Here is a 253489-nt window from a genome sequence, read left to right on the forward strand (position 1 = left end):
CCGTGAAAATAGCCTTGTGCAACGTGTGGTAATGTCCACGTTCCTTTTGCCGGGCAGAGTGGGTTGGTACCTATACTTCTTTTCCTCACTTCAAGCACATGAAGGTCCAGAGGCATGTGTCCGTATTTAATGCATCTGTATTTGTCACCCCTCTTTCCCATGCACACGGCTTAGTGGCCTTGGAGGACTATCTAAACTTGGGCCTGAATTAAGGGCTGGTTGGGCTCCAGCAAATATGTTGACATTTATATTGGCAGAAGCAAGACTCACCGGCCTCTGAAGGCAACTGTATGATCTTCTCTCTGATGGAGTCTGTTTTTCTTTTCGCTTAGATGCTCCAGCCACCTTCTTGGCTAACACAACTCTAGTTACTGAGGCCATTTACTGGCTCTTTGACCGTGCCAACAGGAAGGGAAATTTTTAAATAAGAATTCCTCTCCCTGAAAAAAAGATATATTAAATTACTAAAAAAAACCTGAAATAAGCAATCAGGGCAACAAGAATGCAAAAAAGAACAAGGTTACAAAGTACGCGCTTGTGTCATAACCCTGATGCTAACCTGACGGTCCGTGCTAAGCTCAATTTCTAATCATTGCCATGTACAGAAAACCAGTGTTGGCAAGTAGAATGCTCTTTCTTGGTAAAGTGAACCCTGGAACCAGACAGGCTTCCTTGAGAACCCTGCTCAAGGATGGCATTAGTTTGAGGACATTTCTATTCTAGCTACATGTGATTCTCTCCATGATATTGCTTGCAGGAGTCAGCAAACATTTCCTGTAAAGAGCCCAATAGTAAATGTTTTAGGCTTTGCAGCCAATACAGTCTCTGTCACAACTACTCTTCATTGCAGCGTGAAGGCAGCCGTATACAGTACATGTGTGGTTGAGTGCAGCTACGTTCCAGTAAACCTTCTTCATTTCCTGAAACAGGCTGCAGGTCAGACTTGAACCTGGGCCATAGTCTGTTGACCCTCTCCAGAAGAGAAGGCAGAAATGAATTAAATGCCCCACATCCAGACTTAAAATTGAATGGTGATTGTTTCAATGATCAGGTGTGGCTTGAAAGAAAACTAGTGATCTTAAGAGAATTAGCTCACTGTTGACCTTCAAGTAATGCTTTCGGGAGAAAGTAAGAAGTAGGGAATTGGGGGGTTAGGGGTAGGATATCGGAATGACAGAGAACAGGGAAAAACAAAGAAGAGAATGATAGAGACAGAAACTTGTACCAAAGGATGAGAAACAGTAAAATTCTGGGAGAGAACATTTCAATCTGGCAACAGAGTTCTGGTCTTCATTCTGCCGCTAGCTTCCATTTTGGGGGGTCTTTGCACATTAACAGCCTCATGTATAAAATGAACACCCACAGAAAATCAGGGGGAAATAGAAGTTAACACAATCTTTGATCCACATACAAGAGTCTTGTTAAAGTGTTAACACAACTAAATTATGTCTCTGTCAGCATTCGCTTCCCACTGCTCTGTCCTAAAGATCCTTGACTTATCTTTGAAGATCCTTGACTTGCCTTTCAAACAAACCACCTGTGCCTTCATTCAGGACCACGGTCTGCTAAAATAAATAGCACTACAAGTATTTTCTTGTTTCTGGATTTACTGTCCTTCAACCTACCTCCATACTGTTTTACCAGAGTGGTCTTTCTAAAATTCAAATGGATCATGTCATTTTCCTGCTTAAATCTCTTCGATAGCTCCATATTGATGTTGGGATGCATTTAAGTTCTTGGGCATGGCATTGAAGCCTATGAACCTGGACACTCTTCACTATTTCACACCTCTGTGCCTTTCCCACTTGCCTCACCAGTTTAACACCCACTCATTCTCTAGGTCTCTAATCAGAGAGAATCCTGATGAACCTCACCTGCACTCTCTAGCTCAAATCAGGCCTTGTTGAGTTTTCTAGTCAGCTTCTACTTTTATAACATTTAGTTCCAATTACATATAAATTGTGTGAGTATCTATCTGTGTAGTGTTGGTCGTTTAAAATTCCTGAGGGCACAACTGATGTCTGATTTGCTTACCATTCTGCCTCAAAGCCAACATGTATCTGACACATAGTAATTGTTCATCAAATACTGCTGAATGGGGTTACCTCCCTCACTTCTTCGCTCGCAAACTCCAATTCATCCATTAAAATTTACCTTGACATCATCTCTCCTTAGAGTTAACCTCTGACATTTATCTATGCCCACCCCTAACTCCACCCCACGCTGCCTCTGACTTGACAGATAAGTCTGTTACCTTTCTGCGCTCTTTTAAAGCCTTGTGTGTATTGCTATTATAACTTCTGAATTTTCTTGTAAACGTTTATTTTTTGTCTATTTCCTCAACTAGATTATGATCTCCTGAAACAAATATTTTGTATTTAAGTTCTCAGTCTGTAGCTCTGTCTCTGGCACAGAGTAGATGCTTCAGTTTCTCTTTGCCACATCAGATGCTTGGGCCCCGTCTATAACATCCCACCAAAGGTCTTCCAGCCTCTATTGCAGAAAGGAGGTCCCAGTACCTTCTCAACCATCCAGTTGGAAAGTTTTTCCTTGTGTTGAGCCAGAAGATTGTTTAGAGCTTTTAACCATTTTTTCTTAATTTTGTCCCTAGGTAATGGAAGATCAGGAGACTCATAATAAACGGTAAGTGATCAGGGGTCACGGCCAGCAGAAGATTATGGGTTTTAGAATAGTAAACAGGAGAACCAAGATAAGGCAAGGTTCGAACCCAACAGAGTTTCCCTGTCCCTATTTGTAGCAGGAGCAAATCTCAGAAGGCAACCTCAAAAGTTGCCTCATATTACTAGAAAAATAGCATGCCAGAACTAAAAGTTGAAACTATGTGCTAGCCTCTTTATACACAATGAACCAGAACTGGTTCTTAGAAAAAAAATAAACTAGTACAGGACTAGATTGCTTACAGATTTGGCTTACACTCATCTCCTTCAAAAAGCCTTCTCCAACTTGGGCAATCCCCGAACAACTGTTTTTCTGCATGTCCTTCAAATGCTGCTGAACACGGATTATACCCTACCATTTTACGATTAGTGAAACGTCATACAGGAGTATTTTAGCTGCTTCATCTCACTATTGGCTCTGTCTCACCACCTAGAATATTCACACACACAAAACCAAAGATGTATACCCCATAGGTTTTGTTATTTATCATTTTATTTCCCCTTCCACACGGAACCCATTGTAATCAGGACTCTTCGGTAGAGTCACAATCAATGGCTGTTTGGTGACCAGAACATAGAGGGGGCCAGTCCCCCTTCAGGCAGACTCTTGAATGCTGAGGGAGAGCATCAGGTTGTAGTTCTGAAGACCGGGGTCCTGGGGAGATGAGAGGGTGGTGATGAGAACATGTGCGCACCTGGGGATGATTGAAGGGGCCCCCTCCCTCCTCCTTCAAGAGAGGAAATATCGAGAAGCATGTGGTGGGCCATCAGGAATCACTGCTGCTTCAGGCCAGAGGAGCTCACCTTTAAGGTTCTTTGCAAAGACTGGCAGGTGAGAAAGGGTTTTGCGGGGAAGGAAGAGAAAGAAACGGATTAACATACGTGTATTATCTAGACATGGTGGTATTAAATATGTGCGGGTCTTTGTATATCAATTATACCTCAATGAAGCTGTTAAAAAATAAATAACGTCCTAGAGAACAATATGCAGAAATTTTTTTAAAGACATTTTTTAAAAAGATACAGCCTGTGACCTTAAAAAGCTCGAACTCAGCAGGAAGACAGGTACACGCATGCCAATAATGTGTTAGTATAGGAGGGAAGAAAGGAAAAATCTCAGACTTTTAGAACAAGGAAATTGGCATTGCTTCTTGGAGAACAGGGTGGGGGGAAAAAAAGAGAAATACAAATGGCTCAGAAAAGTCCAAGCAAGTCAAGTACATGTTCACTAGCTGCAGCCATCACTCTGCATTGATCCTGACCTGTGTCTAGAGCATAAGGGGAGAGACAAGGCCCCGAGGCCTCCCCACACCCACCGCCAACCTGAAATGCATCGAATTATTCCCCAAGCAATCTGTGAAGTGAAATATCTTTGCTGTCAGAGGACTAGTGCTTTGCATTGTATCTGTGCAGGAAGGAGGCCTGGTACAGGTGACAGAGATTCTGCCAAGTGAAGAGGGTGTTCCCAAGAAAGGGGGTGTTGGCACCCAAGTGGGGTGAGGAGAGCAGCCTGGTACAGGCCGTTGAAGCCCCAGCAGGTTGAGAAGGGTGTCCATACTGGGCAGGACATGCGCCATGTCGGGTATCAGACGCTGGACTGAGGTGAGGAGGATTCCAACGTGGAGAGGACTCCTTGGCACAGGCTGTTGGTTCCCAAGCAGGGTGAGGGGGGCGCGTGCCAGGGAGAGACGGTTGGGGTTGCAGTGGACAATTGGGTCCATACAAGGAGACTGATCAAATATGTAAATCTGTTGAGAACAGGAGCCAGTTTTCTCAGTACTGGATAAAGGAATTGCGAATACAGAAAGAACACTAGAGTGAACCTTAGAGTACTGAAATTGGAACTGGAATTACTGGTGTAAAACTTGTGGCTTTTCAATACATGTACATGGATAGAGAGTTAAAGATACATGTTAATGCGGGTGCATTCGTGTGTGTTCCCTAGGCTCTGTCCACTGATGATGTAGAAGTACTGTCACCTCAAAAGCCCAGATCTCATGCCCATCTCTTGTTTTCTGAACACCGTTATCCACTTAAAGGAACCAGGGCTTTTTGGAGAAATAGCTGATTCCAAGATGGGAGCAGGGAAAGCACAGGATGAGCCTAGAATATATTCTTGTGCTATACTATAAGGAAATCCTCAAATACCCATCGTCCTGGGGGCCCTGACAACAAGGCTAGTTTAAAAAGGGAAACAATACTTTCACTTCCAAATCTTTGGACAATGCTCGACAAACATTGGAAAATTATCATAACTATCCTTTAAAATAAAAATTAGTACTAATACATAAATAAACTTTAAAAGGGGGGGCATGCTCGAGTGGCTCAGTTGATTAAGCATCCGACTCTTGGTTTCGGCTCAGGTCGTGATCTCACGGTACATGGCTTCGAGCCCCACATGGGGCTCTGTGCTGACAGTACAGAGCCCACTTGGGACTTTCTCTCACTCTCTCTCTCCCCCTCTCTCTGCCTCTCCCTGGCTCGCATGCTCTTTCTCTCTCTCAAAAGAAATAAACTTAAAAAAATTAGTACTGAAGCTCACCTCATGCCAGCCAAATTCATTTTTTTTATCATTCCCATTTCAGCCTTGTATTGTATCCTGATGCCCTGCCCCCAATTGCTGTAAGCCGCAAGTACAAATATACCAGTGCCAACCATACCACACTGGGAAGCAATTTTTTAATGGTTAGACTCACATGTGGTCTCTTACCGTTTTTCCATTGCATCCATGTATTCATTCATTCATTCAAGTACGTGTTAATTACCTGCCAAATGTTCAGTATTGTGATAAGGGGGCGGCGGGGGTGGGGGTGGGGGTGGGGGGAGGCTCTGGAAGGTCCTAGCAGGGCAAACATCTGGGTGGAAGCTTATCCTGAACGGCTCATACTGTTTTAGAGTTAAACAGAGGGTAGGAGATCAGTATTTGAGACTCTCCCTTTATCCAGGTTTCGGAGATGAGGAAATGAGAAGGTGAGTAGATGAAATGATTTAGCCATATAAAAACCAGTTATATTTTAACCTTCCGAAAAACATACACTAAACCTCTCCAAACTCAATGTTGTCTAAAAGCATATTCTGGGCCACCTGGGTAGCTCTGTCAGTTAAGTGGCCGACTTCAGCTCAGGTCATGATCTCGCAATTCAGGAGTTCAAGCCCCGCGTGGGGCTCTGTGTGGACCACTCAGAGCCTGGAGCCTGCTTTGGATTCTGTGTCTCCCTCTCTCTGCTCATCCCCTGCTTACTCTCTCTCTCTCTCTCTCTCAAAAATAAATAAACATTAATAAATAAATTTAAAAAAATAATAAAAAAGCATGTCATATTGCTCCTATGAGTCTAGAAACATTTTGAGGATGAGAATATTGCCTTTCTCGCCAATGCTTGTTGGACAAACTGAAATTCTGTGTGCTCTGTGCTCCCCTGGGCCCAGGAGTAAGGACTGGAGGCAGCAGGTGGAGAGGAGGTTAATGTGCCCCTGTGACCTCTAGGAGGAGCTGTGACTTCACCAAAATTCCCGAGGCCGGTCTGGAAGAAGGAAGGGGAATGGGAAGGAGGCTTAAGAAGGAAGCAAATGCTCTGGCAGCAGGGTTTGCTCCTGGTTCTGCTTGGGACATGGTACCTGAACAGCCTAGATGCGAAAATCTAGTCCAGGTTGCACTTCTCCAACCTCAATAGCATCGTGTCTGCGGTCCCCGTGGCCCCTGTCTCTCAGGACCTTTTGTTACTCTCCAGTGCTTCCCCTGTATGTGTGGGTGCCCTGTTCAGGCTCAGCACCCCAAGTAGGCGAGATGCTTTCCGGGGGCACGGCTTGCAGCATAATTCTCTCATAACCTCGTCAGCACCCACTGACGGTGCTTCCTACCCAGTTAGCATTAAATTCCTGTGTCTTAAAATGAGTGCAGCTGGCTCCAGGGAAAGGTTCTGGAAGCCAAGCAAGGTGGCCTCTGAGTTAAGCCAGGATGGGGCTTGCGTGGGTTTCTCCTGGCTCCCTGAGAGGTGGTGGGGGCGGCGGGGGGAGGGGGACACCTGCCCAAGGGGAAGGGATGTGTGCTTGAGTGAGGAGGTGCTGTTAAGCAGAAAGAGGAAGGAAAGACTCAGTTATTCATTGGGGAGGGGAGGAAGCTACTGACAATGAAAAAAAAAAAAAGCAACTGCCAGAAACCTCCTCGAGGCAGAGGGGGGATGGGCCTTTCCTCTGCCTAGGGACCTGCATCCAAACCCACGGGTGGGGGGGGGGCAAAGGGGGGGAGAGGAAACGTGAGCTGTAGAACCAACAGGGGCAGTGAACTCCCGAGCAAACCCTCTGTCGGGGCCACGGACACACATGCAGAAGACAGGAACCTGAGCAGAGAGTCCCTGGGTCCCTTCCGTCAGACACTGCGATGAGCTACCAGCCCCTCTGCTGTGTGGTCCTTTGTGTCCTCGGGGCAAGTGAGTCTGGGAACAGGTGGGACATCTCTGTCCTCGGGTTTCTAGCTTCTCTCATGGAGCTGCTTCCCAAGACGCTCTAAATTTGTTTTCTTGCTCCCACAGTCCCCGTGGACACTGCAGTTACCCAGACACCAAAACACCTGGTCGCAGCGACAGGGAGTAAGAGGACCCTGAAGTGCGAACAACGTCTGGGACATAACGCTATGTACTGGTACAAACAGAGTGCTCAGAGGCCACCGAAGCTCATGTTTGCCTACAGCTATAAGGAACTCGCCGAAAATGACAGTGTCCCCAGTCGCTTCACACCCGAGTGCTCAGACAGCTCCCACCTGCACCTTCACGTGGCCGCCCTACAGCCAGAGGACTCCGCCGTGTATCTCTGTGCGAGCAGCGAGGACACAGCCCCGCACAGCCAACGGCTCCCCGTGCACAAACCTCCTGGGTGCAGCCGGGGAGCCGTGGGGGCGACCACGGCTCAGCTCCACATCTCCGGTGGGACCCCAGACAGACAGAAACCCCAGGCCACGACGTGCCGGTCGGTTCGCTGGATGCAGCAAGGCCCAGTTCCCTGCACAGACGCCCACAGCCTGTGGCCTGGCTCTGCCCGGGGCCAGACTGTGCCCGCGGCTGAGTGCGGGACGGAAAGGGTCCACCTCGAGTTCCTCCGGTAGCTTCCGATCGGCACGTGGCCCCGGGGACTCTTTCAGGAGGCACGCTGCCCTCTGGCCGCGGCGGCCCTGCCAAGCCTCCTGCCGACGCGTACCTTTCTCTGCCTGTTCCTTCCACCCAGGTGAGACCCTGGATCTCAGCCCTGGTCCCAGCTCCAGACGCGCTCCGAGCCCCTTTGCAGGACACCTGCTTGCCTCACCACGGGGCCCCGTCAGTCCCTACCACTGAGGATAGTGGCTCTCTCGTGAGGTTCGGATCGCTGTCCTCGAGGCCACTCTCTGCTGCACACCCGGGGACTCAGCTCTGCGCAGGCTCCTCTTCCTCTCGGGCTTTGACACTTGGAGGCTGGATTCTTTTTCCTTCTGTCCCTTTAATCCTAATTCTTCAGGTCTCCACATCCTGCGTTATCAGCCAGAGAGCCTGATGGCCCTGGATCGTTGCCTGCAACAGGCAGGAAGGGGAGAAGGCCCCCAGCGTTTCAGAGCAGGACCGTATACTCGGGGTTGTCTGTGCTGAACCCCATATTTTCTGGCATCGCCCCTTGCAATGGCCCCAGTGCTGCACACACCTTGGGACCCCGAGGGCTGAGCAGAGCCCTGTGTCCTGGGGAGTCCGATGCCACACTGACACAAAGGCTCCCTCCTCTCTCCTGTAGGGGGCGCTCCAGGGGGAAGTGGGCGTTGCAGGAAATGTAATGCCTCAGTCAGACTGACTAGGAACCATGGGAGCTCAGAATTCTCCTCCTGTTTCTGATGCCCAGAAGCCTGTTCTAGGAGAGAACTCATTCCTTCCCAATCCCGTCATGGATTCCTGGCTCTTATGTTGGGTGAGTTTTAGTCTCTTGGAAGCAGGTGAATCTTTGGGAATTTCTCATCTTGGATTTACCTGAGGCTCTTTCAAACCATTTCCTTATTCAATCTCTGGCTTCTTTCTCCTCCCTCAGGACACACAGAACCTGAAGTCAGGCAGACCCCCAGCCACCAGGTCACAGAGATGCGGACGAGAGTAATCCTGAGATGTGACCCAATTTATGGGTTCTGTACATTGGTACAGACAGATCCTGGGACAGAAAGTGGAGTTTCTAGTTTTATTCTACAAGGATGATCTCTTGGAGAAGTCTGAAACAATCAAGGTTCGATTCTCGGGTCAAAGGCCTGATGGATCATTCTCCACTCTGCGGATCCAGCCCACAGAGCTGGGAGATTCAGCCACGTACTTCTGTGCCAGCAGCTCAGCCGCAGCCTTGCACAGACACCTCCAGCCTGCACACAAACCCTCTTTGTATGTATCTGCCTCTTTTCCAGCTACCAGAATGCTTTTGCTGCCCAAGAAAGTCTGATTTGACTTGTTTTTTCAGCTGTTTCCAAATAGATATCTGAAATTTAATCACCAAAGTAGTTTATCTTTGGCAGGAATGGCCAGGGAGCATTTTTTGCCAAATTTTTATAGACACTACAGGGCTTGACTGTGGCCTCCAAAGATGGGAGCGTTGTTGCCCAGGAAAAGACCATCACATGGCCTATGTCTTCTCTTTACTTCCTTTTGCATCTTGGATTTTGTTGTGTTTTAGTAGCTTAGAAAAAACCATTTTAACTCATAGAATCAGAAATGGTTATCAAGGAAGGGCTTTAGTATTTCCATAAGAGTATTTCCATAAGGATTTCCAACAGTAAATCTTCAGAAGGACGTGCAGTTCAGCATAAGGGCCTGGACTGTCGATGAGTCTTTCCCAGTAAGTACTTGATGCGTTTGGGGAAATGATGTTAACTCACATGAGAATGAGTTAAGAGAACAGTAACAATGGAGTCCGCTATTGGGACAAGGCCAACAGAGGTCTAAACCAGTGAGAGGACCACCGAATATAGCAGGACAGGGCAGGATCGAATTCAGCAGCAAAAATCCAGTAGCACCTAGAAGCAGAGCATGAATGAACTTGTCACCCTGAACTTGACATGGGGCATCCAGATTAACTTCCTGGGTTTTGAGTAAGATCTCAGTGTTCTTGAAGGCCTGGAGCAGGAAAGGCAGAGTGAAGACTTCAATAGAAAAGAATGAATTTCCTCATAATAAGTCAGGATGAGCTCAAGCAATGAATAGAGGCGAAAAAAGTGTGAGCAGATCATATCAGTTATAAACACATGAAATATTCATTTACTCAAGTTATATCCATGCCAGCACCACCATCTACAGGGTCTTCGACAGGGTCATCTACAGCACCACCATCTACAGAATGACTTTCCTCCTGACATGAATCCCACCAACTTTGCAGACCAAAGGATCCCATTTTACAGCTAAGGAAATGAAACCATGGACGTGTAGTGGTGGGATCCATTCTTGTTTTCATGTACTACGTCCTTCAGAAGCATCTTACCTTGTAGAAATGAAGAAAGGACCTAGTAAAGGTTTGGCTAAGGGGCTAGCTCAGATATAATACCCTCAAGCTCGGGAGATACTTTCTAGGATGTGGTATGACTTGTACAGAGGGCTGAGATATGGAACTATGTACTCAATCCATGAATCCAGAAGCCAAAGGGTGGGGGGAGGATGGGTATCCCTCTCATTACCACCCCCAGTGACCCAGCTGCAAATCCAGGCTTCTTTTCCCTGTATTTTTAGGGTCTTCTGGATAAAAAGTTCTGATTCTTTAAGACAGGGGTGCTTCCACCACAGGACATATGAACATGAACTATGACTGTACCTGGTCATTTTGGGCTCCTTTTGATGGGAGCCCAATAGGTAAGGATGGAGGTATTGATCTTGACTATCATGAGGTGATAGAGTTGCTCCTACATAATGGAAACAGGGAAAGGTTTACCTGGAATTCAGAGAACTAGTTCAAACATCTCTTGGTGCCTAAATTCCTGGTGATAATGACAGTTCTGCAATTGCAACCATTTTGGCCTGACAAAGTAAATGTACCTAAGGGACTCAAAACCCTCAGAGACGAATGTCTGGGTCACCCCACAAAACAAACATCTTAGACCACAGAAGTGCTAAGCAAAGTTGGAGAAAATCTAGAATTGGTGATAAGGGAGATAATAAATCTCAGTAATGGCTTTGTGTACAGTAAGAGCAGCAGTCCTATAGCCCTAACCCTGTATTTGTACAGATTGCAGCTGAACCCCACCTTGAAGACCTTATTATTTGGACTTGAAACAATGCAGGGGGTAGACTATTTGAAATGCCTCGATTGTATCACCACCTATCTTCCTGGCTCCCGCCCTGATTCCAGCCACAACTATTTCATGCAGCTATTCCAAGCAGACATTGACCCCTTCATATGGATTGAACCTCCTCTTAAATATGGGCAGTGTATCTAGCTTTCTTCCTGAAGTGCTCTGTGGCTGTGGTTGAGACACATGAATGGCCTACTAGAAGCTTATACATGCACGACCCAGAAGTGTCAGGGTGTTAATGCTCTGTGGGACAATCCTCAACCAATGGGGGGATGAGAATGAATCAATAAAGCTTTGTGTCTGTCTCAGACTCCCTAGAAAGTTCTAGATTGATGAGCAGCCATTTATCTATAATGATGGCCCAATTAATATACATATTTTTCATATTGTCCATCCTTTTTGTTTCTGTGCATGATTTGGCCTCGATATCTCCATCTGACTTATCTTCCACTTTTCCTATTCTTTCCAGCTGTATCTGTTCTGCTTTTAACCCCATATATTGAATTGTTAATCATAGGTATTTTGTATATTTTGTTTCTACAGTCTCCATTTAAATGTTTACTATAGATTCCAGTTGTCCACTAAAATTCTCCATTTTGTCATTCACTTTGTTGAATATATTATCGACAGTTATTTTAATATCAGTGTCTGACAACTCCATCTGAATCATTTTGGCTCTGTTTCTTTTTTTTTTTTTTTTGTAATTTTTTTTAATGTTTATGTAGTTTTGAGAGACAGAGAGAAACAGAGCACGAGTGGGGAAGGAGGAGAGAGAGAGGGAGACACAGGATCCGAAGCAGGCTCCAGGCTCTGAGCTGTCAGCACAGAGCCCGATGTGGGGCTCCAACCCACGAACCATGAGATCATGACCTGAGCCGACAGCGGCGCTTAACCGACTGAGCCACCCAGCCGCCCCTGTTTCTTTTTTTTTTAAGTTCGTTTTATTTATTTTGAGAGAGAGAGATAGAGAGCAAGTGGGGGAGGGGCAGAGAGAGAGGGAGACAGAATCCTAAGCAGGCTCCATTCTATCATCACAAAACCCAATGGGGGCTCAAAATCACAAACCATGAGATCGTGACCTGAGCTGAAGCCAAGAGTCAGATGCTTAACCAACTTAGCCACCCAGGCACCCCTTGGGTCTTTTTCTTTGTTTGTTTTCTCTTCTTGCTTTTGGCCATGTGATGTTGTTTCCTCACGCAATTGATAATATGTGTTTGAAAGCTAGATATTGTATATGAAAAACTATAGATATAATCTCAAGTACTGAATGGTATATTTTCCTGTAGAGAGGATTCCTTTTTGTTTATGCTAGGACATATTGGAAGAGGCAAATCTTTTTTTTTTTTTAATTTTTAATGTTTATTTATTTTTGAGAGAGAGGGAGACAAAGTGTGAACAAGGGAGGAGCAGAGAGAGGGAGACACAGAATCCGAAACAGGCTCTGTGCTGTCAGCACAGAGCCCGACGCCGGGCCCGAACTCACAAACGGTGAGATCATGACCTGAGCCAAAGTCAGACGCTTAACCGACTGAGCCACCCAGACGTCCCCAGATCTTCTTAATCTGGTTGATAATTGAGCTGGATTGAAGCTAAGCTTTAGTTTTTTTGATGGCTGTTCACTTTTGCTCCTAGTATGGGATCATTTAGGTTCCAAACTAAACGTCTGGAGTATTTCTACTTTATTAAAGTTTAATTTGCATAACATAATATTTACCTATTTCAAGTGTACAACTCAGTGACTTTAAATAAATTTATGCACTGGGCAACTATCACCATGAATCAGTTCTGAAGCGCTTCCATTGCCCCCAAATTTCCTTTGTCCTCATTTGCAGTCAATCCCCACTCCTACTTGAGGCCCCAAGGCCTCAGTCTTCACCAAGACCTTCTCTTAGGCAGTCCCTGAACACAGACATTGCTCCCCAGACCAGTAAGGTCATGTGATTCCTCCAAGCTTCTCCCTTCTCAGACTTCTCTTTCTTCTTAGCTTCTTAGCTGCTGATATTAAATTGGCAGTAACAGTCAGGGAAAAGTGATTTTTCAGATTATCCTTTCTCTCTGGGATGTTGATCTCTTATCCTTCTCCCTTCTTTCCTTTCTTTGCAAAGCTTCACTTGTAAGCTACAAGGTGCGATGAGGTAGGTGCTTGGGAACTGGGTGCATAAGCCTCACTAGCTCAGCAAGCATCTAGGGGTGCTCCTGGTTAGTGTCATACAATCTTATTTTATGTTTTAATTAAAGTTTATTTATTTATTTATTTTGAGAGAGACAGAGACAGCACAAGTGGGGAAAGGGGCAGAGAGGCAGAGGGAGAATCCCAAGCAGGCTTCGCCCTGCCGGCACAGAGCCCGATGTGGGGCTCAGACCCATGAAGCCGCGAGATCATGACCTGAGCCCGAAACCAAGAGTCAGACGCTTGACCAGCTGAGCCACCCAGGTGCCTCAGCATCATACAATTTTAAAACTGGGAAAAGACCTGGAAATTATTTATTTCCGCTCATTGTTTTATAGATGAGGAAATGGGAAGTCATATGAAGGATAGTTTTTAACTGTGTTACTGCTGAATAGATTCCTAACTTCCATATGATATAGATTTTTCTATCTCTAGTCTAGAGTAGTCTGTGAATTTCTTTTTGCTGCTATCAGAGTATAAGCATCATGAGAGGGAGCATATTGCCTTACTCGTGCTTTGCACTAAGTAGCCATTCAATGACTGCAAACAAACAAAACATGCTAAAAGTTCCAGGAAGGATGGTAGTTGTTTCTGTTTTGTTCGCTACTGTTTCCCTGGTGCTTGTTCTGTGTTCAATGAAAAACGACAACAACAGAGGAACCACTTGTCTTGGAAGAAGTTTCACCACTAGTTGACAGTGCCGCCGGTTTGTGTGTGCGTGCGTGCGTGCGCGTGCTGCCTCTGTGGCAGTCGTAGCTCCCTGCTCCAGTGCCTGGCCCTTGCTGATTTCAGTTTCTTAAGGGCTGGCTGGAGCCTGGCCCGGGAGGGCCCTGAGGTCTGAGAAGTGTGCTTTGCTGACCACTAGGAGGCGCTGTGGCTTTTCCAGAACCCTGAGGCGGGGGTGGGGCGGAAGGAGGGAAAGAATCAAGGGGGCAGTGGTTCTCACCAGGGCAATTTGGTGACTTAGGAGACATTTTGTTGTCCCAGCTGGGGCTGGGGAGTGCTACTGGCGTGCAGTGGGTAGAGGCCAGTGCACAGGACAGCTCCCACAGCACAGAATTATACGGGGGCTGCTGAGCAAAAATCAGACATTCAAGGGAGCCAAGATTTGAGTGGGATCACCCTGAATTATTGTGAAGAAGGAGATCCAGAGAAGAGAAAATAGCCAGACTCTGAGACCAGATCTGGAGGAGGGAAAGGCAGGGAGGCAGAGAAACATCCTTTTTAAAAAATTATTTTTATTGTTTTAGAAAGAGAGAGCATAAGCAGAGGGACAGAGACAGAGATAGAGAGACAGAGACAGAGAATCTCAAACAGGCTCCATGTTCAGTGTGGAGCCTGACTCAGGGCTCGATCCCACAACCCAGTTGGTTGAGTCTGGTGGTCTGATCCCAGACTCTGTTGCTTGAGTCTGATGCTCAACCAGCTGAGCCACCCAGGTGCCCCGGCAGAGAAAGATCCTTAGGGCAACATGCCTGCCCCATTCAGACGACCCCCAGAAATTCCAGACTCCTTCGAAAGGAGTAGGAATGAAAATGTCTTTGAAAGGAGTAGTGCAAGAAATGAAAAACGAAGAGAGCCCAAGAATGGGGAAGTCATTCTAGGCTGTGACATCACAGGCAGGGCACCAGGAAGGGTGTGGACAACTGCAGCCTGGCTCTTACCTCTGAGGACTGGAACCCCTGCTGGGTCTCCGCCTGTCTCCACCATGGGCTCCGGCCTCCTGTGCTGCGTGGTCCTCTGCCTCCTGGGAGCAGGTGAGTCCTCGGTCCAGGTGCTGTGATGCAGCTTTGAGTCTCTAAGCCTGTGTTCACCAGGTGTCCAGCAACAGGCTACCTCCTGGGACTTGTCTGAATTCTGCTTCTTTCCTTCTCAGCCCCCCTGGACACAGCAGTTTCCCAGACTCCCAAATACCTCATCGCACAGATGGGAACTGAGAAGTTCCTACAATGTGAACAAAAGCTGAGCCATGATGCTATGTACTGGTATAAGCAGGATTCCAAGAAATTGCTGAAGATCATGTTTGCCTACAATAATAAGGAACTCATTCACAATGAAACAGTTCCAAGTCGTTTCTCACCTAAATCTCCTGACAAAGCTCGTTTAAACCTTCGTGTCAGCGCCCTGGAGACAGGTGACTCTGCCGTGTATCTCTGTGCCAGCAGCCAACACAGCGTTGCAGAGTCACTGCCTCCCTGTGCACAAACCCCCTGGCCCAGCCAGGAAGCTGCGGAAGGGGCTATGTCTTGACCCTGAGGCTCCATTCACCCCCGTGAGACCCCTAGACGGGAGTTTCCAGTCTGTAGTACAGGCTGCCCATACACCCGGTGAGGTTCTTCTTTATTTATGCCCACAGAAGTCTCCCAGAATTCTACTTATCAGCTAGGGCAGGGGTTTCCAGTAAATTCACGGATTCACTCGGATTTTCACAAACAAGAAGATCTTAACTGGTGGAAGAAGCCCTTCCTTGAATTTCTTTGCTGGTACTTACTGTACAAACCTTGTGACTGAAAACACGCTATTCACTAAAAATGTTCCCTGAGCAAAAGCCTAGAGGAAAGTGGGGCGAAGACAAAAGTTTCTAAGACCACAGGGAACTTCAGATTATTAATGAGTGCACTGGTGAATAGAAAAATATTTGGAGAAGCATGAAAGTTCATGGCAATAGGTAAACTAGAGAGAAAGAAAGACAATATAGAATAGAAGCTCCGGATTGCTTGTGTTCTCCTAAACACCCACAGGGGTAGGTTTGTGCACTATAGACTCCTCCTCCAGGAGGGCTGACCGGGGCGATTCTTCCCAAATCTGATCGAGTAGCATCTTGAAGTATTCCTCCAGAGCAGGCAGTACCCAGGTGGCAGAGGACATTGAACACTGAAAAGACTTTCTACACAAATCTCTATGCGGTAGCTAGTTGTTGGCCCTACCTTAAGCGAGATAACATGAGCAAATTTGTATTTGGTACAGCACTGGTACCAGTATGGATCAGAAGAGAGATGTTTCGGGGAGGAAATAAACAACTCGGAGACTTTGAAAATATTCTACATGATGCGGCACCTGTGTGGCTCAGTCGGTTAAGTGTCCCACTTTGGCTCAGGTCATGATCTCATGGCTGGTGAGTTCGAGCCCCACGTCGGGCTCTGTGCTGACAGCTCAGAGCCTGGAGCCTGCTTCACATTCTGTGTCTCCCTCTCTCTCTGCCCCTCCTCCACTCACACTCTGTGTCTCTCTCTTTCTCTTAAAAATAAATAAACATTTAAAAAATAAAATATTCTACCTGAAAGATTATAGACAATATAGAAGAGAAGCTCTGGCTTATTTATGTTATGATCTCCCGAAGAACGTTAGGTTTCAATCTTGCAGTTTCTAATGTAGGATTTGCTAGGATCTATTTCAGTTTTGCCCTCCCCGGTAGGGAGCCCTAGCATGCGGTCATTATTACTAGCGCCTGGCCTTTCAGCGGACTCCGTGGGCATCACAGAACATCCACCAGTGTCTCTTATCCTACCTGGGTCTGAATGCCAATGTCATCCAGCTGAGTGCCTTCTGAAATCTCTGCTCAGCTCTCCAGCCTACTACGTGCCCTCTGCTCAGCCTTCTGGAGTCCCACCCTGAGCATACACATAAGGAAGTAGACAAGAAAAAAAAAGATTTCCTTACACTCAGCCTTGGGGTTCCTTTTCAGTACTCTGTGCCCCGATCCAAGCTGTCTTGGGATCAGTTATGTCTTTTCTCTAGATCTTCAAGCAACATACACTATTCTACGTTATACAGATAACGTTTATTTGAATTTCCTTGCATGTTTTTTTTTTAAACTTTTTTTTTTCAACATTTATTTATTTTTGGGACAGAGAGAGACAGAGCATGAACGGGCGAGGGGCAGAGAGAGAGGGAGACACAGAATCGGAAACAGGCTCCAGGCTCCGAGCCATCAGCCCAGAGCCTGACGCGGGGCTCGAACTCATGGACCGCGAGATCGTGACCTGGCTGAAGTCGGACGCTTAACCGACTGCGCCACCCAGGCGCCCCTCCTTGCATGTTTACCATTCTACTTCTTCACTGCAACTCAGATTTTCTTTACATCATTTTCCTCCTTCAGGCACATCCCCAATTCAGGTACCCGAAACTCCCCTTTCACCCACCCCTTGCTTTGGGAAATGCTTATGTTCGCTTTTGTTCTCAGGGCAACCCCGCCTTTCTCTTCCACTTATTGCTCCAGGTTTCAGTTTAAATTCTACTGTCTTTTGTAATCCTTGGGAGTTTACTTATTGGGAGCCAAACAATCCCAAGTTTTTGCGGTTTCATTGTAGAGGAGTGTCGTCTTGCTACAGTGGATGTCCAGCGTAAGAAATACAACAGTAGCAATGCCAGCCTTTGAACTAAGTTTAATTTTAGGTTCTTGCCTAAGAATGGAATATCTCCACCTGTATGAATTAGAGGCCCCTCATATACGTAACCTGTTCAGGAGGAGAATATCCAACGCCTTTGCTTAAACTCTCACCCATACTACCCTTACATTTTTTGTTTTATGGGCCACCCGGAAACTCTGATAGACTTTATTCTGTTAGAAAAATGAGTAGGAATTGAATGTCCTAGGTATGCGGATGAACGGCAACGTTGCCAACCCTTTTTGTTGTTTCAGAGGCTTCTTTCGTCTTCCCACTTCCGTAGATCTGGTGTCATCACAGCCCCAACCCCTCCAGCTCCCCATCTGTGGAATGAGGGATAGGGCGCCCTCTGCAGCGCCGCCACTGGGCTGGTTCGAAGCCCGCAATCTGGGAAATGTGCTGCCTTGGCCACAAGGAGGCGCTGTGGCGCCATTGAAAACTCTGAGGCTGGGGTGAAGGGAAAGGATGGGATTGAAGGGAGGGAAGGGGTCAGGAGGGAAAGAGTGCATTGGGGCCCCATCCTTGGGTCATTTGGGAGCATCAGTTGAAGGTCCCTCAAAGATACTAAACTAAAATCATTTTCAAATTGATTTCCCTTCGTCCTGCACAGGATGCCTTCTGTTGTTCTCGTTGAGCATCCTGTTTGCTCTCAGCCCAGCCAAGCTTTGTACCCTCAGTGCTGGGACAGAGGATGGCTGCTCCCTCGTCCTCCCCCCACCCTCCCCCCCCCCAGCCAGTGTCTGGCTCCTGGCTGGCATCCAGTCCTGCCTTTTTAGTGGTGGGCACTGGGCCCAAACGGAACCACAGCCCTCCTATTTCCCTCCTCCATGAGGTGGGCAAAAGGGCTCCATGGGGCTTAGACACTGAGGGAAGCATCTGCATGACTGAGCAGAGAAGGAAGGAGATCTCTTGAAGCGGAAACGGTCTGTTGCCGAGTGGGGTCTTGGAAGGAAGCTGGATAGAGAGAGAGCCTAAAAACGAGGATGGAAGCTAATAGCAGGGGAGCATCTGTCAGAGGAATAGCTCATCCCAGTCCATTCAAATCCACCTTCTGCCAGAATCTGTACAAGGACAAGGTGTGAAGCTGGAGGAAGAAACACCCCCCTGGGTCTGGGACAGTGACATCACAGGCCAACCACCAACCAAGGCCAAGGAGACCAGAGCCTGGCTCCCTGCCCAGGACACCTAGTTACATGGTGCTCACCTTGGCCCTGACTCCACCATGGGCTTCAGGCTGCTCTGCTGTGTGGCTCTCTGTCTCCTGGAAGCAGGTGAGTCTTGGGTCCCGATGGGCAGCCCCTGTACCCCATGCTAAGTCCCAAGGGCTGCAGCAATACTCTCCGTGTGAATTCTGCTCCTTTCTTCCAACAGTCCCCGGGGACACTGCAGTTACCCAGACACCAAAACACCTGGTCGCAGCGACAGGGAGTAAGGGGACCCTGAAGTGCGAACAACGTCTGGGACATAACGCTATGTACTGGTACAAACAGAGTGCTCAGAGGCCACCGAAGCTCATGTTTGCCTACAGCTATAAGGAACTCACCGAAAATGACAGTGTCCCCAGTCGCTTCACACCCGAGTGCTCAGACAGCTCCCACCTGCACCTTCACGTGGCCGCCCTACAGCCAGAGGACTCCGCCGTGTATCTCTGTGCGAGCAGTGAGGACACAGCCCCGCACAGCCAACGGCTCCCCGTGCACAAACCTCCTGGGTGCAGCCGGGGAGCCGTGGGGGCGACCACGGCTCAGCTCCACATCTCCGGTGGGACCCCAGACAGACAGAAACCCCAGGCCACGACGTGCCGGTCGGTTCGCTGGATGCAGCAAGGCCCAGTTCCCTGCACAGACGCCCACAGCCTGTGGCCTGGCTCTGCCCGGGGCCAGACTGTGCCCGCGGCTGAGTGCGGGACGGAAAGGGTCCACTTCAAGTTCCTCCAGTAGCTTCCGATCGGCACATGGCCCCGGGGACTCTTTCAGGAGGCACGCTGCCCTCTGGCCGCGGCGGCCCTGCCAAGCCTCCTGCCGACGCGTACCTTTCTCTGCCTGTTCCTTCCACCCAGGTGAGACCCTGGATCTCAGCCCTGGTCCCAGCTCCAGACGCGCTCCGAGCCCCTTTGCAGGACACCTGCTTGCCTCACCACAGGGCCCCGTCAGTCCCTACCACTGAGGATAGTGGCTCCCTCGTGAGGTTCGGATCGCTGTCCTCGAGGCCACTCTCTGCTGCACACCCGGGGACTCAGCTCTGCGCAGGCTCCTCTTCTTCTCGGGCTTTGACACTTGGAGGCTGGATTCTTTTTCCTTCTGTCCCTTTAATCCTAATTCTTCAGGTCTCCACATCCTGCGTTATCAGCCAGAGAGCCTGATGGCCCTGGATCGTTGCCTGCAACAGGCAGGAAGGGGAGAAGGCCCCCAGCGTTTCAGAGCAGGACCGTATACTCGGGGTTGTCTGTGCTGAACCCCATATTTTCTGGCATCGCCCCTTGCAATGGCCCCAGTGCTGCACACACCTTGGGACCCCGAGGGCTGAGCAGAGCCCTGTGTCCTGGGGAGTCCGATGCCACACTGACACAAAGGCTCCCTCCTCTCTCCTGTAGGGGGCAGTGAGGACCCCTGAGCAAAGTTTCAGACCAAAAAAACCAGGTGCCGGTTGAACTAATGTGGCAACTCTCCTATCAAGGCACATCCTTAGACTGTGGGGTTTCTTTTACCTGAATACGACTCTTCCCTGTCAACTGGTTGAAAGAGATAAACACCTCTGGATTCGGTATTTTTTAAGGACTGTTTTATCATGAAATAAAACTAGCCTGCTGTAAAGTGCATTGTTTGGTTTAAGGTTGACAGGGATCCTCTAAACAAACACTGTGTCCCCACAAATCATGCCCTACAGAGGACCAGAGGAGAAGAACGGGGTCCTCACGGGTGGTGTCTTGCTCCGGACCCGGCAGGCCCATGGTTTCTGAGCTGTGGTCCTCAGGAACCAAGGGGTCCCTGAGTCATGGCTGTCGACACTCAGGGTCAGCACTGAGCTTTGGGGAATCAGAGAAGGGGCTTCCAGGTGAGGTCCCGGTGCCCAAGCCAGCTGCAAAGGGAAGGAGGAGACCAGCCTTATGGGAAATGGGTTCGAGACATAAGTGTGTGTGTGTCTTCGCCCGTTCTTTTATTCTGTAACCCAGCTGTCCTTCTCCGATTTCTCTTTTCTTCTCACTCAAGGCTCGACCTGGAGCTTCAGATCTGCAGAGACACCTGCCCTAAACCACACAGGCAGCAAACGGGCCTCCGCCGCCACCAGCTCAGAGCCAGTGGACAATGAATGGGTTGGGCACTTAGTGTCCTCGTCCATCCTCCTTCCCTTGCGCTGAAATGTCCTGTCAGGCTTCAGGTCTCTCCTCCTCACGTGCGCTCCTCTCCACACTGACGCTCCCAGGTTGTTTCTTTTTTTGGTCCCTTTATTCCCAGCGTTAAGTCGTCAGGCTCCGAAGTGCGAGTCACAGAGTCGACGCACCACCGGACTGTGGCTGCGATGTGGCCGCGGGGAGGAGAGCGGGTCCTGCCGGACCCTTGGCCTGGTGCCCTGAGGCCCTTACTCTCGGAGGGTCCCTCTGCAACTGCCATATTCCAGTAGAGCGTGAAGGCCAGGGGCTGAGCCCCGGGGCATCGCGTATGGGCGGCGGGGGGCACTAGGGCTTCCCACTCCCTCCTGCAGGTGTGCTCCTGAACCTGCGGGTGCCGCCCAACACTGTGACATCACAGGGTCTCCTTCCTGGGCTACTAACGTCCAGATGCCCAACGGGGAGAGGCCCCCCCCCCTCACCCTGCCACGGGCAGCAGGATCTTCTGCTGGGTGACTTTGGATCACCTACTCCTGGGAGCAGGTGCGTCCTGGGAGTGTGGGGGACATTCCTTTCCCACCCCCTTTATCTAAGACCGGTTCCAAACTTCTGCCTCATTCTCTTTCTGGCCTCTGTCTCCACCCACAGGGCACAGAGAACCCAGAAGTCACCCAAAACCCTAGCTGCTACATCCCAGAGATGAGACAGAGCATGGCTCTGCAGTGTGAGCCCGTCTCTGGTCACTTGTACTGCCTGTCGTACCGACAGAGCCTGGAAAGCGGAGCGGAGTTACTGATTTCCATCTGTAACAAGCTTCCTTCAGAGAAGACAGGCTTTGTGAAGAACTGATTCTCAGCTGAGACTCCTGACAGATCGTACTTGCTCCAAAGACCCTGGCCCCGCAGCTGAGAGACCCAGCCATGCACCCCTGCCCCAGCAGCTCAGCCCCGGCTTTGCAGGTGCTTCCTGCCCTTGCCCCGAACTCGAGGCTGCTCTGCCCCCAGGCTTTCCCGCAGCCCTTCCTGCCCACAGGGGCAGGGGGCCGGGCTGCAGCGTCTTCCCAGGAGCAGAGGTCAGAAGCTAACTTTAATTTGCAGAATAGGAAATCCGCACAGGGATATCCGGGGCTGTGGTATTAAGGAAATATTGTCAGGTGCCACGGAATGTGGCTGTGGACCCCACGGTGGGACAAGTATGGCCAAGTGAGCGACCAGATGAGGCTACAGAGGAACCTGTAAAGGACTGACTTTTCAGAAGCTAAGACCCGAGGGTTCTTGAACAAGCAGCAGGAGGGATGATGTAGGGGACACTTTATGAGGGAGATACTATGTTTCTTAGGAATAAGGCAGGTAGACTTAAGTTTTCAATTAGATAAATCAACATTAGTGTTCAAGACTAGTTGCATTTATCATATTGGTTATACACCTATTTATTCATTTACTAATTCATTCATTTATTCTTTTTTAAAGTTTTTTATTTATTTGGAGAGAGAGAGTGTGTGAGATCAGGGAGGGGCAGAGAGAGAGAGAGAGAGAGAGAGAATCCCAAGCAGGTCCCGCACTGTCAGTGCTGAGCTGGATGCAGGGCTCGAACCCACGAATTGTGAGATCATGACCTGAGCAGAAATCAAGAGCCAGACATTTAACTGAGCCACCCAGGTGCCCCCATTCAATTATTCTTTAAACAGACAATATCCTACCCCAAGATACGGAAAGTATAGTTAGTGCGCTGCAGGGACCCCATGGGCATTAGAGGAAGAGTGAGTCACAGGGCCGTGTGTGAATCAGGGCTCAGCCTTCCCTAGGCAGCGAACTCTCCTTCACGCCATGAAGCAGCCAAGTCCTCTAGAAAGGGTGCTGGGGCTGCGAAGACAGAAACGCCATGGAGAGAACATGCAAAATGAAGAGGAGAACTGTAGGAGGGGGAGCCAGAGAAATGGTCCTGGGAACAGTGGCCATGGTCCCCCAGGGAATTTTGCTGGGGGATTTCCCTGGCAGGATGGCCCTGAGGACGCTGTCCCTTATTCCCTGAGGAACCACTAAGGGCTGAGCCCAAGGGCACCAGGGAGGACACCCTGCACCAGTGGTTACAAAAGCAGAGCACAGGGCAGCGGATGGTATCTTGTGGCAAACACCCCATCTCCCCCAGTCCTGACCCCCGGAAGCAGCAGACAAGGCCAGTTTTCCTGGTATCTGGGAAGAAATGTAAGTCCCTGATGCAACTCAGCAGATGGAAATCTTCAGGAGTCAACCCTGGTTGGGTTCAGCCTCAGATGGAAGGTGATTCAGGAACAATAAACAGTAAATCTTGGGGCTCCCTAGGGACTTGTAGGCAATCGAGCCAGGCACACACCTGCACTTCAACATTGGTAGGTTAATGCCCAGAAGTGGTGCCTTTTGGATATGCACGAATATGTGTTCTTCCTTTGTAAGGACAGTTTAGGGAGTTCTGTGAACATCTGATAACATGTAGATTTCACAAGTAATTTTAGAAAGAATTCTGTTTGGAAGAATGATTCAAAAATATATTAACGGTTGTTGACACTGGATCGCGGGATACCTCTTTTATTACGTGAAGTGAAATGCATAATATAAATGTTAGTTATATACATTTTGTCAAATGGAAAAACTAGCAACACCACCCAAGATACAGACTCGTCATCACCTCTTGGTCTCAGTCCTCTTGCCGTCGATACCCATCCGACAGGTAATCAATCACTGCTCCATGCCTATGATCATAGATCAGATGTGCTTGTTCTTGAACTCATAAAAATGGAATCATATGCTCTTTTGTGACCAGCATCTTTCACCTAACGTGCTTTTGTTATTCATCCTTATCGTTTCGTGTATTAGTAATTCATTCTTTTTTTTATTCTGTGTATTTTTTTATTGTGTGACCCTGCCACAATCTGTATATCTACTTACATGTTAATGGACCCATGGGTTTTTTCTAGATTTGGGTTATTGCATTCTGGTACGAGACTTTGGTGTGGACATATACTTTTATTTTCTGTTGGCTAAATACCCAGGAGTGAGATTGCTGGATTATATGGTAAGTACTCATTTCACTTTATAAAAAGGGGCCACACTGTTTTCCCACATGGCGATACCATTTAGCCTTCTCGTCGGAAATGGGAGTTCCATTTGCTTCCCTTGTTCACACTGGGGAAAAAAGTAGAATGTGGGGAAGAAGCCAATACAGTCGTTCAAAGGAGTTGGAGTCAGTACTACATTCTGCTGGGAAATACCACACAGGAAACAGGGAGGGCTCCGGGGACAATGAGGATATGGGATCCAGGGAATTTACTGGAAACCTTCCTGGCACAGCTGACAGTATAAACACTTTCAGTTCATTGAAAGAAGGCACTGTGGTTCCAATGGGACACAGAAGATGCAGGAAGGGGCAGAAAGAGCGGGGGATGACTGGGAAAGGGGGTTACAAGGGCTTTGTAATTTGTCAGGCGGATTAATTAAGCCACTACAAGAATACGAGTGCTAAAAAATAAAATTCAACCCAAGTGAATTTGAAGGTCTAACTGGCTTTATTAAGCAGTTAATGCATGGGGTAGCATCCCATTGAGCAAGTAGAGCGATGCTCTGAGGAGTTGTACAAAATCTAAGGTTGTTCTAGAAGGAAGGGTGGGGAAAGGAAGTTATTAGCAAAAGAAAGGAGAGTGGTGTGAGTTGAGGGTACTTTCTTTTTTCTTTCTTCTTTTTTTTTAATTTTAATTCCAGTGTAGTGAACATACAGTGTTATATTTCTTTCAGGTGTAGAGTATAGCAATTCAACAGTTCTATCCACTTCTCAGTGCTCATCAAAATAAGTGGACTCTTCCTCCGAGATTCACCTGTTTCACCCGTCCCCCCACCCACCTCCCCTCCGGCAACCATCAGTTTGTTCTCTATAGTTAACAGTCTGTTTCTTGCTTTGTCTTTCTCTCTCTTTTTTTTTTCCCTATACTCATTTGTTTTGTTTCTTAAATTCCACGTATGAGTGAGATCATATGGTATTTGTCTTTCTCTGACTGGCTTATCTTGCTTAGCATTATACTCTCTAGATTCATCCATGTTGTTGCAAATGGCAAGATTTCATTCTGTTTTATGGCTCATATTCCAGTGTGTGTGTGTGTGTGTGTGTGTGTGTGTGTGTGCGCGCGCGCACACACACACACGCACACACACACCATTTCTTCTTTATCCATTCATCTATCAATGGACACTCGGGCTGCTTCCATAATTTTGCTATCATAAATAATGCTGCGATAAACATAGAGATACATGTATTCCTTCGAGTTAGTGTTCTGCAAAGTGAAGGAAACAACCAACAAAACTAAAAGACAAACTTCTAAAGGCAAGAAGATATTTGCAAATGACCTCCCCGGTAAAGGGTCGGCACCACAAATAAATAAAGACCTTCTACAACTCAACACCAAAAAATCAAATAATCCAGGGGCGCCTGGGTGGCGCAGTCGGTTAAGCGTCCGACTTCAGCCAGGTCACGATCTCGCGGTCCGTGAGTTCGAGCCCCGCGTCGGGCTCTGGGCTGATGGCTCAGAGCCTGGAGCCTGTTTCCGATTCTGTGTCTCCCTCTCTCTCTGCCCCTCCCCCGTTCATGCTCTGTCTCTCTCTGTCCCAAAAATAAATAAACGTTGAAAAAAAAAAATTAAAATAAAAAAAAAATCAAATAATCCAATTAAAAATGGGCAAAAGAGGGGCGCCTGGGTGGCTCAGTTGGTTGAGCGGCCGACTTCGGCTCAGGTCATGATCTCGCGGCCCGTGAGGGCTGTGAGTTCTAGCCCTGCGTCAGGCTCTGTGCTGACAGCTCAGAGCCTGGAGCCTGTTTCGGATTCTGTGTCTCCCTCTCTCTGACCCTCCCCTGTTCATGCTCTGTCTCTCTCTGCCTCAAAAGTAAATAAATGTTAAAAAAAAAAATTAAAAAAAAATGGGCAAAAGACAGGACACCTTTGGGCAGCAAGGGAAGACAGAGTTTTTATCATGCAGATGACCTCCTTCTCAGGGATCAGGACGTTTCAGAGACTGTTAAAGATCACATTCCTGGGACAGGTTCAAACTGTAGTTAAGTCTTCGTTTGCTGTCCAGGGACAAATGGCTCCATTTGGGGCTTGTTTCCCTTTTTAACACGAATATAGCTTTCTGTAGGAGGTGGGGAGTCTCTCAAAACTGGAGGACAGTGAGGGAGTTCGAAGGAGCCTACTGGATCCCCAGGGGACGTGTACACAGAGGAGTAATACCCTCAAAGAAAAATCAGAGAAACTAGGGTGTGAACCTGTCCCCTGAACCCAGTTCCACTGGGCAATGCCCTATTGTAGAAATAAGAAAGAAATGAAGAATGAGCCAAATAAGGAGATTCTGGACCTAAAAAGCCTGTAGGAAGATTGGCATCCCAGGAAGACCTGGCGAACGGCTGGTGAAGAGGCTCAGAGTGCTAGCTTTTCCCTGAGAACGCCAGAGCATTGAGCTGGAGAATAGTCCCTCACTCCCTGACCTGCCATGGCTACCAGGTTTCTCAGTTTTGTGGACTTTTATCTCTTGGGAGCGGATGAGTCCAGGAAATAGAAGCACACTCCTGATGTGGGCTTTTCAATTCCAGATCCTGGGCATTTCCTTCATTTGGACAACTGTCGCTTCCCTGTCTCTATCTTAGTTTATTTATCCTTCTCTGATGGAACCCGCGGATGCTCAGATACCAAGATCCTTATCATAGAGATGGAAGAGAAGCTGACCTTTGAATGTTCTTAACAAATGAAACAGTTTTCAAAGTACTGATATCAACAAGACTGTGGACTGAACTCCAAGTCTGATTCATTAGTCAGATAGTGCTGAGCTTATGGTCAAAACAGATGTGCGGGAAGGGGTACATGTCTCAAAAAGATACGGAGAATTTCCCCTTGACTCTCGAGTCGACCAGCACCCACCAGACCTCTCTGTACTTCCGTGCTCGTCTGTGATTCCACAAGACTGCGCTGTCACAGCCACTCAGCTCAGAAAGAGCAGGTGGCCTCTTGCTCGTGAGGCCCCTGCCCTACACAGAAGGAAGCCCAGAAGCCCTTTCCGGCCCCCTCTCACCCACCAGCTGCAAATTTTAAACAAGCCCCTGTTGAATTTCAGTTGGTGCTCTTTACTTCTTGTAGAATCACGCTCCAGGTGAGCTGTGGGGTGACCAGGGGCTAGCATGTGCCCTGCGCTCCCTTCATGAAGACTTGTCCCCAAGGCATAATCTGATTCACCGGATCCTTACTTACAGACTGTAGCGAGACCCAAGCTAGAATCGTGTTTTTTAATGTCCAGTTCATGTAAGGAAAGACTGTCTAGTTTTCAAAAAGGTACAGAGTGGATTTTATAGATGAAGTCTACCTGCCAAAATTTTGGAGACCAATGTTGACTTGACTTGAGGTTTGAAAAATAGTATGTTTAAAATAACAGCAACAGTAAAAATAAAAGAGAACCTCACTATGCATTCCCATTAATTTCAAAAATCCAAGAACATCATACCTATTCGTGTGGATAATGTTAAAGGATAATATTGAAGGATAATATTAGTGTGGATAATAGTAAGTAAACAAGACAGAAAATAACAAGTGTTGATGAGGTGGTAAAGATACGGGAACCCTTTCGCATTGCTGACGGAAGATAAAAGAGCGTGTTATTTTGGAATAGCTGTGGAAAATAGTATGACAGTTCCTCAAAAATTTAAACATGAAATTACCACATGATGCAGCAATTCTATTTCTGGATATATTCCCCAAAGAAGCGAAAGCAGGGATTTGAACAGATCTTAACACACCAATGTTCATGGCAACGTTATTTCCAATTGCCAAAAGGTGGAAACAACCCATCCAATCAACAGATAAATTGATAACATACTGTGATATACACATGAAATGGAATATTCTTCAGACTTAAAGTGGAATGAAATTCTGACCCATGCCACAACATGGGTGAACATTGAGCACATTATGGTCAGTGACATAAGCCAGTCACAAAAGGACACATAGTGTATGATTCCACTTATGAGGTATCTGGCGGGGGGCGGGGTCAGATTCATAGAGACAGAAGGTACAATGGTGGGTCCTGACCCAGAGTGGGGGAGGGGTGGGAGTGAGTGTTTAATGGATACAAAGTTTCAATTGGGGGAGATGAAAAATTTCTAGGGAGGGATGGTGGGGACAGCTGTGCAACAATGTCAACATAGTTAATGCCACTGAGCTGTAGACTTGAAAATGGTAAGTTTTACGGTATATATATTTTATCACCACAATAAAAGTAAAAAACACGGTGAATTAAAAGTTAGAAAACATGTATCATGCACGTAGAAGAACTGGAAACCCTGGAAAGTCTTGGAAGGGGCCATCGCGATTAAGGATGGGATGGAAGTGGTGAAAATCAGTGTTCTGCCTCACGTGATTCCTTTGCAGCCCTCCCCAAATCTTCATCAGCTTCTACTAAACTCTCCAATGTTTGATGTGCATGATTTTGTTGAAGGAGTAAAAAAGACCTCTGCTTTATAGTCAAGGTTAGAGAAGACCAGAAGAAAACAGTCGTCCATGGGAATGGTCAGAAATCTCAGGAAGGGTTTTGGATTTCTATAGCTTTTAGAAGCCCTAGGCAACTTATAAGCTCTAGGAAATTCCTCCTAGTTTTTCCAGAAGAGAGAATTTCCCAGGTCTTATCTGGATTATAAATGTATTAGCCAAAATCTTATTTTTATAAAAACAGAAAAAAAAAAAAAAAACAACCCTGATGATGAGTCATTACTTTAGGAAAATAATATTAGTTCCTATTGGACAAAAACTCTCAGTGTTTATATGAGGCATTGGTTTCTCTTAGAACATCAGGTAACATGAACATTCTTCCCCATAATAAAACACTTGGACATGCTGATGTAAAATACGCGAGGTATGCTGCTGTTAAGACCTCCAATAAGTTGGCCCTATGTGTTCTTATGTGCTAACATCTTTTACATTCCTGTTTATTTTGCACATCTTCATATTTGTCATGCTTGCTTTAAATTCTTGGTTCATATGGTTTAATAATTCACTTTCTGGGGCTATATATTGTCCAGTTGGTTATCTTTCTTTTGGGGTCCAGCCCAAAATGGCTTCAGTCCTTCCAGAATATTCGCTTGGTTTTTGGATAGTCTCTAGTATTTCTATTTGCTTTGTGCCCCACAAGGTTCCTCTGCGGGGGGGGGGGGGGGGTAGGCAGGAGATGATGCCAGTTTGCAATACCAGAAGGATCCAGAAGCCAATGCTTCATATTTCATATATCTTTAGAATATCAGCTGGGCTTCTCTTGTCTGAAATATAATGGCTATGTATCATGGGGTCTCAGGCATCTCTGAAGCAATCTTCTATATTCTGTTTGGTTTTTATTTATAATTAAGAATTGATTGGCGGGGCGCCTGGGTGGCTCAGTTGGTTAAGCGTCCAACTTCAGCTCAGGTCATGATCTCACAGTTTGTGAGTTCGGGCCCCGCATCAGGCTCTGTGCTGACAGCTCAGAGCCTGGAGCCTGCTTAGGATTTTGTGTCTCCCTCTCTCTCTGCTCCTCTCCCGTTCTTTCTCTCTCTCCTCTCTCTTGCAAAAATAAACATTAGAATAAAAAAAAAAGAATTGATTGACAATCTAGGAATTTTATCTAATTGAATAAAAACATGCCAGGTATTCCTTAAAGCAGAAAATATATTTTCTTAGTGTGGTTTATACCAATAGTTTATATTTCTATGTATTGGTGTGGAGATTTCTCCCTTTCTACCGTCAGAAATTCCATAAGACGCATCAGCTGCTCTGATAAAAGGTTTTAATGAATTTCATATGCACAAAATTCATAAAAAGCGTTCAGTTAAACAACATTGCCATCTGGGCTTGAGATAATTTTATCTGGTTTATATCCATGGAGATTCACTCTGGCTGGGATTTTCTGCCTCTGGGTGGCATCTGAGAAGGGGTCCCTGGTCATAGCTCATTGGCACTGGAGCTGGTGACCGTCAGTGCCACATGCAGCTGCACCAAGGATCTCGTCTCAGTGGCACCTGACATGGTGCTTTGCCATGGATTTAGAAAGTCAAGAAATAGATTAGAATAGTCCATAGACTATTGGACTATTGGACTAGTCCAATAGATTAGTCCATATTCACTTTATACATTGCACTATTCTTTTAAGAATGTGTTCTTATTTATTTATTTATTTTGAGAGAGATATCACAAGTGAGCAGTGGAGGGGCAGAGAGAGGGAGAGAGAATCCCAAGCAGGCTCCGTGCTGCCAGCACAGAGCCCAGTGTGGGGCTCAAACTCACGAACCGTGAGATCGTGACTCGAGCGGAAATCGAGAGTCAGCCACTTAACCGACTGAGCCACCCAGGCGCCTCTACAAATTGCACTATTTAAAATTTAGCAACACTTGGGGCGCCTGAGTGGCTCAGTCGGTGAAGCGTCTGACTTCAGCTCAGGTCATGACCTCACGGTTTGTAAGTGCCAGCCCCAAATCTGGCTCTGTGCTGACAGCTCAAAGCCTGAAATCTTCACATTCTGTGTCTCCCTCTCTCTCTGCCTCTCCCCCACTCCTGCTCTGTCTCTCTCTCTCTCAAAAATAAACATTTAAAAATAAATAAATAAACAAACAAATACATAAATACATAAAATGTAGCAACACTCAGGTCAAATGTAAATGTTTAAAGAAATTTATGCTGGCAGTGAACTAAGAAAGTAGCAAGTGGATGGATGTTAACTGGTTTAGGAATTAAACTTCCTCAGATTCTGTTTTCCCAAATTCCTATTTATTTATTTATATTTTACTGTACATTAATCCAGACTGGCTTGCTTCTCCTTCCTAGCATTCTGTACAGAGGGTTAGAATATTTATTTCCTACTTGGGCATTGAAGAAAGTTTAGAGAAATTTAATCACGTGCACATATGCAATCATATATGGAGAAATGGGCATTCTGGTAACAATGAACAGAGGAAAAATAGCATTTCTACAGGAGTGAGGTTAGAAGAGGAAGAAATAAATTCTCCAGGAGCTCCTGGCTGGTTCAGCAGGTAGAGCAAGAGACCCTTGACCTCGGGGTTGTGGGTTCGATTCCCACATTGGGTGTAGAGATTACTTAAAAATAAAATCTTAAAAAGAAAGAAAGAAATTCTCTAGCAGTAGGGTAACAGTGAGTATTGTTTCCTTTATTTTGGGGAAAGCTGATCGGCAGACACCTTGCAAAGAGACCTGTGTGAATGGTCTGCCTCGAGCGACTGTCTGGGGTCAGCAGAGCAAAAACAACGTCAGTTAATTATTCGTCATCCCAAACTCCTTGGCATTCCATCCGCAATCAGACACAGGCTGTCTCTGGGTGATCTCGGCCACGCTTCCTCCTTAAGCAGCGCCATCTAACTCAGGCTAGGTTTACCGGGAATTTTCTCAAAACCAAAACATTTCCTCCTGCCACCTTTATTTTTATTACAATGTAGTTAGGGCTGTCTTTTTTCCTTTTTTTTTTTTTTTTTTTTTTTGGTCTGCTGGGGGTGGGGGCAGAAAACAAAAATAGTGCAATAGACAAAGGATGGAATAGCTTCTAATTTATTAACCTTTATCTCTTGTTAAGAGGCAGAGACAGAGCATGAGCAGGGGAGGGGCAGAGAGAGAAAGACCCAGAAACCGAAGCAGCCTCCAGGCTCTGAGCTGTCAGCCCAGCACCCAACGCGGGGCTTGAACTCACAAACCGTGAGATCATGACCTGAGCCCAGGTCGGCTGCTTAACCAACTGAGCCACCCAAGTGCCCCAGAATAGCTTCTAATTTAAACATACCCCAGGACTCACATCACGGTAGAGGCAATCTCTTGATTACTGCCCAGTAGGCCACATGGGGGCACTGTGGAACCGCTGAATGCCAAAAGTCGCCTGGGCAGAGCAGGGGCATAGAGCCAGCTATCTGGGACCAGGAGGGTTAAGGAAAGCCTTGCTTGGAGCTCTTTTCCACTACAAGGCTTAATGCTATCAACACTAATTTGAGGTTGTGCAGTCCCATCAGGGGGCCAAACCTTCAGCTCGGCAGTCATTAGGGTGTCTCTCTGAGCTTGCAAGGGGAAAAAAAGTGCAGTGTGGTGCTGGGAGGGGGCAGACTCCTTGCCCTAGCAGGAACAGGTAGAGGAACACCCGCCTGAAAGGAAAAGCTGAGGAGCTGTGGACACGCCTGTGGCTTAACCCCCGCTAGCCTAGACCGTCCCAGCCCTGCCCTTCATGTGAGGGGCTTTGCGGAACAAAGCAGAGTTCCTGGACCGGCGTAGCCAGGGACCTGGCAAGGGAGGCTCATGGGAACCAGGAGGGATAATGACATCAGAGCAGTGACATTACTGCCTAACCTCCAGTCAGAGAAGGGATGCCCAGATCTTCAGCTCTCGGAGACCCAGAACTCTGAGCAGGGAGAAACCTGTCAGGTTCTGCCCTCCCCGCTGCATGCTGTGGGCTGCAGCCTCCTCTACCACGTGGACCTTTGTCTCCTGGGAGCAAGTGTGTCCTTGTCCAGGTAGGACATCTCTCCTCTAAGCGTGACAGCACCTAAGTGCGTGGCACCATCGGGCTCCCTCTCGTGTTTGTTCCCCAGCCCCTGTGTCCTTCCCTCACAGGCCCAGTGGAGGCTGGAGTCACCCAAACTTCAAGACATCTGATCAAAGCAAGCGGACAGCAAGTGACACTGAGATGTTCCCCTCTCTCTGGGCGCCCCAGTGGATCTTGTTACCCACCGGCCCTGGGTCAGGTCCCAGCTCTCCTTTGCATATTAGGATGAGTTACAGTGAGCAAAACGACCCTTGCCAGATTAGCTCTCAGTGCGACATTTGGGTGACCGTCTCTCTGATCTGCACATGAACTTCTCGGAGCCACAGGGCTCGGCACAGCCCTGCAGAGTCACCAGAGTGGCGATGTGGGAGTGGTGACGTCATAGGCAAATACTCCTTTCAGGGAAATGGGAGGTTCAAAGCTTTAGGCTGCTCACCCCCGGGGCCCCCACCCCTGAGCTGGATGATATCTTGGCTTCTCAGTGTTGCCATGGGCTCCAGGCTTCTCTGCTGCGTGGCCCTTTGTCTCCTGGGAGCAGGTGAGTCCTGGGCACCGCGTGGAAGCCTCCGATATGCGTTTGCCACCTGAGTAATACAGGCTTGCTGATGATGGCCGCAGCAGGAGGCGTCCCCCCAGCTCTGCCCTCGGCTGCTTTCTCCCTCCTCCCCCGCAGGCCCAGTGGATTCCGGACTCACCCAAACTCCAAGACACCTGGTCAAGGCAAGAGGACAGCAAGTGACGCTGAGTTGTTTCCCTATCTCTGGACACCTGTCTTTGTACTGGTACCAACAGGCCGTGGGCCAGGGCCCCCAGTTACTCATTCAGTATTACAACAGGGAAGAGAGAGGCAAAGGAAACTTACCGGAACGATTCTCGGCTCAACAGTTCCCTGACTCTCACTCTGAGCTAAACATGAGCTCCTTGGAGCTCACGGATTCGGCCCTCTATCTCTGTGCCAGCAGCCCTAACACAGCCCTGCACGATCCACAGCCTACTGTACAAAAATATCCGCCCCCTCCCAGCTCAGGAAGTGGGCTCTTGTCCTGGTAAAGAGACAGACCTCTCCCAGACGCTCGTTCTGCTGTTTATGTGTGTGACACGTCTTAATGCTCACAGAAATCATGCAAGGTTAAGCATTATTTTATCCGTTTACCTGAGGAGAAGTGGCTTTCCCGGGTCTCAGAGCAAGAAATCAAACTCAGTTCTGTTCCTCAACACCTGTGGTTCTCCCCTGCCCAGAAATGTCCCCTGATCTGGCTTCCGTTCCCAGGTCCAGATTAGCAGGACGGGAAAGATCATGCATCCATATGTGATCATCACAACCTCCTCCTGGGAAGAGGAACAGACCCAAACAGTTGTGGGTCCCTTGCTTTGTACAAGATACCGTATCACATAAAATGCAAAATGAAAGTCAGTATGTTTCTTGTCTTTGACAGTTTTAGCATCTGCAGTATTCAATGCATAATATTCGTCTTAAATATTTGACTATTTCTATTGGATTCACCTGTCACCCGAGTGTAGGAGAATCACAACACTGCAAGTGTTGGGTACGTGAATGCACGACCACGGTTCAATTCTGCAGCAGGAGAGATTCACAGAGGAAAATAACACTATTACTTACTGACAACCTACTACATGCCAAATCAAAGTCCTTTATTTGCAAAATTTCAATTAACGATGAGAAAAAAAAAGCCTAAGAGGCAAATGCAATGACTGCTCTCATTTTAGAGATGAAGGGATTTGCCCTTAAGTTAAAGAACTTGACCATATTGAATATCAGCTGGTGAGGGGCAGATGTGGGACTCAACCCCCCCCCTCCCGTCTGACTGCCTCCTGAGCGCTGTTTACAACTCTCTGCTATCACGCATATTCGTGGGGACATCTGCCCTCAAAGCCAGAATGCTGCTGCCTGTTCTTCTCAGCCTGGGTAGCTCTAATGACATCGTTGACAGAGATCAGTTTACCCGGGAGAAAGGGGCGTGGGAAAGAGTTCCGGCTGGCCGCCGTGTGTGCTTGGCTCTAATTCCAACTCCAATACAAGCCGCTCGTCAAGACCTGAAGCCAGCTTCTTGACATGGTGGGCTGAGAATTTTCACGTAGGAAATGAGACTAATAATATCTATCAGCATCACTCAGAGTACTCCAAAGAAACAAAACAGACTATATGTGTGTGTGTGTGTGTGTGTGTGTGTGTGTGTGTGTAACTTATTTATTACAGAGAATCAGCTCACACAACTGGGGAGGCCAGTAAGTTCAACATCTGCGAGCTGAGCTGGTTGTGCTGGAGACCCAGGAGGAGCTGATGTCCAAGTTCAAAGGCTGTTGAGCATGAAGAGTTGATGTTCCGATTCGCAGGCCAGCAGCTGGACAATTCTCTCTTACCTGGGGTAGAATCAGTCTTTCTGTTCTATTCAGTTCATCAGCTGATTGGATGAGGCCCACCTACGTTATGGAAGGCAATCTGCTTTACTCTACTGTCTAAAATGTTACTCTCACCTAATGTTAAAATCTACCTATGTAAATGTTAACCACATCCCAAAACACCCTCTCAGGAACCCCCAGAATGATATTCCACCAAGTGTCTGTGTACCCTGTGGCCCAGCCAAGTTGACACACAAAATTAGCCATCATACTAACTTCTAGGTTTGTATAAAAGATTTAGGGGTGCCTGGGTGGCTCAGGCATTTAAGCATCCAACTTTGGCTCAGGTCACCATCTGACGGTTTGTGAGTTCGAGCCCTGCATCGAGCTCTGTGCTGACAGCTCAGAGCCTGGAGCCTGCTTCAGATTCTGTGTCTCCCTCTCTTTCTGCCCTTCCTCCAGTCTCTCTCTCTCTCTCTCTCAAAAATAAGCATTTAAAAATATTTTTTAACCACTAATAAAATTTAATAAGCCAAAGTACCTAGCACATAATAAGAATCTGGATATATTGACTCCTTGTGCTAATCCCTGACAGCTTTTTCCACCATTTCCTATGTGCAAAGGTAGATATGGACACATTTTACCTAAAACTCCTATAGCTGTCACAGAAATGGTAATATTTATGCCTGATGATTCATTTTGAAATTATCTAGAGCATGTAACATACATCCCTTCTCAGCCATTTTAAAATAAACTTTATTGACATAAGAATTATATACAATAAGCATTCCACACTTTAAATGAACAGAGCAATGATTTTCTTTTGCAATTTATATGTATGTACCCATGTAATACACACCCTACTAAGATACAGAACATTTCTACTGCCCAGAAAGTCCCCTCATGCTCCTTTCAAACACCTCTCTCCATCTCTGACAAGTTAGTGATATGATTTCTATTGCTATAGATTAATTTTGCTTAGGCATCTTTTTAATGGACATTTCAAGTCTCTACCCATTACAATAATCCACAGATAAATATTCAAGAGAGTGAGGTGCTTCGAGAAAGTTCTGTGGATAAGGAGTGCTTGAAATCATGTGAGATACCTGATCCATGTCAGGGACAATTCTATCTGGAGACAGATGGTTTGAAAAAAGGATCACCGAAAGCTCTTTCTAGCAGTTTGCAGCTGTTTCTATAAAATGTACTTACTCATTTGAATTCATTTCTTTTTTTCATGTGTCCCTTCATTCAAATTATTTTATAATAGAGTGTTGACACAAATTCATCATCTCCAAGGACATTATTTTGAGTTCCTATCAGATGCATACATAGCTGGGTTTCATGTTCACACACTGTGTGCTGGGGCTGAGCAGACCACGGGCAACTGTGGCTTTGTTGAGAGGTCATTCCATGTTGGAAGAAGGGTCCCCTTTGTCTGGACCCAGTGCCGAACCCTCAAAACACAAGCGTTGAACTGGAAGATCCCCCTTTCCATTCTGGCCTGCCACCATTCTGCACTGTGTGTTCTTCTGTCTCCTGGACCAGCGACGTCCCAGGCACAGACGCGAAACCCACTCACGGGTTTGCATGGCCCCAATTCAAGGCTTGACATTGTGGTTATAACATCAGGCTCCCCTTGGGTTCCAGCTTTAGTGCCTGTGTCCTTCTCAAGGCCCCAGAGATGCTGATTCACTGAGCCTCCAGACATGTGGTCATGCTAAAGGGAAACCAGCAGACAGGAAGGTGACCACAGACAGGAAACACAAAATTATATACCCAGGACCAGCTACATAATTTGCAGAGCTCATGGTTCAGATATTATTAAGAATTTGAAGATCACAACAGCAGAGCACCGAAGCCGGGGTGTGGGGTCTTTCTAAGTGGGGGACTGTGGGCAACACGATCATTTCTGAGCTCCGCTGTCCTTATTAATTAATTCCAGCCGTTCTCCACAAGAAGTTATTCCCCGTGGAATGCATGTCTCAGATGAAAATAACAGAGCATTTTTCACTTACCCTGGAGGCGGCCACTTCCCCACAGTCCCTCACACACGTGAATACCTCTGTGCTAACACATCATCGGCACCACTGAGTAGCCATCGTCCTGCCACGAGGAAAGGTCACTCACAGGTGCGACGTGTTTCTGCTTGCCGCTGTCTCAGCCCAAACGAGGGAGGCGGGTGCTCTGCTACCTTTGGTAGGTGTCCTGACTCGGTAAGAAACAGAGCAAAACGGTTCCCCAAGAGTTGATGAGCCGGCCCTTGAGGTTTGGAAACCCAGTATCAGGAGAACCGTCGCTGGAAGGATGTTAACAGGACGCTGGTCAATTAAGCAAAGCGGAAACGGATACTTGGAGGAGGAGTTGGGACGCACAAGTCATAAAAGGCATCGGGAAGCCCTTAATGATTTTTCCCCAATTCAGCACTATAGAAACACGCAGACACACAGAACCAGTGCATCGATGAAGAATTCTATCACGGGAGGAAAACATTACATAAGGTTACAAACTGTTTCGCAAAAAAGTGAAGGCTTGTGTCAGTTCAGACAAGTCCTTTCTTCCCATCCTAAGCTGTTCACGTGTACGTGGAGCTTTTTATCTGACCCTCTGGGGAAGGGCTGCGGCCCCCTGCGAGGGTTGGCTCGGCCCAGGCAGGAAGAGTGACGTCTCAGAATGACTCCCCCGAGAGCCTCCTTCCCCGTCCCTCAGCACACATTCCCAGAAGAGCCCTCCGTCCGCCCTGCCCCTGCCATGAGCCTCAGCCTCCTGTGCTGTGTGGCCCTGGGTCTCCTGCAGGCAGGCGAGTCCTGAGCAGCGTCCCTTTCCTGAGAGCAAATCTCAAGGTCCCAGCTCTAGGCCTCTCTGTGGTGTCTGTGGCATCAGCTTTGTCTCCTTCTCCACAGGGCCCGTGAATGCTGGCATCACTCAGACCCCCAGATTCCAGATCCTGGGGACAGGACAGAGCATGACGCTGAGATGTGAACAGGACAAGGACCACGACTACATGTCCTGGTATCGACAAGACCCTGGACATGGGCTGCGGCTGATCCATTACTCCGTCGGTGCTGGTACCACCGAGAGAGGAGAAATCTCCAACGGATACAACGTCTCTAGGTCAAATACAAAGAACTTCCCTCTCACGCTGGCGTCCGCAACTCCCTCCCAGACATCTGTGTACTTCTGTGCCAGCAGTGACTGCACAGCGCTGCACAGCTGTCTCCTCTCTGCACAAAAAAAAGCAGGGGGAGGGCCTGCGCCCCGGGACTCAGCAGAGCCCTCGGCACACTCCCAGCCCCCCGCCCCGACCCGAGCCCCAGAGCCCCGAGGGGCCCAAGCGCCCAGAGTGAACCTCGGTGTGGGCTGAGGTCCGTCTGCAAGGCACTGACAGCCTGGCCTGGACCCGACCAGACCTCAGGCGGCCGTGTCTCCACCTCTGGTCTGTGCTCTGAGCCGCCTGGCTGGCTGCGAAGGTGCTTCCCCAGCTCTGACTGTTCTACCCCCTGCCTGAGTCTGATGCTTCCGGGATGGAAATCGTTTGCACTGGGTAAACAACACAATGTGTTATTAACAATGTGTTATGAAATCAGATCTATCTAGACGCCCCCCTCCTTGTCTCCCCCTGGCACCTCAGTGCATTGCTCTCCGATGCCCGGGTAGGGACCGTGCTCCCCCCAGCCTTTCCATAGGGGCAGCCCCAACAAGGCCCTGCTGGGTCTGTCCTCTAGCTGCCTCCGGGCCCAGCTCGCACAGCTCGCTGGCCCTCGGCTCTGGCCACACTGCTAGGCCCTCAATTCTGCCATGTCCCTTCCCATCTCAGGGACACCCAGGGCTATTTCCTCTGCACTGGGCATGAGTCCTTCCTTCTTGCAATGGCTGACGCCCACTCATGCTCCTGTTCAAGGTCACCCTGGGTGGCCTGCCCTTTCCGGGCACACCTGTTTCCAGGGGAATGGCGGACACAGCTGGTGTATCTCTGCTCTAGATTTTCCAGACTTTTCTCTCAATCGGTTTTAAAGTACTGGTATCATGAAAGACAAACTTCTCTGACAACCGTACATCGAAGGCTGAGCTGCTTCAGACTCTGTGTCTCCCTCTCTCTCTGCCCCTCCCCTGCCCACACTCTGTCTCTCTCTCTCTCAAAAATAAATATTAAAAAAAAAATTAAAAATAAATATATAAATTTCAAAAACAGAAAGGAGGTTACAAATACTTATTTAGTCATCCAAGTATGTTACAACATAAATCCTGCTCCCTGAGGTTGAGGGGATGGACTGAGAGGGTGATGTCACTAAGTGAACTCCCTTGCGTGGATGAGGGGCCTCCCTCCTCCTCCGCTCGTGCTCAGGAGAACCTGATGTGACGAACATCCTAGCCCTGTCCTGACCCTGCCATGGGCACCAGACTCCTTTGCTGCGTGGCCCTCTGTCTCCTGGGGGCAGGTGAGTCCTCAGAAAACCGAGTGAGCGCATGTGTGTGAGCGTGAGGGATAAATACATGCAATGATTGCAGTCGATTTCCTCCTCGCTGTTCCCAACTTTGTCTCCACAGGTCACACAGGAGCTGGTGTCCTCCAGTCCCCCCGGCACAAGGTCACAAAGAGGGACTGGGACGTGGACCTCAGGTGTGACCCAATTTCTGGTCATGCTGGCCTCTACTGGTACCGACAGGCCGTGGGGCAAGGCCCGGAGTTTCTCGTTTCCTTCCTAAACAAGGACAAAGTAGACTCCTCAGGGATGCCCAGCAACGATCGGTTCCAGGTGAACAGGTCCGAGGGGTCCTACTCCATTCTGCGGATCCAGCGTGCGGAGCCGGGGGACTCAGCTGTGTACCTCTGTGCCAGCAGCCCTACCACAGTGGGACACAGCCACCTCCTTCCTCTTCACCAACCTCAGACTTCTCTCTCCCTGCACCTGAAGACCATAAACAGGCTGTCCCTACTCATCGTTCCCCAATCACAAGAAGTAGATTTGGATATCAGCTCTCAGCTGTCCTTGGGTAGAAAAAGACACTAAACTCCTGAAGGGAATGTAAATGAGGGTGGATCAAATAATTATGGCCCATAGGGTTGGAAGACTCCCAGGGCTGGCTCCGGGCTCCAAGACCAGGACTGAACAACAGGGACACAGTGGTCCTTCTGCAAGACCCGAGGCTTTCCGTGTAGTGGGCGGTGCCTCCTTCTCTGCATTTGTGGTCCCATCTGGGAAGTTTGTGTCATTCTTGACATATTCTTACTTCTTTTTTTTTTTAATAATTATTTATTTTGAGAGAAAGAGAGAGAGAGACCATGGAGGGGCAGAGAACGAGGGAGAGACAGAATGCAAAGCAAGCCCCAGGCTGCCAGCACAGGGTCCAATGTGGGGCTCGAACCCACAAGCTGTGAGATCACGATCCGAGCCGAAATCAACAGTCAGACACCCAACTGACTGAGCCACCCAGGCACCCCCATATTCTTACTTCTAAAGCCTCTCTGTCCCTGAAACTTTGGAAGCTTGAGCAACACAGGAGCAAGTCTGTCTTCCTGTATGAAGCCAGGTCTTTACTGCTTTCGTGGTGGTGACGGGACAAGAAGGATCATAACGACAAGATGTCCCATCCTCTGCCCAGTTTGGACACGCCATTTTCTCTCTCTGTCGTCATTTTCCCACGTGTGCGGTCCTAGTAGTGAGAGTGCAGCACATTTGAACAGCTTCCCCAGGCGCGCCTCGACGCCCTGAGTGAATCCAATTTTTAGAGATGCAGTGTTTTCTTTGATGCACTGGCCTTTTCATTTGAAAAAATTCCCTTGAATTCTTTGATTCAAGAAGACAGGATATTTTCTTGATAATAATGCCCCTATTTCCTTTTTACTTATTTTATTTGCTGCATTATATATCATGATATGTTACTTGTTATAAATATAAATAATTATGCAGTTATAACATCTTCCACTCACCCGCCGGTGAAGCTGTAGTTTGTATCTATGAAGTCAAAAGCTATGGTCAGAGCTCATAGACTCATGGATCGTGAGTTTCTGGGTGTCCTAAGAGATAGTCCAGGACCCTGAGTCTGGGATAGACTGTCACAGACTCAGCAATGATGGAGGTGCCCTGAGCCTTTCACAGCTGGTAAGGGGGTTACAATCATCCCAAATCCACTTATCAGAAACTGTGGTGTCTCAGGACACCAGATTTGTTTCCCCAGAGAATGGGTGTTCTTGGAAGAGAGTTTTCCTGGTCTTATTTTTTTTTTTTCATTTTTATTTATTTTGAAAGAGGGAGAAAGAGAGAGAGAGGAAGAGAGGGCATACAAATGGGGAGGGGCAGAGAGAGAGGGAGAGAGAATCCCAAGCAGGCTCCACACCGTCAAAGCAGATCCCGACGCGGGGCTCGATCTCACAAAAACGTGAGATCATGACCTGAGCTGAAATGAAGAGTCCAATGCTCAACCATCTGAGCCACCCGGGCACCTCAATCCTGGTCTTATTTTAATGTGGCATCAGCAAAGCACTGCTCAGTCTGCTTCCCTGTGTCTCTGGAAGTGAGCCAGGCTAGGGCCCAGTTGGGAATCCCTTATCCTTGGAAGGCCATGCCAGAGACTTCCTTCCCAGGCCCTGTTTCCAACTGTGCCACCATTCTCCACATGACCCCGGCAGTCCCATCTTCCCTCCTTGCTGCCTAAACCAGGACACGCACATTGTACAAGCTCTCCATTGGCTCACCTTGATTCCGTCCATCCTTATTTTCCCACTAGACGCTGTATCCTCCATGACTGCCTATTGTCTTGTAAGATGTTCCATATTTTTCTTATATTTCAATTTTACTTTTTATTTGCACACACGGGACCCCATTGTGAAGGTAGTCTTGTTATATTCCTAGTCCTCAGCTGATCTGTATTTTGGAGGTACGGTTGGTTGATTGCCCCCTTGGTGGTGGAAGAGGGGCATTTTTGTTTACTTTTAGTAACAGAGATAAATGAGCCTTCTTATATTTCATCTCCCATACTTTTCTTCCTATTTTAGACTAAATACTATTTTCTTCCATTCCTCCCATTTTGTCCCTCTCCGTCTCAGGAGATAGTTTTAAGGGAGAAGATTTTGGTTGGACTCTCACTGCCAGATGTGTGACAGCAATTAAGTAGAAAGAGGGTGGGAGATTAAGCATGGCATCTCAAAGGAGTAGAGTCAAGGTTCGGATTGGTGTTGGGGTTAGGGTTTAAAGAAGTTGAGCATAAAATTTGCAGGATGCTGGGGTTCCTGCCTGGCTCAGTCAGTTGAGGGTCCAACTTCAGCTCAGGTCATGATCTCACAGTTCATGGGTTCAAGCCCCATGTTGGGCTCTGCGCTGACAGCTTGGAGCCTGGAGCCTGCTTCACATTCGTGTCTCCCTCTCTCCGCCCCTCCCTCGCTCGTGCTCTGTCTCTCCCTCTCTCTCTCTCTCAGGAATAAATAAACATTAAAAAAATGTTTTTATTAAAAAAGTTTGCAAGACGCTACCTCTGGAATATTCTCCCTGCTGACTATGCAGACACTTCCCAGCATCCCTTGGGCCATTGCAGAAGAAACAATGATGCAACTTCAGTTACCGGCCACAAGATGGCACTGTGATGCCACTGAGATCTGAGGGGCTCGGAAAAGTCTGGGAGAGCAGCCTGGGGAGGGAGAGGGTTAAGAAAAACAGGCGTGGATCCAACACCAGGCAGATGTTGAAGTTTTCCGTTATTGCTAGGCTACCTACAGCTATGGAAGAGGTGGGAGGTCCCTCTAAACTTTAATGAGCTCCACAGTTGAAGGATTTGGATGAGGCAGGCTTGATGTCAGGGGCAGGTGCAGACAGAGGAGCAACTGTCTCAGAGGAGTATGGGAAACCAAGGGGGTGGGTGCACCCTAAACTCAGTGCACCGCGGCCACACCCCGTTGCCCCTGCAGGCCTTGCTAAGCAACGTCTACGTGAGGAGTAGCTGACCCCTCCTGAGCCAAGTCAGAAGGGACCCTGGGCCAGGCAGAGTTGGAGAGGTGGGAGGCGATGACATCCCAGGCAGACCCGTTTGTCCACCGAAGAGCTTCCAAGCTCGCTCTCCCAGTCCTGGGATGACAGCATTTAGTTGGGACAGCACCCTTCTCACCCTGCCCCTGCCATGAGCCTCAACCTCTTTTGTGTGACTCTTGGTCTCCTGGGAGCAGGTGGGTTCTGGACTCAGCTGGAACCCCGAGCCATGATTTTGCCAAGTCCCAGCTCCAAGCCTTTCCCTTTGCTTTGCAGATTCAGGTCACGCCTTCAGCCTTGCCTCGACCCTCTGTCTCCCTCTCCCGCAGGCCCCGTGGATGCTGCAATCACCCAGACGCCAAGATACCATATTATACAAACAGGAACCAGGATGATCCTGGAATGTACTCAGGATAAGAACCATTTTGCAATGCACTGGTATCGACAAGACCCAGGACGGGCTGAAGCTGATCCATTATTCAAGTGGTACGGGCAGCTCTGTCAAAGGGAGTGTCCCAGAAGGGGTACAGGGTCTCCCGAGGGAAGAAGGAGCATTCCTCTCTGACCCTGGAGGCTGCCGGCACCAACCAGACCTCTCTGTACCTCTGTGCCAGCAGTGAGACCACAGCACTGCATGGCCAGCTGCTCTCTGCACAAAAAGCTCAGCTGCAGGCATGAAGGACACTCCCGCCTGAGGCCTTGCCTCAAGAGGGGAAATAACAGCCCTTGCCGAGGCTTTCGAGGCTTTCGCCTGACTTCCCAGTGATGGGATCTCAGGCCGAGGGGCCTTCTTCCAGGGACCCTTGGTGTGAACTGAGGTCCATCACTACAGGAGGGGGGTGTGTAAGTAGAAGCAAATAGCACCTAATGTTATTCCACTCGATCTGGAATATTCTGGTAATTGAGTCAAGCACAGAAACAGTAGCATCTAACATGAAATCCTTTCTTTTCAATGGAGAGGAACAAAGCAGAAAGCAGCTAAGCAGGTTGAAACTCCCTGGATGGTCTGGGATTCTCCAGATCTAAAACTACTACATAAAATCTCGGGCTTCAAAAACACTGCACACCCTGCAAAAATTCTCTGGAGGAAAAAAAAATTGTTAATAACAATTTATAAAACACATAAGGGGAAATTTCCCGCTCAGGGGAAATGTTAAAGGCTGTAAACAGCAGCGTTACAGCCAAAGAGACTACAAACTAAGTTTCTGTCTGTGGTTGTCGCCTAGTGTTCTGAACCTTCTGGGGCTCGGGAGGGTTCGAATTCTTAAGGAAGGAACCGAGTTCTTACCATCTCTTTGGTTTACACTGAAATCCACAAGCTCCTCAGGGTTTTTCTTGTAAAATATTACAAAATGATATTGGGCAATCATTTTATTCTCCCCACAGTCCATTTCCCTCCTTGGGTCCCTGTAGGTAAAAGTCCGAACCCAGGAACGATGTGGCCTGGCTTGGCATCCATTAACTCCCAACAGTGGGCAGTCCATGGTTGGGCTTTACAGGAAGTGCAGACCCCAGGAGGGTGTGGTCCTGCACTGCCCTTGTCCACTCTGAACAAGGTGACTGTACCTGTGATTTGCTGCAGGCTCACCCACGACGTGCTCACAGAGAGGGGAGAAGGCTGCTTGCCTGGCAAAAAAGTCAATTCACTGATGGGACAATCTGCTGAAAGCTGAAATGAAATGCTGGGTGGCAAAACTAACAAATGACCAATTCCCCAAACTATGGGGTTTACAGCACGTTAGGGTTCGTGGAATTTCTAAAGCGTTGGAGGATGTTTTTTTAAGTTTTTGACCCTCGAAATCTCAGCCATTGATCCTCAGCTGTTTCTTAACAAACTTGTTAGTCAAGCTTATTTTGATGCCAAATTTGGAGGCTTATATATTTCATTCTTGGAGAACTTCTAACATTTTCAGTATTTCATGTATGTGAGTGCTCTTGTCTTCTCTTATTTGCGTGTGATTTATTTCCAAATCGGACTATGTGGAATGCAAGCATAAAATTGTGTAGGTCTCCCACCTTTTATGAAACTTACTTATGCTTTAGTAACACTTTATTAAAGTATAATTAAGAGAGAGTAAAATACTGAAATTAACACATGATACAGGTACAGCTTGGTAAATTTGGACGAATGTATACACCAGTGCGACCTTGACCAAAATCAAGATAAAGAACATTTCCATCACCCAAGAAAAGTTTCCTCATGCTCATTCCCAATCAATTTCTCTTCCAGAGCTAACCACTTTTCTGATGTTTATCACCATATTTTGCCTATACTTGAACTTCATGTGAAGTAATTTCAATCTAAAATGGGACCAGAGGATATAAATTGAAAAAATCTCATGCATGTGAACCCTCAGAAAAACAAAACGTAAGGACTGAGAGACTGATTTCCCACAAATGCCTCATTTATAGAAAACTGTTAATGTTGGAATTTTCTTAATAATAGGGAGTTGGTCGGGACTTGCCTCATATCGCCCTCGGGAGATTTTTGCTTATGGTTTCCAGAGGCATAAACGAGAAATGACCCAGGTCATGTTGGTCTTGCAAAAGAAGCTGAATTGAGCTTTGTTTGCCTGACTGGACTGGTTTTTGTCTGTATTTTCAAAGCTGGTCTCCCTTTGTTTTCAATACTAACAGACCTAACTGAGCTCTCTCCTCTCCCCATCCCCTGCCCATGGGAACAGCCCATCCCCAACCCTCGGCGGACTCCCCTGGAGCTTGCTTCAGTCTTCCTGTCCTGAACCGTACTTCCTCTGCTGTTTCCCCAAGCTCATCTTTTTGACAATTTTGATCTGGCCTCAGTTTTCCTTTTTATTTAGGTTGACAGCTACATAAATAGAACCATATAATGAATGCTCTTTTTTAATTGGCTTTAATCTTTCTCAAAAATTAATATTTTTGACATGTACTCACGTTGTTGTGTTTATCAGCAGTTTATTCTTTCTTATTACTGTGTGGTATTCCATTGTATAAATGTAGTGAGATTTGTTTTTCCATTCTATTCTGCTTGGATACCAGGCTTGTACCGGTCTTCAGCTGTTATGGATAAAGTTGTTCTGAACATTCTTGGGCAAATAGTTGTGGATAAACGCGTTTATTTCCCTCAGGTATAGACAAAAGAGTGAATTACTGATTCGCAGGGTGGATACACATTTGACTTCATTAGAAAGAGTTGAACGGTTTTCCAAAGTGGCCAATTTACACTACCGAGGGATGGGGGTCCCCTGGCTCCACATTCTCACCAACATTTGGTGACCTCCATCTTTTTGTTATTATCCATTCCGTGGGGAATGTAGTGGTATCTCGTTTACATTTCACCACTGAGTAATGATGTTTGCTTTTGGGCCATTTCTATGTTCCTATTTTCTTTTGTAAGTGCCTGCTTTTATATATGTTAATTTAAAAAAAATTGGGTGGTTTTTATACTATGGATTTGTGGGAGATATTTTATGTTCTAGATAGGAGTCTTTTGACCATTGAATATGCCGAGTCTGTCTTCCTGGAGTGGCTTTGCCTTGTGCTTGCCTGATGTTGCCTCTCAGTGAGCTCAAGTTTTACATGTTTGTAAAGTCTCATTTACAATTTTTTACTTTTGGGACACCTGGGTGGCTTAGTTAGTTAAGCGTCTGACTTCAGCTCAGGTCATGATCTCAAGGTTTGTGAGTTCAAGCCCCGCATCGGGCTTTCTGCTGTCAGCACGGAGCTTGCTTTGGGTCATCTGTCTCCCTCTCTCTCTCTCTCTCTTTCTCAAAAATAAAATAAAACATTAAAAAAATTAAAAATAAAACATATTAAAAAAAGAAATTTATGTAATGTTTTTACGTTTCCATCTCGTGCCCTTTGCATCCTGTCTAAAACATGTTTGCCTACCCCAAAGTTGAGTCTTTTCCTCCTTCTTTTTTTTTTTTTTGAGGTTTATTTATTTATTTTGAGAGAGAGAGAACATGAGCATGGGAGGGGCAGGGAGGGAGGGAGAGAGAATCCAAGCAGGCACCACATCATCAGTGCAAAGCCTGATGTGGGGCTTGATCCCATGAACCGTGAGATCAAGAGTTGGGCCCTTAACCAACTGAACCACCCAGGTGGCCCGAGTCTCTCCTTTCTATTTCCTGCTCTGCTCTTCTGTGGCTGCCCCATTCCTTGTTCTTTGTCATCAACTGAAAATGCTCCACCTCCAAAATCACAAGGTAATGACCCCACTCTCTGCCCACAGCTTCTTATCCCTCTTGTTCCTTGACGTTATTGGGATCTCCCATCCATTGGTATCCATGCTTCCTTCCTGTTCCCTGGGGTCCTTCCAAAGTCTCATTACCTCACACTAGGGTAAATTCAATGATGTTACATTCTTTTGATACAACCTTACAAACCATCTTCACTCTCCCACCAGGAACTTCTTAGATTGCCCTTACATCGCAGAAACCAAGCCAGAGTTGCATGCACTGATCTCTCTTTTTCACAGCGACAGCCGAGTGCCATTCTAATGAGCCAAACACCTGCACGAACCAATATCGCGATAAATCACTGGTTAATAACCTTACCTGCCTTTGCATCCCTGCTTTGAGATTCCAGTGTTCTTGTGGGTGGCGCAGTCGGTTAAGCGTCTGACTTCAGCCAGGTCACGATCTCGCGGTCCGGGAGTTCGAGCCCCGAGTCGGGCTCTGGGCTGATGGCTCAGAGCCTGGAGCCTGTTTCCGATTCTGTGTCTCCCTCTCTCTCTGCCCCTCCCCCGTTCATGCTCTGTCTCTCTCTGTCCCAAAAATAAATAAACGTTGAAAAAAAATTTTTTTTTAAATATCTAACATGTGTCTAATATTTCAAACCTTTCTCACTCACCTTAAAATTTGCGTTTCTTTCCTTCTTGCTGTTTAAATCAAAAGCCAAGGGCACTGTCCCGTGAAGGACAACAACCGTGGGGGGGGGTCAGAGTGAGGGTCCTGAAGAGGGATCTCCCCAGAGCACCATGCTGTCTACCACTTACGTGAAGAAACTGGCCTGCCTTGAACTTGCCTAGGTGAGAGTAGATGAGGAATATAGTCATTCTTCCCTGAAGCCTCTGGATTCTTTGTCCCCGACTCACACTGTTCATTTTCATGTTCACGTTTCTCTACGCTTCTGCTGAGTATCTCAGCAGAACTAATTGCAGAATGTTTGGGCTTTTGTTGCTTTATTTTTTTAAGCCAAAATACCGTCTCCAGACCTCCTTCTCCCTTGTTATGTCTATTAGTGCACAGGTGTGGCGGGGCTAAGGGAAACTAGTAAGGGAAGAAGCATCATCCTAGGCCTGGGGTAAGTGGGTGGCTCTTAATCCCTGAGCCAACTGGGCCCAAGGAAGTGACACGTGTGGGTCCCTGGACACTCAGGCGCCGTGGCTAAGCCTGTCGGTGCTGTGGCCTCTGGACGGAAAAGAACTGACTGTGAGACGTGGCCCCGAGAAGGGAGCTGAGGGAACAGATCTCGCAAAGAGTCGGTGACCCCGTCCCCTTTTCTCCCCTGCCGTTATGTCCCACACGCACAACCCAACTGCAAGGTCGAAAAGAAAGGACCCCAGTATCATCCATAGAGGTCAGCCTCTTAGGACCGGGTGGATCTGAAGGGATAAACATAAACGATCCAGAACATTACACCTGGGATTGCCTCGAGGGTGAGAAACCCCAGGGTGGCTAAGCCTGTGCTACAAGCCGATAAAGTCACGGAATGGTTTCTGGGGAATCTTCACTCCTAGTAATTTACAGGCAACCCAGGCCCCTCTGGATCCAATCAGACGGACTGAATCGTGGTGACTCTGCAGCACCAGCTACTCAGGACGAGGGGCTGGGAATGCTGTCGGGGAAAGGCGCACGCAAAGACAAAGCTTGGTTCGAACCTAACATCTGACAGGGGATTTGAGGACACACAGGGAGGGTGGGGACAGAGTTTACTCACAGCCCGTCACCCCAGCGGTGCGATGGTGGGCGAGCTCCAGCCGGAGAAGAGGTGGGGTCGGGAGGGCGGGTCGATGGGGGGGAGGGGTGGTCAGCAGGTGCATCAGAGGAGGCCAGCCTCGGAGAAACATCAGCGCAGCCCCGTGGGCTCGCCTTCCTGCCCGTAGGCTGAGAGGGGAGTCTGGTGTGCCGGGCCCCGCTGTCCGTGGGGTGATGCCAACAGGGCAGTGCCATCACAGAATCATCTTCCAGCCAGGAAAAGGGAACCCGAGAGCTCAGCTCTTACCCATAAGGACCAGAACCCTGAGCACAAGAGCCACGGCACTGCCATGGGCTCCAGGCTCCTCTGCTGGGTGATGCTTTGTGTGCTGGGAGCAGGTGAGTCCCGTGAACAAGGACAAGCATCGGTCTTCCGAGCTGGCTGACTCCTGAATCCTCCACTTTACCTTCTGGGTAAGCCATCAGGCTCTCTCCCGTGCTCATTTTATGTCTGCATTTCCCACAGGGCCAGTAGAGGCTGGAGTCACCCAAACTCCAAGATACCTGATCAAAGCAAGAGGACAGCAAGGGTCGCTGAGATGTTCCCCTATCTCTGGGCACTCCAGCGTATCTTGGTATCAACAGGCCCTGAATCAGGGTCCCCAGATCATCTTTGAGTTTTTTGAGTATACACAAAGAACAAAAGGAAACTTCCCGGATCGATTCTCAGGGCAACAGTTCCACGACTACACCTCTGAGCTGCACGTGAGCTCCTTGGAGCCGACGGACTCGGCCGTGTATCTCTGTGCCAGCAGCTTGGCACAGCCCTGCAGAGTCACCAGCCTTCTGTGCACAAACCTCCCTGCTTGCTCCAACAGCGACAGAGCACACAGGCTTCCACCCAGGGTTCACTCCTTCCAGGGAGCTTTTCAGTCGTTTCGAAGACCTTTCCCGCATCCCCCTGAGCTCAGAGCACGACCCACACAGAACCCAGGCTCACGGGCATGCACGCGCACTGAGCATTTCCACATCTGTCCCCACAGTACCAGGCGCTTGTCAAGTCCTGGGTGACTCCAGCATAGGAGGGGCAACCGAGCCCTCAGCGTGGGCTAGATCCTTTGTATATATTCTACGTTTTAACACTTTGTGACGATCATCCAAATCAAATACTCCTCTACCTTTTTTGTAGATGAAAAGAGGTGAGGAGGCTAAGTGGTTTCCCACGTGTCTCCTGGTCTAGAAGAGGCAGAACTGGGAAGTCAGCTTGTCTGTGTTTCTCAAGCCCCAGCTTCCCCCACGTACCCTTCCCCCACCCATAGCCTCTGAGCCTCCCCATCAGTAGTTAGAGGCCCAGGCACCCCCAGAGCCCCCTGCGGCCCCGCTGAGCCGCGATGGAAAGTCCATGCACCATCGTGGCCTGTTCCGTGGCAGCACTGGGGGACGTATAATTCCACACGGATTCCTCGTCATCTGTACCCATTCCTCATGTCTTTTCCTAATCTGTAGTTTACGTTTTCATTTTTACGGGGTGCTTTGCTGCACGCGAGTTTGATGTAATGCAGTTGAAATGACAGTTTTCTTGGTGTCTCCACGAAACAAATTCTTCCTTAAGTGAAAGCTTAAAAGTATTTTCCTTAATTTATTCCAGGAAAGTGACAATTTTACGTTTCACAAGAAAGAATAAGTGTACCTGGAATATATTTTCATGTGAGGAATGGAGTGGAGATCCAGGAATAAGACCAAGGGACATATACTCATTCGGGGCAGAGGAAATAGCCTGTGCAAGGAGAAACCTGGACCCGCTTGAGCGTGGCTGAGACAGAGAGAGCCAGGGGGGAGGTGGGGGGCAAACAGTATAGGACCTTATAATGCTACAACCTCACAGAAGAAAGGCATTCAGGAGCAAAGACCATATGAGTGAAGGTCTACGTCTGGACGTGGAGGGTGGTTGAGGGTAGACGAAGGTGGGAGGTGAATGAGGGAGTCACTGGCTGGCTCCACTGAGAGCCAGCTCTTATTTCCCCAACACCCAGGCTGGAGAAATGTCCCCTTCACCTCCCATTCTGCTGCAACTCTGCATGGCCACCAGGCTCTTGTGCTGTGTGGCCTTTTGTCCCCTGGGGCCGGTGAGCCCTCTAGAGCCCTGTCCTGGGACACACTAAGCCCTATTCTAAGCCTTTACTTTGAGTCTACCTTATCAGGGTCGCTCTTGGGCACTGTCTCCTGCTTCAGCTTCTCTCAACCTCAGGTGCCACGGATACGGGAACTACCCAGACCCCCAAAGTAACAAGAACGGGACAGAAAGGGACATTGAGATGCGTATGGTTGTCATCTGCACTATATGTATAGGTATCAATAGGACCCCGAACAGAGCTAAGCTGATATAATATCGCACCCACAAAGGAGAAATCCCCGACAGGCCTGTGACTTTCTGTCACAGCCACAGGTGTTGTCCTCGTGTCTGACAGTCCATCCTTGACCTCTGTGTCCTCTTGTTCCAGCGGTCACCTCACAGCCACCTCCCTGCACAGACAGGCCAGCAGAAGACACAGGTGGGCCTGTCCCCATCAGGGAAGATGTCATCCCAGGGAAGCCTCTCCTGGACTCCCTAAATGGCAGCATGATCAGAAACAGGATGTCAAACACTGGTATTCAAAGGTGACGGAGAAGAGAGAAAAATGGCTCCTCTATTCTGTTGGGGGGGGGAGGGTGATTCCCAAGGCACACATACCCATGGGAAAGGTTAGGGGCCAAAGTAACCAGCCTAAAATCCTGAACCATGGCATGGATATCCACGTCCACGTATCCCTGGGCAACACCAGAGTCACCGAGCTGAGGGTCCCTCAACCCTGCGCCCCGGCGTCCCCCAGCTAGCACCCTGACAGTGTTGCGGACGGGGTGCAGGACCCTTGCCCGGCTCCCCTTCCTTTGCCAGATGAGTAAGGCTGTTTGTGAACTCAGAGCCTCCATTTATAGGGAGAGGCCCTGTATTAGTCCTTGAAGAATTGTAAGAGTCTTTCTGGGTGGAAATAATGAACCGCTTGCCTAGGGTGGCCCAAGGAGAGACTGAAACCCCAGTTTGCTTGAATGATTCACATCAAAGCTTTAAAGACTAATACAGTTTCATCTCCTAAGGCAGGGGAAGACCAAAAATAGACTATTTATTTCAAAGAGTCAAACCTGACAAAGACCGGAGTCAGAACATCTTCCCTGGGGACAGCCTCTCTTCCCACTCATTTGCAAAGACTTTATTTGAGGAAGCTGTGACCTGTTGACAGACCCTGGGACAACATCACAATCAGCTTGTAACAATGCTGGTTGAATTAGAAGCAAAGAACAAACTGAGGATTGCTGGGGGGGTGTTGGGTGGGGGATGACTGGGTGATGGGCGTGAAGGAGGGCACTTGTTGGGATGAGCACTGGGTGTCCTGTGTAAGTGATGAATCACTAAATTCTCCTGAAACCATTACTACACTATATGCTAAACTAACTTGAATTTAAATTAAAAAAAAAAAAAAAAAAAAGCATTTCTAGCCTGTAAAAACGCCAACTTATTTTTACTGAGTTTGGAAATGCAGGCACTAGAGGGCGCCCATGCCCCTTCTTTTTCAAATCAAGGGATTCTTCAAAGCTTGTTCTGTAATGAGGAGTCGGGACCTCCCTTCCGTGGCGGTGGTCAGTCTTTCAGAGATAGGAGCCGTGCAAATTCACAGTCGGCACCAGCTAAAGGCAACATCAAGTGTGCGAACCTCACTGCCCACCTTCCTCGCCAGGGAGAGGCCATTCATGTGCACCGAGGGCTTGTGATCTTTTACGCAACAGTCTCCCCTTGGCGTATTCAAAGAAAATGGGCATTTATAAGTGTTCCATGGCTCGTGCCTTTCTGGACTTTGTCCATTTAGACCCCACACGTCTTGCAACCCGATCAAGGGTCTGAATGTAAAGTTGTCATGCGGTTAAGCTATGTTTTGTAATTTAAACAGCAACAATGTGTAAAGAAGATATTTAAGGTTAATAACACTCTCTCCTCTCGAAACACACCTCTATCTGTTGCTACCTCAGGTGGGAAACCAATATGAACACCCCGGTGTGTTTCCTACCAGCTCTCTCCTCTGGGCTCACGCAAACCTGTCCACCCAAACACATCTACAAAAAGTGGGACCGCCTGTGCACCTTCATTGCCACGTGCATACTTTCCCCCTTTAATCTACTTTGGACTCTATTTGTCCACGTCGATAGACACCTAACTGGCTCCTATTTGGTGCCATCTTCAGATTGCACGATGGGGTGACAGATACGTTGACTCTGTCATCATTGTCTTACACCTTTCCTGATTGATCTTCCCCAAAGTGATCGGACAGCCCCTTTAAAAAACAAAAAAGTTTCTTTACTTGTTATGTTTAGGTGGGGGCCAGAGAGAGAGAATCCCAGGCCAGCTCCGGGCTGTCAGTGCAGAGCCTCAGGCAGGGCTCGAACTCACTAACCACCAGATCTTGACCTGAACAGAAACCAAGAGCCGGCTGCTTAACCAACTGAGCCACCCAGACGCCCCAGAAGAAAAGCTTCCCTGACCGGGAACGGAATAGCTTCCTGATGCTCCCACGTTCTCGACTCCAACTCCTTCTTGATGAGTACAGTGTTTCTGTCACTCACAGTCCTGGAGGTCTGAGAGCCCCAGCCACACCCCCTCACAAGACAAGACCGGAGGGAGAAAGGGGTGGGTACTTGCTAGAAACTACACAATCTCTCAGTTCCTCCTCATAAGACATTGTGAGGGGGTGTTAACCCGCTTTACAGATGAAGAGGCTCAGGTTTGCGGGGGTTGATGGCCTTGTGCACAGGCTGAGCTAACACATGCTGGAACCAGATTATACAGGACAGTCTGCTCGTCTTTGTGTGGGAGGAGGGGCGGGAACCACAAGGTCACTGGGAGGACCATCTTCAGACTGGACGCAGTGCTAGGAAGATCTGTGGAGCCTGACATCACGCAGCTCTGAACTGTGAATTGGAAATGTTTTCCGGACAAAGATGTGGCCGCCCCAGCCCCCACAAGTCCCGTACCCAAACCGTGGATTCGACCAAGCAAACGCAGGGCTGAGGTCGAAATAGAAGCATGCAGGGGGAGGTGATGAGGCCGGCATTCCAGCGTCAGGTTGGAGGTGCCATGCACACACACACACATACACACGGAGAAGTCACAAGACAAGGGGAAGGCCACACACTCGGTGCGGGTACCAGCAGCTGAGCGCTGTGGCCAGAGGGCTCACGACCAGTGGACTGAACGGAATCCGCCTATCTGTCCGAACACTTTCGAATGACCAGTTTCCATTCATTCTATGCCTCACAGTTTTTTCCCTTTTAACATTTCTGAATATGAGCGATACTCATCTTTCTTCTTCCTTAATGGTCAGGATAGAATGGTGCATCTCGAGGTGGCTGGAACCTTAGATTTAATTCATTGATAGCAGCTGAACGTGAGGCTCAGTGATGTCACTAAGCCAACTCCCTTGCGTGGATGAGGGGCCTCCCTCCTCCTCCGCTCGTGCTCAGGAGAACCTGATGTGACGAACATCCTAGCCCTGTCCTGACCCTGCCATGGGCACCAGACTCCTCTGCTGCGTGGCCCTCTGTCTCCTGGGGGCAGGTGAGTCCTCAGAAAACCGAGTGAGCGCATGTGTGTGAGCGTGAGGGATAAATACATGCAATGATTGCAGTCGATTTCCTCCTCGCTGTTCCCAACTTTGTCTCCACAGGTCACACAGGAGCTGGTGTCCTCCAGTCCCCCCGGCACAAGGTCACAAAGAGGGACCGGGACGTGGACCTCAGGTGTGACCCAATTTCTGGTCATGCTGGCCTCTACTGGTACCGACAGGCCGTGGGGCAAGGCCCGGAGTTTCTCGTTTCCTTCCAAAACGAGAACAAAGTAGACTCCTCAGGGATGCCCAGCAACGATCGGTTCCAGGTGAACAGGTCCGAGGGGTCCTACTCCATTCTGCGGATCCAGCGTGCGGAGCCGGGGGACTCAGCTGTGTACCTCTGTGCCAGCAGCCTTACCACAGTGGGACACAGCCACCTCCTTCCTCTTCACCAACCTCATGTGTTTACTTCTCGTAGTTCACAGAATCCCCGCACAAAGGAGTTGCCTGCTTCTTCTTCATCAGGGGCAACATGTGGATTTGGGACTTAGGCTCTTCTTCTGATAGTAAAAGGTCAAGAAATAACCTTCAAAATACCAGAACATCTATTGGGTTCTAATAATTTTGGCTCCTGTGCTTCTGGGATTCCTTCATACAGTTCAAGATTCTAGGGGCGCCGGGGTGGCTTGGTCAGTTAGGCATCCGACTCTTGATTTCAGCTCAGGTCATGTTCTCACAGTTCTCACCGGCTCTGTGCTGATGGTGAGGAGCCTGCTTTGGTTTCTTTCTCTCTCTCTCTCTCTCTCTCTCTCTCTCTCTGCCCCCTCCTCCACTAGCACTCTCTCTCTGTCTCAAAATAAATAAACTTTTTAAAAACAGATTCTATAATTGGGATAGAATGTCAGAGCTTAGACTCAGGTATAGTGACATAGCCTTTTGTAAAACTATGAAGTTTCAGCACATTTATAATAAACTATTACTCAGTGTCACTAATTCAGGCCACGCTCTGCCCAGGGGTGGGCCAGCCGATATGGAACACCGCTAAGGCCATATGTAGCTACCAGCCATAAAGATAAACACATTAGAATCCTTAGTAACTATTGCCACTGATATCATTTGTCCAGAACAACCGTCAGCCGCAACAATGCACATTAACATATGTTCCTATGTTCCTTTTTTATTTCTTGACGATTCTGTGTTTAATTTCTTTCTTCTCTAGTTTTTTTTTTTTTTAATAGAAGTCCAGCTTGGTTTTCGTAAAATATAACTCCACTTGAGAAGGTGGTGAAAGGAAGTGATTCAGAGAAGATCTGAATGACAGTTTTATCAGCCATTTGGGACTCTGAGGTTTCCAAAGTAGCTTTCCCACATGATGCCCCCACCAGGGCTATCGGAGGGTTCCAGCTGGTGCACACATGCACATGCACCCACCCACACACACTCATGCTCACCCATGCATGTGCACATGCACACACGTGCACATATGCACACACCCTGTGGGTTTCTCTGCCACTCTCTTAATGGTATCTTTTGATAAACAAAAAAATTTAATCAAAAATCATTCCATTTTGTATTCTGGTGTCCAGTTTAGGAAATCTTTGCCTACTTCAGAATGATCATGCTTTCTTATATTTTCTTCTAAATTCTTTCTATTTTATACCTTTTACATTTAGATCTGCAGCCCAACTGGGATTAATTCTTTGTGTATGAAATGGGGAAGGAGTCACTATGTTTTTCCATATGTTTTTTCCAACTGACCCAATACTGTTTGTTGAAGAACACTTCCCTCACTACTCTGTAATACCGCTTTTGTCATAAATCAGTCGTTGTATATGTGTGGGTCTGTTTTCTTACATCTCTAATCTGTTACGTTGGTCTGTTTCGTCGGTCCCTGTGCAAATAACACACTGTCTTGATTACTATAGCTTTATAATAGTGCTCGATATCTTGAGGTCTAATTTCTCAAGCTTTGCTCCTTTTTAGTAAGAGTTCTTGACCACTCTTGACCCTTGTGTAGTTTTCATACATGTTTAGAATAATCTTGCCAAATTCTTCAAGAGTAAATGCCTGCTAGGAATTATTTGCTTTTTGTTTCCAAGTAACTTAACTGAATCGCAGAATAAAGCTAAGAATGCCATGGAAGTATAGAAACATCTAGCACCTAAAAATGTTAAATATGCAATGTTTGGCATCTAATCAAAGATTATAGGAATGCAAAGAGGCAAGAAAATATGACCCATGATGGGGAGGAAAATCGGCGAACAGAAACAAACCCCCTTATGACAAATTGGTAGACAAAGATATTAAAACAGTTGCTATAACTCTATCCTATGTGTTCAAAATTAACTCAAAATCCAAATCAAATTTCTGGAGATAAAAATATATTTCTGTGATGAAAAACACAATCGATGGAATTAGTAGCAAATTAGACATGATGGGAGAGAAGATGAATGGTCTCGAAGGCGTAATCGTAAACGATTCATCATGAAATGGAGAGAGAAGGGAACTGGTGAGCTACCGGGAAACTTCAAGGAGTCCAATGCGTAATGACCCAAAGGTAAGGTTTTAAAAACGTAAATGTCTTTAAACGACAATTGGGTGTATCTGCCAAAATAATTCCAACGTGGGGGAGTTATAATATATGTGAATGTAAAATACATGGTAACATACCATAAAGATCGGGAGGGAGAAAATGCGTAATTGTCACATTATTGTCAGGTTTTCATAATCTATGTGAAGTGGTATAATAGCGCTTGAATACTGTATACCACAACCCCTAGGGCCACTAAAATGACAAAACGCATAGCTAAAAAGGCAACAAAAAAGATAAAATGGAATTATTACAAAAATGCCCAGTTAACAAACCATAAGAGACTCTTATTAAATACAGGGGACAAAGTGAGGGTTACTGGTGGGGTGTTGGGCTAAACAATGGGCATTGAGGGGGGCACTTGTTGGGCTGAGCACTGGGTATTCTTTGTAAGTGATGAATCACTAGATTCTATTCCTGAAATCATTCTTACACTATATGTTAACTAACTTGGATTTAAATAAAAAATAAAAACAAAAATAAAATAATTTTGAAAATGCTCAATTAATCTATAAGATGTTTAAAAAAGGATAAAGGAACAAAGAAGAGACAAGACTAATAAAAATAAATAGCAACATGATTGACATGATCATAACCAGATCAGTAATGACATCAAGTCTAAATAGTCTAAAGGCCCTAATTAGAAAGAATAAATTGTGATATTGAATGAAAAAACCCATATGCTACCTTCCAGAAATGCACAATAAAGACTCAGAATGTAAAAAGTAAAGGGATAGAAAAGGTGTACCATGATAACACTAATCAAAATAAAGCGGGAAAGCAACACTGATACCAGACAAAGTAAATTTAAGAGCACAGAAGATCCTCTGGAATAAAGCAGCTTCGTATTCTAATGACCAAGGGGCCATCTCTTAAGAGGATGTAACAACCATAAATGTTTATGCTCCTAAAAACAGAGCTTCAAAATCCTGAAGCAAATGGATAGGGCTGCAGGTCCACAACTAAGACCATCATTGTAATACTTTTCAGTAACTGACTAAACAAGTTAACACGCGCATGTCAGTAAGGTCAACGCTCTGAACCAACTTGACCGAACTGGCATTAATAGAATACTTCACACAACAGCAGCAGCAGAATATATCTTTTTTGCAAATGCACATGACCATGTACCCAGATGGACTATAGACTCTGGGCTTGAAATAAGTGTCAATATGTTTACAAGAATCTAAGTCATACACAGTATGTTCTCTGACCATGGGACAAAGAGTGAAAGAAAAGGGAAACTATAAAGTGTTTATAAATTATAAAATACTAAAGTCGTCCTTGGGGGGACAATGGAAGGATAGGGAACCCTCCTGTACTCATTCTGAGGCCAGCGCTACTCTGATACCAAAATGAGACAAAAACACTGCAAGAAAACTACAGGCCCATATCCCTCATGATCACAGATTAACAATCCTTTTAAATTTTAGTATAAGGAATCCAACAATATCTAAGAAGGGTAACGCATCATGACCAAGTGGAGTTTGTCTCAGTAACGTGCAGTTGGCTAAACATTTAAAAAATTATCAATGGGGGATCCTGGGTGGCTTAGTTGGTTGAGTGCCTGACTCTTGATTTTGGCTCAGGTCATGATCCCAGGGTCATGGGGTCAAGCCCTGCACAGGGCTCTGTGCTAAACATGGAGCCTTCTTACGATTGTCTCTCTCTCTCTCTCTCTCTCTCTGCCCCTCTCTAAAGTTTTCACTCTCTTTCTCTCTCTAAAAAAAAAATTAAAAATTAAGAAAACTATCATTGTGATTTACCATATCAAATACTAAAAAAGGACAATCATCTGATCACCTCTATAGATATTCAAAAAATAGTTGAAAAATCCAACACCCATTGCTGATAAAGAGTCTTCGCAAATAAGGAGAATTAGAAACTTCCTTCCCCTAATAAAGGGTATGAATAAAAAGAAAACAATTACTGCTTTTGCAGGTAGACTATGATAAGTTAAAGATGGCCTTCTGTAATCCCCAGACCAAACACTGAAAGTAGCACAGAGAGGAAAACAGTCTTTCCAACAAATGGCGCTAGAGGCACTGTAAATCCACATGGAAAAAGGACGAATCTCAACACTCTTGTCACACCATAAATTCGGAGTGGGTAAACTAAGGCCCACAACCCAAACATGGCCTTTGCCTACCGTTTTTTTTAAACTTCTTTTTAATGTTTATTTATATTTGAAAGAGGGGCTTGAACTCAGGGACCGTGAGATCATGACCTGAGCCATAGACGGTCAACCAGCTGAGCCCCCCAGGCGCCCTGTCTGCCTGCTTTTATGTGACCCCAAAGCCAATAATGGTCTCTGCATTTTTTAATGGTTAAAAAGAATAAAAAGAATGATATTTTGGGACAGACAATAATAACATGGAATTCAGATTTCAGTATCCATAAAGCAAGTTTTTTTGGAGGACCAGCCATGCCCTTTCCTTTACAGACGTCTCTGCCTGTTTTTGCACTAAGATGTTGGAGCTGAGTGGTGAGAACGGGGACCTTAGTGCACCACATTGACGCCATGTGCTCTCTGACCCCTTACAGAAAAAGCTTACTGGCCTTGCCGTAAAGGAAAATTATTATGAGCCGGGTCAATATCCTCAATGATCTCTACAGCTTCTGAACTATACAGCTTCTGAAAGAAAACAGCACATTCGCTCCCTGACCTTGAAGGGGGCAGAGATTTCTTGAAGAGGACAAAAAAAATGTTCTCTTCTTGAAAAAGTAAATTTTTCTTTATCAAAAAGTTAAAACTTCTGTTCATCAAAAGATATTAAGATAGATAGATGGCTATCTGAGAGAGGACAGGTATCCACAATGTATAGAATTCCTAGAAGCCAATAATATGAAAAGCCAATAATATGAAAAGACAAGTCATTCAATTTTTAAAAAATAGCAAAAGATGTGAACAGGGTATTTAATATATATATATATATATATATACACATTATATATATATACACACTATATATATATATATATATATACACTATATATATACTATATATATATATATATAGTATATATATAGGCACTTCCCTCTTCAGTATAGTATATATATATATATAGAGAGAGAGAGAGAGAGTATATATATAGGCACTTCCCTCTTCATAGGATTGATGGGTTTATTTCCCCAGCTGCTTAGATTTTTTGGCTGCTAGAACTCTACCCGTCAGCCACTTGCAGGAATTCTCTTTGGTTAAAGACAGCACTTTGCCCAAAGTCCTATCCCTCTCCAGGGCAATCGGGCATCCAATGACTGGCTGGTATCCCCTTTCCTAGAACACTAACTGATGAGATTTAGAATATTTATTCTTTTCTCGGAAAAAGGTTTGCTTCATGCCTCCCACGTGGTCACGTGCAAAGGGTGAGCTTGATACAGGTGAACGTCCAATCCCCCAGAGCTGTGCTGCCCTAGCGGATCCTGGGGCCCAATTCTGACAGTACGTGGCCTGCTTGGGCCACTTGGGGGCGCTGCGGGTCCACTGAGGGAGCCACTGACGGCAGCAGGTGGGAGAGGGAGGATTGAGGGGAAGCGGTGCCCTGGTGGGCATCAGGAGATAGCGGGTGAATCGGAGTTAGTGCTGGCACGGGAAGGGCTGATCAGAATCTTCCCACGGGAACTGATGCCACAACAGGGAGCTACGAACTCCACGTTTCTTGGTGTAAAGGCATCTCTCGGAGCCTCCACTGGTGCAGTGTGACCGGCTTCAGGGAGGCAGCCTGCTTAACCCAAGCCAGGTGCAGAGAGAGGAGCACGGAGGAAAACAGAGGAGCTGCGGGGGATGGCCGCCTGGCCCGACCCTGCCCGGCCCGGCTTAGCACGGCCAGCACGCCTGCCCAGTAGGCCTCTGGACAAGACGGAGGGGGCCGTGCATCCGCTGAGCCCGTCCAGGCAGTGCAGGGTGCCTGCCGGAGCCTACACAAGGACAGTGACGTCAGAACAGTGACGTCACAGGCAAGCCCTCCAAACAGAGAAAAGGGAGGAGACCGGAGCCCTGAGTAGGAAGATGGCGGGTCCTGTCCTGCCTGAGTCAGCCAGGGGCATCCAGCTGTTCTGCTGTGTGGCCCTCTGTCTCCTGGGGAGAGGTGAGTCTTGAGTTCAGGTGGGACACCCCCTGAACTGCTGCTAGAATCTTCAGACTCCTTCCTGGGCCACGTTGTCAGCTGCTATCTCCTTCCTCCACAGGTCCAGCGGGTGCTGGAGTCACCCAGTCCCCCAGACACCTGGTCAAAGGCAGCGGGGGGAAGGCCGTCCTGAAATGCCGTCCTATGTCTGGGCACAGAAGTGTGAGCTGGTACCAGCAGGCCCCGGGGCAGGGCCCCCAGTTCCTCATTGAGCTCTTTGACCAGGAGACGAGAGAGAAAGGAAACCTCCCCAGTCGCTTCTCCGTTGAACAGTTCAGTGACTACAGCTCCCAGCTGAACATGAGCTCCCTGGAGCTGGGAGACTCAGCCTCGTATCTGTGTGCCAGCAGCTTAGGCACAGCCCTGCCGCATGACTGGCTCTCCGTACTCAAACTTTCCTGTCCCGGCTGAGGATGTAAGAGGGAGGGGGGAAGGGGGCCTCAGCCAACTTCCAGGGATGCTTCCAGTTTTTTCCCAGCACTCTGCCTTGCTGAGCTCAGCCGGAGCACTCCTGAACATTTTGGGGCCCAGATTCCGTGAATATTCTCACGGTCCCTAGCCAGTGTGAGGAGCTGCTGCGTTTGTGCTAGAGTGTCTGCGTACGATACATGTTTTAATGCAAGACAGACGTTAGTGTGTCCGTTTCACAGATGAGGAAATTCTCCGGATGCCATATTATACATAAGAAAGAAACAGTAGCTCATGGGCTTTCCACAGATGTCGTATTTCAAGTAGCAGAGGTAGGAGTCAAATCTATGTCTCCGTGCCTCTCTGAAATCAACATTTCCCTAAAATTCCATGGCGTCTCCTGGGCCTTGGTCACTATGACGTAGCAGAGCACCGTCTCTTCCACTTCAGGACCAGCTGAGCCGTGGTGGGGAGGTCGCACGTCACGATGTGGGGTGACCGTGGCTATTGCCTCCCCCGCTTCTAGGACTAGCTTCCAGCCAGAGAATGTGTGTCCTGTGTTAGTCCTGTCTTAGTTCCACTAGAGTGGGGCCAGGGTATCCCCCAGTACAGGAGCTAAGTGACTAGGGGCCTCCCAGCCTATCAGAGGATTCAGCCAAGGAAACAAGAGCTCTCTGGGAATTTTAAGCAGAACGAGAGTTAACAGGGGAGGAGTGCTTTTAAGCCATTGGGAGTTCTGGAAGGCGGGGAGGTCTCCGGAGGCTGCCGCTCGCTCCCACACCTAGCCCTTTCGGTCAGAAAAGCTGAAATTGCGACTTCTGCCCAGGTCGGTACCTGCAGAAACCAGAAAGTACGAGTGGGGCAGGGGCAGAGAGTGGGCGGAGAGAGAGAATCCCAAGCAGGCTACGTACGCACTTTCCGTGGAGAAAGTGCATCAGTGCATCCTGCATCAGTGCAGGGCTCGAACTCACGAATCGTGAGCTCATGACCTGAGCGGAGGCTGGGTGCTTAACCGACTGAGCCACCCAGGCGCCCCAAGGTGCCCTATACTTAAGTACATTATTTCAATTATTTTTCTTAAGACCCATGTGAGATAGAGCAATTTACCCACATTGCAGGTGAAAATGCCGGTTGTTAGAGTTCAGGTGATTTGCTGAAGGAGGCACAGCACGCAGATGGCGAATTAGCACACCAGCCTAGGCCACGCCGACCCTACCGCTGCCCCTTCTGCATTTTGGTAGAGGGAGACATCTTCACGACTGGAACATTGGCCCAAAAGTGCCTTTCAGAACCACCGGCGCTGACACAGTCCTTGACTCGCCTTTCAGCTGGGAGGCTACCTGCCGAGGAGGACTTCGGATGCTTGTTACTTTCTGTCTGTTCGTATTCTGACCTGCCTTGGACGGGTGACCTGGGAAAATATTTGGCTGGGTTTTCCCACTTGTAAACTGACGCCAATAATATGTGTCTTGCAGAGAATTTATGCAAGGAAAAAATAAAACAAATTCCCCAAGACAAAGCGTAGGTCCAAGAAGTCTTAGTTCCTCTGCTAACTCTGATAAATCTCTGGTCTGGCACAATTATTTACTGGGTGCAATTGTGGGATCATAAGGCAGGCATGGATTACTCTTGCCTGACTCACCTGTGTTCCAGACACAAAGTCATCTGAAACGTAAATACAGTCGTCTGAACATTATTATGTGAAATTCACTGCAAAAAGGTGCCACTTAAGGGAATGCAAGAATGAGGCCTATGACAGCACTTGGTGTTTGATATTAAGTCTGATATGCAGGAAGGTATGGTGCTTCCAAAAAGCTGTGGCTTCGGTGGCCACACAAAAGGTCTGATAGAAGGGACAGTTTCGACAGTTTCCAGGGGTGCCCTGGTGGCTCAGTCGGCTAAGCGTCCAACTTCGGCCCCGGACGTGAGTTGGACCCCCACGTTGAGCTCTGTGCTGACAGCTCAGAGCCTGGAACCTGCTTCGCATCCTGTGTCTCCCTCTCTCTCTGTCTCTCTGCCCCTCCCCCACTTGTGCTCTGTCTCTCTCTGTCTCTCAAAAATGAATAACCGTTAAAAAAGAAAGGGACAGTTTCATTCAAGAGAGTCCGGTATGGTGGAGCCTCTAGTGCCTTCTGCCCCGCCTCTGATTTCAGCCTCCACTGCTGTGCACAGTACGTTCATGCAAGTCTGCCTCTGTTCACCTTGTGCTGACGGCACCCCTCATACGCATCCCGGGATCCCTCTGCTTTCTGCCCCAAGGCCGTCTGACATCACAGGAGCCCGCTTAGCCCGTACAGGAGGGCAGCCAGAGCCGCAGGGGTGCCGATACTCCTGAAGCAACACGAGCCCAGACATGAAAGCTCCAGTGTCCGCATTCAGGGGGAAAATTTAGGGAGGCATTTCATGGGCTTCTCAGAAGGTCCCAGTGCAATCCGTCTCCTCTTGCCCCAACACATCCTCAATATTGTACCTTTATCCTGTTTCATCCTGCTGCTCTCTGACAGTGATAGAATGAAGTGACCATCACAAGACCTTTCCCTTTGGAAGAGACGGCCATTTTTCTTTCATTCATATTGCCATCCATCCGTTCAAAGTCTTATAGTAACATATAGGAATGAATCTTTTCCCAGTTCATTTCGGTTTATTTTGAACTCCCAACAGACTCATATGGGTCTCTGCTCCCTTGAAGCTCCAAAGCTATCAGAAACTGAATAGACTAGGGTTATGTTTATAGGAGGAGAGTCTGCCTGGACTTTCTTCATGAATTCAACAAATACTTATTGAATGCCAGTGCAAAGCAGATCCAGGTTTTATAGAGCCTAAACCTTATACATTTCAGGGTGCTCTTTGCAAAAGAGGATAGAAATTTTTATTTTAAGTCTCAGAAAGGTCCTGGGCAAATGAGAAGGGCCTGAAGTTATTCATTAACTTCACGGACAGCCCACCCTTGACTGTTCACCATGTGTACGAAGTGTTCCAGTGTTTGGGAAACACAAGTGCAAAACAAAACAAAAACACAGACAAAGCTTCGAGATGAGGTCTATATTTTTAGCAAATCTTGTGATGAATTCGTGACTCAATATTTAACTAATTTAAAAATAAATTTGAGAAGAAATACTCATGGTAAATGCTTAACTCCCTAAAGAAATTGGGTATCATTGAGAATACCGATATTCTGGGTGGACCATACTTTATCGTAAGAACAATCCTTAGATCTATGGGATTCCATGTACCCTACGCCCAAGAATGTGAGTCCTGATGGAAACACTCCCCCTCTTTGCACTGACCTAGCCATAGGAAGTAGGCTTCTTTGCTGTGTGGTTCTTAGGCTAACGGGACCGAATCCTGGGCGTAGAGGGGAAAGTCCTTCCTGGGTTTGCCAGGCCCCAGCCACAAGCCTTTCTGTGTGGTACTACACAGCCTCCACCCGTGTCTGCTTTCTTATTCCATGTCCTTTCTCGTTACTGTGTGACTGTAGGAATTACCCACCAAGAGTATGTAAGACATGCAGTCACAGAAATAGGGAAGCTTCACACCGAGAAACAACCGACATATGAAATAACACTACGTACTGGTGTTGACTACCTATAAGTTTTACACTGCAGCAAATTTAGGATCCCACCAATATTCACCCATGTGGTGGGTGCAAGACCTTCTGAATGGAGACAAAACATCAAGCATGTGTACTGCTCGATGAGGATCTCATCCATGCGGCTAATGAGCTCCCTGTTTTTTCCAAAGAAAGCACAGCCATGGAACTGAAGTGGTCCAGTGCCCCGTGGCCTCCTCTGAAACGAAGGAGGAATCCTACTCATGACAGCACAAAGACCTAGATACAGATGGCAGGGCTCTCATCGATCAGTGATCTGTGAGACAACATAAAATAATTCTTCACATTCCAACGACCCTGACCTTGATACTTTGGAAACTTTCCGGGCAGGGTTATTTTAAACAAAACAAAACAACAAAACAAAACAAAAAAACACCATAGGCTGACACCCAATTATCTAGAGTTAAGGCAAAGAGAAAGACTAGTGAAAGGTGTTTGGAGGCAAATTTTGAGCAGAAAAGTCACAAAAGTACCAAGAGCATTATAATACTATTTCTTAGTCTACAGAAATTGTATGAAAAATTGCTACAATATACAAGTAAGGAATTACATCATTTTTCATAGAAGAACGAGTTTCCTTACTAAAAGGCAGAGGAAAAGCATATACACCTGTAAGACTTCTTCAAAAAGCACACTTACAAATACTTCCCTTTCTGAGACATTCAACTTCGTATATGTTAATGATTTGCTCCTGTGGGGAAGGGGTGGGGCAGGGTAGCTCTGCAGCTTGAGCATTTGTCAAGGACAGTGACGTCACGGAGTGACCGAGAACCCCAGTTCTATTTCCCCAACACAAAACTGGGAGACAGAAGATCTTGCCCTTCACCAGAAATGGTCACCAGGCTCTTCTTTGGGGCTGTTCTTTGTCTCCTGTGGGCAGGTGAGTACGGGACGGCTCCATTCCCTGGAGTCCCCGACACCCAACACAAGCCTTCCTCCAGAGATGACTTCAGTCTGTATCACTCTCCTTTACAGGACCCATGGATGCTGAAATCACCCAGAACCCAAGATACAAGGTCACAGGGACAGGAAAGAGGGTGATTCTAAAATGTGACCAGACCGAGAACTATGAGTATATGTACTGGTATCGACAAGACCCCGGGCACGGGCTGAAGCTGATCTACTATTCAAACGGTTTTGACAGCATTAACAGAGGAGATGTCCCCGATGGGTACACTGTCTCTAGAAAAAATATGGAGGATTTCCCCCTCGTACTGGAATCGGCCACTTCCTCCCAAACATCTGTGTACTTCTGTGCCAATAGTTACTCCACAGTGACACACAGCTGCCTCCTCTCTGCACATAAAGGGTGGTTAGAAACACTGAGTTACCCTGAGCTCGCAAGGCCTGGCCCAGACCTTAGCATCCAGTGTTGCCGTCCATCCCTCGGCCAGTCTCACCCCGACTGGAAGTCACCCTAACATCCTTGGTTTGTTCTTTCTCTCTCCTGCTGGTCTCTCTTTCTGCGGGCAGAAAGAAAAATACACCTTTAATTGAGGTACATGAAGAGTCTCTTGACAATCTCAGAGCCCCCACATTCCTCCCTCCCGCTATGGGTTTCAGGGACTTCCTCACTCTTTTCCCCACCCTCTACTACCCTTCAGCTTACAGTCATAGACCTTCACTCATATGGTCTCTGCTCCTGGCTGCCTTTCTTCTGTGAGGCGATAGATAGCACTACAAGGTCCTATAATGTCTGTCCTGCCCCTGCCTCTCCACCATCAGCTTGGATGATTTTCCCCCGGCTTTCTCTCTACCCAGTCCACACTCATGTACATTCAGTTGTTCCCTCATACATGCCACATTCTTCTCCACCATAGGGATCTGTTTTTTACAGGCTATTTCTTCACAAAACATATGTCCCTCCCTCTTATTCCTGGATCTCTACTTCATCCCTCATATGAAAATATATTTCAGGTCTACTTTTAACTACAAAAAGTAAGACTTAAATTTTACTAGAAGAGATTAAGAAAGATATTTTTAGGCATTTATTTGAGGAAAGATCTTTTTTTTTAAGTGGAGACACAAAAGAACACAAACCACAAAGAAAACTATAATTTCAGTCGCATTAAATTAAACTCTTTTCCATCAAAAAACACCATAAAAATGAAAAGGTAAGGCACAGACTGGGAAAAGACAGGAGAAGTACAAACAAATGATGAGGAACCCATGGGACAGATACCATTCCTGCTCCCCAGTGATTCCCAGCCTCGCCACTGGGATTCCCGGCCTCACTTGCAGTTAAGGGGTTGGGGACCTACAACCACGTTCTGAACAATGAGATGTGTATAAAAATGACTTAAGTCAATTCCAAGGCTTGCCTTGTAAAATATCCTGCGGCGCTGTGTTGGGAGTCCCCAAGTATACACCCATGTTTGGAGATTCGCTAAGAGGATTCACAGGAGCTGTATGTAGTTGTAGTCAAGGCTAAGAGTTATTGGTGACACAGTAAATAGTCAGTGGCAGATCACAAGGGGAAAAGACACAGGCAGAGTTTGAAGGAATCCACAGGCAAATTTTCTTATGCTCTCTTCCTCCTTGGAGAGGTCACACAGAGCCCACACTTTCCCCCGACAAAAAGGCAGTAATGTTTCTGCCGCAGGAGCCCCTTAGGGACTTGATACCCAAGTTTGTTTGTTTGTTTGTTTGTTTGCTTACTATCTTTTTGTCTTTTTTAATCTTAAAAAACATTTTTTTGAGAGTGCGTGCACATGCTCATGAGCAGGGGAGGGACAGAGAGAGAGAGAGAGAGAGAGAGAGAGACTCTCAGGAAGGCTCCACCCCTATCGCAGAACCTGACGCGGGGCTCAATCCCAGGACCCTGGGATCACGACCTGAGCTGAAATCAAGAGTTGGACGCTTAACCAACTGAGCTACCCAGGTGCTCCCGCCCAAGTTTTTATTGGGGGCTGTTTATATAGGCACCCACTGCCCACCACGTACTAAAAATGTGGTTTCCCAGAAGTTTATGGTGCTCAGCATAAACTGTGTGTTTCCATTAACAGTCTAGGCATCCTTCTCAGCTGGGAAAAGTCGGTATCAGTACAGATATCTGTCTACCTGCTAAGTTCCCAGATGCCAGCCAAAGGTCCATCTTATAAGGCTTTCTGAGCACGACCGTCTCAGGCTGTGTTAACTGCTTTCTGCGCAGACACCCTTCATGTCTCTTTCCCATGCCATGGTGAACTTGAAAGGTACAAGTTATAGATTGTCTAATGATAATATTAGAAGCAGTTTGGCTCACTCGATCATAATTTGGTGGACAATCACTGAAGAAAGCTGCTCATGGCACACTGGGCTTTACAGTCATGGGAAATAGAACTTCATAGAGTTAAACAACTGAAATGTTAGGATCTCTTTCGTTTTCTGTAGCATAGTTGACTTTGTCTAATAGTATCCAGAAGGAATAAAGAATTCTTATTACTTAATAAAAAAGAAAACCCAATAAAAATGGCAATACTTAATCTAGGTAATTCGCAGGGGCGCCCAGGTGGCTCAGTTGGTTGAGTGTCCAACTCTTGATTTCAGCTCAGGTTGTGATCTCATGGTTTGTGAGACTGAGCCCCATGTCAGGCTCTGTGTTGACAGCATGGAGCCTGCTTGGGATCCTCTCTCTCCCTCGCTCTCTGCCCCTCCCCCACTCCTGTGCATGAATGTGCATGCTCTCTCTCTCTCTCTCTCAAAATAAACTTTGAAAAAAATCTAGGTAATTCACAGAAGAGTAAACATGAATTACCACTAAACATGTGGATAGATTCTCAACCTTGCCTAGAATCAAAGTATCGCAAACTGAAATAAGTTATGACTTCAAACTTATCAGACTGGAAAATTTTTAAAAGACCAACAGTCTGAAATTCAAGTAAAAATATAGATTAGTGGAAACCCTCTTACTCTACACTAGATGCGTTCACAATATTGTGCAACCACTACCACTATATTTTTCTAAAACTTTTTATCACCTCAAACAGAAACTCTGTACTCATTAAGCAATAGCTACCCATTCACTTCTCCCTCCTACCAAGCCCTAGTAACCTCTAATCTAGTTTCTGTCTGTATGAATTTGCTTGTTCTAGATAGTTCATATAATGTCGAAACATACAATATCCTTCCTTTCGTGTTTGGCTTTTTTCACTCAGCATAACGCTTTCAAGGTTTGTCCATGTTGTATCAGAACTTCATTTCTTTTTATGGCCAAATAATATTCCGGTGTATGGATAGACCACATTTGTATATCCATTCATCAGCTGATGGATATTTGGAGTGTTTCCACCTTTTGGCTATTGTGAGTGATTCTGCAATGAACATTGGCCTATGAGTATCTATTGGAATTCCCGTTTTTGATTCTTTGGGGCATACACCTAGAGGCAGAATTTCTGGGTTATATGGTCATTCTATGTTTAACTTTTTGAGTAACTGACAAGCTGTTTTTCTCAGTAACTGCACCATTTACATTCTCGTCAGCAACGTACAAGTGTTCCGATTTCTCTACATACTCACCAACACTTGTTTGTCTCTTCCTCCCCGTCCTCCTCCTCCTCCTCTCCTTCCACAGCCATCCTAGTAGGTAAGAAGCAGAATCTCACTGTGGTTTTGATTTGCATTTCCCTGACGACTAAGGGTGGTAGGCATCTTTTCATGTACTTGTTGGCCATTTGTAAATCTTTGTAAGTAATGTCTTTTTTGTCCGGTTGTCTTTCATTTCAGAGCTTCTCTTTGTCTTTATATTTCAGCACTTTTACTGTGATGAGGCTAAATGAGATTGACGACGAAGTTCACTTGGGAGACTTGTTCCCGATGTTTTTAGTGCACGTGGTACTTCTGAAACATTTGTAGTATACTGTGGAAGACACAAAAGAGTAAATTTACTGATATTGTGGGAAACCAGGATTCCTACTAAGAGAAGGGAGCTGTAATGAAAAAAAAAAAAAAACAAAAAAAAAAAAAACAGGGAAAGATGAGGAAGAAATCTGTTCTTATTTGAATTGGAGGTATTGGTATGAACTTACGATTTTATTTTTTATGTCTATTTTTGAGAGAGACAGCACGAGCAGGGGAAGGGCAGAGAGAGGTGGGGACAGAGGATTCAAAGCAGACTCTGCACTTAGAGTAGAGAGCCCAATGCGGGGTTTGAACTCACAAACTGTGAGATCGTGACCTGAGCCACCCAGGTGCCCCCGGTATGAACTTATGATTTTAAAGATGATATAGTTCCTGAAGCGCCTGGGCGACTCAGTCAGTTAAGCACCGACTTCAGCTCAAGTCATGATCTCTCGGTTTGTGAGTTCGAGCCCCCTGTGGGCCTTGCTGCTGTCAGTGCAGAACCTGTTTTGGATCCTCTCTCTCTCTCTCTGCCTCTTCCCCTGCTCACACACTCTCTCTCAAAAATAAAATAAACATTAAAAAAAAAGATGATCTAGTTCCTAATTCTATCCATGGAAGGGTCTAGGAAACAACTCAAAAGCCAACTGGCTAATTGTTTTATTTTCCTCGTGGTTGTGCTTCCAGCACCAATGAGCAACACTGTTGCCAAATATTTGATCTCTAAATGTTATTCCCCAATAGAAAGAACAGAGCTGAAATTGATTCTTCCAGATCCAGGGCAGGAAAAGTACGGGAGCATCATCTACAGATCATCTATAGTGTGTGCTTGCCAAGATATTTAACATATTTAACAATATCTAACAATGGAGGAATTCTGATTGTGGATCATTTTACCAGTCAGCTGGCCTGGACTCTTCAAAATCTCAAGGTCATAAAAAACAAAAAAGTTGAGGACAGACATGCCTATTTAAAGATTTTTTTTTTTCAACGTTTATTTATTTTTGGGACAGAGAGAGACAGAGCATGAACGGGGGAGGGTCAGAGAGAGAGGGAGACACAGAATCGGAAACAGGCTCCAGGCTCTGAGCCATCAGCCCAAAGCCTGACGCGGGGCTGGAACTCCCGGACCACGAGATCGTGACCTGGCTGAAGTCGGACACTTAACCGACTGCGCCACCCAGGCGCCCCAGACATGCCTATTTTAAAAGTGACTAAAGAGACCTGGCAATCAAGTGAAATAACTGATCTTTGATTTTTGTCCCAGGAAAAAAGTCAAAATCTATAAAATAGGACACTTTGGGGACAGCTAGAGGAAGCTGAATGTGAAGTGTATATTAGATAATGATATTATGTGAATGTTAACTGTTTTCATTGTAATGATGGCATTTGTGATTATGTAGGACGATGCCGTCTTTATATAGGAGAGGCGAATTGAATTATTAAGGATAAAATGTTCCGGAAGTTAAAGGTAAAATATATACAAAGAGATAAAACAAATGTTACAACATGTCAACAAATGGTATTGTTGTTCCATTTATTATTCTGTTTGTTTTACTGTTCTTTCAACTTTCCCATAGGTGAAAAGTTGGAGGAAAAATCTTAAGATCCCATAATATTGGCATTATTTTAGTGTGATGGTAGGTATTTATCATATTCATTGATTTATGTATTTATTTGGGAGGCATGGGGGGAGAGAGGGAGAGAGAGAATCCCCAAGCAGGCGCCTCACCATCAGCACAGAGCCTGATGCAGGGCTTGATCTTGTGAACCGTGAGATCATGACCTGAGCTGAAATCAGGAGTCAGACGCTTAGTTGACTGAGCCACCCGGGCGTCCCATATTCATTTTTAATCTCTATTATATCCTATAGTGACCATAAAATAAAAGTGTAAGAGAAGACCTCTTACAGCCCTATAGCGTACTTTCCCCACAGGAGACAGGCTATGATTGAAAAGACGTCCTGAAAGGCAAGACAGTTCATAGTTTGAGGACAAAACAGCTCTATGTCTCTGAGATGAGCACAAAATTTAGCCAGTGGTGAATGCCAAGAGGCCTTTCAGCAAATGTATAGGCTTCTCTGTGCCAAGGGAGTCCAAGCATCCTGAAGGTTAGTGAAAAACTCACAAAGTGGGAAGTTCATTGACTGTGGACCGAAGAAAAGAAGCGTGTCCCCAACTTGTGGTTGAACAGCATGCATCTGCCTAATATGGGAGGGACAAGAGAATCGGATGGAACTGGAAGGATTTACCCTCATGAGAAGTGTCCCTCACAAATGCTGTCCCTCATGAACACTGTCACCTCATGAGCACCGTCCAATACTAGCCTGATTCTAGTGCAGGTGGTGTAGTTACACTAGGCTCCCTGAGCCGTGGATGAAGGACCTCAGCCCAGCGGCCCTGAACCAAGGGTGGTCAGGATGCACATCGAGGGTTGGATGGAGAAGTTTCCCAGACGTAAGATCACAGAAAAAAAGACAGGCTGTCGCTTTGTGGTATGATCCTATTTCTGGCCACAGAACCCTTTACTGGTATTGACAGACCTTGGGACAGGGCCTGGAGCTCCTGATTCGGTTTGGGGATGAGGCCATGTTAGATGATTCACAGTTGCCTGAGACTCGAGAGAGAGGCCCAAAGGAATAGACTTTATTCTCGAGATCTGGCCTCCGAGCTGGGCTTCTCGGCTGTGTATTTCTGTGCCAGCACCTTGGCCACGGCATCATAGAGGCCCTTCCCTTCTGTGCACAAAACATTATGATTCTTCTCTCTATTCAGCTCCTGGAGGCTCTGAACAGAGGCCTTACCTTATTCCTCATTATGCAAGGGATAGAAGCAGGTTTGCAGAGATAAGTTATGATTCATATAAAGGGAAGACATGGCTTATTTGAGACATAAGGACTGAAAATGTTGTGTGAAAATAATTATGACTCAGGGTTCAGAAGCACCTCTTGGTGACAACTCAAGGATCCCAAACTAAAAGTGACTAGTCACACACTCAGCCACCAGGGGCCAGTGATGGCTGTTCCCCTATAAAATATGCAATCACCAAACACGTACAATAAACTTTAATAATACAGATGGCGGGTCTTCGAGAGGAGCGAGTAGCAGGCTCTCCCTCTGTGGTTCTTAAAACCGTCTAAATGATTCGAATTGCTCTCCAGCTTCTCCTCTGCTGTGGGGAGTTTTCTGCATCGAAGTCTCAATGCAGCATGGGCTTGGAAAGCATCTTTTTCCTGTTTTCCTGATGTTGTTAATGATGATGGTAATGATGATGATTTCAGCTGTTCTCTTCAGCCCTTTCCCAACTTGAAAGGAATACACACAAATGGATATCCTGGCATCTGGTCCCAAATCTTAGCTCTGAAACGGATTCTTTCTCCAGAGTGCTGTAACTCTTCAAAGTGACCAACACAGTTCAGCACTGTGCCCAGGCTTGAGCCAGTCAGCTCAGGGGCTTTGAGGGCATTTCCAGCTGTCTGCCTCAGTACATTAAAATAGCTCCCCCGTGCATTCAATATTCCTTAGTGAGAACTTCTGAAACAGTCAGTTGCCCACTTATGCCCTCTGATGAACTCTCTAATTAATGCCCTTTGTGTTGAGATTCATTTCCTCTACTACAAATTCTGCTGGATTCTCTAAGATAGTACTGGATAGCTTTCTGAACCACTGGTTGGAACTGTCGGGAAAGCAGTTAATTGAGATTTCCCTGAAATTCCCTGCCCCTCAGCCCCTGCTGGCTTCCCTTCCTTCTTTATCCAACCAAGAGGCAACTCATCAGTTGTGTCCGTTTAACTACTGCATATCCCTTCACCTCCTCTGCCTATATCACCTCCTCTGCCGGTATCACCTCCTCTGCCCGTATCTTCATCCAATTTACGTGGCTGAGAAAACCTCAGTCATTGATGAATCCCGCTATCCACCATACCCTTGCCAGAATTTTTATTGGGTTCTTTTTCTAGTCTGCTGTCTTATATATTTGTATTTATAAATTTATTGTCTATATATTTATGTATATTTATATTATAAATATTTAATATATCAACTTATTTATATATAAAAGTGTGTAAATCATATATATATATGTATAGTTACCATATAGTGTTATATTTGTTTCAGGTATACGACAGTGATTCAACAATTCTACACACTACCCAGTGTTTATCTTAATAAGTGTACTCTCACTACCCTCCACCTCTTTCACCCACCGCCCCACCCACCTCCTCTCTGGTGACCGCCAGGTTGTTCTCTATATTTGAGAGTCTGGTTTTTTGTTGGTCTCTTCTTTTCTTTGTTCGTTTGCTATATTTTATGGTTATGATTGCCCTGATGACATGTCTTTTGTCTCCTCACATCTAGGAAATCTAGTTGCTCCTGAGTCTGCCTGATAATTTTCACATCTAACGTCTTTGTCGGGCTGTTTTTGTTGATTTTTTCTGCTGCTTCCCAAGCCATGATGTTTGTATTTTTCCTTATGAGCCTGATTCTCTTTGGCTCTGTGCCAGACACTAGATTTGTGGAAATAAATTCTTGTCTAGGATGGATGGATCTTCCTCCAGAGAGAATTTCATTTTGCTTCTGCCGATTGCATGTGGGTATAAACGACCTGGGGCTGCTGATTCAGAAGTCAAGGCCAGAGGTGGCCTGGATCACCTAGAGAACAGATTCCTCTCTCGCTCATCTTTACATTGATTCTGTTAATGTTCCACATTTGATACATTCTTGACTTTGACTTCTCCTGGCCTGTGAGTCAGCTTCGTGAGTCCTGAGTGAGGGTAGGCAAGTGACCCCAAAGGCAAAGAGGTTATTATGCTCTCCTCTTCAGCTGTTCACTTTCTGCAAGGCTCCAGCCTTGTGTCTCTCACTATATTGGGGGGACATTAATTAACTGAGGTTTTTGATATTGTTATTTGTCTCATCTGTTTAGATAACAACAGAAGGATTGATTTGAGCGCTCTTATTTGTAATTACAGGATTGAGGTCAAGGAATTTCAAATAAAAATTCATTCATGTTAGATTCTCAGTCTGTAATTTCTTTGTATTTGACTTACGTGGCATAGAGATGTAACGCTTAAACTTTAATTTCAATCAGAGAATTTTTTAAGAACTTAAAGAGTACTGGGCCACCTGGGTGGCTCAGTCGGTTAAGCATCCGACTTCTGCTCGGGTCATGATCTCATAGTTCGTGGGTTCGTGCCCTGCGTCAGGCTCTGTGCTGACAGCTCAGAGCCTGGAGCCTGTTTCAGATTCTGTGTCTCCTTCTCTATCTCTCTGCCCCTCCTCTGCTCACACTCTGTCTCTGTCTCAGAAATAAATAAACATTAAAAAAATTTTTTTTAAGAAAAAAGAACTTAAAGAGTATTTACAATCAAGTTGAGACATTTGGTTTTTGTCATTTTATTATTGGAGTATTTTTATGTTCGTTTTTACTTTTATCGCATAATCTCTGACATGCCTTTGAACCATGTGGCAGGATGGAAAACAAAATAGGGAGTGAATATTTAGATTTGGTCAGACAGCACAAAGTGGACTTGGAATTCATTTAATTGTGGTGCTGTCATGACACTTTTGAGCTGTTTTTTCATGAGTACTCCCAGGAGCAGTGGTTGGAATTGAGAGAATAACTGATTAGTGACTCTGTCTTCCCCACTTAAACCAGTCTCCTGGGACAACAGTTTATTCCACATTCCCCATTTTGGGAGGCTTCCCTAAAGTAATTCTCCCGTTCTAATCTTCCTATTCCTTACCAAGCTTTCTCTATGGGAAGGGAAATGAATGATCTTGTTTAATTTCCTCATCTTTCTTTAGTCTCTCTTCATCTTTGTGGCTTCCTCCTAGTACCTAGGGAAGAGATCAATTCCTTGGTGGTTTCTCAACATGCACTAAGATTAGTGGAGAACTTTCTTTTCCATACACAGTAGCCTGCAGTGTAGAGGGGAGAGAAAATGGGTTAAATTCTGATTCGGTATATTGCTAGCCAGCCCACTGGGTTTCACATCTGAGTCCCGTTATTTACCAAATCAGAAAGGGCATTATCATGTCCACCTGTGTGACTCCAATGTCTAACTCTCAGGTGGTTATAAGACTATATTATTTGTTGACCCTGTAAGGCAAGCAAATGAGAACACCCATACTCCCTGTACTCAGTGACACAAAGCACAACTCCCCTTACATCCTGGCAAGAGAGCACATCGGTGCTGTTTCCAGCCGTTGGCCACTAGGAGGCACTGTGGCTTCGCTGTCATCTAGAGTCTAGAGGGGCTGAACAAGCTCCCTGGAAGGAGGGGGCTTAAGAGTTAAACCAGGGGGCTGGGTTTAGATTCAGGGAGCTGCAGATGCCCTGAATGCTGGCTAAGAATGAAGCAACTAGAGACCAAGCCTTCTTCCTCTATTTTGTGGAGATGACTTTTGCTCCGAATTGGGCTCTGAACAGAAAGCATGCCTGCAGTGGTTTGCTGACAATGTGGCGGCTCACAGAGCTGGGGGCGATGAGGCTTGCATGTTCTGGGCTCTGGGAAAAGCTGAGTGTCAGAGGAGTCTTAGCGAGCCTGACCCAAACCAGCCCCGGCCAGCCCACCTGCTCTGTGGTTCTGCAGAGGATAAAGCAGGGAGACCTGCAGGTGATACTTTGCACCACATCAGAGGGACCTGAGCCCCAGGGAGCTGGCAAGTCACAGGGACGCCACCAGCAGATCCACTTTTCAAACAGGGACTGGGGTGGGCCAGAACAACAGAATTTCTCCCCAGGGTCTTTTGTTCTCACCAGGAAGAGGCCACAATGTAGGTCTGACTTTGCCATTTGCCCCAGACTCCCATGTGTCCCTTGAAAGCAAATGATGTCTGGGGATAAGAGATAAGAAGGCTTTGCCTGGACTTCCCTCGGCCTGATTTCAAGTTCTTTCTGTGTGATTGTGTGTCAGTCTGTCCCCTGCCCGTATCCTGTATCCAGCCACTGCCTCTTCTGCCCAAGGCTCATGGACACTGTAATGTATTCCATTCCTAGGCTGCTCTAACAAACGACCACACATTTTGTGGCTTGAAAGAATAAAGATTCATTATCGTACAGTTTTGAAAGCCAGAAGTCCAAAATGGATTTAACTGGGTTAAAATCAAGGAGTCAGCAGGGTTCTAGAGGCTCTAGAGACACTCCGTTCCCTTGCCTGTTTCAGCCTCTAAGCCACTGCCATTCCTTGGCTCATAGCCACTTTCCATCTTTTAAGCCAGCGGTGACCGGTCGAGTCTGTTCTCACACCACATCACCCTGATCTGACTCCTTCTTCCTCTTGTTGGGACCCTTGTGGTTCTGTTGGGCACACCTGAAAATTTCCATATACACTCCCTATATTAAGTTCAGCTGACTAGTAGCCTTAACTCCATTTGGAACTTTCATTTCCTCTTGTTATGTAATATAACACAACCACAATTCCAGGGATGAGACCTGGACATCTCTGGGGAGCCATCATTGTGTCTATCACACCTAGGTACATGGTAGCAAGGAAGGAACAACCAATGATCTTTTTGGAAATAGACTGATGGCCACAGTTTTATGCTCTGGGTCCAACACACCCCACAAGGAAAACAGATACCTCAGGTAACAATCCAGTCTATAAACAATCTGCTCTTTAAAATTAGTATATGGTCATCAGGTTCAGAGGACTCAGCAGGATGTCTCTTTGCTAACCACAAAATAAATACGGGCTTGAATGGGTCCTTCTTCTTGGTTAACAAATAACTTAATTGACCAACCCCCGAAACAGGCTTCTCTCTGCTCCCCATAATCTCTACCATGAGAGGAAGTGGGTTTGAGGCATCAGACCCCTTTTGGAGGGAAAGGCTTGGGTGTTATTGATCTAAAACCAATGAGCTTTTCTAGAAGCAAGAATAATATTTAAATAAACTCTAGAGAATTTTATTTGCAAGTCTTGAAGAACAAGAAAATCCTTCACTTATTTCATGGTGGGGAGACAGCAATATGGGAGATTCTATCCTATGGGCTTTGAGAATTTAATAGAGCTCAAGGATGAATAAACTCGGTTTTTCACTGCAAATAAGAGCTTTCAAATTCAATCAGTCCTGGGAGCATCAATTCAGCCCCTGGAGCCCTAACCACGCAGTTAGTATTCTTGTTCTTCCTGGGGAGCTCAGAGCCCAGCTCCTAACTGATGGATGGTTTTGAGCGTGTGTGTATATATATCCTGGTCATATGACCAGGAGCCTTTAGCCACCAGTGAGGGGAATATGAGAGTTTGCAGAGAAGCTAGCTTGCAGGGAGACCATGCAGTTATCTTTAAATACGTGGAGTGTAGGTTCAAATGGCAATAGTTGGCAGACTCTAATGAAGACATAGTATAGAGAGGGCATTATGAATTGATAGTTTCAAAACAAACCTGTGAGTAGCTTCTGGATGTGTGAATCTGTCTCTCGCATCAATTGTAATTGGGTCCAGGTGTATCCGATTCACTTCAAGTGAGCTTCTGACTTGGGGGGGGGTGGCTTATTTAGTGATGTCACTGACAGACACATCTTGTGCAGATAGATTGTCCCCAAACTCACTGCTCCGCTCATGCTCACAAGGGCCCTGGTCTGGGCTGTTCCACGTGTGTTTGTCACCCTGCCATGAGCATTCCGGCCATCTGTCTCTTTGGGGTCTTTTGTCTCCTAGGGGTCGGTGAGTCCCCAGAAAATTTAGCATCCTCATTCTGGGTTTCTCTGTTATGACTCCAATATTTTTCTTATTCTGTGCCCTTCCACAGAGCCCACAGATGCTGGAGTCACCCAGACACCCAGGCACAAGGTGACAATGAAGGGACAAACAGTAACTCTGAGATGTGAGCCTATTTCAGGCCATGCTTCCCTCTACTGGTACAGACAGACCTCAGGGCAAGGACTGAAGCAGCTGGTTTACTTCAACAATCAAGCTTCTATAGATGACTCGGGAATGCCCAGTGACCGCTTCTCAGCCAAGATGCCTGAGAAATCACCCTCCACCCTGGAGATCCAACGCACAGAACCCGGAGACTCGGCCACATACCTGTGTGCCAGCAGTTTAGACACAGTGCTGTAGAGTCATCCCCAAACTGTGCAGAAACCCTCGCTTCCCCTTCTCCCTCCTGAGTAAAGGTCTTTCCTGCTCCTCCTTCATGAAAGCAATGAGTGGGTTTGAGGCACGACAAGGACAGAAAGTGATAAGGTATCAATGTAGAAAATCTTACGTAGGAAATGACATAGGAAATGGGTTTCAGGGATTCCTCTCAAATTGTGAGCTCAAAACTCACCACACATGTAAGATAAACTTTAATTACCCGCCCGGTAGACTTCCCTGCCTTCCTGCCTTGGCCATCCCCATCTGAATAGTGGGTACTCCTGCCAATGGGTGTCTTCAGAGCTACTCAGTCTTCTTCATTCTTTTCTAGAATTTTGCCACCCACCACAAGTTCTCCTGATGGTGACAGAAACCTCTTTACTGTCATTGTAGACATTCCTTAGTGTTAATACAACTTAACATTTATGTGAGGCCTTTTCATTGCATTCAAAGAACATCACAAATATAGGTAAAGCAGCCAGGTTCATACATGAGATTCAAGCTACCACTCCTGGAATCTTGGGATTTGTCTCTGTCCTGCCAAAGGAGAGCCCAGGCCTGACAGACGATAGACAGCAGAGGCCAGTGCCAGCTGGAGGCTGGGTGGGGCCTGTTCAGCTGCCCTGCTCTGGAACAATAAATATGGAGTCCACACCGAATATCTAAAAGTGTGCTGACCCGTATACACTTTTTTGCCTGCTTTTCTCCTTGATCATACATCCTGAACACCCAAACCTATATGTTTCTTCTGATTTATGCCAGAAACTCCCATTCCATTCTGCATGGTTATGATTACTTTCTTCTATGGTCTTATTTTATGTACTGATCCTTTCTCACCCCTTATTAAAGCATCTTTGGCAACTGGTGCAAAGATGCCTATATTTTGACTGCCCAAGGAAATTCAGGGTTACATGAATGAGTTCTGCATATACAGCCAAATTCCACTTGTCGCTATCCCACTTTTTGCCCTTCCAGGGTCCTGACTTTTATGATGGAAACCATGAAAAAGTAAATTCCGTTTCTATTGTGTTTACACTGACACAGAATCTGTTTCCGTGTCTGATTTCATGTGTTCTTTATTCTTCTGGCTCTTCCCTGCTGCTCCCAGACTATTTTCTTCATCTGCCCTAAAACTCGGCTCCTTTACACAATATAGCATTAGAATATCACTCTTGAGTGTTGCACTGACTTCTTTGCCATCAGGCCTTTCCTTCCCCTTCTGTTCGCTCTACCACAGAGCCTGTCATCAGTCTTGGTGACTTAGTCATCACATACATGATTTATATATTTAATAAGTATGTCACCATGTGCACAATTACTCCATGTCTCATCGTTTCAATGTTTTCATCTTTAAAGAAGGAATAATTGTGATAAGTGCCTTGTGGTGTTTTTTAAGAGATAAATTAATCCATGAAAAGTACATAAACGCTTTCAACACCTATAGCCATTTATTCTGACTGTTGGCTTTGGATAAAAACCCATATGCAAAAAAAAAATGTAAAAGAAAAAGATGGAGATAGACTTACTGACCCCCAAATAATGGCTACACAATGGAGAAAAAGAAAGAACCCAGGGGAGTGGTAAAGAGGGGCTTAATTTTTTTTTGCCATTATTTATCTCTTTTTAAAAAATTTTTTTACATTTATTTATTTTTGAGACACAGAGAGAGAGCATGAGCAGGAGAGGGGCAGAGAGAGAGGGAGATACAGAATCAGAAGCAGGCTCCAGGCTCCGAGCTGTCAGCACAGAGCCTGATGTGGGGCTCGAACCCACAAACCGTGAGATCATGACCTGAGCTGAAGTCAGACGCTCAACTGACTGAGCCACCCAGGCACCCCTATTTATCTCTATTTAAAACTAAGTGGCCAAATGTTGCAATGTGTCCAATGTCAGTGATCAGAGATATATCTCATTAGGAGTTGAACAGACCGTGGTCTCTGCAGTTCCTGCTTGTGTATCAAATCTTATGAACTATTTCTAGTGTCTCTGAGTCATGCCTAAGTGTGGCCATTATCTTTTCCTGAGACAATTCATCATCCCTGGTAACTGTTTGACACGTAATTACAAATTCAACAATAATCCTTTTCCAAAAAACGCAATACAAAGGACTATTTGCCTTCACATGTAAAAAGTCATGCTCTTTTAATTTTCCATGTAGATTATTTGAATTTATGTATTAATAACATCCAACAGATTTATTTGGGTTTAGTAATAGAACTCTTCTCTTCCCTACTCCTCAAATCAAGTGCAGAATCTGTATTTTGGATGACACAGTTCCAGGCTCGGGGCTCTCCATTACACAAAAAGCTATAAAATGGCAAGTACTCTTGTCTGGATATTTTCTGAGATCCTGGTTGATGACAAACTCCCCATTTACTGTTGAGAGATTAAAAATACAAGGTCAAATCTAATACTAAGTCTTTTAGACAGTGAGAAGGTACCTATTGAAATAGCCTCATTAGGTGGCTTGTCATGGGAGAATTTATATTCCAAGGATCTTCTCGAAAGTCAGAGAGAGTGAACTATCAGTAACCGGTGAACTCTCAGACAGAAATACTTTGTCGTATGCAATAGGAAGCATAACTGGCCAGACCCTCTCTCTCAAAGAAAAAGTAATTAGGAGGACACTCTGGGAGAAATAAGTTAGATCACGTATACACAAAGGCCCCAAATCAATCAACATAATTATAGCAAAAGTTTAGAGGACAATTAAAAGGACTCTTGTGGGGCACCTGGGTGGCTCAGTCGGTCGAGGTCATGATCTCGCGGTTCTTGAGTTCGAGCCCCACCTCGGGCTCTGTGCTGACAGCTCAGAGCCTAGAGCCTGCTTCTGGTTCTGTGTCTCCCTCTCTCTCTGCCCCTAACCCACTCGCATTCTGTCTCTGTGTCTCTCAAAAACAAATAAAAATTAAAGAAAAATTTTTTTTTAAAAAAGGACTCTCGTGGCCGGAACAATGAATGTCACAGGGAGTTTAATTTGCTAAGAGCCTGGATGAAACATTACATGTTGTCTTTCCTCTTTGCAACCAGGATAGGAACAAAGGAAGACTATTTACAGTAGAAAGTTCTTATATGGTTCTTAATATATGTTCAGCTCTAGAAGCTGAAAACAGTCAATTAGCACATTCCATTCTACAGACAAGGAAATTGAGGAAGAAATGTGATTTTCCAAAAGTCATACAGCTAAGAAATGATGGAAGGGAGATTCAAACACAAGAAATTTGGCATCAAATTCTTTTTAACCATTTCAAACTATTGCAAACAAAATTAAAAATCCAGATTTACTCAACTAGAGAAAGAAAGAGATTTTCTTGGGAGAAGTGCCAAAATCTTAGGAGACTTCGTATTCTCGTGTGAAATGAAAAGGGAGTCCGGAGAGCTAGGAAAGACAGATTTAAAGGGAAAAGGGAAGGCATTGGGGTTCAGTTGCTCTCAAAGGAGTTCTTGTTTCTGAGGCAGATCAGATAATTGGGCCCAAAGAATCCTAATAGAGGAAATAGTACAGGACCTCAGGGGACACATTGGAATGTCTCCCCAAAAGACGAGGATGACCTTCAGAACCATACCTGTAAGAATGGCTACATATGGGGGCGCCTGGGTGGCTCAGTCAGTTAAGCGTCTGACTTCAGCTCAGGTCATGATCTTGTGGTTTGTGAGTTCGAGCCCCGGATCAGTCTCTGTGCTGATAGCTCAGAGCCTGGAGCCTACTTCAGATTCTGTGTCTCAGTCTCTCTCTCTGCCCCTCCCCCACTTGTGCCCTGTCTCTCTATCAAAAATAAATAAAACGTAAAAAAAAAAAAAATGGCTACATATGATCTGGATAGTTCTGACGGAGAGGCCTAAAAGATCAGTTGAAAACACTAAAATTATTCTGTGAGTGCCAGCTATAGTCTGGCCTAAAAGACATGTCTATTATGTATAAAATATATAAATATTTTAAAAAACCTATTATAAATATAAAATTATGAATCTTAGCAAAGTCTTAGGAAAAATGGGGCATATTACAAAGGAAACAGGTAAAACATGAGAATACCTTGTAGATAGGATTACTCAGCAGAGGAAATTGAAGATATGCAATATTTGTTTTAATGGTGCTTGTCTTAGAAGACCCAGACGTTGTTAATGTCACAGATCTCACTAGGAAGGATCACAGAGATAACATCAAGATTATATTAGAAAGATTTATGACTTGGACCAGGATGCAAACATAGAATTTTGAAAACATATTCAATTCCAGTGATTATTACTAACATCACTGTGTTTGAGAAGGAACAGGATGAATTTTCAAAGCATTTTAAACTCCTGGAAATTCAACCCAATCTTTCTTAAAGGATTAGGTAAGAGCCGAGGGAAATAAAATGATTACATTTGTGTCGTTCTTGTAGCAATAAAAAGGTGTAATGGAAATAAATACGAATCAAATCCTGGAACATTCCATATTTGAACAAGAGAGTCAGCTGATGAAAAAAAAAAAAAACTGGATTGGACTTTCCTGGTCCCTTATAAGGAATTGTATAATGAAAGTAATACATATCAGATTCAGGGCATCTCTGGGATTTTATTACTGGTAGTTCATTACGATGTCATTTCATTGTGGCATCATGGGAAATACGGCAGGACGGATTGGGGAGGGAAGAGAGAATAGAGAGCTAGTTCTCAGTTTTTCAGCCAGTGTGGACTTGGAATTAATTACTATACTGTTGTGAACCTTTTCCTGTCTTCCAAGGCCCAGCTTAATTGCACAGCCTTGGTTCCAGGAGGGTATCCTAAGGAGTAGGGATGATATTGGGGGAGATGCCTCCAGGTGGGAGCAGAACTGTCCTAAAAGATGCTCATTTCTTGCTGCTCGCAGGCAAAGCGTTTGCATACCAGGCACCTTTATTCACCACTCTCTTTTACGGGGGCGGTCCTCCAGAGCAGTGCTCCCAGCCGCCACCCCTCCCCTCCCTCTTCTCGGTGGCAGGAGAGCAGAGCTCACCGAGGGGGACTTGGGAAAGAAAGGACCTGAGCAGGCTCAGCTCACGGCCTCCAGCTTGGACCTTTGTATTTGTCAGCCTGTGGGGAAGACACGTTCTGCTTTCCTGCCTTGAAATTATAGTAAAATTAGTAGGCAGACCCAATTCAGGAAGTAGGAAGTCAGGGTGATGGGCCGTTCGGTTTAGGGGAATGCTCGCTTGCCCGCGTAGCTGCGCTCTTCAGTCCTACCTGCACCAGCGCCAAAGCTGCAGTTTGGTTTTCAGTTTCTCTGACGTCAATATCTCCCTCTCAAATGTTTTCCATCTCAGAAACAGGGGTTAGTATTTCCGAAACCCCTAAAAAACCAACAGCTCTAACTCCGCTCTACCCCTGTAGGCATGGGACACAGTATAGGGCACTTTGGATCCTGACCCAAAAAAAGGCTCATTTCTAGTGACTCTGCCCCACTGGCCGCCAGGAGGCACTGTGGTTCCACTACCACTCAGCGGCTCTGGGGGAAGCCGGGAGCGCTGCCTAACAGCAGCGGCCCTCAGTGAGAAGCACTGGCTTGGTAGCTGAATCGTGAACCTGATTTGCAGACACCGGCTGAGTGTTGGAAAGAAGACGAGGGCGCAGAGACTTCTATTCTTGCGCAGATGGGTTAAGACCAATCGGGAGCATGGGACTGCAGGCAAGTTGTGAATGGGCACCATACACAGGGGCCACAAGTTCACACCCCAGAGGTACCAGAGAGTCCGAACTAAAGTAGTTTTCATGTGTGTTGGGCAAACAGACACTGTGGAGGAGTAAACAAGCACATAGGATTCCCATCCCCTCCCTCCCCCGACCCAAGTCTCGTGGACCCACAGAGGTGTGTGTTTAGGTGGGTCAGAAGTAGACTGCAAAATCACGGCCGAGTTTCTGTTGAGGGAGCCCATTCCCTGCATGGGGACAGGAGGGCCGGGCAGGGTTCATTTCTGTGACTACGTAATAACGGAAGCCCCTTCCCGGTGGCAGAAATGCCTTGATAGAAAAGAGGATCTTGTTGTTCTCTAAGTTGGTACAAATCATGGAGCCAGCTCTCTGCTATGTTACTGAAGAGATTTAGGAAATGAGCCCCCAAGGCCATCTGTCTCTGCTCTGTGGGCACCTCCGAGCCAGCACAGGATGTGGGGGCTGCGTGGATAAGACTGCGTGTCCTGCTAGAAGGAAAACAAAGCCGAGTCAGGAACATGAGAGAAGCTGTTGACATGCACAGTCCTCTAATCCCAACCTGGTCCCAGCCTACTGCTGGGGATGGCGTTGGGCAGGGGGTTAAGGCGGGGCCCGGAGGAGGATGGCCACACTGTGCTAAGTCGAGGGGCTCTGAACCTTCAGAAGTCCACGAATACATTGACAACACCAGGACCTGGAGTGACTTTAGGTCTGACTTTTCTCTCAACCAAGGATCAGAGTATTGAGGAAGGAGCTAGCCCGCTCCCCCTCTGAACTTGTTACATGCTCACAGCTTCTCTGTTTTATGACCTTGTGTCTCCCAGAGGAGATAGATCCTGTGGAGGAGTAAGAAAATCCCCGCTGCAATGCTATGCCCTGATCCAGGATGCTTCCCATGCATCTCTGTCAATATTGCACCTCCTAAGGTCTGTATGCAGCTCTGACTTCTTCACCCCCAGGCTGCAGGATGCTACCCAGAAACAAGTAAACACAGGACTGGGGTGTGAACGCTGCTGATTCTCTTCTGTTAAGAAAGTTTTACTGTTATAACTTCCAAGTGGCTAATCATACCTTTCTCTCTCATCCTGACATATTCCCAGTTTGGGCAACGGGAGGAGTGTAGCTCTGTGCCAACAGCAGAGACCTGGGAGCAAACGTGCTCCACCTTCTCCATGGACAGAAATCTTATCACTATTCATACCCCAAGAACCAGGTCATTTTCTAGATTTGCATCCCCCCCCCGCAGAAAGAGTTAGTTTGTGGGTATTGGTTGGCTTAGTATAGGGAGAGAGACAGGCGCTCATTTTTGAGGAACCTTTAGGAGCTGAGGATTAACCGGGGACACTTTATTGTGGATCTTCAAGGAGAACTAAAGCCCTCATTTGTCACACACAATCCACACCAGTGCCTGAAGGATTAGCACAAATTTGGGCTTCACCACAGAGAAGTCAAATGGGACCCCTATGTGTGGAAATGCAGAAATACTAGCAGCACTGTGATGTGGGCGGGGGGCCAGGGATCACACAGCACAAGGGCATTGGTCTCTAGGCTTCACCAAGAATAACGTCTTCACAATCCTGTCTCTTCCCAGGGCTTCCATTTAGGCCCCTCCCCCACGAGCACTGTGGCCAAGTCAAAGTGCTTCTTCGCAAGGATCTGAGGCAAAGCCCTAACTGAGCAAGGAACGATTTTGACTTTGTGTTTGGTATCATGATAGGGATTGCCCACAAGAGGAAGAAGAAAAGTACTGAGATCTGAAAAGTAATTTATTTTTTTTAGTGTTTATTTTTGAGAGAGAGAGAGAGAACACACATGGAGAAGGAGCAAATAGAGAGGGAGACACAGAATCACAGGCAGGCTCTGCACTGTGAGTACAGAACCCAACGCAGGGCTCGAATTCACAAACCGTGAGATCGTGACCTGAGCTGAAATCGAGTTGGATGCTCAGCTGACTGAGCCACCCAGGAGCCCCAAAAAGTGATTTATCGATGTTGGAATCCCGAGTACTGGTGGCACACCCAAGTGGAAATATCCAGTAGATGGTGGATACGTGATGTGTCTGGGAGGGTAGAGTGGTGGAGGCCTGGGTTGTGGGAGGTATAATTGAGGAAGGTGCTTTGAATGAGCCAATCACATCCTGGGGTAGTTATGATCGAGTCCAGTCAATCCTCTGTAGAGAAGTCATGCTCACTTTTGGAAGGAGATCCCATGAGCAGTGACAGAGAGCAATATCGCTGTCAGGCCATTCTCTACAGTATGGAAATGGGAGGGGTTAGAATGCCCTGCCCCTCTGTTCATGCCCACAGGGGCCTCATCTGGGTGAAGCCCCTTCCTGGCCACCCTGCCATGGCCACCAGGATCCTCTGCTGTCTGGCCCTTTGTCTCCTGGGAGGAGGTAAGTCCCCAGAAATAAACAATCTTCATTTTTAGATATCTCCGATTACAATTCCGTTTATGTCCCTTATTCTGCCCCCAAATTCTGTCCCCTTCCACAGAGCCCACAGATGCTGGAGTCACCCAGACACCTAGGCACAAGGTGGCAATGATGGGACAAACAATAACTCTGAGATGCGAGCCTATTTCTGGTCATGAAGTCCTTTTTTGGTACAGACAGACCTCAGTGCAGGGACTCAAGCTGCTGACTCACTTCAATAATCAAGCCACTATAGATGACTCGTGAATGCCCAATGGCCGCTTCTCGGCCAAGATGCCTGACAGATCGTTCTTCACCCTGGAGATCCAGGGCACAGAACCCGGGGACTCGGCCACGTACCTGTGGGCCAGCAGTAAAGACACAGCGCTGCAGAATCACCCCCTCCCTGCACAGAAACCCTCAGGTTTCCCCTTCTCCCTCCAGCCCCCAGCTGTCCTTGGCCGTCTTTCGAGGCTTCTCTTCTCTCAGCACAAGGTCCTGAATCTGGTGTTCTACATGTCCCCGGGGAAGGCAAGAACAGATCAGTAGAAAACTTTGGGTAGGAAGACAATAGGGGGTTGATTTCTGACATTCCTCACAAATTCTCACAGAGGATGACTGAGTTCAAGACTGAGGGTGAATGTCACCCACTGGGCTTTCAAGTGATTAAGTAAACTCACAACTGTGCCACAGCATAGCCTGAGTTCTCTTCAGTTAGTGATCTGTGCTCCTCCGGCCCCCCTACCCCCCGCCTTTGCCTTCCTCAGAATGGTTGACCGAGAGTGGTTATCTCCACAGAACAACCCGGCCCTTCCCATTTCTTCCAAGCCTTCTCATTCTCAGTTTCCCATAACAGTCTTCCTTAATTGTAGTAAAATTCTTTTCATAGTCTCGTTTATTTTAACTTTTCATTTAAAAATAACTGTAGGGGGGGCACCTGGGTGGCTCAGTCGGTTAAGCATCCGACTTCAGCTCAGGTTGTGATCTCACGGTTGGTGAGTTCAAGCCCTGCATCAGGCTCTTTGCTATCAGCACAGACCCTGCTTCAGATCCTCTGTCCCCCTCCTTCTGCCCCTCCCCGGCTCTCTCTCTTGCTCTCAAAAATAAATAAACATTGCCCGCCGGCCAAGCAGAGTCCCCAAGTCTGGCTTGCAAAAGCGGAGGGGCCGGATGGAGTGTGTTCCGACAGCAAGCGGGACTTGACATCTGGAAGGTTATAAACTAACAGCTGTGCCCGGAAAATGGGAGGGCTGGAGGACAACGGGAGGGAGAGTTGTTGAGCCCCGGAAGACAGAACTCAGCTTGGCGGGGAACAAAGGCACTCGCCAGCACCATCTCCCTCGCCCATCCCCCAGCCAAAATCCCAAAGGGAACCGGTTCCTGCCAGGGAACTTGCTGGCACCGAGCAAACACCCAAAGCTGAGCTTCTGTGGATCCATCCCTCCAGCAGTGGGTCTGACTCCCTCCCGGTGCCCCAGCGCCCCTCCCGAAGCGGATCTCCAAAGGAAAAGTGAGCTGAGCCTGCCCCTCCCACCCCTGTGCACCTTGCCGATCCACCCCAGCTAATACGCCAGATCCCCAGCACCACAAGCCTGGCAGTGTGCAAGTAGCCCAGACGGGCCACGTCACCCCACAGTGAATCCCGCCCCTAGGAGAGGGGAAGAGAAGGCGCACACCAGTCTGACTGTGGCCCCAGTGGTGGGCTGGGGGCAGACATCAGGTCTGACTGCGGCCCCGCTCACCAACACAAGTTATTCAAGACAGCACAGGGGAAGTGCCCCGCAGTCCCACACCACTCCAGGGACTATCTAAAATGACGAAACGGAAGAATTCCCCTCAGAAAAACGTCCAGGAAATAACAACAGCTAACGAACTGATCAAAAATGATTTAAACAATATAACAGAAAGTGAATTTAGAATAATAGTCATAAAATTAATCGCTGGGCTTGAAAACAGTATAAAGGACAGCAGAGACTCTCTTGCTATAGAGATCAAGGAACTAAGGAACAGCCAGGAGGAGCTAAAAAATGCTATCAGTGAGTTGCAAAATAAAATGGAGACAACTACGGCTCGGAATGAAGGGCAGAGGAGAGAATAGGTGGACTAGAAAATAAAATTATGGAAAAAGAAGAAGCTGAGAGAAAGAGAGATAAAAAAATCCAGGAGTATGAGGGGAAAATTAGAGAACTAAGTGATGCACTAAAGAGAAATAATATACACATAATTGGTATTCCAGAGGAGGAAGGGAGAGGGAAAGGTGCTGAAGGTGTACTTGAAGAAATAATAGCTGAGAACTTCCCTGAACTGGGGAAAGAAAAAGGCATTGAAATCCAAGAGGCACAGAGAACTCCCTTCAGATGTAACTTGAATCGATCTTCTGCATGACATATCATAGTGAAACTGGCAAAATACAAGGATAAAGAGAAAATTCTGAAAGCAGCTAGAGATAAACGTGCTCTAACATATAAAGGGAGACCTATAAGCCTCGTGACCGATCTCTCTACTGAAATTTGGCAGGCCAGAAAGGAATGGCAGGAGATCTTCAATGTGATGAACAGAAAAAATATGCAGCCGAGAATCCTTTATCCAGCAAGTCTGTCATTTAGAATAGAAGGAGAGATAAAGGTCTTCCCGAACAAACAAAAACTGAAGGAATTTGTCACCACTAAACCAGCCCTACAAGAGATCCTAAGGGGGACCCTGTGAGACAAAGTACCAGAGACATCACTACAAGCATAAAACATACAGACATCACAATGACTCTAAACCCGTATCTTTCTATAATAACACTGAATGTAAATGGACTAAATGCGCCAACCAAAAGACATAGGGTATCAGAATGGATAAAAAAACAAGACCCATCTATTTGCTGTCTACAAGAGACTCATTTTAGACCTGAGGACACCTTCAGATTGAGAGTGAGGGGATAGAGAACTATTTATCATGCCACTGGAAGTCAAAAGAAAGCTGGAGTAGCCATACTCATATCAGACAAACTAGACTTTAAATTAAAGGCTGCAACAAGAGATGAAGAAGGGCATTATATAATAATCACAGGGTCTATCCATAAGGAAGAGCTAACAATTATAAATGTCTATGTGCTGAATACAGGAGCCCCCAAATATATAAAACAATTACTCACAAACATAAGCAACCTTATTGATAAGAATGTGGTAATTGCAGGGGACTTTAACACTCCACTTACAGAAATGGATACATCATCTAGACACACGGTCAATAAAGAAACAAGGGCCCTGAATGATACATTGGATCAGATGGACTTGACAGATATATTTAGAACTCTGCATCCCAAAGCAACAGAATATGCTTTCTTCTCGAGTGCACATGGAACATTCTCCAAGGTACATCACATACTGGGTCACAAAACAGCCCTTCATAAGTGTACAAGAATTGAAATCATACCATGCATACTTTCAGACCACAATGCTATGAAGCTTGAAATCAACCACAGGAAAAAGTCTGGAAAACCTCAAAAAGCATGGAGGTTAAAGAACACCGTACTAAAGAATGAGTGGGTCAACCAGGCAATTAGAGAAGAAATTTAAAAATATATGGAAACAAATGAAAATGAAAATACAACAATCCAAATGCTTTGGGACACAGCGAAGGCAGTCCTGAGAGGAAATACATCACAATCCAGGCCTATCTCAAGAAACAAGAAAAATCCCAAATACAAAATCTAACAGCACACCTAAAGGAACTAAAAGCAGAACAGCAAAGGCAACCTAAACCCAGCAGAAGAAGAGAAATAATAAAATCAGAGCAGAAATAAACAATATAGAATCTAAAAAAACTGTAGAGCAGATCAACTAAACCATGAGTTGGTTTTTTGAAAAAATAAACAAAATTGACAAACCTCTAGCCAGGCTTCTCAAAAAGAAAAGGGAGATGACCCAAATAGATAAAATCATGAATGAAAATGGAATTATTACAACCAATCCTTCAGAGATACAAGCAATTATCAGGGAATACTATGAAAAAGTATATGCCAACAAACTGGACAACCTGGAAGAAATGGACAAATTCCTAAACACCCACACTCTTCCAAAACTCAATCAGGAGGAAAGAGAAAGCTTGAACAGACCCATAACCAGTGAAGAAATTGAATTGGTTATCAAAAATCTCCCAACAAATAAGAGTCCAGGACCAGATGGCTTCCCAGGGGAGTTCTACCAGACGTTTACAGCAGAGATAATACCTATCCTTCTCAAGCTATTCCAAAAAATAGAAAGGGAAGAAAAACTTCCAGACTCATTCTATGAAGCCAGTATGACTTTGATTCCTCAACCAGACAGAGACCCAGTAAAAAAAGAGAACTACAGGCCAATATCCCTGATGAATATGGATGCAAAAATTCTCAATACGATACTAGCAAATCGAATTCAACAGCATATAAAAAGAATTATCCACCATGATCAAGTGGGATTCATTCCTGGGATGCAGGGCTGGTTCAACATTCGCAAATCAATCAATGTGATACATCACATTAATAAAAGAAAAGATAAGAACGATATGATCCTGTCAATCGATACAGAAAAGGCCGTTGACAAAATTCAGCAACCTTTCTTAATAAAAACCCTTGAGAAAGTCAGGATAGAAGGAACATACTTAAAGATCATAAAAGTCATTTATGAAAAGCCCACAACTAACATCATCCTCAATGGGGAAAAACTGAGAGCTTTTTCCCTGAGATCAGGAACACGACAGGGATGCCCACTCTCACCGCTGTTGTTTAACATAGTGTTGGAAGTTCTAGCATCAGCAATCAGACAACAAAAGGAAATCAAAGGCATCAAAATTGGCAAAGATGAAGTTAAGCTTTCACTTTTTGCAGATGACATGATACTATACATGGAAAATCCGATAGACTCCACCAGAAGTCTGCTAGAACTGATACATGAATTTAGCAAAGCTGCAGGATACAAAATCAATGTACAGAAATCAGTTGCATTCTTATACACTAACAATGAAGCAACAGAAAGACAAATAAAGAAACTGATCCCATTCACAATTGCACCAAGAAGCATAAAATACCTAGGGATAAATCTAACCAAAGATGTAAAAGATCTGTATGCTGAAAACTATAGAAAGCTTATGAAGGAAATTGAAGAAGATATAAAGAAATGGAAAAACATTCCGTGCTCATGGAATGGAAGAATAAATATTGTCAAAATGTCAATACTACCCAAAGCTATCTACACATTCAATGCAATCCCAATCAAAATTGCACCAGCATTCTTCTCGAAACTAGAACAAGCAATCCTAAAATTCATATGGAACCACAAAAGGCCCCGAATAGCCAAAGGAATTTTGAAGAAGACCAAAGCAGGAGGCATCACAATCCCAGACTTTAGCCTCTACTACAAAGCTGTCATCATCAAGACAGCATGGTATTGGCACAAAAACAGACACATGGACCAATGGAATAGAATAGAAACCCCAGAACTAGACCCACAAACATATGGCCAACTCATCTTTGACAAAGCTGGAAAGAATATCCAATGGAAAAAAGACAGTCTTTTTAACAAATGGTGCTGGGAGAACTGGACAGCAACATGCAGAAGGTTGAAACTAGACCACTTTCTCACACCATTCACAAAAATAAACTCAAAATGGATAAAGGACCTGAATGTGAGACAGAAAACCATCAAAACCCTAGAGGAGAAAGCAGGAAAAGACCTCTCTGACCTCAGCCGTAGCAATTTCTTACTTGACACATCCCCAAAGGCAAGGGAATTAAAAGCAAAAATGAACAACTGGGACCTTATGAAGATAAAAAGCTTCTGCACAGCAAAGGAAACAACCAACAAAACTAAAAGGCAACCAACGGAATGGGAAAGATATTTGCAAATGACATATGGGACAAAAGGCTAGTATCCAAAATCTATAAAGAGCTCACCAAACTCCACACCCGAAAAACAAATAACCCAGTGAAGAAATGGGCAGAAAACATGAATAGACACTTATCTAAAGAAGACATCCGGATGGCCAACAGGCACATGAAAAGATGCTCAACGTCACTCCTCATCAGGGAAATACAAATCAAAACCACCCTCAGATATCACCTCACGCCAGTCAGAGTGGCCAAAATGAACAAATCAGGAGACTATAGATGCTGGAGAGGATGTGGAGAAATGGGAACCCTCTTGCACTGTTGGTGGGAATGCAAATTGGTGCAGCCACTCTGGAAAACAGTGTGGAGGTTCCTCAAAAAATTAAAAATAGACCTACCCTATGAGCCAGCAATAACACTGCTAGGAATTTACCCAAGGGATACAGGAGTACTGATGCATAGGGGCACTTGTACTCCAATGTTTATAGCAGCACTCTCAATATAGCCAAATTATGGAAAGAGCCTAAATGTCCATCAACTGATGAATGGATAAAGAAATAGTGGTTTATATACACAATGGAGTACTACGTGGCAATGAGAAAGAATGAAATATGGCCCTTTGTAGCAACATGGATGGAACTGGAGAGTGTTATGCTAAGTGAAATAAGCCATACAGAGAAAGACGGATACCATATGTTTTCACTCGTATGTGGATCCTGAGAAACTTAACAGAAACCCATGGGGGAGGGGAAGGGGAAAAAAAAAAGAGGTTAGAGTGGAAGAGAGCCAAAGCATAAGAGACTCTTAAAAACTGAGAACAAACTGAGGGTTGATGGGGGTGGGAGGGAGGGAAGGGTGGGTGATGGGTATTGAGGAGGGCACCTTTTGGGATGAGCACTGGGTGTTGTATGGAAACCAATTTGACAATAAACTTCATATATTGAAAAAAAATGAAAATATCTGGGTAAAAGAAAATAAAAATAAATAAATAAATAAATAAACATTTTAAAAAATAAATAATAAAAATAATTGTACATTCACAGGAAGATGCAAAGTAGATCAAAAGGGTCCAGAGACCCATCATCCAGTTTCTGCCAATGGTTAGATCTTACATCATCATACTAAAGTTAGCAAGACCATGACGTTGACATTGGCTCCATGTGTGGAAGCAGTTCTAAGCCATTTCTGTCACATGTGTAGGTTCACACAGCCACCACTGTAGTCAAGAGACAGAACTTTTGCAACACTACAAAATCTCCCTTTATAATGTCACACACACACACACACACACACACACACACACACACCATCTGTAACCCCTGGGAAATACTGATCTAGTCTCTACATCTATAATGTTGTCATATTGAGACCGTTGAGACTGTCTTACAGGTGGAATTATATGGTAGGTGACCCTTGAGATGGGCTTTTCTCCTGAGCGTATTCCCTTGAGATTCACCCAAGTTGCTGCATTTAGCAATAATTCATTTCTTTTATTGCTGAGTTTTGTTCTGGGGGCATGTGTGTACCAGAGTTTTTTTCACCATTCACTTATCGTAGGACATTTTGGTTGTTTCTAGTTTTGACTATGACAAATACAGTGTCTATACATAAACATCTGTGCGCAGGGTTCTGTGAGGACACAAGGTCTCATTTCTCTGGGATACTTTTATGCCCAGGAGTGAGGTAGCTGGATTACACGGTGAGTGTGTTCTGACTTTTTTTTTAAGTTTATTTATTTAGACAGAGAGAGAGAGAGAGAGAGCATGCAAGAGTGGGGGAGTGGCAGAGAAAGAGAGAGAGAGAAAGAGAGAAAATCCCAAACAGGCTCCATGCTGTCAGCACAGAGCCTGACACAGGGCTCGATCTCACGAACCCTGAGGTCACGACGTGAGCTGAAATCAAGAGTCAGACACTTAAGTGACTTCGCCACCCAGGCGCCCCGAGTGTGTTCTGACTTTTTAAAGACATAGCCAAATTATTTTCCAGAACGGCTGTACCATTTGACACTCCTAGAGATTCATTTTTCATCCAGTGATTTCAATTTACATGCGACATGCCATTTTATTATTTCCACAACACGGTGTGCAAAGGACCAAAAGAACAGAAAATCAAACGCGGTAGGTTCAAATACTCTTTTCTTTGGATGCTTTGGTACGCTTCTCTTTAGAATATTTGAATTCTTTCTATCCTCATCCAACTGGGGATCTGCCTCTTCAGTGTAGTCACTCGTTGCGGCTGTCTGATGCAGGGTCAGCCGTTCAGAAAGCTGTGAATCCACTGCCGGCCACGTGATTCATAAAAACATCAAGTTCCCAATGATGTCTCCTCCAACGTGCTTAGTTCTACCGGTTCCAAGTGTACACACTGACTTCTCTGGGCATGTTCTTGCCAGAGACAAGACCACATACCCTTCTCTGGATTTTGCTTGGAATTCATAGACGTTGCTTGCAACTCATTCTGGTTGTGCTAATTGTCAAGCTATTTTATACAGCCATTCCAATGGCAGCCCACGTACACGTAAGATTGTAATGTAGTCAGCAACGCTTTGGTGGCATTTGGCTTTAAGGAGTCTATGTTTGAAGTTTCGCTGGAAATTTAGGATCACGTGAATACTGCCCTATGACCACAAATCTATTGTCATAGTCGGAGATTTGCTGTTCCCAGATCTTGACCTCCCAATGGAAATGGAGTGGTGGAAAAATTCGTTCCTCTTGCTGGTATTAATCAGTGGCATTATCGGTTTCTGTGAGTGACCCTCATCAGCACTGAGGTCCCTTTTGCTTTCCATTGTTGCTTCTCAACCATTTCTTGTCTCTCCTACCTTAAAATTCCCAGCATCTTGAGTGGATTGCAGCACCTAGATGATACTCAGTTTCTTCCTTTGTTCACCCCAATAATCATTTCTTCCAATGCATCTCAGATACTCACTTCCATTCTTCATATCCTAGTCTTGTAATTACAAATAGTTTGAGTTGCCTCCAAAATCAATCTCTCAAACATCCTAGTCTTTCCCACAACCTCCTCTCATCCCATCCTTTGTTCTACCCTGAAGCCACTCTTCAGCCCCATTAGGAACTGTAATACTTCATATGTCACTTCTCTTCATTCCTTCTACCATATTACTACTTTTCATACCTGGAGTTGGGGGTGGTGTCTACTCTCTGGATCTTTGAGTGGTACAGAGAATCTGAAAGTTTCCTTACTCTCCCCAAGCAGCATTATAGTTGCAGACTGTGTCTTGAAGTCTGTAAGGCCATCTGAACATAGGAGGCCGTAGACTTTTATTAAAAGAATTGTTGTTTTTTATTGCTTGTTAGTTTCATGCATCAATCATAGTTAAACTTTTTTTTAACTTTATTTATCTTGCGAGAAAGAGCATGAGCAGGGGAGGAGCAGAGAGAGAGAGAGAATCCCAAGCAGTCTCTGAGCTGTCAGCGCAGAGCCCATCACAGGGCTCCATCTCACAAACTGTGAGATCATGACGTGAACCAAAATCAAGAATCAGATGCTTAACCGATGGAGCCACCCAGGCATCCCAATCATAGTTAAACTTTTGATGACTACAAAAACACTAAGAAAACATATGTTTACCTAGAATGTATGATCTGATCGCATTTATGTGTATGTGCTTCACCTTACAGGCACAAAGAAATTAAAAGAAAACCAAATAGCATGTTTATTTATTTTGTAGGGATGATCAAGGCAAACTGTCAAGGGGGAGATAATTTGCAGAATAATGCATAGTATGTAAGGTTATTTAAGAATAATTAAATCAATAAAACCCCTTATTGAAGTTTATATACGTTTGCATGTTTGTACAAGGAAGGCAGAAGTGGTAAAATGTACCACTGATTATTTAGGACAAAGCTACAGAGGAAGAGCAGAAAGATCATTACCCTTGTCTTAGCCATTTTTCTTTCTAAATTTGAAATACCCTTTACCTCTACATGATACATAGGTAATCTAAAAAGAAAAAGAAATTCACCAGTTAGAAGAAAAAAGAGAGAACTTACAGGCAGAGCAAGGAAGAGCTAAAGGTATAGGAACTTAGCAGGTTTCAGACCAGATCTAGGTTTTCAATGCCCATTTAATAGAGATGACACAGGACCTATAATAACAACTCCTACATTAATCCTGGAGTCTCAAAATGGTCACAGCCTTCACAGACTAAAAGTGTTACAACCCAAAGACCCAGAAATGCAGTTAGAGAATTGTGTGTTTGGTCAGGACCTTGAGTGCTAGACAAAAGGGAAAAGTTAGCAGAGAAATTGAAATTCTGGACTGTGTCTCACACGTTTTGGAATAAAATGTTGCCAATGTTGTGTGAAATGGAAACCACACACTCAGAAACTGAAAAAAAGGTCTACAACCATTGAAACCCTTGGGGACCCAAGAGTAAGAAATTCAGTATGGCCCTGGAGTGGACTTTTGCTTCCAACCCAGATGGATTAACAGGAATCTGATTTAACCTGCTCAAAGCAGCTAAAACAAACAAACATAATACATGAAGCAACAGTTTTCAAAGCATTATAAATCAGGCAACAAAAGACGGTGATCCCCAAGAGGTGAGAAATAACCAATATGAGCTCTATGGCCATCCACCTCACTACCTGGAGGGAGGCCATGATGGGGCCCAGGAGAGGAGACCCAGGCAGAGCATGGTGAGCTCCCTGATGTCAGAGTTCAAGTTGGAAATACAAGAAGTGAAAGAAGGATGCTTGTAGATACTTTTCTACTGGCCACAAGGAGGCATTATGGTGTCACTGATAGCCAAAAATTGTAGAGAATGTTTTTGGCATTCTATGAAGTGTGGATATAAACAGAGGATTGCAGGGCTTGACTTCTGTATTAAGATGAGGATAGTTTGTTATCAACAATAGCCAAAGTATGGAAAGAGCCCAAATGTCCATCGATGGATGAATGGATAAAGAAGATGTGATATATATATATATATATATATATATATATATATACACACACACACACACACACACACACACACACAATGGAGTATTACTGGGAAATCAAAAAGAATGAAATCTTGCCACTTGCAACTATGTGGATGGAACTAGAGGGTATTATGCTAAGCAAAATAAGTCAGAGAAAGACAAATATCATATGACTTCACTCATATGAGGACTTTAAGACACAGAACAAATGAACACGAGGGGAAGGAAGCAAAAATAATATAAAAACAGGGACGGGGACAAAATATAAGAGACTCTTAAATATAGAGAAGAAACAGAGGGTTACTGGAGGGGTTGTGGGAAGGGGGATGGGCTAAATGGGTAAGGGGCACTAAGCAATCTACTCCTGAAATCATTGTTGCACTATATGCTAACTAACTTGGATGTAAATTTTTTAAAGAAAAAGAATTCTTATCATGTCCAAAAGGAGAAATGAAATAAAATCTCTCATCATTAAAAAAATTGGGGGGACATGAATAGACACTTCTCCAAAGAAGACACCCAGATGGCCAACCGACACATGAAAAAATGCTCAACATCACTCATCATCAGGGAAATACAAATCAAAACCACAATGAGATACGACCTCACACCAGTCAGAACGGCTAAAATTAACAACTCAGCCAACAACAGATGTTGGTGAGGATACGGAGAAAGAGGATCTCTTTTGCATTGCTGGTGGCAACGCAAGCTGGTGCAGCCACTCTGGAAAACAGTATGGAGGTTCCTCAAAAAACTAAAAACAGAACTACCCTATGACCCAGCAATTGCACTACTAGGCATTTATCCACAGGATACAGGTTTGCTGTTTTGAAGGGACACATGCACCCCCATGTTTATAGCAGCACTATCAACAATAGCCAAAGGATGGAAAGAGCCCAAATGTCCATCGATGAATGCATGGATAAAGAAGATGTGGTGTATATATATATACAATGGAGTATTACTCGGCAATCAACAAGAATGAAATCTTGCCATTTGCAACTACGTGGATGGAACTGGAGGCTATTATGCTAAGTGAAATTAGTCAGAGAAAGACAAAAATCATATGACTTCACTCATATGAGGACTTAAAAAGACAAGACATGTGAATATAAGGGAAGGGAAACAAAAATAATATAAAAACAGGGAGGGGGACAAAACAGAAGAGACTCATAAATATAGAGAACAAACTGAGGGTTACTGGAGGGAGTGTGGGGGAGGTGGGCTAAATGGATGAGGGGCACTAAGGAATCTACTCCTGAAACCATTGTTGCACTATATGCTAACTAATTTGGGTGTAAATTAAAAAAAAAAAATTGGCATAAGACTAGGGAAACAATGAGCAGATGATTTGATCTTGCTATTTTTACACCTCCATTTTCACCCTGCCATCCTGACTCAGACATTCCATCTTGGAGAATTTAGCTCCCACACACAAACAATTTTGTTTTGGTGCTGTGCTTAATAAACATTGAAATCAGAAATATACGGGGAAAAAAAAAAGATGAGGATAGGTTGCAGCCATCAGTCCCATCTGTGATGTAGACAGCAAGACACAAAGACGTTTTCTCAACAGGTTTATAAATGATACTTTAGCAAAAACTATTCTTATGTTGAGGAACCCCTGAATTGCTTACAGGGTGTAGGAAATGAGGAGTGAGACAGAGAAGCCTGGATGAACGTGGGGCAGATGTAGGAAAAGGGGCAAATGAGGTAACACGGCATCTGCTCCATACGTGATCCAGCCAAGCCCAGGTCCCACTGCCAAGCAGGAAGCTGTGTGTAACATCACAAAAAGGAGTGACCTTTGTCTTGGTGAAGCCAATGGCAGACTGTCATCACAGACAGATTTACCTATCAGGGACCAGGTTCTCTGAACTCCCATCTCTCCATCCAGAGTCAGAGTCTAGAAGACACAGATGCCCCGTTCCTGTTGTGGCCCTGCCATGGGTCCCCGGCTGCTCTACTGTATGGCCTTTTGTCTCCTTGGGGCAGGTGAGTCTTGGCCAGAAAGGAAATCTTTGAGAAAGTGATCTCGTCCTCAGTTTTGTACCTTTATTTTACGGCAGCAATAACAGTCTCCTTGGCTCTGTCTCTGTATTTTCTTTCTCTCTCTGCAGGTCACACGGGTGCCAGGGTCATCCAGAGCCCAAGATACCAGGTTACCGGGATCGGAAAACAAGTGTCTCTGAGCTGTTCTCAGAATCTGAATCATGATGCCATGTACTGGTACCAACAGAAGCCGAACCAAGCCCCAAAGCTGCTGCTCTACTACTATGATACAAACCTTTACACCGAAAAAGACACCTCTGATAACTTCAAAGCCAGCCGGGATAACTCTTCTTTCTGTTCCCTTGACATCCCTTTGGCTGGCTTCGAGGACACAGCAGTGTATCTCTGTGCCAGCAGCAAAGACACAGAGCTAGGGTGTTACCTCTCCCCTGATCGTAAACCTCTCTGTTTCCCAGATCCAAGATCCTTCGACAGACCACCCTCCCACCCTACAGCAATGGTAGGATGTGGGTTTGTGGCTGTCACCATCTCATCTCTACATAGAAGTTGGGCAGAAACCTACAAAAACCACTGACAGTTATGCCAAGGGTGGAAAAGTGGTTACATTAACCCAACATACAGTTTGTGGTATTTTCCCAGGATCACCTTAGTTGCCCATTCTGTTCTCTTCAGTAGATAAATAGGGACTTTTTTTTTAGGTAGTTTTTTTTTTTTTTTAAATATAAGTTGGAGGGGCACCTCGGTGACTCAGTCAGTTGAGCATCCAACTCTTAATTTCGGCTCAAGTCATGATCTCATGCTTCATGAGATTGAGCCCAGTGTCAGGCTCTGTGCTGACAGCTCAGAGCCTGCTTGGGATTTTCTCTCTTCCTCTCTCTCTGCCCCTCCCTTGCTTTCTCAGGCTCTTCCTCTCTCTCTCTCTCTCTCTCTCTCTCTCTCAAAATAAATAAGCTTAGAAAATAAATAATAAAATAAATAAATATAATTTGGAGACATAGAAATATGACAAGGGGCAGGACCAGGCAAGAGATGGCCTCACTGTCATGAATCCTTGCCCTAAGGGAAGAATGTGCCCTCAGAGGCATTGCTGCAATCTCACGGTTTTCTTATTGAGTAAGGAAAATTAGAACTGCTAAAAATTTGTGCCAGATTCAAAGATGAATGGATTGCCTAGGACATGAATTATTCACAATGCATTTGGCTATTTTGCATGATATAGATTTGCCTATAAACCACTTAAGTGGCACGTAGATAGGACACATATCAAAACCCAGCTGCTGTGCTTTAGAAGATATATTAAAATTACTAGATTTGCCCTATGTTTTTAATATTAATAAAAAATATCAAGTACTGCAGTTTGTTTGAAGCAAAAGGGATTTCTGGAACGTATTTGAACAGCTTTCTGAAAGCCAGTATGTATCTTATGGCCTTTAAGAGACTTAAGTATTCACGATAACCGATCGAAAAAATACATGTATCATCAGTGCAAGAAAGAACCAGCATCCGCCAGCTGCGAGATGCCCACTTCAGAGGATAGGACGAAGTCCTCGTTTTAATTCTGAAGAACACAAAGATATTCCTACCAAGCAGTGATTTATTACATCTCCTCACAGAGTCATCAACAATGCCATATGCTTCCAACTCTGTAATCAAGAGGCCAAGAGGTACCACCCAGTACCTGATTTGATAACTAAATGAAATTCAGAGAATCTAACCACTGTCATCCGGGCCACCCACCGTCACTACAGTGTTCTGCCTTTCCTCTCTCTTTTGCTCACCACCGTCCGTACTCTGTTCCTCACAAGTGTATCTCTGTGCTTCTACCTACATTTCAAAACTTTCTTCTGTAAAATGAGATGTTGGGGTCAGATCTCTTTCTTCATTTGTGGCTCCATGATGAGGCTTAAGAAATTGATGCATCTTGAGCTAAACAACAAAATAATCCAACCCAGGGGCAGGTTAGAGCTTCTTTAGGCAATGTAAATACCCAACGTCCTCTTGGATTGGGTAGGCGAGGAATAAAGAGCAAAGACTCACCCCATTCCAGGCTCAGATAACAGCTGAGGCCTCGAGACTGAAGATGAAGTCCTGCTCCTGGTGACCATCTGATCCTCATACCCAGCCGGGGGAGGAGGAGGTGGAAGGGGGTGGGATTTGCTGTAGCAAAGCAGAGCAGCAGAGAATCCCCTCGTTCTCTAGCAGGTATGGTCGCCCAAAGTGCGAGGGCACACTTAGGGAAGGAGAAAATGAAAATCTTTGGAGAATCTGATAGAAAAAACCGGAAAACATACACAAGGGAATGTTGGATGCTCTGGGAGTTTAAAGAGAGTTGGGGAGCAAGCATGAATGTTGTATTTTATTTTATTTTATTTTATTTTATTTTATTTTATTTTATTTTATCATTTCATTTCACTTCACTTCATTTCATTTCACTTCACTGTGGCCGGAACACCTAACATGAGATCTACCCTTTTAAAATCTTGTGTAATGTGGTGTGTGCATACAATGGTATGTTATTTAGCCTTAAAAGAGAACAAAATCCTGCCATACATGACCTTGAGGACATCATGCTGAGTGAACTAAGCCGGTCACAGAAGGACAGGCACTGGACAATCCCACTTATACAGGAAGGAGGGCTTTCTTTCTGGGCTCATGGCTCATCCCAGCCTCAGCCTTCTTTGATCTCTCCCACTTATGCTCAGGGCTTTCATTTCCCAACAGCCAAATGAGGACATCTTGTAAGAGCAGAACCTTGTGAACATCCAGTGCCATCAGATGGATTTACAGGCACCAACTGTTTCCTGGAACTGACAGTTCCTTCAGCACAGATGACTACTGACTGTGACCCCTATCGAGGCCCCACACCCACCTAAGAAAGAAGCATTATTTCAGGTCCTCCAAGAAGTAGATGCCAAGGCGGGTCAGTCATGCAGGAGACGTAGCGGAGAAAATGGGGCAAAAGATGGAGGAGGCTGGGAGGCCGTCAGGTCGCGGTGTGGATCTGACCCCTGTAAGGAGAGAGGGAAGGAAGAAGGAAAAGAGGAAGAAAAACGGAGGGAAGAGGCAGGAAGTAAAGTAGGTCTTGGGCTACAGCACAATTCCAAGCAAATCTCAGCCAGGCTGGAGGGTCCTTAGGTCAAAGCAGAGCTGTGCAGCTCTGTGACTTCCCTCCCCCCGTGGACGGAAACTCTGCATCAAGCCTCCAGAGCTGGGGCTAGGGACACTGGCCCACTTCTTCTGGAAGGACACCGCTGCGCTCTGAGGGGTCGCTGGGTGGGGTGGTAAGCCCTGGTCTTTTTGACTCGCATCTCCCACTGTGGAACCCCCACGCTATGAGCAGGCCAGAATGAGGAATATTGGGGCCTAGCAGTCTTGGCCTGCTGTTTCTGGAATAGAGGGTCTACCCCACGAGTGGGCGCCGGGTGGAGAAAGGGAGCCCAGACCCCTGAGCTGCAGTTGCTATGGAAGAGTTTCTGCATCATGGAGCTGGTGGGGATGAGAATTGCTGGCAGCCTGTGCCTCCTCAGGAAAAGCTGCGGGAGCCCTGTGTCCTCGACCACATCCGCAGAGCATAGAGCGTCCGTCACCCTGAGCTTAGGTTGATGCAGGAGGCAGAGAGGCTCAAATGCCATCGAGTCTCACTGGCCCCACTGAGATTTCAATTTTCTCCAAGAAGTGTTTCTTCATTCGCCGTATGCTCTTGGGACAATGTTCAGAGGCTTTAAATGGTTGTGGTTTTTTAAACTTTATTTATTTTTGAGAGAGAGACCACAACTGGCGGAGGAACAGAGAGGAAAGGGGAGAGAGAGAGAGAGAGAGAGAGAGAATCCCAAGCAGGCTCTGCGCTGTCAGCACAGAGCCTGAGGCAGAGCTCGAACTCACGAACGGTGAGATCATGGCCTGAGCCGCAATCAAGAGTCAGACACTTAACCAACCGAGCCACCCAGGTGCCCTTTAAATCATTGTTTCTAACTTTTCAGAAGTTAGGTTTGTTTGGTTTTTTTTTCCTCTGGGAAGAGGGTATTCAAATCTCGTGCTGCCATTCAAGAAGCGCATCTCACCCCCAGTAAAACTGTACGTGAACAGGTGGCCAGCCCTGGGCTGTCAGTTACCACCTCTTGCTCTAACCAAATTTTGTCCTACTGCAAAAGCATGGCCACTCTGGGGATGCCGGTGACTCATTTCTGGGGTTCGTCTCTGGTGCTTCTTAAAGTTTCATCTCACACAGACACGGGTTCCTGTTAGGACGAAACTTCATTACGATCCCTCTGAACATTTCCGGGGTTCTTTGGGTATCTTCCACCTCCCCGGTCGTCCTCCTCGTGAGTTCCCCTTGCTGTGTGGCCTCTAACATTCAACCTCTGTCTCCTCAACTCAGAAAATTTGCCATGCTCAGTGTCTCCCCCTCGCCATCTGCGGACATCGTCTTATTCTTTCTCGCTTTAGAAAAATCCCAGTCCTGAGCTGCCTGTTTTCCAGCGACCGAGTACAGTTCTTTCATCTACTCCGCTTTGTGTCTTCACTTGTACAGAGCAGCACACCCGAGACGATTGGGTTCTGTGAAGTGATCACGTCACACAGTAGCTGGTAACGTGGGGGAGGCAAAGCCTCAGAGGAAGCCACCTGCCTCTCTTTGGTCCTGATGCGGCCATGTGCCTCATATTCACCTGCCCGTGGTCCTTTGTCCCCTGAGCACAGGTAAGCCCCTTCTCTGAACTCCTCAGCCCCCCACCCCCCAGCTCTCAGCCTTTGGTTCCTGTCACCGGACTCCCTCCGGGGCTAAGCCTCCAACTTCAGTCTGCTTGCTTCACAGGCCCCCTCGATGCAGAAGTCACCCAGACTCCAGGACGCCTGATCAAAGGAAAAGGACATAGAGCAACGATGTACTGTGTCCCGATAAAAGGACACAGTTACGTTTTCTGGTATCAGCAGATCCCGGCAAAAGAGTTCAAGTTCTTGATTTCTTTCCAGAATGAAATCGATAAAACGGGGATGCACAAGGAGGGATTTTCAGCCAGGTGTCCCCGAAACTCACCCTCTCGTCTAGAGACCCAGACTACGGAGCTGCAGGATTCAGCCATGTATCTGTGCTAGCAGTGAATCCGCAGTGTTAAATATTAGCTAATCTTAATACACAAACATCCTGGGCCCAGCAAAGGAAGCAGCTGGCATATTAGGGTAGAAGGAAATAACAGAATCTAACTAGAGCTAGCTTCAGCCAAATGGGTATTTATCACAAGGCTACATGTATATCCTATAGAACCCAAAACAAGAACACAGCAATTTCTCAGGAACAAACTGGAATGAAATCTTTGGGACCCTGACATGGCTGATTCGACAACTCTTATTTCTTTTCCCACCTTGTTGGCCCCATTGTTCTCCCCATTAGTAGAAATTGTCGTTTCCAGTTTTTTGATCTCATAGAGCAAAAGACTATAGATTGAGATGTTGGTCTTCCAGGCACGTTGGGAAGGACCAACTTGACTTTCTCTCTTGTAAGACCACAAAGCCTAAAAACAGAAAACAAACTGATCCTGTTTTAGTTAAGAACATGCTCTTGGAAAATTCAACATTAGCCGAGGGGGTCAGTTGGAACAACATGGCAGCTGGAGGCCTATCACTCTGGCCTTATGGATCAAAGATTTCAAAGACAGGAATTCTCCAGTTAGGGGCAGGACACCCAATGGGTGTCCATCACAGAAAAGTAGTGCCAGAAACAGAGAACCTAGGAAAGAAGAAGGAATGTGAAAGGGGATCAAGATCCTTAGTTGGTCAGACCAAATGAAGATTCTGGTTAATTTGTTTTTAAGGAGTTAAATCCAGGTAATACAAAAAGCACATTAATTTTCAGTATGACAATTCAAACCTAAGTCACTACTTAGTAGGAGCTAATTCTATGGAGCTGAGGGAGGGGACAGATTAACCTCAGCGGGAAAACACCTGATGTGCAGACAATTGAAAATTGATGTGCACACAATTGAAAATCCCCAGTTATGTGATCCAAATTGTACTGAGGGACAATGCATTCAACACCAATGGGAGTAAAGGAGATATTATGGCGTCAACTGTACCTTGGAAGGTCATTGCAGGTACATAGAACAGACATAGAATTCAAAATACCTCTGTTAAAATTTGATGATCCATCCTGTTTATAAAATTGTTCATTTCCCCACCACCTACCACTCAGCTTTAGAGAAGTTTATATATTCTCTCTAGTCACGTCTGTTCTTATTTCAGTATAAGCTGAACCTGGTTTTCTTACCCCCAGAAGTCCAAATTTACTTCATCTCTCAAACAAACATCATTCTGACCCTTTGAAACAGAAGCTCTCAACTTCCTGGTGTATCCAATGTTATGGCTTCTAATTTCAGGTTCTCTTTCCAGCACTCAAACGTGAGTCCTCCTTAGTGTCCATTTCTGTTCCTCTCCAAGTAACAACACGCAATCCATCACCCACACCTTTGCTTTCATCACAGAGGAATCATTGCTTCGGGGGCCTCCTTTCATGGAATGGTCCCATTCTTATGAAACTATTCTCCTAAATATTAAAACTATAAACTTGCTGGATCGAAGGCTTATTTTCATTCCTCTGCCTACTTGATCTTTTTGAAGCATTTGACAATATTGACTGTCCCCTAAACCCTGGAAACTTCTCTTCCCTTGACGTCACTCACCTCACTTTCAATTAGGTTTCAATTTCCCACCTCTTCTTTTTTGTAAATGGAGTTTCCAGAACTGAAGTCTATCCATTAGTTATTCCTAGTCCTAGGAAAATTCTTGTTCTATTTAAGTTTTAACATTCTAATCTAACGCATTAAGAGGTTTTCTCTTTTGTTAGTTTGGGATATTCAAAATGTCTACTCAGAAGGGATTGAAACTGTTGTCTGAAACAACTTCTTTCTTCGGTATCACCCGAGGGACAGGTTACACAGGTATATTCTAGGACAGGATCAGAATTTCGAGTCAAAATTTCCAGAAGTGGGTTATAGGAATACATTTCATCTTATCAAGCCCCTGGTGGGGTTTTGAGAACTTCTGCCAATCTTTATAAGATTGGGAAAATAGCAACTCTAGCACGGTGCTCCATCATTTTCTTTTGTTCTTGCTATTCTTACTCTCTTCTCCCCTTTTCCTCTTCCTCTTGTGCCTTCCTTGAACTTCTCTTTTCCTAAGAATGCTCAAGTGGGTTTGGAGCCTGTTTACATCATCCATGTACCAAAATAAACATGAGGTCATACGTTTGGACCAATGATCCCCTCTGTGGAAGGTGCCCTGAGACTGTGGGTGTTCCCAGGGACTGTGATTTCATGGCTAGATTCTACCTTGTGGGGCTAAGGGAACCCAAAACTTCCATTCCTCTCTGCTGCTGTGCATCAGAAACCATTGCTGGGGAAGCTTGTCCTGCCAGTGATCTTGCCTTGGACACCTGGGGACAAGTGAGCTTGGGAGTGTGTGGGAATTTGTGTAGAAGATGTTTTCCCAGGCCCACTCTCTATGGCTTCCGTCTTCTCCCACAGGACACACAGACCCTGCAGTCAGCCAGATCCCGAGCCACAGGATCACAAAGACGGACAGAAGGGAATCTGAGATGTGATCCAATTTCTGGTCATATACTTGTTTACTGGTGCCCACAGACTCTGAAGCAAGAGATGGAATTTCTGATTTCCTTCCGATACCAAAACACTGCAGCCGAGTTGGGATGCCCAAGGAACGACTGTCGGTTGAAAGACCCAATGGGACATATTCCACCCTAAGACCCATCTTGCCGCAGAGCGGGCGGACTCAGCTGTGATCGCCATGCTGGTGGCATTGGAATAGTGCAGGTGAACCAGTTCTGTCCAGCGTGCAAACTCACTGTTCTTCTCCTCTCCCCTGAGCTCTAGGGAGGCATTTGAGAAGGCCACTTCTCAGTCTTGTGCTTCAGAAGAAAGAAAGAGGCAGGTGGATAGTTGTGGCTCCACGTGCAAGCGGGAGAGGGCAAGGCTACAAATTAGCTCTTAAATTATCATAGTGGGCATGCCATGCTTCAGGACATGGGCTTTGGAAATGCCTAAAAAGAACACAGAATTGGGTAGTCTGTGGATCTCAAGTTCAGAATAAAGCCCCCATTCCCTCCCCCAAACTTTTTGAACTACAGAAACTGGATACTTGAAGTTGATATTAACTTACCAAAACTCTAAGAAATTACTACTGATTTTTATCTCAAACGCGACCCCTCTGAAGACTCTTTCCCTCTACAGACACGAATGACTTCCTTGTTTGTGGAACAACAGAGTGTTGACCGCTAGAGATTTATTCTCCTCCTTTTGTCACAGATCTGCCTCCCCCACAAGACTGACTGTCTCTCCAGGGCAGTGATTCAATAATATGAGGGAACAGCAACCACAAACCTCTAGAAAGGAAGGAAACAGGAGAAACACTGATTAGTAATCCCCATTCAGAGACTCTTCAGGAAATTCAAGTCTCAAATCCAGGGGATCATGGAGTTTGACTCTGTGATTTCGTACACTCAGTGGGTCCCTTCTCTCTCTTGGAGATCTTGGATCCACAGACAGTGGAATGAGAGTCAGGATACCTGCTTCCTAATCTAAACTCTGGCTTTTTTTTTTTTTTAACTGTAAGGTGTTGGCAAGTGCCCTCTTAGCTCTATGATTCAGTTTTCTCCTCTTTAAAATTAGAAACTCGCACCGTTTGCTCTCCAAGATTTGACATGAGTATGACTCAGGATATATCTCCACGTTTCTCACACGTGTGACCACCGGGGATGTCGCTACCATCTGGCAATAACTGAGGAAACTGTAAATGTAGCTAACACAGATCCAGGGAAGATCTGGTTGGAAGGGGCATTCTAGATCATCCCTGTGTGCCCCAGCATTGATGTGGTCTTGAAATGAGGTCATGACAAAAAAATGGTCGATGATTTCCTCCCATCCCCCCTACTGCTGCCCGATGACAATAAAGGCGAGCGTCAGAGAGTCGACCATGTAGAGCAGTCAAGCGCTCTGGGCTCCCAAGACAGCCCTGGTTCAGGCTTCCTGTTCTGGCAAAATTATTAATAGCATGCTCTTTCACATATTAACGGGTCCCGGTTCAGACAGTAAACTAAGAAAGCTACTGTTGATGATGACACAAACCATAACATCTCTGTGCTGAAAGAGATGTGTAATAAAATTGTTTATTACTATTGTAGTGAATTTTGTTATAGAAAATGTTATTCAGGCTTATAGCTCAAACTATGAGGCAGACTTCACTCAGGGGGACTGCCGCAACGGGGAACTGTGGTAGGGGAGACGTATTGGTCTCAACTCCAACTCCAAGCAGGAAAAGTGAGTTTATAGCCAAGAAGCAGGGAGGGGGAGTGGAACTGGATGGAGAATTACGAAAAGGAGACGTCAGGGTAAGGGAGGATTCTGGCTAGACTGTCCTAGCAGAACTCTTGCTGAAGACCCTCCAGGATGAACAGAAATCATCTGGGGGATAGTTGTCGGGGATAGGAATTTGGTCTTACATCAAGAGCACTCAGATATTGAAGGTATGCTGGCTAACCACCTTAGCAGGATTCTGACTAAAATTAGACTCTTGAGGACTGCCCAAGAATGGGACCAAACAGAAAAAGGGGAGAATGGACTCTTGAGATACAGAATGGACAGAATTTTAACTCTTATCCATTATAAGAGATGAAGGAGACTAAAAATCACAGACTAAGAATAAAAAGACGATCAACAAATCTAGAAATCAAAGATGAAAGAGAATGTTCAATAAAAGGTCATTTTGAAATAAGAAACATTTGAAGCATCCACATGAATATCCTTAAAACTAAAAGAAACTCCTTTTCTCTCTTTCCATGGCCAGTGGCCTTGCCCAATACCACCTCACACTTCAAGGCTTACACATACACATTCTAATGCACATACATACCCATGCCTGCGAAGACATCCACGTAGAGGTACACGTCGGCTTTTCCTCCCCAGCAGAGGGCACTACCAGATTTAAAAAGCAGTCTAATCGGCTTTATTTGCATTAACAATTTTGTCTTATTACCCCATTTAACTAACTTGTTATATCCAACAAGAATACTGTTCTGGAGAAGTAAAGCTAATCCATATTTCCACTTTTACTATTAAGGGACATATAATTGCCAATTAGAGTTTCTCAGGGAGCCAATGCATCAAAATAATAAAATATCTAAGCCTAAATTTAACAAAAGAAATCAAAAAGTTGTACACTGAAAAGTGCAAAATATTGCTTGAAAGAAATTAAAGACCCAAATAAATTGAAAGATATACCATGATTGTTGATTGAAAGACTTAATACTTTTCGGATGGCAAAATTCGCCAGCTGATCTACAGATTCAACTAAATCCCTATCAAATTCCAGAATTCCAGCTATCTTTCCTCCCCCAGAAATTGACAAGTAAATGCTAAAATTCAGATGAAAGTCTAAGGTACCAAAATTAGCCAAAGCTTTTTTAAAAAGAAGAAAGGTGTTAGATAATTCATACTTGCCTATTTTTTTTAACTTTTTAATGTTTTTTTTTTTTAATTTATTTTTGAGAGAGGCAGTGACAGAATGAGAGTGGTTAGGGGAAGAGAGAGAGGGAGACACAGAATCCGAAACAGGCTCCAGGCTCTGAGCTGTCAGCACAGAGCCCGATGCGGGGCTCAAACTCACGAGCTGTGAGATCATGACCCGAGCTGCAGTCCGACACTCAACCGACGGAGCCACCCAGGCATCCCAGAACTTGCCTGTTTCAAAACTTACTATGAAACTACAGAAATCAATACAGTGTTGTATTGGAAGAGAATACACATTGATCAGTGAAACAGAATCAAGAGTCCTCAAATAAAGCCACAACTTTATGGGGAATTGATTTTAGATAGGAGTGCCAAAACCATTGAATTGAGAAAGAGTAGTCTTTTTAACAAATGGTGCTGAGGAAACTGGATGTCCATGTGCAAAAGAATGAATTTGCATGACTTCCTCATACCACATATAAAAATTAACTCGACATTGATCAAAGACGTAAATGTAAGAGCTAAAAGTATAAATTCTTGGAAGAAAACACAAGTGTAAATCTTCCTGACCATGGGATAGGTGACGATTTCTTAAATATGACACCAAAACACAGGCAACCAAGATTAATTGGACTTCTTCAAACTTAAAAAATATTTAAGCTTCAGGGCACCTGGGTAGCTCAGTCGGTTAAGCGTCTGACTTCAGCTCAGGTCATGATCTCGTGGTTCATGGGTTCGAGCCCCACGTTGGGCTCTGTACTGACAGTTCAGAGCCTGGAACCTGCTTCAGATTCTGGGTCTCCCTCTATCTCTGCCCCTCCCCCACTTGTGCTGTCTCTCTCTCTCTCTCTCTCTCTCTCTCAAAAACAAATACACATCAAAAAATTTGGGCTTCAAAGAACACTCTCAAGAAAGCTTAAGTCACCCCCCAAATAAGATAAATATTTGCAAATCATATACCTTGCAAGGGACTTGCATCCAGAAAACCTTGAAAATTATATATTCTGGATACAAGTCCCTTATTTGGGTATTATGCATAATCGCCAAAAAATGGAAACAATTTGAATGTTCATCAATTGGTCAATTAACAAAATGTGGTGTATGCATACAATGAAACATTATTCGATCATAAAAAGGAATGGAGTTCTGATACATGCTGTAACATAGACGAACCTTGAAAAAAAATGCTATGCGAAAGAAGCTAAGCACAAAAAGGCGCATAATATAAGATTCCATTTATATAAAAGTCCAGAAGAGGTACACCTCAGAGACAAAAAGTAGACTAACGGTTGCCATGGGCTGCAGAAAGGAGTGAATGCACAGTGACTTCTAATTGGTACAGGGTTTCTTTGGGGATGATGACAGTGTTCCAGAATCATATGGCATTATTGTTTGCACTGGTTAATAAACACTAAAAGCCATTGAATTTTACATTTTGAAATGGTGAATTTTATGGTACATGAATTACGATCTCAATTTAAAAAAGATCTGGAAGCTGAACTTAAAAAGATTCAAATATTGTAGGTTGAATGTCAGGGGGAAAAGCATATTTTCAAGAGATACCCTCGTGAATAGAGGAACGTGTTGTATAATTTGCATTGTGTACCAACTTGTTTGATGAATTTGTGAATCTTCTAAAATTATAAAACATTTTATAAACTTCTCAGTAAATGCACTCTTTAAGTGGCCAAAGAAATTAACTGACTATGAGGTACATAATAATATAGATGAGTCTCAAATAATTACAGTGTTGGAAATAAGCCAGACACAAACAAAAACACACTATTTTATTCCATTTATATGAACAACTAGAAAATGCAAGCAAATCTATATTGACAGAAAGCAGATCGGTGGTTGCCTAGGGATGGGACAGGTGTGGGAAGGATTGGGAGGGAAGGATTAAAACGTGATAGAAACTTTTTGGGGTGATGGATATGTTCACTATCCTGATTGTGGTGATAGTCCTCTGTTATCATACGTACATCAAAACTTTTTAAATGTGTGCAGTTGATCTGTATGTCAATTATACCTCAATAAAGCTGTTTTTAATTGGGTTATAATTGACATAAAACATTATGTAAGCTTAAGATGTACAGTATATTGACTGGATAAATTTATATATCATAGCGTGATTATCACCATTGTGTTCCTTAACACCTCTATCACATCACCTAATTACTATTTCTTTTTGTGGTGAACACAATTAAGATCCAGTGTCTTAGCCACTTTGAAGTTTATAATAGTAATAACAGGAAAGGGAATCCAAAAGTGTTCGACGAAGTGTCTAAGCCAATAATTTATCTGCTTGGAGACAGATGAGTGAACTTAAATGGCATTTTCTATTCTGCATTAATTTTTGCTACTGACCTGTCTGTAGTTTAGCCAAGTTTTACCCTCTTAAGAAGTGCTCTCTCAGTCGAAGGCAGGGACACATTATGAGGTCTTTAAATTGGAGGAAATGAGGCTTTAGCCCCTGGGATGAATTTTTAGCCTTTGCATGCTCCACGGGGAGGGAAGAGACCTACAGTTTTGCCAGAAGAGCCAAGTTTGAAGGTCTGGAAGTTTGACCAGGTAAGTTCCAGGCGCCAAAGACGATTACATACACTGTAGCGGTCGTCCTGCAGCCTCCAGAGCTGCTGAGCTGGGTGTTGGCCCTGCCATCGTCGACCATAGTCTCACCGTGACTCTTCGGGACACCAGGACCACTGCATTGTAACTCCTCACATCCCAACACACAATTTATTGCTTGCATTCATTGACTCTCATTATGATGACTGATTGGTAGGGAAGACCAAAGGGGAAAGGTTTGGTCTGGAACATGCAGTAATGAACAGGAGACTCAACACGTCTCCAAAGGCAAGGGGGAAAAAAGCAAAACATGAACTATGGGGACCTCATCAAGATAAAATCTTCTGCCCTGCAAAGGAAACAATCAACAAAAGTAAAAGGCAACTGATGGAATGGGAGAAGATATTTGCAAATGACATATCAGATAAAGGGTTAGTATCCAAAATCTATAAAAAACTCACCAAACTCAACACCCAAAAAACAAATAATCCAGTGGAGGAATGGGCAGAAGAGATGAATAGACACTTTTCCAAAGGAGACATCCAGAGGGCCAACAGACACGTGAAAAGATGCTCAACATCACTCATCATCAGCGAAATGCAAATCAAAACCACATTGAGATACCACCTCACATCAGTCAGAGTGGCTAAAATTAACAACTCAGGAAATAACAGATGTTGGCGAGGATGTGGAGGATTGGGAACCCTCTTGCACTGTTGGTGGGAATGCAAACTGGGGCAGCTGCTCTGGAAAACAGTGTGGAGGTTTCTCAAAAAATTAAAAATAGAATTACCCTACAACCCAGCAATAGCACTACTAGGAATTTATCCAAAGGATACAGGAGTGCTGCTGCATAGGGGCACTTGTACCCCAATGTTTATAGCAGTGCTTTCAACAACAGCCAAATTATAGAAAGAGCCTAAATGTCCAACAACTGGTGAATGGATAAAGAATATGTGGTTTATCAATTTGACAATAAATTTCATATCCAAAAAAGGCATAAATACAAAAAAAAAGAATATGTGGTTATATATACAATGGAATACTATTTGGCAATGAGAAAGAATGAAATCCTGCCATTTGCAGCAAAGTGGATGGAACTGGAGGGTATTATTCTAAGTGAAATAAGTCAGTCAGAGAAAGACAGATATCATAGGTTTTCACTCATATGTAGAACTTGAGAAACTTAACAGAAGACCATGGGGGAGGGGAAAGAGAAAAAGTAGTTTCAAACAGAGAGGGAGGCAAACCATACGAGACTCTTAAATACAGAGAACAAACTGAGGGTTGATGGGGGAGTAGGGGAGAGGGGAAAATGGGTGATGGGCACTAAGGAAGGCACTTGTTGGGATGAGCACTGGGTGTTGCACGTAAGCAATGAATCATGGGAATCTACCCCCGAAGCCAAGAGCACACTGTATACACTGTATGTTAGCTAACTTGACAATAAATTATATTAAAAAAAAAAAAGAGAGAATGGTAAGTCACCTGCTCCTTATCTAACCCCTTCTATTGGGTTTGAGCCGAGAGAGGGAAGACTGGTAACTAGCAGCTGACAGAACCGTTCACAAGTTCCTTGGTGAGATTCTGCACACAGGCAGAGCTTCCTTTGAGCCCTAAGTAACAAGGACACCTCATCGATGAGGAGGAGACAACTCATTCCCCCACATCTGTGTCAACTCCACCACCGCCCTAGCTGACTGAGGATAAGTGTCTAACAGCACCCAGGAAGAGACCCTTCAGACTGGGCGTGGGTGTTTAGTGTGGGGCATTTTCATCAACAGCATTAGTGAACAACAGGAGTATCTCCAAGAAAAATCACTGAGGTGCTTCTAAGTGGTGATGGCAGCTGTATTTTGATTCAAGTGTACATTTTGGGAAGCCTACTAACTGTTTACCAAAATAATGGAGACCCTTTGAAGGAGGACTTGGGACCCTGCTGTCAATAAGAGAAGGTCATAAACCACTGTGATTTGGACACTAAAAATTAAGATGATCTTATTCATTACTCAAAGCCTGGAGTATCCTAGCTGTACAGATTTTATCTCCCAGGGAGCCTGTACATTCTGATAGGGTAGGCTGTGCCTTACTCTTCCTTTCACTATGCCTAGAACAAAGAAGGTTTTCACATAATTTTTATTTAACCCTGCAGGTTAGCAAAGAAGGACAGAAGAATGGAAGGAAGGAAGACCCCTCAAAAACAGGCATCCCATCCATGATTAAGGAGAATAATGCAGATAGATAAATAGAATTGGGGGACACAAGGTCAGAGGGAGAGCTTATAGTTTTCCTAATGGCTCTTCTTTGATTGCTTACATCAAAAATTCAGGCAGAATAACAAAAGATGAGAAAAGTGAGTGGAGCACCTGGGTGGCTCCATCCGTTAAGCGTCTGGCTCTTGATTATGGCTCAGGTCATGATCTCATGGTTTGTGAGATCGAGCCCCGCATCGGGCTCTACACTGACAGCATGGAGCCTGCTTGGGATTCTTTCTCTCCCTCTCTCTCTGCCTGTCCCCCTACTCACACACTCTCTCTCAAAATAAATAAACAAACATTTTTTTGAAAAAGAAAAATAAAACTGAGTTATAAACCATAAAATAAGGTTCCCTGAAGATGTTTGTAACCATTGCTTAGCTGAGGGGGAGGAAGAAAGAAGGACCCAGAATCAAATCGTTTCCTGCCTCTAATTTTTTCCCAGCAACCCTGGCTTCCACTTCCGTGTTTCTCAACGTGTGTAACTAGACATCATACCTAGTCACTGCCTCTACTCAACAACAGAAAATGAAGGGATGATATGAGCCAGTGAAAGAAAATAAAGGAACTAAAGATAAGAAGTAGAGAGGGGAGTGGTAAAAATGTTTCGGAAGGCCAGGGGACCAATCACGAAGGTGTTTATCACTCCACATACCTGCGCAACGCTGTCCCCGTGGTAACACATACTAGGCCAGGATGTGTTTACGGTAGAGAAAAAAAGATGTCTCATTCAAGTGATGTACAAGGTTAGGTCCAGAGACAACAGGCTCCCCGGAAATGGTGACTTCACAGGAAGACCCGCCTCAGACGAGGGGGCTTTGAAGTCTAACTCCCTGGGCTAAAACGGTGAGCATCCTTCCTGGGCCATGCCTGTGGCTCTTCTTCGTGCCATCTCTGCCATGCACACCAGACTCCTCTGCTGGGTACTTTTCTGGCTCCTGCGGGGAGGTGAGCTCTGGGCTAACGGATCAGCATCACTGGGCTTTGTCTGTGGCTCTCTGTGTCTCAAATAGGCCCTGCACCTTCATGTTGCCCAAAGATTTTCTGAAAGATTTTCCGATTTTTTTGACATCTAAATGAAAACAAATAATTGCATCATGGCACGAAAAGCAAAATTCATGTGAGTTTTCACTCGAACATGGGATACTTAAAAGATATTCGCACTCGCCTTGGGTTGCTGCGTGGCCACGCACGCACTTCCTCCGCCATTATGACCCTGACTCATGTAATCTCTTTTCCTCTGAGGTCCCATGAATGCTGGCGTCACCCAGAACCCAGAACACCTGGTCAGAGGGACAGGACAAGAAGCAACGCTGAGATGCAGCCCAGAGAAAGAACACAATTACGTTTACTGGTATCAGCAGCTCCCAGGAGAAGGTCTGAAATTCATGGTTTACCTCCAGAAGGAAAATATCATAGATGACTCCGGAATGCCGACAAAACGCTTTTCTGCTGAATTTCCCAAAGAGGGACCCAGTGTCTTAAAGATCCGGCTGGCAGAGTTGGGAGACTCTGCAGTGTACTTCTGCGCCAGCTCCTTACCCACATCAATGCAGAGTCCCATCCTGTCAATGCAGGAACACCCTCCAGGCCCCGCCCCAGAAACAGCCACGGGCTGGGGAAGGGAAGGGCATGTGTAGTTGGATTAATGAACATATTCGCTAGAAAGCATTTTGCAGGGCGAGCATGGAAATAGGGGATGGTGGTGGAAGTATCACGAGACATCCCAGCCCATGCTCAGGAACTAAGACTGTCACCAGAAAAAGGTAAAGATTTTTAAAACCGGACATGATTTTTCAGGTTAGATATTTAGGGAGCAAAAGTTCTCTTTTCTTCACTTTATACTCTATTTCAAGTTCTCTATTGCAAGCTTTAAATAGAGAATTTCATTTAATCATCTAAGACAATCAGACAAAGGAAATATTTTTGTCTTTTGCAACATGAGCAAAAAGCAAACGCGGTTTCACGAGTTCATTTTTCTTCCGCAAGCTCAAAAGAGAGAGGAAAGATACAAACCCAGGTTGTCTGGCTCAGGGTGCAGTGAGCCAATCGGAGAGAGACTCTGGCCCGCACCCTCGGCCCTGCCCGCCCACTCAGGCAGGCTGAACACAGTTTGGGGAGGGAGGTCCCAGGGGGTGCAAATGCTTCAGGTCCCCTGTCTGTCTCCTCATCTGCAAAGTTAGAGACCCCGTCCAGAATACCTCTGGGATCCTTTCCAATTATCCATCCCAGCCTTCTGACAACTTCTGCATTTTAAGCCAGGGGGATCCCCAGAGCTAAGTTTCTACCGTCATTTGTCTTCCAACAGGTGCTTAGCACTCCAGGGAGCCCCCTCTCCCATCATGGGTCACCAGGTGATCTGCTGTGTGGCTCTTTGTCTCCTCGGAGCAGGTGAGTCCTGGGGTCAGGGAGCAAATTCCTGTCCCAAAGGTGCTAAGCTCCAGATCTAAGTCCTTCTACCCATGACAGCAGCATCAGGCACCCTCCTGGGCTGTGTTTCTAGAGCCTCTCTTTCTTCTATCGGCACAGCAGATGGTAGAATCACTCAGACCCCAAAATACCTGATCAGAGAGGAAGGACAAGGCGTGACTCTGGAATGTGAACAGGATTTTGATCACGACTCCATGTACTGGTACCGACAGGACCCAGGGCAAGGGCTGAGACTGCTTTACCGCTCACAAGTAGTAACTGATGTTCAGAAAGGAGACATACCTGAAGGCTACAGTGTCTCTCGAGGCAAGAAGCCATTCTTTCCTCTCACTGTGACATCGACGAAAAAGAACCAGACAGCTCTGTGTCTCTGTGCCAGCAGTAGAGACGCAGTGAAGGACAGCCACCTCCTCTCTATGCAGAAGTGCGTCTCAAGCCCTGCTTCCCCACCAGGTGGCAGGGTCTTTCTGTGTTCAGTGCCCTCACCTCCCTGCTTTCTTCCACTTTCACCAGACGCTCAAAGCAGCTGCTGCCATCAAGGTGCTTCGCGGAATGACAAGACACCTCAGTGATCCACTAAGTTGGTTTTTAAAATTACGTCTATATCTTTTTGTATCTGTATCAGAGAGGGACAGAACAGAGAGAGGGAGAGAAAGTAGAAGGAGGAGGACGGGGGTGGGGAGGCGGAAAGAGAATAGACAAAAGAAAAAAGATGTTAATTTTACATCCTGGCTCTTCTTACCAAATACTAGAAAACGCGAATGAACAGAAAATTGTCCCTCCCTTCAGAATAATAAAAGCCAAGGAGGGAGAAAGAGGAATAGAAGACAAACACTGTGGTCAAGTTTCATATAATGTGTGTTTTAATCAGAGATGTCAGTGGTCTATGGGAAGTAACATGGCCGATTTTGTCTGGTGACACCAGGAAGGGCTTCAAAGAGAATGCAAAACCATGAGATGAAACTTCAACGACGAGTAGAATTTCATGAGGTAGACAAGCACCAACAGTGACAGGCTTAGGGAACTGGCAGGAGGGAGTGATGAGCTAAAGTCAGGAATGAAGATGGTCACCTCCACCCCCAGAACATGGCAACAGGAGATGATTTGGAGGAATGAGTGGAGCGAGGGTGCTAAGAGAGTTGAGTTTCTATTTCCAGTGGGCCTTCTTTGGATACCTGCATAGAAATACCTAGTAAGCCCATGTAAATGTACACCTGGCACTTGAGAGAGACAGTTGGACTTGAGAGAAATATTTGCATGATTAATCATCAGACAGGAGGTCAGTATTAGTTTACAAATGCTCTTTATGTTGTCTGTATGGTTTCTCCCTCTGTGGTCTGACACCAATCTATCAAATTAAAAGGCTAATGGTGTTAGTTCTTAGGACTTCATTTGTTTACAAATATTTATTTGATCACATAATTCTGCTTGCAGAAATGAATGACAGTTTATATTGTTCAGACTGTCCCATCCACTGCATGTAACTAAAAATGCTGGATGAAGTACATTCTTAATTATTCTTGGAAGCAGTTAAGAACCTTAGTCTGTTCTCCTGAAAGGCCCTGTATTTCCCAGGACAAGCAATTTCTGGGAAGATGTGGGGAGTCCCTGACCATTACGTATAAGCCTGGGCTTCGTGCATTTTATTTGGTTTCCTTTCTGAACTGTTAACCTTGGATTTCTTCTCTCATGTAGTCTGTGGAAGCTTGCCTCACACAGAAGCCAAAATACTGAGGAAACAGAAATGGGAAAGAGACACTAACCTACAAATAGGATTTACAACCCTGAAATATGGTGTGATGAACACTAGCCCTCATTGCAACTAATGCCCTTGGACCATAGTAAAGAAACCATCCGAAACGGGATGGATCTAAGATGCTTTACTTTGTCCAGACCATGTTCATTGATACCTTCCAATCAATAATTTCCTGAGCAGGCTGATTCAGTCATGGACCAGTAGGAGACACAGCCCCTAGAGTTTGCTCCTCCATGGGTACAAACCATATTCCAGAGGTGATAGAATGGGGTGAGGTTATCTGTCCAATGAAAGAAAGGAAATTAAAGGGAGGACAGTAGGAGACAGACAATCTCGCTTTTCTTTATTATCTTGGATACAACTTGAAAGGATACAGATTTCCTCCTGTCAGTTGACAAATTTAGAAAACAAAGACTTAACAGGATTTTAAAACATCCACTCTAAAACTATTGAACCATTTACCTTTTCAGAGTGATCTTGATACTAAAAAGAACTGCTTAGCTGTGAAGTTTCATAATAATTCCTATTATCATTATTATTTCCTCCATTCCCATAACCAAATTGTAAGAGTTATTATATGAAATGGAAGTCAAAAAGTCAAAATATCACTAGGTCTTTCCTTAGCAAGTTTTGAGGAGCCATTACGTCTATTAATGAGGAAGGGCAATTTATAGAAAAGTATAATCAAAGAGCTGTAGTATTTCTTGGGTACAGTAAACATAATTTCTGAATTTAAAAATATACTGGAAGCAATCAAAAGTAAAATAGACTAGCCAGAAAACCAATTTTCTAATTGTATGCACACTCAGGGAATATTCCAGGATTCTGAGGAAATAGAAAAGGATATGGGAGAAAAATAACATCACAACAGCTTTATTCATGATGACTTCAAATGGAAAAACACCCCAACATCTATCAATAATGCAATAGATAAATAGTGTGACATTTATATACTAGAATAAAATATAGCAAAAGAGGGGCGCCTGGGTGGCGCAGTCGGTTAAGCGTCCGACTTCAGCCAGGTCACGATCTCGCGGTCCGTGAGTTCGAGCCCCGCGTCAGGCTCTGGGCTGATGGCTCAGAGCCTGGAGCCTGTTTCTGATTCTGTGTCTCCCTCTCTCTCTGCCCCTCCCCCGTTCATGCTCTGTCTCTCTCTGTCCCAAAAAAAAAAAAAATATAGCAAAAGAATCAAATATTATTTGCCAAATCATGGCTGAATCTCACCGACCTAACATCGAACAAAGAGTGCATAGTGTATGAAGTTAAGGTAGTGGCTGCATGTGGAGGCATTTTTAATTTTCTTAGAGGGAAGCATGAGAGAGGTTTCTGGGGTTCCAAAAATGTTCTATATATTGATCTGGCTGGTAGTTATCTGAGTGCATTCATTCTGAAATTCAAGAAGCTGTACACTTAAGATTTGTGCAATCTACTATATGGATTATATATCTCCCTTTAAAAGCTTAGAAAAACAACCACTGCCACCACCCCAAAATGTACTGACTTAAAACACGTATATAGTCTCTCTCATGGTTCTGTGGGTTGAATGGGCTCTTCTAGGCAGTGCCCACTTGGGGGTTCTCATGTAATGACGGACAGATAGTCACTGGGGCTGGAGATACTTGAAGGCTCAGCCGGGCTGGACATCCCAGGTGGCTTCCTGATGCCCATGTCTGATACCTCACCTGGGATGGCTGGAGCAGCTGTAGGCCACCCAGCATGTCTCTTTTCTCCACAGAGCCCTTCAATGTGGTTAGGTAGGTTTCGTCACCGCACAGTGGCCTCGGCGTAGCTAAAACTATTACATACTGGCTGGTTTCCCCAAGAGTGAGCATTCAAGAGACCCAGGTGGAATCTATAAAGCCACATATGAAAATCATACAGTGTCCCTTCCCCCACATTCAAGTCAGCCCAGATCTTTATAGGAATGGGAATGCTGGGAAGGATGGTTCTTCTGGGTGCCATCTTTGAGAAGTAGCTACCAGAATGTAATAAATTGGTACTACTAATCCTGTTCCTCACTGCTTTTAGACCAATGATGACTTCAGAGTATAATGACAGCTACTTCATTTGCAAATATTTTTCTTGAGGTCAACTCTAATCAAGAGCTATAACACAAAGAAAGTTCCGGGAAATGCATTTCTTCCATAGTTCAGTTGACGATGAGTATGAAACACCATAGATATATACCTGATGGCTGCTGGTCCTCAAGAAGAGTAGAAAGAGTTTCTTCTGATCCAGGGGCCTCCAGACACTTCATCCCTTATACATCATAATGTTGTGCAGACGTAATACATTACAAGGCACATTCACCTACTCTTTGCAGAAAAAGTACAGTTATGGTGAGAAGTGGCCTTATCGTAATGCGGTCTGCCCCCACCATGAAAAAAATACAGCCACAAGAGCATGTCAGATGCCCTTTAATACATACATCAGTATTTTGCACATAGTAATCTTTAGTACACAATATTATATTCACTATGATAAAAATCTATGTCACTACGCTACAAACATAATTTGTTGGATTAAGTCCTAATCCCACCTTCCTTAGTTACTCACTCCGGATATACAGAACTAAATATTCATGAAGCAAAACTGGGAGGTTGTTATAAGAATAAAAGTATAATGTTTGGGAGAAAAATCTTCAGTTTCTTTGAAATTGCTATACATTTCTAAGCACGAGCCATTTAAATAAATATTCCAGCATGTTCAAAGCAGAAATAATTCCCTAAATCTCCTACAACCTATTTCCACTGGCCAATACTTAGCCTATGACCTGTATCATGGGGAAATAGCTGTAAACAAATTATCCTCGTAGCCTCCACAGTGATTTACACAGAGATGTGCAAACTACGATAAATAGCTATGTTTAGTATTAAGACCATCCATATGACGGCGACCGGCATGAGATAGTCGTGAAATAAATACTTCATTTAGAAGATGATAAATTGTCTTTATCATCAGTATGAAGAAACATTGAACTTATAGCCTAGAATTTCTGATGCTCACTCATGATTGTTTATCACCACGATTGTTAGTGACTAACAATCATCAGTTGTCTGACTTACTTTGAGGATATGTTACAGAAGTAAAGAAGAGGCGATAATTCCTTTTAATGCACAAACATACAGCTTTTTTCATGAGTAAAGCTAAGAAACTTCTTTAAGTCAATTCAATGATCTGGGTCTTAGCGCATGTTCTATAAAGTTAGGAGTAGAATTAGAACATCTGAGGCCCCTTTCAGCTCTTTGATGGATCCTGCATCACTGGAAAAAAAACATCACCACGAAAGGGCAGATTGGAGCATCTTCAGGAATATGTAAGCAGTGGTCCATCCTTCTAGGGGTGGAGAAAGGGAGAATGAGGTACAGTGAGAGAGGTGTGATATGAGGCCAGTATCTGAAGATGCTCATGCTTCTGCTGCTCCTGGGGCCCAGTATGAGCCTTACAATCTGAGTAGTTGGGGCAAGTGTGTGTGTGTGTGTGTGTGTGTGTGTGTGTGTGTGTGTAATGGCATGAGTGGAGCAGTAGGCAGAGGTTGTGGATTATTTTATGCGGATCAAAATGAGGGGGGACATTCTTGCTCTCTGGAGGTATGAAGGGCAAGGTGAGAAGTCACCAGGCAGGGGAGGTGGGGGATTATGGTCCTAGGGGGTCTAACAGGAAGATTTCACAGAACAGCAGGAATCTCTGGGTGCCGTGAGTTTTCCGCCTGTGGTACAGGCCTCCTTCACCTCTTTGACCTCTGTGTCAGCAGGTTCTGGGCTTGGTGCTCTCGTCTCTCAGAATCCAAGGACAGCTGTCCGTAAGAGTGGAAAGTCTGTGATGATCGAGTGCCATTCGGTGGACCTTCAAGCCACAACTGTGTTTTGGTATCATCAGTTCCCGGAACAGGGTCTCATGCTGATGGCAACTTCTAATGTGGCCACCAAAGCTTCATATGAACAAGGTTTCTCTGACACCGAGTTTTCCATTAGCCATCCAAATACAACATTTTCATTTCTGACGGTGGTGAGTGGGAAACCTGCAGACAGCAGCCTCTACTTCTGCAGTGCTAGTAACACAGCGCTGGGCAGAGACCAGAGACCCAGACAAGAACCCTATCAACAGCCGCCCTCTTCCCCACCTCACCGAACTCCTGGAGCCTTGTGGAAAGAATTACGGAGAGAAAAAAACCACAGCTTTTCTGACTGAGACATCTGTGAGCTTGTGTGTGTGTGTGTGTGTGAGAGAGAGAGAGAGAGAGAGAGAAAGAGAGAGAGAGAATATCTGAGTATGGAGTTGTTTCATAACTAGCAAGATGGAAACAGAGCTGGGCCTATAAAGTGGCCAAGCTACATAGAAATGTCCCTGGGCTAAAAGCTGTAAAACCTAGGTATTTTTCCTGACTGTCCAACACACACACACACACACACACACACACACACACACACACTCCACAGAGGCACAACACTGCCCAGCAATGGAGACATCACTGGGAGAACTTCACAGGCTTCTAGGAAGTCAGGATTCCTTAAGTCTCCCATATCCTTGGATGCGCCCATTCTGAGCGTCCATTTCCTATCTTATACATGAGAGACTTTCCAGGTTATGAGTCTACTGGCTCTGTAATTCAACGTCCCACAAACATAATTTCCAGAAGTAGTTTACAGGAGTCTCAACCCACTGGCTACAGCACATGCCCTACCTCAGGCGTGGCAGTGAGCAGTTGATAGGCTCCTGCCTATCACAACCTCCTACTACTGTGGTCGCTCCTCCATTCTGGAATATGGAAAGCAGTCTGACTACTTCTGACTGACCAATGTCCATTTAAAACTTTCTCTAAATATCCGAGTGTCATCTGTAATCTACTCTCTGGTGCCATTTAAAAAAATCAACTAAGGGCGTACCCGGGTAGCTCAGTCGGTTAAACATCCAACTTCAGCTTGGGTCATGATCTCACAGTTTGTGAGTTCGATCCCTGCGTCAGACTCTGTGCTGACTCTCAGAGCCTGGAGCCTGCTTCAGATTCTGTGTCTCCCTCTCTCTCTGTCCCTCCCCTGCTCATGCTCTGTCTCTCTCAAAAATAAATAAACATTAAAAACATTTTTTAATCAGTTAAGACTCTTTTATTTTTTCTAAGAAAAATGGACTATGGCTAATTTACTCCAGGTGACTCTTGATCAGTTACTCCCTTGAGAATTTGAAGCCCCTGATTTTATAGATTTAATGATTATCCTCCTTTTAAGAAAAGGTATAAGAAAAAAAACATTAAATATTGTTCCTAATATCAAGATCCATGAGTCCTTTTAGCCGGACACATTGTTTTCTCCTTATAAGAATATAGGGCAAAAAGAAAATGTTTTACAAGATCCTTTGAAAGATCCCAGTCTAAATTATTTTTGAGGAACATATTTGTAGTCATTCTGAAAGCATAGAGTCATAAAATAAACCACTTCAAATAACTAACGAAATTAAGATTAGATGCTATGGTTGTCATTTTTCCTTGCTCCAAAAATGTTCATCAAAACAATCAAAATAACATCCACCTTCGAAGCTGTTACTTGATTGTAAGTAAAACCTCTAGATTCACTATCCCCAAAGGGCTGCAGGTAGAGAGGGCTCAGACTTTTGAAATTAATCCTCTTACAAGCAGAGGGCTGAAACCAGGATGGACAACAAGGGAGTGTCTTGGGTAGAAATCGAAAAGCCAGTAGAAAATCTCTTAGACAGTTTTAAGATTCTTGTAAAAAACTTCCAATTCACTGTTTGAAAGGAAAGCAAGCGTTTTATTCTGATATAGTCCCACTTGTCTATTTTTTGCTTTTGTTGTCAGTGCCTTTAGGGTGATAAAAGAATCATTGCCAAGACCATAGTCAACAAGTTTTCTTGTGTTTTCTTCTAGAAGTTTTACAATTCCAGATCTTATATTTAAGTCTTTGATCAATTTTAAATTGATTTTTTTGTGCATTGTACAAGATAGGGGTCCATTTTCATTCATTTGCATGTGGATATCCACTTTTGCCAACACCATTTGTTGAAGAGACTGTCCTTTCCCACTATGGCACCCTTGTCGAAGGTCAAGGTAGGTTTATTTCTGGGCTTTCTATTCTGTTTCACTGGTCTATATGTCTGTCTTTATGTCAGTATCATACCCTTTTAATTACTATAGCTTTGTATGGAATTGGAGAAAATATTTGCAAACCACATATCTGATAAAATGTTAGTATCTAAACATGTATAAGAAACTCCTACAACTCAATAGCAAATTGAAAAATAATAAATAATAATAATTTTAAAATTGCCGAAGGACTTGAATAAGCATTCCTCAAGACGTGTAAATGGACAGCAGTTAGATCAAAAGGTGCTCACGAAAGACCATTCATCATCAGGGGAATGTAAGTCAAAACCAAAATGAGATATCACTTCCCATGGCTATTATTAAAGGAACAAAGATAAGTATTGGTGAGGATGTGGAGAAACTGGAACCCTCATACACTATATGATGGGGCTGCTATGGAAAACAATATGGAGGTTCCACCAAAAATTTAAAGAAAATTTTTTAATTAGAAAAGAAACTTAAACACTACCACCCAACAAATTCCCCTTCTGAGTATTTAGCTAAAAGAACTGAAATCAGGATCTTGAAGAGATATCTGCACCCCCATTATTCACAACAGCCAAAATATGGAAGCAACGCAAATGACCATCAATAGGCAAATGGATAAAGAAATGTGGTGTATACATATCATAGAATATTATTGAACCTTAAAAAAGAAGGCAATCTTGCCATTTGCAACAACATGGATGTTGTTGGAGAGCAAAGCCAGGTGAACTGAGCCAGTCACAGAGAGATGAGTAAAGCATGACTCCACTTATATGAAGTATCCAAAGTAGTTAAACTCCCAGGAGCAGAAAGTAGAATGGTGATTGCCAAGGTCTATGGGAAGAAGGAAATGGGGATTTGTTGGATTGATATAAAATTCAGTTATGCAAGATGGAGACTTGCTCGAGATCTGCTATTCACACAGTTGTACAGTGTAGTGCCTATCCTTACCAATGTTGTGTTGTGCACTTCAAACTTTGTTAAGAAGGTAAGTCCCATGTTAACTGTTCTTGCCACCAAAACACACACACACACACACACACAACAAAGGGATAAAGGGAAACTTTTGGAGCTAACACATACATCTGTTACTTTCATTGTGGTGCTGGATTCGTGGGTGTATGCCTATCTCCAAACTCATTAAACTCTATACATTTTATATGTGCAGCTCTCTGTGCATCAATGATGTCTCAATAAAGCTGTTCAAAAATAAAAGGAAAGTAAATCCGATACAGGAGGAAAGGGCCCCTTTTCTAACCCACTAACTTAACTTATTAAAGGGAATTGGTTGCTTGCCTGGATGCCCTGATGAGCTCAGAGGATGAGAAAAGAGACAACTGACTGCAGTTTAATGAGAACAGAAACCCTAGCCCCGTGTTCCTAAGCAACAGGAGCTCATACATCTTCTTTCTGAAAGAGGCATAAAAAGCCTCAGCAACCACTACCTCCTGTCTAGGTTAAAGTTTCAAAGTCATGGGAAAAAAAATATGCGTTGCGATCTGGTGTCTCTGCCCTTGTATCAGTCAGGCACGGGCAGGGTATTGTGTGGACCCAGGTGCCTCTGCCTATGACACAGGGAGACCTAACAGAGCCACAGAGCAGATTCTAGAGGACGTCGTGTTTAAGACGACATCCTAAAGATGAGCCGGAGTTAATTAAGTGGAACTGGGGACAATGAACCGACAGGCATGCCTGGAAGAGTCGGTGCAACATTTTTCAGCTAGGAAAGCAATTGGTGTGATTAATGAAAGGTGCAGTTAGTAGGGAGGCATGAGCAAAGAGGGAGGAAGAGGGTGAGTACAAGATGAGACAGGAGAGAGCTAAAACTTTGGGACATTTAGCAAAACTAGAAGAATGAAAGCGTACGATCCTTGATGATGGAATGTACAAAGAGAAGAGAATCTAGGACAGAAACTGAAGGAGCACTCGCACTTAAATGGCGGCTAGAAAAGGTTGAGAAGGCAAATTATACCAATAAAGCATCAAACAGTATTAGATTAATAACTGAGTAAATGTGTAGCAATTACTAGTAACAATTCTGTGCGGTGTGGAGGCAGGCTACCACACCAAGGGCTGCTTGGGTCCTAGTCCCCCTCTAATACTGGAGGTGCTTGGCTGCTCCTTCACAACGTGGAACCGGCAACCCCCCACTCACCTCCTGGCAGGTGAAGGCAGGGAGGGATCAGAGGTCGGCTGACGAATTTGCCCCTTTGACCACTAGGGGGTGATGTGGGTCTTCTTGTAAAATAACCTCCGCTGCGTAAGGAGCAAGCATAGCTCTTCCTCTATCTAAGAAGCTGTCGGATACTTTTGGTACCTCAGGTGAGGTACTTTCGGTGCTGGTTGGAAGAATATCCTGGTGATTTGCAGGATATTAGAAGCAGAAAATTTAAAAATCTGAAATAAGTGGAGGTACGTACCATGAAAATAAATAAGTAAACCCAAAAGGAATAGTGTCCCAGTTTCCGCAGTATCATCATCAATGCAGCACTAATTAAAATCACAAGATTGCCCTACCAATACTCTGGTTTCTCTTCAGATCATATAACTCTCTTGCTTTTTACAAAAGATTGCCCCACCAATCACCCAATTATTTTATAACTTAATATAATGGGAAAGGCATAAATAAATAGACAAATTGAAAATAATAGGAAGACTTGGGGCGCCTGGGTGGCTCAGTCAGTTAAGCGTTGGACTTCAGCTGAGGTCATGATCTCATGGCTTGTGGGTTCAAGCCCCACGTCAGGCTCTGTGCCAACAGTTCAGAGCCTGGAGCCTGCTTTGGATTCTGTGTCTCTGTCTCTCTCTGCCCCTCCCCCACTCGTGCTCTCTCTCTCAAAAATAAACATTTAAAAAAAGAAAATAATATGAAGATTAAATGCCTATAAGGCACTTAATATATGACAGCCATCATTGTGGGAATATAAGGGAATGATGGAATAGACAGTAAGTTATTCTAGAATAAGTGGTTATCCATAGAAGGGAAGATGAATTGAAACCCTTCTTTACAACATAAGCAAAAATAAGTTCTAGATGAATTAAACACTTAAATGAAAAATTCTAAATGCTCATTGTTTTGGTACATAAAATGGGAGTGTATCTTTATGAACTTAGGTTATGGGAGCAATTTTAATAAAAAATTTAAAAATGTATGCCCCCCCCCAAAAAAAAGAATGATAGACTCTACCAAATGAAGAAATTCAACCAAAAAAAAAATCACAAAGAGAATGAAAACACAAGCCACAGATTGAGATATTAATGACATATACAACTGACAAAGGTTTGGTTCCCAGAATATACAAAGAACTGTTACAAATAAATAATAGCTAGTCAACCACAAAGAAATATGAGCAAAGAGCCATTTATAGAAAACACTCATGGTCTAGAAATATGAAAAATATACTCAACTTCCTTAGCAATCAGAAAGATGCCAAATGGAAGTGTAGCGGGATCCATTTTAACCTGACAACATTAAAAGGATATTAGCTACTCTTTAAGTCTTGGATGTGGAGAATTTGAAAACACTCACGAACTGTTGATAGGACCATTTATGTGGCTTGACTAATGTGGAAAGCATCTTGCCACATTATGTAAGTGACATGGACACTTTAAGGCTCAGTCTTCAATTCCCAGGTGTAGAGGAAATCCTGCATCGAGATATGCAGGAAAATGTACGAAAATGGAGCACTGTTTGTAGTAGCATTAAAACATAGAACAAACGCTTATTCAAGAATGGATTGGGGCGCCTGGGTGGCGCAGTCGGTTAAGCGTCCGACTTCAGCCAGGTCACGATCTCGCGGTCCGTGAGTTCGAGCCCCGCGTCGGGCTCTGGGCGGATGGCTCGGAGCCTGGAGCCTGTTTCCGATTCTGTGTCTCCCTCTCTCTCTGCCCCTCCCCCGTTCATGCTCTGTCTCTCTCTGTCCCCAAAATAAATAAAAACATTGAAAAAAAAATTAAAAAAAAAAAAGAATGGATAATGAATTTTAGCAAATGAGTGGAGTAGAGTAGAATGCTACATATTAGTGAAAACGAATTATCTAAAATCATATGCATCAACATAGATTAATATCACAGACTTAATGTTGAAGGAAAAAAGAACATGTCACAGAGAAAATATGAACAAAATGATCCCCCTGAGATAAATTTCAAAGACATACAACATTAAATAATCTGTAACATATAGATGTTTACTTAAGTACTACAAATATAACAAAAGGCCAGAGAATAAAAATATAAACTAAAGGGCAATGGAGACCTGGACATGGTGAGAAAAACAATGACAACTGGAAGAATATAAATTCTTAATCGTAACCCATTTCCTAAGCTGATTGCCTCAGGCGAGAGTAGTCATTCTATTGTTTCCCTAGATGCATCACGCGTTTGTCATAAATAATGTTTTGTATAGTTCAACATTTTTTCATATAAAGTAACTGCTCAGCGATTGTGTAAGTGTGGCAAAACTATGATTGATATACACGACGCTATGTGATTCATTGCCTGAGATGAAAGGGAGAAGGCAAATTGACAAGTTAAAAAGCAAAGAAGTGAATAATGTGTAAGTGACTTTATAAAAAGTAGCAAAAGAACAGACTCTGGGAAAAAGAAAATGAAAGCAGGTTGAAACTCACCCTAGTGGTTTTCAGCAGCTCTCCCTGCCCTCCCACATCCTATGAAATATTTTGGACTCGTACACACAGCGGCTGTGAAGGCAACGGCAAGCGATCGCGTCACAAGGAGGTTCTGATGGGGACGGGGAAGCCTTAAAGCAAAGGCCGTGTGCCATTGCTTTTCCCCTGAGCCCACCATGTGCTTCAGACTTCTCTGCTGTGTGGCCCTTTTTTTCTGGGGAGCAGGTAAGCTTCTTGGATTCCGTTTCTGGACTTTCTCCCATGGCTGTAATATCAGTCTGCCTCCTGGGCTTTTTCTCCAGTTTCTGTCTCTTTCCTCCACAGGCTCCACGGACACCCAGGTCACCCAGAGTCCTAGATACCTGGTCAGAGGGAAGAAACAGACAGCAAAGATGAATTGTATCCCTGTAAAAGGACACAGTTATGTTTATTGGTATCGACAAAAGCTGGAAGAGTTCAAGTTTTTGGTTTACTTACAGAGTGAAGATATTCTTGATAAGACAGAGAAGTTTGAAGATCAGTTTTCGGCTCAATGCCCCAAAAACTCACCCTGCAGCCTGGAAATCAAGTCCACTGAGCCAGGGGATTCAGCCCTGTATTTCTGTGCGAGCAGCGAATCCACAGTGCTGAATGTCAGCTTTTCTTAGAACACAAACACATCATGGACCCAGCCCAGGAAATATGTGGTATATTAGGTAGGTAGGAACTAACAGAAACCCAGTGTGGAGGAGCATAAACCAGAAGGAAAAAACGGTGGACAGCAACTCTAGATGAGCAGAAAGGGATGTTTAAAACAGCTGATGGGGACAGAAACCCAAGGAGAGAGAAGGAAAGTGTAAAAAAAAGGGCCCAGGTTCCCCACTTTGCAGGATATCTGGCAAAGAAAAGAAGGAAAGACCCAAGATACCTTTTTTCCCATGAATCTGGTGCAGTTTTAACAATCTCTATGAAAATATGTAATTCTGTGCTTTTACCTGGCAAAGGATAATGGGTAGGTCACCCGTCTTTCATGTGAACCCTGACCATTTGGGCCAACACATTTCTTTGAACCAGACCCAGAGACTTGTTAGGGTTCATAACTCCTCACAGCTGTCCCTTCCCTAGAAACTTGGTAGGAAACTCAGTAACCCCCTCCTTCCAGAATACTACAATTATGCAACTTTTAAAAGCAACTTTCTTGGGGCATAACATACACACCATAAAATGTATCCATTTTAAGTATGGATTTCAAAACTTTCTGACCAATTTTGACACCCATGTGACCAGCACGACATTCAAGATACAGAACATTTCCTACTCCCCAAAACATTCCCCCAAACTCTTTCATTGAGGCCTTTGCTAATTTCTGTCAGCACCGCTATGAATTTTTTTTATCAGACACGCCTTGCACGTATTTTGTTGAATTTTTCCTATTCATTTTAAAGAAATGTACTGTGAATGTGCTTTTTAATATTCATAAGAACTTTATTCAAATATTTTCCACCAAGATTTCACATTAGCCCAATTCAGTTTAGTCTTTGCATTTTCAACTGATGCCTCGCCCTAAGTACATTACGTAAAAGACAGACCTTCTCGAGAAGACGGTCGATCACCAGCAGGTGTATGTGAGCTCACAATGTCAACCTCACCTCCTCTGTGAACCACTTAAGTATCAGTCCGCTCTGCTGTCAGGTAAAACATACTAGTTCAAACATATTGGTAAAAGTTGCGAAACGTCTGCAGAGTGCCCTCTAAGACGAGGTTTGGTGGTGGAAATAAGCCGGGAGTTAAGAATAATAGAAGGGTGTGTTCTACCTGCAGCACGTGACTTGGAGTGGAGCTGGGGCGCCGCAGCCCTGCTGGTCCCGCCGGGAACCCTCTTCTTGTTCGCCTCGGGGGCCATTTTGTCAGGTCCTTGGTCCTGCAGCACAGGGTCACCTTTCTCCTCTCCTTCCTACCCAATCAGTTCGGTGTTCCTGGCTTTCAGTATCCAGATCAGAATCTCTTCCTTTTGATTGGATTGTTTAGACCACTTACTTTTAATAGAATTAATATATTTGAGTGAAAATGCCACATCTTGCTCTTGTTTCCTATGTGTTCCATTTACCCTATTTCTTCTTTCCCCTTCTAGGTAACCATTTTTATTTTTCTCCTGGCTTATTCTTTCACTGTTTGTTTTGAAAATATGTAAACATCCCAATGCAAATGGGTGCAGCCACTCTGGAAAACAGTAGGGAGATTCCTCAAAAAACTAAAAATAGAACTACCCTAGGACCCAGCAATTGCACTACTTGGTATTGGGGTACAGGTGTGCTGTTTCAGAGGAACACATTCACTCCCATGTTTATAGCAGCACTATCAACAATAGCCAAAGTACAGAAAGAGCCCAAATGTCCACCGATGGATGAATGGATAAAGAAGATGTGGTAGATAGATAGATAGATATATAGATGATAGATACAACACACAATGGAATATTACTCAGTGATCAAAAAAGAATGAAATCTTGTAACAATGCGGATGGAACTAGAATGTATTATGCTAAGTGAAATAAGTCAGTTGGAGAAAGACAAATACATGATTTCACTCATATGTGGAATTTAAGAAATAAAACAGATGAACGTTGGGGAAGGGAAGGAAAAATAAGATAAAAACAGAGAGAGAGACAAACTCTAAAAGACTCTTAAATACAGAGAACAAACTGAGGGTTGTTGGAGGGGAAGTGGGTGGACAGATGGGCTAAATGGGCATGGGCATTAAGGAGGGCACTTGTCGGGATGAGCACTGGGTGTTATATGTAAGTGATGAATTACTCAGTTCTACTCCTGAAACCATTATTACACTATATGTTAACTAACTTGGATTTAAATAAAAAATAAATTTAAAAAAATTTTTAAATTAAAAAAAATTATAAGAATAAAGAAAAAAATTTTTAAATAAGAAAATATATAAACATCCCAGATGGTGAAGTACCTCACCAAAGGCATGGAATGGGAACAGGCCATGTAATCTTTTGCAATATGGGAAAAGACGTTTAATAATACGACTTTTCATTATTTACTCCTTTGAGCCACCTCTGAAACCTGACACAGCTTAGCAATGAATGTGACAAGGATCTTGAGTGCACCAGAATGGTCTAAATATGGTCAACAAGAAGACTATATATGTGTGTGTGTGTGTATATATATATATGTATATATATATACACACACACACATGCACACACATATATTACCATTCATTGGGATCTGACGTGTCTCAGAATTAGTTACGTTTGCTATTGTAAGAGGTTATATTAAAGTTTATACTGTGTAGATTTTTTGCTATTCCATTTTGGAGATATTATTTCCAGTTGCAGAGCTCCTTTGTATAAAGCCTCACTCTTCCATGCAAGAAACTATATCTCTTTAAACTGTGTCACTGTCACTCTCTATTCCGGTAAGTTCCATCAAGAATCACATATACATCGTGATAAAGAAGATGAGGAAGAGGAGGAGGAGGAAGGGGAGGTGGAAGGTAGCTGATATTGAAGATGGTACATAGAAAGCTAGATTATAGAAATTGTCTCACATTCTCAGGACTAGAATACAACTACACTAAGTACCCATGATGGTCAAATTTAGGTCTGCAAATCAGTCTAAAGTAGTGGTTTACATTTTTTCTTCTTTTTTTTAAAAAAATCAGGACACTTTTGACAAATCTGAGACTTGTGGGCCAACTATTTCTGGGAATATATGAGCTTCCTAATGCTTCCTTCCACATATTGCAATGCGAATCATATCCTCTTTCAAAGCAATCATCCTGGGGCACCTGGATGGCTCAGTGGGTTAAGCATCTGACTTCAGCTCAGGTTATGATCTTGCTGTTCACAAGTTTGAGCCCCACATAGGGCTCTGTGCTAACAGCTCAGAGCCTGGAGCCTGCTTCAGATTCTGTGTCTCCCTCTCTCTGTGGCCCTCTCCTGCTCATGCTCGCTCTCAATCTCTCTCTCAAAAATAAATTAAAAAATAAAAAAAAGCAGCAATCCTAATCTGTGACCCATGGACCTCCAAAGTGTGCATAGATGGAATTCAGGGAATCCATGAATTTGAATGGGATAAATGTTATCTTTATCTTCACTAACCTCTAACTAAACTATAGACCTTAGTTCATGATAGATAAAACTAATAAACATAGCATTGTTCACAGTACCTGGACAAAGGCAATAATAGAAATCATAGATATTTTGCATATATTACAGTTGGTATGAAAGTCATAGATATTTTTATACCTCATTACATAAAATAAATATCATTTTTACTCTTATTACTACTTTGAATAAGGGTAGTTTTCAATTCACCAGAATATATTTTTTAATAACTTTTAAAGATGTCGTATTAACATATCATAAATTTATTTTAAAATATTTTGATAACTGCATTTCAGAATAACTGGCTTCCTTCATAATACAATATATTCTATTTTGTGGGTTTAATACATTTTTCTGAGAAGGGGTCCTTAGGATTCACTGGATGTCCAAACGGGTCCATGTATGAATAAGGTTAAGAGTCCCTGCATGAGGAATGAGATCCTCAGCTTTGCAGATGTGATTGAGAACTTGAAGCCTAGACCTGGTCATTGGAGGCAATTCTTTCTCCGAGTTCTACACTCACTGCTGCACTTTCTGATGGTCCTAATTCTATATCATTATACCACTGCCTTTCCCCTTCTCTCTCTCTCTCTCTCTCACTCTCTCTCTCTCTCACACACACACACATACACACACACACACGGACAAACACACAGGCCCCTTTCTTCTAGGAGCAGGCAGCAAACATTTCTAAGCTTCATCATAAAAGTGTCTTTTTAAAAATTTTTTAAAGTTTATTTATTTATTTTGAGAAAGAGAGAGGGTACACATAAGGGGAGAAGGGGCAGAGAGAATGAGCAACAGAATCCAAAGCAGGCACCGAGGCATCAATGTAGAGCCACATGTGGGACTCAGACTCACAAACTGTGAGATCATTAACCTTAGCTGAGATCAAGAGTTGGGCGCTTAGTTGACTGAGCCACCCAGGCACCCCAAAGTGTCTTTTTTTAAGGTTATTTATTTCTATGGAGAGAGAGAGAGAGAGAGAGTGCATGAGTAGGGGAGGGGCAGAGAGAGAGAGAGAGAGAGAGAGAGAGAGAATCCCAAGCAAGCCCCACACTGTCAGCGCAGAGTCTGGTGAGGGCCTCGAACCCAGAACAGCGAGATCATGAGGCAAAACCAAGAGTTGGACGCTTAACTGACTGAGCCACCCAGGTGGCCCATGAAATTTTCTTTTATTACAGATGACCTCAGACATAAAAATAAAGAAACCATTAATCTACCAAAATAATAGCATTTAAGAAATAATTAACCTGCAATTATTTATTTTCATTTATCTAAAACTCTCAAAAAGAAACTATGTTATGCAATGAATTTACATTAATTGCATACATTTCAACTCAATACTGGAAACTGATATTTTAGTTAGCTAGCACAATTCTGTGTCAGTAAATGTCTGATTTTCTCTGACATAGTACTAATTCCACAAATCCCATGGATTACAACACCAGGTCCAGAGAATAATAATAGCAAACGCAAATATGGTGCTTATTCTGTATGAAGAACTATCCTAAATTCCTTATTTATATAAAGTTCACAACAACTTTTGAAGTAGGTATTCATGATACCCATCTTACCAATAAGAAAATAAAATTACAGGGAAGCACGAGACTTGTCCACCTTTAGGTAACTACTAAATGTCTGGACCGGGACGCAAGCCCAGGCCCTAGTCCGGGCCCCAGGGGAGGGTGGGCTTAGGACACTTTGCTATCGCCAAAATCACTCAAGGAGTCTGTGCTCCATCTACCGTATCAATTATAATAAATACAGAGGATGGGCAGAATTGGCTCTATCTTATAACCACGAATAATTCGAACATGTTCTTGTATCTGCAACAGTATTGACAGGAACAGGGCAGTTGATAGACAAGCAATATACTCTGAAAATTGCACGCATTTCTTTTCCAAGCTCTCGTCACAGCGAGCACAGAGGCACGGGATGTATCGGGTGTGACTGACCGGGAAACGGGAAACCTGGTCCTCTCACCACTCGGGACCTTGTCCCTTTAGAAGGGATATAAAGAGCTGCGTAGGCAGAAGATGCAAGTGACTTGATCTCTGAGCCTTACTGTACCCATCTGCAAAATTAGCTTTGACAGTCATTCATCTTCTAGGGGTGATAACTTCTGCACACTAAGTCAGGAGGAGCCCTACGTTCTAGTCCCCTCCCTTGGGCTCTCTCAGTCCGTGTCTAGACCTTCACAAAGACTCTACCCCTGTCATGGGCAGCTGCGCCCTCTGCTATGTGGCCCTGTTTCTCCTGGGAACAGGTGAGCCCAACACTCAGTCAGCAAATTCCTATCCTGGGTGTGCAGCCCCCCACTCGGCTACCTTCTTCTTACGACAGCATTGGGCCCCCCTTCTGGACATTATCCTCAGCCTTTGTAGCCTTTCCCCCACAGGACCCACGCATGCTGAAATCTACCAGACGCCAGCAGTCCTGCTCAGCAGGGCTGGTCGCCATGTGATCCTGGAGCGTAAACAGAACTTGCGATACAATGCAATGGACTGGTACTGGCAGGACCCAGGCCGAGGTCTGAGGCTGATTTACTACTCAACAGTTGAAAAAGATGTTCAGAGGGGAGGCGTAACTGAAGGCCACAGTGTCTCTCGAGAGGAGAAGGTGCTACTTCCTCTCACTTCCTCTCACTGTGAAGCTGGCGCACACCAGCCAAACAGGCTTGTACCTCTGTTCTGGAAGCGCACCACAGTGGAGCACGGCCACTGGCCACCTGCACGCACACCTGCTGCAGCCCCGCGGCCCCACTGTTGTAATCTTTCTAAACTCCCCCTCTGCCGAGTAGCCTTCCTGCACTCTCTGGATTTTTTTTTTTTTTTTTTGCAATTTTTAAAAAAATTTTTCTTAATCCTTATTTATCGTTGAGAGACAGGGAGACAGAGCACAAGTGGGGGAGGGACAGAGAGAGAGGGAGACACAGAACCCGAAGCAGGATCCAGGCTCTGAGCTGTCAGCCTAGACTCAGGGCTTGAACTCACAAACCGTGAGGTCATGACCTGAGCCAAAGTCAGACACTTAACTGACTGAAACACCCAGGCACCCTCTCTCTGGATTCTTATTTTTTTTTATTTTTTTTTAACGTTTATTTATTTTTGAGACAGAGAGAGAGCATGAGTGGGGGAGTTGCAGAGAGAGAGGGAGACACAGAATCTGATGCAGGCTCCAGGCTCCGAGCTGTCAGCACAGAGCCCGACGCGGGGCTCGAACTCACGGACCGTGAGATCATGACCTGAGCTGAAGTCGGACGTTTAACTGACCAAGCCACCCAGGCGCCCCTCTCTGGATTCTTAATCAAGCACTCAAGAGAACAGACCCAGGGGATACACTTAATTCTGTGCCCCTCCCGGGTTTTAATCACTCCTTTTACATTTATCTGTGTCTTTTCTTGAGATGTTACTGTGTCTGGTCCCCTTTCTGAATGCAAAGGATACAAAATTGAATAGAAACACATCCTTTCTGCCAGGAGCTAATAGTCTAGGAAGAGAGTAATTAGAATAGAATAGAATAGAGGGGTGGTATTGGGAGGTCATGAGGTCTGGGAGGGAAAACCAAGAGGTTTCAAAGACGCTGGCAATATTTTATTTCCGGAGTGGGGTTATTTGTTCAAGTGCTCATTGTATTGGTATGTTATCAAATTATTGGATATATATTCAATATCAGTATTTTAATGTGAAGAAAATCTCCATTGAACAATTGAAGGGGAAAGGAGAAGCCTATGGAAAGGTATACATTAAGCTGTTAACATTACTTCCCTAGAATGGGGATGGGGAGGAAGGAAGGAAGAAAGTAAGCAAAAATAGATCACAAGAAAAAGAAGTGTACTACTTAAATTAAAGGTTGATAGAAAAATCAGAGAAGAAAATGAGAGGTTATCTCACAATAAATGAACAAGCCAAAACATACCAAAAATATCAAGAAGGTGAAATATTCTGCAAAGCAGTGTTTAGCCTCAGAATCACAAAAACAACAGTAACAAAAGGGGCCTGTATTAAGTGGAAAGATAATTAGATAATTAATCATCAAAAGCAATGCCCAGTCCTGGGTTAGAAACTGTTTTTAAATCCATGTAAAAGGGTTTTTTCAAACAGCTGCTAAACTCTGAATAAAAAATTGGGTAGTAGATAAAATTAAAATGCATCGATAGTGAAAGATGATGATTATGAAAATTATATTAAGTTAATACAATTTTTTAAAAGGTTATACAACAGCATTTACGGAATGATATACTTTTTATCAAAGAGAATGTACACATGCACGCAGAGTGGGGGAGGAAAGAAGAGATCTGGAAAGACCATCACTAAGGTGTTAACAGGCATCATCTTTGGCAGTCATGTGGTTTTATCTTTATTTTCTAACTTTCTAAAAAATAGATGTTGTTTCTGTTGGCAAAACTAGATATAAAATTTTTTTAAAGTGAATATTTCTAGGGGCTCCTGGGTGGCTCAGTCAGTGGAGCGTCCAACTCTTGATTTCAGCTCAGATCATGATCCCACAGTAGTGGGATCGAGCCCCTCGTCGGGCTCTGTGCTGAGCCGGAACTTGCTTGGGATTCTCTCTCTCTCCCCCTGTGCCCCTCTTCCCCTGCTTGCACTCTCTCTCTCTCAAAAAAGAAAAAAAGACAAAGAGTAAATGAAATGAATATTTCTAAATGAATAAAACACAAACTGGGTGTATTTACTGAGCTGGGATAAAAGCTTTCCTTCCGATGCCATGATGTGTTTTTGCTCATTGACACGAAGCAGTTTCATGATGATTATGAGTCTGCAAAGCAATCACGTCACAGGAAGGTTGTTGATGGAGCCTGAAAAAGCCTCATCCTTTTGCTCCTCTGATGCCACCATGGGCTCAGGGCTCCTCTGCTGTGCAGCCCTTTGTCACCTGGGAGCCAGTGAGTCCTGAGCACAAAAGAAAAATCCAGTTCCCGCTTGTCAACTCCCAGCCCCAAGCTCTTCCCTCACAGGATCCCTCCTGGGCTTTGTCTACAGCTTCTGTGTCTTCTTCTTAAAGGCTGTCTTGATGCCAAAGTCACCCAGACTCCAGGACATCTGGTCAAAGGCAAAGGACAGAAAACAAGGATGGATTGTATCCCCGAAAAAGGACATACTTTTGTTTACCGATATCAACAGACCCAGAAAAAAAAGTTTAAGTTTTTTAATTTACTTTCAGAACGATAAAGTGCTTACTCAAATCGACTTGCTCAAGGAGCGATTCTCAGCTAACTGTCCCCCAAACTCACCCTGCAGCCTGGAAACCCGGTCCTCTGAACCAGGAGGCTCAGCACTGTACTTCTGCGGCTATCGCAGAGCGCGGAAGTGTTAGCTCCTCTTAGTGCACAAACTCGTCGTGGACCCCACTCAGGAAGCGGGTGGCGAATTTGGTTGAAAGGAAGCAACAAGTCAGCTGGAGCTAGCCTAAGCCACAGTGGCTTTAATACGAGGCTAAAGGATGTTCAGCAGCCATCAAGGAGTGATGGACAATTCTGGAAAAAAACACCACTTGGGCCAGGGGCTGGAATGACTGCCTCTCGGGGCTCACTTTTCTTCTTGTTTTGTCCACTTCATGTTCTTCTCTCCCTGTGTTCTGTCTTTCTCTTTTCTTCCAGTCCTCACGGTGGAAGGTGAGGATGAGATGGTAACTGAAGGTCACGAGTTCAGTTGCCATCATTCCACCGCAATGCTACCGACCAGCTCACCTCGTTCTAAACCTGGGGTCAAATCCAGGGGAAACAATAGCCTGGTCATGATCCAACCACGACCCTTCTCCTAGAGCATTCAACCTTTACCACGTGTGCATGCACGCATGTATTTAAAATCATGTAAATCTTTATTATGCATGCAATTCTGCCTTTTAGATTTTCCCCACTCAGCTCAGGTGAGTGAAACGCTTCATTCTTCTGTATGTACTTGTAGTCTGTTGCTTCTAAGTGAGTTACAGCGCTCCATGCCTGTTTCTCTGGGAATAGACCCAGTTTTCCTCTGATGTCATGCCAGCTTTGAGTATGCTTGTATACAACCCTTCCTGGACCTGTAGGATCATTTTATAGGATTGTACACCCAGAATCATGACTGCTGAGACATCGAGTACCGTTTGTGTACATTATTTTCTGTATCTAGATACCATCAGAGGGCCCTGCAAGGTTGGTGTATGAGTCTCAAATCTCACTTAAAAGTACATAAAGCTTCCCATATCCCCTACCCTCTTATGGCGTTATCCAGTTGTCTAGATTATTGGTCTAAGAAGGTAAAGAGATTCCAATCTCTCATCCACCCCCTTTCTCCTAGAACACCATCAGTGCTTACCTTAAAAATGCAGATGACAATTTAGGAAAAATAAATAAAACCAATAATTTAATAGGAAGAGAGAGAGAAGTTACTTTACGCTCCTACACTATCAACTGGCAACAATCTAGGAAGCTGGATGATGGTCTCTCCCTCCCCACTTCTCCCATTTGCATTTTTTCTGACTGCTAACGAATTTGAGCCCTTCCTCATTAGATGGTGGTCCTGGATTTCTGTTCTCGAAATGGTCTGTTTGTATTCTTAGGCCATTTCTCTACTGAGAGTTCTGTATTTTTCTCAAAGGTTTGTAGATATCAGTCCCTTTTTTATTTTAGAATAAAGCTGAAATATCGCCTCCCTATATGGTGCACCCCTGTCTCAAACTTCAAAGAGCCAGTAGGTATGGAGAGAAACAGGTGGGTCTCCTCTGAGCAGGTGCACGTTACCTCCATTACATGAAAGACACTGCTATTTCTCCCCCATTGTTACTCCCATCATTGGGTATCACACAAACATTTCCAACCACTGCTGCCCCCCACACTGCTTACCACCCATCAACAACCTCCTTTCATCCAGAAATGAAAAGGAAATGCTTCAATCCATTCGGCTATGCTTTTTGCCCCCTGGAGTAAACCAAATGAATTTTTCTCCCTCTTTTTCTAACCGGATTCTGCTGGCTGGTTACAGCAAGGAGCAGTAAAAATTCACACATTTTTCTTAAAGACTTAACATTTGTCCTCAGATTGTCTATTTCAGGACCAAATGCCACCCAGGGCAATCACCAATTTCATTGAGCTCTTGTTATGATAGCTGATTCACATTAATTTCACCATTTTAAGTCACTGAGACATAAAAAGATTGGGAATTTTTTAGTTACATTGCGTGGAATTTTAGTCTCTGGGGAAGAGAGAAGAGTAAAAAGAGAGCCACGATACGTGTATTTCAAATAACATGTATAGTTATGGCAAATAGATTTTTTTTTTTTTACCAAAAACATGAGAATGTTATATGCTCTGTGGGGAGAACTTTTTCTTTGGACAAATTAAAACAAATTCCTGAGGAATAAACTTAGGGAAACAAATTTTAAGTGATACCCAGAAAACTATCAGCATTTACTATAAAGATGGATATAATCATTCAAGAAAAGGGGACACCTGGGTGGCTCAGTCGGTTAAGCATCTGACTTCGGCTCATGTCACGATCTCACAGTTTGTGGGTTCAAGCCCCGCACTGGGCTCTGTGCTGACAGCTCAGAGCCTGGAACCTGCTTTAGATTCTGTGTCTCCCTCTCTCTTTCTGCCCCTACCCCACTTGTGCCCCGCCCCTCAAAAAAAAACATTAAAAAAATCACACAAAGGAAAATATTAAAAATAATAATAACTTAAGAAAAGGATCAAACCAACAATTTAACAAGGAATGAGAAAATATAAATATAAAAAGTCTCATGTAAATTTGGAAATAAATAATACTTGTGAAAAGTGTTTAAGAACCCTTAAACGATGAATTGTATTATCCAGTTTGATCAAGAACCCTATCAGAGGGTTACTCTTATAAACTTCTTATAATCGTGTCAGCTTGACAAGAGGATCAGAACCTTAAAAGTGCAATAAACAATGTCATAATTATATGGCCTTAATGAGAATAACAGGAATTTGGCTTCAAGTCAGAACAGACAGTTGTTACCATATTTGCCTACATCTAGAAGCTACTGTAAAGCTTGATGGAATTTTTTAAGGCAGCTCTCAGGCATCAGGCAGCAGGCAGTGGAGGGCCATCATCAGAGAGAGGAGGGAAGATGAAAGGGGGTGTCATGATTGCCTCAGGTCTGTGCATTGGAACAGCTTCTAAACTGCAGCACGAGAGCGTGGAACCCAAGCAGAGCAACGTCAGGGAGACAGAGAGCAGAGTTCAGGGCTGAGCTGCTGTAGGCAAGGAAAATGGCAGACAGAGGGCTCCAATATTGCCCAGGGGTCAAACACCAAATAGCAGACACTTAGAGAGCCTCAGTGAAGCCTGACAGAGAGCAGGGCTGGAGATTCCGGCTGCCACACAGTCCAGGGGTCCATGTGAATCCTGACCAGCCAGAGAGGTGCGATCCCACCGAATCCCCTGGGAATACACCTGGCACCTCAAGTCTGGGGGTCACACTTCAAGAAGGGGGCCACCCAGGTCCAAGAGCAAGAGCCATTCTACAACTGCCCTAACAGACTTCAACAAGCCGCCCTGGGAGCTAGCTGATCTGTCAATAAATTAAATGGCTTCTAGAGAAAAATTGCATAGCACTCGCTAAGTAAAGGCAGGAAGAAAGAAAGAAAGGAGAAAGAAAAATCTAGACTCTCAACCATGCAGCATGCACAATTTCAGTCATGCAACGAAAAAGCACCAGACATGGAAAGAAATGGGAAAATATCCCCCATACGTAGAGGGAAATGGGCAATGGAAACCAACCCTGAAATAACACAGAAATTTCAGACAAGAGATTTTAAATAATTATTATTATAGAAATATGTTCCAGGATTTACAGGAAACTGTGTTCATAATTTGATCAATTGATAAAAGTGATTAACCCATAGCAGTCAAGACAAAAGGGGGAAAGACACAAATTCCCATATCAATGATGAAAAAGAGAATATCTCCATAAACACAACAGACCTTAAAATAATAGAATATCATATACAAGTATTACAACTAGACGAAATTACCTGAAAAACACAAACTTACCAAACTGATTCAGGGTGGAATTAGAAATGTAAAGAAATTGAATTACTTATCAAAAACATCCCCTCAAAGGAAACTACAGACTCAGATTCATTTCTTGGTGAACTCTGGCAAACATTTAAGGGGGAAAAAAATCATACCAACTTTACAGAAACTTTTTTTAGAAAATAAACTAAACTAGGGGCGCCTGGGTGGCTCCGTCGGTTGAGCGTCCGACTTCAGCTCAGGTCATGATCTCACGGTACGTGAGTTCGAGCCCCGCGTCGGGCTCTGTGCTGACAGCTCAGAGCCTGAAGCCTGCTTCCAATTCTGTGTCTCCCTCTCTCTCTCTGCCCCTCCCCTACTCATGCTCTGTCTCTCTCTGTCTCAGAAATAAATAAAAACATTAAAAAAAAAAAAAGAAAAGAAACTAGAACTACTAGTTTAGAACTACTTCACAACTCATTATGTGAAGCTAGCAAAAACCTGATACCAAAATCTGGCAAAGATATCGCAGAACAATATTTTTATGACCGTAGATGAAAAAAAAATCCTTTTCAACATATTAACAAATCAAATCCAAATGCATATACATATGGATGTGTGTGCATATGTGTATATCCATATATAGTGGTAATACATCATGACCAAGTAGGTTTATTGTAGGAGAATTATTAGCAGAATCATGAAGAATAATCATTTGATCATCTTTTTTTTATTATTTTTAATGTTTATTTTTGAGAGAGACAGAGCATGAATGGGGGAGAGGCAGAAAGAGAGGGAGACACTGAAGCTGAAACAGGCTCCAGGCTCTGAGCTGTCAGCACGGAGCCTGTCGCGGGGCTCAAACTCACAAACTGTGAGATCATGACCTGAGTCAAAGTCAACGCTTAACCCACCGAGTCACCCAGGCGCCCTTCATTTGATCATCTTAATAGATGCTGAGAAAAATTTGACAAAATCCAGTACTCGTTCAAAGTAAGCACTCTTATCAAACTGGTAAACAGAATTTTCCCAGTCTGTTGGAGGTGATCAACAAAGAACACACAGCGAACGTCCTGTTTAATGGTTAATATTGAACACTTTCCTCTTGTGGTTGGATTAAGCTACGATGTTTACTCTCACCACTTTTCTTCAACATTAGATTGGGGGTCTTAACCAGACCTTGTGACAAGTGAAAAAAAATAAGAGAAAAAAAATAAAAAGTCCTAACTATTGTAAAGGAATAAATAAAATTATGATTATTTTCAGTTCACATGGTTGTGTATATTAAAAACATTAGGAACTCAATAAACAATAGCTAGAAATAATTAGTGAATGTAGCAAGATAAGACACATCGTCAATATAAAAAAAAACAAGTGTTTTTATGCTAATCACAAACAATTGAAAAAGAAATGTTAGGAGACAATACCATATACAATAGTAAGAATAACAGGAATAAATTTAACAAAAGATGTTCAGTGAACAACTACAAAACATCACAAAGTGAAATTAAAGAAAATATTAAAAATGGAAAGATGTATCATGTCTATGGATTGGAAATTTCAGTGCATTAAGATGGCAGTTTTTGCAACAAATAACACTGGAACAATTGGATGATCATGTAAAATGAAATATACTTGACTGATACCTCATCCCATAAACAAAAGTCAATTTGAGATGGGTCATAGACCTAGTATAAAAGCTGTAATTACACACCTTCTGGGAGAAAACAGTAAAACATCTTTGTGATTTTTCTTACAACACAGAAAGCACTAACCAGTAGTAAAAATTCTTTGTGCCCAAGGATGTGTCTACAGATCAATAATTCACAAATGAGAAGAGAGCTTCCAGTGTCCCTAGGATCACACCCAGGAACACACAGCATGTTGTGAAAAGCAGGGTGTGGGCGGAGACTGAGAGATGTGTGCTCTGCCTGTGGTGAGGGATGGGTCAGAGGAGAAGTGGGTTGTAAATAAGATTTAAGAGCCATAAGAGCCATCTCAGAGGAGGGGGAATACTGGTCCGTGCCATCAAGGACCATCTGGGGTGTGCAGAAATTGGAGTGTCTTTTTTAATTCTGTTCCCACCCAGTTATGTGTCTCCTGTGTTCCTTCCTCTGATGATGGTCGTTCACTCCTCCTCTGGCACAGATTCTGCTCCCAGTACGATGTATGTTTCTCTTCTCTTTGCCACGCGTCTGCACACTTCTCCCGTCAGACTCCACTAGCCCTCAACGGACAGGACCCCCGAAAACAGTTTACATTCACCTCCCAAATCTCTCCCACTCCAGTCACTGCCCACAGCAGGCGGGGAGGGGGAGCAGCAAAGCAGCATGTTTATGTTAAGAATTGCAGATTCGGGTGATGATTTTCCCACTAAGGACAAACCCAAATGACAATCATTCTTACAATTGTCCTGTTTATTTTAATCAAGCCCCTGGATAAGCAATTTATTGGGGGGGAAACCCCAAGTTTCTATGGATATGATTAATGAAGAACTCTATCCAGAAAGAGAGAGAAGGGAGAGAACACTGGAATATGTCATAGAGAACTTGTACTCTGGCTGCAAAATGTACCTGCGTACTTCTGAATAAAGCAATGAGTATTCAAAATAACAGGCGAGAGAGAGAAATGGTGGCAAATGAACAAGAGAGGCCATGAGTTGGTAATTATTGAAGCCAGGTAACGTGGGGGTACGGGGAGGCTCATTGTATCATGACAGCATCTGTTTTATACATGTTATAAATTTTCGTAATCAAAAGAGAAGCTATTAAAAAGGAGACGTTCCTGATGTGATATACAGCCGAACCGATTAGTGTAGGAGGCTCTGGTATACCCCTGGATAAGGAACAAGGAGAGGCACAGACCTGGAGGGGCAAAGAAGATTAACTGATCACATCAATATTTCACATGATCTTTGTGGTTCCGCTATCTTTGTTTTTTTTTTAATATGAAATTTATTGTCAAATTGGTTTCCGTACAACACCCAGTGCTCATCCCAACAGGCGCCGTCCTCAATGCCCGTGGTTGCGCTGTCTTTGTACTTTGTCGTAATGAAATACTGAAGACTTTCCTCCTAAAGTCAGGAACAATTTATGTTGAGCTAAAATTACCTCTTCACGGAACTCTTTTCAGTTCATTCAAATGTGAGGGAAGGTGCTAAGTATTCTCTAAAGCATATACCCACATTAAGAGAATACCTTCCTACAATTAGCCTGTATTTTCCATAAAGATCTGTGCCCAGGAAACATTGACCAGAACAAGAGCATCATTGAAGAGCAATGTAAATTTGGAACCAAGTTAATAGTGCTGGTCCCCTAGGAAAAGACAAAACTCTCAAACTTTATGGTGAATATGTTCAAATTGCATAGCCTACCTAGACCTGAGTGAGAAAAAAAAATGAATAAATGCAGAAAAGAAAGAAAGAAAGAAAGAAAGAAAGAAAGAAATGTTACAGTGTCACAACCTCCACAGGAACTAGTTTCTCTTTATGTGAAAGCAATCTGGATTTACTCCATAGCCTATTCAACGGGGATGAGGGCACGCCCTTGAGCTACTGAAATAGCCAAGGCGTGGGAAGAGGAAGAGACTAGTCTCTGGTCGGTGGCAGAGAAGAAGGAGGAAGAGAAGAGGGGGAGTTGAAGAGTTTCAACATCCTCTGGTAGGACCCCCAGTAAGTAAACCAAGGCACCACCTGTCTGAGTAATAAGGGAGCGGAGGTAAGGCCTGGTGGGGAAAGGGGTGTGGCTGCATCTTTCTCCAAGGCCAGATAAGCTGTGAGGGGCAAGGACATCACTGACCGAATTTTTCCCATTTCCTATCTCCGTGCCCTGTTTCCCCAGCACTCCAAGTTGGAAACGCCTCCGTCTTGCCTCTCCCCCCCCCCCGCCATGGACCTCTTCTTGCTCCTGTGCTGTGTGGCCTTTTGTCTCTTGGGAACAGGTGAGTTTGGGAAACATAGGGAAGTCCTTACATCTCCCAGGTCCTGGCTGAAGCTTTTCCCTTGAGCCTGTGGCAAGAGGACTCTTCCTGAGCTCTGGCTCCGGTTTCCGTCTTGTTTTCTCACAGGCTCCGTGGATGCCGGCGTTACCCAGACCCCAAGGAATGGGATTATAGAGACAGGAAAGAGCATTGTACTGGAGTGTTCTCAGACTATGGATCATGCCTATATGTACTGGTATCGACAAGACCCAGAACTGGGGTTACAGCTGGTCTACTTATCCTACGGTACCGACAATATTAACAAAGGAGAGGTCTCCAATGGGTACAGTGCCTCTCGAAAGGAGCGAGAGAAATTCTACCTGTTCCTAGAGACTGCCATTCCCAAACAGACAGCTCTTTACTTCTGTGCCACCAGAGACTTTCACAGTGCTTCTTGGCCACCTGCTTTCTATACAGAAAGACAGGCACATTTGCTCAGAGGGGCACAGAAGGCTTCCCCCGTGTGAGATGTGGGGATCTTTAGAGGTCTCAGTAGTTCTATGTTCCATGTGCCTCAATCTAAGCTTGAGGCCACATTAGATCAATGTCCCTAGGCCATGGGGTGACTGAAACCACAGGCTGGACTGAACCTATCTCCCTGCCCACTGACACTCTTTATGTATTCTAGTGGGGCTAGCCCGATAGTGTCATTCTAGAATGAACCTGACATTTGTCAATACCACCATGATTTTCTGTTTTTCTTTTTCTTTTACTTTGGGGTGTGGTGGGGAGAGGAAGAGGGAGAGGGAGAAGAAGAGGGAGAGGGAGAGGGAGGGAGGGAGGGAGGGAGGGAGGGAGGGAGGGAGGGAGAGAGAAAGAGAGAGAGAGAGAGAGAGAGAGAGAGAGAGAGAGAACCCTAGGCAAGCTCCATGCTTAGCAAGGAGCCTGATGCAGGGTTCAATCCCACGACCCTGGGATCATAACCTGAGCTGAAATCAACAGTTGTACGCTCAACCAACTGAGCCACCCAGGTGCCCCCACCATGATTTTCAATAAGAACATCTCTTATTAGCTCAAACACAATGTGGTTTTTCATGGTTCTTTTGCCTTTGTCTCTGCCCACTTTGCACTGTGCTCCTCTCCACTCTGTTCCTACCGACTGCCCCTTCCTCCTGCTGTCCCCTTCTCTGTCCTGGTTCCTCCAAGTGCCAGCCATTCTTCAGCTCTGTATTTGAGTGCCTTTAGACCAGGAACAAACCGACTACCTTGTTGTCTAAAACTTCATCCTAAATAAATTTCATTACTATTTAAATCTGACTCAGAAGGTGAAGTTTGTCAAGTACCAGGACTGGGATCTAGAAAAGTTATCTTTCATCTACTGCCCCACACGTGGATCTCTGCTGAGAATAATCTTCACCTGCAGGAGCAGATAGACCGTGTCATTATCTGGATGTACTGGATTCCCCCAGAATGTGCCTTCTCCCCAGCATGGAGCCAAAGCTCGGAGCTTGGAGATTCCTCTTTCTCTCAAAGGCCCTGGAATAAGCCTCCAGCCCCCTGCGGAGGGGACCCTCCTGGGAGCCAGCGAACTCCCGGCACAAAAATACTCAATCAAGGGCTCCATAGCATAAAACCTGCCTGAGAATCAAATTGAGGACTTTCTTATGTGCTTTGTCTCTGTACTCCACGAGCCTCAATTATTTTGGCAAGAGAATCCATGACTCAGTGACAGTTCACTCAAAGAACCCAAGTTATTTCATTTTCTACATGTTCTGATCTGAGAAGAATGTCACACCTTTTAAAAAAAAAAAAAATCTCCTGTATGAGTTCTAGCTCATCTGCTTTCCCTTTAAAAGGTCAGTTTGCTAGAGTTTTGTTCTCTGCTTTCCATGCACACTTCAGCGAAGCCTCATTCTGTAATAATAATTCTTCTCTCATCAACTATTAACTGTACCCTTTAATTATTTACTGGATATGTCTAGTAGATTTTCCTAGGACTTTTTCTTCTGCCTTCTTTTCCCCTTAGTATAGATATGCATCCTTAACCTTCCCACTCATGATCATGACAATTTCTTCCCAAGTTCCAAACTGGTAGACTCAACTGTCTCCTGGACCTGCTCTACAATTCAAACTCAAGTGACTTACTGCTGAATTTATCATCCCCTCTCCCCTACATGCACCCATTCTGGCCCAAACCCTGTGTTTCTTCTCAGTCTTAAACCACCATTCTAGATTCCTCCTTCCATAAGCTCTCATTAAATCCAGTTGCAAATCTATTACTTCTGTATTTCATATTGTCATAGGTTTGGTTTTCTAGAAAGCAGACTTCGTTAGGGGAGATCAGTGTTCGGTGGGTTATTAGAAAATGTCGTTGATTGATGGGGGGTGGGAGGGAGAGGAGGGTGGGTGATGGGTATTGAGGAGGGCACCTTTTGGGATGAGCACTGGGTGTTGTATGGAAACCAATTTGACAATAAATTTCATATATTGAAAAAAAATGCCGTTGTGATCAACATAAGTAGAAGGGAAAGAAGGAAGGATGGACTGAGGAAGAAGCCGGGCTGTTCTGCAACCTTAGCAAGAGCCTTAGCTGAGCCATAGGGTGGCCCTGAGAACCACCCGAGGTGGAGGTGAGGGGGCCAGGTCTTATACCCCACTCTCCTTGCAACAATGTCAGTGTGAATGTGTTGCCCTGAGAAAGGGCACGCCCACAGGTGGTAGGGACGGCTGAGACCATTCATAAAGAGGGCCGTCAGCCAGCAGCACCCCTAATGGATGGGGAAACTGTCCTTCACACCTGAAGGGAGATACAGGGGACACGTCAGTCTTCAATACACATGTTTATCTGATTCAGCTGCTCCTTTCCTTCCTTGGCGCTTCTACTCCAGTGCAGACTTTCATCATCCACTCCCCAGAAAAAAACCTCGGTGCCCTTCTTGACGGTCTATCAGCCTCTTACTTCCTCTGCTTTACTCGGTCTTAGATGTTGCCACCAGCCTGATTGCATGTGGCATTCTTCACACGGTACACAAAGCCTTTCATGAAAAGATCTGTGTCCGAAAATGCAGCCAAATCATCCACGTTCCCTTCAGCCCTTGAGACTCTAGCTCAGCTGAAACACCTTACATTTCCCTGACGAGGCCAAGGCCAGTTGGACAACTGTACCTTTGCAAATGTTCCCTCTCATCCGAGATGGACTTACTTCTTCACTGCTGGCTCACTCCTGCACAGCCTTTAATTCTTAGCTCAGAGATGAGCTTATCTGTAACGGCTATTGTGATTCCCGTGGACAGAGAAGATTCAGCTCTTATCCCTTCCAGATACTATACTTATTGTATTCTAGACTGACTCTCACCGAGTCTATATATTCTCTAGTTTAAGAGTGATGTCCCTCCAGGAGTGCCTGCGTACTCAGTTGGTTTCAGAGTCTCTCATTTTTGGCTCAGGTCATCATCTCACGGTTTGTGAGCTCGAGCCCCGCATTGGCCTCTGTGCTGACAGCACAGGACCTGCTTGGGATTCTCTCTCTCTCCCCTCTCTCTGCCCCTCCCCTGTTCACACTCTTATCTCCCTCAAAAATACATAAATCAACTTAAATTTTTTTTGAAAGAAGACTGATGTCCCTGCAATTTTATATCCCTAGAACTGTGTATAATGTCTGACTTAGCAAAGGAAAGATGGAAGAAAAGAAGGGAGGGAGGAAGGAAAGAAAAATAGACTCAACTACGTCTTCCAAGTAGTTCTTTGGGATTTTCTTGCAAGCAGCACGTTTTCTGAGTTCTGGGGCATGTTTACTTAAGTCCACCACACTCCCCACCTACAAGTCCTCTCAAAAGAAAGAAAATAAGTTTGGTTAAGCATAATGCTAGAGGAAGACTAAGAACATTGGAAAATGAGAGAAGGTGCTTTACTGGACCCAAAGTATGGAGGCATACATAACAATTTCTTTGATCGTTGCTGTGGCCTTCCTTGTTGACACTGAGAAATTCTCAGCAGCTGCTCCAGACACTTCCTGAACTATGCCAGGAAGGTGGGCCATGCATGGATTATTCCTGCCCTGGAAACGAGGGCTGGAGAGTCATCTCTGCCTTCAAATACTCCTTCATCTGAGTGGGACCCGAGCCTCTCATATCTGCCCCAGCCTAAGACCTGCCCCAAGTTCTTCTGTCTTTCTTTAATTCCTTCTGTGAGAATCAGATTTTACACCCAGTTACTGCTGGCGTCTTCATCCGTTCATCACTCATTCTTAAATCTTCACACTTAGAACAACTTGGGGCCTCCCCCCTTCCTATTTCTTTAAAATTCATCAGAAAACCCTTCCCAAATCTCTAAGTGTTTATTCATCCTTTTCACATTTTTTTTCAGCAGGGGGCAGTAAAATTTCATTATTATTTTTTTCTTCCTAGATGCTACCTATTAAGGCAAGACCAGCTTTCAAAGTAAAAGCAAAGACCGAATGTTGTTCAATTTTAATGATCACCCTTGTCTAAAGGAAGGCTTTCGCAGACAAGAAGATGTCAGGGTTTGGTAAGTCAAAATTGGTATATTCTTTTGGGATGTATGAGAGACCAAGAGTGAACACGAGTGTGCAGTTGTCATACATAAAATACATAAAGACCAGGGGCACCTGGGTGGCTCAGTTGGTTAAGCATCTGACTTTTGATTTCAGCTCAGGTCATGATCTCACGATATCACAGTTCATGAATTCAAGCCCCACATCAGGCTCTCGCTGACAGTGTGGAGCCTGCTTGGGATTCGCCTTCTCTTCCTTTCTCCCTGCCCCTCCCCTGCTCATGCTCAAGCTCTCTCTCTCTCTCTCTCTGTATCTCAAAATAAATATATAAACTCAAAAAAATGCATAAAGTCTGAAGAGGTCATCCGTCAGCTCCAAATCCCGGGTCAGCAGCAGCTAAGCAAGATTTTGAGTGACTGTCACCTGTGAATCCCAGTGAACCAGGGCAAAAAGAGGCAGAGGAAGGGAGAATGGGTCCTGGGATTAATCTTTGTGACTCATGACTGAAGCTACAGACTTTTCTGTTGAAAAAAAAATGGGGGAAAGAGGACAGTACTTGGTGTGGATGCTGTTTACTGCGACAGCACCCAAGATATTTTAGCCAGTGTTACCAAAGCATGTATTAGAAAGAACTGCAGGTCTGAATTTTCTATTCTATCATGATTGATGGTGCAGTGAAGAGAAAGATGAACTTGATAAAATGGAGCCTAAGTTGATAAAGTCGGCAAAATCTGAACCCCAAGTCCATGAGAAACAAGACCAAGAAAGCAATGTAATTAGCACCTGACAATGACCGTACGTTTTTCGGAGAATTCAGCACATGTTGCTTGCCGCCCTAAGCCCTTCCCACGTGTGACCTAAATGTGTTCCCTCATGTAATCCTCCCAACACGGTCTCTTGTGCCCTGTCTGATCCAGCCGCCCTGTTCCCTGGGACCTGGTTTTGAGCTCTTCTCTCAGCTTTGCAGAATCCATTCCAGCTCATCCTTCAGAGCTCACCCCAAACAGCCCTTCCTTTCCCGACCTTCCCGACTAGATCACATCTTCCTGTTGTAGCCTTTCAAAGCTCTGCAGTCCTCCCTTTCGTAGCTTGTGATATGGTTGCAATCTAATGTTTTGCAAAAAGAGTAGAGACTTAAGATAAACCAGCAAAGCATCGAGCCTACTTGGCGTGAGAAAAGTAAACAGAAATATCAGTCCTTTGATAGGTAAAGGGAGATAGATGACACCGCTATGTCAACAGGATGGCTGTCGGGCCCAGATGATCTGCAGGGACTGTGTTGTCACGTGGTGACTTCATCAAGAGCCCACCCCTCTTCCCCAGAACTGGGAGACACCCTTCCTGCCCTAACTGTGCCATGGCTGTCAGGCTCTTCTATTACGTGGCCCTTTACCTTCTGGGTGCTGGTAAGTCATTGACACAGATTTCTTTAAAATCAGAAAGAAACATTTTCCCCTGTTCTGGCTTTGAACCTGGTTCCAGCATCAAGGTCCACCCGGGACCCTGTCATCAATTTGTGTCTCCTTTTCTCAGGTCTCGTGGATGCTAGTGTCTCCCAGACCCCAAGACACTATGTTTCAGGAACAGGAAAGAAGATTACTCTGGAATGTTCTCAAACTATGGGCCATGAGAGCATGTACTGGTATCGTCAAGACCCAGGAAAGGCACTACAGCTGATCCATTATTCATATGGTATTAATACCACGGAGGAAGTAGAGGCCTCCTCTGGATCAACCGTCTCTAGAATAAGGAAGGAGCATTTTCCCCTAACACTAGAGTCCACCAGCCCCTCACAGACATCTCTGTACTTCTGTGCCAGCAGTGAATCCACAGTGCTACACAGGCACCGACAGCCTGCATAAAAAAGTGAGGAAGCCCCACCTTAACCTCATCTGAAACTACAAAAGCCACTGAAGATTTTCCCAGACTCCTCGGCCCTGAGAAGACAGTGCGGTCTGAATGACGGTGTGGGTAGAAAACTAACCCTGGGTCAGTCTCTGCGAAGATGGGGAATGGCCAATTCCGCATGCGAGGACTGACTTGTCCCCTGCGTTTTTATTCAGCCTAACTAGAGGTTCATTACTTCTGTGGATTGTTTCAAGAAACAAACTTTTAGTTCCATGGATTTCCTCATTGTTTTTCTGTTTTCTGTTTATTTGACCCCAAATGGGATCTTTATTATTCCTTCCCTATTCTTACTTTTGGTATACTTTTTGCTTCTCTTTACGGTTTCTGAAAGAAGAAATTTAGCTTAGAATGCAGACCTTTGTTTTTTTTTTATTCTCTAATGTAGCCATTTAATGCTATAAATATTCTTTTAATCACTACTTCATTCCATGTGATTTCATATTTTATATTTCTTTCTTCAGTTAAAAAATATAATTTTCTTTGAGATTTCTTCTGTAATCCATGATTCATTTAAGAGTATGTTGTTAAATTTCCGAGTATTTGGGAATTTTCCAAATTTCTTTCTGTTGTTTATTTCTAAGTAATTTGATCTGAGAAGATACTTTGCATTCTCTCGATCCTTTTATACATGCTGAGATTATTTTATGGCATAATATGTGGTCTATATTGGAAAACATTCTATACATTCTTGAAAAGAATGCATATTCTTTGGTCGTTGAGTAGAGTGTTCTAAAACCATCAGTTAATCAACTTGGTTGATACTGTTGTTCAGTCTCTTTACCCTGACTTGTTCTCTGTCTAGTTGGTGCAATCAATTTTTGAAGGTAGAGGGGCACCTGGGTGGCTCAGTCGGTTGAGCGTCCGACTTCGGCTCAGGTCATGATCTCACAGTATGTGAGTTCGAGCCCCGCATCGGGCTCTGTGCCGATGGCTCAAAGCCTGGAGCCTGCTTCGGATTCTGTGTTTCCCTCTCTCTATGCCCCTTCCCCACTCATGCTCCGTCTCTCTCTGTCTCTCAAAAATGAATAAACATTAAAAAAAATTTTTTTTAAATTTTTTGAAGGTAGGGTATTGAAACCACCAACTATAGTTTTGATATGTTCATGTCTTCTGTCATTTCTGTCAGTTTTTACTTCATGCATTTTGGAACTCTGTTGCTATGTGTCAGGAGACGCCCCAGTGTTGCCCATGCAAATGCTCTTTACACAAAAATGGACTAAATTTAGAAATTTATCGGATGCCACCAACTTTACTAATATACGCAACGTGGGAATCTCAGAAAGAGAGGAGCAAGAGAAAGAGGAGCAAAGAATTCATGGCCAAAAATTTCTCTAGTCATTGAAAACATTAATCAAGAGAATCTAGAAACTTAATGACCCTTAAGTACAATAAACACAGAGATACTCATCTAGACATTATAGTCAAACTTCAGAAAGCCAAAATACACAGAGAAAATATTGAAATCAACCAGAGAAAAATGACTCATCATGTGTAGGAGACCAGCAATATGGCTGAAATGATGGAGGTCAGAAGATAATGTGACATGCAGCAAGAAACAAACAAAAGTCGCCAAGAATTCTATACCCAACAAAGATACCCTTTGGAAACAAAGGTGAAATAAAGATATTCCCAGATAAGCAAAAAATAGGAGATTACTAGTTAGCAGGCTTGCCTTACAGAAAAATCTTAGGGCCATCAGGCTGAAAGAAGATGACACTGACAGTACCTTGAATCCACAGGAAGAAATAAAAAGCACCTGAAAAAGTCAATATAAAGGGAATGGTAGGTATGTAGATAGATAGATAGATAGATAGATATAGATTGATAGATAAACACAAAAGCAGAAGCTAATGCGGTAGAAAATTTTGAAACAGTAGAACTAAGAAATACATAATAAGTTCTTGGGAAAAATAGAAAATTGCTTGTCAACTAAAAGACAGGGAGAACAAATATACTAAATAAGGAATGACAAGGGGAAATCATCAAAATAGAGTACATTTTTAAAAACAGTATTTTGTACAATTCTCCACAAATAACTTCAAAGCCTAAATGAAATGGATCACATTTTAGGAAAATGCAGTCTAACAAAACTGACTCTAATGCAGATAGAAAGTCTAAGCAGAACAGTGGCTAATGGCCCTAAGAGAAATACGTGCACCATCGCCATCCCAGCAACAAAGCAGCCCCAATAAAAATGAAAGGTGGGAAGAGAGTTTATGGGGCATTTAGCAGCATGCACATTCCCAGAATCACATTCCCTGCAACTTTCTCCTTTACTGGAAGCAAACTGGTAGCCAAAGGAACAGAAATCGCTACAACAGAAATATCAGTTGGATGAAGTATTTACTATAAACAGAAATGTTTACATGAGGACAAAATTCTTCAGAATTCTATCCTAATTCTCATAATAAGAGCCCAACCTGGTTAACAAGGATGCTTCGGCATGATAAGAAAGTACTTGGAATCACTTCAGACTTGCTAAAGGCTGAAGATATTTGTTTAGAAATAAGAAATAGGAGGCACGTGGGTGGATCAATCAGTTAAGCAACCAACTTCGGCTCAGGTCACGACCTCGCAGGTTCATGAGTTCAAGCCCCGCGTTGGGCTCCGTTGCTGACAGCTCAGAGCCTGGAGCCTGCTTCAGATGCTGTGTCTCCCTGTCTCTCTGCCCCTCCCCTGCTCACATGCTGTCTCTCTCTCTCTCAAAAATAAATTAAAAAATTAAAAAATATATTTAGAAAGAAAGAAAGAAAGAAAGAAAGAAAGAAAGAAAGAAAGAAAAGAGATCCACCAAGAATTTAGAAAGAAAAAATTGGGCTTGAGCAAGCCATCTGCCGAAAGTATGCTCAAGGTTTGCAGCAAGAATAGACAGAGTTAGCCTAGGACACCAGAGAGTAAAGAATATTTTGCATTTCAGGCAGATGGAGATAGCATACTAAGTGTGCTTTTAGTTTTAGAAGTTAGAGTTAATTGAAAAATAATTCCTGAAGGCATAAGACTCCAGTCAAACTCTTAAGAGAGAAAGAGAAGGATAGAGAAAGAGAGAGAGAGAGAGAGAGAAACCTTGAGAAATTCATTATTAATAGTTGAAAATACAGGTTTTGGAATTCGACTTACCTGGCCACTTCCTAGTTTTACCAAGGTACTGAGCCTCTCTAAAGACATTTCCTAGTCTATAGAATGGAGTCAGTAATATGTATCTCCCAGAGTTTTTATTTAGTCGAGAAAACGTGCATGGACTGCCTAACGCAACCCCCAGCACAAAAATTTGACTCAATAATAAATGATGATGTTAGTAGTGGTAACATCAGTAGCAGCGCTTCTAGTTAACCATTTTGCGAGCTCGATCTTAATGAGTGGGTACTTTATACGGGGCTTTGTTACAACCTCTTAACGTTTGAATTTTAACCCATTCGATCTTCACAGCATCTCCACGAGGCACACGCTTTCATTGGCACGAATTAGTGACAGTAAAATTAAGGCACGAAACGGTTCGTTTGCTCACCTACGATGAAAGTAAGCGGCGGAACCAGTATTCGAATCCAGGCAGTTTCCCTCTAGAGCCTTCTATAGTAACCGCTAACCTAGATGCAGTAGTGGTCGTCAAAGAATGCCGGCGATGAAAAACTATGTCTGTGGCAGAAAGAACGCAAAGGAATAGCATGTATAAACCCAAAAGAACAACCACGTCTCCCCATCTGAATTGCCCAGAGGAGTGGAGCCTAGCTGGGTGATGCCCTGTGATGGGAAGGAAGGACTCCATTTCTGCAGGATCTGGGACCATGGGCGTGGGTGGGACAGTGACATCACAGGCAAACCATCTACAGGCTGACGAGAGCTGGAAGACGACGCGTCCCTTCTTTTATCATGCCTTGGGGAGCAGGCTCCTCTGAGGAACCAGCTTTTTGTCTCCTGGGAGCGGGTGAGATCATGCAGCGCAAGGAAAACTCACACACTGGGATTTCTAGGCTCTGGCATAAACCTTATTTTTTTTTTCATGGCCAAACGACCTTCCTGGTGGACCCTGCCTATCACTTCTGCCTCCTTCTCTCCCAGGTCACTTGAATATTCAGGAAATCCAGAATGGGGGGAGGGGGGGAGGGGAAGCTTTTGTTTGAATGTCTTTAGGACTTTGCTTGTAACAGAATGTTCTGGCGTGACCAAGTCCCAGGGTTGCGGCTACAGCTGATCCACAGCTCACTTGCTGCTGGCCGCACCGAAGAAGATTCCCTGATGCGTGCAGTGCCTCCTGGAAGAAGGAGGAGGTTTCTTCAGGCCCTGGACCCATCTTTGCGCTCTGTGCTAGCATTCTATGACGATCCACAGCCACTTCCTCAGGTGGCCCAGAATTTGAGAAAAAAAAAAAAAATCTTCCTAGAAATAGCGTTAAACGGCGGAAAGCCACATCTATGACATTGGAACTTCAGTTCATCTGTGGTGACTCACATCCCACAATTTCCCTAAAATGTTTTTTCCCCAGGCAAGCAGTTTTGAGAGCAGTTACGAGGTCACCCAAAGGGATCAACAACTACCAGTGCCTGCAAAGTGTTTGTCCCCACTGGTAAACCTCTGGTAAAACGAGTTCCTACAACAGATCCAGACCACCTCTGAGCATGTTCCAGGCACCTACCAGATTTTCCTGTGTTTGTACACCTTTTCCTGTTCCGTTCTCTCCACCACAACCTGCTCACAGCCCAGGAAACACAGGCGTTATGGGGAAAGCATGCTGAGATTATATGGTGGAAATTCATGGAAATGAAGACAATTAAGCCTGGCTAAAATCAGAGTACTTTTACAGTAAAATTTCAAGCTGCGGAGAGAGGTACCATGGTTTCCCATGAGGAAGTGAGTTTCCAGAGAAGTGTTTGGAGAAAATCCTCAAGGGTTCATGCAACACTGCTCAACTCACAATAAGGGTCTGGTAAAAATTCTAATGCTTTTATTTGATTTTATTTTTTATTTGAGAGAGAGAGAGAGAGAGAGCACACTACTGGGGGAGGTGCAGAGAGACAGGGGGACACCCAGCAAGCCTGATGTGGGGCTTGAACTCATGAACCATGAGATCACAACCTGAGCCGAAGTTGCACGCTCAACTGACTGAGCCACCCAGGTGCCCCGGGTCTGGTAAAAATTCTAAAAACACGAACCCACCATATACGATATACCAAAGGATATATCGTATAAGGGAAATTAGAATTCATAGAGGTAAAAAAACCAAAAAACAAAAAAAAACCTGCCACGCTAATGCTTTAAGAGAACCTCATACATGATTGTGTGACCTAAATGAAGGAAACCAACCACATTCTATTAAGCCTAAGAGGCTTGTGATTCTTCTCTGAAGCAGTGAGGGAGGAGGGTGTGGTCTCCGGCCAGGAAGCAGCTGAAAAAGTGTGGGCCTCAGAGACTAAGTTCATCACAGCACCAGACGGCACCGTTCATCAGGTCCTGCTATGAGCACCAGGTTCCTCTGCTGTGTTGTCCTTTGTCTCGTCAGAGTAGGTGAGTCCTGGGCACCTGTCACCGTCTTCCCAGGCTCCACCCAGAGAACGTGTTTTCAGGACGGTAGCATCAGTCTCCCCTCCCCAGGCTCTGCCTTTATTTGACCACTTTTTTTTTCTGCCACAGGCCTCAAGGATGCTGTAGTCACACAGTTCCCAAGACATAAGATCTTGGGGACAGGAAAGAAATTAACCCTCCAGTGCACACAGGATATGAATCACTTTTCAATGTACTGGTATCGCCAAGACCCTGGATCTGGCCTGCAGCTGATCTACTACTCAACTGGTACTGAAGCCTTTGAAAAAGGAGACGTCCCTGAGGGGTATCACGTCTCTCGAAATGAGTTGCCATATTTTCCCCTGACCCTGGACTCTGCCAGCACCAATCAGACATCTGTGTATTTCTGCGCGAGCAGTTTATGCACAGCGCTGCACAGCCACATCCTCTCTGCACAAGAAAGAGGTGAACCAAGGAGTGAGGGGACGCTGCCTTCAAGATTTCCCAACCGTGGGGCACCTGGGTGGCTAAGCCCGTGAAGCCTCTGACTTTGGCTCAGGTCGTGATCTCGTGGTTCGTGAATTCCAGCCCTGCATCCAACCTGCTTCGGATTCTCTCTCTCTCTCTCTCTCTCTCTGCCCCTCCCCCACTCGTTCTCTCCCTCTCTCTCTCTGTCAAAAATGAATAAAAATTGTAAAATTAAAAAAAAAAGATTTCCAACCCAAATCAGGGAAAGTTATCACACGAGATTGTATGGAATCCCTGCCTTGACTTTAATATTCCTTGCTTCCTTTTTTTTCCCCATTCTTGTCCCTCTAAGACATCTTTCCTGTCATAATCAAAATCTTTACCCCTGGTTGATATTACACTAGACCAGAGGGCATTAACCCAAAGTGAATATTTCCTAATGCGAACTTCAATTTTCAGATACAGATGTAGGGGAATTTTGATAAAACTGAAGCCTGATCAAGTAAAGAAAAAGACCCTCAGATTTGCAAAGATCCTTCAAAGATTCTACGATGGCGTCTCTCAATAATTGAGTCATACAGGAAAATAAGTCGGGAGGGGGGCTTCCTCCGATGTGAACTCCTGAGCGTGAGTAATGTAGATGCAGAGGGTGATGACAAGTTCTCAGACAACTCGTGAACTCAGGATTACCGAGAAGGAGAAAAAGTTAGTGGAAGGGAGAGCGGTAGGTAGTAAGAGACACAAAATGTGTTTGTTCACAGGGATCGTTAGGGAGCAGAACCTCACTTGGGTAGATGCAGGTGTCATGTTGAAAACGAAAACGTGTGGTGCTGAGTAGGTAGATCAGAGACGCAGCAGGTTCATTGCGCAGTTCCCCAAAGGCAAATGTTGGGTGATAATCAACTGTATTCATTTTCTGTTGCGGTGTAACAAATCACTGCAAGTTAGACGGGTTGCAACAGTACCGATTCATCATCCCACACCTCGGCATGTGGGAAGGTGAGGGTGGTGGGGCTGGGCTCTCTGCTCAAGGTCGGCTGAAACCACCGTGTCATCTGGCTGCACTCCCTTCTGGAGCCCACTCCTCCTCCCTGCTCATTCTTATTATTGGCAGAATTCACTTGCGGTGGTAGGAATAAGATCCTGTTTCCTTGTTGGTGGTCACTGGGGGGTCGCCCTCAGTTCCTTGCATTCTCTCTCTGGTCCCCTTCATCTTCAAGGACGGAAATGCACATCAAATCCTACTTATGCCCCCAGAAAGCTCTGTGACCCCCTCGTTCTGCTACCAGCTGGAGAAAACTGTGCCTTGAAAGGTCTCATGTGATTAGAGTAAGATGGGGTCATCTGGATAATATCCCTTTTGCCAAATACTGTAAAACAATCATAGGAGCGACAAGTTGTCATATCCGTAGGTACCACCTATGCCCAAAGAGGAGGGGCTAATACGTGGGCAAGCGTCCCTGGGCGTAGTTCTTAGCATTCCGTCTACCACACCAAAGGAGAACAAATACCAAAAGTATCGGGACAGGAAATTCAGAGAGCATGCAACCAAATACACTAAATTAGAATTCAGAACTACTTGAAAGATGTTTCTGAGTCTTGGACACACAATAGATCAATTTTTCTTCCTATTGTTTTATCAAGGACACAGAATAAAAGTAAAACGGAGTGGCCCTTGGTAAAGGTAGCAAAGAGAAGTTACAGGAAGGAAAGGGGAAGAAGAAAGATCTAGTTCCTACTGGAAGGACACCAAAGCCTCAGGCTAAAGAACCATATCGTTTTAGTCTCTGGGTTGAGAAAAGAGACAAGAGATGAGACCAGAACAGCTGCCCATGAAAAGGATGGAGTGAGAGTTGAGAGAACTTTTTTGAAGAGAATAAACTCAGTGGGCAGAGGGAAAGCGATCTGTAATAAGCTTCGTTACTATGAATTTTGAGGTAACCTGACATGGAAATAACTTAACAGTTCATTGATTATTTGGGGGAGGTAGTATAACCTCTTGAAATTCCAATGAGTCAGAAAGTGAACAACCTTGATGTGGGGCCTCGGGGAAACAACAGATATCAGGATCCAGTCAGCAGGACATTATTGGATGTGATTTTAGTTTCGTTATCAGCCACTTTGCGGAAGTTTCCTGGAGAAGAAATTGGAGCATCATCTGGATACTGATCAGTGTCTCGGGCAGCAGATTGTTTTTCTCCTGACTTGACCTGCTCTTCCATGATCAGACAACAGAGCTCTTGTCAGGGCAACCCAAGTACTAATGAGTCAAGCAGGACTGAATTCCACCTGCTGCCATAGATGGAGAGTGATCATTGGAAGAGGAGAGAAAAGTTACTTTCTTAGACAGAAAAGCTACTTTCTGAGAAGTTATCAGTCTTTTGTCTTTCTCTACAAGGTGGCTGCCTTCCACCATCCCAAGATGGGGGCTGGGAGCATAAAGAATCCCACTCTGTAATTAATGAGTTCTAGATCTGTCCCCTCCACCCCAATTACTAATTTCAATAGAAGTCCATTCAGGACACCAACTGACTACTCCCTCCTGGAGTTTAAACACAACGTGTCACCTTTGACCCACAGCCACCCTTCTGGTTTGCCGATTTGGTGAATCGACGCGTGAGGCATTTGCTTGCATGAGACTGAAGTTGTCCTACATTTCTCGTTCTCCTTTACCCTGGACACCCAATCCGTCTCCAAGTGCTTTGATTTCTAACTCCTACACAACCTTTCTCTTCATCCATTCTCTCAGTGCAACCACTGCCATGTTCATGCTCGTCTAATCAGCTCTACAGGTAAATTTAGTAGCCTCTTTAGCTATTTCTCCAGCTCCAGCCTCCCCCATCTAATGCGGTATAAGCCTCCCAGTACCAAGTGCCATCGTCCTGACTGCAAGAACCGGGCCATGTCACTCCCTTCCGCTGCATCCGTCCGTGGCTCTCTGTGGTCTATCAGACATAAAAGCTAAATATATTAGCATGGGGAAAAAAACTTATGACAATCCTTTTAAACAACTTGAAAGGAAGGAAACTAAATACCTTACAAGAAAGATATCCTTGCATTAGAATGTCAAGTTCTCATTAGAGTCTAGAATAATGATAAAAAGCTCTTTCTTTTTCCCTCTTGAGTTACGGATCTCTTTTTCCATTAGGTCTATCACAGTTGGGCATTAGGGAAGACCTACCCATGTGCTGTATGTACCTGGAAGAGGTCCGTGCTTCAGAATCTTCAGGTCTTCTCACAGGAGGAGGAAACCAAATGACCTGACCAGATCCGGCCTCCAAATGACACTCGAGATATTTCCCGCCCCTCTATCTTCCTAGGTTTACCAGTTCTTAAAGCACATGTGTACTATGCTGACAAGTGCTCTTTTTCCTTCCATCTACTAAACCTTTTTCTAGTTCTCAAGCTTGATAAGGGTCAAGAGAGTCCTGGGTATGGTGGTGGGTTTCGGAAGACACAGAAGTGAATCCCCAGGACAGAGATGTGTGGCGGTGGACAAAACTTCCTGCATATATAAGGTGTGATCACAGCCCTTCTAGAAAATCCGCCCACACCTCCCGGCACTCATGTTCTCACACACTTGACTCTAGCAACATCGAACTCCAGCTATTTCCAAACATGCAGCACATAGCATTTCCCTTGAATGACCTCAACTCATTTTGCTCTTCAAAATCTCACTTACAATAGCACTATCTAAAATGTGCTTTGTTTTCCCAAGATCGTGAGCTCCTTCCTCTGTACTCTCACTACACCTTACTTACACAATTCTTCCTTACTGCAGATGCCAAGTTAAAATGATTATTGGTATGGCTAACTTCCCATTGGACTACAAAATCTTCAATGTAAGAAGACACGTGTTGCCATCAGTCCTTCCCCGGAACTTTCCTCTGTGCTTGGGATACAAGTACCGTGAACAATCAATATTAAATATTATCAGCCTAGAGACAGAAACATTGTCCTTTTTGTTCGTGCCTGGATTCCCATAGTCTAAAACATAGTCTAAAACCTGCCACCCAATTGGTATTCATTATATGTCCATTAAAGGAAAGGATAAATGGTTCAGCAGTGTCCACAGTGACTGGGTCCTGGGCTTGCTTCCTCTTCTCCCCCTAAAAATTACATTCCTTAAGTTTAATCAGTTCCCAACCTTACCTTCCTTTTCTGGTTAAGGGTTCCTAATGGGCCCAATAATGCCCCCCCCACCAAAGTATTCATTTCCTTATGCTCAGAATCGGAATATATTGCCTTCCATGACAAAAGAGAATTACATCTGTAGATGCAGTTAAATTTGCACACCAATTGACCTTGAGATAGATGGTGAGATTATTCTGGATTATCCAGGTGGGCGCAGTTCCATGGGTCCTTACAGAGTGATGTGGGAAGGACTCCACCTTCTGTGACTGGGTTTGAAGATGGAGGGGGCGCCAGAGTGGCTCAGTGTGTTGAGCATCTGACTTCGGCTCAGATCATGATCTCATGGTTTGTGGGTTCGAGCCCCACATCAGGCTCTGTGCTGACAGCTCGGAGCCTGGAGCCTGCTTCGGATTCTGTGTCTCCCTCTCTCTCTGCCCCTTCCCTGCTCATGCTCTCTCTCTCTCTGTCTCTCTCTCTCTCAAAAATAAATAAACATTAAATAATTTTTTTTTAATGAAGAGGAAAGAAGGGGCCATGGAGCTCAGGTAGCCTCCAGAAGCCAGAAAAGACAAAGAAACGGATTCTCACCTAGAGGCTCCAGAAGAGCATAGGGTCCTGCTACACCTTGATTTCAACCCATTGAGAACCCAAACTTCTAAACATACGTTGTTTCAAGCCACTGAGTTTGTGATACTTTGGTATAGCAGTGACAGGAAACTAACACAGACAGAGCCCCACTCCTGAGCCCCTGAAAGAAGGCTGCTGTTGAAGAAAGTCACTCCGGGAGAAGCCTAAGAAGAGGCAGAGGGATAATAAGGACAGGAGGTTGAATCAGATGATGCCGTTTTTAAAGGCAGATGCTGCCAGTTCCTGCTCTTGGCGCGCTCCATGTTTGCAAATGCCTCCTCTGCACAGGCTTTGGACCAGAATGTTCCAGAAGAGAGTCACTGCCAGCCTCAGGGGCCTATTCTCTTGGAAAGAATTCTGCCTTTGGTGTGAACAGTCAGTGGCCAGCACGGAGTAGCTCAGAGCCACCAAGGTGCTGCTGCCCAGAAGGCAGGGAGGTTGTGACATGGGACACAGGAAGTCACATTCCAAACAGCAGGAGATTAGAATGTGCTGTTATTGTGAATCTCAGCAGAAGTCCCTTGGCTTTGAAGCTTCCACCCACTTGCAAGGTGACCACACAAACACACTCAAGCATGCAGATGGAAAGAGGGAGGGAAAAGGAGACAGAAAGAGGAGAGAGAGGGAAAGGAGGAAAAGAATGAGCTCCCCCGTCCCTGGAATGTTCCAGCAGTAACCGAGACACCCAAGTCCCTCCGCACCAGCAGTTTATCAATGCAGCCACATCCTCTGAACAAAAAAAAAAAATGGCAAACCCAAGGTACACGGTGACTCTGCCCTTGTGAGCCCCACCCCCACCCACAAGGTGGCCCAGCAGCCCTGCTTAGAATTCTCTCTGCCCCTCCCCTGCTCACACTCACTCGCTCTCTCTCTCTTTTTCTCTCTCTCTCAAAATAAATAAGCACATATATTTTTTAATACACACACACAAATTTGTTATCTTACAGTTCTGGAGGTTAGAAGTCCAATACCTGGGGTGCCTGGGTGGCTCAGTTGGTTAAGCGTCCGACTTCGGCTCAGGTCATGATCTTGCGGTTTGTGAGTTTGAGCCCCACGTCAGGCTCTGTGCTGACAGCTCAGAGCCTGGAGCCTGCTTCGGATTCTGTCTCCCTCTCTCTCTACACCTCACCTGCTTGTGCTCTGTCTCTTTCTCTGTCTCTCAAAAATAAATTTTAAAAAACATTAAAAAAAAAAAGTCCAATACCTGTCTCATTCAGCTAAAATCAACGTATTGGTAGGGCTACATTTCTTTCTGAAGGCTCTAGGAGAAAATCAAGCACCCTTGCCTTGTGACTCCCCGCTTCTACCTTTACTCCCCACCTTTATCTTTATCTATCTCCCTGACCCTTCTTACACATTCACGTCTCCCTCTAAACACAGCTGCAAAAGATTCCCTGCTTTTAAAGTTTGTTTATTTGTCTTGAGAGAAAGAGGGAGAGGGAGGGGCAGAGAGAGAGAGAGAGAGAGAGAGAGAGAATTCCAAGCAGGCTCTGCACCATCAGCTCAGAACCCCACATGGGGCTTGATCTCAGAACCACGAGATCATGACCTAAGCCAAAATCAAAAGTCAGATGCCACCCAGGCGCCCCAAGTCTCCCTGTTTTTAAAGACCCATGTGATTAGACTGAGCTTACCAGATAACCCAGGATAGTCTCCTGGATCAAGGCCTGCTGATTAGTAACCTTCATTGTATCTACAACCTTAATTCCCTGTTGTAATCTACTCTGAACATTTTCATTTTATGGGGTGTGAACTTCTGAGCCTATTTTTCTGCCAATTGCAGTAAGATTCCACTAGAGGGCACTAGCGTATTCCTTATTATCAACACTACATTTCAAATAATGGTAAATGAGAAAATCTGATAAAACTGAACACTGTATCACCAGTTAAAGAGAACCAGTATACAAATATCTCTCGTGAGGTCTTTCAAAGGTTAATCATATAATAGGGAAATATATAGGGCAGAGCAAATTCCTCAGAACTAAAATGGCTGCAGCATAAGTAAAATAGGATTTGAAGTGTGGTAACCATTCTACAGCCTATATCTGGGCTCAGGCTCACCCATAGAAAAAATATTGCCATGCACTTAAAGGGATAAACGTGTTCCCTTACAGGGCTTTTTAAGAAATGGCTCCTCAGTGGCCGAGGCAGGCATAAGTATTATTGTCCCGAGACTGTTACCCCAGAAGGAATGCATGGGAAATGCAGATTTCCTAAGTAGTGCGCCCGAGGAGGGGGCTGAGAGCAGACACTGAAGAAGTCCATGGACAGATGGACAGCACAGAGCAAGATGCATTACATTAAAGTACAAAAGACGAGGGAGATATTTCAGGGCTCCTGGCCATCTACAGGATTCTCTTTTCTTCCAGTCTCTTTGTTAGGGACATAGAAGTTTGCCCCACACTGGGAGAAAGCTCCCAAACTCTTGAAAGTGGTGGCCTTTGGGAAGGAAAGGTCAGAAGGAAGCCTCAAGAAGGAAAGGTGGGAAGGTATAGGAACTGGCTCGTGACCTAAGGGTATCAGGAACTCAGGTTAGTGGCATTGCTTTAGAGTCTTGGGTTGATGTAGAGAAAGAAAAGAGAGACCAGATCACTGGCCATGGGATGTGGTGGAGGGGAGCGGCTTGTGTCTGAGGAGAGTGAATTAGCTACTGGGGGAAAGGACGACAGAATCAGAGGCCTCCTGGGGGTGCCTGGGTGGCTCGGTTGGTTAAGCATCTAACTTCAGCTCAAGTTGTGATTTTATGGCTCATGAGTTCGAGCCCCACATCGGGCTCTCTACTATCCGTGCAGATCCTCCGTCTCCCTCTCTCTCTGCCCCTCCCCTGCTCTTTCTCTCTCTCTCATAAATAAACATTTTTAACAAAATGAATCAGATGCCTCCTGAATCTTGGGTTAACCTAACATGGAGAATGCTTGGGATGAACTATAAATCTTTCAATTGTAATTATCCACCTCTATGATGTGGGAAGCACCATGGAACCTGGGAAAACCCACTGGATGGGAGGTAAATAGTGGATTTAGTTTTGTGGAGGTGGGTAAACTGTGAAAGGTTTCTAAAGATGAAATTCAGGACGACAAGGTTTACTAAGTAACAAGGAAATTGTTGACTTGAGGAGGGCTCCTGAGAATGAAAACTGCTTTCCCTTCCTGAGGAACACCTGTCTCCCAGCTAGGATATTGAGTACTCTCAGGACAACGGAAAACACCAACGGCTGAAGTGAAGCCAAACCTGCTCCCCGCCATGCTTTTCCTGGAAGGAACAGAACTGGTAGCGACATACGAAGACAGAACACGCCTCCTTAGAGCAGAGTTACCGTCCTGAGAGCAAGCACGCCTCTCTCGCTGGCCTAGAATGGTGACAGTTTGGAGCCCCAGCTTGAGGGCGACTTCAGGCAAGAAAGCCATCCCTGAGTTTTGGGCACTGCCCTCAAACAGGGATGAGGGCCCACGTCTTGCCTGGGGATGACAATGATTTGGCAAAATCTCTGGGAAGCCCTAGCCGTGGATGGAAGCATTTCGGGGAGATGAGGCAGTCTCTTCTTGCTCCTCCTCCCCTGGGCCCCTCAAGAATACTCTGGCTCCAACAAAGCACAAACAAACTCAAAGGTGTCCAAGGGGGGAAATTTTCGGGGCAACCCCAGGCAAGTCACCTCAATGCAGGAAGGACACAGTGACCCGGAAAAGGGAGCAGTATGTGTGGCAGGAACTCAGAAGAGACGCCACGATGGCCCCAGCCACAGACAGAACTTCCCACGACTCGTATAGACAGCCAGTCGCAGCCAGGATCCGGGACATATCCATGCTTCCGTGCGGAGCGGCACGAGGAGACCGCAAGAAAGAGGTTGTAAGTCTATAGCAGACAAAGAAACCATGTGGGCTGGTAAGTATGTGAGGTCACTGAAGTCAGCAGACGTCGTCCCTGCCTTTAGGGAGAGAGAGAAGAGGGAAAGGAAGAAAGGTATGCCTAACACCAACCTTGAGGAAAGCAGCCACTCGTGCCCACAACTACGTGTACTGTGTTAACGGGGAAAGGGTCCTGCATCTAACATGTTGAACTGGATACAGACCGGTGAAATAATCCGCCCTGGGGACCTGACGGGATTTTTATGCATGAGCCTCTTGTAAACGGTGGAGGCTAGTCGGTGGGTCCACAAGGACAGGGAAACACTTGGAATTTTCTCTGCAGAGTAGAAGTGAAGACTTCTAAAGTGCAATTTTGATGACAGTGTAAGTTTCACGCTCTCGCATATCTGAGTGACCAACATGTTATACCAGTTTTCATCATAAAGATTTAAAATACACCAATATTTGCAAGCTGGGCAAGAGGATACTGATGAGACGTTGTCCGGTGCGCAGAAATACGCAGCCTCAAAGGAGAGCGACCGCAGCGGCCGGTACTGACTGCCTGGGTTTCACTCCAGCCCTAGGAGGAAAGGCGAGTGGTTTCACCCCTGAAAATGAGGGCCAAGAAGCTGCAGAGATGGAGACATTACAGAGACCGACTAGAGCCCCAGGGGCTAGGAGACACCTGTGTGAAGCCACCATGGGTTTCCGGCCCCTGGGCTGGGTCTGCTTTGTCTCCTGGGAGCAGGTGAGTTTCGGGACACGTGGACAACCTGGCCGTAGCTTGCAGGTCTCAGCTCAAGTCCTTTTCTAGAGCCGCAGATGCCCTCCTCGGCTGTCTCTAGCTCTGTTTCCTTCCCTCACAGGCCCCATGGTAGCCAGAGTGACCCAAACCCCAAGACACCTCATCACGGGGACTGGAAAGCGGTTGACAGTGCGTTGTTCTCAGGACATGAACCATGACGCTTTGTACTGGTATCGACAAGACCCAGGGCTGGGTCTGAAGCTGATCTACTATTTGAGGAATGTTGACTTTATTGAAAAGGGAGACGTCCCTGATGGGTACGCTGTCTCCCGGAAGGAGGAGAGGAATTTCCCCCTGACCCTGGAGTCCACCGGCACCAGCCAGACGCCTCTGTATCTCTGTGCCAGCAGTAAATCCTCTCTGCACAAAAAGAGGACCACAAGAGCAAGGAGGCTCCTTCCTGGGGAGCCCCCCCCCCCACACAAGCAGGAGGAAAATTCCCTCCACCATCAGTGTGGGCAGAAGTCCTTCCCTGACTCCCCACATCCGGGGACCCTGAACAAGCTCCCCCCCAGCTCAGGCTGCAGCCCTTTCTCCTCACCGGGCTTCAGGGCTGCCCAACCCGAGCCCTCCATCTTCACTCCAGTCGCTCCGCAAACTTTTGTCCCACATTCCAGGTCCTGTTCCCGGATGTTGGCCACTGGGAGGAAGAGCACGTTCTGGGTTGTTTACAAAATCTGCCATCTCCCATTTTCCTCATCTCAGCACATGGTCCCGCCATCCACCCAGACGGCCAAGCCAGAAATGCAGGAGTCAGCCTCACCCTCTCTCACATCCCATCCTTCCACCCCCCCCATCCGTCGCACCCCCCGCAGATTTCTAGATGTTCCATCCCTCGCCAATTCTACCAATGTTTCTGACCTCACCGATGATAGTGTGGCCCACCAAATGTCTCTCACCTGGATTCCTCAACCACCTTCCAAGTAGTCACCCCCCACTTCCCGTTTGCCACCTGCCCCCATCCAGAAGCCACTGTCTCCAGCTTGAAACCCATCAGTGTCTTTTCTTAACCTGGCCAAAGTCTCCAGTATAAACTGGAGACTTCCAAGCCTCTCCATGATGTGGTCTTTGCATACCTGTCTCTACCTTCCTAACGTGAAAGTCCTCTTTCTTTCACTCACAACTACGGGGCATTTCCATCTCTTACAGGTCCCCACACATGCCCTTTGCTGCTTCACTGCTGGGTCTTTACCAGTAACGTTCACTCTACCTAGAGCCCCCTTCCTCTCCCCACCTACCCGGAGAGCTGACCGATGGTTCCTCTGCATGCTAATTCAGAAGTCATTTCCTCCAGAAAGATTTCCTCGAAGCCCTGGCTGGGTGAGGCCTCTGCCCCTGCTCTTATGACAGCCTGACACGCTAGCCTCAAGGAAATCAACGTACTCAACTGTTTACTGTTTAAAGTTTACACAATTGGGGCACCGGGGTGGGTCAGTTGGTTGAGCGTCTAACTCTTGATTTTGACTCAGGTCATGATCTCGTGTTTCATGGGATCGAGCCCCACGTCAAGCTCTGCACTGACAGCGGAGGAGCCTGCTTGGGATTCTCTCTCTCTCTCCCCCCCCTCACTGCCCCTCCCCAGTTCGCTCATGCGTGCTCTCTCTCAAAATAAACTTTTTTTTAAGTTTATGCTAATAAATATTAAGGTTAATGAGAACAAGGATCATGCCTATATTGTTTACCTTTTTTATCTCCATACTTGCCATTGACTTGTTAAGTAAATGAGTGACTCCGTCTTCTCTCAGACCCTCTTTCTAAAGCCTCTCTGACTAGTCCAGTATCTAGACCCCTTGCAAATTTCTCTCCTACACATAGTTTGGGGAGATTCCAGGGTTTTTCACATCTGTAGACAAGCCAGACAACTCATGTGCTCTAATAGAGTTTTTTATTATATTCCAGCCCCTTGTTGACTCTGTGCTATATGTCAGCCTGACAAGGATGTTGCCTCTCCGGGTACCACTGTGTCCACAGGATCCTTTTCTTCTTCTGATGGGCCCTAAAACACCTGCCCACCACCGCTGCTGCTTCTGCTCCAAACCATTACATTTGCCAAGCGGTACGATGTGCCAGACGGGGCCAGCAGGCTCTGTCATCCCTCCCAGGTAGTTTCCTGCAGAGTGACACCTCTATTAATGAAGCACAAGAGGAAACATTTTGCCCGGGCTTTTCCCTTCCCTTCTCTGTGTTGGTAGGGCAAAATTACAGTTCTGTATCTTGATCCCCAATCTCTTACACAGACTTTAGCACAAAGGCTCGTTCAATGACATACATTCCTCACCAACCAGCAAAATAGTAGTTACACCCTGGAACAATGGAACGCAGAGAACCTCATCCAGGATGCAGAATCTGGCAAGACAAAACAAGACAAAATACAACAGCTGAGCTCAGAATCCACTCATCCCTCCAAGAACTATGGCTGCATTGCTGGGTTGGTCCACCCTGCCAATCCCCCACCCCTTACGGAAGGATGAGCTCTCTCAAGGAGGCATCTTACGCTGTTATTCACATAGGCTTCCAGTGGACCAATCCCTCCTTTTTGAAAGACTTGCCCAGACATTTCTAAACTACAAAACTTGTTCTTTCTCCAGTCTAAGCTGAGTTTCCATTATACCTTTGATCACATCCTCAGTATAAATACAATTATATTAATTAAATCGGAGATGTAAATGGAGATTATAAGACGAGAGACTGTTTCCTGTAAATGGTTCTGCCATCTAATGACCTCTTTCCTGGAAGTCATCTCAAGTGACCCCTTATCCCATGCGAACCCATGGGACAAGGATGTAGACAGACCCCTTTATACTTATACAGAGTCCCACACACCTAGCCCTCTATTATAGGACCTAGGGATCTGAGCTAGGATGCCCTTATTCTTAACTTGGACCTGCCTTAGGCACCAGGTTACTCTGTTACCCTTGATTCTAGGACCAGGAGATTTCTGGTTCTAAACCATTCCTTAGAGGATGCACCCACAGCCTGCTTTATGGAATCTATTTCTGATGCATAAATCACACCTCAATCAATCTCACTCATGCTAAAGAAATATCTACAAGAGTTCGAGAATTTTCAGATTTAGAATCCTAGTCATGTTTTTTTTTTACATTAATTTTTGTTCACTACTTGTCAATGTCCTTGGTGGACTACTATTTCTATGTTCTTCCCTTAAAAGTGGGGTACCCAGGTATCATTACACTAACAGCAGAGCCAACACAGACACCCTACCATGCATTCACCTGCCATGATATCCTCCTTGGGATAGATGGTTCATGAGCACAGTAGGTGTCTTTGAACTTGGTTGGCCAGACCACTACATTAGGCCTTTCTCTGGTGGTCATACATTGGCGTCCTTCCTAAGCTCTCTCTCTTCAGGTACCCTCTCTTTCAATCCACAGTGCCCATGAATGCCAGCACCACTGAAATCCCAGGGTCAGAAACGAAGGGTGACTCTGTGATGTGACCAAAATACATACCATGACCCGTATATGCTGATTCAGACAAGAGCTGGGAGTGAGGCTACAATTAACCTTTTACTCAGTGCCAGGGGTACCAACAAATGGGAAGTCTAAGAGACAAGGTGTCTTATAAATAAGACAGAGCATTCTCCCCAACCTTCAGACGTCCAGCCCTTCTCAGACACGCCTGCCAGCGGTTAACCCACAGCGCTGCCCAGCCACTTCCGTTCTGCTCCAGAAGGGTTGTCACATCAGGGAGGTGGCACCCACATGGGAGACGGTGAAGGGGGACAGCACCTGGGAATGAGCTGTCACAGTCCTCTCTCCCTCCCTCCTCCTCGGGGTTTGTACATAGCTTCCGCAGCCCAGGCAACCTGAGAAGATCCCCCTGCGGTCATTTCGGCTTCCCTCCAAGTACCTGCTAGAGGGAGCTTCTTTCCACCCAGACACGCGGGGCTTCAGGGACTCCTTCCAGGACCCCCGCTGTCCGGCCCTTTGCACTGCCCTGTTCCCTCCCCCATCGCCCACATTTCGTTTTCCAGCTCCACTCCATCTCTAGACAAACTGCCTTTCTAATTTCAGGTGTCGGCCTCTAGACTTCATTTCTCCAAGGCTCAACATTGTATTCGGCGTTATTTTATAACTGCATTTCAGCTGTCGCCGCCACCTCTCTGCCAGGATAACATCCAATTGCACACGACGTTTCCTCTGCCAGGCCTGCCTGGCAAGCTCCCTCTTGCTCTCCTGATCTCCTGATTGCTTCCCACGCTCCCCCAAATGTCCCTGGTCACTTCCTGGACACACACACCTTCTACACATCTCAGTTCTGCAATCGTCTCACCGTGTTGTTACTGTTTGCTCTAAATCTTTCCTTAGGGCCATCTGTTCTTTGATTTAAGGTAATGTACCTTTCCGGTTTGTGCCTGAAGCACTGCACGATGGATCCATGGATCTAATCGAAGCTCCGTGAGGCAAGGAGCATGCCTCTGTGGTCCATGAGGGCCTTCCCGGGGCCAGGCACATAGCAAGCGTTCGAGAAATATCAATACAAGGATTCTAAGAGGCCTTCGAGAATTCTAATCAGGATCTGTCTTCCTGATCTCTCTTTCCAGCTAAGCACCCTTTTAATAAGCAGCTTAGATGACAAATCTTATGGATAAATTCTCTGAGACAAGCTTTTCTTATTAAGCATAGATGCAGCTGATCTCTGAGCTAGCCATGCCCCATTTCTGCAACAGCTTCATCATTAAAGATTCAGGGACAGAATTTTCTAGCCACAGACTCCATAATCACCTCCAGCCTCAGAGAGGAGCTATGGTGACATGGGGGGGAGGGGGGGGCGGGAGGGTGGAGGCAAGCTGTCCCGAGGAAAGACCCTTCATGGGAACTGCAGGGGTCACTGAGCTCAGAGCCGACGTGTTGACCCTCTGCCCCAAATTGCTATTGTGAGTTCGGGAAGAAGACTGTGACAAAGAGGCACTGTGGAAGTAAGCTTTACTGGAGTCTGTCTCAGTTTGGGATTTCTCTTCTTCATAATGAGTAACAGAAATGTCCTATAATCCTTTGCCTCCTGCCCGCGGCGTATCAAGCCTATTCAACTGCCAGAGCAAATAATATTTTAGCATTCCCTCCTCTACACAATATTTTTTTTGTTAACAGTCATGTAATAATTACAAATCTTAACATGCCCCAAAATCACCTGTTGAGGATTTGTTTTGTTCTGTAGGGTTAGTTTTTAAAATTGTGTGTGTGTGTGTGTGTGTGTGTGCATATCTGTGATAAGGGCACTTAACACGAATCCCTTTTAACAAGTATTTAAGTGTACAATCCAGTCTGGGGGCGCCTGAATGGCTCAGTCATTTAAGTCATGATCTTCCAGTGTGGTTCGAGCCCCACGTCGGGCTCTGTGCTGATAGCCCTGGATTTGCCCAGAGCCCTGCTTCAGATTCTGTGTCTGCCTCTCTCTCCGCGCCTCCCTTGCTCTCTCTCTCTCTCAAAAATAAATAAACATTAAAAAATGTACAATCCAGTCCTGTTAACTACAGGCACAATGTTGTAGACAGATCTCTAGAAGGTAACCATCTTGCAAGACTGGAACTTTGTACCTGCTGAACAGCGACTCCCCACTTCCCCTCCCCCAGGCCCCGGCAACTGCTTGTTTTCTGTTTCTAGGTATTTGACACTGGGCTAAGTGAAATAAGGCAGTCGCCGAAGGGCAGATATTACACAAAAGGAGTCTTTTATCACCAAAGTTGTTTAGAATTTCTGGCACATGGTGGGAACACAAGCAGAACAACTTTTAATTGGATTTTATTATTCTTTTTTTTTTACATCCGTATCTGCTACATTATTTATATTTGGCAATTGTCCAAATGATTCCTTTATAACAAACAGGAAAACAGATTCTGGCCCATGTAATTCCAATCCAGAATTACATTCCGTATTTAGCTGTTATTTCCCTGTACTCTTTACTCTGGACCTCTCCTCAGGCTGTCCTTTGTAATTCAATACTTTGGAGGAATATAAACAGTTACTTTACAGAAAACGGTACTTAATTTAGTACTGTGGTAAAGCATGTTGGAGGTGAAGCGTTAGATGAAAATAATTTGTACTTTCCATGTTTCCCCTTGTATTACATTTTCAAGCTTTTTATGATGAAAAATTTTAATCACAAGAATAGAGAGGAATAATACAATGAGCCCTATCGCCCAGATTCAATAATTAACATTTTGCTACTCCCCTCCCCCCCACCATCATCCATTTCGCCAGCATTTTGGGCTGATACATTTTGAAGCAATTTCCCAGACATCACAGTATTTTATTCCAGATTTTAGTAAGCTCTAAAAAAGAATAACACTTTGTTATATCATATTACCTACCTAACAAAATTATTTGTAATTCCTTACTATTATATACTGCCAGAATTATATTCACATTTCTCCTATTACCTTGAAAATGCCCTTTTAAATACCTGCTTATGCATTTGCTTGTGATGTCTCTGAAGTTCTTCTTCCTTCCCTTTTCCCTCCCTCCCACTCCCCTTCTTCTTTGTCCTCTTCTACTTCTCTGCAGACAGTGCACTCCTAGTGAATAGGGAAGGGCGACACTAGGCAGGGAGAGAGAAGGGGGGCTCGGGGAGGCAGGTTGCAGCGACAAGTGGGAGGCTGAAGAAACGGAGGGGTTTGGAGAGAAAAAAGATGAAGGTATTCCAGACCCGCCTGGGCTAGGTGCCATGCGTGGAGTCTCACGAACTTTCTGACAAGGTCCCAATAAAAAGTCAGGGACAAAAATCCTTGGCGGCTACCCAGTCGGGACCCTGTCACTCTTGAGAGCTTTATACGCTCTCTCAATAAACTCTACCGCTTTGCTCACTCTCTGTTGTCTGCAAGATTCATCCTTTGACTCCGTGAGACAGGGGCCAGTGTCTCTCCCACCCTCCGGTAACCCTAGTGCTTGCACCTGGAACCAGCCACACCTGGACTCCACCATGGTCGCCCATGGTGTCCACTACACTGCCAGGTGGACCTGCACGTGTGGGCACTGGCACCACTGTGTCTCCACCACCAACACAGAGGACAGAAAAGGCAAGTGTTTCATGAAGGAATTAGCCTATTACTCATGGGAAGAATCACATCTCTGTATGCCCCTACATCTATGGAAGCAAATCATAACAATTAGAACATAAATATCTACAACTAGGGGCGCCTGGGTGGCTCAGTCAGGTAAGCATCCAACTTCAGCTCAGGTCATGATCCGCAATTTGTAAGTTCCAGCCCCGCGTCGGGCTGTGTGCTGATTGCTCAGAGCCTGGAGCCTGCTTTGGACTCTGGGTCTCCCTCTCTCTCTGCCCATCTCCCGCGCACGCTCTGTGTCTCTCTCAAAAATAAAAAATAAATAAACATTAAAAAGACAAAAGAAATATCTACAACTAAATACTTTCAGCGTACTACATGTGTACTTAAGGATGGACATGTAGAAATGAGGACTCGGGGACTGGTGATCCTTTGCAATTCGAGATGCCACCTGGATATAAGGATGTGCCCAGGATGGCAAGGAGCTACTAGGGATCTGATAAAATCCCCTAAACACTAAAGCTAATCATTTCAAAAGCAGAGAACAGCACAACAGGAAGATGGAATTTGAACCCGAACACAAAGTCAGACGTATTTCTTCTGGCCGCTTCTGGTTATGAGATTCCTGGGGAATTCAGGGGAGAGATATTGACGGTTGAGTCAGAATTACTCTGGAGTTTGAAGCTTTTCCTTCCTAGCGGATAAGCAGGATCGGACACTGCCTGGGCGAAGTCCCTATTACAGAAGTATCATGAAGCTTAAAGAAGAAACAGCAGGGCTGGTGTAGGACACTTGGTAATGAACCAGAGTATAATATCAAGAGTTTAACAGCAAGTGCGGTTTTGGTTTTGTCGATTTGAATTCTTGGGAAAACAATTCCTGGAGAAATATTTTGGAAAGCAAGTCTTTTTAGACAAAGATTTATCCCAAAAGGGGAACATAAGGATGAGTCCAAGAAATCATGTGGGTGAAGAATTTTAACATGCTGTCTGACACAGAATCAGTATTCAGTAAACAACGGTGTGGTGATGAGTCAGTGCTTTGACCAGCCACACTTACGGAGCCCTGCCTGTTTATGATCGGTCCGTAGGTACCAACTTGTTCCTTCCTGCATTCACCCTGTGCGGTTGGTACTGTTATTAGTCCCATTTGACATATAAGGACACTGAGGCCCAGAATTTGCCCGTGGTCACAGCCAGTAACATGAACGACAAAGCGGATTTCAAACCCAGACAGTCAGCTCCACAGCCTGCCTTTGTAACCAGTGCGCTAATTGTGGTAACTATTGTTACTCAGTAAGATCGTATGAAAAACTAAAATTGCTGTGAAGGAAATGTATGTTGAGAGATGAAGAGGAGAGAAAGAGGGGGTGGGGGGAGAGAGGGAGGGAGAACATAATGTTTTCCCCCATCAGAGTTAGTCAGGGAAAAAAAGTCCCGATCTTGGAGACTCACTTCCTGAGACTCACTAGGAGGACCCGGCACATCCGGACCCCTGGCTGAGCTCTACCATACAGACCGAGTTAGGATACACCGGCAGGCGGTGGCAGAAAGAGACAAGGTGGAGTCTGGACACATCCATGCAGACATCCTCACGCTCTCTCCCTCCCAGGAAGATGCATACCTTCCCCTGCAAGGAAAACGCAGAGCCTACGAGCAAGGGTTCTGCCCAGGGGGGCCCGTTAGAGACACAGCATCCCAGCCGTGTGGGGCAGCTGGTGTTATGGGCTGAACTGTGTCCCCTCAAATTTCCTGTGTTGACGTCCCAGCCCTCAGGACCTCCGAATGTGACTATACTTGCAGATGAGCTCTTTAGAGAGGTAATTAATGTAATTAATTGAGATGATTAAATGAGGTCACTGGTGCGGCCCCTTCTCGATCTGACTGGTGTCCTCGTAAGAAGAGGGAATTAGGACACAGACACGCACAGAGGAAAGACTGAAGACAGAGGGAGAAGAAGGCCACCTGCCGGTCGAGGAGTGAGGCGTCTGAGGAAACCAGCCCGGCCACGCCTTGATCTTGGACTTCTGGCTTCCAGAACATCGAGAAAACCCATTTCCGTAGGGAGAGTCACCCAGTCTGTGGAACACCCTGGCAATCCAGGAAAAGTAATCCAGTTGACCATACAGGCCCTCTCTACCTAATACGTACCCAAATTCCACACCCAAAGAAACAAAGCAGGTGTTCAGCACATATTACATTGTTTGTGCAAGCAGTCCAGGCAAAACGATCTACACTTACCAGTTACTAGGTGGTGGGAACGCTCCTGAAGTCCCAGCGCCCAGATGCCTGCCTTGCAAGCCGGTCTTTCTAAGGATGGCCATCTCAGGCCTACCTTGCCAGCTGTTTTCTACACACGCACATGTGCACACACACATGTGCATGCATGTGCACACACGCGTGCGCGCACATGCACGCACACACATAGACATGCATGCACACACACATTCGTGCACACACATACACATGCATGCACACACAAGCACCCACAAGCACATGCACACGTGCATGCACACACACGCGTGCGCACACATGCACGCACACACATACACATGCATGCATACACAAGCACCCACAAGTACATGCACACGTGCATGCACACACGCATGCGCACACATGCGTGCACACACATACACATGCGTGCGCACACATTCGTGCACACACATACACATGCATGCACACACAAGCACCCACAAGCACATGCACACGTGCATGCACACACACATGCGTGCACACACATACACATGCATGCACACACAAGCACCCACAAGCACATGCACACGTGCATGCACACACATGCATGCGCACACATGCACACACACATACACATGCATGCACACACATTCGTGCACACACATACACATGCGTGCGCACACATGCACGCACACACACATTCGCGCACACACATACACATGCATGCACACACAAGCACCCACAAGCACATGCACACGTGCACACACACACACACACACACACACTGCAGAACAGAGACGGCTTTCACTCTGGCACCTCTAAAGTCTCCAGCATCTAGAAGATGACTAAGGGATCGTGAGCGTGGGCAGGGACAGCGACATCACAGACAACCTGGAGCCTGAGAGAAGAGCCACTCTTGCCTCGAGCCTGCCATGGGGCCCAGGCTCCTCTGTGCTGTGGCCTTTTGTTTCCTGGGAGTCGGTGAGTCTGGGGAGTTGGCAGCAGACCCCTGTGCCATTATTCCTAGGCCCTGAATACAAGATTTATCCCTCAGCAGGCTTCCTGGCCTCTTTTCTCGCCTCATCTGTCCTTCCCTCTTAGGCTTTGTGGACACACAAGGAACCCAAACTCCGAGATATCTCATCGAGAAAGTGGGAACGGAAGTTTTGATGGAATGTTTGCAGAATATGGACCACGAAAGAACGTACTGGTAGCGACAAGACCCAGGTCTGGGGCTGCAGCTCCTCCATCGGTCGTATAATATTGACAGTACTGAGAAAGGAGATGCCCCTGACGGGTACAGCGTCTCCAGGAAGAAGAAGAACGCCTTCCCCCTGGCCCTGGACTCTGCCAGCACCAACCAGACACCCGTGTACCTCTGTGCCAGCAGTAAATCCCCAGTGCCTCACAGCCACATCCTCTCTGCTCAAAAAGGGCAGATATCAGGGGGAAGTGACCCCAACTCAGGGCTGAGCTGCACTGGCTCCCATGGCACATTCGTGCCAATTAGAAGTAAGGCGGCCTCTAAGGGGAAGCAAGGCCATAGCACGCATCTTGGCTAGGAGAGCGTGGATGTTTTTCAGGCCCCACTCACCACCGCTTCCCAAGTCAGGGGCCCTTCTGAACTTACTTAACCCGCCCCACCGTATGTGTCATCCCCAACCGAAATTCATGAGACCCCCACCCCAACCAGGAGGAGAAGTCTCTCACTTATTCACACTGGAGCGGCCCTGCCCTATGACCGTTTATCAATCTTTCCTCCCTGCTCCTTTCCTCCTCCCTCATACTGTTTGCTACTTGGATCACCGTATGCTCTTAATTGACATTTCGCTAGAGGGCGCTCACACAGTCTAAACTTTTTAGCTAAATGTTCTTGTCTTTGTGCTGATTCAAGAGAAAGCTTGTGGAGTTTGACTTCTGTTTATTCAGTTGAGAAAGAGAAAAACCAACAAAAATGGATCTTTTTAAGTTTCTCTAAGTGCGCGATGATGTTTGATTGGAAATTTCTGATCAGGGAAGGAATACACTTTGATGCAGAAGGTGGTAAGAATTAGGCTAAGGGCACCCTGGTGCCTCAGTCGGTTAAATGTCCGGACTGTTGGTTTTGGCTGAGGTCATGATTTCATGGTTTGTAAGTTTGAGCCCCGCATTGGGCTCTGTGTGGACAGCACAGAGCCTGCTTGGGATTCTCTCTCTCCCTCTCTCTCCGCCCCTCCCCTTCTTGCTCTCTAGATCTCTCTCAAAATAAAAATTAAAAAACTTAAAAGAAAAAGAATTAGTCGTGCTATATCTGTACTCACAATCCTCTGGAGAAAATATCTGTTTGTTTTAGGAATGAAACATACACTATCCTGTCAGTAAATGTGAATTGAGCCTATTCTGCTTTGGGAATACAAAAGAAACGTAAAGGATATTGGAAATCCAAATGTCAGTGCAAAAGTATTAACGAGACAAAACAGGCATATTAGATGCTTTGATTCAGTGCTAAGTTTTTATGGTGTAGAACTCAGAGAAAAAAGTAAATCGATCACATTACAATATTCAGTATTAAGTTCACATGAGAGCTAAGACTTGAGCTGATTTTTTTTTTCTCTTCGGAGTTTCTATTTAAAGTCAAGTTAGTTAACATATAGTGTAGTATTGGTTTCAGGAGTAGAATTTAGTGATTCATCACTTACATATAGCACCCAGTTTGAGCTGATTTTAGATAAAAAGTAAAGGCAAGAGGAAGTATTAAAAGTAAGAAATATCCTGCAACATTCTTGTGAGAAATCCTGCTGGAATGAAAAGGTGGCATTCTTTCTCTAAAAAAAGATAGGGATCATAGGTCTCCCAATGGAGGTCGACATCTAGAACAGAGAAAGCACCTCTTCGCAGAATAGTGTGAAACGACAGAACACATCTGCAAACATCTATTTTCGGTGGGCCTTCAGGGTGTCTGGGAGTCCTATAATTTCTCATAAAGTATTAACTTCCCACAGCAAGCATTGCGCCAACCCAGAAGATCAACCTCAAGAGAGGGGAACAGATATGAGCGTTCCCAGTGCTTTCTGGGACCATCCCCAACTAAACTGAGACCCTGGTGGAAAGAGCGCCACCCCAGACCAGGTTTCAGTCCTTACACGCTGCCACTTGCTCCTTCAAAGGCATCTTACCTTGCTAAGGAGCTGTCGCCCAAGCAGGGAGGTAGAACACATGACTTAAATGGAAAATATGCAGAGATTGAATATCATACATCAAATGAATTATACAAGACATCTAAAGAGGTTGAAAGGATTGTAGGTTCGGATAAGAGGCTTGAGTTTAGAAATAAATTGAAAAAAAAAAAAGTGTCCCAAAGAGAGTTCACAGAATACACTCTTAAAAGCACATAAAATATTACTAATGTTTACCATAAGAGTACAAGGAAGCATTCGGAAAATGTAAACCATGATTTTGGATAAAGGTACATCACATTAAGATACTGAAAAATTCATAGAAGGAATGATGCCATCCTAAATCTCCAAGAAAGAGAGGTTTAAAATTCTGTGACTTGGGTAAATACAGCAAATTGTTCTGTGTTAAATGAAAATATAAACAGGCTTTGCTAGGACATGATGGAAAAGTGGGGATAGCCTCTTAATAAACAGGGGCAATGAAAGAGAAGAGAACATCTCCCCTTTTTCCTAGACAAGCGTGAGATATCCCAAGCAGTTTATTGTAACATACAGCTGTGAAATACAAGTATTATTGCCTACTAATTATAAATGAAAAACCTAAATCTAAATAGCTTGCCCAAAGCCACACAGCTGGAAAGTTAATGGCAGAGATAAGTATTCCTATACTGCTTTTGAAATGATCAGATAATGGAGTCCAATGTGGGTAAATTTCCAAGCTCAGCTCAATGGGTCTCAAATCCAACCATTAGTAGAAAGATATAATTCACACAGCCAAATATCTGGGTCTCCTACCTCTGTGCCAGCAGCATAGCCAGCACCAAAGACGTCTTCCATGATGTAGCATATACTTTCAACACTTCCACCTTGAAGTAGAACGATGAAGTGTTGACAGAAGAAACGGTATCACCCTAGTGATGGACAAGTAAAGATGGCCATTAAAAAAGGCCAGTGATATGTTTGATGAATATAAACAACTGAAACTAAGGTATATCTTCATTCAGTTTCAGAACAGTGCGGACAAAATGATCTAAAGTGATGCAAGACAAAGAAAAATGTTAAAAGTCAAAACAAGTTATAAATAAAGAAATGAGAAACAGAATGATTCACATTTCTCAGTAGCGACACTGAATGCTAGAACACGGTGGTGTAAAAGATAATTGCAAAACTCTGATAGAAAACAATTTTCAGCCTATGTTTCTCAACCAACCCAAGCTACCAGTCAAATGCAATTTTCATTTCTGCCAGGATCTAAACCCTTTATTTCCATTTCACTCTTCCTAAGGAAGTTCCTGGATAATGTGTATCAGCAAAGGCAGGAGAAAGTCGAAAAGGGAAGGAACGGCAGGATTCAGAAAATAGGGAATCTGACTCAGAATAACAACAACCAAAAAAAGCATCAGGATAACAACTGTATGGAGCAACGAGTTAGCAACCAGGCCAGACTGAAGCAGGAAGACTCCAAGGTTAATTTTCAGCTACTGCCAAAACACAGACTGTGGCTACACTAAATGAGAAACTCATCCAGAACATCATCTAGCGTCAGTTCACACGATCAGAAACCCAGATCCAGCCTGGAGAAGATGACCTCCTTAAAAATAATCTAGATGACTCAGAGGCTTCAGATATAGGTACCAACCAAACGATAAAAGTCTGCTGATTACCTAACAGCCATTCAAAAGAATGAGGCAGTTCTTGTAATGCCATGATAACTCCTGTAAGACTCATCCTTCACAAATCACAAATACGAACTCTGGACCAAAAAAAAAAAAAAAAAAGTTTAAAGTTTATCTTAATGGGCTGAAAAGCAACCAAAAGAAGGCAGAATCTATGGGGAAGTAAACACTTGGATGAAAGGTAAGTTTTCTGTTGCTATAGATTTTTGCCAAAAAATGGATCGCAGTCAAGTAGGAACCCATGAAGAATTGACTAAAAAGTTAGCGAGGATATCTCAGAAAAAGGATATCCACAAAATGGCAATCCAAAATTCTGCATGCAAATCTGTCCCAGTCTCTGGTTAATGCCTGAACTATGCATGAGAGAAGCACTCCAATCAGCCATGCTAAGGGTAAAAGAACTGAACAGAAATTTCCATTTTTGTCAAACAGAAGAGAACAGAATTCAGAGGTTGAATTTAGCAAGTTAAATGCCAGTGAAAACAAAAACCCAATCACCCCTCAGAGAGATAACCAAAATCCAGACATACCCTTGACAGTGTCTAAGACACAATGAAAAAATTACTAGGTATATAAAGAAAATAAATAACATGACCTATAGTCAAAAGAACATCAGTATGGCAGCTGCCTGGCTCCAAGCTCTGAACTCCTGATGCGAAGACATATTTTGAGCTTACCTGGATGATAGAATTCATGAACAGGGATTTAAAGCATGTTCAAGGACATAAAAGAAAATATTACTGTAATGAAGAAAACAAATGGGAATTCACAACACAATAATGGAAACTATAAGAAATAAATGGAAATTTGAGAATTAAAATGGCAATATTTGAAATTTAAAAAAAAACCTCACTGAATGAGCTTGGAGCAGATTAGAGATAACAGAAGAAAAATTCAGTAAACTTGAATTTATGGCAATAGAAATTTTAGTGTCTAGCGAATGGGGCGGGGGGGGATGTGCAAAAAGAATAACAGATTCCAGTGGTCTATAGATAAATATCGAAAGACAATAGCTGTTGGAAACTTGGATTTTATTTATTTTTTTTTCAACGTTTATTTATTTTTGGGACAGAGAGAGACAGAGCATGAACGGGGGAGGGGCAGAGAGAGAGGGAGACACAGAATCGGAAACAGGCTCCAGGCTCTGAGCCATCAGCCCAGAGCCCGACGCGGGGCTCGAACTCACGGACCGCGAGATCGTGACCTGGCTGAAGTCGGACGCTTAACCGACTGCGCCACCCAGGCGCCCCGGAAACTTGGATTTTGAGGTAGAAATGTAGAGCACAAGAAATAGTGAAGTGTAGATACATATTAGAGATTTTTCTTAATTCCTTGTAGTACACACAACCGGTGAAAGCAAAAATTTCAGCACTGCATTGCCGGGCATGTGGCAGATAGACACAATAAAGATGACAACAATACCACAAAAGACGAGGTTGGAGAGAACAGGCCCACGTAGTCGCAAAGTTTTATATTTTCAATGAATCTTTACGATATTAATCATAAGTATACTGTAAAAAGTTTAAAATGAGTATGATAATTTTCAGCCAATCACTAAAAGAAAAAAATAGAGAGATACCTGAAATGTCAATAGTTAACAAGTCAAAATAGATTGTTTTCAAATAATTAAATAGGGTCTATCCCAGGAACAAGCTTGCTCAATACTCAAAAATCAGTCACTGCAGAGGCACCTGGGTGCCTCCGTTGGTTAAGCGTCTGACTCTTGATTTCAGCTCAGGTCATGATCCCAGGGTCGTGGGGTCCATCCCCAGGTTTGGCTCTGCACTGAGCATGGGATGCCCTGCTTGAGATGATCTCTCTCCCTCTGCCCCCTCCCACTTGCACACGCACTCTCAGTCTCTCTGTCTCTAAAATAGAAATTAAAGGGGTGCCTGGGTGGCTCAGTCGGTTGAGTCTCCAACTTTGGCTCAGGTCATGGTCTCACGGTTCGTGAGTTCGAGGCCAGCATCGGGCTCTGTGCTGACAGCTCAGAGCCTGGAGCCTGCTTCTGATTCTGTGTCTCCCTCTCTCTGACCCTCCCCTGTTCATGCTCTGTCTCTGTCTCAAAAATAAATAAACATTAAAAAAATAAAATAGAAATTAAAAAATTAGGGGCATCTGGGTTTCTCAGTCGGTTAAGCGTCCGACTTCGGCTCAGGTCATGATCCTGTGGTTTGCAGGTTTGAGTCCCATGTCAGGCTCTGTGCTGACATCCCAGAGCCTGGAACCTGCTTCAGATTCTGTGTCTCTCCCTCTTTCTACCCGTCTCCTGCTCATGCTCTGTCTCTCTCTGTCTCTCAATAATAAATAAACGTTAAAAAACATTTTTTATTAAATTAAAAAATTAAAAAAATAAGTCATTATCATTTACCTTATTAGCACATGTATAAAAACTACAACAGTTATCACTAGAGATAGAAAAAACACTTAATAAAATTCCATATCCATTGTTGATAGGAACACTCAGAGAAGTGGGAACAGGACGAACTTCCTCAGTCTAACGAAGGACATCTGCAAGCAGCCAACAATTAAAAGCATAATGAATGGCAGAAATATTCAACACTTTAGCCCCAACATGATAGACGAGTCAATAACGTTCACACACAGCACTTCTGTCCCACATTACTGGAGGTGCTAGGCAGCACATCCAGGCAAGAAAAAGACGAAAAGGCTGAAGAGTAAATTATAAGGTAAAATCTTTTAAGAGATGAAATCACCATTTATATTAAAATATCAAAAGAAAGTACAAAATTATGAAATTAATAAGTGAATTTATTAAGGGCATGGGCTATAATATTAACATGCAAAACTCAACTGCAGTTTATATGCTATGGCAAACAATGGGATAAATGAGTTTTAAAATTTGAATTTAAAAGAATATAAACAAGCCCAAAGTATTTAAGAACAAATTTAACAAAAGACATGCAAGACACGTATACTGAGAAGCAAAAAGCATTACTCAGAAAAATGGGAGACAACTTAATTATTATTTTTTTTAGGTTTTCTTCATTTATCTTGAGAGTGAGAGAGCACGAGTGGGGGAGGTGCAGAAAGAGGGAGGGGGAGAGAAAGAGAGAGAGAGAGAGAGAGAGAGAGAGAGAATCCCAAGCAGCCTGCACGATGTCATGCAGAGCCCGATGTGGGACTCGAACTCACAAACTGTGAGATAATGACCTGAGCTGAAATCAAGGGTTGGAGGCTCAACCGACTGAACCACCCAGGTGCCCCGAAAGACAACTTTGCTACGTGGGATAGATCATGTTCACAAATTGGAAGTCTGGATGTTGTTAAAATGAGCGTTCTCCTCAAATTCATCCATGGATTCAACAAAATCCTAATTCTTGAACCAACTGAGTTTTGGTGGGGTTTGTTTGTTTAACTAGAAAGCTTATTCTAAAATGTATATGGAAATGCAAAGGTTCTGTGAGGAGGTGAGAAATGGTTGAAAGCCTATGTGTGATCTTTCAGGCTTCACCAGTGGCAATTACCCAAAGGGTAGCACCTATGTGGTGCTCCATAATGACAGGTGGGGACGTGGTGGATACGTGGCGGATGGATGGCAGGTGAATGTTACGCCTTGGGAGTGAAGATCCATCCTAAGTGAAGAGCCACACAGCTCCACTAGGGGGCAGATGGATTTTCGGCACATTCTGCAGAGGCTCCTCCTCCTACTACAGAAGGGAAACAGACGCAGTAGGAAAGGAAGACCACGCTGGGGAGGAGAGATGAACTTGAGTTTGCCTTCTCAGTGCCTATTCTCAGGGAAGGTGAGAGGCTATCACCTAAAGATGCTGACTTGCCTGCAACTTCTCCTGGGACAAGGTATGAGTCTGATCCCACTGGGAAGTTTGGGGTTAATGTTGATGCCCAGTGGAGGAGCAGAGGGTCTGAGGCCACCCATCAGAGGATGAGGGAACTGGATTAGTGGATTCTGATGGTATAACAGTTGGAAGAACAAAATGGAGGCCGTGCCAGGGATCCAAAGTGACATTAAAGCAAATAGTGAAAAGACCTTCCTGCCTGGGGATGAGCTTGTCAGCTTTCTCTCTCTCTCTCTCACTGGAACTAGACACTGTGTTCAGCGCTCTCCTCTCTCAGAAGCCACACAGGGACATCTGTCAACGCGGGACCTCCGTGACAATCCACTGTGAGGTCGATATCCAGTTCACCTTAATGTTCTGGTACCATCAGCTCCCAGGACAGAGCTTGGTGCTGATGGCAACCACAAACCAGGGTCTGGAGGCCACTTACGAACATGGATTTACCAAGGACAAGTTTCCCATCAGCCGCCAACCCTAGTGTTCTCAACTATGACCGTAAGCAACGTGAGCCTTGAAGATAGCAGCTTTTACTTCTGTAGTGCCGGAGACACAGTACTCAGCACGGATCAGAGGTCTGAGCAGGAACCTCAGCCAGCTCCCTCCTGTCTGGCTCCCACCGGATGAACCCGAGGCCCCAGTCAAGGCAGGTGGGAGGGGGAAACCACAGCTCTGGCTGTTCCTGTGCTTGTGGGCAGGTCTGGGTGTGAAGGGGAAGACTGGCCACAGGGAGAGAATCTGCAGGACGAACTGGGGGTGGGGGGGGAGGGGGACTCCAGCCAGACACAGGAAGTGTGTCAGGAGGCTAAGGATAAAATTTCCTTCGTAAGAGTATTTAGAAGTACTCGGGAAAGACCATTGGACACAGTTTGCCTTCAAGGGGCAGGGTCAGAAATCCCCTTCAACTATTTTATTTCAAAGCTCTATTTGGCTCATTTTCTATTGATATACTTCAGAAGGCTCTTAGCCATCTTGCTATCATACTGGTCCATTAGACTGATGGCATTTTGCTGGTTGTTCTTGGTGACCTGGAATCATAAAGCACTCGAGATGCCTCAGTATGCCATATGCATGCCGGACCAACGTAAAATCTGTAAAAGTTCAGGGACCTGCCACATTGATGAGCTTTTGAGTGGTCCAAGGTCTGGGATGTGTTTGATTATACCCTCTTAGCTGCTAAACCTTATACTGTCTGCCAAGGAGAGAGGTGTGATGCTGAAAGGGCCTCTCTAGACTTGGGAGTTACCATATACCACAGTTGGGTGTACCAGTCTGGTCCATTTGCTGTGTAATCTGTAAGGTGAGGGAAGTGCGAGAGGGGGTTCCACAGAACAAGGCTGTGATTAAAGCTGCCTCGGGCCATACACCAGGCAGGTCCATCATTCTCCAAGTCCCTGTGGCGGGACGGGAATGCCCCCAGCCTTCCCCAGTAAGAGACGCACTGAGCAGACGCAAGGAGTTTTAGAGCGAAGCCACACTCTTCTATCTGCCAACAGCTGTTTTTCCTTTGGAGAGCACCCTAGATCTTTGTGTCACGTCACATCATGGCAGTCAGAACTGTGTGTTAGCTGCCCCTCGGATCTGTAAAGCTAGACGTGCACAGAGTAGATACACAAGCCCAGTCTCAATTCACTCTCAAGAACAAGCGTGAGTCTCAGGGTTGCTCCGACCCCACCCGTCTTTACCATCAATCCACACCCGAGGCTGCATGGGAGTGTCCTAGTTCCAGCTGAAAAACCCTGGGCCCGTGTTCTGGCCCGGGTGACACGTTTCCCTGGAATCATCAGTACAGTGCCACACAAGTGTGGTGGGAAAGGGAGTGGTAATGATGATCATCTCAAGGGGCCAGAACTTCAGCCTCTAAATCTAGGTGTTCCCATTTTATGGGAGGAAAGATGGCCTGAGGTGTAGTTCTAACCTGTGTTCACATTTCTTTCACACTGTCATTTAGACCTTTTAACTGTTCACTCACATTTTCCTTCTATGTGCTTCCCTGTGGTGCATTCTGGGTCATTTCTTTGGAACCAGCATCCAGTTTACTAATTCACTCCTCAGTTCCAATAAGCCATTTGACTCTTCAGTTGACCTTGTCTAGTTAAATTATATTTTTGTTTCTAGAAATTCTGCTTGGATCTTTTACAAATATGAGCTGTCATTTTTTTTTTAATTTTTTTTTCAATGTTTATTTATTTTTGGGACAGAGAGATACAGAGCATGAACGGGTGAGGGGCAGAGAGAGAGGGAGACACAGAATCGGAAACAGGCTCCAGGCTCTGAGCCATCAGCCCAGAGCCCGACGCGGGGCTCGAACCCACGGACCGCGAGATCGTGACCTGGCTGAAGTCGGACGCTTAACCGACTGCGCCACCCAGGCGCCCCAGAGCGGTCATTTTTTAAAGCATCTTGCCCTTGTATATTTTTATTATTATTACTTATGTTTTCTTTAATTTTAGAGATAGAGAGCATGCAAGGGGGGAGAGGGGCAGAGAGAGAGAGAGAAAGAGAGAGAGAGAATCTTAAGCAGGCCCCACACTCAGTGCAGAGCCGGACACACGGCTTGATCCCACCACCCTGGGCTTATGATTGTAGAAATTGAGAATGAGATGAAATCATCCACATAAAACACAGAACACTATGCCTGATAGAGACAAAACAGACAATTAATTTAGTCCTGCCTAAATTTCTTTCTCACTATAATATATGAAATTTTACCACTAGTAATTCTTTCCTCAAGGTTAGGTATTGCCCTCGCTGGGAACATTTTATTTATTACTGCCATTGTTTCTCTTTCTTTTAGCTGTTTGAATCACAAAATCCATGCATATTTTTGCAAAACGTAAACTCACTCATTTAAATAAAGAGAGATCATACAACACACATTGCTTTATAACTTACTCTCTTAATATTTCACAAATACCATTTCATGTCAAAAAATCTACATTAAGTTTTGTAAGACCATTTCAATATGTTGATGGTCAATTTTTACAATTAAAACCAATGGCAAGGTAAATATCATATGCTAGATGACAGGGTTGTTTAATTTAAGAAGCAATGGTGGGTGTGTTGATTTATTTCTGTTACAGATTCAGCAGGGAATAATGAAAGCCCTCCCTACTCTGCCTTTACATGATTGGCCCCTTCTTTTTTATTTTTCTAAAGTTGATTTATTTATTTTGAGAGAGAGAGAGTGCGAGCACACAATCAGGGAAGGTCCAGAGAGAAGAAGAGACAGAATCCCAAGCGGACTCTGCACCTTTAGCACAGAGCCCGATGCGGGGCTGAAACTCATGAAACGTGAGATCGTGACCCAAGCCAAGATCTAGAGTCAGACACCTAACCGACTGTGTCACCCAGGCACCCCATGACTGGCTCCTTCTTATGTGAGGTCTCAAGTTCAAATCTCATCTCCCCCAAAGAGGTCTCTCCTGACCCCCTTACCTAATATAGCACTTGCGAACCCAGAAGCCGCTCACATTTATTACCACTCTATCCTATTTTAACAATACCTAAGCACCATAATCTGATATAAATATACCTCCTCACATATGTGTAGCCACACCCAGAAATGCACATAAATGCCATGAAAGGACATTTCCTATCTTCTTCATTGCTATTTCCTTACAGCTTAGAAAAACTGCAGGAATGCTTCAGGAATTCAGCCAATATTTACTGAGTGTTACAGACTGAAATGCGCTCCAAAATTCGTACAAGTACAGCCCTAAGCCCCGGTATTTTAGAATGTGATTATATTTGGAGATTTGGTCTTTAAAGATCTAATTAACTTAAAAACGGGGCCATGAGGATGGCCCTAATCCAATCTGGCTGGTATCCTTATCAGAAGAGATTAGGACATCCTAGAAGAGACACGAGGATTGTACCCACAGAGGAAAGGCTACATGAGGACACAGTGAGGAGAAGGCCATCTACAAGCCAAGGAGAGAGGCCTCAGGAGAAACCAATCCTTCTGATACCTTGATCTTAGATTTTTAGTTCCCAGAACTATGAGAAAGTAGATTTCTGTTGTTTAAGACACCTAGTCTGTATTATTTTGCTTTGGTGGCCCTAGCAAACGAATATATTGAGTAAATAAATATGATTCAAAAGAAAAGAGGAAATTTTGCCAGACAGTATGGATTTCCCAGGAGAAAAAGAGCTTAAACAATGTAATCCCATAAGCAAATGAACTGAATTGTTCTAACAGGGACGAACTGATGCTTTGACTTTTATGTTTGAAGAGAAAGGCGGCCCCACAACGTGCCAGTCCCCTCTGTTGCATTCCCAAGGCTGGGAAAGGGAACAGATGTGATGGGTTCTAGAGACCTAAGCCCAGAACGTGCACAAACACAGTGGCTCTGAAGTGGTTTGTCCTCAAATTGGAACTGTACAGGTGCCTGTGTGAAGTGAGCACTCTGTGCTGAGCCTTGGAGATCCTCTGGGCAGGTTGGCCAATAAGAAGTGGACAAATTAGTGGCTGCCTTCCAAATGGACAACACATTCTAGAGTTTTTACAATCCAAATGAGTGGAGAGAGCCCAACTGATTGATTGGGCTTATCACTGAACTTTGCTTGTGGAGCTCAATCTGGATCTAATATGATTTAGAAAGATAAATACACATGCCATTAATTAAATCTGAGTATCATGGGACAAGTCATGACTGCTACAATAATAACAGCCCACATGCCTATTCCTTTTGGACCCTCTCCTGCCTTTCTTCTGCTTACTACCCTCCAATAGATGCTGGAGCCACTTAAGCAGCTCTAATAGGCTCAGGGACGAGACAAGGAGGGGTGGGAATATGAACAGGAAGGCCGTAACATTACAGGAACCAGTCTTTCATCAGCTAGTGTTAAAGCCTTAATTGCCAGAGACTTCCCACTTACCCCTCTAAAGAAACCTGAAGAATAGATAAAATATGCAAATGGAACCTTGCTCTGGGCACAAAACTTGATCTTCCTTGGCTTCAAGGTGGGGAGCAGGACAAGGGGGAGAGAAAGGGTGGATACCCCCATTTAGCCAATCAGCTATGGCCAGCCTACGCCTCCACACCTCTGTCTCAGCCTTCACGTTTTTCTGGGCCACACAAAGTGCCCCCCTTCGCTATCAAGAGTCAGTGATTCCCAGGCTCAGATATTCAAGAAAGCAGTTCTTATCGGATGAGAAATTGTGCCATGGTGAAAATATGTGGTTTAGAAAAAAATAATGGAGGAAGAAAAAAGCTGGAAGTTTAAAGAGAAGACAGCTCGGAATTGGATAATGTGGTTGGAGATCAGTGAAGGACACTGGGCCGAAGGGGGAGTTGACTACAAGCGGAGGAGAAATACCTGAGCCTGGTCGGGGGTAGGGGTGGGCTTGGGAGAAAAGTGTTAAAAAAAAACAAACCCACAACTAGTGACTTGGAATCTGACCAAAATCTACTTTTCAGACCACTGAGATGTCCCAAAGACCCCAGTGTGTAGCAACACAGTGGGAAATAACTTAGCTTGTGTAGGGAAAGCCTCTGGTGTCAACTCCACATTCATCAGCCAGGTGACCCTGGAGAAGTCACTGACCTCTGAGCTTTAGATTCTTTATGGTAAAACGGAGAAAACGGTGTCTGTTGCCTAACTCATGAGGCTGCACTGAGGATCAAATGAAGAAGAAGGGAAGCGAATATTCTACGGTAGAGCAGGCGGGTTCTAGAGTCAACTATCGTGCGTAAATCCCATGTCTACAACTTACTGGCTGTGTGACCTTGAGCAAGTTACTCCACCTCTACATGGCTCATTTCATCATCTACAAAATGGGCAACCTCATGGGTAGTTGTTATAATAAAGTGAAACAAAAAGGTCCATGAAAGACTGAGACAATGTTTGGGATAGTAAGCACGAGGAAACTATTCACTGTTACCATAATTAAAAGCCGGTGGTTTGATACGCTAATCGTGAAATACGAACTAGGAGAATGTCTTAGAGAAATGCTCAGAATGAAGAGTGTAAGAGCTGCACAGACTTATCCATATTGAATTTGGGCAAAGGGGCACCTGAATCCATCCTACATGCCTGAGCCTAAAGCATGAGGTAATAGTGTCACTTACAGCTATTTTCTCTGCCTAGAAGGTGATTCCTGCTACGTTCAAGAAAACTGACTTCGTGCTGTGTTGTGGGTGTAATAGTTTATTCTGAGGAAGAGCACAAAATATCAGGAAAAAGCTAGTCTTGAGGCTTTAAACACAGAAAGTCCTCAAGCTCTTGGGTGTTCCCTTTCAGACAGAGTCAAAGCCACAAGCACCTATCCAGAAATGTTCTCCCTGCTCCCCAGTTTCCTACCAAGGATCCCCTTTTCCTAGTGCACCTCTCCAGGGAACACTGGACGTGTTCCTCTCTTTATCCACTACAGCAGGGCTTCCTACAAACACCCCACAACAAAGGGATAAAATAGCATATTTGGTGACATTACGGGGAAAGCCCCTACTGTCAAGGTTCCACAGCCGGGGGCAGCCACCCAGGAGCACAGAGAGATATGCCATCCATGCCTTGGACGTGGCAAGGTAAGGCTCTGAGACCGGGTGCCAGGTAGAGAACTAATTAATCTTCTATTTCTGCCAGGGAGCCAAGCATCAGGAGGGATCAGGAGGTACGTTTTGTCCTCTGGGAGCCTCTGGCTCGATCCCAAATCGACATTCCCTTAGATGGCACCTGCAGCAATTCCCAGACTTCCAACGCTTTCCACGTCTTCCAGTAGCCTTGAGGCCAGCTCTGCCATTTTTAGATGTACGTTCTTGGGCAACACTGAACCTTGCTGATTCTCAGTCTCTTCCTCTAGAAATGGAAATAATTTCTTTCTGCACATTTCACAATTAAAACATTTGTGAAAAGCCAAATTTGAAACTCAACACAAACGAAGCTCAGCATGCCACTGCTGTTTGTGTGTGAAAGCTCGTTAAAAGCTGTCAGGCACTGTACAAATATAGCACCTTCCTCCAGAGGTATGAGCCCACCAGGATGAGAGGGGGTGCCATAGGCAAGGCCAGAGCTCTGAGCAGCAGCTCCCCTGTTGTGGGGAAGCTGGCCTCCAGCCGTGCCAGGCACCGGACCGGCCTATGGGCCACTCCCAACACCACGAGTCCCACGATAGTGTTTTCCCCAACTTCTGCCAGTTTCCATTTACTCCATTCCCCCAGCCTACTTCCTGTCTCACCACCAGACTCCTCGGCCTTTTTCACCTTGCTCACCAACGCCAGAAACTTTCCTCGCTTCCACCTTTCAGAGAATTTGAACATGGACCATGCCCGCTCCAGCTCTTCACCACCCTGGAGCTCAGAGGAGCTGAGAAGGAGAAGTGTCTTTACCAGACGGCTTCTCCACCTGGTTCACATAATTACACTTGAGCACAGACACTGGCTCCACCTCTAGTCCCCTCTGGTCAGGTTATGGCTCAATAGGTTACAAGGTTGTGTCTTGGTGGGTGGTGGCAGGTCCCAAACTGAAGTCATTCCTGGGAAAATGAACTCTGGGCTGAGGCCAGTACAATAGTCCCACTGCATCTAAAATAGAAAATTCCAGAATTCCCCCATTCCTTTGTTGTTCCCAATGATCAAATACTCCACCCCTTCACTATGTGCTAATCTCTCTACCTACTGCTGGTTCTCTGATCAGAACCCACATTTACCACTTTCAAACCCTTTTTAGTATCTGATCTGGAGCACACAATTGGACCTCAGGCTGCCAGCCCCCAGCAGGTGCGGGAAGTTTTCATCACACGGGAGCAGCTTCCCAGGGCAACCAAGAGGTTGCTTAGAGAAAACCCAAGACAGTGTGAGTGACGAGAAAGATCGGCATCGTGATAGGGACGATGAGGAGGGATATGGTGTTGGCCTTCTGTCCTCCAAATACATCAGGCAAATGCCTACTTCATTTCTCCCTCCAAACGCTCCTGTCCACAAGCCTAGGTAGGAAGGAAAGCCAGCTGAAAGCCCAGATTCCCAAGAAACTCTGCCTCTCCCTTCTCATCAGCTCTTGACATTGGGATGCTGGTTCCCTTGAGTGTGGCCTTCCTACCCAGTGGTTTAGACTTGGGAGAAGGGTGTTCGTGCTTACAGATACAAGACTTAGACAAGATTTCTCTCCCCTTGTGGGGGCTTCAGGTTACCAGCAGCCAAGTTTGCTTCCAATACCAGCTCTTGCTTAGAGTTCAATAAATCTCCATGAGGTCAGAGGGCCCAGGCCATTCTTCCTCCTCCTCTCATCTCAAGAAGGTCCAGCTGTGACATATGGGGGTTTGGCTTCTTCCCCTCACCCCAGAACCCTCCCAGGAGTCAGCTGCTCTTCCTCTTTGCCCTCACAAGGTAAGCTTTCTTATCACCAGCGGGTCACGAATCCACAGATGGCCAAACACAGAGCTGAGGCAAGGCCCCGGGAAGGGAAAGTTACAGGTGTGTTTGTCCCGGGAGGAGCGGTGACCCTCCACCCTCACACACACCCCTCGCCCTCATTTGGGGAGGTATAAAAGCGTCCCCACTACTCACTCAGTTCTACTTCTGCCGCCATGACTCCACTCCTGATCCTTGCTTTCGTGGGAGCTGCTGGTGAGTCCCACACGTGGCTTCGGGCCCCACTCGCCCCTCTCCTGGCAGAGACACCTGCTCTACCTTTGCCGCTCTTCTGTGTTTACCTGGGTTCTGATAGTCTCTCTCCCCTGCCAGGGAGCCCTCCTCCTCATTCTTGGGCTCTCTGTAAGACTCTCCCACCTTGTGCTGACCTCACTCCCAACCCCATCATCGACCCGTTTAGGACTTTGTTGGGAGGGGCTGGAAAGGGAGACCAGGTGCCAGTCATCCATGAAATGAACCGGGGGTCTTGAGGCTTAATTCTGGCAACTCTGGGATAGCTCCCCTATAGCTGTCCTCAACCTCAGGTATGCCTAGACAAGTTGAAAGAATACTCATGCCAGACTCCTATCCTTAGAAATTCTGGTTTAGTTGGCCTGGTGTGTGGCCTGTGCATTGAATTTTTTTTTTTAAGTTTATTTATTTATCTTTGAGAGTGAGCAAGAGAGCAAGAGTGAGCAGGGAAGGGGCAGAGACAGAGGGAGAGAGAGAACCCCAAGCAGGCTCTGGGCTGTGAGCACAGAGCCCTCTGCGGGGCCCGATCCCACAACTGTGAGATCATGACCTGAGCCGGGATCAAGAATCAGACACGTGACTGAGTCACCCAGTAGCCCCTGTGTATTGAATTTTTAAATTTCCTAAAAGACTTTAGGGTTCCCAAGTGTGTAGCCAAGATTGGGAATCACTGTTCTATTAGGCAATAACAGTTGGTCTGCCTTTGTCCTGCCTAATGGGCCTGGGGGCTCCTGTAGATTTTTAGCTATGGGAAAAGCTGGGTACAGCCAGGGCTACTTAGCCAGATTTTCCTCTCTAGGCCAACCCATCCTGACAATCTGGAGCTCAAACAGCTGTGAGGAGTAGAGTAATGATGGATGAGAAGCATTCAGTGGATGAGAAAACCACATTCAGACCTGTGTCACACCGAGTGCAGTGTGAGGCATTTCCTGTGTTCTTGCCCGGTGCCCCCGGCAGAGGTCTGGGCCTGAGCCCCAGCAGGCACCGGGCTATGTGCCCTGCAGACACACGGAGAGGCTCAGGAGTGAGCTACACGCTCTGGCACCTACTGGGGATGTAACGCCCCCTGCCTGCCAGTCTGTCATCTCTGCTCCTGTTGAGGACTCCTGATTAGCATGATCCAACCACAGGGCTCCAGGCTCCCCCTGCCCACATCCGCTGAATTGGCTTCTCCCTTCCTTTCTCCGTTCAAGTTGCTTTCCCCACTGACGATGATGACAAGATCGTTGGGGGCTATACCTGTGAGGAGAACTCCATCCCCTACCAGGTGTCCCTGAACTCGGGCTACCACTTCTGCGGCGGCTCCCTCATCAGTGACCAGTGGGTGGTGTCTGCGGCTCACTGCTACAAGTCGTGAGTGCTGGGTCCCCCACACCCAGAGCCCTCTCGGGTGCTGGGTCAGCCCGGGAGTGCGGAGGTTGGAGAAGATGGGTGAATGGAGAGGCAAGGTTGTCACCAGCCACCCACTCACAGAAGTGAGGGGGCATAGAGGGGCACTGGATAGAAAGCCTCTCCCATCCAAAACAAACGGATGACACAGCAAAGGCTCTGGGTCAGAAAAGTAGGGAGGGACTCTTTTGGGGGTGGTGAGGTCCAATGGAAAAGCAGCAAGGACCTTGCACGAGTCTCCTCTGCCAGTTGACTACCCATTGAAACCACCTAAGATCTGTTCAAAAAATAGTGACGCCTGGGTCCCACCCCAGGGCACTTAACTCAGAATTTTCAGGAAGAGGGGTTTGAACACTGGTGAGTTTTTAATGCTCTCCACCTCTGGTGACTCTACCCTGTGGCAGAGCTGAGGATCATTGCCTGGACCAAGGGTTCTCCATCAGAATCACCTGAAAGGCTTGCTAAACCATGGACCGCTGGGTCCCACACCAGAGCTTCTGATTCAGCAGATCCGGGGGTGGGGGCGGGGGTGGGGACCAACCCTCTGTACTTCTAGTAAGTTTCCAGGTGATGCTGAGGCTGCAGGTCCCAGGGCAACAGTTTGAGAACCACTGGGTGAGCTCATACAGGATGATGGCACTTACCAGACCGAGAAGGGAGGGAATAAGGTCGCTGCATGTAGGTAGCAAAATGACAGAGGCTGAGGGATGCATGGGAAGCTTCTAGCAGGTCATTTGTGCCTGTGGTGCCAGGTGCATGGGGGTTTGTTGGGGAAAGCAGGCTGAGGAGCAGTCCCCACTGGGTCCCTTCACCTCATCCCTGCTCCATGACCACCCACCTCTCAAGCAGAAAGTTCTTGGTCTCACACCTGCACTGACCCACCACCCCTCTCCTGCCTGGTGATATTGCTACAGTCCTACCCATGAGCAGGAACCTGGAGAACCCTGGGGAAAAGTGGGCATATGGACAAGAGGGTTTCCCCACGCTTCTCTTCCCAACAGTCGCATCCAAGTGAGGCTCGGAGAGCACAACATCGAAGTCCTGGAGGGGGATGAGCAGTTCATCAGCTCGGCCAAGGTCATCCGCCACCCCAGATTTAACAGCTGGACCCTGGACTATGACATCATGCTTATCAAGCTCTCCTCACCTGCAGCCCTCACTGGCCGGGTGTCCACCATATCGCTGCCCTCCGCCTGTGCCCCCGCCGGCACCCAGTGCCTCATCTCCGGCTGGGGCAACACCCTGAGCTCTGGCAGTGAGTGGGACCCCCACTGCTTCACCCTCTGACTTCCCCGCATTTCCCAGAACCAAGCATGCCCCTGAGCTTGAACCCCTCTACACTCCGAGCTCGGGGCTGGGTGCTAGAAAGAGGCAAAGCTTTAAGGAGTTGACTCCCTAGAATCGGAATATAGGACAAATATAGCCCTTTCTACTGTCGCGTCCAGGGAGGGGGTCAGCAGCGATCATTCTGGGAACCGAACCCCATTGTCCCTCACTGGGGCTTACGTGCCTGGAGTCCTCCCCTGGCCGCCCTCCGTGTTCAGCACTGGCTGGCTGTCCCCTCTCCTGGCCTGACTCCCGTTTTTCCTTTCCTTGATCTCTTCCTGCTCCTCAAAGCCAACTACCCCGAGCTGCTACAGTGCCTGGACGCCCCGCTGCTGAGCCAGGACCAGTGTAAAGCCGCCTACCCCGGGCAGATCACGGAGAACATGGTTTGCGCTGGCTTCCTCGAGGGAGGCAAGGACTCCTGCCAGGTGACTCGACCCCTTCCCACGCTGAGACCCTTGCCCAGCAGCAGGATTGGAACGCCCGGCCGGGGCTGTGGGGTTGGTGGAGGAGGGCTCCGTGCAGTGGACTCGTAAAGAAGCGAGGAAGGCTTGTCTGTGTGACAGTCATCTTCGAGTGAGAACAGAGAACGGGCCACCATGGGAGGGGTGCAGAACCACAGATCTGACCAGAACGCAGTCTTTTAAGGTTCAGACTGTGTGTGGCTCTATTTACCCTTTTTTCCTTTCTAACCCTTGTCCCGTCTGCCTCCTCCCCAGGGTGACTCTGGTGGCCCTGTGGTCTGCAGAGGAGAGCTCCAGGGCATCGTCTCCTGGGGCTATGGCTGTGCCCAGAAGAACAAGCCTGGCGTCTACACCAAGGTGTGCAACTTTACAGACTGGATTAAGGAGACGATAGCTGCCAACAGCTAAAGCCCCCAGGCCCCCTGCCATCCCTATCCTAATAAAGTGAGCCTCTCACAACTGCCTGTGTCTGCACCTGCTCCCTCCTGCCCCCTCGCTCTGTGGACATCCTCCCATCTGAGGCCAGACAGGGCTCTACCCCTTAGAGACGAACAGAATGCCCAGCTCCTGAGATATGTTCCATGGAATACTGGTTTAGCAGCATGTGAAGAGAAGGAATCTAAAAACCTACAAGTAGGGGGCAATGGGGGGCTATTTACTAGAGAACAATACCTTGCAGAAGGCTGTGCTAAAGAGGTTCCTTGATTTTGGGACTCCCCCGGGTCTGGACTGCAGGGCTCGTGTGGGGTCACACAGGTCCTAGTTTGCAGGGTCTCACTACCTCCTTTCACTGGGACCCAGAGCTAATCACCTCGGAGACCCTTGCGCCAATCACCTTGGCCTCTGCTGAGCCCCCTGTACACATACTCTTTCTAGCCCAGGTCGTACTGCTTCCCGGCAGCAGAGGGCCACACTGGACCCTCCCCCCACAACGTGATCCTGTGTCTAAGGGAGACAACAGCCCCCACACTCTGCAGAAATCTGCCTCTTACTCATCCCATGTAATGAGACCCACACGTGTCTACCACACTGGGCACGTTACAGACATTTTTATATCCGGTCCCTTCTTGACTCTGAAGTGGTTACTATTCCAGTGGTACAGACAAGAAAGCAAAGGCTCAGAGAAGGTTGTTGGCTTATCAGGCACCTCCTCCAGCAGATAGTAAATCTGGACTTGGGCTCCTCGTTAGCCTGGCCCCGAAGCCTGTGCTCTCTCTATCCACCTCACTGTCTCTCCTGCTGCTGCTGGGGTCTGAGACGCTACCTGGCCGTGGGCTCTGCTCTTTCACAGACTTGCGGGCCATTCTCTGCCTCCCTGTGCTTCACGGGGGCTCTGGTCCCTGACCATCTCCCAGCACTGCAGTCACAGAGGTCCTGCATGTGACCTCGGCTCCCGACCTCCCACAACTTCTAAAATGCACCCTGAGCTCTTTACCCTGCAGATGGGAGGGTCTTCCTTCTCTGCCCCGCCTGTATTTCCTTCCTCGGTCTCTCTCCACTCCTCTCCTCTCCTCTCTGTCTCTGCTCCTGTGCTCAGAGATCCTGGTGGCTCCTCCAACACGCCACGGACCTCTCACCTCTAGCTCTGCGTGTTACTGGTCCAGCTGGCTTGATGCCTTCCCGCCTGCCCCCTCGCCTTCTTTAGGAAAGTCATTTCTGACGCCTCCTGCTCCGGGATCCTCCTCCCCCAGCCCCGTGTTGGCCCCGTTGGCCCTGTGGTCTGAGCGAGGAGTCCTCCTCCTCCTCCTGCCACATGCTTACAGCGGTCAGTCCTGCTCCTGCTGCCTAATAATTGCGGTTGTATCTACTTGGCCTTCAACGGTGAGCTCCTTAGGCAAGCAATCTTGTCTTACTCATCCTGGCACATTTAGTGATTACACAACATCTACAATAGAATAGGCACCCAGTGGTTGAATGACTCAAGTATGAGCTGGGACTGGAGGGAAATGTACAGAAGAAAGAAAGCGCCTTCCAGAACAATGGTTCTCCAAGTGCAGACCAGGAGACCGGCGGCACCAGCATCCCCTGGGAATTTAGGAGACATACAAATTCTGGCGCCCCTCCCCCATCTCCTGAGTCAGAAATTCTGCGATGGAGCTTGGCCTCTTGCATTTTTACAAGACTTCCAAGTCCTTGTGACGCACGCTAAAGCGTGAGAACCAATGCAGCAAAGGTATCCCTGGGCCAGTGCTCTCCATGAAAGCAGTAGTCCCTAACATGTTTGCTGACTATATTCAGCCACCATAATAAAGCTTTATGTGTATTATCTGATTCAGATCTCTCAAGAACTCCATAAGGTAGGTGGTATTATTGTTAAAGGGGCTTGGTAACCGGCCCAGGGCCTCACAGACATAAGAGGGCCTGGGGTGGGTGGGAGTCTGGGCAGTCTGGCTCCAGGAGGCGGGCTTCCTTGAGGGGTGGAGGCCTCAGTGTCCTGCAGTGGCCCCAGCAGAGCCCTAGAACTTAGGGAGGGCTGGGTGTCAGTGCCAGCTGTCACTTCATTATGTATGACTTGGGGCGACTCATTTAGCCTCTTCAGATTTCAGTTTCATCTGAGGAAATCAGGAGACACATTTGGGGTTTAGATGAATCTAGAACTCACTTGAAAAGTTTCAAGAATTACACACATGTGAGATGCAATTTGTTTATCTGCTTCCCACATCTCAGCCTTGAGAAAGGCAGGCAGGTAACCCAGTTTCCCGCTGGGGGCAGGGGGTGGGGTGGGGGTTGGGGGGGGGTCCCCTCCAGCACGAACCACATTCTTCTCACGCCCTCAAGTGGCCACGCTGAGATGGCAAGGACTTCCGTCTAAAATAAATAAGGACAGCCTGCCCCCTGCTGCCCAAGATGATGAATGACCCCACTGGACACCTGCCTAACCAGCTAAACTCCTCTCACAGCGGGGGGGGGGAGCTTTGGGACACCTTGGCGACTCAGTCGGTTAAGCAAGTGTTGGACTCTTGATTTCAGCTCAGGTCGCTTCTTACGGTTTGTGAGATCAAACTCTGCGTCAGGATCTGCACTGACAGAGCAGAGCCCGCTTAAGATTCCCTGTCTCCCTCTCTGTTCCTTCCCCGCTGGCTCACACTGTCTCTTATTCTCTCAAAAATAATAAATAAACCTTAAAAAAAAAAAAAACTTCACGGGCATTTACGCACACTGACAGTGTGACTGAGTAGCAAACGGGGGGCAAACTCCATCAGGATTGGAAGTAGGCAGAGTGGTATTCTTTGTAAGGCCGGTCTGGTGGAGAGTCCCCAGCTAAATGGCCGAAAGGAAACTTACCTAGAGGGTATATTACTGATATGCAATAAGGCAGGACAATGGAAATAGATCAAAATAAATCGTTACATCCACGAAAGAGATCCTCAGTGTGGGAAAGGAATAAAGAAGGAAGCTTGTCACTTTCCACTCGATAAAGGCCATCCGTGACCTTTTATTCAGGTTAGTGGCAGAGTGTTGTGAGATCCAGCACTGTTCGTGAGTAAAAAGCACAGACTGTCTTTTCCTTTTTTCCCTAAATTCTCAGAGCCACACTATTGTACCCAGCTTGTGACACCACCAGATAGCACTCTGACGTTCTTCATGGCTCGCACCTGTGCTTTTCCTGGTCAGGGGACAAGCAGTGCATCCCAAGCGCCGTGCTGAAATGGAAATACCCGGGGTAATTTTGTGCTTGATTGTTTATTTAAATACATAATAACTCCAATACTAGAGATTTTTAACACAACGTATCCTAAGGACTACTGAGAAATATGCATTTTTCACAAGTTTCCTGAGTGATTGGGGACCCAGTATGTCAAGTCAGGACCATAACATATCTTCTTAGGTAAACTGATCTTCTTTGGAGAAAATGAGTTTGTAAATTACACAAGTAGGTTTCTTTTTTAAGTAGCACATTTCAAAATATTACCTAAAGCAATGTTTTTTTTTGTATTTTCTTTAAATTTTTAAAGTTTTATTTTATTTTTTTATTTTTTTAAAATTTTTTTTTAACATTTATTTATTTTTGAGACAGAGAGAGACAGCATGAATGGGGGGAGGGCCAGAGAGAGAGGGAGACACAGAATCTGAAGCAGGCTCCAGGCTCTGAGCTGTCAGCACAGAGCCTGATGCAGGGCTCGAACTCACGGACCGTGAGATCGTGACCTGAGCAAAGTCGGACGCTCAACCGACTGAGCCACCCAGGCGCCCCTAAAGTTTTATTTTAAATAGATCATATAGCCACCTGGCTCAAAAACTGAAACAATACAATAAAGTTGAGACTGAAAAATGTTACTTTTGGTCATTCTTAGTAGGCAGTTACTTTGATCAGTTTCTTTTGTATCATTCTGGTGTATCTTTACGCAGAACCAAGCAAGCAGTTCTTATTCCCCTCCTTTGCGGGACAAAAGGCAATGTACAGCAATGCTAATCTGCAGCTTGCTTTTTTTCCACTTAACAATACATCTTAGAGAGCTTTCTGTAGTATCATGAAACATTTGTATTTTTTTTTTTTTAGCATCGAGCAATATTCCATTTTGTGGATGTATCACAGATCATTTATCCAGTCCCTTCCTGATGGGCACTGGACTTTCCCCAATCTCTTTGCTACCCCCAGATAACGCAAATATTTTACAAACATTTTTTATTTGTCTGCAAGGATAACTACAGGATAAATGCCCAGATGTGAGATGTCCAGGTGAAAAAGTAAATGCATTTGTAGCTTTCATAGATATTTCCAAACTGGTCCCCACTTAGATGGGTATCCTTTTACGTGTAGAAATGCATATCCCACGACGCACAAGCTAATAGAATGTCTTCCCTAATTCAACTTTGTCAGTCACATTGGTGAACAAAGATATTTCAATGCAGCTTTTTCTTTGCAAGATTTTTTTCCTACGGTGAAGCACCATTTGCGTTACTTTTTCTCTGAACCATCTGTTCTTTGCCATTTTTATTGTGCTGCTGGATTATTTTCTTACTGATTTCTAGGAGTTCATTATATACTGGGGAGATCAGCCCTCATGAGGAAGATTGCAAATGTTCTCCCCATATTGTCATTTCTCTTTGGATTCTGCATTTATTTTTCCACGGAAGTGTGTCATCGTTAAGGAGTGAAGTTTGTCTTTTTTTTTTTTTTCTTCCAGATTTTAATAGTTTGAAACTTCACAGTTTGAAAGGCAATAAAAGGAAACACCATCGAGTGAAATAAGATCCAGGCCACTCAACTGGAGGTTGAATTTCAAGGTCTTCTTGTGCAGGAAAGTAAAACATCTACCAGCAACTTAAATGTGTCTGCCCCTCGGGGATAAAAAGGAGAAGGCTATGTCCATGACTGCATTTGAGTGTTCCTGTGACTTTATGCATCTGACTATTCACTTCCATGTCCCCAACTCCCTTTTCCTAACCTGACGTCTGAAGTCCACAAGAAGGGGGGCTGATGCACACAGGAGCCCTCCCATGTCCAAACCCACTTGAAAATATGCTGGAACTCTCAGCTGTTATTTTGTCTCTACCTAGGGACCCCTACACGCCCCTGTCCTCCACCCCATCCCTGCAGTGTAGCTCAAGGTCACTTCCCCTCCAGACCACCCTAGAGGTTCGGAGTTGGGCCAAAGGGTCTGAGTATTGCGGGATCCCATTCCCGGATGAAAGGTGTGGCCTCTGAGTGACAGAGCCACAGGCAGGCCTGAGGCTGAAAGGGGGCTGCTGCTTCTTGCTGGGTTGGGGGGTGGGGAGGGTGGGTCCCCACAGTGACGACATCTTGCAGAGGGGTGGAAACCAGGGAAAACCAGCCCCTGCAGCAGCCAGCCTTGCAAAGACACACAGCTCTGAGAAGCCAAGAACATCCTGAAGGAAGGGCATGGGGGTGGGGAGGAGCCCCTCCCCGGCCCGGTCTGCACCCCTGCCACCGCCTCGCACCAGGGGGAGTGATGTCACTGACCTGCCCTCCAATGCCCTTGAAGGAGCAGCTGCTTTGGTGGTTTCTCCCAAGCTCTGATGGGCAGAACCATGGGAGGGGTCGTTTTTTGTACAAAGCTGTAACATTGTGGGGACAGGGGGGGCCACGGTGATTCAACTCTACGGGAAAGCTTTACAAAAACCTTTCTGCCTTTCCCAACCCACAGTCTCTCCACTTTTGTCCTGGGTCACCGGCCTGAGGGTGGTTCAGGTCAGAACGCCTCTGCCTCACCCCTGTTCACCTGTCAAGCCAAGACCATGGATAAGGACAGGCTTGGATCGGGACTGAATCTTCCAGGCAGAGAGCCCAGGTGCGAGAAGAATGTCTCAGTGGCCCCTCGGGTGAAGGACTCGGGAGACTCCTTCACTCCAAGCCCCACAGAACCAAGAACAAGGTCAGTGGGAAGGTGCATGGGAGGTGACCCATTCCACAGAGGAAGAAGCCAGAGATATCCCCGCTCTCCGTGGATATGGTCACTGGCTCTAGGACCCTGCCTTTCTCTCCAGATCCATGTCCTTTTAATGGACCCTCAGAAAAAAATCAAGAAAGTAGTGTGGGACCCTCTGGATACACTCTGGCCATGCTCTGTGGCCCCAGGAGTCAGAGTTGAAAATGTTCTATGCAATATCGGTAAAACACAGGCGGGGATTTCTGACCCCAGCATCCTCAGACACCAACTACAGCCCCCATTTCTTTCCACGCCTCAAATTTGTTTGCCTCCTGGCCTGGAGTCACTGTGTGAACACTGAAGTTTTCTTTGGAGCAGGCACCAGGCTCACAGTTATAGGTAAGCTAGACTCTGGGTCTTTCCAAGCCCCTCATAGGGGAAGCAGGTCCAAAATGGCAGGTCCATTTTAGAGTGGCCATATTCTGATGTGCTATGATTATACCTTCGGCCCAGGGACCAAGCTGACAGTCGTCGGTAAGGCGGTGGGGACTCCGGGCAGGGCATGACCGGGAGGATTCTATCCCAGAAAGTGTGGGAGGGAAGGGATCACCCAGCCCCTGGGTCCTGGGCAAGGAGATGTCATGCGCGCATCTGGGAACCAGTACCTGGGAGGGTCCCGGTCAGGGTAAATCCACGCAGCCACCGATGGTCCTCTGTAAACTCAGAGCTGAGCCTCGGTGGTTCCGGCAGAGGAGGGAGAGGAGATAGCACTGCCCCCTCTGAATAGTTACCTGCCAGAGAAAACCTAGAGAGAGCCCAGAAGGCAATCAATGAGCCCTGATACGGGCCCACCTTCCTCACTGACTGGAACTCTCTGCAGGGGTTTCATATCTTCCCTTGCTCTGGATTTCACAGGAGGCCACGCTGTCTCCTTTTTTCTGACTGTCCATGCATGGGGATATGCACAGGGATATGCAAAGTAGGGCTGGTGTCTCTGTGAGCGAAGAGATCCACGAACACCCCGATCTGTCCCTGAATCCCAGCTGAGCTCAGCAGACAAGGGGAGGTTCTGAAGCAGATCTGAGAGGCTGTGCTATGGCGAGACCCTCTATTTTGGGGAAGGGAGCCGGCTCACTGTTGTAGGTAAGCTCGTCGAGGCTGGAGGGCTGGGAACCTACAAGGAGGGGCAGGGCTCCAGATGGAGCCTCTGTTCTGGGGGCTTAGCTTAAAGCACATTTTTATCAGAAAGATCTGAATTCTTGCCTTGAGGCGATCGGGAGGGGACGGCCTCCATCCCTGGTAATTTCACAGACTGGCCATGCCAAGTCTGGGTTCCCGTGCTGGGAGGCAAGTAGTCTCGTCTTGGGGTCACCGTGTCCATCTCCCATCTCCTTGGAGCGCACCCCATCATGGCCACGGTAGATGGGAAGCCTCTAGCCTTAGAGCTAGCTTCGTCCTGCTGTTTTCCCCCCTCGTCCAGAAAAGAGAGGGACACGGGAGAAAGGGGTGGGGGTCACATGGCCACATTGGTCCCCTGACATTTCAGGCCATACGCGTGCCCCCTCTCCCCCTCCCAGTGCCAAAATTCTGCTACGGAAAGGGAGAAGAGAGCAGGCAGGTACACTTGGGAAGGGCAGGAATTGGACGCAGGTGGGCAGTTTTCCTACCAGCCTGCAGTGTTGTGTAACAATGACAATTTTTCACAAGTGGAGCCAAGCTCTCTGTCTTGGGGAAGCAAGCGGCCTCCCTGGGGGGGGTAGTGTGTTGGAAAAGTACAGTCCCAGAAGGACTCCGGAGACAGGGTGGGGACGGGGGCACAGCGGGAAAAGGCGCAGAGAGTGTGGGGAACAGAGTAGGTGCTAGAGCCCCCAGAAGTTTGGGTGGATGCTAGCTTCTGGAAGGAAAGGCCCCAGAGCAGCAATTCTGGGTTTGTCACACTCTTGCTGTGCTGTGGAGCAACCAGGCACAGTACTTGGGAGACAGGACTCAACTCTGTCTCAGGTAAGGAGCAGGACCAGGGTGGGAGAGCTGTGGTCCCTGGGACCCGGGGCCCCGTCTCTCCCCACGGCTGGTTGTCAGGGGTCAGGTAAACTCTCTTTTCCTGGGGACCTTCTCCGGGGAGCTGTGGCTGCCATTGCTCTTGGTGTGGCTCACCTGGACCCTCTACTTGTCCTCCCTGGGTCTTCAGTCCTTGATGTGACCTCCTCGCTCTTTCCTCGGTTCATCCTTCCTTCTCATGTGTGTGCCTCTTCCCACCCTGAGCCTTCTCCTCTTTCCCCATCATATGCCTGGACCTTTCTCCAGGTCTCCTCTGGTCCAGAGCCACGCACCCAGGCGGAGAAGGTGGCAGAGCCCGTTCCCTGGGAGCTAGGACCTGCCCTCTGGCAGGAGACCCCCGCCCCAGGTTTTACCACAGCTCCCTGCAGCTGTGCTCCTATAACTTACCCCTCCACTTTGGGATGGGCACCAGGCTCACTGTGACAGGTTGGGAGCCACGCTCCGGGCGGGGGGTGCCCATGCGTGACCCATCAGTCCAGGAAGGAGACGAGGGTGACAGACAGAAGTCCGAGCCACCCCCTCCCTCCGGGAGTTTCTCTGGCTGCTCTGCTGTGCTTGTCTCAGACCCTCAGGGGTAGACTTGGTCTTGGGGGCTTTGTGTTTTCTTGCTGTTTTCTCATTCTCCGGGCCGCCTTCTTTCACTCTCTTCTTTTTCAGGGGTGTGTTGTTTTACTTTCCCTTCTTTATCTGAGTCAGATCTTCTCCATCTTCCCTCCTGAGCTAACTCCAGTCCTTCATGGTTGACTCCATTTGGGTGAATGGGTCTGTTTTCTATGTTCAAATCCTTCTAACACCGTCCACCTGCTCAGAACTCCACCCTTGCCTTCCCTGTCCTCCTTCTCCATCTCCACCAGTCTCCAAAGACCCATGTGTGTCTTCCTGAAGGGATCTAGGGCTTTGGAGGCACAGGGGGTGGTGTGTAGACTGGCGAAGCTGGGGTTTAAGGGACATTTCTGAGCCCCGGGGACAGAAGGCACGTCGCAGTGTCATGAAAGCTGCAAGGGGTGTCTGAGGGACATAGTGCTTGGCAGGATCCGAGGAGATAGGTGTGAATAAACTTTCTGATGCAACTGGAAACTTAGGCCACCTTAGTAACAGATAAGGTACAAAGAAGAGAAAAGAGGCTGAGGCCCCATTTTCCAAACCTCAGGACCCGTGCTGGGATGGTAGGGTAAGGGGCCCACCACAAAACGCTAACACACCATTGGCATGCTCTGGAGGAGGGGGGCAGGTGGAGGGGAGGGCAGGGATGGGATGAGTCTGGGCTGGGAACAGAGACAAGGCGGGAAGAACGGGAGAGTTGGTCCTACCAGATTGGTTGGCTCGAGCAGACTCTGTCCTGCAGAGACAGAGGCACATGCCGGTGAGTGTAATAAGTAGAAAGTACAAATTACTGAGGTTCGAAATGCCTGGGCTCAAGGGATAGTTGGCAGGGGCGGGGGAGGGGGCGGGGGGAGGTTGAACAATCAGAAAGTGGAAATCTCAGAATCTCTGAGATCTATAAAATGGGGGTGATAGCGCCAGCCTCTGGGGGTGTTAAGTTGTTAGGGACTAACTTCTATGGACACCTTTATAAAAGGCTCACCTCATCGTGATAATCCTTTCTGCTCCTGGCGCTCATCATCACGTGTCAGAGTTTGGCCTTTTTCCAACCTCTGTCTCAATTTTCCCATTAGAAACATTTTTCAAATTTGGATAAAGTGGAAACATCCGTGTTCCCCACATTTCCGCTCCAAAAAAATCGTTCCTCTGGTCAATATAGAGCCATAGATGGCAGAGTCCATTCTGGTTTAAAAAAAAAAAAAAAGGAAGCTTAATAGATGGATGTGTTTTCTTTTATCCCTGTGTGTCTGTACATGAGGTCATGGCTTCCAACAACTCCAGAAATTCTCCCCTATCTGTCAGGCATGTAAAAGGGCCCAGGACTTTACAACATGAATTCTCAGATGAAATGGCCCTTGGACTTTGGAATTTGTTCATACCCAGCAAGGTTTTGCTGCTTTTAAAAATGTGAAGCTTGGCTGTGAACTAGGATTTCCAAAGCTGGCAGGGAGGCTTGCTGGGCATTGGAAGGAAAAAAGGGTTCAATCCATGAGCAATATCTTTCATGGGATTATAGCCAACCCGGGCAAGCTAGCACATACCCCATGTGCCCCAGTATAAGTGCAGCAAATGTGGAGCATCTGATAATAGCCAGAGACTTCATGTCTCCTCAAAGCAGGTTCTATGCTAAAGAAAGAAAGCAAGAGAAAAGGGAAGGAAGAAAAGGAAAAAAAGTGAGTTGGGAAAAGAAGCATTTAGGAAAAAGTATAGTCAGACGCAACAGGACAGTGAGTCTTCTAGACAACAAAGGCTAATTCTAGTACCTGCTCCCCCTCCCTAAACGGACACTCAACACCTTGTACAAGAGAACAATGACAATTAGGAAAAGTCAGTTCGGTTTCCAGGATGATGTTGCTAGCGAGAGAACCCTCTGCCTCACAATCCGGTCTCATTCAGCTCTACTAAAGCTGCTTTTCCATCTAAAACAAGAGACAGTCACACGGCGAAGGGGACTTTGAATGGGGAAGAAAAAGAGACACATATACTCTTTTGATAGATATGGAACAAGGCCTTGTTTAAGAGACTCTGCAAAGACAGCCAAGAGAATCAGGACCCATTGCTACCTTAGCCCAGAGAGTCTAAGTGTGTGCGTCCATGGAGGAACCCAGAAAAAAAATCGCGAAGTTGTGGGAGAATAACAACAGAGGACAGTGACCCCCAAACACACAGGACCTACAACTCCATAATTTTGCTTTAGGATGACCCCATTTCCAGCTCTCTCTGTCTCTGTCTCTCTCTGTCTCTCTCTGTCTCCCTCTCCATCACACACGCGCGCACACACACACACACACACACACACACACACAGTGTTTCCAAACCCAGACAGCTCTCAGACCAGGCCTGGCCCCAACCCCTCTTCCCTTGCAGAGGACCTGAAAAAGGTGAGCCCTCCCAAGGTCACAGTGTTTGAACCATCAGAAGCAGAGATCTCCCGGACCCTGAAGGCCACACTCGTGTGCCTGGCCACAGGCTTCTACCCCGACCACGTGGAGCTGAGCTGGTGGGTGAACGGGAAGGAGGTGCGCGACGGGGTCAGCACGGACCCTGAGCCCTACAAGGAACAGTCCGGCGCGAATGTCTCCAGCTACTGTCTGAGCAGCCGGCTGAGGGTCTCCGCCACCTTCTGGCACAACCCTCGGAACCACTTCCGCTGCCAGGTCCAGTTCTACGGGCTCGGGAAGGATGACCAGTGGGACTACCCCGAGGCCAAACCCGTCACCCAGAACGTCAGTGCCGACACCTGGGGCAGAGCAGGTGAGCGGGGGGCCGGGGGGATGGGCAGGGGGTGAGCTGGGGCACAGAAAGGGGGGTCCAGGCGGGCAGGAGACCAGAAAGACTGGATGCAGAAAACGGGGGGTGGGTGGGGTGGGGCAGAGCGGGAAGACCAAAGCCCCCTCTGAGGGTGAGCGGGCCCCTCGGGCTCATTGCCCCCCCATCCCCCTCCCCCCCGCATCCTCAGCCCCGCAGGGCCTTGCCGCTGGGGCCCCTCTGTGTCCCAGCCCGTGGGGCTCAGCTCCGAGCGGGGTGCCCCCACCCCGTGCCACCACGTTCCACGGGTTTCAGGGATGACGAGGCTGCGCTGGCTCAGCACAGGAGGGACCGTCCAGCCTGAGAGCGGGCTGGTCTGAGCCTGGGAGTCCGTGCCCACCTGCGAGGCGGACTCCGCCTGTCATGTCAGTGACCTTCGTGTCGTTCTTAACTGGAGTACAGTTGACAGGTGACACCGGGCTAGTTTCAGGTGTGCCCGACTTAGCAGCTCTTCCTCTGCCTTAGGAGGTGGGGTCTCTCATCCATTTCCCTCCCCCTTTTCTCTTGCAGACTGTGGCTTCACTTCAGGTGAGTGACCCTCTCCCCCTCTTCCTCTCTGCCTCCCTGGCACCAGAGCTGGGGCACCCCTGGACCCTGGGGGCGAGGGGGAGCCAGGGGCGCTGGCTCCCAGGGAGCTCTGTGCTGTCCCTTCCCGCCCACAGCGTCCTACCAGCAGGGGGTCCTGTCGGCCACCATCCTCTATGAGATCCTGCTGGGGAAGGCCACCCTATATGCCTTGCTGGTCAGCATCCTCGTGGTGATGGCCAAGGTACGGAGGCGGGCAGGACGGGGCGGGCAGGCTGGAGGGAGAGGGTAGAACCTGGAATGTGAGGGGACCGCAGAGCCCGACCCGGGCCTGATATTTCCTGCGTCTCAAAGAAATTATAAGGTGGCTGCCAGACTGGGGAGAACGTTACAGGATGCGGCACCAGAGGATGGGGAGAGCCAGCGGCTGTACCCCAAGTCGGGCGCAGAGTCAGGTTCTCCTACTGTTCGTGGCCCCTGGGACCCTGACAATGCCCTCTCTTCCTCAGATCAAGAGAAAGGATTCCTGAGGCCAGCTCGGAGGAGGAGTCCTGAGCTTCCAGTCGGCCATTGCCCCAATATGGATCCTCCTTTTCCCACTTAGAGCCAGTGCTTCTGAAGAGCTGTTTTCATCCCTCTGCTCACCCCAGTAGCTACCCCTTATGTGCATGCACACGCGGTCGCTCACGACTCAACTTGCCCTAAGCCGGGGGGCCTCACGTGACGAAATTGACTGAATCAATAAAAATGGCCTGTTCTGGCTTGACTCTGCCTTGTGAGTGTCGGGATATCTCTTCGGCCCATCTCTGACTTCCCATGTGACTCGCGTCAGGAGAGAGACCACAGGTATTCGAGGAAAGTGAGGGACCCAACCTGTGGTCGGCAATCCTCCTCCCTTGCCAGGAGAACTTTAGTAAATGTGAATGGTAGTGATGAGATGAAAAGAGGCTTACTCGGGAACAGCCCAGAAAAATGGTGACGTTTCCTACAGGAACTTCGTGTCCCCCCTGGACAAAGGTGTTCTGAGAAAGAGCCCACGCCCACAGGCGTGTCCACCGGCAACTGGTCAGGTAGCCCCGGCTAACGCAGCTTGCTTTCACACATATCGGCCAGCTCCCTTTCCGCCCTCTCCCTGAGGACATGACCGTCTTCACTTGACAAGCAAGCTTCCCGGCCACGAAGAGAACACGCTGACTTGGAGATGTATTCTCAGTAGCAGAGGGGTGTGAAAATGTCCCCTGATCCCTCCCGAGAGGGTAGAAAATAAAGGCCCCTAAAACCAAGAATCGGCCCTATTGCTATTTCTAGAAATCCTTTAAGAGCTGTTGGTGGTCTCATTGTCACCATGGTGACGCGGCCCACTGTCCTGAGGATGGCACAGGGGACCCGGCAGTGGTCCTCTGCCTCCTTGCTCCACGCATACCTCACTCGTCTCCCCCTGCATCCCTGAGCCACGTGCTCTCGGACTGTTTTGCCCTCCTTTACCTGGAGTGACCTAGTACTCTGACTCCTACTTATTCTTAAAGCTTTAGCTCCAACATCTGCCCCCCAAGAAGCCTTCTCAGGAGCTTCCTTGCCCCTTACTCCCTGAGGGTGGCCCACATGCATCCTATACTTGGCTACCATAGTGCACATGCCTTCATGAGACACATGCCACACTTGAAGGGCACTGCCCCTTCACCTTTTCAAGTGTCCCCGTCTGACACTCGGCTCCTTGAGAACAAGGACATGTTCTATTACAGTGTCCCTGGGATATGGCGTAGCACTTTGGTTCAGTGTGAGTACACAACAAACGATCTTTGAGTAAGTGAGTGCATAAAGGAGTGGGCCCCAAGTGACCCAGTTCAGGAGAAGACATCACCATAAGGCCTGTCTGAAGTAGCCACGCTCACAGGACTGTGACATACAGCCTTCTCTCTGTGTTGCAACACATGAGGTACTCAGATGTGTGTGTGCACATATACAACACACACACACACACACACGCATGTACATACAATTATATATACATATATATGAGACAACAAAGACCTCTTAAAGGATTTCTAGAAATAGCGATAGGGCTGATACTTGGTTTTAGGGACCTTTAGTATCTACAACACATATAATATATATTGTATATATATATATATGCTGATATGTATGAATGCACTAACTAATGGTGCACTAATAGTGCAAAGGCACTAACTCACTCATTAAGCCCATATCACTGCAATGTTCTGCTATTAACCCCCAAGAAAGTAAAGATATCCAAGTCACTTCCCTGACCATGAGGGGGGAACTCATGTATAGGAAGCGTTGAAATACAAAGTGATGCTTTGAAATGGCAACGTGAGCTGTCTGCTAAAATGCAGCCAGAGGCTAGCTCTTGGTTTCCCACTGGGACCATCAGGGAGGAGTCTGAGAAGGTGGCAAACCCCTCAGAGAAGAGTCGGCCTGATCGTCCGCATGGGTGGGTGGTGGTGGGCAGTCAGAGGCATGAACCAGAGCCGAAACAACAGGGCCAGGTGCTCGTGGGTGCTTAGCCAGAGGTGAGGTTCAGGGAATGCAGGGAAAAGACGTTAGGGAGGTCGGTGCAGGCTCATCTGAGGGCAGGCTCGGGTCCTTGCAAACAGCACGAGGCCTGGCACATAGTAGGTGCTCGTGTTGCGTGTGGAATACACGAAGGACGAGGAGCTTGGACTTTGTGCAGGGAGCACCGGGGGTTACAGAGGTTTCCCAGCTGTCTGTCCCCATGCCACAAGCTGCCATCACCTGTTCTGTGGATTCCACTCCTGGCTCCTCCCACCAGCCTCACTATAAATGCCAGTCTGTGCAGGTGGGCACGGTGAGTCCCAGAGGGGAGACCCGGCGACATAGGTCTCCTCAGAGTGGTGTGTGCCTCCGTGAAGGGGCCTCTCTGCCCCACCAGCCCTCTGCCACCTGTGCTTCCTGTCTCTGCCCGGTGGTTGGGGGAGGGGGCCAGAGGGAAGGAAATATTTTTGTATCGCGCTGTAACATTGTGGGGGTGGGAGTAGCACACAATGATTCAGGTAGAGGAGGTGCTTTTACAAAAAGCTCTCCCTCAGCAGATATCCCCACCCAGCCCAGGGAACACTCCTGGATGGGGCGTGGCTGGGAGAGGTCTCTGGAGCTGGTCCCTGACGGGCGCTTGCGTGAACCTGGACTCAGGGAACGCCTCTGTGTCTCCCTGTTGCAGACAGCTTCCCAGGAAGTGTCAAAGTGGGATCATCACACAGCACTTCTCACAAACCTCGCCCTTGACAGAGTATTTGCACATGCGTTACTTGTGAAGAACTCACAACAACACCGTGGGAGAGATGTTATCCCATTTTTCAGATGAAGGAACTAAGGCCAGAGAGGTTGCAGGCCCTATAAGTACTAAGAGAGGGGGGTCTAGCCTGGAACACTTCCCAACTCCAGCCCAAACCACCCTTCACCAATCCCCATTCATTTTCCACCTCCACTGTTTTGTCCCCAAGCCAAGCTGATTCTCCTCTGCAAATTGGCCATGACCTCCTGCAGTATGCAGGTTACTATGTCAGGCTAGTTCCGTAAGTGGGGAGAGAGAAGCCCGGGAAGGAGAAGAGCGCGCCCTCAGCTCGTGCCAAGGGAAGTAGGAAGAAGCAGAAATTTTTGGCAGCCCCTGCCCACTGTGCTACAATGATGAGCAGCACTTTGGGCCAGGGACCCGGCTCACTGTCCTAGGTAAGAGAGCTCCAGGTGGGAGGGAGGGTGCGTTGCCCAGCCTGGACACCTCCCCCACCGACCCTGGCTCTCAAGGAGTGGGTGCTGGCCCCTCCTGGGCCCTAGTCCGGGAAGGCAGGTTTGAGTCTGGGTTCCCAAGGCCGTGCAAACACCGGGCAGCTGTATTTTGGGGCTGGTTCCAAGCTGATCGTGCTGGGTAAGGACCGAGCGCTCCGCGGGGTGGGATGGAGAGGTGGGCAGCTGCCCGGCTCCGTTTGGGGGTCCCGCTCAGAGGCGGGGCTCAGCGCCAGGGCCGGGACTCCCGGGGTCCGGGTGCCGGGCGCGCAAGGGAGCCGGGCTGGCGGGAGAGGGCAGCGCCGGGTTTTTGTCCTGGGGCTCTGGGCCGTGAGCACAGAAACTCAGTATTTCGGCACAGGTACCCGGCTGACCGTGCTAGGTAAGCGGGGGTGCCCGGCGGGCGCCGGGGAACGCGACGGGGCCGGGGAGGGGGGGCGGGCCTGTTTTTGTGCCGCGCCCGGGGGCTGTGAGCCAAAATCCTCTGCACTTCGGCCCCGGAACCCGGCTGTCGGTGCTAGGTGAGCGCGGCGGGGGGCGGCCGGGTGCGCGGCAGGGGGGGCCGGGGCTGTGCAGCCTCCGCCCCGACCTTCGGCCGGCAGCCGGCTGACCGTCCTGGGTGAGTGGTCGCGGGGTCGGGAGGGAAGGCGGCGGGTCCCGGGGCCGGTCCCGCCTGCGCACCACCTGGGCACCCCCTGGGCACCCGCTGGGCGCCCGCCGGGCTCCCCGCGCCGGCCCGGGCTGCGAGGCGGGGTGGGCGCTGCTGGGTTTGCGTGCGGGGCTGGACCTCTGTGCTCCTACGAGCGCTATTTCGGCCCCGGCACCAGGCTCACCGTCTTAGGTAAGGTTGGGGAGTCTGCTCCCCCCCCCGCCCCCGGCGTCCCCGTCCCAGCCCCTCTGTCCCCGTGGAAGGGGCGGGTGGGCCGGGGCGCGCTGTCCATCTGCGGGGTCAGCCCTGCAAGGGGGGCGAGGACCGGGTCCTCCCGCGCCACGAGCCAGGCGGAGGGCAAAGGGGGCTTTAGGTCTCTTTTCCTGCTCCGGAGGTACTTAGGGCCAGGGTGAGTGGGGGACGGGAGGGTTGATTAGGACTCAGGGCCACGGGATTAGAGGACCAGACAGAGAAGGGAAACCCCGGGCTGGGGGAGGCGCAGGTGTAGCTGCTACGCAGAGCTGGGAGCCGGAGGGGGGTGGGGGGGGGAAAGCGGGGCCAGCAAGGGATGGCGGGCACCCAGCCTAGCCGGCTCCTGGGAGCGGTCGATGGAGGGAGGCCGCTGGACGGAGGAGGAAAGGGATGAAAAGCGGGAGAGGAAGAGAGAGGCCAGAAAAATAGTGAAGGAAGGCATCAAACAAGCAGGGTTCCCTGATTTACTGTTCAGCATTTAAAATTAGATTTAACGCCCTGCCTTTCTCTCCTAAGCGGGAGGCCCCTGAGGTGTGCTTACAGCACCAGTCCTGCCTTGGGCTGGACTGGAACCTCAGCCCTGGGGGGTGCATTCACTCCCCAAGCCCCCGCCATGTCTCCCTCTGCCCCCACCCCCACCCCAGCCTGAAATCTCAGACCTCACACCAAGTTCAACAGCCCAGGTGGGCAGGAGTTCATTTGTCCCAAACATACATTGAAATGCAGACTTGGTGTTTGTGGGTTGAGAAAACTTCCCAGGGGGATCCCAAGCTCCTAGATCTGGAAAGCACCTGGATGGAACATCCCCTGGTGCTGAGAATGTTGAGGCCACAGAGGGGAAGAAACTCATAAGACTGGTACAGGAACCTGGACTATTTTGATGACAGCAGGCACTATTTGGAGTTAGACTGTCATTAAGCTGGAGCCGGTGGGGCTTGGCTAAACTTTGTCCCGGGGAAAGGCCAGATTCCTGCAATCAGCAGGGGTGAGGAAAAGACCAGGCTTTAGAGCCAGAGAAAACTGGGTCCCAATCCCTGGCTCACTAGTGAGCGGGTGACCTTGGGCGGATGAATCTGTGTGAAGCTGGGTCCCCTCTACAATGTCATCACCAATACCTACCACTTACTATTGCTGTGCAGATGCCATAGGACCCTGTATGTCAAGTACTCGGCAATGGCGGATTGTTATCATTCAGCCCTTCTCTTCCCCTAGGTGGTCCCTGGGGGGTGAGGGCAGAGGGTGAGCCCAGTGCCAGAGGAGGGACAGGATTTGACCTGTGGATAATGGAGAGGAGGGCTGGCTATATGTGAGCGGTGGACTGGGAACAAGAAAGAAACTTCACAAATCTGCCTGAGGCTAGTCCAACCCACAGAGCGGATACAAACAGAGGCTCACTGGTACCAAACTTACACCCACCTAGGCAAGCTCACCCACACCCCGCAGGGACTCACAAACATGGAAGGATAAAGTGACCCGGCCTCACAAGGAGCTGTGTAGACAGTGCCCTAGAGTGCCGTCCAGGTCCTGTTTGTCCTGCCAGTAAACATCACACGTGGCTCAAAGGACATCATTAATTTTGCAGGAAGGACTGAGTGTTTGCCAATGAAGGCGTCAGAGGGGTGCCCCAGGAAAGCTGGTACAATTCCAGAGCCAGGGTCTTTGCAACAAGACTGAAGACGCCAGGCTGAGCAGGGAGGTTGATGGAGCCGGGCAGTATAGCTATTAGTTAGCCTGTTAGCACTTCAGGCTGGGTCAGCCAGGAAAAACCTAGGGACATAGGGGCAGTTAGCAAGTAGACGTTTGCAGGGAGAGGAAGCTGACAGGTTGGGAGGCCAGATCAGCTCAAAAGGAAGATGCCAGGCTCTTGTTAAGAATTTCAAGACGGTGACAGCAGCCGGGAAGCCAAGAGTGGGGCCTTTGTAAACGTGGGGTCCTGAACACGGGTCACACACCCATGAGGCTGGCCCTGGAAGTTAGGTCACAGCCCTAGAAATGTGAAGCGTCCCCTAGAAGAACATTTTCTCCATCTTCCAAGCTAAACTAGATTCTCATAAGAATGAGATTTTGCATTTTAACAGAATTGCCAAGAAACACACGAAAAAATCAGCAGAAAGCAAAGGAGTGGGATACAATGAATGGACAGCAGGCCCAGGAGAAGTGAGCCAGGCTGATGAGAAGGTGGCCTGGGCCTTTACCCACGACTCTGCAGAGGAGACGCTCAGGACAAAACTTGTCTCAAAGCAACTGCTAGGAAGAATTTGCTCTGAGGATCTCAGATGCTTATTTAGGGAGCTGACTGGTAGAAAAAAAAGGATAACATTTGGAAGCAAAAGAGCAAAGAAGGTTGAGGAATCCTTGAATTTGACATAAGGAGACATTGCTCTCCGTCTGAGCTTAGGAAACTTGGGGGGTACCCGAAGGCAGACGAATGGCCAGGATGACCTCATGAACCGCAAAAAAAAAAAAAAAAAGGCAGAAACTCTCACATTCTCATGAGCACACCATAAAACAAAAGTGTACCCTCACACAGGTGCACGACCCTATGCCATCTGTATATTGTCATCTGAAGAAAATCCCCAGCCCCCAAATGCCCTCCTTATCCCCAGTTCCCCATTACACCTGAGCCTCTTAGATTCAGATGCAATTCACCGGCTCAGGACGGGAGCCTTCTGAATGTTTACATCACGTAAACCCCCCAGCCCCTCTGGAGAGTCCGTGTCCTAATCCTCCCTTCACAAGAAGGAAGAATGATGCAGGGAAATTAAGACATCATCCCAAAGTCACAGTGGTGGGCAACGTCAAGTTTTAGGATTTGGATCCTATTATTCTGATTCCAATCCTGTGCTCGCTCCCCTGAAATAACTACTACATAATATGGTGAAATGTAGACAGGTGAGCTTTTACTGATGGAGAAGAAATCAAATAACATTAATGAAGGGACATTACTCAAAATGTCTGTAGGGTAACTACAAAGGACAGGAAAGGCAGGAGAACAATGACAGAGGAATGGGACAGTGACCCCCAAACACACAGGACCTACAACCCCATTTTTGCTTTAGGATGACCCCATTTCCAGCTCTCTCTGTCTCTGTCTCGCTCTGTCTCTCTCTGTCTCCCTCTCCATCACACGCGCGCGCACACACACACACACACACACAGTGTTTCCAAACCCAGACAGCTCTCAGACCAGGCCTGGCCCCAACCCCTCTTCCCTTGCAGAGGACCTGAAAAAGGTGAGCCCTCCCAAGGTCACAGTGTTTGAACCATCAGAAGCAGAGATCTCCCGGACCCTGAAGGCCACACTCGTGTGCCTGGCCACAGGCTTCTACCCCGACCACGTGGAGCTGAGCTGGTGGGTGAACGGGAAGGAGGTGCGCGACGGGGTCAGCACGGACCCTGAGCCCTACAAGGAACAGTCCGGCGCGAATGTCTCCAGCTACTGTCTGAGCAGCCGGCTGAGGGTCTCCGCCACCTTCTGGCACAACCCTCGGAACCACTTCCGCTGCCAGGTCCAGTTCTACGGGCTCGGGAAGGATGACCAGTGGGACTACCCTGAGGCCAAACCCGTCACCCAGAACGTCAGTGCCGACACCTGGGGCAGAGCAGGTGAGCGGGGGGCCGGGGGGATGGGCAGGGGGTGAGCTGGGGCACAGAAAGGGGGGTCCAGGCGGGCAGGAGACCAGAAAGACTGGATGCAGAAAACGGGGGGTGGGTGGGGTGGGGCAGAGCGGGAAGACCAAAGCCCACTCTGAGGGTGAGCGGGCCCCTCGGGCTCATTGCCCCCCCATCCCCCTCCCCCCCGCATCCTCAGCCCCGCAGGGCCTTGCCGCTGGGGCCCCTCTGTGTCCCAGCCCGTGGGGCTCAGCTCCGAGCGGGGTGCCCCCACCCCGTGCCACCACGTTCCACGGGTTTCAGGGATGACGAGGCTGGACCGTCCAGCCTGAGAGTGGGCTGGTCTGAGCCTGGGAGTCCGTGCCCACCTGCGAGGCGGACTCCGCCTGTCATGTCAGTGACCTTCGTGTCGTTCTTAACTGGAGTACAGTTGACAGGTGACACCGGGTTAGTTTCAGGTGTGCCCGACTTAGCAGCTCTTCCTCTGCCTTAGGAGGTGGGGTCTCTCATCCATTTCCCTCCCCCTTTTCTCTTGCAGACTGTGGCTTCACTTCAGGTGAGTGACCCTCTCCCCCTCTTCCTCTCTGCCTCCCTGGCACCAGAGCTGGGGCACCCCTGGACCCTGGGGGCGAGGGGGAGCCAGGGGCGCTGGCTCCCAGGGAGCTCTGTGCTGTCCCTTCCCGCCCACAGCGTCCTACCAGCAGGGGGTCCTGTCGGCCACCATCCTCTATGAGATCCTGCTGGGGAAGGCCACCCTATATGCCTTGCTGGTCAGCGTCCTCGTGGTGATGGCCAAGGTACGGAGGCGGGCAGGACGGGGCGGGCAGGCTGGAGGGAGAGGGTAGAACCTGGAATGTGAGGGGACCGCAGAGCCCGACCCGGGCCTGATATTTCCTGCGTCTCAAAGAAATTATAAGGTGGCTGCCAGACTGGGGAGAACGTTACAGGATGCGGCACCAGAGGATGGGGAGAGCCAGCGGCTGTACCCCAAGTCGGGCGCAGAGTCAGGTTCTCCTACTGTTCGTGGCCCCTGGGACCCTGACAATGCCCTCTCTTCCTCAGATCAAGAGAAAGGATTCCTGAGGCCAGCTCCAAAAGCGTATCCTGAGTTCATAATCCTCACCCCGGATTCTCCTTTACATGCTTCCAGCCCGTGTTTCTAAAAGCGTGATTCTCTCTCCACCTCTTACCTCCTTCCTGCCGGGTTATCTGTCCCTTCGCCCCACTTCCCTGTGGATTGAGCTCCTCAGCCCTGACACTGAAAGAGACTAAACAATAAAAAGCGTCGTGCCAGGCCTGGCTGTGTCTCAGAAGTGTCTGTGAAGTCCTGCCCTCCAAAGACCTAGCGAAGGCACCAGCCCTCTGGCACATGAAACCACTGACCCTTCTTCCTAAGCGATGCTGCTTCCTCCCGTTCATCCTGAGGGAGGATGGGCTCCCTGATCCACACCAGCCATTCCAGGCTCCCGGTGTGTGGGGTTGGTCTGCAGGGTAAGGGGCTGGGCACAAGAGAGCCCTAACCCCACCTTGGCATGGGGCACAGGGCAGGGCAACCTGTGTGTTGGAATGCTTGGTCATTTCTCAATTCGAGACTCAAGTTTTATTTATTATGCATTTAGGTTTTATCCACGTCTGTTCTTAATGCCTCCTTCAGACCTAGCTCCAGTCTGCCTATCTAGAAGAATCCCGAAGAAGGCACAGAGTTGAAACCCCTGATAAGTGAAGTCCAGAGATCGCACAGAAGTGGGGCATGTGGAGGCAGGCCCTGGGGGGGGGGGGGAGGGAGGTGGGGTCCGGTAGGGGCTGAGGTGTGACACCTGAGTGACCTTTCGCTCGGTGGGATGGAGAGCAGGCCACCCCAAATGCAGCCCGTCAAGCACATCCGCCTGGGCAGAGACAGTTATCTTCCTGGGGTAAACTCTGGGTTCACAAGCAAATCACAGTCACTGTGGTAGAACATTGCATCAGGGGAAGGGAGGGATGCACCAGGGGAAAGAAGGCACAGACTGGTGAGAGAGACCGGAGATAAGCTGGCTTAGGCAGAAAGTCAGGGGTGAGAAGGAAGTCTGAAAGCTGAGAAAGATTGAGGAAGGTGGCATCCCTTTTTGGTAGCCTGCTTGGTTCCAGACTTGGGGCTGGACGAGGCACAAGGGTGCCCCAGTTCATCCCCACGGTGACCCTAGAAACAGGTGTCATTCTCCCTACTCCACTGGTAAGGGAGCCACCGTTCGCAGATCAAATGGCCGGTAAGCCGGGAAACTGCGGCACATTCTTTTGAAGATGGAAATTCAGGAAGCTCTTTCCAAGTAGTGGCCAGAGGGGTGTGACTGTCCCCGGGTGACGTTGGAGTAGCTGCCCCCAACCTCCAGCCCAGGACCCACAGTAACAGAGTAAAGGGACCTTGATCCCTGGGTGTATTTGTTCCTTAGCATTGCAGTAATAAAGAACCACAAACTTGATGGTTTTAACAGTAGAAATTTATTCTCTCACTGTTCTGGAGGCCAGAAGGCCAAAACCAACGCGTGGGCAGTGCCGCATCCCTTTTTAGAAGCTCCAGGGGGAGAATCTTCTCTGCTTCTTCCCACCTCTGGCATTCTTGGTGGCCCTTGGCTGTGACAGCATCCTTCCAACTTTAGGCCTGTCTGCACATCACCTTCTTCCCATGTTCTTGGGCCTGGATTTTCCCCTTATTTTTTCCTATTACAACACGAGTCGTTGGATTTAGGACACACCCTGAATTCAGAAGGATTTTATCCCAAGATGAAAAGTTTACATCTGCAAAGACCTTGTTTACAAATTGGGTCACATTCTGGGGTTCTGGGTGGGCATGAATTCTGGGGGGACGCTATTCATCCCACTGCACTGAGTGTCTAGGAACCGGGGAGAGAACTAAGGGTTCTCTAGACCCAGCTCACACAGGCCGGGAAAGGACATGGCCCAGGGCGAGGGTGACCCTGGGAATGCCTCACACGCCTGCAATTTCCCATCAGTTGTAATTATTTCTAGATTTCTCAAACAGCAGCAGTTTTTTAGTTGTTGTTCATTTGTTTTTATAATGACTAAGAAGCCCCCAAATGGGGGGGTTTAGGTCCTAGACCAGTACCTACAAGAGCAGCACCTCCCATACTTTAGACAGGCATGGCTCTTCCTCAAAAGGTGGGCCAGGGACAGTAGGCACAGAAGGGACAAGAACGTGCCTCAGAGAGAGGAGGGTGTTGTGTGGGCCAGAGGGGGTGGCCGGGGACAGGGCATCGAGGACAGGCATTTGTGGGCACAGAGAAGTGAGGGGGACTGAGCAAGAGCAGGACAGAGATGGAGGGGAGGTGGGAAGAGGAGACCCCCCCCACAGGAAATGGGGCCTGCAGGCTTGGTGATCTCATAGGGGGCCTGCTGAGCAGGGGCACTGGCAGCTGGGAGGATGTGGGCGGAGGTGAGGACCCAAGGAATGTCCTCTGGAGGATGAATGAGCCTCTACCTGCCCTCTCCAGGAGACGTAATAGAGATGGAGAAAGTTACAAATGTCATCTAGTCCCCACCCCACAGCACGCTTGACCCAAGGAGAGCCTCCTTCCCCAATCTTTCCAGCTGCTTCGTTGTCTCCCTCAGACAACACACCCAGCTCCCCAGTATTCAACTCCCAGCACTAGGAAGTTAACTTCTTCTGCCTCTGTCCCTCTCTCTGGTTTCTAAGTAGGTCTTTCGGAACCAATACTGGGCATCCCATCCATCCTTCCCCAGGTGAAACTGAGCAAAGACAGGTTAGATGTAAGGCAATCCTAACATTTATTGCATGAACGGGGACACTACTGAGAGCGAGAGACGGGATTCTGGGACAAAGGAGGTGAATAAGGATTGTCCCGGCAAAGTAGGATATGTGGCCTTTCCAATTAAAGGGGCTCCCAAGTGGGGTGCCTGGTGGCTCAGTCGGTTAAGCATCCGACTTTGGCTCAGGTCATGATCTCGTGGTCTGTGAGTTTGAGCCCTGCGTCGGGCTCTGTGCTGACAGCTCAGAGCCTGGAGCCTGCTTCAGATTGTGTCTCCCTCTCTCTCTGTCCCTCCCCAGCTTGTGTTCTCTCTTTTGCAAAAATAAATCATTTTTTAAATTTTTTAAAAAATAAAAATAAAGGGGCCCCCAAAGAGTTTCTGGGTTCAGAGTTATCCCTGTAATGGGACAGCACTGAAGCAACTCATCATTGGCCCAGGCCTGTCTGCCTGTTCCAACTCAAGGTTCACTTAAACTTCATCCCATTGAAGAAACCTGTGGGCAGAAGGTAATCGAGGGACAAACTCCACAAGTGAGACCAGTACAGGGGCAAAACATGCTTACTGAATGAAGAAACTTAGAAGCAAAACATCTCTAGGAGGATGTCTAGGGCCCCCAAGTTCTCACCATCGCTGGGACACAGCCGGACCCGTCATGGGCAGCTCCCCAGGAGAAGAACCTCAACCCTGTGACCTTTAGAGATTTACTTAGAAATTAAGAGGGAAAAGGGAGCATCCAACTGGTCATGTAATCAGAAGAACATCCTGGTGGGGGATGAGATTCCTATGGAGAAGGGCTGCTCAAGACACTGTCACTTGCCCAGAAGAATTTTTCTATCAGCACAAGTATCCGTCAAAGACCCACACACCTTCCTACTGCATGGTTCATGGCCAAGCTACACAGGCTGGGCAACGGGGATGGGGGAAGAAGGTGCTGGGACCATCCAAGAGACAAAGATGTTTTTTCTCTCTTAAGTAAATAACTAGGGAGGAGGGAGGGGGGAGAAGAAAGAGAATAGGATTGTAGAACAAGGTGGGGGGAATATCCTGATAGATACTAATATATCCATTTCCTGCCATAAGACATTTCCTTATTTTTCTTCTTCCATAGGGACCCAGGGAAGGGCAGCCTGACTGATCTCAGCCCCTAACAGTCAGTGTGACACACAGCCCTAAATGTCCTATGTAGGAGGAGCATTCGTGAGATCATGGATGTGAGAATGGAGGACTGGTACTTGAGCCCTCTCTTGAAACTATACGTGTACCACAAAAACACGCTCATGCCTACACATATTTTCATTTAGGGGTGCTAGCAGATGCTGGTGGAGATCACAAATGGCTACAACACCCATATCAATTCTCAGCATGACGCCTGACATATGGATGGATTGCTCTTCTGCTCACCCACTGACCTCTTCTCAAACTTTCATCACCCGGTTCACTTTTGCCCCGTCCATGGAAATTACTCTATGCCCGTATAAGACACAGAGCCTGGAAGGCCATCAAGCCTGGACAACAATTTTAATTATGGTTCATTCCCATTGCTTGTGGCAGACTCCCATAGTTACCAGAAGGGTGACTGCTTGGCCTTGATAACCCCATAATCTGAGATGTTAACCAAACAAAATGTTTCCTGCCTCAGTCCACAGTTGGATATCCTCCCCTCCCATCTTGGAGACTTTCTTCTCTCGAGCTGTGTTTATGGAGCTGAGGTCCCCGGGTTCCTTAACATAATATACCTATCTGTTTCTCTTTAGGGTTTACTGTGACAGCACCGAACAATGTCCTGAATCATGTCCTTCCAACAGAGGACATAGTCTCTGCTCACCACATGCCCACAGTCCCAATTACATTGGGACTCTCCTCCATTTCCACCCACTATCTTTACTTTTTTGTACTTCACTCCTAATAGGGTTCCCTCCTTGGGAAACATGGGGTCCCAGAGATCAGTGAGTGGATCTGTATGTCAACAAGAAGGACCTGAAAATGAGCCCACGGCTGTGACTATCTCCCCAGGATAGTGTCATCAGCCAGCTCTAATTTATCTCAGCTGTCCTCCGTGAGTATGAAGTGTGGTCTTCACAGGAGACTGAACCCCAGGGCCCTACTGCTTCCCGATCAAACTCATTGACATAAAGAAGTGGTTTTTAAGATAGTAGCTTGAGGGTGGTCCTGGGCATGACCACTCCTGCCCAAGTCCTGGGCCACTCCAGCGATTCCAGCTCGGTCCTCTGGAACCCTCACTCCCACGGTAAGACTTCTTCTTGACCGGGGCGGGGAATAATATACACTCTGGGTGGTAAGGAAGCATGCATTGCAGTCTTGCACCCCCCCAGTTATGCTTGACCTGTCCTGGAAACAGAGAACCGCCCATCTGAGCAGGCCATTTCATCACTGGGTGGCTCTCATGAAGAATTCTATCCTGTTTGCATATCCATCCATCCCATTGTAGCGCCCCTCGTTGGCCATCATGGTGCTCCCATGAGAACACTTCCTGTGACAGCTAGCAAGCCCACCCCAGCTGAGTCCACACGTCTGTGAGAGAATGAGCAGAACCCTTAAAAGCTTGAGCGTGCAGCGGAGGGAAAGCATACAGCAGAGAGAGGAGAACAGGATGACAACAAAGAATATAGACTTTTAAGCCAAAGACACCGAGGTTCCAGCCTCAGCTCTGCTCTTATCAGCTATACGATCACGTTGGACACTCAGCTTCCCTTCCTATAAAATGGGCTGAATCCCAACCCTGACTTCATAAGGTGGCTTCATCTTATTAACGCACACGCTATGCAACGCACAGGATGTTTTCCTCAGGTGGCTCAGTTTGGAGCACTTCCGACTCTCCCCAGCCCAGCCACCCTCTTCTGAAAACATTTATGTTTGTTTTTACCCTCCCACTTTTCTAAAAGCCTGGTGCTCGGCCCGGAAGGCAGCACCAGGTGGGCTCTGACCTACATAGGGGAGAGAGAGAGAGCTCTGCCTCCTCAGTTTCGATGCCGTCCACACTGGGTCCGTTAGAGCAATGTTCAACATCCTGTACCCGCTCGCAGAGCTCACTTTTGACTCAGACCCTGGGTCTTTCTCACAGGTCTTGCAAATGAGCCATATGCTGCTTTCCTGTGTGCAGACCTTTGCTCTTCTCTTTCTGGGGCAGGGGGGTGGGCGGAGGAGGGGAAACAGGAAGACTTGTTTCATTTTATCGCAGTTCGTCAGCTCATCTCTCCAACCGGTCTAGTTTCTGAGGAATCTAAAGCTGTGGTCATCGTATTCACCCCTCCCTCCAACTGCCACTCAGGTCTGACCGTTGCGCCTTTCTCGTCCTTACACAAGTGGCTCATGACGTTCATAGCGAGATCACAGCTCAGTATGGAGCCCACGTTCCTCTGAGCTTCGTCTGAGATCCAGGAGCTGCTCTGACACAGAGCATTCGCTTCTGGTCCCCCTCCGTCCGCAGCTGCGCGGCCCTGGACAGCTCATGTCGCTTCCTGCGCCTCCATCTCCTCGGCTGTGAAGTAACGAGATGGGGTAGAGTGATGTCTAAATAATCTTCAAACTCTGCTCTTCCGATTCGGTGATCCGAGGTCTGCAGGCCCCGAATCACCATGAGGGAGATAACTCAGGGGATCTAAGTTCTCCCCAGACCCAAATCACTCACTGAGCCACCGAGCCTCAGAGGCTGCCTCTGGTGTGAGGGGGATGGGCTGACCCGGGAACCCCGTGCTAACAACCGGCACCTGGAGCCTGACACCTGTTCCCTGGCCCTCCTCCAGGAAAGAGGCCAGGCCCTGAAGGAGGAGAAGAAACTAGTGTTGAAAGGACAGTGGCCTGGAATCAAAGGCAGGAAGTAAAGAGATGCAGGTTGGGGTCTTTGAGGAGACAACTGGGGCAGGTTTGGGGGTGTCTGAGCCCAGTGCGGGCTGCTGAGCTGTTTATCTCTGAGCAACATCAGCCCAAGTAACAACAGACACCCACCTGCCCCTGGAGCATCTCAGGGACTCACAACAGGATGTGGTTTGACATTTACCAGGTCCTGCATCTGGGGGCCTGTGAAAGTCCTTCCCCCCACCACCCGCCCTCTGAAGACCACGAGAACCACACTCACCACATCCCCATCCCTCCCCCACCCCTTCCCTGCCACTCTTTCTACCTGGGCCTCAGACGAGCACCCTGGCGGTGGAAAATACAGCTACAGAGAGGAGAGGAAAACCCCTCTGGAGGGGGAATCTAGGCACCTGAGCGTCCCATGCAGACCTCCCCGCCCCCAACCCGGCATCTACACCTGCTGGAGGCGGACCCCCCCCCCACCCCCCGCCCCAGCAGATGCCGCAGGGGGCACCTTGGAGATAGTGAGGAATGAAAACAGCTTGCAAAACTGCTCTGACCCAACTGGGGTCCCTTCTGGCCCCACATCCCTCAGGCAACTCCCTCCTCCCACCTGTCCCCTAAATGGGCCCCTCACCCCCGCTTGTGCCCCCCCAACTTCCTTCCAGTCATCTAATGAGAGGGGCTAATGAGTCACAGGAAAAAGAGCCCTAGATAATCAACACACTGAAAATGGACGGTCCCTGGGTATCTGGGCAGGTGTCTGTGTGCCTGACTCCCTGGGTTTCTCGAAGCATCGTCCCCTACTGCTAAGGTCTGCGAGGTCTGCGTGACAGATATATTCTACCCCATCTGGGGAAGAGGAGGAGGGAGACCTGAGTGCAGAGACAACAGAAAACCAGAAAGAGACAATACCCTGAAGGAGGGACTAGGAAATGACAGGCTCTACAACAGGCCAAGCCGGCTTTGCAGCAGCTCACAGGGCTGGGACACGCTCAACCCAAAGCATATAATCCTGGACAAAAAGACGAAGCAGCCCAATTTCAGTGTCACCAGCTCCCCAAACCTGGGCCTTCCCCATCTTCCTTGACTAGAGAGAGGCCCCGGCTTTCTCCCTATCGGTCCCAGGAGTGCATGGAGTTTTGCTGGCCACCAGCGTGTAGCTTGGGGTCTTCCACATGTCGGTGGCCTAGGAATGACAAGCGTGGGAATGGTTTTCCTGACACACCTCCAGAGTCCGCCAAGAACGGGGTCCTGGCACCTCTCCTAGAGAGGAGGCAGCTTCCTCTGCCCCAGGCGTAAGTGAGACCGGTGACTTCCTGGCAGGAGATGGTGTCTGGGCTGCTTTCCTCTGTCCCCTGAAATTAAGGCAACTGTAGATCTCCGAGCCCTTAGACATGGGGAAACCGTTAGGGACGAGGACTCATAGTCATGACTAGGGCAGGAACGTGGAGGATAGGAATTTGTCTTGATGAATTTGGATGGTTTTCGAGTCTCTCCTCGACTAGCCTCCCCTGAACTACTAATGTCCTCTCGTCTCTCTGTCGCTCAGTGCAATGATCAGAGCTGTTCACTCACGGCTTTCCTGGAAGTCACGATATCCACTGGGACCTCCACATTTCTACTGAAACAGACTCTGGCTGAGAATGACATTCTGTTTATCTAAATACTAGACTCCTAAAAACCTAACACTTGCTAAAATTCTATCTCCCTCATGAGGTTTTCCAGAACTTCTGAATATCTTATAGGAATGAAAAATCTGTCTTAACCCTCCTACCAACTCCACCTGACGAGTGGTGATTACCTGGAACCCTTTCAGTTAGGAAGGATTCTGAAGCTGCATAAAACCCCACCAGAAAGCACCCCTATCGGAATGGGTACCACACAGGATGAAAATTTCGTGGGCTTGCCATCTGATTGTGCTCAGCATTTTAAAATATTTAATACATAGCTTAAAATTTAATGTTTTTTTTTTAAAAAATAAGTCTTTCTTTTGGGTGAGTTGGAATCAAAATATCTTGTAAGCTAAAAGAGGAAAATAATATCCGTTGAAAATCAGACCCTGTAATAGGGCTTTATAACATGACATCACCTATTTAATATACTTAATCCAATCAGTTTGACAGTTGAGGAAAGAGAAATGATATAATTCGCCCAAGGTTAAGACAACTAGTAAATTTAGCCTCAAAAACTAAATGCCTTAAAAATATACAGACAGTGAAAAGATCAGGGAAAGAGGGGAGAAGTCAACAGGTGAAGTGCAGGAGATCTGGGACAGTAAGACTGTTTACAGGACGCTGCCATGGGGAATACAGGACACAGTATATTTGTCAGAAACCATAGGCAGGTAAGACATAAAAAGTAACAGGGGCGCCTGGGTGGCTCAGTCAGTTGAGTGTCCAACTTCGGCTCAGGTCGTGATTTCACGGTCGATGGGTTCAAGCCCTGCATCGGGCTCTATGCCGACAGCTCAGAGCCTGGAGCCCGCTTCGGATTCTGTGTCTCCCTCTCTCTGCCTCTGCCCCACTCTCACTCTGTTTCTCTCTCGCGCTCTCTCAAAAATAAATAAAATTTTTTAAAAACGTAACAAATATACCACACCAATGTCAGATGTTAATAACAGGAAACAGGGGGATCAGAGGAACAAATGTGAGAACTTTCTCTGTTATCTGCTCAGTTTTTATGTGAAACTAAGCCTGTTCTAAAGTCTATTAACTCCAGGTTATCAGACAGCACTGTTTCGGGGAGAGATCCAATTCCACCAACGTTCAATAATCAGTTAACAAATAAACTTTGGCTTGAAACATCGTTACTCTTCATTGTGAACCAAACTTGTGCCGTAAAAGCATCTTTCCTTTTGTGGTCATGGCATTACTGATTGCTTTCGTCAATTAATATTCTCACACATGGGGAAAAAAGCAAACCAAGAGCCTTGATTAAAACCATGCTGTGACTAGGCCCAGCACCGTCTTGAGTGCATTCCATTTTTTTCTTTTTTGATACCTGTGATGGCTCAGAGTGCCCAGCACATAATAGCTGCTTAATACGTAAGTAGATACTGAAGGGGCGATAGGAGCCCCGGGGCATTATTAAATACCGTCTCCAACACTACGCATCTCTGTCTCAGATTTCCCTCTGCAGATCGAATGATGCTGAAAATAAAAACAAATGTCTGAATTGTCCCAGATGAAGTGATCCCAGGGACAGAGTATTTTAAGATTCTTGTGCCCCCTCGTGGAGCACAAGGGACATTAGAAAAGAAAACCTTGTTAAGAATAAGGAGGACGAGGGACGAATGAGGGACTCAGGGATGAGGAAGGAAGTTTGGTTGCCAGGGAAACCGTGGCATCTCTTCCCAGCCACCCCCAGAAGCCTTTTCCTCTCCTTCATGCTCATCCAAATAATTTCTCTTTTTAGGGTTTTAGCATCATACACGCGTGCCCTCATCCTTTTCCTGTCTCTTGTATCTCTTTGGTCACCATCTGCTTCTCTGCTCCCTCTTTCGCTACAAGGGAAGGGATGAGACACAGTGGAACACGAATTAAAAAGCCTAAAATCCAAATCAATAGTCAAAATCCCTCAGTGTGGTTTCTGCTACTAACAAATGCACACTTCTAGCCGACACGAGAACAGTCGGCTGGACGCCTGGGCTCCTCCCGCCGCAGAGCCTCACCCAAGCTCCCCCAAGATGTCTACTTGCCACAGAAAGATCAACAAAAGGAGACTCTCCAGGTGACTGAAATTAACCAAGTAAGTCACCTGAGTCGGCATCCTCGTAATTGTCCACCTGTCCGCCACCACACCACATCCCGCTGCAGGTGTTTCCCGACTCTCTCACTCCCCAGTGTGGACAGGCGGGACTTTGAGAGAACAGGGTGTGAGGCGGGGTCCAGCTCACTTTGAGGGCTGGAGGGTAACAGCCTAGGCTTAGGCATCCGTACACTGGGGACTTGACCGTGTGTGTGCGATTCGCGGGGCCCGCACGTGAATACGTTTCTCTTCTCCCTGAGAACTTAGTGAAGTTCTTTAGGAGAATCTGGCTGGATTCTGTTGTTCTCACATTGGCTGACAATCAGAAACCCAAATATCCTCCGCCCAACCCCAGAGGGAGGGCTCCCGGAGAGGGTGGGGTTTTTGCACAGATGTCTACCTCGCCCGGCTCAGTGTGAGACTCCAGGCGCAGAGGTAGAAGCCAGAGTCACTGAGGAGGAGCTTCTGAGAACTCAAGATGAACTGGCCGTCCTGGGGCCTAGAGGCTGTGAAGTTCCGTGGTGCCTCAGGGTCTACCTGGTGAATATTTATGGAGTAGAAGAGCAGCTGGGGGGGCCCTCCCTCGGCCTGCCGGTACCAATATAGATAAGGGTTTGATTCCCCCTTCACGATGCACTCCAGGGAGAGCGGGTTGCCCACAAGCCGCACCCTGACAGGTGGCCATTGGTGGATGGTCTGAGCGCTGACACCTGAGGGAAATGTGAAAGGCCACTTAGAGTGGAGGATCCCAGCCAAGCTTGCCTTCCTGCCTGACATAGGGGAGGCTCAGGCCCTCCCATGGCTCGGGCCCGTGGGATCCATCAAAAAGAGTAGACTGCACCCTCTCTCTGGCCAAGGGCGCAGAGGGACACCGGACAAGGGGAGACCACGAGAGCAAACTCCTTCCCAGAGGATAGAGAAAACTAAGATTCAGCACGCCAGCCCCTGGGATTCAAGTCCCATATTTATTCCAGAAAATGGAAGGAATGTACCAAAGAGGTCAATCCGACAGCTGAGGCTCTGGATGCATGGTGTTGGCGTGAGGGCTTGAGGGGAGGCTTGCCAGAGAGAGCGGTACCCACCTAAGAAAGTGCCCAGGAGAAGGGCAAGGAGGCAGCAGGACATAGTTCAAGCCAGCCTCGGCTCATCTGGTACGGGTGGGCTCATCTGGGCCAGAGCTGTGGCTGTGGGGCCCCTCCCTCTCGCAGACCTGTTGCCACAGAACAGAGCGCTCACTTCCCCTCAAGCTGGGGCGGAAATGAGGCTGGTCTTCTCTTAAGTGTGTGATGAATCACCCCATCCTCCCTGGGAACCAGCTTTACCCTGCACTGGTTATCTTTATTGCAATCCTGCAAGTCCTAGTATGTAAATATATTTAATGACTCATTATTTCCCTGTAAACAACAGATGACTCTCTGGCTCCCCCTGGAGACCATCGAGAGGCTTCGAAACCATCAGAGAAAGTGTGACCCTGGCAGGATGATGAAAAGAGATCTCAGTCTCTGAAGCTGGAAACCGGCTTTAGGACATGTCACCTGGGTGGCTGGAAAGGACACCAAAGCAGATCACAGCTCAAGAGATTTAGGTCTTCAGGGTATTCAAAGCAAAAAAAGGCTCAGTTCTGAGGGAAGGAAGCTGTTCTGACAGCCAACCGAGGGATCTGCAACCTCCTCGTCCCTGGCAGACAGAATCTGAGACCTGGACAGGCAGAGTCAACTACTGAACCCATCAAAGTTAGAACCTGGGTTCCGTGTGCCTCTAAGGACCTCACTAGATCTAATTTATGCTCCAAAATGCAACACGAGTAGTGAAAACGTCATGGGGACTTAGGATCAAACAGATTGGGGTTCAAATCACAGCCCTACCTCTTTCTGGTTTAGGAACTCTTAGAAAGTCCTGATCTTCAATTCTGTCATCTATAAAAGTAAAAGGAGTATAATACTTACAAACTGGTTGACAGATGCATGTTGCCGGGTACAGGCAACTCTTACAAGGGTTGGCTGTTTTTTGAAGTCCAGGGAAAGCCTGTGCCTGCAGTAGACGAGAAGATTTACAGTGGGGTGGGATGGGGGTGGGGGGCTGAGGGAATGACAGAGACCCAAGAGACCCAACTGATGCCAGACCATCAGTTCATAATAGCTAAGGCTGAGAATCTGCTAGGCAGCTGGTAGAACCTCATTCTGCTGAAATGAGTCATAAGACCCCAAGATGGCGGGAAGACGGCCGACGCGTGCCTCAGAACCTCCTCTGCCCTCTTCCTTTGCCGTGCTCTGTCCCCTGAACGGTTCGTTTTCAAAACAATTATTCACTTTGGGTTGCATGTGATGGAGTGGTTTAAGGTGAGCACCTAGGAAAGGAGGCAGTAGAAGTGACCCAACAGGGAGAGTGAGCCTGCAGCACATTGGGCATTTGTGATGCGTCCCATTTCATCAGGGTCGAGTAACACAATTCAAAGTTCACGCAGGGGTTCTGGCTTCTAACAGAGTTTCAGCTGCCACGCTGTATTTGTGGGACCGTATTCTGGGTTTTTTTTAAAAATCCTTTTCAGTTGAATGAATCCTTTTATAGTATTTATTTAAATGATGGTAAAGCAAGTGGTAAGCATAGCACGCATCCTGTGAACATTTACAACACATGAAAAATTGCTGTAGCCAATTAGTTGTTCAATCTCCATTTTTATGTCTGTTGATAGGACTCAGTATAACACGTATGCAAGTCAGGACTGCAGGGAGTAAGCCCAAGATGGACACGTGCCCACGGGCATACCCACAGCCTCTTTTCTCCTTTTCTTTCCCTTTCTGTCCTCCTTCCTGTCTGCTCCCAGCATTTGTACTGCTTGCGTGAAGGGAGGGAGACAGAGAGGGGCCGCAGATACAGGGAGAAGGGAACTGTTCTCCCTCTTGATGAGGCTGCATCATCTTTTCATTTGGCTAGCAGGCTTTCACACCAGCTAAGGCCGTGTGGGCCCCGCACGGCCCGTGAGAGCGGACGGAACTCATCGCCCGCATTGGCTCAGTGTCAGCACCACGCACGAGAGCAATGCCGCCTTCCTCCCTAGAGACGGCACCACAGACTGGAGGGCGAAGAGACGTGTCCTCCAGATCAGGGCAGCCAGCTGGCTCGTGACTCCCTGATCACTGTCACAACTCAGTAGCTTGGAGCTCCTTCCATATGGTTCATGCCTTAGAAAAATATCCCTCACTCTCCATCCCCATCTGCAATATTCCTTGTTCATCCAATTCATTCATATATTGAAATGTGCACGAGAATACAAGTCCTCTGCTCTGTTTCCGCCCATCTCCGAGCGGGAGGAACCAGCCATATCTCCGGCCCAGACGAGGAGGTGTCAACCAGACAAGCTGAACCGAAGGCTGGCTTGAACTACACTGTCTCCTTGCCCTTCTGGGCACTTTCTTAGGTGGGCGCCCGCCTCTCTGGCAAGCCTCGCCTCAAATCCTCTTGCTACCATATTGGGTTTCTTTCTCCATGCTAGATTCTTAATGAATCACTACTGACAGGATATAGCTTTATGCGTGAGGAGAATGACAATAAATAGAACTCTTCTCTTTTTCATTTTAAAACTGAAATCTCTCCCTAAATGATGGATTTGAAAGATTCTTACAGGATCTATTTGTTCCTCTATAAAGGAGTTAAAAATTACTTGGGCTAATGGAAAGGGAGGCGAGTCAACAAAGGAGATGTTCCTGAACTTCTCTGATCTCTCTCTCTCTCTGTGCCCTGGCCTCTACATCCTGATCAGGAAAAGAAATGAGAGACAGGTGCAGAATCAGAAGCTCAAAGTTTCTTGCAGACGACAGTGATTCTAATTTCCAGGGTGAGGACTACAAGGTCCCCGGTTCCCATGTGTCACAGACTGGGAAGTAGAAATGGCTTGTGGTAAGCAGAGTAATGCCCCTGCCAAGTTGTCAACGTCCTCATTCCCAGAACCTGTGAATATGTTGGGCTACATAGCAAAGGAGAACTAGGGTTGAAGGTGGAATTAAGGTTCCTAATCAGCTTTGTGTAAAATAGGGACATTATCTTGGATTATCCAGGTGTGCCCAATGTAAGCACGAGAATCGTAAACGTGGAAGGGGAAAACAGAAGAGAAGGAGGTTTGCTGATGGAAACAGGGTCGGAGAGATGCTATGTTTCTGGCCTTGAAGGCCGACGGGGGCCACGAGCCAAGGAATACAGATGGCCTCTAGAAACGGCAAAAGGCCAGGAAATGGATTCTCTTCTAGAACCTTCAGAAAGGAACTCATCCCAGCTGACACCTTGGTGTTAGCTCAGCAAAACCTGCGTCAAACTTCTGAATTGTGGAACTGTAAGATAATAAATGTGCGTTGTTTTTGGCCACTAAGTTTGTGGCAATTTATTACGGCAGCAATGGAAAACAAAGACATGTCTCCACAATGCTTCTTGACAGAGAGACCCAAAACAGTCTCGAAGGACCCCCAGGAACTCAGGATAGATACGGTATAGCCATGCTCTCACTCGTGTCAGAACAGATGAACTGGAGAAGCCACCAAGACTGGAGAGACCTCCTGGTTGAAATAGGAAAGACATAGAGCGTCCTGCTTGGATCAGCAGAGGTTGAGGAACAGACACACCAAAGAGGAGCAGACATAGGTGGAGACAGATGGTGAACACCCAGAATGAATGAGAATTCTGCAGAAAAGATGAACAATGACCAAAGACCGAGTACCCTGCCTGACAATGCCTTGACACTTTGTTGTTTGTTTTACTTTTTAAAGAACACATCTCTCGATTCATTTTTTTAACGTTTATTCATTTTTAAGAGACAGAGAGAGACAGAGCACGAGCAGGGGAGGGGCGGAGAGAGAGGGACACACAGAATCCGAAGCAGGCTCCAGGCTGTGAGCTGTCAGCACAGAGTCTGACGCGAGGCTCAAATTCACCAACTGTTGAGATCAGGACCTCAGCGGAAGTGGAACGCTTAACCGACCGAGCCACCCAGGCACTCCAATTCCTTGACACTTTGTAAGTTCTCCATAACTTAGATACCACCAGGAAGAAGGATGAGGAGAAAAGCATGGCCTACCTGACAAACCCCCAAATAAACCAGGTGTATCCCGATGGAATGGGGACTTAAAAATAAAATTGTATTGGGATATCTGGGTGGCTCAGTTGGTTAAGCATCTGACTTCGACTCAGGTCATGATCTCATGGTTCGTGGGTTCGAGCCCCATGTCAGGCTCCGCGCTGGCAGTCAGTGCCTGGAACCTGCTTTCATTTCTGTGTCTCCCTCTCTCTGCCTCTCCCCACTCACAGGGTCTCTCTGTCTCTCTCTCCCCCCTAAAAATAATAAATGTTAAAACAATTTTTTAATAAAAATAAAATAAAATGATATTAACTTTAGAAAATAAAATTATTTTGCCTACCCATACTTGGGGTCCCAGATTTCATTGCCAACTTACATGCATGTTAACTTCAACATTAAAGAGGTGCTATGGAAAACACAAAAATAAATAAGATGTGATACCTGCCTTCCGATAACTTATATCCACCGAGGAAGGTAAGAGGTGGAAAAGTCATTCAGACGGCAAATGGTAAAGGAGTTTGGAGAGTTCTGCTTCCCTCTATGATGAAGAAACTGGTATCCAATTAGTCCCCCGTATTAGTTTCCTTGGGCCACTGTAACCAAGTCCTGCACACTGTGTGGCTTAGAACACCAGAAATTTATCGTCTCACAATTCTGGAGTTTAGAAGTCCAAAATCAAGATGACGGCAGGGCCATGCTCCCTCTGAAATGTGGAGGGAAATTCTCTCTTGCCGGTTCCTACCTCTGTTGGCTTACTGGCAATGTTTGGCGCTCCTTTGGTTGGTAGCTACCTCCGAAATTCCAACTCTGCCCCTGTCATCACATGGTGCTGTCCCTGCACATCCCCCCTTACATGGCGGTCTTCTTTTCAGAACACCAGTCCTCTCGGATCAGGACCCCACGCTGCTCCACTAGGACCTCATCCTAACTCAACTGATCACACCCGCAATGACCCTGGAGCCGGTGAAAAGATCTTGCAAAAGCCTTGCAAAAACGAAAATAATTCAGAACTGGGAAACACACACTACAAGAAATGTTAAAGGATATCTTTCAGGCAGAATGAAAAAAATAGAAAAGTCCAGATGGAGTCGGTAAGGCAGCTGTCAGGGAAGGCTGGGGGCTAGGATGAAAAAGGAGGGAAAAAGCTTACATGTACAGCACTGACTAATATCATGAACATAAATATTTCCTCCAGGGCCAAAGTCACGCCGTCTACGGTTTAACGACTAGCGCATGATATTTGCGAATGTTTAACATTTGGGTCTCATGAACTGCAAGCCAGCTACAAAATATGACTGATGAAATGTCAATACTAAATATGTGATAAATGTAAAAATGACATTTTTATTTTTTAAATATTTTAAAAAATAACTGATTTTCTACTGCCAACCAAAATGAAGTAAGGGACAAAATATAAAAACCAATAGTGGCTAGGGGGTCCCCAGGTGGCTGTCAGTGAATCATTTGACTTCTGCTCAGGTCACGATCTCATGGTTTGTGAGTTCAAGCCACACATCAGGCTCTCTGATGTCAGCGCAGAGCCCGCTTTGGATCCTCTGTCCCCCTCTCTCTCTGCTCCTCCCCCACTTGCACGATCTCTCAAATACATAAATAAATAAATAAATAAATAAATAAACAAACAAACAAACAAACAAACAATAGTGGTTAGGGGCACCTAGGTGACTCAGTTGGTTAAGTGTCAGATTCTTGATTTCAGCTCAGGTCATGATCTCAAGGTTTATCAGTTCAAGTCCCATGTCGGGCTCTGTGCTGACAGTGCAGAACCTACTCGGAATTCTCTCTCCCTCTGTCTGCCCTTACCCCACTCATTCTCTCTGTCTCTCAAAATAAATAAATAAATTTTTAAAAATTAAAAAAAAAAACAAACAATAGTGGTTAAGACATTAGACATCAGGCAAGGAAGAACAGGAAAAGTCAGGTGAATTTTATAATTGCCGGAGCTGCTCCTTTGAGAGAATTTCCGGGCTGTGGCAAACAGGGGGGAATCCCAGGCGGAGACCAGCAACCCCTTTGAGCTGCGAAGGGAGAGCCACCCAGAAAGAGAATTTGAGAGATCTTCACATCGTTAGTATTTAGCAGAGTGCTGATCAGAGCACAGATGCAAAGAAACTGAGACGGGAAACACCACCATCCAAAAGGATTAAAGAGAACAGTGACTGGATTTCACATGGGGCCAGAAATAGTGCATATTCTCACCAGCCAGATCAGAAAACCTTAAAATTCACGGGGCATTGTGTAGAGAACTCAGAAGTGTTTTGCCTCAGGGGTGGAGAATAATTATCCCTAGCCTAAATGCTGGTCTGGTCCCACCTGACAAATATTTAAAGCCAGACACAAAAGAACCAAGTGTTTCCAAGTTGTTTCCAAGTGAGTTAACTGTGTTCTAAAATAGAGCCCAAGAATATTTATAGGAATATAAAAATCCCAATACAAAAGTAGAATTCAACGCGTGGTATGCCATAAAAAAATTACCAGGCATGCAAAGAAGAGGAAAAATATAATTCACGATGAGGAGAAAAATGAATCAATAAGAACTAACCCAGAACTGACACGGATACGAGAATTAAAAGACAAAGATATTAGCACGGCTATTACAAGTTATCCCATATGTTCAAGAGCCTATAGGGAAGATGTAGCATGTTAAGGACAGACATAGAAGATCTTTTTTTAAAAGCCCCAAATCAAACTCTTCGAGAGGAAAACTACAACATCTGAAATGAAAAACAAATACACTGGTAGAGATGAATGGCCTATCAGACAGTGCAGACAAAAAAACTATTAATGAGCTAACATAGCATTAAACACAAACCAAAATGAAATAGAGAAAAAGAATTTTTGAAAAATAAACAGACCTTCAGTGAGGTATAGGACAACTTCAAATGTCCTAATATACTTGTAATTAGAGTCCCCCCTACAAAAGAAGAGTGATGGAAAGAAGGGAAAAAAATTACAAGGGGAGACTGGGTGGCTCAGACGGTTAAGCGTCCAACTTTAGCTTAGGTCATGATCTCATGGTTCAGGTTCGTGAGTTCAAGCCCCGCATGGGGCTCTGTGCTGACAGCTCGGAGCCTGGAGCCTGCTTCGGATTCTGTGTCTCCCTCTCTCTGTGCTCCTTCCCTGCTCACGCTCTCTCTCTCTCTCAAAAATGAATAAACATTAAAAAAATTATAAGAGGGGCGCCTGGGGCGCCTGGGTGGCGCAGTCGGTTAAGCGTCCGACATCAGCCAGGTCACGATCTCGCGGTCCGTGAGTTCGAGCCCCGCGTCGGGCTCTGGGCTGATGGCTCGGAGCCTGGAGCCTGTTTCCGATTCTGTGTCTCCCTCTCTCTCTGCCCCTCCCCCGTTCATGCTCTGTCTCTCTCTGTCCCAAAAATAAATAAAAAACGTTGAAAAAAAAATTAAAAAAAAAAAAAAAAAAGAGGGGCGCCTGGGTGGCGCAGTCGGTTAAGCGTCCGACTTCAGCCAGGTCACGATCTCACGGTCCGTGAGTTCGAGCCCCGCGTCAGGCTCTGGGCGGATGGCTCGGAGCCTGGAGCCTGTTTCCGATTCTGTGTCTCCCTCTCTCTCTGCCCCTCCCCCGTTCATGCTCTGTCTCTCTCTGTCCCAAAAAAAAAAAATTATAAGAAATCATGACTGAAAAATTTCCAAATTTGGTAAAACTCTAAACCCACAGATCCAGAAGCTTGACAAAACCCAAGCATCACACACACACACACACACACACACACACACACAGACATGCATATCCCTCCCCCAAGAATACCACAATCAAATTGCTCAAAACTATTGTTAGAGAGGGCACCTGGGTGGCTCAGTAGGTTATGCGCCCTACTTAACCTCAGGTCATGATCTAGCGGTCCGTGGGTTCGATCCCCGTGTCAGGCTCTGCACTGATAACTCAGAGCCTGGAACCTACTTCAGATTCTGTGTCTCCCTCTCTCTCTGCCCCTCCCCTGCTTGTGCTCTGTCACTCTCTCTCTCTCTCTCTCTCTCTTTCTCAAAAATAAACATTAAAAATTTTTAAAAAACATTGTTATAGAGATCTTAAAAGCAGCCAGAGAATAAAGACCATTTCATACAGAGGAACAAGAGAAGGAAGCAGATGTTTTCTTGATGAACACAATGCAAGAAGGAAAACAGTAGAGCAACACCTTTAGTAATAGAAAAATAGTATCAATCTAGGGATGCCTGTGTGGCTCAGTCAGTTAAGCATCTGACTCTTGATTTTGGCTCAGGTCATGATCTCACCATTTGTAAGTTCAAGCCCCACATCGGGCTCTGCAATGACATTGCAGAGTGTGCTGGGGATTTTCTCTGCCCTCTCTGCTCCTCCCCTGCCCTCTCTCTCTCTCTCTCTCTCTCTCTCTCTCTCAAAATAGGGGCCTGGGTGGCTCAGTCAGTTAAGTGTCTGACTTCAGCTCAGGTCATGACCTCACGGTTTGTGCCTTTGAGCCCTGCATCAGGCTCTGTGCTGACAGCTCAGAGCTTGGAGCCTGCTTCAGATTCTGTGTCTCCCTCTCTCTGTCCCTCCCTTGCTCATGCTTGGTCTCTCTCTCTCTCTCTCTCTCTCTCTTTCTCTCTCTCCAAAATAAAATAAAAACATTAAAATTTTTTTAAATAAATAAATTTTTTAAAAAAAGGAAAAATAGTGTAAATCTATAATTCCATACCAAGTGAAAAGCTTCATAAAATTCTTCTTAAATGTGCTTGTTCTTTTGCCAGATCTCCATTCTGGATGCCAGCTACCTTTTCCTTCTTCTGTCCACAGCCATCCTCATTACTGTCCTAGACAGTTCAGGTCGTGAAGAGAGGTAGCCTGTAAAAGTGGAACCGTGGGTCAGCTTGCCTTGGAAAGCAGTTCCATCATCACTTCATTTTACACACACTTCATGGTTTCTGGCATTAACCACTCCCCTGTCCCCCTTCACTGAAAGTGATTCATCAAACTTCTAGTAGACAAAGTTAAGTCTCCATCTAGGGAGAATTCTGCTGGTTAGAAAATAAGGTTTTTCTCCTTGTTGTTACCCACAAAAATTGGTAAAATTACAAGGATCATTGGGGAGGGTGATAAGTGTAATTTAGTGCTCGGATCTTGAAGTTACAGTGGCCCAATTCATCAGGGAAAAGTCCAAGTGAAAGATCAGAGTTTTAGTGAGATATCAGGACTGACTGGGGAGTACTTACATAGAGATAATAATTGAAAGGTCTGGAACAGGTGAGATCACCAAAGTAACAAGTGAGAGAAAAGAACAAACACAATTCCAAAAACAGGAATTGCTGAAAATCCAGACTTTTTGACAAAGGAAAGGAAAAAAAAAAAAAAAGCTTGAGAAAGGAAGCAGGTAGTCCTAGAAGTAAGAAGAAAAATGGGATGGCACCTGGGAGCCAGGAGGAGATGGTGGCCAGAAAGAGAGGGTGAGAATATTTAAAAGGCCATAAAAAGGTCAATAAAATCTGGAGTCAAACCACTGGTATCATTGACGAGAGGTGGTGAGGGCAGGGCGGTGGATGTGAACATTCCCGAACGATAGCAGGCGGGTGGAGAGAACAGGGAGAGGTTAAGGGGGGCAGAAGCGTTGAGGCAAGTCTTTTATCCCAAGGAAATTGCAATCTGGGTGTGTTCGAAAGCCAAGAGGAGGAAATCTGAGAAGACAGGAAAATGGAAGAGGCTGAAGAGAGAAGGTCACTGAGACACAAGGCAAGCACGAGGCAATTAATTCTTGGGCCCCAGGAGAGGCCCAAGAAATACGAGAAAAAAAAAAAACACAAAATGTCTAACAGATAGACGTGCAACGAGGAGGGTCAATAGACGTACAGATAGATGCCTAATCTAATGATCGGTGAAATGTGAAGCTTTAAAAAAACAAAGAAACACCATTTCACTCATCAAAGTGGCAAAATGAAAAGAATCAGTAATATCTGACGCTGGTGGGCATGTGGGGAAATGCACTCAGTTTTCACAGCTGGAAAGTAAACTGCAGTAGTCTTTGTGGAGGGTAATTTGACAATGTTTACTAAAAATGCACATAACACTGACGGAACGATTCACTTCAAAGAAACAGTTCCGTAAAAACACACGTCCTTGCAGGCAGTAAGTTTTGCTAGGATTTATGTTACGGCGTTGCTTATAAGTGGCAAGACGTAGGAAACACACAAATATCCATCTGTAAAGGAATGGGAAATAACTATCCATAACATACCATACTATGCAGCAGTATTGTTGAATGAAATAAAGCAATTTGTTGTACCATGGAAATTGTCCCAAGATAGGCTGTTAAGTGAAAAAAAAGAAAAAAACACCAAGTTGCCGAATAATATATATAAAGCAATATGAACTATATCAAAACACACTCACAAACATACACAAAGCAGCTTCCTCTCTGTATGTGTGTGTGCATTTGCACACAGACACATTCATTCAACCAGTAGAAATGGATTGCCTGCTATACATTCCCCTGTGGCTTATATGTTAGGAAGGGATGCAAATAGAGAGATAAAGGGCTGGAAAAATGCACACCAGACTGGTAATGATAGTCGCTTCTGAAAAATAAAGCAGGGGAGGGAAATGTCGAGAGAGACTTTGATTTGCAGGGTTTGTGTTTTTGGAGGTAGAGGGATTTATGTAACGCTTACCGAGTACCATTGACTGAGCCCAAGTCTCACTCCGCTTATTTTGAGCAGGGAACTAAATGAATTAAGGTCATTAGGCTCGAACCCCATCTTCTTTTTTTCAGTCCATAGTAAAACCTGTTGAGAAAAGCATCTTAAAAAAGTGCCAGAATAGTTCACACTCACAGGACGTGGGTGGTCCAGCTGGAGGTGCCTAGGGGAAAGGCACCAGGGATGGCATGAGCGAATGATCCAAGGCAGGGAGAGACGATAGGTGGATGGGAAGTGCTGCGAGAAAAGATGCTGAGGACGAACTGTCTTGTAAAATAAAGGCATCCGTGCTTGGCCCAAGAGGTGTGAGATTTAAGACCTTGAGGGGTTCCGCACTAGAGAGACTGAGCTCCTACATGGACGTGGGGGCGGGGAGGGGCACTGGAGAAAAGAACACGAATAGCCACCGAATCTCTAGAATGTGAAAGGGGTCAGCAGAGCACCATTTCGAGAGGAGTGTGGACTTGAGATGATGATGAGCGGAGGCAGGGTGGGAGACGCTCCTGCCACCCTCCGGGGCCACTCCTGCCATGCTGCTGTTGAGAGCTCGCCAGGGGACAGAAAGGCGGGAGGGGCGGTGGCCAAAGAGGACGGCGAGACGGGGCAAAGGTGCCAATGTCGAGACACGGTCGACAGAAAGAGAAAACTATATACAACAGAGCAGACACCAGCCGCATAGAGTCAACAGCGACAGGGATGAGCCTGTGTACTACCAAGGGGATGGAGGGTGACAATCGAGTCACGCCGCGGTGGAAGAGGGTGCCCTGGGCTCCAGGCGTGGCTTCCCTGGGTCACGGAAAGCTGGGCAGGAGGCACAAAGGACGGCCGTTCAGAGGAAAGGCAGAAGGAGAAGCCGGGCGCCCGGCTGCTGTCCCTCCCAGAGCCAAGTGCCCCAAAGTGGAAAACTCGAGCTCAGGATGGGAGAGGCCAGGGCACCCCATCTCTCCACACACTCTGAGACTGCAGACTTGTGATGAGTCACATCAGTAGCAACGATTACGTGACCCGTCAGGGATGTTTATCCCTGACTGCATCCCTGGGAGCTGGGAGGATGTGACAAAGCCGCGCTTACACCTCAGCTTCAGACCTCACTGCGCTCTGTTGAAAGTTAGGTCCTCCGTGATAATGGGGTTTCTCTCACTGACGCAAGTTGAGACGGAGGCGAGTTGGAAACAATTCCGGAAAGTAAAGACTTACTAAAGAAAGCGTCTTAGGAAGTACAAGAAGCTGCCTAGGCACACTGAAAATAAAGGACAAAGAAATCCCCCAAACAAGTGTTTTTGTTGCTGGATTAAAGAGTATAGGGCATGGGCAATTTCTTTTTTCTAACAGATAACACAGAGTGAGGAGTTGCTGGCCTCAGGTGCGAGCTAGTTGTTTTCACGTATTATTGCCCCGAAAGTAAAGCTGAGTCATCCCGAGGGGTAGTTGGTGTTCCATTTAACTAGCAGGGGACTCTTAAATAAAACTGAGAACAAACTGAGGGCTGATGGGGGGGTGGGAGGGGGGTGGTGGGTGATGGGTATTGAAGAGGGCATCTTTTTTTTTTTTCGAAGAGGGCATCTTTTGGGATGAGCACTGGGTGTTGTATGGAAACCAATGTGACAATAAATTTCATATATTTAAAAAAAAAACTAGCAGGGGACTAAATCCCTTGCCCAAGGTCACACAACACAGGCATCATCTGGGCTGGTCTAACGCCGACTGACTACAAAGCTCGTGTGTTCAATCCACTCCACTGCATTAATCCTCATCATGGAGCGAGAACAGCAGGGACTCAACACTGCCGCTGAGCAGAGGCACGGAGGCCTTCCCGGCCGCCTGTTAGTGTTTATGCTTCGTCGGGCACCGTTCTCAGCATCGAGATGTTTAAGGACTCTATCCCGACAAAGACCCTGCGTTCCAGGGGCTTTTCTTATCAACCCCACTCCACAGGTAAGAAAGCTGAGGCACAGCGGACTTACACAATTCTGCCCACGGCCACCAGACGAGCGGGTAGTTGAACGAAGAGGCCAACCCGAGGTAGTCTGACTCCAAAGAGCCCCATGGGGTAAATGCTTGCTTTTGCTTCCCCCGAGGATAGAGAATCAAGAAAAAGCTCGGATTGGAGGCAAGCGATGAAATACTTTTAATTCTCCTCTTCACGAGAGTGTTGGACAGCCAAAGACAAAGCAACGAGATTGACTTTTCTGCTGACGTATACGTTTGTAACGTTAAGAATGTCAGGTATTTGAAAGACAGGGGGAATCTCACAGAAATTGAGAATTCCAGGATTACTAAATGACTTTGTGGACTAAGGGTCTCTCAGCGAAGCCAAATAGGCTCAAAGGAAGAGTTGTGAAGAGATCGGGGAATATGAGAAAGAGAAAAAAGTTCAAAGTGAGTTGAATCAGACTACAAAAATGCTCCTCCTCCTCCTCCTCCTAAACATTTATATGCAGAGGGCATTGTTATAGACAGCATGTTCCCCTGGTTGAGAGCGATCAGCCAACATGCTCAGAACCACCTCCAGAAGATAGAGTCAACAAACAATGGACAGAAGATTTGATTAAATGACCAATAATATCTCCTTAACTGCAATTCATTAAAAATGTTATTAAGTACATCATGCCTATTCTTTGAATGATTCAGAGTCTATGATCCTAGATACAAAACAAGATTCTAAGGACATAGCCACAGAAACAGTCTGCTGATTATATATAAAACAAGACAAGCATGCACACACACACACACACACACACACACACACACCCTGAGAGAGAAAAGGAGAGCTGGCTTCTGCATATTTCATAAAAGCCCTAGGTGTGGCCACTACCTCTAGGCTTAATGAAACAATAATTAGAGAAGAAAAAAAACATGAAGAAGAAGCCCCTGTTGTGGCATTTTTACTAATAGCAGAGGCTGGTCTAGATCAGGTGAACTCCCATATTTCTTCTGAACAATGTCCCAAGTCCAAGGAAAGTAAAGGATAAGAAGATAAAGAAAGAAGGTGGTGTAGAACAACTGGTCTAGACTTCAAAAATATCAGTGGAATGAAAAACCAAGGGAGAAGGCATTAAAACATAATTTGTAATGTGCATGTGCCATACTACCTACAAATGGCACATATCTAACATTTCCATACGTTACATATTTAACACTATGGGAACATTAGAATCTGTTAGAGAGACAAGAAAGCAAGCAGAGAAATTAAGTGTAGAGGTAAGTAGTTTGCGAGACATTGGCAGTATTCATAAGATGTGCTCAATATAGATAAATAAGTTAGTGACTTCTGGCATATATATGACTAGATAAAATGTAACCCAAATGTGCCAAATATAGATAGAAAGGGATGGGGGGGGGGAAGAAAGGAAGGAAGGAAGGAAGGAAGGAAGGAAGGAAGGAAGGAAGGAAGGGGAAGGAAGAAAGGAAGGATAAAAAAGGAAGGAAGGAAGGAAGGAAGGAAGGAAGGAAGGAAGGAAGGAGAAGGAAAGAAAGAAGGAGAAGGAAGGAAGGAAGGAAGGAAGGAAGGAAGGAAGGAAGGAGAAGGAAAGAAGGAAGGAGAAGGAAAGAAGGAAGGAAGGAGAAGGAAAGAAGGAAGGAGAAGGAAGGAAGGAAAGAAGGAAGGAAAGAAGGAAGGAAGGAGAAGGAAGAAAAGGAAGGAAGGAAGGAAGGAAGGAAGGAAGGAAGGAAGGAAGGGAAGGAGTAAGGGAGGGAGGAAGCAAGAAAGCAGCTGGTGCAAGTGATGCTAACCACATCAGCAGAGGGCAGAGGGCCAGGCCTTCGGAGCAGTTTCCAACTAAAGGCAGGGCAGCAAACACAGGCACCTAAGAGAAGATCTGGGGAGGATGTGATCGCGAGGATCTCGTTAAAGGAGTGGCAGTGGTCACCAGGGCCTGTAAGAGGGAGAGCACTTGGCTCCTAACATGGGAAATTATCACCAAGTATTAGCTATTGTCTCTAGAATAAATAAACAAAACAATTACTGTCATTTTTGAACCCTTGAATTAAATGTATGTGAAAATAAAATCATCTCTTTAGTTGATTACATTGGGAACTGTTTGTCTAGGTAAGTCTGCCTATGAGCCCATAGATTCATTAATTCCCACAATGGCGAGGTCCTCATAGTTCATTAAGGTCAATCCATTATATTTATGGATGAAAATAAGGAATCCTAAAGTTGTTAAGTAATTTTTGTCTCTTGACACCCATAGCTTGGTAGTGGTGAAGCCAGGACTTGAACCCAAGCATTCATGGAGTGAGAAATTAGGGCCTGAGAACCTAAGATAAGGGGTAGTTGAGACAGGAGTGGCTGGCAACCAGGAAAGAAAAGTATTCCCCCCTGTAAGGAGGCTTTGGCTCCAAACAGACATATGAAGGGACTCAGAATGTCCAAGAAGGACAGAGAAAGGGATCAGCTGATCAATGGCAGAAGACAACTTCAAAGAAGCCAGCTTTCCCCAGTTTTATGAGAGTAAGGGTTTAACTCCCTTAAAAAAAACACTAGGTAGATGACAGGAAGGAAGTAATAGGGTAAGGACATCTCCAGGAGATCTGCTTTGGTGACCACCAAACGATCTCTCTGTGGTGCCACCATACTCTCAGTGAAGTCCTTGTGGCCCAAGTTGCAATCCCAAGTTTTCCAGGCTCGTAAATTCATACCAGCACAGAAAAGGTGGATCAGTCTCTCATGGGCTATTCAAGTTCAAAGGTTGCTCGATAAGCTAGAATGCCAACCTGTGAATTTAAAATTCAATAATGAAAAATAAAATCTTTGTGGGTCCCGGGGAACTGCTCTTTAGGCAGCACTTAGTTTCCTTGGGAGAAGGCATTGTAGGAAGGCAGACGATAACTGGAAAGTCATTTGAGGAGTACAGGTGGCTCAGACGGTTTATTATATCCCACTGGTTAATCTGATGCATCCACTTGAACAAGAGGAATTCTCCTGCATTAGGAACCGCTCACTCATTTCTGCATTCCTTCATCCGTTCATCCAGCATATAACTTTTATCTTATCCATTCAGATCACGGTGACACCCTGCTCTCTATCTCCTCAGTCCGTAGAATGGCCCCCTTGCAGTCATATTAAACAATGGACATCCTCATCTGGGAAGGGAGACCTAACCAGAGTGTGGTGGTACAGTCTTCGTAGATGAATATTTAGTTTACTTATCCCTTCTCTTAACTGAGGCCAATACCCTCACATAATTACATTATTGTTTACATAAATTCTCTATTAATTACTTTTGTACCTGTAAACAATATTCACACTTGGCACATCCTTATAATCTATATTCCTTTATCCCTTAAAAATCCATACTATCCCTAGACTCCTCACTTCATAATGTGATATCCCTGGTACCCTAAATTTCATCTTTGTTTCTTCTCCTTCCTCCCATGCACTACCTTTGTCATCTATAATTTCCCTGTCACATTGTGAAGGCTGACACCATCCACATTCTATTCTGTAGCATGGTCAAGTATTATGTATTTTGTCTATAAACTTAACTCTCAAAGCTGAAAAGTTAAAATAGTGTTTGTTGTCATGAATTCATAAATAATTGTTTACTGCAAAGTCATACAGGCATAATTACAGTTACTCTCTTGTATAACTTTTATTGGTTTTACTGGAATCAGAATTCTCCTTTCTTTAGACGGGTTGACTAACTGTCATATTTTCCCTTTATTCTTCCTTGCGGTCTACCAGTAAATGATTCCGTTGTGGCAAAAACTGCGGGTTGTCCCCCAGTATCTGTTCTCCACTTTTCTTCTCTAATAAACCAAAATTAAACTTAGTTGGGCAGATGGAAATTTGGAATTAAAAAAGCACTTTTTCCAGATTTGCTTATAGCGAATCATGTGACAGGGATGTAAGCTCTGGTGTGGTAGGCAACTTCCACTGACAGTCCTAAAAGGAAGTTGATCCCTTTCTTTGTTCTGCTCCTTGGTGACGGAGCGGGATGCCTTCACTCACATTTGGACCACGAGTGAGTGCTCTGGGGACACAAAGCAGAAAGTTGTTCCAGGTCCTAGGCTCTGCGCAGCTTCTACAACTGCCCTGAACTACTGACATTCAGGCTTTCATGCAAAAGAGAATAAACTTCTTTCTTGCCCAAACCACCCCCGCAGTCTTTTTACCAGCTCTCTGCTGCCTCACTCTGGGCTTCTTCTATGTAAATTAAAACAAAGGAAGTTTTGTTTGATTATTTAACATCTCCTACAGGCAGAAGAATGCATAACCTAATTGATATAAACTCAAAAAGGACACTCCTGTTTTTGACACCTGCCTACCTCATTTACTTCACAAGACAACACTTGGAAGATAAATGCTCAGAGTTGATTTCCAGGCACAGATGTAGGAAACAAAGCAGGACATGAGGATCACGTGAGTGAGTCTAGTGGCATTCATTCCTAGTCAAATGTATTTTATTTTTTAATTTTTTTTTATTTTAAAAAAAAAATTTTTTTCAACATTTTTATTTATTTTTGGGACACAGAGAGACAAAGCATGAATGGGGGAGGGGCAGAGAGAGAGGGAGACACAGAATTGGAAACAGGCTCCAGGCTCTGAGCCATCAGCCCAGAGCCCGACCCGGGGCTCGAACTCACGGACCGCGAGATCGTGACCTGGCCGAAGTCGGACGCCCAACCGACTGCGCCACCCAGGCGCCCCATAGTCAAATGTATTTTAGAGCTGACCCTTGATGTAAAACAATGGTGTCATTTCACTGACTAGGATGCACCCCAGACAGGAAAGCAGAGGGAAAAGGAAGAAAAGAGGAAGAAAGAAAATAAGGCTTTTAAAATAAAATGTTCCATTCAGGCAATATTTCATCCCAAAGACCTTAAATTTACAGAAAAGCTCAAGGCAGAAGCACATCTGGATAGTCATTTCACCTGTTCAACTCAAGCTCTCTTCATTCTATAATTTCTGGACCTACCTGTCTAATAATTCTATATTCACCTTTCCATATCCAAGACTATCTCTTTAAATATCCACAGTTTATTATGCTGGTTCTCTCCTCTTTATTCTTTTCAAAATTCTATCCCTTCCTCTTGCTAACTGTTATCAAGACCTCCAGAGCTCTTGAGTGAACCAGAAATGTGTCCCCTCTGTCCCTGGGTCATATTCATACAAAGACCCCACTCCCTGGGAGTGGGGGTGAGCAGAAAATCACTTAGCCACAGGGATGGAGTACAGGGAGGAGACAATGGCAGTCTGGTGGATAAGTTGCTCACACACAGATGCTCAGATAAATCCGTAATCAAAAAGAAATCTGTGCTTGGCCAAGGGGAAGTAAATTTCCTGAGGTCAATCCTTTGTTGGTGTCTTTGATCTTCTTTAGTGATGGGTGAGTCCTGCCACCGGCCCCCAACCTCAGAGCCTGTGCACATGATTTGCTTGCTTTCCCGTGTCCTAGCTAGGGCTTTGGGATTTAGATTACTCTTGCATTCAAGAAGCCTGGATTAGAAGGAGAGTGAACAATAACACTTAGCCCTTATAGACTCTGTATGTACCACTTCTATATTTTCACATACATTATCTCACATATTTCACATATATTATCTATGTATTTTCACATATATTATCTCATTTAATCCTCATAACACCCCTGAAAGACAGCCAGTTGGTTCTTTGATTTTTTTTTAATAATTTACTTTTAAAACAAAATTTATGGGGTCCCACAAGCTTCCGACTCTGGATTTCGGCTCAGGTCATGATCTCCCAGTTTGTGAGTTCCAGCCGTGCGCTGGGCTCTGTGCTGACTGTGCAGAGTCTGTTTGGGATTCTGTCTCTCCCTCTGTCTCTCTGCCTCTCCCCCACACTCCCTTTGTCTGTCTGTCTGTCTGTCTCTGTCAAAATAAATAATCTTTAAAAATAAAATAAAACAAAAGTTGCTGTGTACTGTATTATGTATGTGTACTATATTGTGATTACATATGTTTGCATGAGGTATATGTCTTAATCTTTACAAGACTTCCAGTACCTAGACCATACTTTACAGCTGAGGAAACCAAGGTGCCCAATTAGTAAGTGCTACCAGTATAAATAAATTGATAAAAAGCTTTTTAATGATCATATGCACAGCTGATGGGTTTATATGACAGTATGGTATTTCTGGAGAACAATTTGCATACCTGTGTAAAGTCTTAAAAAGGCAAAGACCTTGAGTCAACAATCCCACTTCCAGGAGTGTGATATAAGAAAATCATCAGAAATTTAACATCCCAGGTATAAGAACGTCCATTGCAGAGTTGTTTATAATTGTCAAAAACAATACTAAAATAAGCTAAATGTTCAACCAGAGGAAGTTAGAAGGCACATTACAGTATACAAAATGGACTCATTTTCATATGTCAAGACTTGTTTTAGGAGATTATTTAATGATACAGAAAATAATTGTATTGGCATGCAAAACCATTTATTGCTACGTGAAAAATGTATAGCTTTTACTTTAAGATGATCGATTGAAAAAAATATCATTTACCGCTCCTCACTGTGAAAAAAGCAAAAAGCAATGAACTACCGAGGTACAGGTATTAGTAAAGACTCACAAAAGAAAAGAAGTTAATATGGCTGCTGAATATCGAAAGGAAAATATTAACAAAACAAGATCTTGCGCGTTTCTGAAAGATCAAAACTAGCTATGGCCAAAGTGATACATAAATCAGAATGGAGAGAGACACACCTTAGCACAGGTAGCAGAGAAAGCAGGAAGTGAGACAGGGCCATTCTACAAAGTCCCTGAATCCACAGGGACATAGCCAGAACATGAGAAAGAACTTCAAGCAACACAGTTGGTGGAAGAACTTCTATTCAATGGGTTCTGGGTCAGAGTCTCCTTCCCGACCTCCACATGTATGAATATGTTTAGAGAACATGTCTATAACACGAAGCTGGAAAAACATCCTGCAAAAGAATTAGAGTGTTGACCTAAGACGGGCACTGGCTTCCAGAGAAGAGGTTGCCAGCTTGTTTATCTTCCAGTGAAGGCTGCCAGCCCACCCACCACGCCCACAAACAGAGCGCGTGTGGCCCGTCTTCTCGTGCAGGGAAGAGGCCACCACTTCGGAAGAAATGTGAGTCAGCTCCAGGCAATCATCACCATTTTTTTTTTTCATAAATGTGGTTGGATAACTGAGTGCCAGCAGACATTTTGTTTAAACAAGAGAGCAGCTGTGGTAAAGAGAATGTTATAGATTTATCAAACCACTTTATTATCCTCTTGGGACTCCAGGAAAATGACATTTCCCTGTCCCCTTGGGTCTAGATGGGACCAGATGACTAGTCCTGAATAGTGGGATGTGAGCAGAAGCATATGACGTCTCCAGGTTTGGCCCCAAACTCCAAATCTCCAACACATGATCCCCCCTCTCTCACCTTTTGTGTCAACCATGGGAAGGCGTGGGCACTCGCATCCTGGATCTTTGAGTCACCTCTTTTAGGAGATATACCCAGGTGAGCTTCCTAACCAGGAAAATATGCTTTGGCCTTCATGTGAAAAGAAAAGGAAACAAAGAGACTTCTATTGGGTTGAGGTATTAAACATTGGAAGACTGTATGTTACAAGTTACATTAATTACTCTTACTTATGTAGTAACATAATTTCATAAAAGAGAAAGACCAAGGCAATCAAAGAAAATATGGACTTCAGGAAACAGATCATTCAGAGAAAAGACAAGGACATTGATTTAATTGTAAGTGTCTTTTTTTCTCTTCGGAAAGTTTCAGGATCTATTGCGCTCATTCATTAGGAAACGGATAACATAAAAACAAACAAAAATCAAAGAATAAGAAAGTGTTCATGGACATTACATGAAAATTTCAGGAGAAAAACTGGAAAAATCTAGACCTCAAGCAAGCAAACACCCAGGACAGGTGGAAAACATGAGGGGAAAAGGTAAGCAATAACGGGTAAATGTTTCTGACATATTTTCATCAGGTGGTCACTATCTCAGCTTGAATGAATGATCTCCGTGACCAAAGGGAAATTTGGTGGCTGTTGCATAATAGTGACAAGCAGGACTCTGCCTGGAACCCAGAGAATTCCCTGGGATGTGTTCCTCTGTCTGATATTCCTAGGTAACAAAAGCTGCCGCAACCCAATGAAGCTGGGACCTCACAGACTCAGCACCTCTGGGAACGAAGATGTGATTCATCCCAAGAAAGAATTCTTTCCTGCTAAGGTGCTGGAGGGGGTAGGAATGGGGAGTGGAAGAAGGTCACAATGACTAGAAATTTAAACCTCATGACCAGTTACAGAAGCCAGAACCCAGGCAGGTGTGTTCTGTATTATGTAATGCTTCCCTTTTCTCCCTTCTCCGAAACACAGAAACATACACGTTATAGGAGGAGCCCTAACAGTGGTTGTGGGTTTCAGGTGCCGAGATTCAAACTTCTGTTCCATCTCCTGGCCTCTTAATACGACTCAGGTAATCAACTACTTTTTTTGATGTAATGACTCCAGCACCCACAAGAACAATCTCTTTCCTCCAGGTACCAGCAGAACACATTAGCCGTTGTCACAGGCAAACTCCAAACTTCATAGTGGCGCAAGCACGGTAGGAGTTTATTTCTTGCTTATGTTAAGTCCTCAGTGGTTGTTTCTGGTTGACAGGAGTCCTCTCTCCAAGCAGTAATTCAGAGGCTGAGGAGTTGTTGTTTTTTCCCCACCTGCCTTTTTAACAATGTAACTTCCAGGATTCTTCTACTCATCTACATCAAGTCAGTAAAGAGAAAAGAGATAGATAAACATTCCTGTCTACTAAGCTTCTTGACCTGGAGGTGACAACAGGTTATCTATAACTGCAAACACTGGGGAAGACTGGTCACATGGTTTCCCCTGGAATCTCTTCTCTCTGCCTCTCTCTGTCTCTGTCTCTCTTCTCCCTTCATCTTCCAGCTTCACTGTGTCTCTTCTGTTTCCCCAGGTCCTCTTCCTTCGATCTCAGATTCCACATGAAAATCTCTAAGTGGCTCTTCAGGAAAGGTATATGGTGATTTTCACATTTTGGGGGAAAGGAACAGAGGCCTTAATTAATGGATGATAATCATTATCTACAGAAAAGTAACTCAGGGTCATTGCATCCTTGCCTTCAAGATACTACCAATGTTTTCTTCAGGAACCTGGTTTGCTTACACTTTTGCTTCATCAGGAGATTAGAAAGATAGTTATCTTTTAATATCTCAAATAAGACAGAAATAATCATTCATGGATTTTCCCACAAGACTCTTGGAAAGCAGACATAAGTTCCTCCCCCAGGAACAGTAATAATTATGACCACAATACACTCTCTCATTTTTGGGAGATTAGGAGCCTGTGGAGGATCCAGCTTCAGGTGGCCACCGATGGGCCACCAATT

The 253489-nt window shown here is 46.1% G+C and overlaps 1 protein-coding gene, 3 long non-coding RNA genes and 6 gene segments (V, D, J or C); 7 read left to right on the top strand and 3 right to left on the bottom strand.

The window, feature by feature from the left end:
* Positions 1-6945: 6945 nt before the first annotated feature.
* Positions 6946-11625, top strand: LOC124523598 (T cell receptor beta variable 4-1-like). The segment is given in 3 exon segments: positions 6946-7105; positions 7208-7895; positions 8718-11625. Coding segments are annotated over 2 exon segments (618 nt in total).
* A 3150-nt stretch (positions 11626-14775) lies between these two features.
* Positions 14776-211567, top strand: LOC124523595 (T cell receptor beta constant 2-like). The segment is given in 6 exon segments: positions 14776-14877; positions 14997-15254; positions 209830-210216; positions 210781-210798; positions 210933-211039; positions 211305-211567. Coding segments are annotated over 6 exon segments (840 nt in total).
* On the top strand, positions 18074-20321 carry LOC124523599 (T cell receptor beta variable 4-2-like). The segment is given in 2 exon segments: positions 18074-18779; positions 18880-20321. Coding segments are annotated over 2 exon segments (618 nt in total).
* On the bottom strand, positions 35503-37563 carry LOC124523602 (uncharacterized). Its single transcript, XR_006965043.1, has 2 exons — positions 36783-37563; positions 35503-36484 (listed from the first exon to the last, which is right to left on the bottom strand). It is a non-coding gene; the product is annotated as an uncharacterized LOC124523602 (long non-coding RNA).
* Positions 37486-38136, top strand: LOC124523600 (T cell receptor beta variable 6-5-like). The segment is given in 2 exon segments: positions 37486-37564; positions 37668-38136. Coding segments are annotated over 2 exon segments (510 nt in total).
* On the bottom strand, positions 107387-110285 carry LOC124523604 (uncharacterized). The gene is made up of 2 exons (XR_006965045.1): positions 107962-110285; positions 107387-107842 (listed from the first exon to the last, which is right to left on the bottom strand). It is a non-coding gene; the product is annotated as an uncharacterized LOC124523604 (long non-coding RNA).
* On the top strand, positions 146705-147542 carry LOC124523603 (uncharacterized). Its single transcript, XR_006965044.1, has 3 exons — positions 146705-146827; positions 146951-147050; positions 147177-147542. It is a non-coding gene; the product is annotated as an uncharacterized LOC124523603 (long non-coding RNA).
* On the top strand, positions 186594-198928 carry LOC124523596 (anionic trypsin). 2 transcript variants are annotated; one of them, XM_047095382.1, is made up of 5 exons: positions 186611-186694; positions 196484-196643; positions 197681-197934; positions 198297-198433; positions 198725-198928. In XM_047095382.1, exons 1-5 carry the CDS (start codon positions 186661-186663, stop codon positions 198875-198877), a joined length of 738 nt encoding a protein of 245 aa, XP_046951338.1. In that variant the 5' UTR covers positions 186611-186660; the 3' UTR covers positions 198878-198928. The 2 variants fall into 2 exon arrangements, with proteins under 2 accessions (XP_046951339.1, XP_046951338.1); XM_047095383.1 differs by lacking the exon at positions 196484-196643 and having other exon boundaries at positions 186594-186694.
* Positions 211568-213529: 1962 nt separating the features above from the next.
* Positions 213530-220367, top strand: LOC124523490 (T cell receptor beta constant 2-like). The segment is given in 7 exon segments: positions 213530-213622; positions 213995-214017; positions 215160-215398; positions 218678-219064; positions 219609-219626; positions 219761-219867; positions 220133-220367. Coding segments are annotated over 7 exon segments (888 nt in total).
* Positions 220368-230797: 10430 nt separating this feature from the next.
* On the bottom strand, positions 230798-231694 carry LOC124523491 (T cell receptor beta variable 30-like). The segment is given in 2 exon segments: positions 230798-231111; positions 231484-231694. Coding segments are annotated over 2 exon segments (357 nt in total).
* Positions 231695-253489: the final 21795 nt, after the last annotated feature.

The sequence above is a fragment of the Lynx rufus genome, unplaced genomic scaffold (genome assembly GCF_022079265.1).
Source record: "Lynx rufus isolate CCGP_SWC_20201006 ecotype Redwood Valley unplaced genomic scaffold, mLynRuf1.p SCAF_4, whole genome shotgun sequence".
In the NCBI taxonomy this organism is placed as follows: Eukaryota; Metazoa; Chordata; class Mammalia; order Carnivora; family Felidae; genus Lynx; species Lynx rufus.

What these genes read in the sequence shown, in the direction of transcription:
- LOC124523596 (XM_047095382.1), top strand. Translation starts at nt 186,661, where the DNA reads ATGCTGACTTGCCTGCAACTTCTCCTGGGACAAG. An exon ending in GCAACTTCTCCTGGGACAAG is followed by an intron (nt 186,695 to 196,483) that starts GTATGAGTCTGA and finishes TCTCCGTTCAAG; the next exon opens with TTGCTTTCCCCACTGACGAT. An exon ending in CAACACCCTGAGCTCTGGCA is followed by an intron (nt 197,935 to 198,296) that starts GTGAGTGGGACC and finishes TGCTCCTCAAAG; the next exon opens with CCAACTACCCCGAGCTGCTA.